At 54.6% G+C, this 203180-nt stretch overlaps 7 protein-coding genes and 1 long non-coding RNA gene across 12 annotated transcripts; 3 read left to right on the top strand and 5 right to left on the bottom strand.

The window, feature by feature from the left end:
- The first annotated feature begins 12063 nt into the window (after window positions 1-12063).
- On the top strand, window positions 12064-25719 carry Tulp1 (TUB like protein 1). The gene is made up of 15 exons (XM_052164040.1): window positions 12064-12110; window positions 12228-12279; window positions 12613-12697; window positions 12796-12948; window positions 13355-13504; window positions 14969-15064; window positions 15142-15261; window positions 15462-15580; window positions 17835-17840; window positions 18641-18811; window positions 19016-19128; window positions 21107-21218; window positions 21313-21411; window positions 23185-23356; window positions 25586-25719. Exons 1-15 carry the CDS (start codon window positions 12064-12066, stop codon window positions 25717-25719), a joined length of 1629 nt encoding a protein of 542 aa, XP_052020000.1.
- An 832-nt stretch (window positions 25720-26551) lies between these two features.
- Window positions 26552-46483, top strand: Tead3 (TEA domain transcription factor 3). The gene is made up of 14 exons (XM_052164433.1): window positions 26552-26611; window positions 26736-26940; window positions 36157-36408; window positions 37507-37571; window positions 41076-41138; window positions 42155-42166; window positions 42653-42790; window positions 42874-42923; window positions 43198-43259; window positions 43722-43864; window positions 43984-44157; window positions 44336-44476; window positions 44576-44728; window positions 44845-46483. The coding sequence occupies exons 1-14, from the start codon at window positions 26552-26554 to the stop codon at window positions 44956-44958; spliced, it is 1632 nt and encodes a 543-aa protein (XP_052020393.1). The 3' UTR covers window positions 44959-46483.
- Window positions 46484-46566: 83 nt separating this feature from the next.
- Window positions 46567-49355, bottom strand: Rpl10a (ribosomal protein L10a). 2 transcript variants are annotated; one of them, XM_052163402.1, is made up of 6 exons: window positions 49254-49355; window positions 48983-49057; window positions 48651-48731; window positions 48157-48305; window positions 46868-47040; window positions 46567-46771 (listed from the first exon to the last, which is right to left on the bottom strand). In XM_052163402.1, exons 1-6 carry the CDS (start codon window positions 49256-49258, stop codon window positions 46601-46603), a joined length of 654 nt encoding a protein of 217 aa, XP_052019362.1. In that variant the 5' UTR covers window positions 49259-49355; the 3' UTR covers window positions 46567-46600. The 2 variants fall into 2 exon arrangements, with proteins under 2 accessions (XP_052019362.1, XP_052019363.1); XM_052163403.1 differs by lacking the exons at window positions 48651-48731; window positions 48983-49057; window positions 49254-49355 and adding an exon at window positions 48404-48618.
- Window positions 49356-51278: 1923 nt separating this feature from the next.
- On the bottom strand, window positions 51279-63239 carry Fance (FA complementation group E; the record flags this gene model as incomplete). Its single annotated transcript, XM_052164432.1, has 10 exons — window positions 51279-51918; window positions 54734-54859; window positions 56545-56611; window positions 58478-58556; window positions 58739-58862; window positions 59136-59279; window positions 59512-59577; window positions 59820-59864; window positions 60493-61087; window positions 62872-63239. Coding segments are annotated over 10 exons (1716 nt in total), but the record flags the coding sequence as incomplete, so codon positions are not given.
- An 11834-nt stretch (window positions 63240-75073) lies between these two features.
- Window positions 75074-140745, bottom strand: Ppard (peroxisome proliferator activated receptor delta). Of its 2 annotated transcripts, XM_052163215.1 has the most exons (8): window positions 140618-140745; window positions 135587-135670; window positions 89339-89545; window positions 81332-81486; window positions 79305-79443; window positions 77803-78005; window positions 77249-77699; window positions 75074-76936 (listed from the first exon to the last, which is right to left on the bottom strand). In XM_052163215.1, exons 3-8 carry the CDS (start codon window positions 89463-89465, stop codon window positions 76689-76691), a joined length of 1323 nt encoding a protein of 440 aa, XP_052019175.1. In that variant the 5' UTR covers window positions 89466-89545; window positions 135587-135670; window positions 140618-140745; the 3' UTR covers window positions 75074-76688. The 2 variants fall into 2 exon arrangements, with proteins under 2 accessions (XP_052019175.1, XP_052019176.1); XM_052163216.1 differs by lacking the exons at window positions 135587-135670; window positions 140618-140745 and adding an exon at window positions 126831-126936.
- Window positions 140746-148314: 7569 nt separating this feature from the next.
- Def6 (DEF6 guanine nucleotide exchange factor) lies at window positions 148315-169082 on the bottom strand. The gene is made up of 11 exons (XM_052163196.1): window positions 168938-169082; window positions 159418-159558; window positions 158744-158935; window positions 156741-156977; window positions 156493-156639; window positions 153901-154009; window positions 153479-153777; window positions 151585-151751; window positions 151277-151475; window positions 149261-149351; window positions 148315-149092 (listed from the first exon to the last, which is right to left on the bottom strand). The coding sequence occupies exons 1-11, from the start codon at window positions 169031-169033 to the stop codon at window positions 148872-148874; spliced, it is 1899 nt and encodes a 632-aa protein (XP_052019156.1). The 5' UTR covers window positions 169034-169082; the 3' UTR covers window positions 148315-148871.
- Window positions 169083-171181: 2099 nt separating this feature from the next.
- Znf76 (zinc finger protein 76) lies at window positions 171182-200374 on the bottom strand. 3 transcript variants are annotated; one of them, XM_052163415.1, is made up of 15 exons: window positions 200005-200374; window positions 196941-197125; window positions 187838-187993; window positions 181712-181792; window positions 181546-181623; window positions 178840-179039; window positions 176268-176384; window positions 176000-176075; window positions 175441-175566; window positions 175132-175311; window positions 174249-174482; window positions 173961-174124; window positions 173410-173574; window positions 172479-172592; window positions 171182-171909 (listed from the first exon to the last, which is right to left on the bottom strand). In XM_052163415.1, the coding sequence occupies exons 3-15, from the start codon at window positions 187911-187913 to the stop codon at window positions 171811-171813; spliced, it is 1710 nt and encodes a 569-aa protein (XP_052019375.1). In that variant the 5' UTR covers window positions 187914-187993; window positions 196941-197125; window positions 200005-200374; the 3' UTR covers window positions 171182-171810. The 3 variants fall into 3 exon arrangements, with proteins under 3 accessions (XP_052019375.1, XP_052019374.1, XP_052019376.1); XM_052163414.1 differs by lacking the exon at window positions 196941-197125; XM_052163416.1 differs by lacking the exon at window positions 196941-197125 and having other exon boundaries at window positions 200119-200217.
- Window positions 184292-185122, top strand: LOC127669462 (uncharacterized). Its single transcript, XR_007974365.1, has 3 exons — window positions 184292-184377; window positions 184505-184579; window positions 184982-185122. It is a non-coding gene; the product is annotated as an uncharacterized LOC127669462 (long non-coding RNA).
- Window positions 200375-203180: the final 2806 nt, after the last annotated feature.

The raw sequence follows: 203180 nt of genomic DNA, 5'->3' as shown, positions 1-203180 counted from the left end.
TACAGTGAATTCAGATACATGAAATAAATAAAATCTTAAAAAAGAAAAAGAAAAGAATGAAAGAAATCTGACTGACTCGCAAGTGTTCCTCCTCGAAAGGCCAAGAAGTGGGAGGCCTCAGAAGCCACAGGATGATTTCTCAGGCAATTCCAGGAGATTTTCATTTCCTTCCGTTTCCTTCTCATCAGCACACTTGAGGTTTCATGGTGTATTGGTTTTTGGTTTTTTTTTTTTTTTTTTTTTTTTTGGTTTTTTGGATTTGGTTTTTTCGAGACAGGGTTTCTCTGTGTAGCCCTGGCTGTCCTGGAACTCACTCTGTAGACCAGGCTGGCCTCGAACTCAGAAACCCGCCTGCCTCTGCCTCCCAAGTGCTGGGATTACAGGCGTGTGCCCCACCACCCGGCCGATGTATTGTTATTTTAAGGCAGAATAACAGTGCAATCAAATTGACCTAGAACTTGAAATCCTCCTGCCTCGGGTACTGGGATCATAGATGTTGACCATCACACCCGCTATCTTTGTTTCTTAAATATTTTTTTTCTTTCTCTCATGTAGCTGTCCTGGAACTATGTAGACCAGGCTGGCCTGATTTTGAACTCACAGAGATCCACCTGCGTCTTCTCCCAAATGCTGAGATTAAATAAAAGTGTGTGCTGTCACACCGGGCCTTTAATTTGATCATCTGTGTGGATGTTGGTGGGAAAGGTCGTGTTGGAGTTTGTGGGTCTGTAGATGCAGAGCGCAGGGGTCGACGCCAGGTGTCCTCAACTGCTTGCCCCCCAGAGCTAACCCCTTGGGGAGGCTGGCCAGCCCGCATGAGGGAGGATCTGCCTGTCTCTGCCCTCCCTCCTTAATGTTACACAGACCACCAGGCTCAACTTTTACGTGAGTCTCAGAGATGCGAACTCAGGTTCTCCTGCCCGTACAGCAGGTGTTTTACCCGCTGAGCCTCAGCCCAGCCCCCATTGTGGGAAAAGGCTGGGCAGTGGAGGCGGGGCCTATAGCTGGAACAGCAGAAGCAAAACTGGTCAGCTTTCCTGCCCGTGCTCAGGCCCTCTCCAGCCTGTGCCTTCTGAACTTCACTCAACAACCCTCTCCACCTCCCCCCCCCCCTTTTTTTTAAGACAGGGTCTTACTTTTAAGCCTAGGCTAGCCTCAAACTCAAGCTTCAATGAAAAGCCCAGCGAGTGTGCCTTTGTTAACCTATGAGGGTTGGGGAGACTCTCAGCGGGCAGGAGAACAGGGGTTCAGTCCTCAGCACCCTCACCAGGTGGCTCACAGCTGCCTGCAGCTCCAGTTCCAGGGGATCTGACACCCTCTAACCTCTGTGGGCACCTGCACACACAGGGAACACAGAAACTTATGCAGGCACACACATACACAAACCAAGAACAACTAATAAACAACTCTTAAAATTCAAACTAAAAAGCTTACACGGAAGATGGACTGGGGATTTGTCTCGGCTGGTGAGCTCTCTCCCAGCGTTCGTGATCACCCGCACTCCATAAAACTGGACATGGTGCTACACACGTGTAAACTCCAGACTGTGGGCTCAGAGGTCAAGGTCTTCCTTAGATAGAGTCTGACACCAGCCTGAGCTACAGGGGACCCCGTCCCAAACACGGAGAGGAAACAAAGGCTAACACACAACTCCACTAGTCCAGTTATCCAAGACAGACAGTTAGGACCCCGTGTTTGAGGGAGCAGGTGGAGGTGAGGTGGCCGGGTCCCTTTGAAGGGGAGAAGAGAGTCTTGCAATGTGACAAGAGGCTCCTCGGGAGCTGGCTTGATGCCCGTGTGGACTCGTGGTTGGTTTCCCTGTGGCCTTCGCTCAGATGCTCCACTTCACAAGAGTTTAAGAAAAAGTCTCGGGCCAGTGAGAAGGCTCGGGCAGATAAAGGAGCTTGCCGCTAAGCCTGAAGTCCCGAGTTTAAACCCTGAGAACAATGCGTGTGTACACAGTGCACAGACCCTCGAGGGATACACACACAACTGAGTGAGTAAATACAATCGTGATTCCGATAGAGTCCGCCACACCATGCTCAAGTCTGCTCCCGTGACGGAAGGCAGCCGACGCATGAATCTCAAATCCTGATTCTCCTAGCTGAAAAGTCAAGGGTTTTTGTTTGTTTGTTTGTTTTTGTTTTGTTTTTTTAGGAGTAGTTGTGTATTTGTCTATTTTATTATTAAAGATTTATTTATTTTATATATGCGAGTCCACTGTAGCTGTCTTCAGACACCAGAAGAGGGCATCAGATCCCATCACAGATGGTTGTGAGCCACCATGTGGTTGCTGGGAATTGAACTCAGGACTTCTGGAAGAGCAGGCAGTGCTCTTAACTGCTGAACCATCTCTCTAGCCGTATTTGTCTCTTTTTATTGGTATGACAAATTGTCCAAAGCTGGGTAACTTGGTAAAGAAACGGGTTTTCTCTGGCTCAGTTTTATAGGAAGCAGCCTGTCAGTTTAGATTTTGGTGGGGGTGGGGGGGGCTCCTGGTGGATGTCTGTAGTGAGAATTTGGATTTCTTTAAAAACACAGAAATATTAGAAGAACATGTCTTTTAGTCTCAGGTATAGGGGTATTGGGACTGCGTCTGACTGTCCGTCTGACTGTCCGTCTGACTGTCCACAGCAGCAGACTATGATTTGCCTCGTGCCCTACAGCAGGGGCGTGATTCTGCCAGCTGCGGACAGTTCCCGCGAACGTGTAACCTTTGGAATCCTGGGGACTCTTCAGAGGGTAGATAAAAGCCAGGGCCCGAGAATGAGCCGTTGGCTGGTTGCTGTTGGTCAAGGTTTACTAAGTCGTTGTGGGCAAAGAAGAAACAATGAGAAGAAATTAGATATCCTGACAATGAAGATCAAACTTGCCCCAAAGAACTTGGTGTCTCTAATCAGCAGGAAGTGTCTAACAATAATCGATAAAATCACCACCTTTCCCATCATTCTCTTCTCTTATCTAGTGTTAGGGGGCTTAAGGGGTGGAAGAAAGAACAACCCTCAAAGCACCCCGTGCCCAGCTTACAGATGTCATCTGGTGGGAGAAAGAGACGGAGTCGGAGTCGGCAGACTTCCTGCCAGACACGCCGGTTCCCAGGATCCCATCTCCTCAAAATGGTCCCCCCTGAGAACCACCCCTCCAGCCAGTGAGCCATACGCTCCCAGCAGGCCCCAGAGCAGGGGCTATGTCCCCTTCTCCAGAGCCTGGGGAAGGGTCCTCAAGAACTTCCTGCTCTGTCAGAGTCCCTCCTTATCTGACCAAGAACTGAGTCCCAGTGAGTCAACACCTGTGTGTCCTCGTCTGGAGTCAGGTGGAGCTGCTTGGGCAGGAAGCGCCACTGGGCAGGATGTCTGAAGCAGGTCAGAGAGGAGGTGTGGCTGCGGGCTGCGCAAGGTGGCTGGGAAGAGGTGCCACTCAGGAGGATGGAGGGTGGGTGGTGATTTCAGGGGTGGGGTGGTTTCGAGTGGTGACAGGACCAGGGCGCGACTGTGCCATCGGGTGGTGGAGGTGTGAGAGCCACGTGCCAAGACTTCAATCGGAAGCCTGAGGAGGCCGCGCCAACAGCCCGGGCTCCATGGCATCTGACTCAGCGAGCCAATTCAGCAGCCCCCGGCCATTAAAGCCAGTTCAGGGCTTGGGGCTGAGTCACTGGGTAAGAGGGCTTGCTGTTCACGCATGAGGACCTGAGTTCGGATCCTAGCAGCTACCTAGAAGCTGGGCATTGCTGCTTGCTTCTGTAAGCCCAGCAGAGGGAAGCTTAATGTTTTTTTTGTTTGGTTGTTTGTTTGTTTTTGTTTTTTTTTTTCCGAGACAGGGTTTCTCTGTGTAGCCCTGGCTGTCCTGGAACTCACTCTGTAGATCAGACTGGCCTCGAACTCATAAATCTGCCTGCCTCTGCCTCCCAAGTGCTGGGATTAAAGGGATTAAAGGCATGCGCCACTACTGCCTGGTTTAATGTTGGTTTTAATGTCAGGTTAGAATGACCTGGGTAGGGAGCCCCACCTGAGGCGGTGACCAGATTGCCTTGATGGATCTAGACCCACCCTGCCTGTGGGCGGCACCTTCTGGAGCACTGGGGGGGGGGGGGGGCGCGGAGAAGAGGGCCTAGCCCCTGAGCGAGTGGCCTCCGCTTGCCCAGAGCTAATTTGCCTGCGATTGGCACACAGCCAGCCTGCCCCACTTTCGTCATAGCCCAGGGACCAGCAGTTCTCCAAGATCCTCCTGGCATCCTGTGCCAGGCTGAGGCATCGGAGGCTCCACCCAGTGTACCAAGTAACCACCAGGTTCCCAGCTCTCAGGTGTGCTCCTGCCGTTGTTACTGGTTTGAGCTGGCTTTTAAAGTGTGTGTGTGTGTGTGTGTGTGTGTGTGTGCGCGTGCGCGCGCGCGCGCGCACGTACTCTCATACCTACACATAAACACAAGACACACATATACACTTACACTTACAGACATGCACACACTCACCTACACTTATATTCTCACCTACACTTATATTCAGTGCACACACATGCGCACACACACCCTCCGTTGGTTCCTCTAGGAAACCCTGACTAACACAGAGAGGCTGAGATAGGATCCCAAGTTCGTGGGCCAGTCACTAGCCAATCAGTGACCGTGTTCAGAGAGAGAGGGGTGAGAGCAGGAGAGTAGATGAATGCGGATGCGGGCCCTGCACACAGGTGCGCGTGGAGACCCCCTCTCCCTCCCATGCGCACCAGGCTGTATCTATCCCTTCCTCCCGACAGACAAGGACCCCCGACCCCTGACCGTGCATGTGCAGCCGCCTCTCACAACCTCAGGGCTGCCTCTGCCTCAGGACCTTGGGTAGGTCACATTTCTTTTCTGGTTAAAAACAGGGACCCCGGGCTGGGCGGTGGTGGCGCACGCCTGTAATCCCAGCACTCTGGGAGGCAGAGGCAGGTGGATTTCTGAGTTCAAGGCCAGCCTGGTCTACAGAGTAAGTTCCAGGACAGTTAGGGCTACACAGAGAAACCCTGTCTCGAAAAAACAAAAATAAAACAAAACAACAACAAAAACCAGGGACCCCATGATTCAGAGAGATCAAGAACCAGTGACTGACCCAGTTCCAGGAATGTGGATTTTTTTAAAGAACTTGGTGTGCCTTTTCTCACCCAGCGGGTTCAGGGCCATTCTACCCAAAGGCCTCTCAACCCTTTTGTGACCTCAGGGGTTAGGAGTCCCACAAAATGCCAGGGTCACCTCCTTTGACCAGTGACTAACAATGTTTAGGTGTTTTCACTCCCAAAAGATGAATTACAAGAAAGGAAGGATTGAGGGTAGGAGGGGAAGGAGGAGGGAAAAGAAGGGTTCAAGGAGGAAGAGGAGGAGGAGCCGGAAGTCCCTCACCTGCCTCTTGAGCACCCGGTGGGTGGGCTCTTCCGCCACCTGGTGGTGAGGTTGAGTCAGTGCACCCTCATCTGGGCCATCGCTGTCCCTGGTCATGGCGGAAACCAGCTGGTTACCAGTCCCACAAACCTATTAGGTTCAATAGTTCTCAACACCTGCGGTCGCGACCCTTGTGATGGAAGAACTTTTCACGAGGGTCACCTAAAACCATCGGGAAGCACAGATATTTACAATCCACAACAGTAGCAAAATTACGAAAATAATTGTTTTGGGTTTTTGTTGTTGCTTTTTTTTTTAAGATTTGTTTATTATTATATGTGAGTACACTGTAGCTGTCTTCAGACACAAGAAGAGGGCATCAGATCTCATTACAGATGGTTGTGAGCCATCATGTGATTGCTGGGATTTGAACTCAGGACCTTCGAAAGAGCAGTTAGTGCTCTTAACCACTGAGCCATCTCTCCAGCCCCACTTTTTTTTTCTGTTAGGATTGATTCTCCATGGGGATGGGGCTGTCCCAGAGGGCACTGCGCAGGGCAGACACATGATGCCTGCAGGCCCAGTCAGAGTAACATGGCTTCACAGACTATGCACCCTTCACGGTAAGCCGTCAGCTGCCTGTGGAGGGTCTCATTGGGTTCTGTCTCCCACTGGATTAGTCAGGTTCTCTAGAGTCACAGAATGTACGGGCAGTCTCTCTATAGTAAGGGGATTTGTTGGTGACATACAGTCTGTAGTCCAACTCCCAAGGATGGTCACCAGCAGCTGTGGCTGGAAGTCCAAGGATCTAGCAGTTTCTCAGTCTGGAGGCAAGCGGGTGAAGAAGAAAAAAATCTTCCTTCTTCCAGTGTCCTTATGTAGGTCTCCAGCAGAAGGTGTGGCCCAGATTAGAGGTGTGTGCCACCACGCCTGGATCAGGGACTTGCTTTGTCCCAGATGACCTTGAACTCAGAGATCTCCCTCTCTTAATCTAGGATTCATAGCTATTATGCCTCAAGATCTCCATGCTGAGATCCAGGTCAGAAACTTGAATCTCCCAGCCTCCAGATCAGAATCACAGGTGAGCTTTCCAGTTCTGGATTGTAGGTTATTCCGGATATAGTCAAGTTGACAACCAGGAAGAGCCACTACCCCCACCCACCCCCAGGAGAGTCCTCCTGGCCTTCCGCAGACTCTGTGGTCTTCACTCAGGACCTCTGAGGCCCCCAATGGGAACAATATCTCAGGGACAGCTTGGGGAGGAAGACATGGCTCAAGTTGATGGACTCCTCAAGAGAACATCGCACATGATAATGTGACTCTGGTGGTTCTCAGAGGATAGAAACAGGAGACGTGATGACAGACTGGGAGCTAAACAGACTCTCTGGGAGGCAGATGGGGAGAGGCACGGTAGTAGAGGTGGTGAATTTCCAAGATGGCTGGCAGGTATCTTTCTTCCCTTCCTAGCTTGGGCTTTTGTCTCTTAGCAGCAGGCTGCCTGCTGATTGTCTGTCTGACCGATGTTCAAGGCCTGCTTAGGACTTGAAATACAGTGGCTCTAGCCCAGTCAACTATCCTGCTGTGTGTGTGTGTGTGTGTGTGTGTGTGTGTGTGTGTGTGTGTGTGTGTGTGTGTGTGTGTGTGTGTGTGTGTGTGTGTGTGTGTGTGTGTGAGAGAGAGAGAGAGAGAGAGAGAGAGAGAGAGAGTGTTTGAGGCCAGCCTGGTCTACAGGGCTAGTTCCAGTACAGTTAAGGCTACACAGAGAGAGACCCAATCTCAAAATAATCTTTAACTGCTAGAAAAAAGGGAAACCAACCAAGACACCTAAATGATGTCATTTGGGGGCTCGTCTTGGATTTCTTCTGAAGACTGGATCTTTGATAACCCAGCCCAACCTGGTTCACACTTAAAATGACCCAAAGGGATCTTTGGCTAAGATGTTCCATGGTTTTTTTGTTGGGAAGACAGGGGTGGGGGTGGAGGGTTAAAACAGAGTCTCAGTATATAACCTTGGGTGTCCTAGAACTCACTATGTAGACCAGGCTGGCCTCAAACTCAGAGATCTGCCTGCCTCTGCCTCCTGAGTGCTGTGATTAAAGGCTTGCGCCACAGGTTAAAACTCTTTTCAAGTAAAAAGTAAAAACAAAATCTTGTAAATTACTTGGCCTAGTTCAGATCACAGACTCAAGTCCACACTGAACAAAGACAAGGCCTGAGGTCACAGGTCTTGTAGGTGCAGGAGGAGTCCCTGTCTTTGCCTGGCACCATGTGAAGATACAAACTTGGTCTTGAATGATTTTTCAGAGTCAAGGTCCCAGGTAGCCCAGGTTGGTCTCAAACTCTTGTGTAGCCAAGGATCTCCCTAACCCCCACCCCCCAATTCTTCTGCTAAATCCTGGAATTACAGACACACAAACCACTGGCAAGGGAAGCCTTAGACAGCCTATTTTGCCAGAGGCTCACGCTCACTGCCCGGGCCTAACACGGGCACGGGTCCCTCTATCAGAGTTCTTCAGTTTCTCAGTGATCCCTGCAGCTGGCTGGGGCAGCTGTGGGCCGCAGTGGGGCTGGACCTGGCCCCCTCCTGCCTTGTAGGGAAAGATGGGGTGTGATAATGACCTAAGTCCTGTGAGCAGCAGGTCGCCTAGGCAATCCCACAAGCGCTGCAAAGATGCCTCTGTAGGGAGCACTGTCGCAGGTGCTCCAGGCTCTCAGGGTTTGTTGTATTTGTTTGCACCGATTAGTGCAGTGCTCCTCTCCCTGATGCTGCTCCTGGAGGTTTAAAAGCCCACCAGGAGGAAGGAACCCTTCCAGCGAGGGAACGAACTTCATAGATGGAGAAGCTGCAGCAAGGAGGGAGGCAGTTGTCGGTGACCACCAGGCTGGGGTGTGTGTTGTAGGACACACATGCCCTGTGTTCCTGGCTGAAGCTTTTTCCGCGGTCCCTCCCGGATCCCGCGCCTCTTCGCCGCTAGGGGGAGCCAGGGAGCCTGAGGCTAAGTGCAGTTTCCAGGTCGGTCCTCCGTGATGGTCACCCCCACCCCCCACCCCGTTCCCTGATCCGTGACAGAGGAAAAGGGATCTGCCGGACAGAGGGTACCGGGAGCATAGCAGGCAGGCGCTTCACAGAGCATCAGTTGCTAGAATTCTCCCGCGTCAGGTGCAGTTAGCCGCAGAGGGGGAAGGGCACGTGCCGGCTGGTGTTTGAAGCCGGGCACTAAAGTTTAACAAGAAAATACCAGGAGGGAGCTTAGTATGCGTGGAGGTGGCTCTGCAGTTAAGAGCACTCGCTTCCCCTGCAGGAGACTGGGTTCGGTTCCCAGCATCCATTTGGCAGCTCACCACCATCTGTAACTTCTAGTTCCAGGTGGCTGGCAGGACCTCTCCCCAACTCCCCGCCCGGCCCCAGGGTAAAACATCCACGCAGCAAAAACGAATATTGTCTTCTAAAATGATATTGTAAAAATAAATACATACCAGGCCCGTAGTAGGCGTCTTGTCTGGATTCACGCAGAGCGAGCTCCGTAGCTTTAGGCAAGGGACTTAAGAGTCACAGTCACGGCAAGGAACGGGTGCCGAGGGTGGACTTGCGGGACCAGGCAATCTCTGTCTTCTGAAAGCTGATTTTAGAAAGCAGCTAAATGTATGTGGAATTGAGTCTGGTGACTAAGGCCAGGCAGGGATCTGGTTGAGAAATGTCCCCTTGCGTTCAAAACAAGGTGTAATTATAGAGCCCAAGCCTGTCTGTCCTGCAGTCCAGGAGGCCAGCAGATCAAAGCTCCCCGGGCTTATCTCTGTCCCGGACCTGACTCTCATCCTGTCTTGTGCTGGCCACTCAGAATTCTAAGGTCACCTCTGACCCACCGGAGTCCCCTTCCCACACCCCAAGCCATTAACCCTCAGAGGTCTGCTTTTCACAGAGTCCCCTGGGGACGGTCCCTGCCAGAACTGACAGTAGGGAGTTAAAATGTTGTTGTCAAGCAGAGGGAATTCGAATACTCATTCTACTCAATAATCTTTCTACTCAAGATGACTCAAATTATTTTTATTTTTATTTATTAGGTTTTTTTAAAAAAATAATTTATTTATTTGATGTATAGGAGTACACCGTAGCTGTCAGACCCACCAGAAGAGGGCATCAGATCCCATTACAGATGGTTGTGAGCCACCATGCAGTTGCTGGGATTTGAACTCAGGACCATTGGAAGAGCAGTCAGTGCTCTTAACCATTGTGTCATCTCTCCAGCCCCATTTTTATTTTTAAAGTTATGTTTGTTGTGTACGTTCGTGCGTGCATGTGTGTGTGTGTGTGTGTGTGTGTGTGTATTGAGTGCCCTGAGACACACACCCATCGAGGTCAGAGGGCAGCTTGCAGGAGGTGGTCTCGGCTGCCCATTATGTGAGCTCTGGAGAGCTAATATAGGTCTTCAAGCCCAGCTGCTGCTTCTCTTACCTACTGAGCCCTTGGGTTTTGCTTTGTTTTTTAAAATTTATTTTTATTAAGATATTTTTTGAGGGGCTGGAGAGACGGTTCAGCGGTTGCTCTTGCAGAGGTCCTGAGTTCAATTCCCAGCACCCACACGGTGGCTCACAACCATCTGTAATGGGATCTGACGCCCTCTTCTGGTGTGTCTGAGGATAGCGACAGTGTACTATATATATATATGAGTAAATATATCAAGAAATCTAAGAAATCTTTAAAATGTGGCCTGGAGTGATAGCTTAGTGGTTAAGGCAAAAGTTCCTTCCTTAGGGACACAAGCTCTGTTCCCAGCCCCCACACTGGGCAGCTCCCACGCCTCTGCCACTCCAGCTCTAGGATCCACAGCCTTTGGATCCCCGTTCATGTACACACAGCACACAGAGACACACAAACATATTACATAATTCAAAATAGTCTGGCAGGTGCTAGCACACACCTTAAATCCCAGCACTCAGGAGGCAGAGGGAGGTAGATTTCTGTAGGCTCAAGGTCAGCCTGGTCTACACAATGAGCTCCAGGCTAGTCAGTAAGACCAGAGTCTAAATAAATAAGTAAATAAATGCACAATGGCACACACCTGTCATCCCCATACTTGGAAGACAGAAGAAGGAGGATCAGGAGTTCAGTTACATAGTGAAACAGGATAGCCTGTGCTACATGATGTCCTGTCTAAAAAAAGAAACCAAAATAATAATGAAAATAAAAACACAAGAGAAAGGTCAGGATCTGGCTGACACCAAACACAGCAAGTTACTTTGTGTCCTCCTGACTCAGTTTCCCCACCTGTAAAGTGGTGACCGTCTCTGGCCCAGCTGTTCCTTGACTCCTGTGAGCCCCAGGTAAAATAAGAAATGCTCTGTGAAATCAAACCCTGGTCAAGATATGTGTGCAGTGGGGCGGGGCAGGGCGGGGCAGGGGGCCCTGAAGAAGGGCACCCAAGGAGAGAGAGCGTCAGCTGTAGGCACCTCTCCTCCGCCAGGGTACCAACTCCATGTGGTTCTGCAGGTCTTATAGGTGACAGGCTCAGGGCTGCCTTCAGTGACCCACACCTTCCAACACACCAGGCTGGGCTGTGTCTTCCTGACTCCCTTCCTGATCTGCTTTGGAGACCTCTTAACCCAACCACTCATGTTACATCTCTCACACCAATACTTTTTTTAAAAGATTTATTTATTTTGACTGGCGGTGGTGACGCATGCCTTTAATCCCAGCACTTGGGAGGCAGAGGCAGGCAGGTTTCTGAGTTCAAGGCCAGCCTGGTCTACAGAGTGAGTTCTAGGACAGCCAGGGCTACACAGAGAAACCCTGTCTCGGAAAAAAAAAAAAAACACCAAAAAAAAATATTTATTTATATTAATGTGTATGAGTATACTGTTGCTGTGGTCAGACACTCCAGCACTCCAGAAGAGGGAGTCAGATCCTATTACAGATGGTTGTGAGTCACCATGTGGTTGCTGGGAATTGAACTCAGGACCTTCGTAAGAGCAGTCAGTGCTCCTAACCACTGAGCCATCTCTACTGCCCCCCCACCCCACCCCCACACACACCAAGGCTCCAAACCTTTAAAAGTGTGTTTCTCAAGGAAAGCCTGTAATCCTACACTAGGAAGGCAGAGGCAGGCAGATCTCTGGGAATTAATTCAAGGCTAGCCTGGTCTTCTATATAGCAAGTTCTAGGTGGGCCAGGGAAGCTGGGAAAACGGCTCACAAAGGGCATACACTGCCACACACTGGAAGGAGATTTGTCTTCAAGACCTCGTCACACTTGAACCGTGGCATGTCCCACCCACATGCAATAAATAAATGTAAACATTTGAAATGAGCATATCCCAGGCAGAGTACGGTGTGCCATGCTGACAATTCTCGCACTCTCGAGTCCCAGGCTAGCCTACAAAGGAAGGCCCTGTCTGGGGAAAGAGGGAGGGCATGACAGTCTGGAGCCCGTCTGGCCTTTTGCTCTCCAGTGCCGGCACCACTGACATCTCAGGGAAATGCGAGCGAGGTGGAAGTGGTGTCTGGATTGCTGGGCTCCGATCTTCCCTTCAAAGGCTGAGTCCGTGGGGCTGGAACATTGCGTCCTCAGAGGTGCGCCCTGGTGGCCTCTGGGCCCCGGAAGGTGGGGAGAAGCTGAGCGGAGATTAGCTGGGGAGGAAGGGAGGCTGGGAGCTGCGAGTCACCAGAGAGAGAGGGGCGGTAGCCGCGACAGACAGGCACACAGACACAGACGCGCCATGCCACTGCAGGAGGAGACCCTTCGGGAAGTGTGGGCCTCAGACAGGTGGGAGCCTCCACCCCGCGCCCCACCTGAACCCCAAGCCCTAGGTTCTGGGCCGCAGTGGGGAGGGGGAGAGTGAACCGTAAGAGGGGAGACAGCCTGGTTCCTTTGTCCCCTCAGCGGCCCTGAAGAGGAGTGGCTGAGCCCCGAGCCCCCGCTGCGCCCCAAACAGGTGTGTCACCCAGTTTGGGGATTGGAAAGGTGGTGCGAAGATGTTCTGGGGTGCACAGGAAGGTGGTCTGCCCTGGAAGGCGCCAGAACCCTGCACCTCTTAGCTTGAAGAGTTTAGAAGAAGAAAGGGGGCTTAGGATGTGGGGTACGCAGAAGGACTTCGGGGGGCTTTGGGTCTTGGATGTGACCACCATGCACGGATAGGACATCCACCCGGAGCAGGGGCTACAACACCCCTTGGGATAATCCGAGGCTATTTCTGGTGGCTCCGAGAGATTAAAGGGGGATGGGAGCCCTAGAGTCCCCTCCTCTCCCCATGACCCCTATTCCACAGCGACCCGCCCAGGGACAGAAGTTGAGGAAAAAGAAACCCGAGACCCCCGAGTCCCCGGAATCCAAACCTGGCCGCAAAGCTGGGGGTGAGTCTTGGGGGGCGCGCGTGGGAAGGTGCGGGTGCAGGAGGCTGAAGTGGGGACCTCCAGGCCAGGGCCCTACTGAGCCCGAGGTCTGGCCCCAGCTGGGCGCAGGAAGCCTGGGGAGCCGCCCGCAGACCCCGCTGAGCCGCACCCTGCGCAGACAGTCTACGCCAAGTTTCTTCGGGACCCCGAGGCCAAGAAGCGGGACCCCCGAGAAACCTTCCTGGTTGCCCGCGCCCCAGACGCGGGAGGCGGTGAGTGACTGGGAGGAAGGGACGGACAGACGGTGCCAGCTGGACCAGGGAAGCAGGTACCACCCCCCCAGCACCCAGCCCGCGGGGGGGGGGCGGAGGAAACCTGCTTCCCCCGCCCCGCTGCAATATAGGGAAACTGAGGCAGCAGGCGTCCACCCTTGAACAACAGCTAGTAGTCATAAGTACCTCAGATGTGTCAGAAGCCGCACAAGGGCAAGTGGGACCGGTGGGAAGGCAGATTGGGATACACAGGTAGACAGAAGACAGACAGGTCAGGAGGGCAACAGGGAGTCTGAGCAGGGTGCCTCCCGCCACAGCCAGCTGCAGGAAGATGCTGGGAGCCCCGTAGCACCCTGCAGGGCCTAAACCTCTAGAGCCTGTTTTATCGGAGAATTTCTTTCCACAGAGGAGGATTCGGAGGATGATGATGATGACGACGATGATGATGATGATGATGAAGAGGAGAAGAAAGAGGGGAAAAAAGAGAAAAGCTCTCTGCCCCCCAAGAAAGCACCCAAGGAGAGAGAGAAGAAAGCCAAGGCTCTGGGCGCAAGAGGTGAGTGCAGGGAGCACCCAGGAGCCCAGGAGCCATGAACAGGCAGAGAGTGCTCTGGGGGGGGGGGCAAGACCCCATCACCTCCGACTTTGTGAGGAGGCTACACCTCCCCCCTCTCCACACACCGGCGGTCCCTAAGGAGATCAGTTCTCAGGGCTGCTGCAAACCACAGAAGCACCGCGCCACGCAGGAGGACTCTGGATACACACACACACACACACACACACACACACACACACACACACACATATATGTATATGTGTATGTATATGTACTCTGTATGTATGTATGTATATGTACTCTATGTGTATATGTATGTATATGTACTCTGTATGTATGTATGTATGTATATGTACTCTGTATGTATGTATGTATATGTACTCTATGTATATATGTATATGTACTCTGTATGTATATATGTATATGTACTCTGTATGTATATATATGCATGTATATGTACTCTGTATGTATGTATATGTAAAGGCTCGCGCTACCACTTCCTGGCTAGTGTTATTTATTTATTTTAAGATTTATTTATTTATTTATTTTATGTATACGAGTACACTGTAGCTATACAGATGGTTGTGAGCCTTCATGTGTTTGCTGGGAATTGAATTTAGGACTGCTGGTCACTCTGGTGAACCCGCTCTAGCCCAAAGATTTATTTATTATTATATGTAAGTACACTGTAGCTGTTTTCAAACACACCAGAAGAGGGTGTCAGATCTCGTTATGGATGGCTGTGAGCCACCATGTGGTTGCTGGAATTTGAACTCAGGACCTTCGGAAGAGCAGTCAGTGCTCTTAACCACTGAGCCAGCTCTCCAGCCCATAATTTTTATAAAGTAGATAAAAGTAAAAAGAAATCTATGTCTAAAGACTCTGATGGCAGCTGGGCAGTGGTGGTACACGCCTTTAATCCCAGCACTTGGGAAGCAGAGGCAGGTGGATTTCTGAGTTCGAGGCCAGCTTAGTCTACAGAGTGAGTTCCAGGACAGCCAGGGCTACACAGAGAAACCCTGTCTCAGGGGAAAAAAAAGAAAAGAAAGAAAGAAAGAAAGAGAAGAGAAGAAAAGAAAAGAACAAAGAAACTGATGGTGCCAGGCCTGGGCGCCTGCCCAGGAAGGTCGGATTAGAAATGTGTGTGATGCTGGAACCGGGTCTCTGTGGAGGGGCAGAGGCTGGGGGGCTGGGAAGGGTCCCTCAGGAGACCCTGAAGGAGGCTCCAGCAAAGGCCTAGAGTTGTTCCTCCATTCATTCCGTCCCTGTCCCTGCCTCTTAAGCTGGTTCCTATCCAGATCATTTTTCAGACTTAGACAAAAAGTTAACACAAGACCCGCAGACCCTCGTCTGGTTTTTGATGCCCTAGGGACTTGAAGCTGGCTAAGGGGATTAGAAGGGGTGGCCCCAAAAGGTTCCTTCCTTGCCTGACACCCCCCCTCCCCGCAAATCCTCCATTCCTAGGGGACGCAGGAAGCCCTGGTGCCCCTCGGAAACCGCCCGGAACCAAGAAGAAGGAGGCAGGGGAGGGAACCAAGCTGAGAAAGGCAAAGAAAAAAGGTAAAACGGGACACGGGGAGGGGGCGGGAGGGACACTGGGTGTGGCGCAAGGGTGACCCCTCGTCTCCTCTCTGCAGGGTCTGGGGAGACTGACAAGGACCCCGCGGGGAGTCCCGCGGCCGTGAGGAAGAAGATTCCAGCTGCCATGTTCCTGGTTGCGGAAGGCGGAGCAGCTGAGAAGGGCGTGAAGAAGAAAGGTGGGGTGGCTCAAGGGTGCTGGGGCCGCGGACCCTGTGTGTGTGCAGCGCCCCGTGACGGTGTGGGTGAGCTAGACCACACGCGGCAGGCTCCTCGATACCCCTGATCCGCCAGGCTCTGACAAAAGAGGATTATGGGTATTGGAAAAACCTGGCCAGCTGGGGTGAGGGGTCTACAGCCTTTCCCCCTCCATGCTCAGGCCCCCCTAAAGGCTCAGAGGAGGAGAAGAAGGACGAAGAGGAAGAAGAGGAGGAGGAGGATGCACCCGCAATCAAGAACAGCAAGCAGAAGGGCAGAGCGAAGGGGAAAGGCAAACAGGTTGTGACCCGAGGGGCGCGGGGGACGGAGGAGACAGGGAACCCACGGGCGTCGGCTGTCCAGCCTCCTCTCTGCAATACAACCATCTTAGAGCTCCCGCTTAGAGGGCACCTGGACTAGAGAGGCTGAGCAGGCGGCAGCAGGGCGGGGTTTTTTGGAGGGGGGAGGGGCACAGATAAGGCCTTGCAAAGTAGCCCAGGCTACCCCGGAACTCTGATACTAGGATTACAGGTGTGAGTCTTAGGATTCCGGGCTTCCTCGAGGCACACCTTACACACCGCTGGGAACACCCCTTGGAGGGGCTGAAGGGTGGCTAGCTGGACCAGTTTTAAAATGTGCCACTGTGCTAGTCTGAGGTCACCCTCAGGGCCCCGTAGCTGTCGCCTCCCAGTCCTGGTTGGTTCCGTGTGCACACAGACCTAGCCCATGGGATGTGCAGACAGCAGGATCCGGTGTTCAGAGCTAACCACAACTACACCCTGAGGTTGAGGCAAGCCAAGAAGAAAAGGAAGGAGGGGGGAGGGAAGGAGGGAGGGAGGGAGGGAGAGAGAGAGAGAGAGAGAGAGAGAGAGAGAAGGAAGAGCAAACAAGAAAGCCTGGCAGGGCTGGTGTACCCTTTAATCCCAACACTCAAAGGCAGAGCCAGTGAATCTCTGTGAGTGCTAGGCCAGCCTGGTCTACAGAGTGAGTTCTAGGATAGCCATAGCTACACAGAGAAACCCTGTCTCAAAACCAACCAACCAAGCCACATACATGCATACATACATACATACGTACATACATGCATACCCACAGGGCTGGAGATGGCTCAGGGGTTAAAAGCATTGGTTGCACTTACAAAGGAACCAGATTTGATTCCCAGCACCACCCACAGGGCTCTTCACAACCTTGGGAACTCCAGTCCCAGCGGCCCTCATGCCCTCTACTGAAGTAATTCTAAAGGCGCCAGGCACACACGAGCCACACAGCCATGCGCTTGGGCAGGACAGTCACACACAGAGAGATACATCTTTAAATAAAATAGTCACTTAATCTGCAGCTGCTAAAGGCTCCAGAATATTCCCCGGAGTACAGAGTCTATCCCAGTTGGACAGTCTTTCACGGTCCAGACATGGTGCTAAGTGCTTTGAGGGACAACGAAAGTACAGGCGCTTGAGTCCGCAGTTAACCCAGAGGCCTGGCCTGGCCGAGACTGTCGGCCTCTAACCAGAAAGCAACATGCGGGGCAGTGGTGGCACAGGCCTTTAATCTCAGCACTTGGGAGGCAGAGGCAGGCAGATTTCTGAGTTCAAGGCCAGCCTGGTCTACAGAGTGAGTTCCAGGACAGCCAGGGCTACACAGAGAAACCCTGTCTTGGGAAAACAAAACAAAAAAACAAAACAAAACAAAAAACCAAGAAAGCAACTCAGAGCCAGCCCCAGTCCGAGCTTGCCGGGTTCATAGTTTGTGGAACAGAGTCAGGTCTTCAGGGATGGTTTTCCATTACCATACATCCCCGTGGCTGCTGGTCACAGGACTTTACCCCAGGTGGAGGCAGCCCTTGGAGCAGCAGGCTTTTGAAATTCACAGGTGTTAGAAATGTTTGAGTAAGTCTTCCCAGCCCACATTCCACACATAATCTGGTGTTTCCCAAGTTTCTTCTGGAACAGGCTGGAGTCCACTCAAGATGGCCATTTGCCCCTTGGCAATGGGCCCCAGGCTCTGCTCTACCTCACACTCACACCGTGGCCGCCCTCAGCAAAGGGCTGTTATCCTAGATAACTCCCGAAGCCTCGGGTGCCAAAGCCTCAGCCTGATCGGTCCATCAGTCCCCTGAGGGACTTGAGTCCCAGTTCCCCTCCTGTGACAAACAGGGCAGGGGGTGAAAGGGCACCAGGGCTCACCCGGCCTCCTCTGTAACCAGCGGCGTTACTAGGAAATTCTCCAAGAGTAAAGGGAGCGGACAGGTTCATGAATCAGCTACAGCTACATCTTGCCGAGTAACAAACAGCCCCCCACGCTTCAGAGTCCTCGGGGGACGAGCTTTCTCCTGCTTAGTTTCTGAGGATCATAAATCTAGGCACAGTGTCACAGAACTGTGAGGACTCAGGCAAGGAACGGACGGACGGACAGTTTCTACAGTAGTTATGTCATTGATTAGAGACCTCTCTTCTGCTGCATATAGATTGATCCTGTGTGCACGGCACAACCCCAGTTCCTATACAATAGGGACGGCTACCCACCCCACCTCCACCTTGGGTTAAGGGGAATGAAGAAAGTTGTTGTTTAGAGAGCTAGGCATGGTGGTACAAACTTCTACTCCAAGTGCTGGGAAGCTAAGGAGGATTTCAGTGAGGCTAGCCTGGGCTACAGACTTTGAGGCCCTTATAGTGAAACCCTATCTCAAATAAACTAAATAGGGGCTGGAGAGATGGCCCAGTGGTTAGAGTACTGGCTGCTCTGGCAGAGGACCTGGGTTCAGTTCCCGGCACCCAAGTGGTCACTCACAACACATAACTGCAGTTCCAGGGATTCCTGTCCCCTCTTCTGCCTTCCAAGGGCACCAGGCACACATGTGGTGCACAGACAGACATGTGGACAAAACACTCTCATATATTACAAAAACAAAAACAAAAGACAAAAAACCATCCCCAGCACAATGGGGCCGGTCGTGGTAGGCTGTGTTATCCCAGCACTTGGGAGGCAAAGGGAGGAGCATCAAGAGTTTGAGGCTAGCCTGGGCTACATGAGACTCTAAATGAAAATGAAAACAAGAACGTTGTATCCAGCCGACAGACCTTTGGTGGTAGAACCTGGGCTCAACCTGGGACTGTTTGTACTCAAGCTAAACAGTTATAACATAATGCATATTATACATCGCAGAATTCCAGAGCCTTCTATCATGGGGCTGGTCTGCTGGGGCTGTGGCGGAACCAGGCGCCTCAGCTCCCAGGCCTGGTTGCTAGACCTAGTTCTTTTCTTCCTCCAGAAAGTGGTAAGTGGTGGCCTGTCCTGCCTCGGGTGCAAAGACGGGACCTTTGGAGTGGGGTGCCCTGGCTCATGCACCATCTGCCCACGCAGAAGGAGGAGAGAGCCCCATCTCCCCCTGTGGAAGTGGGTGAACCCCGGGAGTTTGTGCTGCAGCCAGCACCCCAGGGCCGGGCAGTCCGCTGCCGGTTGACCCGGGACAAGAAGGGCATGGACCGCGGCATGTACCCATCCTACTTCCTGCACCTGGACTCGGAGAAGAAGGTCCGGAGAAAGGGGGCGGGGCGTGTCTAGGGCTGGGGGCGGTGCCTAGCGCTGAGATGGAATGTCTGTCTAGAGCTGGGGGCAGTGTCTAAGGCTGGGGGTGGTGTCTAGGGTTGGGGGTGTCTAGGGTTTGGGTGTCTATGGCCTCTCAGGTCCCCCAGTTACATCTGCCTCACTGTCACCCCTCTGTCCCCTTCTCTTCAGGTGTTCCTCCTGGCCGGCAGGAAACGCAAGCGGAGTAAGACGGCCAACTATCTCATCTCCAGCGACCCCACCAACCTGTCCAGGGGAGGGGAGAATTTCATCGGGAAGCTGAGGTGCAGGGGCGCTCCTGTCCCTATAGGGCTGGCAGAGTGCCCCCACCACGTGGGGTGCTCTAGAGACATCTCCCAGCCTAGGACGTTTCACACTCTGACATGCATAGATCTCTTGGGAACCTTGTCTAGATGTTGTTTTTTTGAGGGGGGGGTGTTGGTAGCATGCCAACACCTCCCCTAGGGGATAGGGACATGACCAAGGCTCTCATAGAGAAGGACTCTAGCTGCATGCAGGCAAAGCCAGGCCTGTGGTCCTAGTCCCCGAGAGCTAACACCACATAGAATCTTCTCTAGGGAGGTTATACTACAGGGCGTGGCAGTGTGCGCCTACAATCCCAGCTGCTGGGAAGTATCAGGAGTTCAAGGTCATCCTTGGCTGTATAAGGAACTTGAGGTCAGCCTGGGCTACATTAGACCCTGTCAGAGAGGGAGAGGGTGGGGGGAAAGAGAGAGAGATTGGATTGTTTTTTGGAATATTTGCTGAACTGCGTTTAGACCCAGTACCACATAAATCAGGTGTCAAGGAACATGTCTGTAAACCAGCACTTGGGAGGCAGAGACAGGGGGTCCACAGTTCAAGGCCATCCGTGGCTCTACCGTAAACTCAAGCTTATCGGGAACTCCTGAGAGCCTGCCTCACACCCTGAATCCCAGCACTGCAGACAGAGGCAGGCAGAGTGATGAGTTCAAGGTCAGCCTGGTCTATCCAGTAAACAAGCAAAAGCAATACTTAGTGGATGGACAACAAAGGGAGGACTCATGTGTCACCAGGGTGACTTCCCATACGGCCGCCCAGCTACTCTGAGGACTTGCTTCCATATTTAACAAAAGGCATGTAGGGGCCTCCCGGAGCCTCAGACACTTTCTCAACCTCTAAACCCTTTCCAAATAGTAGCCAAATATTGTATGTTCTTACGAACCAAACCAGATGGGGTCTGTTGCTGTTCTGATTTGCAGGTGGGAAACCTGAGGGCCAGCACGATGGCAAAGGGGGTGAGGGGCTTGCCACCAAACCTGATGACAGGACTTCAGTCCCAGGGACCCACATGACAGAGGAAGAGAACTGAGTCCTCAGAGTTGTCCACTGACTTCTGCTGTGTGGATGAACACACACACACATAGACACACACACAGACACACATACAGATATACATACACACACACAGAGACACACATACAGATACAGATATACACACAGACACACACAGACACACACAGACACACGTAGACACACACACAGACACACATACAGATACACACACACACACATACACTCAATAGGTCAACTTAAAGAATAATCAATGCCAAGTAGGACACCTGAGGCTTTCCTGTCTCCTAGGGCCACCCAGATGGAGCTGACATTTGAATGATTTGTTTTATCTTATTAGGCTGGGTGTGGCGTGTGCAGGTGCAGGCATGCTGGGATGTTCCTGCGGAGGCCAGAGGACGACTGTGTGGGGTCAGCTCTCTCCACCTTTGTGTGGATCCCAGGGATTGAACCCGGGTCCTCAGGCTTGTGTTCAACACTACCACCTTGCCAGGCTTACTTTTTTTTTTTTTTTTTTGACAGATCTCATGTAGCCCAGGCTGGTTTGTACCTCACTACACGCTGGGCACTGACCTTGGATTCCTGATCTTCTGCCTCCCTCTGCCAAAGGCAGCTGTTTCTGCCACATCTGGCACCGCTTTTCCTGCTGCTGGGGATTGAATTCAGGGCCTGAGGCAGACAAAGACGCTTAGCTGGGTGCCACTGAGCACCTCAGCCAGCCCCTCAAAACAACAGTGATAAATAATAATCACCATCTTAAAAGCCCTCCTTCCCTTTAGGGGAAGCCTGGATCAGGGCACGTGACTCCCTCACTTGACACACCCTCTCTCTTGCTCTTGAACTGGAAGGCTGTGGGGTGGGGGTGGGGGTGGGGGGTGGGGGGTGGGAGGTACCCCCCTCGCCTTAGCCCACTTCTTTTTCCATCCTCAGGTCTAACCTCCTGGGGAACCGCTTCACGGTCTTTGACAGCGGGCAGAACCCACAGCGAGGGGGAGGTGGTGACGTGGGAAGCCTGCGCCAGGAGCTGGCAGCTGTGGTCTACGTGAGAAGCCACTGCCCCCCCACAGCCCCCCACCCCCGCCATGCCAGGCCTTCCTCAGGTGGGATGCGGCCTGATCTCCCTCTCTTTGTTTCAGGAAACCAATGTTTTGGGCTTCCGAGGACCCCGCCGTATGACTGTCATCATCCCCGGAATGAACTCGGACAACGAAAGAGTCCCTATCCGGCCCCGAAATGTGAGCCTTTACCATTACACACACACACACACACACACACAGACGCATACACGCATACACGCACACGCATATACACATGCACACATGCACACACATGCATGCTCGCACACACACACATGCACATGCACTCGCGCGCACGCGCGCGCACACACACACACACACACACACGCGTGCGCACACACACACACACACACACACACACACACACACGCACACACGCACACATGCGCGCGCGCGGGCGCGCCCCCCCCCCCCACGCACAACTGTTCACCCACTCAAAGTCAGGGCCAGGGATCCGGCTTGGCCAAGGGCTCTCCTGGGGACACTTGTCACAGATTCCTCTGGCCACTTGTGGAATGAGTTCAGGTTCTCTGTGCTTGAGTTCATGCCGGGCCTGGTGGCACACTCGCAGAGCTTGGAAGGTGGAGACAGGAGGATCGGTAATCAAGGGCCATCTGTAGCTATATAATGAGAGAGTTTTAGGCCAGCCTGAGCTAACACTGCCTCAATGAAATAGAGCCGAAAGGTGGCTCCGCAGTTAAGCTCTTTCCCAGGGCTTGAGGTTTCTTTCCCCTGGGGGCCTCAGGACTGAGCCTCACTATGTAGACCAGGCTAGCCTTGGGCTCACAGAGCTCTGCCTGCCTCTGCCTCCAGCACACTGGGTGCACCGCCATGAAGCCATACGATCCCTCTGGAAACTGGAGTACCAATAGAGGGGTGTAGACTGGGGACAGCGCTCGTGACAAATGAGGAGATATTAAATATTAGGGAAGGGAGGGGGAGAGGAGGAGGGCTGAGGGACATGGCCGCCATCATGCGGATTTCCGTCTCAGGCCTCATCAGTGTCTGGGATCAAGGTTTAGGGAAATGGCGGTCCTAGTGGAGAGCCTGTGCAAGGAGCCTGAGGCAGAGGTACCGTGGGTTGAGGGCTCAGTAGGGTGACCATCCTTGGTGGCTAAAGGTCACAAGGGCTGAGGTGATTCCTAGGGGTGGAAGGTGCCCCGTTAACTGGCCTTTGCTCCGAGAGAAATGAGAAGTCACAGCGGGGTTTGGATCCACGGAATGACACTCAGGGATTTCGGAGACCGATGACTGGCTTGTCCCATGCCACTAGGTGACTGGTGTCCCTTGACTCCTTTCTGGTGAAAAGTAATAGCTCTGTCTGCTTCTAAGCACCCTCCCTGCTGGAGGCTGTCCTGGGTGGACAGGCCGCCCCGGGAGGCCAAGCTGGCCAGGAAGCTGGGCCCTACAGGTTCCCTGGGCTCAAGCTCAGTCAGTGAGAGCCGACACCTAATGGTGCCGCGGTGGTGGGTTAGAGCAACGGGCTGGGCTCACCCGCTTCCCCGGCAGGCAGGAGGAGACAGGTGCTGTTCTGTTCCAGTACCACAAACCCCAGGCTTCGTGGTTCAAGCCTGTGACGCCAGCACTCAGGAGGAAGAGGCAGGAAGATCAGAAGTTTAAGGTTATCCCTCAGCTGGGGCTGGAGAGGTGGCTCAGCGGTTAAGAGCGCTGCTGACTGCCCTTCCTAAGCTCCTGAGTTCAAATCCCAGCCACCACGTGGTGGCTCACAACCATCTGTGATGGGATCTGACGCCCTCTTCTGGTGTCTGAAGACAGTGATGTACTCACATATAACCAAAAAAAAGTTAGCCTCAGCTACACAGGGAGTTTAGGGAAAGCCTGGGCTACATAGGACCCTGACACACACACACACACACACACCCCGGCCCTTCTAACCACCCTTTCTTTGTTACCTCTCCTGGGGTGCCCCAGTCCAACGACGGGCTGCTAGTGCGCTGGCAGAACAAGACGCTGGAGAGCCTCATTGAACTCCACAACAAACCGCCCATCTGGAACGAAGACAGCGGCTCCTACACCCTCAACTTCCAGGGCCGGGTCACCCAGGCCTCCGTCAAGAACTTCCAGATTGTGCACGCTGACGACCGTGAGTGTCTGAGCGACACCAGATCTTTCCCCACTCCTCACCCTCCCCTTCTCTCCCTCCATCCCTCCCAGGACCCTTGGGACATTCCCAATGGCATCTTGATGAAGGGGGGCGGGTAAGTCACTAGAATCTGGAAGCCACCCTGAGTTCAACCCCTCTGATGGAGTAGGTGGAGGGGCCCAAGGCCACACTGAGGAAAAGAGAGAGTCAGAACTTATCAAGATAATTGTCTTGATATTGACTTGGCTGTTCTGAAACTCTATGAGGACCAAGCTGGCCTGGAACTCACAGAGATCTCCTTCCCTCTGTTTGTCTTCTGCTTGTCCAGAGCAGGGAGTCAAGCCATGACCATTATGCTAAACTAGAAGATCCTCTTTTTTTAAAAAAAGATGTATTTATTTATTATTATATGTGAGTACACTGTAGCTGTCTTCAGACACACCAGAAGAGGGCATCAGATCTCATTATAGATGGTTGTGAGCCACCATGTGGTTGCTGGGATTTGAACTCAGGACCTCTGGAAGAGCAGTCAGTGCTCTTAACCACTGAGCCATCTCTCCAGCTCCCTCTTTTTTGTTTGTTTTGTCTTTTTGTTTTTGTTTGTTTTTTTCTCCGGACAGGGTTTCCCTGTATAGTTGTCCTGGAACTCACTCTATAGACCAGGCTGGCCTTGAACTCAGAAATCTGCCTACTTCTTCCTCCCAAGTGCTGGGATTACAGGCACATACCACTACTGCCCGGCCTCTTTTTTTTAAACATGTATTTATTTTTATGCATGCGAGTACACTGTAGCTGTCTTCAGACACACCAGAAGAGGGCATCAGATCCCATTACAGATGGTTGTAAGCACACCATGTGGTTGTGCTGGGAATTGAACTCAGTACCTCTGGAGGAGCAGTCAGTGCTCCTAACCACTGAGCCTGTTGGTTTGGGAGGAAGCACATGCCCCCTTGCATGTCTGTGTGTGTGTGTGGTGTGGGTCACGGACAACCCGCAGGAGTTAGCTTGCTCTTTCCCTCTGAGCTCTGAAAACCACACATTCAGACCACATTCAGACCACTGGGCTTGGCGACAAGCACCAAGAGACCAGAGTGTGGACCTCGCATTTCTAAATGTCTAGTATGGTTTTTTTTAAGGATTTATTATTTGTGTGTGTGTGTGTGTGTGCGTGCGTGCGCGTGCACGCGTGCGCACCTGCATAAGTTACATACACTTTGTGTGGCCCAATGTCCACAGAGGTGTCAGATCCCCTGGAACTGGAGTTGCTGGCAGTTGCATGGGTGCTGGGAACCAAACCTGAGTCCCCCAAAAGAGCAGTCAGTGCTCCTAACCGCTGAGCCTTCTCTCCAGCCCTCTGCCTCTTCTCACAGACTGCCTGTGAAGATAGAAGTGTTCCTCTCAGAAGCTTGGGCGAGAGGTCTCACCAGGGGTACCACACAAAGGGTTCTGGGTTAGAGGGCTTAGCCAGTACCTCCTGTCTCCCTACCTTGGGCCTGATCTCCAGGCCAGTTCCTGTAGGAGCTTTGTCTGCCACCAGACCAGAGCTGGGGTGGAGGGCTTTTTTGTTTGTTTCCGAAACAGGGTTTCTCTGTGTAGCTGTCCTGGAACTCACTCTGATCAGGCTGGCCTCGAACTCAGCCTGCCTCTGCCTCCGAGGTGCTAGGATTAAAGGCGGGCACCACTACTGCCCGGCATGCTGAGGGTTTTTTAGCAAAAGGATTAGGAGTTCAAGGCTAGCCTTGGCTACAAGAAGAGACAGAGAAGGGGGGGGGGTGACTGCAACTGATAACCCTGATCAGAACAGGAGAGGCCAGAGTCCAGCGCAACTGGCTAAGAGAGGAACACCTGGGGTTAGAGAGGGTCTGAACTAGGGTCAAAGGTTAGGCTTGCAGACTCCCAGGGCAGGCCAGAGGAAGGAGGGCAAAAGACAACTGAAAGGTCGTGAGGGAAGGGAAGGGTTCTGGTTTGGGCAAGTTTGACAGGGTCCCTCCCCTACTGCTAGATTATAGGTTTACTGTAGCCCCGGGCAGCTGATAAGGTAGGGCCCCTGCCCTGCGGTCTTGGTGTGACAGACCCTGTACAGGCAGGGCTGACTGGATGACACAACCTAGGAGGTGGCCGGAGGCGGCATGGGGGCTATGACTCCACATCAAGGAACTAGATGTCGCTTTGTTGAGGGGTTGCCTGCTGAGCTGGGGTTCAAGGTCACCCCACGGTCTGTGTTCATAGCCGACTACATAGTGCTGCAGTTCGGCCGCGTGGCTGAGGACGCCTTCACCCTGGACTACCGGTACCCGCTGTGCGCCCTGCAGGCCTTCGCCATCGCCCTCTCCAGCTTTGACGGGAAGCTGGCCTGCGAGTGACCCCACAGCCCCTCAGTGCTGGGAAAGCATTCGGTTGGGGGTGGCAGGGTCCCTCCCCCACAGATCCCATGGAAGGGCTCGCCCCTCTCGGGGATCTCCGTGCACCCCCCCAGCCTGGCACGGGCCGAGGAGGAGGGGATGGAGATGAACATCTGGTCGCCCAAAAATACTTGCCTCTCCCCCTCCTCCCCAGTCACTTCCTGTCCATGAGCCCACGAGTCAGATGTTCGAGGCCTCTCCAGGCCCGCGCTGCGGGGGAGGGGACGACCGTGAAGCGGAGTCAGGGACCTACATCCCCAATAAAGTCACGTCTGGGTAAACGCATCGGTCATTCCTGGATTTGTGTGTGTAGATTCAGGTGTCTGCGTGTGTACGCGCCCCGGGTCCGGGTCCCCTTCTTCTGTCCTATGGAACCTCGGCGAGAGCGCAGGGTCCGGGCCCCCGACTCTCCGGCAGCAGGGAGGAGAGGGAGGGCCCCAGAGGTAGAGGAAGAGGGAGAAAGGGAGAAATTCGAGAAACAAGCCGCTCGGGGAGAACCAGACAAACCGGGTCCGGGCAGGGCGGAGCCGGGTCTGGGGCCCGGAGTTGGGGGCGGGCTCTCAGCGGGAGGGGAGCTGCAGAGACCTCGGCTGCCTCCGACCCAAGTAGAAGGGTGGGGAGCCCGAGACCCCATGCGCGCTCGGGTGTCACTTGGATGCGCGGGACCCGGCTCCCCAGGACCCCAAACACCTCCGGGAGTCCAACCCAGGGGGCAGAGCTCCATTCTTGGCTCCGCCCCAGGCCTGATCCTCAAGATTCACCCACAAGTGGGTTTTGGGGGGGGGACTCTGAGATGACGAGCGAGAAGTGGGGTGCGCGGGAGTGTGACTCCACAGCGATGGGCGTTCTTGGGGTTGGGTGGGTAGAGAGACAGCAGGCCTGGGCCCGCCTTAGACCACTCCCCCAAATAACACCGCCCACCCGTGGGCCCGCCCGCCAATGGCTCCGCCCACTGATCCCGCTCCTCCCGTCCGCAGCCCCCACCCCCCGCCCGGCTCCCTCAACACAAACTTTCCGTCCCGCTCGCTCCCTCCTCCGCGTCCAGCACCTCCCGCTCCGGCCCGGCTCATTCCGTGCATTCCGGCCATCCCCCTGCCCACGACCCCCCTTCCCGGCCCCCCTCACTACTCCCTCGGGCCCGGCGGAGCGGCCCGGCGGAGCGCCCCCCGGAGCTCGGAGCAGGTAAGCCCGGGGAATGCAACTGGGAGGCCTTGCGCGCAGAGGTGCCTGCTCGGGTGGCTTCTGGATGGCGGGGACCCGGGACACTCTGGGGGCTCTGAGCTATTGTCCAGCCCGCGCCCGAGCCCAGGTCCTGGGTGCCGGGAACTTTGGAGGGAAGGGGGGAGACGCTCTCCGGGAAGCCCCGCCCCTCCCACCCCCCCACCCCCCCCCACCCCCCCCACCCCTCCGCGACCCGGAGGCTGGGAAGCCCGGAGTGTCCCGGGTGCCCGGGCCTGGCCCCGCCGTGTGCCGGGGTGTGCGCCCGGAGCCGCGGGCTTGGAGGGCCTGCCGCCGCGACTCGTATCCGGGGCGCCCTTTGGACTCCGAGAGCCCGCGGGCCCCGGGCTCCACGCAGGCCTTGGCCAGGGCGAGCCGGTGTGCGCGCTGCTCGCGGCTGCGCTGGGACCCGGCCCCGGGTGTCGGGAAGCCACAGTGTGAGCCCGGAGCGTGTGCGCACCCAAGGGCGGGGAGTGGGGGAAGACGCCTGTCCCCTCCAGTTCTGCCGCCCGCCTCCGGGCTAGTCCCAGCTCCTTGCTCCAGGAGCCTAGCTCGGGACGCGGCTGGATTTGGGGCCTTCCCCGCACTTCTCCGGAGAGAAGTTAAGGCAATTGTGGGCAGCTGGGCTTCCCTTCCCACTCGGGTCCTCTCCATTGTCTGTCACGTCTTTATTCCTGCCTGCGAAGGGAGGCTGGAGCGCTGGTGTGGGTCTGCTTTCTAGCCCCAGCAGGCCCTCGGGCAGTGTCACTGAAGCCCCTGCTCTACCCGCTCCCCCAACAGGGGCCCTGATAGAGGGCTTATTTTCTTAAAGAGCAAGAGAAAACGAACGAAGCCTAGAGCCGGGCTTCTCAGGGCCTGTGTCCCTCTGTATCCCGAGCTCTCCAGGTAGGGGCAGAACCAAGTCAGGCCTGGACTTGTAGCCCAGCCCGGAGGATGGCGGTAGGGGCTGGACACAGCTTTGAGGGGCTGGTGTCCTTGGTGGCTCCGTGTATTCAAACTCTCGAATAGAGGGCCTGGATCTGTACACACAAGGTTCCGCCTCAGTACTGGGGTCTGGGACACCCCAACACACACAACCAACTACGGGATGCTGCCGGCCTGAGGTCAGGGGAAAGCAGACAGACGTTGAAGGCTGCGTTGAAGGCTGCGTAAGGAGACTATGCCTCTGCCTTTCCTAGTCCGCGACCTCCTTCTCCACACCTGACATTGTTAATGCGACTGAGGGCATCCGGCTTTTCCTTCCCACTTCGGTCTTCCCGTTGTCTGACGTGCTTTTTAGTCCTTGGTGTGAAGAAAGGGTGAGGGTCTGTCTACTCATCCCTCAGGCAAAGAGTGGACACGAGACTGAATTACCCCCTCCTCAGGGAGGGGCTGGAAGCCAGGCCTTCCCAACCTCCTGGGAGGGAGCTGTAATTAATGCTAATTAGCACTTTGGGGAACAGAATGGTCAGTGGTTGGCTGGAAATCTTTTGAGTGTGTGCACACACACGCAGGTGTGTGTCTACCCAGAGTCTTTCATCCACCATCACTGAATCTTTTTACACCCTAACTCGCTCTGCTGTTGGGAGAAAGAAATACACATAAAAAGAGAGCTCATCTGAGGCAGGAGACAGGCTTGCCAGGTGTATTGATGGCTGGCTCCTCAGGTGCCTGGTCCCTCCTTTCCTTAGAGGCTTATCCTTCTGTCTGCCTTTGGTCTCTGCCTATCATGGAAGCTGCACCTAGAGGGCTCTGGAGAGGTGGGTGGGTCGCCCCAGGTAGCACAAGGAAGGGGGAGCGGAGGCTGGGGAAAGGCATACAGTTAGAGCATGGTAGCCTGAGATAGATCTGAAGCGACCGGGGAGGCTGTGTGGAGTTGGAGATGCTTGCCCTTGTAAATGAGGTTCAGAGGTCACTGGATGCTTACCTCAGCCCAGAGCCTTTCCGGGCCCCCTAGGGTTCTATGTAGGCGCTTGTGCTGAGACAGAAGCCACCAGTCCTGTTCTGGGTGGGATACAGAGGATCTGAGGGTTAGAGGGGGCTCCTGCTTGTGTGGTAGAAGGGGGGCCTGACTGTCACAGTGTCCTGGGGTTCCCAGGAGGTCCCAGCCTATCCCCACAGGATATCACAGGAGCTGTGGCAGCCCCAGGACCCCAGCCTGAGCCTGTGAGCTTAGATCTGGGCACCAGCAGTCCCTGCTGTCCTGTGCGCGCTGTGGCTAGGAGCAGGCACCGCTTGCTGCAGACCCTCTGGAGGCCAAGGCGGGAGACTCCAGACCCAGGTCCCCAGAGCCTCAGCCCTTGGGGTTTCCTAGAGTGCTGGATTGTTTCCTGGACTCCTTGCCAAGCTCGAAAAGACAGGAAGTGATCGACGGAAATGGGAAGACAGCTGCGTGTGACTGGATTTGAGAATAGTTGAGGACCGTGAGGGGTCATTTGCGTGGGCCACATTGTGCAGTGGGCGTGTGTGGGAAAGGACCCAGGTATAGCCTCTGTGACCACATGTGGGAAAAGCCGGCTCGTACACAGCCCTCATCACTGTGGTCATGAGAGAAACAGAGACCTTGGGCTGTCGGACAGACTGCTCTGGGGCAAAATTGCTTATAGGCAAGCCAGGAGAGGGATGTCCAGGCCCCACATGGTGGAAAGAGTGTCTGTGAGAGTCTGGGGTGTAAGCTGGGTGGGGTGCAGATGCCTACATGTGTGAATGGGAGAAGCCGCTGGGATGATATTCTGGTGTTGGGTACCACACAAGGTAGTTGTGGAGAAAATTTGTGTGTCTGTGGGTACACCAGCTATGTGAGGAACCATGGTGCTAAGATTCTACCTGAAGGGCATTCCATGTGACCTGTCATGCCCTGGTGTGGGCACTTCTGTTGTCAGTTGTGAAATGACGCGTGAGGTGGTTTTGGGTTTGTCTGTGTGACTGTTCATGACACTACACATGAGTACAATGACAGGATCCGCATACGGATGAGGGCGGGCCGCAGTGAGGAGCTGGATACAATGTACACAACCTGTATCCTATGAGGCAACCTGTATCCTGTGAGACAGCCTGGAAGAGCCAGGCAGTGTGTGGCTCCACGTGTGAGAAACTGGGGTGTGACTGAGGCCAACTCCGTAGGTGGTCAGCGCCTCAGCTTGTGTGGGCTCTGCCACCCGGGGTGTGGGGGCCTGTGGCCCCAGTGCATGTGCCATCTACCTGGGAGACCTTGGAAAAGATCCTGCCAAGCAGGGTGTGGTGTGTGTGCCTTTGGAAGCAGAGGCAGGGGGATCTCTGTGCATTCAAGAGGCCAGCCTGGACTATAGAGCAAGTTCCAGGACAGCCGGGGCTACACAGAGAGACTCTGTCCCAAAAAATGTAATAATAAAAAAAAGATGCTGTGGAAGAAAAGAAGGAGGAGGAGGAGGAGGAGGAGGAGAGGGAGAGGGAGAGACTAACATGGTAGATGCTATGATATGTATGAATTTTTGTTTTTGCCACAATATGATTTTTTCCCTCACATTTGCAATTCCCAACACATGAGAGTTTGGGGTGTGTGGATGGTGAGTTCAAGCTGGCGAGAGCTACAGAGTGAGACCTTATACCAAAACCAGTAAGAAGAGAGGGCAGTCAAAGCGTCCAGTGTATGTTATAGGACACAGAACCCTGATTTGCGTTTTCCCTCACAGTTGTGGACACCAACACTTGGGTGTATCTTGAGTTCCAGGGTCGCCTGGGTTATGGGAGTGAAAACCCTCTTTCAAAAAAGGGTGGCGGGGGGTCAGCGAGATGGCTCAGCGGGACAGGGTGCTTGTTGCCAGGACTAACAAACTGAGTTTGATCTCCAGGACCCAGGTGGTGGGAGGAGAGGACTTCCGCCAGGTGACCTCTGACCTCCACACGTGCACAGTGGCCTGTCTGTGCTCATACATACATGGATAAATGAATAATAATTAGCTATGAATGCATGTGGACATTAATATATACACACACACATATATACACATATCCACACATATATCCATATATACTATCTACATACATACATATCTGTACATATATGTACACACATATACATATATACACATACACATATATACACATATATACATATATGTATATGCATGTGTGTATGCATATATATACATATACACCTTACCATGACTGCCTCCTGAGAGAGGAAGGGAAGCCTGTGTGCTTATAAAGGACCCTGATTTCAGGTGGCATCTTGTGCTGCTGGCAGCCCAGTGGATGAACTGGGGTAGGTAGACATGTTAACTGAGCTTTGTGAGAGCCCCCAGTTCCCCAGGTCGTCCCTCAGCCTGTCCCTGCTGGAGGAGTCCTGTTCTGGGACCCGGTCAGCTCTCCCTGTAGGAGGCCTGGGGGCTCTGAGGAGGGGGCTGTCCCTGGCTGGGACTCCTAGAAGTGAGGGAGAGGGATGGGACCGGTGGCTCTCAAAATTGGAAGCACATTAGTAAGCTGGTCCGGGAGGCCCCGCCTTCTCCAGTGGGTCTGGCAAGTACTCCCTCCTGCGGAGAGAGGGTCCTCCGTCCCAGCACGGCAGGGAGTGGCTACTTGGCAGGTCCCCCCCCCCTCCCTTAGACTTGAGGTGGAGGAGGCAGAGAGCGTCCCTAACCCCTCCCAGCCTAGCCCATGCTGGTCCCAACCAGAGCTTGGCCACTTGTAGGGTGGGAGCGTCTGGCAGCTGGAGAACAGCTGGCTGCCGTGGGGGTGGGGTGGAGGGAAGAACGGCTAGGAGGTAGGGAGGCCCCGCGCCCTTCCCCGCCGCGGAGCGCCTCGGGACCCACTGATGTGCCCACGTTGGGTTATGGCTCCAGTACGCGGAGCATTTGGGGACCGACCGGGGTCTCTGGAGGGCAGAGCTGGCTGCTGGCTGCAGGGCCCAGCTCAGCCTCTGTACCCCTGGGAAACAGCGAAGTGCCACCTGACAGCGTGCCTCTGCTGTGTCCCCACCAGGACACCAGCTCTCGGGGAGCCTTCGCCTAAGTTTGGCTTTCCCCCTTCGGAGGAGCCAGCGGACTGGTGGTCTGGAGGAGCGGGGCGTGACAGCCGCCCGACTCCGGCCTCACTCAGAGCTGTCTGGCCAGTTCTGCCCGCAGATCTGGCCCCGGGGCTGGGAGTGGGCCGGGGGGGGGGGGGCCCTTATCTCCATTGGGCCTCCTGGCCCCCTTCCTCCTCAGACCCCCAGGCTGAGGGTCTGGGACAGGGGAGGAGGCAGGTGTGACTGCTCTGCAGGCTAAGGGTGAGAGAAAGGCTGAAGCCATGCAGAAAACTCCAGCGTGGGGGGATGGGGGTGGGGGGAGAGGGTCTGTGGGAGGGGAGGAGCCGAGCCAGGCCCCACCCACACCTCCCGCCTTTCGGGTCAGTCCTCGTCCTGAGCTACCTTCCATACCCCGACTTCCTCCTGCGTTGTCCCTACGGGTCCCACCTCCTTGTCTCTTCACCTGGGTGCCAGTGGGCCCATCCCTGGGTCTTTGCTGGGTGTGGACGGGTTCCTCTTCTCCCTCCTCCCACCCCAGAAGGGAGTCCCTCAGTCTGCCTGCCTGGATGGATGGAGAGCGGGCTGTCTGGCACTTTCTGGTTTCCGTCTGTGCGCTCGCTCTCTCTCTCTCTCTCTCTCTCTCTCTCTCTCTCTCTCTCTCTGCACAGTTCACTCTTCTTAGATGACACTTCTGGGACCTTCCACACTCCCTTCCACCTACCGGGGCCCATCTCCCCCTCCATTTCCTCTGTTCCTCTCAGAGCACAGCCTCCAGGCAGAGGTCGTCTCTGGGGACTGGGCTGCCCAAGTAAGTTAGCCCCTTGAGACCCAGCCTGCTGTCTCCCATGTGGTCCCAGGGTTTGGGGGTGAGCACCCACACTGTTCAGGGATGGCAGCTGTGACCACCCCGGTAGTCTCCCCCGCCCCGCCCCCCCCCCATCCTGAAGGGAGTCTGCTTGGAATGATGTCGGCAGAGGAGACCCCTGACCAACAGCGTTTGCTGGGCAGCCAAGGGCCTAGCAGGCTTGTGCCGCTGTGTGAAGCTGTTTTGGAGGGGGTACCATTTAGGTCCTCAGTGTGGACTCTGCCCTCCAGAGATGTGTCCCTCGAGTATGTCAGGCCTGTCCTGCAGGTGCCCAGGAGCCTTGTAGGGTGTGTATATTAGGGTCTGTACTCCTTGATACCTCCTACCCCCCATGCCTTCTTCCCCTCCCCAGTTATCTATCTAAGATCCCAGCCAGGGGCTGCCCCATCCCCCAGTCTGCCCCATCCCCCAGTCTGCCCCATCCCCCAGTCTGTCCCAGCTCCCAGGCTGCTCTGTTCGCCATATTTGGCCACATGCTCCCTCGGGGGCGGGGCGGGACTGACATCACCCAGGAGGGGGGCATGGCCTGGATGAGGGGAAGCAGCCAGAGACTTGGGGGAGGCCAGTTTCTTCAGAACTCAGGCTACGGGCCCCCCTGTCACTGAGTCTGGCTGTTGCATTAGAGTCTGAAGGGCCAGGCTGAAGGTTCCTATCCCTGGGTGGGTCCTCTGACCCCTCCGTGGTCTGAACATCATTAGCATCAGGCTGATATCCCAGGAGACTTAAGATCTTCAACTGCTCCTCCAATGTCCCTCTCCCCCAGCTAGCATAGCATCTTGTCCCCTTTCTTCTGTAATCAGAGGAGAGGGGTTACCCACCTAGACAGGTCCCTCTCTAGAAGGACAGGCTCCGGGGAGGGACAGCTGACCCTTGCTGCCCACTGGCCACTGAGAGACACTGGGTGTCTTGGAAGCCACTGGAAAGGCTGGTCTTGTGCAGTGGTGTAGGGCCTTCGAAGCTGTTACAGTCACTTGAGCTGAGGGGGCTTCGAGGCCTGGGTCTCCTTTCCCTATTCAGCTGGTGGGTTTCGGTGCCTTTTTTCTTGTCTACAGGGTCAGGGAGTGAGCAGCAAGGGCCTCTCTTCTCCCTGTGAACCCTGGCGCCATCTCTGCCAGTAGCCAGTAACTCCATTTAAAACCTAGCTGAATCATTACATGGTGTATCCTTGGGTAAATTGTTTAACTTCTCTGTTCTCTGGTTTTTCTCATGTACAAAGTAGCATTAATAATATGTAGCACTTATGAGTCGCTGTATAAAATCCCCCCACCCATGCCTGGCATATGGAGATGCCTCTGTTAGAAATATTAAGTCTAAACCTGATGTCTAGCGCTAGGTGCGTGCAATTTGCATACATGTGAACTGATGTCTTACCAGCTGGGAGCACAAGGCAGAGGGAGGGCAAGCCTGGGCTACCCAGTGAGGCCGTCTCTAACATAGATATGGATGGATGGCTGTCCTGGAACTCGCTCTGTAGACCAGGCCGGCCTCAGATTCAGAGATCCGCCTGCCTCTGCCTGCCTCTGCCTCTGCCTCCCGAGTGCTGGATTTAGAGGTGTGAGCCACTGCATCTGGCTTCCCCAGAGCAGAGCTGGTTAAGTGCGGAGGCCTCCAGAACTCTGATTTTAGGTTCCTGTGTTCTGGGGTTGCTGGGGGTTCAAGGTCATGCTCTTGGGGGCTAGAAAGGGTGCCCACCCCCATTCCCAGAGCCTTGACCCATCTGCCATGTAGGCCAGGACAGAGCTGTGTGTGGGTGGCTTATGGGCTGGTGTGGGGCTGAGGAGGCGTGGGAACAGGAAGTGGGTGGAGGTCGGGCATGCGGGGCCAGGTTGCCGGCCTCACCTCCGAGCTGTCCTGTGCAGTCTGTGTCCTGGCCACTCCCAGGGCATCGCCTGGTCCATGCTACGGCCCTCTGTGGGGTAGGTGAGAACAGTCTCATCTCAGAGCAGGACTGCTCGAAAGCTGGTCCTCGCTCCCCTGCCCCCGGGGGCTACAGACAGACGAGTCTTTGTCTGACCCTCCTCTTCAGAGACTGCTTGGGAACCTCAACTTTCTTGTTGCTATGAATAAGCATTTTCTATGTCTGCCTGTGTAGAGGCTGACCACATATGCGGGTGCTATGTGTGTGTGTGGTGACTCTCACATAGCCCAGGTTGGACCCTCACATAGCCTAGGCTAGACGCAGCTGAGAGTAACCTTGAACTCCTGCCATAGCCTCCCAAGTGCTGAAGTTACGTGTTTCTGCCACCCTGCCCAGTGTTTCAAAAGGTTTTTTAATTTGTAGTTTGAGTCAGGGTCTCCCTGTGCAGTCCATTGAATTTTGAACTTTGCAGTCAGTCAGCCAAAGCTGGGTTATAGGCAAACACCATGCCTGGTTCAAAACTAGCAATCCTCCTGCCTCAGGCTCCCAATTGTGCAGAACCTGTGGATCTGCACTGATGTGGTTGGTGATCAAGAGGATCTTTTCCCCTTTCCCCCTTTTTAATTTATTTTTATGTCATGAGAATGGGTGTTTTGCCTGTGTGTGTATATGTGTGTGTGTGTGTGTGTGTGTGTGTGTGTGTGTGTCTGTGAGAGGGTGTCAGATGCCCTGGAACTGGTGTTAAAGTTGTGAGCGGCCATGTGGATGCTGGGAATTAAACCTGGGTCCTCTGGAAGAACTGGCACCAATCCTAACCACGGAGCCATCTCCCTAGCCCTTTACCGTTTCATTACAATTATTTATTCCTGTGTGCTGTCTGTGCCTGCGTACAGAGCTCAGAGGACAGCTTCCGAGAGTTGTTCTCATCTGCCACGGTGTGGGAGAGGGACAAAAAGGGACAGGTATCATGCAGCCCAGGTTGGCCCCAGATGGGCTGTGTGGTGGAGGAGGAGGCTGGACTCCTGATCCTCCTGCCTCAGCCTTCCAAATGCTGGGATTACAGGAGCGTACTACCACACCTAGCTCATATTACTGTTTCAGTGTTTCCGGCCTTTTAACCCTCAACTCGAGGAGACCCTTCTTGGTTTTAAACTAGATTTGTGTTTTTAATGTTGTGTACTTGTGGCATGTGGGGCCAGAGGTGTCAGGCTCCCCTGGGACTGGAGGGACAGACAAGCGTTAGCTGGACATGGGTGCTGGGACCTGGAACGGGGCTGAGATCCTCCACCCTTAACCATCTCTCCAGCCCTCCCTTTGTGACTTTTTATAGGAGCTATGGTCAGAGATGTAAATTAACTCCTGCAAGGCAACACAGCTCTGAAGAAGATTCAGCCTCCAACATGGAGCACCTACCCGTGCTGTGGGGAGCACTGCATGTGGCCTCTGGGGTGGGTGGGAAAAACCTGCCCTAACCCTTGACATCTGCTTGTCTAGGCTCAGGCCATCCACGGGGCTCAGGCCCAGAGCCCAGAGCAACCAGCACAATAGCGTCCAACAGCTGGACCGCCAACAGCAGCCCCGGGGAGGCCCGGGAAGATGGGTCCGAAGGCCTGGACAAGGGGCTGGACAACGATGCCGAGGGAGTGTGGAGCCCGGACATCGAGCAGAGCTTTCAGGAGGCCCTGGCCATTTACCCGCCTTGCGGCCGGCGCAAGATCATCCTGTCCGATGAGGGCAAGATGTACGGTAAGTGCGGCCGGCCCAGGTGGGCGTGGCTCCGCCCGCTGGCCCCGCCCCCTGCTCTCTGTCCCTTGCCAGACCGGTTGGTTGGGGGAGCCCTGGCGGCTTGCCCGACGGGCGAGTCCGGGCTGGCAGGCTTGGGCTGCGTGTGTCTGGGGCCTCCTCCAACTGCACCTCGCAAACAGGCCTGCCCCAGCCCACACGCGCCCTGCCTCTCCCTAGCCCTGCCGGCTGGAGGTTTCGGGGTGACTCAGGGGGCCAGGAAAACTGGGTCAGTCCAGTGAGCCTCTGTCAGGAGCCTGTGACCTAGTGAGACAGCCCCAGACTCCATCTCCCAACACCCAGGACTGAGGGGATACCGTAGGGAGATTGGGGGCCCACTGTCTGGACAGGCCCTTCCTTGATGCTTGAAAACTCCACTCTTGGGGACAGGAGGATGTTCTGGGGTGCTCCACCGGGTGGGGCCGCCTGCCCACACTGCACCCTCACCCGGGGCAGGGCAGCCCCACGGGGTATTTTTAGACAAGGGGTTGGCGGGCAGGGAGGCGCGGTGGGGCCTGTTCTGTCATCGCAGAGGAATTTGGGGAATCTGGCAGTTCTGGGGAGGCCAAGAGGTTGGGGGGCTGAGCGCACACCCTGGATGCTGACATACACCCTGTGGTATGTCTAGGCAGCCCCCACATTTTGTAGCTTACTCCCCAAGATGGTCTCTGGTGTTGTGCAGAGTCCCTGCCCCCAGACTCCTAGACGACTTGCTGATGCAGTATGGGTCACTGACACAAGGACCCAGTGATATATACTCCTTGACCCAAGCTGTCAGTATAAGAGACATCACCAGAGAAGGGACAGGGCTTATTCCGTGGCCCCCCATGACCAGGATGAAACCAGACAGAACAGCTTACAGATAGGGGATGGGGCTGAGACCTATCCAAACCCTCGGCCTCTGAGCCAGGCTGCGAGTGAGGCCTTGCTGCCCAGAAGCCTTGTCAACGCTTTTTCTGTAGGTCATGCCCTCAACGCAGTGTGCGGGGAGTCCGGAGCAGGCATGCCCAGCCGGGGTTCTCCCCTCGCCTCAGTCCTCACCATCTCTGTCTCCCTTACTAGGTCGAAACGAGCTGATTGCCCGCTACATCAAGCTGAGGACTGGAAAAACCAGGACGAGAAAACAGGTAGAGAGATGGCCCTGGTCCCTGTCACACCACCAATGGACACCTTGGCTGTAGGAAGCACGGTTTAGCCCACAGGGCCTGCTTATCAGTCAGAAAGATGGGTATTTGCCTAGCTGTGTGGAATAGTAAAACAGCTAGGGTCCCGCTGGGGGTTGGCCTGGAGGAAGGAGGCCAGAACCTCCTTCAGAAGGTGTGGAGTTAACGAGGGCGGGGCCATGCCAAGTAGGGGTTCAGTAGATCAGGCAGGGTAGCAACCCCCCCAGTACCCCACTTGCGTCAGCACACAACAGAAAACTGCCACACGGGGTTCACACCCTTCAGCCTGCCTCTGACCAAAGACCGCTCTTTATTTTTTAAAAAGATTTATTTATTTATTATACGTAAGTACACTGTATACTTCAGATACCCCCGAAGAGGGCGTCAGATCCCATTACAGATGGTTGTGAGCCACTATGTGGTTGCTGAGAATTGAACTCAGGACCTTTGGAAGAACAGTCAGTGCTCTTAACTGTTGAGCCATCTCCCCAGCCTCCTACTGCCTTTTTTGTTTGTTTTTGTTTTGTTTTTCGAGACAGGGTTTCTCTGTGTAGCCCTGGCTGTCCTGCAACTCACTGTGTAGACCAGGCTGGCCTCTTACTCAGAAGTCTGCCTGCCTCTGCCTCCCAAGTGCTGGGATTAAAGGCGTGTGCCACCACCGCCTGGCTTCCTGCTGCCTTTTTACAGCACCCCAGACTCTCCCAGGGACAGCACTGTCCAGAGGGGGCTGAGCTCTCTCCCTCACCAGTCAAGGAAAGGCACCACAGCTTGGTCCAGGTCAGACTTGGGAGGGCATTCTCTCCAGCCAGGTTCCTTCCCAATGACTCTACCTTGTGTCAAGTTGACACAGAACTAAGAAACTGAGAAAAGGGAGTTTAGTGACCCCCATATTGTGTCACTGTGCAGGGCAGGGGTGGAGTCAAGATTGGCCCCTACACTTAACAGAATGAGCCAGGAGAAAGGGAGGGAGCCTGGGGTGGGGGAGGGTCAAGGAGTGGAGGCAGTTTTGGGGATGGAGCCCTCAGCTGTCAGGGCAGTGAATCTGGAAGGCCAGGCAGGAGGCAGAGGCAGAATCTACCTTCACAGCGGTGGAACAGGGCAGCAAACACAACAGCCTCACTCCTGGGAAGGCCGGCAGCTGTGGGTGACCAGGCAGAGGGGGCTGGTTGGATGGACTAGATCTGGGGTACCTAGGAGAGATGTCAACTCAACCCCTAGCCCTTTGAGGGGTTGGAACTCAAACTCCACACCCCCTTCCCCTGGAGTGCTGGCTGTACATAGACAAGCCCCACCTGTCCCTAACCGCAGTCCTTAAAGGGGCTCCAGGTTCCCTGCCTAGCGTGGGCCCCCGAATGAATTCCTATGGCAAACTCAGAGATACTCCTTGGGGATTCAGGGCAGCAGGGGCACTCGGGCTCCTGTCGCCAAGCCCAGGCCTTCTGCACACAGTATGGAGTGACACATGCCTGGAATCCCAACACTTGAGGCTGAAATAGAAACGTTCCATGAGTTTGAGGCTGCAGAGTAAGGCTCCTCCTTCTCAGTCCCACCACCCCTGGGACAACACAGCCTCTGAGGTTCTGATAGTCGATGCTACCTGGGGCTGTCTGCTTCCTAGCCTTGGCTCCTTGCAGCTGAGAATTAAGAGCTACATAGACACCTAAAGCTACAGTGAGTGTATCTATCTGTTAAGGCCACACCCATATTCTTGGGAACCCTGTCAGCCCTGGGATGCACTGTCCGGCTGTAAGTTCAGACTCTGAATCAAACCAAGCTGGCCAAAGGTTGGGCATATGCCCTGCCTCTTTCTGACACTGCTTGCACCCACCCCTGGCCACACAGGGCAAGCCAGCCATCTGGGGACTGGTGGCCAGATCCCCTTCCACCTGAAGCAGTGGAACTCCCTCTGATTGAACCATGTAGCCCAGGCTGGGGTCAAAGGTGTAGGCTACCATGCCTGGCACAATTACTTCTTATTAACCAGCTGGGATGGTTAACAACCTCCGGATATTAGAGCTGGCCCTCAGGAGTTGGCGCCAAGTGCTAAGGGTCTGAGGGAATCCTGAGGGGATAGCTGACTGATGGAGCCAATGGTCCCCAGGGTCCCATGGCCTGGGTTTGAGGGCTGGCTCTGCCCCTGACTGTGTGACCCTGGATACATAGCCGAGAGCCTCTCTGGGCTTTGATTAGGTCATCTGTGAGTTAGAGGGTTGCTGCAAGGATCAAATGAGTTGGGCGGATGAGACTTGGGGAACGCCCGCACCTCTGTTTGGTGGCCATCAGTATGGCCCGGGCAGGGGTGAGCACCAGCTGGGACTCCAAGGACCTACAAGAGATGGCTCAGCGGTTAAGAGCACTGACTGCTGTTCCCAGCAACTGTCCATAGTGAGATCTGATGCCCTCTTCTGGTGCAGCAGAGGACAGCTATAGGGTTCTCACATACATAAACAAACTTTTGAAGAAAGCCCACAGCAGCTGCTGCTACTGACCCCAGAGCAGCCTTGAGGGCTTGTGACCTGTTCCTGTCATATTGTCTGGGTACTGTTGGCCCTTGATTAGCTCAACTTTAGTCTTTGGGGCTTTCAATGGGCATGTTGCTAGGAAAGAGAGCCTTCAAATCAAAGCACCTACTGTGTGCATATAACTCTGTTTCTGGAAAGGCACGATGGCCCGGGACAGAAGAAGCTGAAAGAGAAATCGGGGCAGATACACAGGACAGTGAAAAGATCTTTGATAGAAGCTGTGGCAAGCCTTTAATCCCAGCTCTGGGGAGTCGGAGGCAGGAGGACCTCTGTGAGTTATTCTAGGACAGCCAGAGCTACATAGAGAAACCCTGTCTTAGATTTTTTCTTTTTTTAATTTGGTTTTTTTGAGACAGGGTTTCTCTGTGTAGCCCTGGCTGTCCTGGAACTCACTCTGTAGACCAGGCTGGTCTCGAACTCAGAAATCCACCTGCCTCTGCCTCCCAAGTGCTGGGATTACAGGCGTGCGCCACCACCGCCCGGCTCCTGTCTCAGACTTTTAAAAACAAAAAAGGAAGCGGCTGTGGCTTCAGCAAACCTGTAATGCTAGGAAGAGCCACGGAGCCCTGTCTGTCTTGTGTGGTGTCTGCAGAGGGGAGGATTCCATGAGGGGAAGACCCACTTCCTTTGGGTCAGGTCCAACTCCCGCCTGAGCGGAGAGAGTGACCAGCAGATCGTGGGCTGGGGCTCTGTTCCGTGAACCACCTACACAGTGATGCGGTGCGTGGTGGCCCTTGAGACCACTGTGGGTTAACTTAAGACCCAGAACAAATAGAACTGACAATACCAAGTACCAAGAGGCATGTGCCCACCGAGATGCCGAGTTCTCCATCAGACCCTGGTCCGCCAGAGGGGAGGGCTGGGTGCTCCTGTGCCCTGGCCATCCTGGCGGTGCCCCCTCACCCTCTCTGTTTTCCTTTGCGGCGGGGCGTGGGGCACGTCCTAGGTGTCCAGCCACATACAGGTTCTAGCTCGGAAGAAGGTTCGGGAATACCAGGTTGGCATTAAGGTACGTTGGGTGCCTAGCAGGGCCTCGGGCCCCTTCCTGGACCGTGTCCGCCTGTTCTGCGCACTGCAGGCCTCTGCCTCGGGTGGCTCTCCAGCCTGCCACACCTCTCTCCGGCCTGGGCTCTGTCCTCTCTCCTGTCCTCTGCTCCTTCTCTCTTTCCCTACAGGTATGTAGTCACTTGCAGGTTCTAGCCAGGAGGAATCTCGGGAGATTCAGTCCAAGCTGAAGGTATGGGCCTGGCTCTGGGCCTAGCCTGCCCAGCATCCTTCTGGGTCCAGACCAGGGCTGAGGAACTGAGAGGGTCTGAGACACACAAGTGACAGCAGTAAGTTCCAAAGCTCCCAGGGGCGCGGCGCGGCGGCGCCTTAACCCTAGCACTCAGGCAGAAGCAGGCAGATCTGAGTTCCAGGACAGCCAGGGCTACACAGTGAGACTCTTGTCTCAAAAAAAAGCAAGCAAACAAACCTGTCAGTAGGGTGTTAAGCTTCGCAGGCTGTAGCTTCCGGGGACTGGACAAGCTGGTGGCCAGCGTCTGAGGACTCCTCAAGCCTGCCTCTCTCCTGCGTTCCCCCTTGTTCTTTTCTCCTGACTGTTGCTTGCTAATGGCCTTGGGGACCTGAGGGGGGCATGAAGAGTGCTGGCTTGCAGCTCCGTGGGGGCAGAGGGGGGTGACATTTAGCAGGCTGAGAACTTCAGTCTGGGGTTTCCGGTCTGCACCCCATGTTTTCCCAGCGTCTGAGTCTCCCAACCCTACCGGGCTCACTTCTAGGATGGACACACAGACCCATGGTCCCTTTTCTTCTTCATCTTGCCAGAGCACCCCCTGGCTAGCAGGCACTCCCTCTCTGGGTGGGTGGGGAGAGCCCCCCAGCACCCCCCAGCCTCTTGGCTTCCTTAGGAACTGACAGCCAGAGCACAGGGTGGGGGTGGGTTGCCAAACAGCATGTCCTCCCCCACCCCCACCCCCAGAGCCCTCAGGTGTATCTTCTAATGCCCTGTCCCTTTCTCCTTCACAGGCTATGAACCTGGTAAGTGACCCAGCACCCCTGGGGAGGGGCTTGAGATTACTGAGTGATGGGCCAGGCGTGTGGGGTGGCACAGGGGTGGCGCGCTCCCCAGACCTGCTTGTCGCCCTCAGTACAGTGCTGCCCAGCATAGCAACCAAGCCAAAGCCCCTAAACTGTGAAGTAAGAGTCTGGTTTCATAGAAAAAGTCACAGGTAATTGTGAGTGTCCGGGAGGAGCACGCAGTGACCATTGGGAATCCTCTGCTGTTGTATGCCAAGAACTCATGCACCCAGCCTTTCTGTATATGAGGGGGATCCCAGAGCCAGTTTGCAAGGGACCACCGTGTTGGGGCATAAAACAAAACTGTAAAATGATGGTCCATACTGTGGTCTCTGCATGGAAAGGAGACAGACTCCAGGAGGCTGAGACCCAGAGAGAGTAGAAACAAAAAAACTAGAATCCCTACCTGAAGGGCCTGGCCGAGGCCTGACCTGACCACTGTCCCAGGACCAGGTCTCCAAGGACAAAGCCCTCCAGAGCATGGCGTCCATGTCATCTGCCCAAATCGTCTCTGCCAGTGTCCTACAGAACAAGTTCAGCCCACCCTCACCCCTCCCTCAGGCTGTCTTCTCCACGTCCTCAAGGGTATGCCTGGGCTGGGCTGGGCTGGGCTAGCCTGGGGTATGGGCTAGCGTTTCAGGGTACTGAGACCCCAGCTTTATCCACAGTTCTGGAGCAGCCCCCCTCTGCTAGGACAACAGCCTGGACCTTCTCAGGAGTAAGTATTGCCTACCCGAGGAACTGCAGTTAATCTCTGGTCACTCGGGTTCTCAGCTCTGAGACTGCTGACTGCCACACAGTGAAGAGCTTTTGGGGGGTGGGAGGGGCGTGTAGCCACAGGCTGTGGGATGCAGCTGGGTACCCTCAGAGTTAAAACACAAAGGTGGCTGGCTAGCTTCTGAGCATGCGATATCAACTCAGGGGAGGCAGGGGTGGGGGCAGGTGAAAGGTCTTGAGGACTGATAGATACCCCGCTCTGCCCCCGCCCGCAGCATCAAGCCCTTTGCCCAGCCCTCCTACCCCAGCCAGCCTCCCCTGCCGCCGACGCTCAACAGTAAGTGTCCACCATGCCAACACCTCTGGTGTCTGCCCTTCTGTTTGGGACCTGTGTATTTGTACTGGGGAGGGTAGCATCTATAGGGGTTTGAGAGGGTTCTATTCCGTGTAGAAAAAGAAAAGGAATCCCAAATTTTGCCAGGATTCCATTCTAGGGGATAGTAGTTTGTTTTTTGTGTAAACACACATTAATGGAAGCACACAGAAAAATAGCCCCAGAGTACTACCAAGATTACCTCCTTGGTAGCCTTGACACCCACAAGGATGCAAGAAGACATTTTTCACACACACGTCAGCCTGGTGTCCCTGGGTGTACTCATCCAGCTATGGGTTTCAGGCAGAGACCCCGGTTACCTCCTTGCCCCGCCAGCACACACGCTCCCGACACTGTTCTGGGCTTTACAAACCGACCGTGCGGTCCACCCCATGTGGGCAGATGAGTTAGACTTTACCCTTTTAGGTTATGAGTCCCTGGCCCCGCTGCCCCCAGCCGCTGCCTCTGCCGCCTCTGCGCCTGCGTGGCAGGACCGCACCATCGCCTCCTCCCGGCTCCGCCTCCTGGAGTATTCTGCCTTCATGGAGGTGCAACGCGACCCTGACACGGTACTGTGGGATGGTGGGGAGGGAGGCTGGCATCCGTGATCCAGCATCCAGCTCGGGGTCCTCGGGCCTGCAGGCTGACCGACCCCTGCAGGCTGACCCCGGTTCGGCCCTCCCCACAGTACAGCAAACACCTGTTTGTACACATCGGCCAGACAAACCCTGCCTTCTCAGACCCACCCCTGGAGGCGGTGGATGTGCGCCAGATCTACGACAAGTTCCCCGAGAAGAAGGGAGGGCTGAAGGAACTCTACGAGAAAGGGCCCCCGAACGCCTTCTTCCTTGTCAAGTTCTGGGTGAGGCCTCTTCTAACCCAAGATGAGCAGTTTGCCCATCTCCCTGCCAGTTCTTCCCCACTCGTGGGCCCCGCAGGCCTCTGGGGAGGTGGGATGGGGCATGGCGAGGAGGAGGGTGGGGAGGTGGGAAGCAGGTGGTCGCCAGGCCTCTGCAACAGTCGGCACCCCCCTCCCCCAGGCTGACCTCAACAGCACGATCCAGGAAGGCCCCGGGGCCTTCTACGGGGTCAGCTCGCAGTACAGCTCCGCCGACAGCATGACCATCAGCGTCTCCACCAAGGTGTGCTCCTTCGGCAAGCAGGTGGTGGAGAAAGTGGAGGTGAGTGGAGGCCTGGGGGCGGGGCGGGGCGGGGCGAGCGCCAGGCAGGGCGGGGACACGCGCTCACGCCACGCCCCTTCCTGCCCCACGCTGCTGCAGACCGAGTATGCGCGCCTGGAGAACGGGCGTTTCGTGTACCGCATCCATCGCTCCCCCATGTGCGAGTACATGATCAACTTCATCCACAAGCTGAAGCACCTGCCTGAGAAGTACATGATGAACAGCGTGCTGGAGAACTTCACCATCCTGCAGGTGCGAGGCTGTCGGGGCGGGGCTCCGTGGAGGCCCGGCTAGCCCGCCCAGCCGTCCCACTGGCCCGTCCTCCCGCCCTTACCGAGTCCTGTTCCCTTCCCCCCCTTCCCCCCCAGGTGGTCACGAGTCGGGACTCGCAGGAGACCTTGCTGGTCATTGCTTTTGTCTTTGAAGTCTCCACCAGCGAGCATGGGGCCCAGCACCACGTCTACAAGCTTGTCAAAGACTAGCATGCCCTGGACCTCCACAGGATGCCGATGGACATCCTCCACACACCTGCCTGCCTGGTCTCCCCGGGTGTGGGTTGGGGGACTTACCCACCCGTGGGTTTCAGGCTGGGACCCAGGCTGCCTCCCTGGCCCCAGCACACACGCTCCCTGCCACTGTCCTGCGCTTTACCAGAGAGAAGAGGGCTCCATGGTGGGGTGGCTTGCCTGGGTACCGAGCCAGAGATGACCAGGCTCCACCTGGCCACAAGGGACATCATCGTACTGTGGAGGACACCTTGGGGCATAGTGTATGGTCGCTGGTCCCTAGGGGAGTGTGGTGGGCAGGTGAGGGTGGCATAAGACTGGGGAGAGGCAGCCGACACGGAGGCCCTGGTACAAGGCGTCATGTTGGGGTATAGGTTGAGAAGGACAGACTTCTTCATACCTTCTGGGTACCTGTTTACAGGCCCCTTACACAGGTCTTCTATACCAGACAAAGTGCCAAGATGGAGGCCCACAGAAGCAGACCCTAGGGTCGGCTAATTCCCTAGCAGAGCTGGGTACAGAGGCCGGGTAGGGGCTGTGCTGTTGAATGGTCCCGCTGGGCTGCAGACAGGGCTCTACTTCCTGCTCTTTGTAGCACAGCAGCCACTAGGCATCCTTTCTGTATCCTGAAGACAGGTGGCTGCCTGCCCTCTCCACATCCAGGTCCTAAGGTCACCTGGGTATTTATGAGTTTCAAATGAAGTACTGTGCCTTTCCTCACCCAGCCCGAGCTTCCTGAAGGTCACCATTGCTTACTGCTCCGGCCACCTCCAGCCCCACCTAGGTTTTATAACAATGTATTATATATATATTTTTGTGTATTTTTAAAATCCAGCTGTGATGGGCTATATAATAAATGGCTCAAGGCAGGGGCCGCTCAAGGCCCGGCTCCTGCCTTTGAATAAAATTACAAAGCTGTTTCTGGGTCAAGACAGTTGTGCCATATGCAACATTGTACCCTGCCTAGATATGATGCAGGGATGCTAGGAAGGGCCACCGTCACTGACAGCTACTGTGGCCTGCTGAACTGGCAAACCCGGGGGTTTGCTGCTGCCAAGTGTACAGATGATGCTGGGCCACCTACAGGCCTTTAGATAACCGACCCCTGCCACCCACAAAGGCTGGGATGACTCTGGAGTACTCTCAAGGCACCTGTCCTCAGGGACACCTGCATTCACTGGCCTGCTACTAAGCTCACAGGTTTGTGCCTCCCCTTCAGCCCTCAAGTCCCTCTGGCTTTGAGGGGCTGCCCAAGAAAGGTGCTACGTGGATGCGGCAGTAGGCAGGAACTCATATCCATGGCAGAAATGGCCAATTGCTTGAAGCCCTTACTGAGGTATTCCTGCCTGTCACTGCCAGAGAGTTCCCCTAACATCAATGGCCAAAGCCACAACAACCCACAGTGAAATTAGCTTGGGAACTTCACTTTCTACCCGTGAGGGTGAGTATAGGATGAGGTGCAGTGTGAATTTGAGACACCAAAATATGGAGGAAAAAAAAAGCTACTTCTCCAGCCACCTGAGGAACAGACGCCGCCACATGCAGCCACCAGCACCCCCCTGACTAATCACAGGCAGACAAGGGTGGGGCAGCTGAGCTTTATTGGCGCCCGCCCGTCCTAGTACAGGCGCTGGGGTTTGCCCATGGTGCTCTTGATGTACAGCGCCCGGACGTTCTGCCAGTTCTTCTTGAGCAAGGACACCAAGAAGTTGACGGCCAGGTGGATGTTGTAGACCAGCTCGTCGTCCGTCATCTTCACGTGACCGACAGCAACGGCCAGACACAGCACCTGCATGAATGGAGAGTCAGGTGGATGGAGCCCAGACTGGCACGGCCCCCTCTGGTTCCCCACTATGGACAGACACACCCAGACCAACCCACAGACCTTCTTCATCTGGAACTTGATTGTAGATTTCACCTCATCCACTTTGGCCACCATGTTTTCATTGTGTGTCAGCAGGGAGGGGAACTTGCCAGCCTTGTTCAGGCCTGGGCCCAGGATACGCGGGATCTGCTTGATCAGAGACTCGGAGGCCAGAAAGGCGTCGTACTTCTTGGCTACAAGTAGTCAGGGAACACTCAGGACCAAGCCAAAAAAGCATTTTAAGCAAACAACTCTTTCAAATGTTGCCTCCTCAGACCAAAGACTTCAAGTCCTCACCTAGGTCCCGGGCCAGGAAGACCCACAATCCCTGGTGGACTGCATAGAATTAGGGGCTGGGATGGCCCCACCCTGGAGTCCCAGCACTTGTAAAAGCGTGTACTCAAAGGGTCTCTAATACAGACTGGAGTTATAAGGAGAACATGGCTCTAAAATGTCTTGAGCTCAATTCCCAGCACCCACAGGTGGCCCACAACTATCTGTAACTGGACCTGACGCCCTCTTGTGGTGTGTGTCAGTGACAGCCTGCTCATATAAGAAAAATCAATCTGTCAAAGATGACCCGAGGTCTGCCATGAGAGGTTCCTACCACTGCCCAGAGCCTGGGAACTTGGCACCTCAGAAGACAGCTCGGTAGCACAGCACAGTCTTAGGCACTACAAGAGAGTGTGGAGCTAGACGGATGGCTCAGCGGTTAAGAGCACTGACTGCCCTTCAAAAGGTCCTGAGTTCAAATCCCAGCAACCACACAGTGGCTTACAACCATCTGTAATGGGACCTTAACGCCCCCTTCTGGTGCGCCTGAAACACACCTAAAATAAATTTTAAAAAATTAAAATAAGAGTGACGTTCGACCCCTGGCAAGAGACTCAGCATTACTTCAAGTTTTAAAGAAACTGATGGAGATGTTTCCTATCTACAAAAGCAGGCATGACTACTGCCTAGCAATCGGGTAATGGGTAAAAGGAGCCTGCGGGCGACGGGCCACTACATACCCAACCTGTAATGAGGCAGCCTGAGGGATACAGGGGCTGCCGTGGAGGCTAGCACACCCTACACTCCTGACCCCGCCATTGGTTATTAACTGAAAGCCAACAGCTGCCTGCGGGTCTGCACACACCCTGGTGACTGGGGGGCAGCCTTCTGGGTTGCCGACCTGTGTGGGGCCGGCCGTGTGGTGCTGCTCCCGGGCAGGTCGGCGGTCATGGGTTGTGCAAGGCAGCCGTGAGCAGTGAGTCTGTCAACCTAGCCCCACGCCTCTCGCCTCTCCAACGCCGGCCGGCCGCACCTACCCAGTTTCTTGACCAACTTCTTGTTCTTGTTGAGCTTCTTCAGTGCCTCGATGTCCATGTGGGGGATGTCCACGGCCTTGGCTTCATCGCAGTGCTGCTGGTCCCCCAGGACGCACACCGAGAACTTGGGGCGCGGGGTGGACTTGAGCCTGCGTTTGGGGAGGAAGGGGGACGAAACAGGTCATGCGGACGCTGGAGGTGGCGCTGGGTCTGAAGCGTCGGGGTGGCAGCGAGCCCCGAGTCTTACCCGGAGGTCTGTGCGACACTAGCCTGGCTTCTCAGGCTAGCCGGCGGGCTCGGCCGAGGCCTCCCCACGCCTCCCCTCTTGTTTTAAGACCCAGGGTGGGGGTCCGTCCAGGCAGCCTGCCCCGCGGCAGGACTCCTGAACTACCCTGGCAGTCAGTGGCCCCGTGCCCGCCTCGGGCTCGGCCAGAACGGCACGGGAAGGCCACACGGGGACACTGAGGGCTGGGTGGGGTCAGAGCGGTGCCAACCTGACGGTGCCCGAGAAACGTTTGTCCTTCTGGGGGTCGTAGTTCTTCAGGCTGATCTGCAGCTCCACCGTCTCCAGAAACCTGAGCGAGAGGGGCGCTGTGAGCCCGGGGTCGCCGTGCACCGGGGAATGATGCTCGCCCTGCCTGGGATCTGCTCGCCCAGCCCGGGTTCTGCTCGCCCTGCCCGGGATCTGCTCGCCCAGCCCGGGTTCTGCTCACCCAGCCCGGGATCTGCTCGCCCAGCCCGGGTTCTGCTCGCTCGCCCAGCCCGGGATCTGCTCGCTCGCCCAGCCCGGGATCTGCTCGCCCAACCCGGGGTCGCTCGCGCTTACTTGCGGCGCTTACGCTGGTTCCCGTGCAGGACTTCCCGCACCGCCTCGTACAGGGTGTCGCGTGAGACTTTGCTGCTGTTGGGGAGAAGAAGCGAGGACGCTCAGGGCAGGCCATGCTGGACCCCGGTCCGGATGACAGGCCCACAGCATGCCGGGAAAAGGCTCGCGACACGGGGCGGCTGCCGGAAGAGCCTCCGAAGCGGGCCGCGGGGCGTCCGCGGGACAGCTGGGTGCACGGATGGCGGCGGATAGCGCGCCGATAACCACCTACCTCATGGCTGCGGCCGCGGAGGAAACCGGAAAAGAAGGCAGAGCGCTTTGCCCATGCGCTCAAATAGAGCGCGTGTTCTCGCGAGAATCGCTGGTTCCGCCGCGCGTTCGGCGCTCAGCCGAGCCGGAGAGGCGCTGTCGTCTGCGGCCGCTAGGGGTCGCCACCACGCGGCCGCACCGTGAGAACCGCTTTAGGAGCATCTGGCGGTCCAGCCTTGGGACAGGGACCGAAGCAGGGCACTGGGATCGGATTTCTCCCCGCTCTCTATCTTCCGCCTGCCCCCCGTCTTCCGCAGTCACGGGCAGAGCCGTTCTCCTTCATCGCCTAATTTGGCGATGAGCCCGGAGGGCCACCGGGCAGCCGCCCCCGCTAGCCCGCGCCTTGTGCACCAGGGCCGCCAGCGCGCGTGGGCAGAGGCAGGAATAGCTCGGGGACATGATCCTTGCCGAGAGCAGAACTGGAAAGCGGCTGGTGACCGGATTAGGATCAGATGTGCCTCCGTGAAGCGCGAGCCGCCACCGGCTGCCCTGGCCATCTGTATATAAGCCGCCCCTGCTTCGGCCTCCGGGCAAGGTGGATTTGGACAAATGCCCCCGCCATGGCTCAATTCGCTGGCATCTCACACACAGTCGTTCTTGTGGCCTGACCCCTGTCTTTGCGGTTATTAGAGAGGCGCGGGGTCAAGGGTCGTCGCAGGGAGCCTCCAAATCTGGACCGACTCATTCTTCTCTGGGGCCGGGCCGTAGGTGGGGCCAGCGCCCACCATTTCCAGGGAGCAGACCTAAGAATGGGTCTTCTCCCCAGGCACACGCAGCACACATCAGGCAGGGTAGCAGGGTCAGGGTGGAGCTGAGTGGCAGGCAGGTGGGAGCTTCAAGGGCCACCCACTGTAAAGGCGTCACGTGGGGAGATTCTGACATCTGTCTCCTAGACATTGTTCCCCTTGCTTTTGTACCCCCATCAGCTTGCTCTCAAAAACCGGGCTTTCTTACTGGACTCACCTCCCTCCAGCCTCACCTACGGGGCCTCAGGACTTCAGAGGAAGCTGTGGTCTGAGAAGCCCCTAGAAATCTCTGTTCCCCACCCACCGCAGGGCTAAGGTAGGAGCTTGCTGTCCTGAGCTTTCTTGGGCTAACTCGGTCACATCAGCGTGGTGAATTTTTGTTTCTTTGCATAGCCCTGACTCTCTTGAAATTCGTTCTGTAAACCAGGCTGGCCTTGAAATTAGAGATCCGCCTGCCTCTATCTCCCGAGTTCTAGGACTAAAGACAAGACGTGTGCCACCTCATCCAGCTGTGTGCTAAATATTTTTTGAGTGAGGTGCTGTGGAAATGGAGGCCTGCGGCAGGCACCCTGTCTTTTCAGCCCATGGTAGGCTAGACATCCTGGCTCACCGCTCAAACGTTAGCTGCGGCTGAAGACAGAGCATTAGCCTAGCAGGCTTTAGACTTTGCTTCCCAGACCCTGCACTACAACAGAAGCTACGGGTGGGCCCCAAGCCGCCCTCAGTGTGAAGTCTTTGATGCTGACAGGCTGCTGTGCCGGGAGGGGTGGGGTAGGTGAGGGAGTGAAGCAGGTTAAGAGAAGGGCTTTCCCACAGGTGCTCGGTTTGAAGTTCTTTGTATCTGACACACATGTATTAGTACACATTTGCACTGTGCACGCGTGGGCACTGTGCAAACACGCCACCACACACAAGTGGAGGCTGGAGGACAACCTCAGGCGCCAGCCCTGGCCTGCCATTTTGTCTCAGGCTAAGCTGGCCCTGCAGCTTTGGGGGACTCTTCTGCCCCCTACCCCTCCCCACCCCCTACCCCCCCACCCCCGACCTCCAGCCAAATCTCAGCCACACCCACAAGTCTCTCTCAGGTAGCTCAGGCTGGCCTTAAACTCTGTGCAGTTGAAGATGACCATGAACTCCTGATTCCTCCGCTTCTACATGAGGGCTGGGATGACAGGGGTGAGCTACCAGGCTTGGATGAACTTTCTTTTTTTTATTAAGAACTGTTACAAACCAGGCATGGATGAACTTTCTTCTTTTTATTAAGAACTGTTACAAAATTACTCCATTCAGAAACAAACAAAACGGAGGGGGTCACAACATATCCCTGAGCATAGAAGTTTCACAAGGCACAGGGCAGTGGTGGCGCACACCTTTAATCCCAGCACTTGGGAGGCAGAGGCAGGCGGATTTCTGAGTTGGAGGCCTGCCTGGTCTACAGAGTGAGTTCAAGGACAGCCAGGGCTACACAGAGAAACCCTGTCTCTAAAAAACAAAAAAACAAAAAACAAAAAAAAAAGGTTGACACAGAAAGCCTGGTTTCCCCCGTGTTCCACCCACCTCCCGCTCCTCCTCCACCGCCCCTGTAGTCTCATGTTGTCAGAAGTGGCAGCCAGGGCCTCCTCCCTGCTCTTTGTGGAGTCAAGATGGCCCCCACACAGCCTGGAGTGTTTGTTGGGTGAGAGGCAGCTGACTGCTGAGACGGCTCTGCTTAGGCTGTGTTCTGAGGTGAGGTGTTCTGAGGTGAGGTGAGCGGTCAGGGCAGCGAGGCCTTGCGGGTGGTCAGCGGGCCAGATGTCTCAGCGCTGCCTGCAGGGACTTCTTCAGGAAGGTGGTGTTGGGCTCTAGGGCCACAGCCAGGTCCAGGCTCTGCTGCTCTGTGATCTGGAGAGAAGGAATCAGGTCAGGACTGCAGCGGCCCGCCTCGCCATCCCACCACTGTCCGGGCCCTGTTAGGGGAGAGGGCGGAAGCGGGACAGGCTCCTGAGCTCCTGAGCCTTTCTGCCCCTTGAGGTGAAGCAAAGCAGCAGGAAGGCCTGGAGTTCTCAGCTGTGGAGCTCAGAGCCGGCAGCTGCTGCGCTGCTGGACCTGGGACTCAGGGCCCTCCCAGGCCACAGATGAGGAGAGACATTTCCAGACACTCCTCAGACCTCCCTCCCTCTCCCTCCCTCCCTTCCTTCCCTCTCTCTCCCTCCCCCCCTCTCCCTCCCCTCTCTCTCTCTCTCTCTCTCTCTCTCTCTCTCTCTCTCTCTCTCTCTCTCTCGTTGCACATCTCCATTCTCCAACCCTGACTCTTCAAAGAAGACGGGTCAAAGTCCTTCCACTCTGAAGGTCCTGATGCCTCTGGAGGACGGCCCTTCTTCCGGGATCTAGAGAGGTCTGTGGAGGACCCAGGGGCCCCGGAACTACACAGCACATGAAAATACGGATTCTACTTCCTGGGATCATGGAGTCAACAAATTTTCTGCATGATGGCCAACCTTGCTTGTCAGCCTGACACAGCTGGGTGAAGACGGAGCCTCCGCTCAGGAACTGCATCCATCACCCCGTGGCCTGTGGGGCATTTTTGTGTTGCTATGCAACATATGAGGGCTCAGCCTACTGTGGGCAGTGCCACCTCCGACCAGGGGGTCCTGGATTGTATAAGAAAGCCGAGCCCAACGTTGTGGCCCAACCTTCAATCCCACCACTCAGGAGGCAAAGGCAGGAGTTTGGCCTCTGAGTTTGAGGACAACTAGGTCAACAGAGAATTCAGGCCAGCCTGGTCTACATAGAGATCAGGCTAACAAAAGATACAGAGCCCAGCAAGCAGGAAGCCCTGGGTTCCATCCCCAGCACTGCATAAACCCATCATCCTAGCACTCAGAAGCTGGAGACAGGAGGACCAGACGTTCGAGGTCACTTGGGCTGCATAGCAAATCCAAGGCCATACTGAGCTACCTGAGATCCTGTCTATTTTATGTTCATAGTACTTGTCCGCATGTCTGTCTGGGTGCAGGTGTCAAAAGCCCTGGAACCGGAGTTATAGACATTTGTGAGCCGCCATGTGGCCGCTGGGATTTGAACTCAGGTCCTCTGGAAGAGCAGTCAGTGTGCCTAACCGCTGAGCCATCTCTCCAGCCTGAGATCTTGTCTAAATGAAGAGCCACACAGGGCCTTCTAGGACAGGCTGCCAGGCCTGGGCCGGGGGCCAGGGGCGGGGGTGGGGGGTGGCTCATAGGGCGAAGGCGCTTGCTGCCAAGCTTGGCTAGCTGGGTTTGATCCCACGGAGCCACGGAGTAGAAGGAGAACTCAAGCTTCTGGAAGCTGTCTTCTGGCCCCTTCATGCGCACACACAAAATACATGAATTAAAATGCAATTTTAAAAACTAGCATCAGGTGTTGGAGAGATGGCTTAGCAGTTAAGAGCACCGACTGCTCTTCCAGAGGTCCTGAGTTCAAATCCCAGCACCCACATGGTGGCTCACAACCATCTATAGAGATCTGATGCAGCCTTCTGGGGTGTCTGAAAACAGCTACAGTGTACTTACATAAAATAAATAAATCTTAAAAAACAAAACAAAATGAAACTAAGTCTGGGCGTGTCGGTCTGACTTGCATCCCCAGTGTTGGGGGTTGGAGACCCGAGGCCCACTGCTCAGTCAGCCATGCCCGGCAGAGCTCCAGCCTGGTGGCAAACCATGACTGTACAGTGGAGCTGCTACACAGACGCTGTGGCCGAGACAACAGCCCCAGCAGAACGGGAGGCCGAGGCGGCAGGAGCTACCGGTGTCAGAGGGCTGTGCGCAGGAGCCTCAGAGGGCTTGGCACAGTGCCCAGCGGCTGCCGGCTCTCGCACTGTCAGCTCCTGGCTACAGGAGCGCCCTGCAGATCCCCAGGGTCAGTCCTGGCTCACGCTGCAGCCCTTGCCCGGGGTGGCTTTCCGCCGGCCTGTGGCCATCATGCTTTTTCAGTGTTTTGGGATGGAGAGAACCTCTCATACGGAATGGCCTGGCCTTGAATTCGCTGTCTGGCTTTGAACAAATCTTTTTTTAAAAAAGAGAAAAGAGAGTCATGTATCCAAGGCTGGCCTTGACCTTCGGATCTTCTGGTCCCAACCTCCTCAGAGCTGGGATTTTATGTGCCCCTCCCCCATCCAATTTACAAAGTATTAGAAATTAAGCCCAGGGTTTTGCGTAAGATAGACAAGTACCCTGCTAACGGAGCTAGCCCTAGCCCTCCCCACTTTTTATTATTATTGCCACTATTTTTTTTGGGGGGGGGGGGAGGATGCCAGGATCTCAATACAGTCCTGGCCCTCCTGGAGCGATGTAAACTAGGCCCGCCTCAAACTCAAGAGACCCATCCCCTCTTCTGCCTCCTGAGTGCTTAGACCAGAGGTGTTCGCCACCATGTCTAGCTTTATTTCTTTACTTTTGTGTTTTGTATTTGCCTCACCGTGTACCCGAGACTGACCTTGAACTAAGAGCCATCCCCCTGCCTCAGCCTGCTCCATACATTCACCACCCCTAGTCACAATCCCCAATAAGGCTTAGCTGCCCTCCTCCTTTGTCACCAAATGGCTGTGCAAGGTTCCTCCCAGGCAAGGCAGCTAGAGACAGAGTCAGCCCAAGGGGAAGATCAGCACACTGTCTCGGAACTCCCCAATGCCCCGCGGACTACTGCCGGAGGTCGTGGCTGGTGAGTCCCGGACACTCACGCTGGTCGGGTACTTGGTCATCACTGTCAGCATCAGCTTGGCATAGGCCATGGAGGTGGTGGCTGCCGGCCCCTCTTTGCAGAGTCTTTGCACCAAGACACCGAATACCTCAGGGGTCATCTCCACCTGCATGCATTGGGACATGGGACAGTGTCACAGGACAGCGTCGACCCTAAGCTATCCACCTCCTAGCAGGTAGCTCTAGAATGTTCCTCCACAAACCCAACCCTTGAAGTCTTGGTCCCAGGGCAAGGTGCTGGGAGGTGGGGTTTGTCTAGAGGGGACGGTGGTGGCCTGGCCCCTGTTCTCTCTCTGCGTCTCAGCTGCCATTACCAGAGCAGCCTACTGGTCAGACTGTGAAGAGAATGAGCTGGCAGGTAACGGGTCTCACAGAACAGCACCTGCCCTTGCAAAGGCTCAACCAGGGCCACGGGAGCCAGCAGCTCTAGTCTGCCTTAGCAGTTAAGCATGACTGAAGCCAGGCCGGGGTGAGGGTCTGACGGGCACTGCCAGGGGCTGATGCTAATGAAGGACCAACAGCACCAGGAGGCAGGCAGCACGTCCAGAGCCATCCTGCTCGCCACACCGTGGTCTCCACTCTCAGGGAAGGAGACCTGGGCATGAACAGGCTCGGTCAACACTGTGATGCTCCTTCGCCTGCCAACTCCACGGACTTGGAATCACCACAGAAATGCATCTCTGGGTGTGTCTATGAGGGCGTCCCCAGGGGTTCCACTGAAGGAAGGTCCTCCCTGAATACAGGAGCCACCATCTCACGGGCTGAGGACACTAGCGGAATGAGCCCAGGGGTCATCCCTTTCCTTTCTGAACATGGACACAATGTAACCAACAACTCAGCCTCCGCCCCAGGCCCCTCCCCACACAACAAAACCAAGCCTGCCTTCTTCAGGTTGATTTTTGTGGGGTATTTTATCACAGCAAGAAGAGTAATTAAACATTTACCTATGATGCAAACATGAGAGAAGCCAGGAATGGTGGTGTCCACTAGTAATCTGAGGACTCGGGGCAGGAGCCCAAGGTCAGCTTTCTATATAGTGAGTTCAAGGGCAGCCTGGACTATGAGAACTTGTCTTAAATAATGGTAGTAATAATGACGATAATATAATGATGGAGAATTTTAGGTGGTGATAGAGAAAACTGCTATGTGAGCCTGGGGTGTGGCTCCGTCGACGGAGCCCATGACCGGCACGCATGGAGCCCTGGGCTCAGTATCTAGTATCACATGAAATATGGCGTGGTGACGCACAGCACGTACGGAGTCCTCAGCTCACATGCCAGGTGGACAGACAGAGAGCAGGCCCCGGGGGCCCAGGGCTGGGGAGTTTCGGCCCCCCTGAGAAGCGGGGAAGGCCGGTTTAAGGGGCGCTGCCCTAGATTGGTACTGTTTCTCTGAGCCGGTGAGATCTAAGTGCCGGCCGGGGAGTCAGACGCCTGGGACAGAGTCAGGGGAACATTTGCTTTGCTCCTGTTGTTAAAGTTGTGACTCTAACCTCGTGTGCTGTGGCACGCCTGTAGTCCCAGCATGAGGAAGAGTAGCCAAGAACTGAAGGTCACCCCCACCACACAGGGGGTTCTAGGCTAGCCTGGGCCACGTGAGAGAGAAGTGGAGACACCAGTCCCAAGGCAGGTGCTACTAAAAGACAGGACTAGGTGGCCAGGGGTCAGCTGTCCGTCCCTGGCTGTACCTGGAGGGCCTTCTGCCACTGTCAGTGATACAGGTATGAGGCGTGGCCTGCTTGCCTGACCCTGAAGCCCTCAGCCCACAGAGCCTCTCGGGGGAGCACACTCACCTGACGCTCCAGGAGCGCCTGCAACACCAGGAACGTCTCTTCCTGCCAGGCCAGCTCCAGGACCTGCCTGCACAGAAGACACCAGGTAAGGCCTGTCCCCACAGCCACTCGGGGTCCACAGCAGAACAGCACCAGCCTTATCCCAGCAGCTGTGGACCCCAGAACCATGCCGGGCTTGGTCTCAGGCTTTATCACAGACCGTCTGTGTAGGTTTTCTGTGCTGAGGGTGGAATCGCACAGGCTCTGAGGCTAAGTGGTCAGCAAGCGGTGGCTGGCGCTATCTGAGGCTAATGCCCCTACCCCGCTATGGGTTTTTCTGTCTAATTTATTTCTGTGAGTACACTGTAGCTGTCTTCAGACACACCAGAATAGGACATCCCTTTATAGATGGTTGTGAGCCACCATGTGGTTTCTGGGATTCGAACTCAGGACCTCTGGAAGAACAGTCAGTGCTCTTAATCACTGAAACACCCCCATTTTGTTTTGTTTGTTTGTTTTTCCCCTTTGAAAGACTCACAACTATGTGTTCTAACACTCAGAAAGCAGAGGCAGATGGATCTCTGAGTTCGAGGCCAGTCTGGTCTACAGAATGAGTTCCAGGACAGCCAAGGCTACACAGAGAAACCCTGTCTTGGAAAACCAAAAAGCACCTACTTTGTAGCCCAGGCTGGCCTGGAACTCAAAGCAATCCTCCTGCCTCACTTTCTCCTGAGTGCCGAAATCTGACACACGAGCCATCACATCTGGCTCCTTTCTATTTTACATCTGGCTGTGGAATCTGTTTTACTATTTCTTTCCGCTGCACTCATCGGGGTCCGCCATATGGGTTCTAAGAGTCAGACCCGTGGGGCCAGACATGGTGGCAACCAAGCACCGTTACCCAGCAAGTCATCCCTCCAGCCCGACTGTGAGTTTTGCTTGTTTTTAAGACTTTTATTCTTTGTAATCGCATGGTTGTGTGTGTGTCACCTCGGCTCAGGTAACGGAAGCCAGCTAGCATCCTAGGCCCTGGGCTGCAGCCACAGGCAGCTGCGAGCTACCTGCTGTGGGAGCAGAAGCCATCTTAGCTCTTCTGCAAGAGCAGCATACTCTGACCTGCTGACTGTCTCCCTAGCCCCGCTATCTGCATTTAAGAAACAATGTACCCCAGGCTGGCCCCAAACTTGCCACTCAGTCAAGGCTAGTCTTAAACTCTTGACCCTCCTGCCTCTACTTCTCAAGGGCGAGATTTCAGGCTTACACCACTTACCCAGCCATTCTTTGATTTACTGCCTACATTTAATCCCGATTTTAAGCACTTCCATACTAGCAACATCACATGTATTTCGGTGCTGAGACTCCTATGGGGCAAACTCGCAGTCTCCACTGAGCAACACCGAGCACCTGGACGTCACATTTTCTGTGACCCCACGGTACCTATTACCACACAGACTACCTGGGAAAACCCACAGAGGGACGGCCAGGCTCAGAGACAGGAGTGAGGAGTTCAGGCCCATGTGCCTTGTCATCCCAGCACTCGAGAGGTAGATGGTGGGAGTTCAAGGCTAGCCTCAGCTATGAAGTTATGCTCAAGGCCAGCCTGGGCTACATGAAACTGCTTCGGAAATAAATACACATAAATAAACAAAGGAGCTTGAGCTTGAGTTAATAAACAAGGTCAACATTGAACTCATGTTTTAACCACTGCAGCATATCCTGGCTAGCCTGAGCTACTTCTTAGAGGGAGCACACCCAGAAAAACCGGTGACGGTGCCCGGCATACCACCTAACATGGGCCCAGAGGAAAGGGCACCAGGCAGGTTTGAATCCCAGTGCCGCGATGGGCATGCGTACGTGTGTGCATGCATGGTGCCCGGGGTGAAACCGTGGCCTCATGCCCGCTTGCCCTGGGGAGAAAGCGGAGGGAGGTTAGCATCCAAGCCTGCACACTCACCCCAGAATCTGGACCTGCATGTCTGGCTCCAGAGACTCGTCCTTTATAAGGGAACACAGTAACTCGGTCTGCGCAGGACCTGGCCAGAGACAGGAGAGGAGAGAGGGCTGGGGGGGCAGGGGAAGGCTGCAAGGGTGAGGGTGCGAGGGTGAGGGCGCCCGCTGCCGGGAAGGAACTGGTTACTCACTGGACCAACTCCCAGCAGGCCCTGGGGTGAAGTGCCCTGGACTGACTCAGACCATGGGCTGGTTCTGCACGCACCTACACGTGGGTCCTGGAGCAAGGGACAGAGGACAGCCCTGCAGACGGCGTAGGTGTGCTTTACACAGAAGGAGAAAAGGGCCACTCTGAGAAGTCTGGAGGCCGAGGATGGCAGGGAGCGGATCTAGTCACAGGGGAGAGGGCAGGGTCACGGCTTCCCTTCAGGACTGGTTATCTCACGCACGTTTCAGAGGGCAATCCATGTTTTGGGTCTGTATTTAAGATCACACTGGCTCCCAAACCTGACAGCCCATCTGGGGCCCAGGCGGTGAGAAATTACATGTATAACAACGTACAGCCAGGAGCCCGCCCCTCTGCCCCTCTCCCAAGCCCCTTCCGGAGGACTCAATGGATTTTCATTGTCCCTGGCCTTCCGGTGCCCCCTGTGCCCACCCACCCGGTCAAGAAAGAGGCTCCTGGCCAGCACAGAGGCGTTGCTGAGACTGAGGGCTGGTGTGAGAGCCAGCAGGCGGCTGCAGAGCTGCAGGAGGCCTCCGTCGGGGAGCTGGGGGAGCTGTAGCTCGCTGCATAGCAACTCCATCTGGGTGGGGGACACCGAAGACACTCAGCTGCCTCTGCCAGGCTACAAGCCCAGTAGGCAACCCAAAGGACAGGCAAGGAAGGAGGCAGCGGGAACGCCGCACCTAGCAGGGAGAGGCGCTACAGTGGGAGGAGCCTGGGAAGGCAGAGAGTGCAAGCCCCTCCCCTGAGCTCCAAGGGAGGCAGGGAAAGAGGCAGGTGCAGGGGTGACCTCAGGGACGGGCCTGCCTCACCTCGTTGGGACTACATTCATGAAGAAACTGCAGGTCCACTAGGGGCTCCTCCAGCCCCTCCAGTCCCTGAGGAGGCAAATCCGATGTAAGGGCCAGCAGAGTCCTTGTGACAGGTCACAGGGGCTACTCTAGGAAGGCACGCCCAGAGGAGGACTTCCTGGGGGATGTCCACACTTGACCCTGTAGTGTCTGTCAGATCTCCCTCCTACCCAGCCCCATGCCAGGCTCCACCATCTGGGGCTTCCCTGGGCACAGCTACAGTACACAGAGAAGCCGGAAGGGCGGTGGTGGACGGGAGAGCCGGTCACCTCCTGGAAAGCCTTCAGCAGCCGCTGCAGCCTGGGCACCTGGTCCTGCGGAGGAGAGCGCAGTCATGGACGATCTGTGGCCCTCTCAGCTCCCTCTGCCGACACCCCCAACCACCGCCCCCCCCAAGAGCTGGGGAACCGGGTCCAGCTCCCAGCACCCACACCGGGCTGCTCACAATCTCCAGGCCCCTGTAACTCTAGCTCTGGGAGAGCTGACACCCTCTTCTGGCCTCCATGGGTACCACACGTGTGTGGACACACAAGGACAAGCAGGCACACACATAAGATAAATAAAACCTCTAAGGGGACGTGGGGGCAGCCCAGTGGGAGCTGACGAGCAAAGGCAATCAGAAGCAACAGGCATGGGCCGCCTCCATCTTGCCTCCATCTTACAAGATGCCTGGGGCAGGCCTGTGTGAAGCCCAGCCGGTCGCTTCTTCTCCACACCCAGCCTCAGTGGGGTAGGTAGACCTCGTATGGGCGGAGCATCAGGGCAGGTGCTTCCTGACCCCAGTAACCCCCTCCCCACCCCACCAGTCTGGAGAGGGGAAGCCTCACTCCTTCTACCCCCCACAACCCACCCCTCATCCCTGGTCCATGGACATGAGAGGTCCCTGCTGGAAAACGTGTCTTTCGCCATCACCCTGAAGGGCCAGCTTCCCGGCCACAATACCTGGACAGCTTTGGGCAACGCCACCCTGTCAGCGGGACCCTCAGCCTCCTCCACGCCCGGGCTAGTCTCCCGAGCCCCGGCTTCAGTATCGGGCTGTGCACCTCCTGCATCTGCTGTGGATTCCGATGACTCTAGCTTGGCTCTCTCTTCCCGTTCCTTTCCGTCCACCACCTCCTCCCAGCCCCGGAACCTTTTAGGGGATCTCTCTGCCTGGGGGCCAGCAGCCTCTTCCGGCTCCTTCCTCCGTTTCCCACAACGCGGCGGCGATAGTCTGTCTTCTTGTTTAGGATCTGGAGCCAGGGCCAATTTCAGCCCCCTCCCGCCTTGGCCCAGCCGCCCACACAGGTCCCGGAGCTGTGACTGACAGCTTCCGGTCAGTAGCGAGGATCCCTCCACAGCGACTCCGTCCTCCACAGCCCTTCGTAGCAGCTCCCTGAGGGCGTGCAGCCAGGCATCAGGAGTGGACGCTTTGTCCTGCTGGTCAAGCTGAAGAATGGAACGGAGACCACTTTCAGGTAAGGAGGGTCGAAGGGCCAGCAGCAGGGACATCAGGTTCTTCCGGCACATCCCAGGCAGCCGGAGCAACAGTGGAAGTCTAGAAACAAAGGATGTTTGTGTTTTTGGTTTTTCGAGACAGGGTTTCTCTGTGTATCCCTGGCTGTCCTGGAACTCACTCTGTAGACCAGGCTGGCCTCGAACTCAGAAATCCGCCTGCCTCTGCCTCCCAGAGTGCTGGGATTACAGAGGTGCGCCACCACCGCCCGGCATTTTTTGTTTTCTGAGTTGGGGGGTTCTCACTATGTAATCCAGGCTGGTCTTGACCCCTCAATCCTCCAGCCTTACTTCGCACCCTCAGTGCTGATTACAGGCATGTACCATACTGGTTGGGGCAGACTGGCTAGGGAGTCAAACACTGTGGCGGGGAACCGCCAGGGACCGGAGAGTGGTACCTTCAAGAGTTGCTGAGGCTAGGTGGCCAGGTCTGGTGACACCTACCTTTAAACCCTGCTCTTGCAAAGCTAAGGCAGTCAGATCTCTATGGGTTTGAGGCCAGCCAGAGCTAAACAGTGAGGCCCTGTCTCCAAAAATAACAACCCAGGGTTGCTGAGGATGGAGGGGTCTGTAGTCAGGGACGCTTGACAGGCACTGGGCCCTGTTCTTAGACCTCAGACCAGAAAGGGCTTCACAGAGCAAGTGGGACAGGAAGCAGGGACTCCGTAACAACCCCTCACCCCACCCTTTTCCGCTCCTAAGGGCCAGCTGCTGCAAATAACCGGCATTCTCTTTCAAGCCTGGCCTCCAGGGCTTCCCCGGGGTCCCACGCATTTAGCGCTCTAGGATTCTACTGAGGTAAGCAGTCCAAAGCCAGTGTGTCACAAGCAAGTGACCCTGTCTTCGAGCCTCCCTGTGTCAGAGCTATTATCACACAGAGGTGCCTGGCATGTGAGGATAATAGAGACTACATATATATATATATATATATATATATATATAGAGAGAGAGAGAGAGAGAGAGAGAGAGAGAGAGAGCACTTTTTTCTTTTTTGTGACAGGGTTTCTAGGACAGTAGTCCTAGCTGTCCTGGAACTAGCTCTGTAGGCCAGGTTGGCCTCAAACTCACAAGAGATCTGTCAGCCTCTAGTTTTGCTGGCTTGTGCAGCCCAGTCTTCCAAGTTGAAGCAATCCTCCTGCCTCAGCTTCCCGATTGCTGAAATTAGACACTACACTGTATGGCCCATAGTTTTAACACCGGTGTCCACTTGCCATCTGTACTGAAGATGCTTTATTTTTATTATTTCTACTGTTGTTTTGACAGGGTCTTTCCATGTCGTCCTGGCTGGTCTTGAACTTGAAGAGAGTAGTGCCATGACCAGCGTGCACCTCTACAACCCGCCTTTATTCTTTTTACTAGACAGTCTCACTCTGTTGCCCTGGAACTCAAGAGATGCGCTCGCCGCTGCCTCCTGAATGCTGGAGTTAAAGCCATGTACCACCAGCTCAGCAACTGCAGATGAAGCAAGCAACAAGATCAGTCTGCTCTTAGAACTCTGCCTGAAGCCGGGCGGTGGTGGTGCACGCCTGTGATCCCAGCGCTCTGGGAGGCAGAGGCAGGCGGATTTCTGAGTTCAAGGCCAGCATGGTCTACAGAGTGAGTTCCAGGACAGCCAGGGCTACACAGAGAAACCCTGTCTCGAAAAAAACAAAAATCAAAAAAGACAAAATGCGTGTCTCAGCCCATGTAATCCTCGCGCACACTTGTAATCCTATCACTGAGGAAATAGCTGCAGGAGTTCGAGGCTAACCTGGGCTAGACCGAACCCTGATTCAACTACCCAAATCAGCAGGGGGGAGGCGGCGGGGGCCGCGGGCGGGGACTCACAGCTCCAGGCGGCCGTCGGGGCCCCGCACCTCGGGTTCTACGTGGCCCAGCGCCTCCAGGAAGCCATCCCAGGGGAAGTGCCCCGCGCGGCGGCCGAGGGCGCGCAGAACCCCTAGCCCGCGCCGCGCGCCCTCAGGCCCCGACTGTAGCGCCTGAAGCAGGAGGCGGGCGGGGGCCTCCAGGGTCGCCCAGGGCGCCGTCCCGGCCGAAGCCACGGTGTCCAACACCGACTTCGCCAGCGCAGAGCCGACGCGGGGACACACGGGACAGAGACTCTGCTCAGCCCGCGCATAGATTCTCAGAGCCAGAGAAACCAGGAGCAATAAAGTCGAAGGGGTGTGGCCTGGCGACGGGCGGGACCGGAAGGGGCGTGATTATCGGGAAGGGGCGGAACCAGCTACTAACCAGACCCGTAAGAGAGCGTTCAGGAAAGGGGCGGGGTGGGGGCGGGGCGAGTGCATCAGGAAGCAGTTTAACCCCCTGCATAATAAGAGAAGCCCGCGAAGGGGCGGAGCCAGTTCCAGCGACTGGAGCCAATCAGGTCCGCGCTTGATGGACTGGCTGTACTACGCTGCTGCCTAATCTTAACCGTTCTCCACGTCTTTTTGAAATGTTTCTTTTAAAAAATTATTTCATGTGTACGGGTCAGTTGCTTGCTTGTATGTAAACGCACCATGTCTGGTTCCCACGGAGGCCAGAGGAGGGCATCGGATGTCCTGGGACTGGAGTTAGAGATGGCTGTAAATTTACACGTGGGGTCTTCTGCAAGAGCAGCTAATACTCTTAACCGCTGAGCCATCCCTCCAGCTCCGTTTACACTTTTATTTTTCCTGTTAATGTGTGTGCCTGTGTATATGTATGTGGGCCACATGTGTGCAGGAGCCCTGGAAGGTTAGAAGAGAAAAATCAAATCCTTTGAAACTTGAGACTGCACACTGACACTGAGAACCCCAGTCTTTGAGTACAGTTAGCACTCTTAACCACTAAGTCACCTCTCCAATTCCTATCCCTTTACATTTTTATTTTTAATCACGAGTATTGGGCGTACGTGGATGTGTTGCTGGAGGATATTTGTATGTATATATGGTGTGTATGTGTTCTGAACCCTAGTCCTCTATGAGATGGCAATATGGCCTCTTAACTGATGAGACACCTCCCCAGCCACAAATTATCAAATATTTTGACTATGACAGTTACTTTCAGGAAGATTAAAAAAGGGAGATAAATTGAGATACCTTAAAATAGGATGGCCAGGCAAGATGAACCAGTGAAGTCCCGGTCAGCAAGCCTGAAGGGAGGTGGGGACAGGAAGACAAGGAACAGGGCAATGGCCCTGGGGCTGCGGGGTGGCTGGAGAGGGGATCAGAGAGGTCACCAGGCTTGAGGTCACACAGAGGGTATTGGCTTTCTGCTCTGAATATCTTGGGAAGCCAGGGCAGTAATTTTGAACTTATTTTGATCTGAGCCAAACTATTTATTTATTTCAAAGGAATGAGCTGAAACAGATAAGGTCTTTACTGATTCACAAAGGGGAGAAAAGGAAAGAAAGGAACAGAGCCTTCTTGTAGTAAAACCTTCTTTCTCCAGTAAGCAGACTGCAGCAGATTCCTGGGGTTCCACAGAGGAGCTGGGGGGACCCCAAGAAGTACAGCTGGGACCTCCCCCAAGCCTCAGCCAGGACCTCACTCCCTGAGGCTTGGCATTTGAGTCATCTGGGTAGAAGTGGGGCAGAGTTCTAAACGTGGTTTAGATTTCCAGGTTCAGAGCAGTCCAGGACGGAATCCCCACCCTCTGAGGTGAATGTCCAGCTCAGTCTCTCAGAGGCCAAGGAAAGCAGATGGCCCTGGGGACAGCATGTGTCAGCTCAGTTATATCTTATCGTTTTTCTTCTAAAATCCTTCTACAAAACAGTAAATTTAAAAAAAAAAATCAAAAACTTGTAAAGCAGGTAAGAACCTTTCTTCACCTTGGGCTTCTCCCCATTGCAACGCCCATGCCTCCCCCCACCCCAGACTGGGAAACTTCAGTTCACAGGGGTGGAGGGGGGGGGGTTGCAGAGAAGCTCCAGCAATTACCACGAAGATTCCTGCCCAGCAGGTCCCTGCCCTCCCCTGATCTTTCTTTTCTTTTCTTTTCTTTCTTTCTTTCTTTCTTTCTTTCTTTCTTTCTTTCTTTCTTTCTTTCTTTCTTTCTTTCTTTCTTCTTTCTTTCTTTCTTTCTTTCTTTCTTTCTTTCTTTCTTTCTTTCTTTCTTTCTTTCAGAGGGCACCAGACCCCATTACAGATGATTGTGAGCCCCCATGTGGTTGTGGTTGCTGGGAATTGAACTCAGGACCTCTGGAACAGCCGTTGGTGCTCTCTCTCTCTCTCTCTCTTTCTTTAAGTTTTTATTTAATGTATGAGCGCTCTGCTGCATATACACCCGCAGGCCAGAAGAGGGCGTCAGGTCTCCTTTTAGATGTTTGTGAGCCACCAAGTGGTTGCTGAGAACTGAACTCAGGATCTCTGGAAGAAGGGTTAGTGCTTGGAACCGCTGGGCAGTCTCTCCAGCTCGCAGTCAGTACTATTAGATGCCGAGCCGTCTCTCCAGTCCCCTCCCTATTCTTCCAGCAGCTCCTGGCAGCTGAGAGCCAAGGTAAGAGCATGTGTCCTGCCCTTCTTGCCCCCCCCACCCCCCCCCACACACACTGCCAAGCACAGGACCAAGGCCAGGGTACAATCTGGGAAGAGCACGTCTGTCTCTAGCTTGCTGGTCTCTAGGAATGATGTTGTCCCCAACCCCATAAAGTAGAGAGAAAAACCCAGAAGCCTTTGCTTTAGCTATAGCTATAGAGCTTCCCAGGTGAAGTTAGGCAGGCACAATATTGTCACATGCGTTACCATTTAGGGTGGATAGTTTAAAAATACTGGTCCTCACATCATCTAGGCTGCCTGCCAACTTGATGTGTCACTGAGGATGACCAGGGACTTCTGAGCCTCCTGCCTCCACCTCCCACGTACTGGGATGACGGGTGTGTGCCCGTATTCCCAGCAAGGAGCAAACTGAGGGTGTGTTCCTGCTAAGCAATCATATTGACCGAGCCCCAGCCCCAGCCCCAGTGGACATTGTATTACTTTTCTGTTGCTGTGATAAAACACCATGACTAGGGGCTAGAGAGATGGCTCAGCGTTTATGAGCACTGACTGCTCTTCCAGAGGACCAGAGTTCAATTCCCAGCACCCTCATGACAGGCAGCTCACGACTGTCTGTGACTCCAGTTCCAGAGGATCTGGCAGCCTCTCAGAGACAGGCAGGCAGAACGCCAATGCACGTAAAAATAAATAAATCTTTAATCAACACCAAGACCAGGACCAAGACAACTCATATAAGAAAGAGTTTATTTTATTCGGGCCTATGGTTCCGGAGGGTTAGCAGCCCATGATGGCAGAGTAGATTAGGCTTCAGAGCAGGAGCAGGAACCGCTGAGCTTAAACTGCAAACGCAAGTGGATAGCAAACTGGGAACCGCACTTGGCTTCGAACCCTCAAAGCTGGTCCCTGGGGACATACTTCCTCCAGTGGAAACCAGATCTGGTTGAAAGGTCATCAAATAAGAGATGAACAATCCGCTTCAAGCCATGTTCTTCCAGGAGAAAAGGGCTCTCAAGTCTGGCGGGCGATGTTCTCCAGGGCAGGCACAGAACCGCGAGGACCCCACTGCTGCCTTGTAGCGTTGACGTTCACACCACCGTCTTCCAGCAGGTGGCAGTGGAGCGCCTCAAAGGAGACCCTTCTAACCGCGAACCGTTTATCCACTTCTTTCCAACTTATTTTTACTAGTTACGTACAAGGACGGGACCCTCAGCTGTGCCTCTGTAGCCAAGTTAGAACAGTGTATTGGCTGGGCGGTGGTGACACACGCCCTTAATCCCAGCACTTGGGAGGCAGAGGCAGGCAGATTTCTGAGTTCGAGGCCAACCTGGTCTACAGAGCGAGTTCCAGGACAGCCAGGGCTACACAGAGAAACCCTGTCTCGAAAAAAAAAAATCCCCCAAAACAGTTATATTGGGCTACCGGGGTGGCCTTGGCTGGTGCAGCTGGGGGCTGTGGACACGAGGTCAGCCTCAGGGAGGCCAGCCAGGGTCGTGAGTACACAGAGAAGGAGTTTGTCCCTAAAGCCTTCTTAAATCGATGACCATCTGGGCCCCTCTCACTCCCCACAGACACGGGGCCCTCGGAGCACCCAGGCGGCGGCCGCAATTCCTCAAAACAACTGTGCTTTTTTTTTCTCTTTCAACAACTACCGCCAGGATGGCTCCACGCGGGGCCCCATGGGAACCCCCGGGCTTCCCTTTCCTGGCCCCTACGTGACACCAGCCATGTCAACACCTGTGCTGGACGCTGCTTTGAGTGGCTTCTGTTTTTGTTTTGTTTTGAGACAGGCTGTCATTATGTAGCTCTGGCTGGAGCTAGCTGTGTAGGTCAGACTGGCCCCAAGCTCTGCCTGCGACTGGCTCTGCCCCCCAAGAGCTGGGATTAAAGGTCTCCCCACCCACAGATCCCTCCCTCCCTCCCTCCCTCTCTCTCTCTTGCTCACTCACTCTGTTTTTTGTTTTGTTTTGTTTTTTGGAGACAGGGTTTCTCTGGCAGTCCTGGAACTCACTCTGCAGCCCAGGCTGGCCTTGAACTCACAGAGATCTGCTTGCCAGCACTGCCAGGCTTTAGCCACATAGGTCTGTAAGTGTCCCTCCGCCTCAGCCGCTGTGGTGGTCTTCCAGGTCTCCCCTCCCTTCTGAGTTCCTCTGTCCCTCCTGGTGCCAGCTTGGACCCGAACATTGGGGTTCACGGCTTACTTGCCTCCTCAAGCTACATAGACCGTGCCTCCGTTGCTTCTTCCACAGTGTGAAGAGACTAAGGCTCCTCACCTCACACAGTGACGGCAGGTGACCCCCACCCCCACCGTCACCCCACCCCACCACACAGATGCTACAGGCTCTCATTCCAGTCCTCAGGACGCTGGGCTCCACAGACCTACCAAAGCCTTCCAACTGGGAAACAAGTGACCAGTGACACCCATTTTAACCTCCATCTGCCTGAGGCACCCTTATTTTCTCCTCTCGAAGGCCCTGCTCTCCCTCCGTCGTTCCCCGGGGAGTTGCTTTTTCTCAGTAGCTGACCAGGTGCCATTGTGGTGCATAGGCAAGTCGTACAGATGAGGCTGATAGAGCCCTGGGGACGGGCAGGGGCCAGGAGGCCATTCCTCCATTCCTCTCCCCTCCCCTTGCAGCCCCTCCCCCTCCTAGCTGTCCCACACTGGCTTGAGGACATCCAGGGAGGAATGCTGTTCTTCTGTCCAGTGCACAGGTACCTCAGGCGGTGGGTGTGGCAGGGCAAGATGCAAAGGCCCACATTTTATCCACACGGACACCAAATCCTGACTGTCCTCCTTCCAGGGGCTATGGCTCCTGTCAGAAGTTTTCTGCTCACTCAAGTGGCATCTACAGAGAGCCAACTGCACGCAGGGCTTTGTAGGAAGCTCAGCTCTAGCCCAGGCCATGCCCCAGGAAGTCTCAGGCATCTCTCACGTACCCACTGTGCGCCCTCCAGTGCGGTACCCGTGACCTACAAGCACCTGTCATGGTCCAAAGTCCTAAGTGTTCAGAGCCTAAAATACATTTAGCAAAAAGGAAGACTAAAACACTTTATGTTGATTGAATTAGTTGATAATATTGCACATATAACTTTGGTCCATTAGACTATATAAAATGCTTTTGTGTGTGGTCTTGTATAGCTCAGGCTGGCCCAAACTCAAAGCAACCTTCCTATCTCAGCCCTCTCGAGTCCTGAGATTACAGGTGTGAGCCACCATGCTCAACTACATGGAAATTATTCTTTAACCATTAAAAAGGTACCAATGGGGCTGGAGAGATGGCTCAGCAGTTAAGAGCACTGATTGCTCTTCCAGAGGTCCTGAGTTCAATTCCCAGCAACCACATGGTGGCTCACAACCATCTGTAATGGGATCTGACGCCCTCTTCTGGTGTGTTTGAAGACAGCAACAGTATAAAAAAGTCTCAAGTGTGCTGGGCTCTGGTGGCATACGCCTTTAATCCCAGCCCTTGGTAGGCAGAGGCAGGAGGATCTCTGAGTTCAAGGCTAGCCTGGTCTACAGAATGAGTTCCAGGATGGCCAGGGCTACACAGAGAAAGCCTGTCTCGGAAAGACAAACAAAAAAAGGTACCACATGGGACTGGAGGGATGGCTCAGTGGTCAGGAGCACTTCCTGCTTCCCAGAGGACCTAGATTCAGTCCCAGCACCCAGGTTTGAGGCCAGCTTGGGCTACAATATCAAGGACCAGGCTAGCCCATGTCTCAAAAATCCACAACAAGGGCTAGAACACTGGCTGTGCTTGCAGAGGACTTGGGGGTGGGCCCCAGCAGCCACACGGTGGCTCACACTAGCTGTGACTGCAGTTCCAAAGGGCCCAACAACCACTTCTTTTGTCTTTCAAAGGCACCAAGCATACAAACAGTGCACAGGCATGCGTGTGGGCCTGCACCAGCAAGCACACGCGCACACGCACGCACACACACACACACACACACACAAACAAACAAGTGATGGTTTCCCTGAGTATGGCCCCCATATATGTTGGTGTGCTTGATCACTAGGTGTGAGCTTTGAAGTTTCAAAAGTCCACACCACTCCCAGTTAGCTTGCTCTCTGCCTCCTGCCAGTGGCTCCAGCGCCATGCCTGCCTGCCTGCCTGCCCGCCTGCCCACCTGCCCGCCTGCCTGCCCGCTTGCTGGCTATGCTCCTGCTGTGATTGTCAGGGACTCTAACACTCTGGAATTGTAATCCCCCAACAAACTCTTTCTTTGTTAAGTTAGTCGTGGTGCTTTGACCGACACACACAAATCAACACTCTCCAAAACAAAATGACCCTGAGATCCTGAGCAGAGCTGGCACTGTACCCTAAGTGACTATGGTCAGCTCCCTAGTTCTCTTATTGGTCAGAGTGGCTGGTAGAGCTTGGGGCATGGGATGCAGCTGAGAATATTTTTAAGTTAATGTCTGTCTGTCTGTCTGTCAATCCATCCCATCTCTTGTCCCCCATCCTGTGCCCCTCCCAGCCCCCAGCTGGACACCAAACACAGGACCTCCCTCTTATGTGATCACTACTAATTCTAAACCACAAATTCTAAAGCTAGAGGTGGAGGCCGAGTCGTCAGAGGTCATCGGTGACCTGGCCTGGGGAGGCAAGCAGCGAGGGAAGCAGAGAGGCTGGAACCGAGTCAGGAAGTCATCAGGACTGGGTGTGCCAACCATTGGGAGGGCACCAAGATATGGTTGGGGAGACGAGGACCAGAGAGAGAGTAGCAGCCCAGCCCCTGCTTACAATCACAAGCCCCAACTTGGTCTGGACTGCCGCTCTCCTGACCTTCCCCAACCCTGTGCAGGAAGGGAGCCCCGGGATCTCTCGTAGTAAACATCCTTTTGAGGTTTTTGGCCTTTTACCCAGTCTGTCTTTCTTCCAGATTAGAAAACCTGCAAGTCTCAGTCTGTACACTTCTTCTGCCCAATCCCTTCTTCTGCCCAAACCTCAGCTCTCCAGGAGAATGGCTGGCCTCCGGGTATTGGCAAATGAGTTTGTGCTAAAGTGTGAACGTCTGATAGAAAGCCCTGTCAGGCAAACAGAACCCGGACACAAATCAGGAGAGAAAGAAGGCAAGCGGGGCAGAACTGAGCTAGCCCCAGACTGGCTGGGTAACTGTGGCGTGTTCCTTCCCACTCTAGGCTCTTTCTCCTCTGGGGCAAGGAAGTCCTTCTTCCCAGATGTACCCAAAAATCTTAAGGGACTCACTCAGCTTGCAAAAGCCAGATTGGTAAATGAAGAATATATCTAAAAAAAAAAAAGTAAAAAGTAAAAAAAAAAAAATAGCCAGATTGAACCCCAAGTAATTTTACTCCATTGCTTCCCTGAGACCCAGACCCATCCTGTACCTCTATGGTTGCTGGGGACAGGGGTCACTGTCCCTGATATAGCTGTTGTCCCCAGACTATAGTGTCCATCCCAGTTGCGGCCGTGGTGGGACGCCGGCAGGAATGTTCAGGTGGACCCTTCATCCCACAAACTCTGAGGAGGGAAGGAGCCTCAGACAGCTGCCGCCCCCATCTCAGGCCCGAGGGAAGGGTGTGGGACTCCAGGGATGTGGGCAGGGTACGAGGCATTTGGTGTCTTTAGGTAAATATTGAAAGACGCCAAGGATTTTGGAAAGTGGGGTGACCTCTGGCTTGGGACCCAGAACTGAGGGCATGCATGAGTGAAGCGCCTGCTGGGAACCTCTGCTGTGTGAGGTGTGGCGAGTCAGTAGATCTAAGAATAGCGTTCATGCTGGGCCGCTCCAGGAAGCCCTGGGGACCTGGCTCCTCATCCTGGTGACTGGCCAGGTGTCTTCTTATCAATGCAGAGTTTGCTATGCGGGTCACAAATAATTAGACTCTTACCAGTGCCCCAGGCGCCGTTCAATCTGAACACTCTAAGTGGATAGCCAGTTAGTCTCTCTGGAGTGAATCACAGCAAGACTTTGGTCAGGGGTTTAACCAGGACTGACCCTGAGAATGTGTTGGTTCCCCCATCGAGAAACACCTACAGCATGGGAGTCAGTGGGAGCCACTGTCTCTGTGACCCTTGAGAGGGACCTCAGGTAGATGAGGTCCCTTGAGCCCCATCAAGAAATTAACAGGAAAGGACAAAGAAGAGGGTGACCCTCCCTCACCAGAATTCCCTGTCTTGATGAGTCCCTCCTCATGACAGATTCTGAGGATAACAGTGCCCAGGGTGGGGTGCCACCCGGTGGCACACTGGTCCTACGGTGCCCACTCCTTCCCTGGGGGAGATGCCAAGCAGCCCTGCTGGGAGCAGAGACACTGGTGTCCGACGGGTTTCCTCCATGGGGGACCGGGGCTTCCTGGAGATTCTGGGAGATTGTACTGGCTAGTTTCATGTGTCAACTTGACACAGGCTGGAGTTATCACAGAGAAAGGAGCTTCAGTTGGGGAAATGCCTCCATGAGATCCAGCTGTGGGGCATTTTCTCAATTAGTGATCAAGTCGGGAGGGCCCCTTGTGGGTAGTGCCATCCCTGGGCTGGTAGTCTTGGGTTCTATAAGAGAGCAGGCTGAGCAAGCCAGGGGAAGCAAGCCAGTAATAAACATCCCTCCATGGCCTCTGCATCAGCTCCTGCTTCCTGACCTGCTTGAGTTCCAGTCCTGACTTCCTTTTGTGATGAACAGCAATGCAAAAGTGTAAGCTGAATAAACCCTTTCCTCCCCAACTTGTTTCTTGGTCCTGATGTTTGTGCAGGAATAGAAACCCTAAGACAAATTGGTACCAGCGTGGTGGGGTATTCCTGTGACAACCTGACCATGTTTTGGGGAGGACTGTGGAAGGACTTTGGAACTTTGAGCTAGAAAAGCCATTAGAATATTAAGAGCTTGGTGGAAAGTTCTGTAGGAGCTTGGAAGACAATGTTAAGAACAGTGCAAAAGATGGAGGCCTGGCTTGTGAAATTTCAGAGGGAAGATTAAAGACTCTTACAGTGGCCATGTTTTGATTGTGAAGATTCTGTGGTTTTGGTTAGCTGGGGCTGAAGAATCAGCTGTGAGTAACAAGATACCAGAACCACTAAAGCAAACCTTTGTGTTACTGGGACTATTAATGCTGGTTACCTGGAGCTAAGAATTAGCGGTGATTAAGAAGAGACCAGCATCACTGAGATGAAATCTTCTTGGAAGTGTTTTCTGAGAGCACAGAGAGTGTGTTCCAGAGATAGCCACAGTTGTGTTTTGTGCTGTGGCTGGACTTGGTACTGTGTAAGAGTCAGCCAGCTGGTACTGGTTTTGAAGGCTTGAAGGGGTCATGAAGAGCAGCTGAGGCTCTTGGCACAGTGAGAGGCCATGGAAGGCCATTGGTGAAGGTGCAGCCTCAGTTGCAATTGATGGCCCAGGACTTGAAGGTGTCATGCATAGGAGCAGAGGCTTGTCACCATGAAGAGAGCCTATGAGAGGCTATTGGTGAAGCCTAATTACAGTGGAAGATAGCAGTGTTTTGGAGATGCCAGTACCATGTGATGACCACCAAGAACAGCAGCAGCAGTGGAGTACAGGCAGCTGGAGCCTAGAAGACAAGCTGTGTGCTACAAAGGGCAGAGCTGGAGAACTGACCCAAACCCTTGGAGGGGCCCAGAAGATTGTGAGTTGGATCCCAGACATTGAACCATTGGAGTTTGAGTTTTACTTTTGGTTGTGACTGTTTGTTTCCCTGATATGTTTCCCTCTTGAAGGAAGAAAGTATTTTCGTGGAGCCCACAGTTGAGAGGCTTTGGATTTTAAAGATATTGGGCATTTTAAGGTGAGTGAACTTTTAATATGTAAAGACTGTGGGACTTTTAAAGTAATTTAGATCTTGGGGATGAATAAGAAAGTAAGGGTTGAGGCTTAATAGTGATGTGTTTGTGTGTCAAGTTGACAAGGGGTCAATTGTACTGGCTAGTTTCATGTGTCAACTTGACACAGGCTGGAGTTATCACAGAGAAAGGAGCTTCAGTTGGGGAAGTGCCTCCATGAGATCCAGTTGTGGGGCATTTTCTCAATTAGTGATCAAGGGGGGAGGACCTCTTGTGGGTGGTGCCATCGCTGGGCTGGTATTCTTGGGTTCTATAAGAGAACAGGCTGAGCAAGCCAGGGGAATCAAGCCAGTAAGAAACATCCCTCCATGGCCTCTGCATCAGCTCCTGCTTCCTGACCTGCTTGAGTTCCAGTTCTGACTTCCTTTAGTGATGAACTGCAACATGAAAGGTAAGCTCAATAAACCCTTTCCTCCCCAACTTGCTTCTTGTTCCTGATGTTTGTGCAGGAATAGAAACCCTGACTAAGACAGAGGTGGTCAGGGATTTTCCTCCTTGAGGTAAACAGTCTGCTGTGTGCATTCTCCTGGGAACCTGTGCTCCACTGGGGTGGTGGAGAGGACGCAGTGAGGCCATGGCTGAAAGAAGCTGGGCACTCAAGGGGGAAGGCGAGAGGGGGGCTCCCAGCAGGGGTAGAAGCAAGGCGGGGCAGGAGGTCTGATGTGAGCTGGGCCAAGGGGCCTCTGGGTCCTTGGTCCCGCGTCTCTGCACTATGTGCCTGGATGGATGCTGAAGGGAAGGACCACGACCTCTAAGCTGACCTCTAAGATCTGACTCCCACTGGGCTCCTGTAAGCCAGCAACGATGGACGGACAGACAGACGGGTCTGGACAGAGCTGGACCACTCTGCTCAGTGTGGGAGACAGGCAAAAGCCAGCAGATCCAATGAGAATTCAGGTAAAAATGCACGTTTTAGAAATGATTAAGACTGGAACAAGATCTCACTATACAGCCCTGGTTGGCCTTCATGTCACAGAGATCTAACCTGCTTTTGCCTTCTGAGTCCTGGGATTAAAGGCCTAGGTCACTGCACCCAGTTCTGGCTGCTCTTGGAGAGGTCTCAGGCTCCAACTGTTTGTAACTCCAGGTCCAGGGGATCTGACGCCCCCTTCTGGCCTCCGAGGACACCAGAGATACAAATGGTGAGCAGGACATGCAGACAAAACACCCACATGGTAAAGATTAAAACTAAATACTTCCAGGGGGCTGCAGAGATGGCTCACTGACTGATCTTCCAGAGGTCCCGAGTTCAATTCCCAGCAATCACAAGGATCCGATGCCCTCTTCTGATGTTTCTGAAGAGTGTGACTGTGCACTCACATACAAAAAATAAATCTTAAAAACAAAAAAAAAACCTCCAAAAAACTATTTCTAAAAATGGGCCAGCAAGATGGCTCTGTGGGTGACGGCATTCGCCGCTGAGCCTGGTAACTTTAGCTCAGTCCCTAGGACACACATGGCAGGAGGTGAGGACAGAACTCCAGCGAGTGGCCCTGTGAACACACGCCCTGGCCAGACCTCAGACTGCGGAACTCCTCCTCCTTGTTCCAGGAAATGAAGGAGAGGGAAGCTGGGTCTTTTGGAACATGGCCAACTGATTTAAATGCCACAGACCGCTCAGGGCCTCTAAGGGTCCTTCCTCCCCGAGGGGCCTTGAGAACAGACCCAGGCCAGCACCAGGAGCCCTGACTACAGAAGAGGTGTCCCCTTCGGCCTTAGACTGGCACAAGAACTCAGGTAGCTTCAAGTCAACTCTTAAATACTTAATTCCCATTTATTTAAAGTTCTGTCAGTCTGTATACACTATTTATATTAAAAACACAGGAAGCTGGGGCTCCTAGCAAAAATATACATTTCAGTTTTGGAGACTTCAGACCCTGAGAGGAGCTGCATCCTCAGCACCAGAACTGGGGGCGGGGCAGGGCGAGGGGCAGGGCACGGGCGAGGGGCGGGGCAGGGTATGCAGCTCCATTCACAGCCTGGGCCCCACAGGGAACACCCCAAGACCTGATCAGTAGAGGTGGACGACAGGGAGTGTGCTAGCAGGGAATAATCTGGCAGCAGCCCACTGCACTGCAGGAACCGACACTGGGCTGGTCACCTCTCCAAGCCACAAAGGCCCAGACAGGGACCTTGAAGGTCAGGCGTCCAATGCTTTTCTCAGAGAGGCTGGCTGGTGGCTCCCTGTGGGCCTAGCCAGGATCTGCTGGGCTGGGCTCCGCCCTTGGTCTTAGGAGAGCCTGGAGGGGGCTGGGCAGAGTATGGGAGCACGCACAAGACACTTGAATCAGCAGCTGGGAGCTGGTGACCAGCCAGGCATAAAAAGAGAGAAGGCGGCAGAGCTGCAGGAGAGGGGACAGGGTCTGAGGAGCCCGGGCAGCTCTGCACGTGAGCTGGCGGGGTGACCTGGCAGGATACCCCTGCCTGCTCACAGATCACCAATCCTAGGGCCACAGCTGTACCCTAGTGGCCTTGGGGAGGGCATGGTAGGGGCTCTGTGGCGGCTGAGAGGCGAGCCAGGGTCATGGCTTCACCGAGGCAGCTGCAGGGGCAGGTGTGCCAGCATCTCCCAGGAGAATTAGGAACAGCTATGGTCCAATTTCTGGTACTGGGTTCTGTCAGTCTGGATGCCACTACAGGCAGAGGAGGGGTGCTGATGGAGGGCCTCCCCACTCGCTGTCGAGTTTCTAACCCTGGGACCTAAGTGTGCTGCTGCTTCTGGCCAGCCTCTACCCCCTCCTTACAGTGGAGCTGTTGGACCTCATCTGGAGAGGACATCTCCAAGGCGGCACAAGGGCCGTCAGTGACAGCGGTCTGGAGCACTGGCAGGAGGAGAGGAGGGGGTCAGAGTGAGAGCAGAGTGCCTGGCGTTGAGACAGCCCCGGAACATGGCTCCAGGCCTGCTCACTGCAGGAGGCAGGAAGAGCCTGTGATGGTGACCACAGGCTGGGACAGCGGTCAGGCCAGGCCAGGCTTCTTGGAAAGCTGGGCCCCGAGAGAGTGTAGTGTTTCTTTGGATGGCTCGTGTCTTTGAAGAGGAGACAGGAGAGGCAGGGCTGGGCCAGTGTCCACCCCACTGCTTCTGGGCTGCAACAGGCTCTCTGATCTGACAGGAATCGGACTGATGTGGGGACAGAGGGAGGAGGGGGATTCTAGGGAAGGCGAGGCGGGGGAGCACGGGTGCTGGGGAGACAGCAAGACAAGACAGGAAGTGCTGGGGAGAAACGGGCCGGGGGCAGAGAGGAGTCTGGGCCACACGTCTGGAGTGTTGTGAGCAGGCTCGAGCTGCTTGGGCCTGTGGGCTGGTCCTCTGTCTGCACAGTCCGTGGCTGGGCCCAGCGGAGCCCGTGGGGAGGCCTGGGCTGCGGCCTTAGTACATGTCCTTGTAGATTTCCTGGAGCAGGGGGTGCAGCAAGGTCTCACTCTCCGTCTTCTTCAGCCACTGCATCATCTGGGCATGCTCAGTGACCAGCTGCCGCAGGTCGGCCATCTTCTGCAGCAGCTTGGGGAAGAGGTACTGGCTGTCGGGGTGGTTGACCTGCAGATGGAATTCGAGCGCCCGCAGGATGGTGTCCTGGATGGCTTCTACCTGGGGCACGTTCATGAGGCCTGGCCGGTCTGTGGGGACACGGGGTATGAGTAGCACCTCAGGGCAGGGACCGCCTTGCCTTGCTCTGTGGCTAGCCCCACCCCTGGGCACTCTATCCATCCTCAGGCCTGAGGTGAGTGCCACGTCCCGTGGGGGAGCTGGCTTACTTGTGTATTATACTGGACTAGAAAAATGTGAAATACCGAAATTTCTCCACCACCCACAAATAACATAATGGTGCATTTCTCCCCCCTGCCCCCTCTCCCCCGAAGGTTCTACACACGCTCTGTGCTCTGCTGAGGTCAGATTTGGTCCCTGGCAGCGAGGCCCCGCCCCCTCACCTCCGCACAGAATGATGGCCGCGATGAAAAGCGCCAGGTCACTGTCATCCAGCTCCAGCGCATTGAACTTGACCGCAAACTCGAACTTGGGCTCAATGATGTCACTGAAAGGCTTGCGGAGACTGCGCAGGAACTCGTGGGTGACGAAGCCACTGCCATTGGCCACCAACAGCCCGTCTTTGTTGACGATGGAGGCCAGCATGGCGAAGATGGCCTCGTGCACGCCGTACTTGAGGAGGGTCACCTGGTCGTTGAGGAAGAGGCTGCTGAAGCTGGGGATGTTCTTGGCGAACTCGGTGAGCTCGCGGACCGTCTCCACCGTGGTGGACTGGCAGCGGTAGAACACGTGCACGCTGATCTCGTTGTAGGGCGGCAGCCCGTTCACCAGCTGCTTCCACACCAGGCCCTTCTCCGCCTGCCACAGTGTCTCGATGTCGTGGATGACAAAGGGCTGAAAACCAGGCCCGTCAGAGGCCAGGCCCGGGAAGGACAGGGACCCCGCCCTCGTGTCCCCTGAACCCCACCTCACGGCTGGGCTGGCCAGTGGCACTCACTGCGTTGTGGCTGGACTTGCCGGTGAGGATGCTCCGGGCCTTCTTTTTGGTCATGTTGAAGTTTTTCAGGTAGGCGTTGTAGATGTGCTTGGAGAAGGCCTTCAGGTCGGCCAGCTGCGGGTTCTGCTGACACCCCTCGCTGGCCGTCAGCCCCGCCACCAGCTTCCTCTTCTCGGCCTCGGGCATCCGCCCAAAGCGGATAGCTGCATAGGGGGTGAGGGCGAGTCATGGGGAGCCGGCCAGGGCCAGCCCCTCTCCTTCCCCGGCTCCTCTCAGGTGTGGAGGTGAAGGGGACCATCCCGAGCAGCCAGGGCCCCCACAGGCCCCATATCAGTGAGGGAGTAATGTGAGGTCGCCCAGCGCCCAGCTCCCGGAGAGCCTTTGCTCACGTGGCTGGGGGCTGGCCCGGCATGGCAGCCAGAAAGAGCCTACGGTGAGGTGACCAGGGCCCCCAGGGTCCCTCACCCTTCTATTACAGGGTCAGGGAGAACCGAGACCCGATTTTTGGTTTTTCCCGAGACAGGGTTTCTCTGTGTAGCCCTGGCTGTCCTGGAACTCACTCTGTAGACCAGGCTGGCCTTGAACTCAGAAATCCTCCTGCCTCTGCCTCCTGGGTGCTGGGATTACAGGCGTGAATCACCACCACACGGCTGAGAATGGAGATCCTTAACACTTACTACAACAATGAGGGGCATTCGCTATAAGCAGGCAGAAGCCAGAGGCATGGACTGCAGAACCTGAGGCCGCGGAACTCAAGTGAGACAGTTGGGGGTGAGGAACAAACAGAGGAGAATCCCAACACGCACACGCGTGTGCACACACACACACACACACACACACACTACAGTCTAAGTAGCGAAGCAGGCCCTGCCTTCTGTCTGAGAAAGCATGAAGAAGGTTGTTTGCCTCGAGGCTTCCTAGGGCCCCTGTGACCCAGCGATGGTGCAGTACCAGCCCCAGCCGATACAGAGGAGCGGCCTCGTCGGAACCCACCCTTAGGAGGGGCCGGAGGTGCCCTGCGGCCAGCCACCCTGGGGTAAGCAGGAGGCTCCCTGTTCTCTGGAAGCCTGAGGCAAGGATGGCCCCTGGGAGCCTCTGACCACGGAGAAATTCCTGACTGGGTCCTGGCTCCTGCCCACCCTCAGCAAGTCAGGACTGGGGAAAGCCCTGGCCTGGGCTTTGCCTGATCCGTCAGGCTCAAGTGTGGGCGCGGGGTTGGCAATGCCATCCCTGCTGGGTTTGTCACTCGAAGCTGAACGGGGTGAGCCACAGGCATAGAGCGCTAGCTGGTGCTGGCCCAGGCCTGTGACCTGGCGTCCGTATTAGCTATCCACAGCAAGTGAACACTCATCCGTGCCAGGCGCAGGTGCTGGGTGCCCTCTGCCAGCATGGGGCCCTGAGTTAGCGGTGCTGCGCATGCGCCCTCTGGGGCACCGAGTTAGCCATGCTGCGCATGCGCTCTCTGGGACCCTGAGTCAGCCACGCCGCGCAGGCGCCCTCACCGTTGTGTGACATGCCGAGCGCCAGGCACTTCTGGAAGCGGCAGTACTGACACTTGTTGCGGTTCTTCTTCTGGATCTTGCAGATCCGATCGCACTTCTCATACTCGAGCTTCATGCGGATGGTGCGGCGGAAGAAGCCCTGCGGGACCAAGGGCGTTAGGAACCTGAGCTGCCCCGGGGCCCAGTGGCACGCAAGGATGCAAAAAGGCTGAATGAAACTGGGCGTGATGAGGACATCATTGATGCTGTGCATTTATGTTTGTGTGAGGGGTATCAGAAGCCCTGAAATGGGGTAACAGATGATTTGGAGCAGCCGTGTAGGTACTGGGAATTGAACCTGGGTCCTCTGGAAGCCTTCAGACACACCAGAAAAGGGCATCAGATCATGGTACATATGGTGTGAGCCACCATGTGGTTGCTGGGATTTGAACTCAGGACCTTTGGAAGAGCAGTCAGTGCTCTTAACCACTGAGCCATCTCTCCAGCACACCCCCAAAATTTAAGGGCTGGGTATACTGGTACAGCTCATGGGAGACAGGATTTTTGTGAGTTTGAGGCTATCTGGTTTACATAGTGAGTCCCAGGATGGCCAGGGCTAACCAGTAAAACCCTGTCTCAGCAAAACAAACAAAACTAGTAATCATTTAAAATTATAACCCTTTTTTAACAAGAGTTTGGGTTTTTTTAAATAGTTGATTACTTACTTACGTTTGGTGTGTGTGGGGTGTGCATGTGAAGGTCAGCAGACAAGAAGGGAAGCCTCTGCTCCCCCTTTCCCTGTCGGTTCTTGGAAACGGAACTCAGGTATCAGGCTCGGCAGCATGTCTACATTGAGTCATCTTTCCAACCTAACTTTGGGCGGGTCTTTACTCCAACCTCCCAATCACTAGGACTATGGTGCTCAGCACCATACTCAGTTCTGTGGTGATGTGCCTCAAATCAAGGGCTTCACAGGCAGGCAAGCACATGCCTTACCCACATGGTGATCTGAAGATAAACTTACTGTATGTGCCTGTATGTGGGTGCATGTGCGACAGTATGTGGGTGCACGTGTGCCTGTATGTGGGTGCATGTGCAACAGTATGTGGGTGCACGTGTGCCTGTATATGGGTGCACGTGTGCCTGTATGTGGGCGCACGTGTGACAGTATGTGGGCGCACGTGAGCCTGTATGTGGGCGCACGTGAGCCTGTATGTGGGCGCACGTGAGCCTGTATGTGGGCGCACGTGTGCCTGTATGTGGGCGCACGTGTGCCTGTATGTGGGTGCACGTGTGCCTGTATGTGGGTGCATGTGCAACAGTATGTGGGCGCACGTGTGCCTGTATGTGGGTGCATGTGCAACAGTATGTGGGCGCACATGTGCCTGTATGTGGGCGCACGTGTGCCTGTATGTGGGCGCACGTGTGCCTGTATGTGGGCACACGTGTGCCTGTATGTGGGCACACGTGTGCCTGTATGTGGGCGCACGTGAGCCTGTATGTGGGGGCACGTGAGCCTGTATGTGGGGGCACGTGAGCCTGTATGTGGGGGCATGCATGCTGAGTGTAGGTAACTGCAGGCCAGAAGAGGACTGGAACTGGGGTCACAGGAGATTGTGAACCCAGCACACATCAAACTCGGATCGTCTGGAAGAGCAACAAGAGCTCTTAAGCACTGAGCCGCCGCTGTCCGCCCCTTCAGATGACACTTGTATAAAATAATTTGTGAAATTCTGATGGTGTGCCATCAGAACATTCTAGAAACATCACTCTCTCGTCAAAGATCCTCTGAAGACCCAAGGCCCTGGAAACTGACTCAATAGACACTCGGCCCACGGTTCACTCTTTCCTGTCTGCCTGCTGGAGCCCCTCCCCCTGAGCCGGCCGTCCACAGCGTGGACGCTGAGTGGATAGCTAGCTCAGCAGGCAGATGTCCATTTGGACGCCTGCTTTATCTTCTCTCGGATGACCCAGAGCTCAGGTCTCTAAGGAAGCAGGGCTTTGCTGGGGGTATTTTCAGGCAGACCCCTGTGCCCCTCAGTCCGTACCTTGCACCCCTCGCACGCATGGACCCCGTAGTGGAAGCCCGAGGCCTTGTCCCCGCACACCCGGCACTCCATGTTGAGGCTGCCACCCGAGGCCCCGTCACAGCCCATCTGCAGCTGGTCCAGCAGGGAGGATGGAGAGGGATTCTGGGAGAGGTCTGTGGACACAGGACAGGGCAGTTAGACAATCAGCTACCAGGTCTGCCTACGAGCCAGGTGTAAGGAAGAGCTGCAGCCCAGAGCTCAGCCAGCCATGAGCTGTGTGACTGGGGAAACACTTCAGGGCCCGGGAGAGGAGCCCGGAGCACGGGTCGAGGGCGGCCCTGTGAGGAAGATGGAACCTGATTGCCAGCAAGTGTGACCTAGGCAGGCAGCTGCTGCTTACGGCCTCCCTGACTGGGAGAGGAGGGGCCGGGTGGGCTTTGGGTAAACAGCATCTTCAGTGGGTCCTGGACGGTGGCGGGGTGGAGTGTGTCTGTTGGGAGCTGTGGGGGTGTGGAGCTCTGCCCAGCTGGCCCCGTCCCAGGGGTCCTGCTGAGGGGAGCATGGCTGTAGCACCAGCTTGCCCTGTTCTATTGCGCGCACCGAGGCTTGGGCTGAGGTTTCAATGCTGGCGAGGACAGTGGGAGCCTGTGGCTGCACTGTCACAGGGATGGACCTGCTGTCATACAACTGTCAAGATGCCAGAGCCTCTTCTGAGTCTACTTTGAGATTTAGGGAGGAGACAAGGGATGAGACTGCCTTGGGCCTCAGTCACCTAGCTCCTCGGTACTGCCCATCCATCTGTTTGCTGGCCTTCCTTAGAGTCTGGGCTCGCTCCTGGGACTCACTCACTTCCTCAGAGATGGGCACTCAGTCTAGGGACAGGCAGTCAAGCAGGAGAAAGGCCCCAGCCGTGTGACCTCAGGATGCAGGAGACCATAGGATGTAGCCATCCCGGATGCTAAAGTTTGGGTGTGTTACATAAGGCTGCAAGTGGCCTACTACGCTAGTTCACAACGACTGTTATTCTAGAGGTATAAATCCCCCCTCCCCTCCCTCCCCCCAGTGAGGAGAGCTGATCCCCTCATCTCCTCTGGCAGGCTGTCCTGGAAGGTAAGCAGCTTTGGACTTCTTGGCAGTCTCACCCTCTGACGTGGGTGGGGTCTGTGTGTGCACAGGCTGAGAAGGTGTGGGTGCCGAGCTCACAGAAGCACACAGTTCCCAGGGGGTCTGCATTCTCCACAGCGAGCTCTTTTTTTCTGTATGTAGGGCCAGGAACTCCACACAGCCTCCCCTCTCCCCACATCCATGGCTGTCCTGGTGTGCGCTCTGGCTTAGAGGTAGGGTGGGGGTGTCTCTAGACCTCCAGAACCCTGTAATTAACCAAGATAACCAGATCCTGACAGTGTCATGTGAGTCTGTGTACTGAGCGGACAGAAATGGTGTCTGGGTGGCTTCTTCCTGGCTGACCACGTGGCTTGAGGATTTGTCCTCATACCATGACGTCACACCCACGAGAAGGGCCCGGCAGGCACAGGTCCTGGAGGTGAAGGTCCTGCGCCTCCCTTACATCCTGATCAGGGTGTGGCCGATCGGTGATGGATCCAGTGGGTGTTGAGATTCTATGAGACCGTTCTTCACACAGAACACTGCCTGAGCTCCTCAGGCCGAGGGTGCGAGAGGCTGGGCTTGCTGTGTGGACACTGCCTGCCTGTGTGGACACTGTCTGCCTGTGTGGACATTGCCTCCTCTTTTCTCTATTTTTCCTTCCTGATTTTTCTCTTTACTTTTTTTTTGAGACAAGAGCTCCGGTGACCCAGGCTAGTTTTGAACTCACTATGTGGGTGAGGACAGCCTTGAACATGTGTATGCGTGTGCGTGTGTCTGTGTAACACCTCACCTGGCTTTCACTGGGTTTTTTGAGCCGTGGTTTACCACCAGACTGGAGGCCTGCCTGGCCTGGCCGACTGAGCAGTGGGCCTAGAGAGCCTCCTGTCTCCAAACCCAGCACTGGGGATGCAAGTCAGACTGACACGCCCAGACTTAGTTTCGATTCCAAAGTATTTACTTTCTTTTTTCTTTAGATCTATGTGCATGTGTGCTCTGTGCACCTCATGCATGCAGTGCCTGAGGAAACCAGAAGAGGACAGCGGATTACCTGAACTGGAGTCACAGATAGTTGTGAGCCACCATGTGGGTGCTGGCACCAAATCTAGTTCCTCTAGAGGAGCAGCAGGTGATGCTAACTGTGGGACCGTCTCTCTAGCCCCCGGTTTTAGTTTTTAAAATTGCGTTTTAATTCATGTATTTTGTGTGTGCACATGTAGGGGCCAGAGGACAGCTTCCAGAAGATTGTTCTCTCCTTCTGCTCCGTGGGTCCCAGGGATCGAACCCAGCTAGCCAAGCTTGGCAGCAAGCGCCTTCGCCCTATGAGCCACCCCCCACCCCCGCCCCCATCCCGCGGCCCAGCCTGGCTCTTCTGTGCCTGCCAAGCATCTGAGCGCAGCTGCTGGGGACATATGCAGTCATTCCCACCCATGGCCTGGAAGCTATGTCTGCCTCCTTAGCCTCCCAAGAGCTGCGACCACACCCAAGGCCTACAGCATGGGAGGGGAACATGCTACGTCGGAGCCCCATCCTCAGCCTCTTTCCATTCCTTGACTCATGGCCTTAATACTGTAGCCCAGGCTGGCCTGTAACTCAGCCTCCTGAGAGGCAATAAAGGCATATTGTCCCAGGCCTGGCTATAGCATAGATTCTGAATGTTCCACAAAGGCCCTGATGTTAAAAGCTTGTGGTGTTGATGGGAGTTGGGACCTAGTGCGTCCGTCACTGGAGGAGAGCCTTTGAGAGGCGTGTCGGACCCCGTCTCATTTTTATAGTGTATGACTCACAACAGGTCCCAAAGCAGTGGGGTTGGCTGGCTGGGCTGGAACCTCCAACACTGTCATCCTAAATAAAGCCTCTCTGTTTAAAGCTGTCTGTATGGCGTATCTGACTCAGCGATGGTGGACTATCCACTCAGTTCCCTTTCGCTGCTCTCAGGAGGTGCCTATGTTCACCCAATACACCTGCAGCTGGTCCCAGAATCCCAGCCAGGTGCCCAAGACAACTCCCAAGGGTCTACGCCTCCCAGGAGGGACAGGAGAAGAGGGGGCACTTGCCAGGCCCCACCTTCTAGCCAAGGGTCTTTGTATTGTTTGTGTCTGAGCTGGGTCTAATTAGATGGCCCAGACTAGTCACGGTGCTGCTGCACGTGCCTCAGCTCCCAATGCCACCGTGCCTGGCTCCTTCCACTCTGCAAGCTCACCTGCTGGCTGTGCTTAGGACTGGGACCTGCGGCAGGGAGTGCATGCTGGCACACCTGCGCTCCAGAACTCTACTGGGAAGTGCACATCCCTTCCTTCAGATAAAGCCTCGAGATAACCCTCCAAGGGGCGCTGTGCCCCTGCCTAACAGGCAGGAAGACTGAGGTTGCTGCAGTTAAGATAGCGTGAATGGCTTTCCTGGTCTGGCTGAGCTGTGATAGCCAGGCTATCTGCCTGGGCACAGGCAAGTCTGCATTAATTTAATCCCAGGATTTAGAAGGCAGGTGGATCTCTGAGTTTGAGGCCAGCCTGGTCTACAGAGTGAGTTCCAGGACAGCCGGGCCTATACAGAGAGAAAAAAGGAAAACGATAAAAAAAAAGGAGAGAACGATAAATCGTGACTATCATCTAACTCGGGAGACAGCAGAGCGCTAGCACTTGAGAACGCTTGTGTCTCTCCTCTGCCTATGGGCGAAAGCTTTGAGAGAATGGCTGGGTCCTCCTTCATCCTAGAAGAGGGATCCCACCTCCAGTGCAGCCCCCCTCCCAACACACAGCTCTGTCACAACTTTAACAACAGGAGCAAAGCAAATGTCCCCTGACTCTGTCCCAGGCGTCTGACTCCCCGGCCGGCGCTTAGATCTCACCGGCTCAGAGACACAGCACCAATCTAAGGCAGCGCCCACACTGGCCTCTTAGACAGCTCTGTTCATTGGTTCTGTCTGTCTAGGAGCCCCTGACTAAGGGGGTGGCAATGCATACTCTCCCGCAGCCCACAGGCTCCCTCTTCCTGTCAGCAGAAAGGGCTCAGGACTGACGGTCAAGGTCGGGCCTGAGGCACCTGAACTCTGTGTAACCCTGGCCCTGGCACCCCACTCGAGTATCTGTCTTGCCATCGGGGTACAAGCTCTCCAAACACACACTAGTGACTTATCCCCACATTCCCACACGTGGCGGAAGGCTCTCCTGAATATCTTGCCCTGGGGTCCGGAAGCCTGCTGTCGTCACAGCCAATAGGTGCACACTGGCCAACCCTGTTGTCGCCGTGCTGCCGGAGTCTTAGTTCTCACTACAGGATAAACTCTAAGAGCACCCGAGGCCAGGGGAATGGCTTCTCCTCTTTGTTCTGATTTTTGAGACAGGGTTTCCCTGTGTAGCCCTGGAACTTGCTCTGTAGACCAGGCTGGCCTCCAACTCAGGGGCGTCTGCCTGTTTCTTGTGGGATTAAAGGGTGTGCTACCACACCCAGCTAACTGGGTGGTTCCTTGATTGTTGTCCCATTTTGCCTGGACTTTGAGCTCTGCTGGACTGGTGTCCAGCCCTGTCCACCGCTGCCTGGCCCACTCTGGCCTGGCGCCACCTCACTCTGGCACGGTGTCCAGCCCTGGACTGTCACCAAGTGCTGCTGCGGAAGGAGGCGCATGTGCAGAGTAGAGCCGCTTAGCTACCTGGCTCCCGCGTGCGCGTGTGGGCTGCCACGAAGCGGGAATGAGCGGGATGGAGCTGGGGTTGGGCTTCCTTGTGGCTGTGTGCTAGCGTGAAGCCTGCACTGTCCCCTCTTGGGGACAGACGGTGGCAGGTGTGGACTGGGAGCAGGGAGTTTGGCGTGCGGGGGTTGGAACCGTGCAGCCTGCCTACCAGTTCAGGGTTCCTTCAGGATCCCCACAGGGACTCTGGGGCAAAAGCCCAGACTCATGGCCCAGGGCAGGGGACTAACAGGTGGGCTCACGTGAGGAGGCTGGGAGGAGGGCCACAGCCTGCAGGGGCCACCTGGGCTCCCTGTTTTGCTGTGGGTGGTCTCTGTGTCCTGACTCTATGTCCAGCCTCACTGTGTAGAGCAGGCTGGCCTTGAGCTCAGAGGGCTCTGTCTGCTTCTGCCTCCCAGGGCCTGGGATTCGAGGGGCGCTCCATCATGCCTGGCCACTTTATCTGTTTCAGTTTCGGGACAAAACAGAACAAGAGTTTTAAGTTATGAACGTCACACGTGGTTGCTGAGAGACACACGGGGCAGGCTGTGTCTTACAACCCCGTTCACGCCTCACCCCCTCATGACCCTAAACCAGCGCCTGCCGTCCCCTGGCTTGCACTGTCTAGCATCTATTAGACATCGGGGTTTTGGGCTTTTTGCTCAGATAGGCTGTCCTGGAACCTGTCATTCTCCTGCTTCAGCTCCCAAGTGCTTGGCTGACAGACGTGAGCCGCCATGCTTGGTTCTGTCTTATTCTTAAAAAAATCAAACCAAACAAAAACAAAAAAACCCTTTCAGTGTGGCGGCACATATCTTTAATCCCAGTACTCCAGAGGCAGAGGCAGGTGGATCTCTGTGAGTTTGAGACCAGCCTGGTCTACACAGTGGGTTTCAGGTCAGCCAGGAAGAGGCCTGATCTTAAAAAACAAACAAACAAACAACCCCAAACAAAAATTCTTTATTATTTATTACTAATGTATGTGATGTGTGACAGGAGTTTGTGACATAGTACATATATGTGATTTGTGGTAGGGGACATGTGACATGGCACATGTATGTGATCTGTGTGATGGGGACACTGTGACATGTGGGGGCTGAGGGACAGCTCCAGGGACCACACTCAGGTCGCCAGGCTTGTGCAGCAAGAGTCCACCCACTGAGCCATCTCGCCTTATCCTTTAAAAAATTGGGGGCAAGCACGTCTATCACTGAACCCCTCCACTGGCTCCTATGTCGCCTTTTTAAATGACTAGAGTGTCCCTGAGGCCCTGGCAGGGCTTACCCAAGGGACTTCCCACAGAGGGTGACACCCCTTTCTGTTCCTAGCTGTGGTAAATAGATCACCCCTGCGCTCACTGACCCAACAGGCACAGGGGACATGACCCCAGAGCAGACTGCAGGGCGAAAGGTATTCAAACCTGCGCCATCCTGCCACCATTGCCACCTAGAGGCTCCACATCAGACCAGCAGTCTCCCACCGAGCTGGCGACTGACATCTTGAGAACCCTCTGCTCACTGCGCACACCGCACACCCGCACACCGGGAGCACTGTTCTCTGGCTGTTCCCGGTTTCCCCTCGCTTGATCTAACTTCCCTGCGAGGGCCGGTCTCCTAGACCAGCGGTTTGGACAGCTGTTACCAGTCCAGCCAAGCCACCTCTAATGTATCCATTTATCAAAAACGCAGGACCAGACCTGTGCCCTGGGAGTCCCACAGTCACACTGGTCCAGATGTTCCCACCACACCTTTCTATCCTCAACTGACCCTGCCCCAGCCACTGTACTTTGGCTGGCACGTGAACATTACAACCTCAGGAATGGCCTGCCGTGGGAAATCACTTGTGTGAGGTGTGTGCGAAACCCCAGCCTGAGATGCTCCCTGGCCAGACCAGATACGGGGACAAGGTTGTCAGGGCAGGCGGCCAGGCCAGACCTCCTCCCTGTTCAAAGATGCTTGTTCTTAGCATCTTCACGACACCTGGCACACTGCCAGGTGTGCTCCCCTCCCTCCCTTCTCTCTCCTGTCAGCAAGGTCTCCCTATACAGACCAGGCTGGCCTTGAACTCTCTCAGGGATCACCCTGCCTCTGCCTCCTGAGTACTACTGGGACACTATTAACAGCACACCCCAGCATGCCTCTGGTCCTTTGTTGCCTAAAAGCAGCTTGTGACAGCGCGAGGGCATTCTGTTCCCGGAAGCCACCCTCTCTACTGAGAACGCTTGGGTCTGCAGGACCACCACAGCCAGCACCTCTAACACACAAAACTATGGGCGGACTCCTCTGGACTGTCACGTCACCCTGCAGCCCCCGGAGTCACTCTGAGGATGTGGGTGGATCCGGGGATTGGCCTTCGTCCTTCCACCCCGCCCTCTAAGTGCTGAAGAGGAAAGGGCTGGCTTTGGAGGTTTCAGGTGGCATGGTTCAAGGATCTGGTCCCTTCTTGACTGCGAGTCCAGACAAAGGCTAGTTCTACCCCTCAGCCCCACTGCCTCGGGCACCCCTGGAGTGGCCTACCCAGCAGAACCTAGTGGCAAGCCACGCCCATCCTTTCTGACTTTGAGGCTTCAAGGGCGGGCAGATCCAGGATCATCAGGGCACACTGGACTAAAACACCGGGGAGGAGAGGCTGGGGAGGGAGAGTGAGGGACCTGAGGGCCCTGTGTGCGGGCTGGGCATGGTGTCATGAGGATGAGATGACAGGACCGTGCTGGCTGGTCACCAAAGAAGATGGTCACCATTGCCACCAACAGAGGGTCACTCCGTTGCCCAGCAAGCAGAAAGCCGCTGGACCCTGACGCTCCAAAGCCGCCCACGGCACAGGCACTCAGTCAAACCACCTGGCACTGCTGCTCAATCATGGCGGAGCGCAGGGCCAGCCCCAGGTGTCCCGCGTCCAGTGGTTCATGACAGTGCAGCACGCCCACAGCTCCTGGTGCAGCCAGGACTTGGGTGCGTCCCACGGGTGGTGCCTAGATACCTGAGGCTAGCATGCACGGGCTCTGGGTCCACGTCCCAGCACCAAAGCCCATTACCAAATGCTGCCTGGGAGGTGACATGGGGGTCAGAGACCTCTGATGGGAGGGGTAGGTAGGGACACCCCACCCCACCTCCCAGAAAAGCCACAAACAGCCCACCTACCCACCATCTTGCGAGTGATTTCCCAGACCCCTCGGCTCACCGCTGGTCACTCTACTTCTTGGTACCTACCCACCCACCCGGCTCCGCCCTCCGCCCCATGCCTCCTCGTAGTACCTGCGCAGCTGTGGGAAGGAAGTGAGTGCTCTGGTCCCCCACTGAGCTCTGGGGCGCCGTCAGCTGTGGCCACTTCCTCTTTCTCCTCTTCCCGGGCCTCAGGGGTCTCCTCCTGTGGCTGTTCCATGACTGACCCCCAGCTGGCGTGGCGCCTGCAGGCCTGGTCATAGCTCTGCCACCATCTGGGTCTGAGCACAGATGGACCACCTGGGCAGGGACAGACAGAGATGGTCAGGGAAGGGTGGAGGGCACGGGCGTGCCGCAGAGCCACGGTCACATAGCAACGCTGCTCTGGTGCCCTCCTCAGTCCCTGCAGAGCTTTCTGGTTTCTTGAGACAGGGCTCTATAAAGCCCAGGATGGATTGAATTGGCTGCCCCTCCGTTCTCAGTGCTGGGACACTGGTGTGAGCAGTCATCCAGAGGCCCTGGTACCCCTGGCAGCCCATCCCCCAGCCAGCACCACGGCTGTCCAGACGCAGTGTCCTGTCTGAGGTAGGAAGGTAGGGAACAGCTCTGTGCACCCACTGCGCTGTCTGTCACAGACTGTAGAGCCAGCCTGTTCTCCTGGGCTTGTCCCAGGAGGAGCTGTGCGCTGCCTGGTTTTATGTCAACTTGACACAGGCAGGAGTCTGAAAGGAGGGCACCTCAATTGAGAAAATGCCTGGATAAAGATACAGCTGTGGGGCATTTTCTTAATTAATGGTTGCTGGGGGAGGGGAAGGAAGGGGAGGGGAGGGGAGGGGAGGCCCCGCCCACTGCGGGTGGTCCTGGGTTCTATAAGAAAGCAGCCTGAGGAAGCCTGAGGAGCAGGCCAGTGAGCAGCGCCCTCCATGGGCTCCGCTCAGCTCCTGCCTGCAGGTTCCTGCCCTGACTTCCTTTGATGAACCGGATATGGAAATGTTAGCTGAATAAACCCTTTCTTCCCCAGGTTGCTTTCGGTCACTGTGTTTCATCTCTGCAATAGTTAACCTGATGGTACTCCAATGTTCATCGAATGAAAAACTGCCCATAAGTCTTGCTCTCAGAGGTGACATTGGTGAGGGCTGTGGAGAGAGTTCACCCAGCAGGGAGCAGCAAGGGTGCCACTTCAGCTCAACACTCAGAGGAAGCCCTGCTCAGAGCCTGAGCTGCTGCGGGGGTGGGGGGGGTAGGGGTGAGGGGCGGGGCGGGGGTGGGGGGACGGGGCACACCCTCCTATGCAGGTCCCACAGGTGGCTCAAATGCATCCCATGTAAACAGAAACACCCTTTCCCAGGAAGCCCAGCTTTACGCAGGGTCACCAAGGCCCTGTGGGATCTGGCTCCCCTCGGTGGATAGGGTTGGAGAGCAGCTTGGACGTGTGTGTGCGTGTGTGCATGCTTGCACGCACATGTGAGTGTGTAAGATTTATTATTTTGTTTGTTTTGTGAAATAAGATCTCTCTATGTAGCCCAAGCTGTCCTGATATTCCCCATGTAAACCAGGCTGGCCTAGACCTTAAAAAGATCCACCTGCCTCTGTCCACTAAACACGGGATTAAAGGTGTGCACCCCTGAGGGGTGTATTCCTAATCCCCTGTAGCTGTGAAGTACAACCATGCTTAACGGCTAGTGCTGCACAGCCAGGCCCCTCTGTGTTCTTCCTCCTCACACCGAGCTCCGCCCCGCCATCCTGCGGCCTGGGCTCTGAGTGGCTCTAAGAGGCTGTGCTCTGGGCAGCCGGACATGCAGCCCTGAGGCCTACGTGGAGGAGAGCCAGATGCTGGGCATGTGTGGCTCTGAAGATTCCGGTTAAGTGACCGTCACAGGAAGGGTGTGAGCAGCTCATCACAAGATATACATGCAGACACACACACAGATGGACACACCCTGCCTTAAATCAAGAGAGAAGATGACGTCTGGGGGCGGCTATGAGAGAACAGCTGAGAAAGTGCCAACATGGCTGCACATTGACACCACGGCAGAGCGCAAAGGCAGCAGACCCGTGACCAGGGTTAGCTCAGTGGGGAGTGTAGCTCTGTGGGGAGCATGCCGGCCGCTGTGGTTTGATCTTCAGCACCCGCTAGCCAGGGGTGGTGGTGCACATCTGGAATCCCAGCACTCAGGAGGCAGAGGCAGGGGTAAGAAGTTCAGGGTTATCCCCAGCTACACAGAAACTTTGAGGCCAACCTGGGCCATAGGAAACCCTATCAATACAACAAAAACTCTCATAAAGTACAAAGAACCACGTGTTAACATAAAACTCATCTTACGTGAGTAAGAAGTAGGCCTGGCAATAAACTCATCAAAGCTTTATGGGCATCGAGATTACAGGTGAAAGATTAACAGATTTAATTATATAAAAGTTCTACACAGTTAAATGGAATGTAAGAAAAAGCAACTTACACAAACCTGGGCTTTGTTCGCAGCCCTCTAGCCAGAGGATGTTTCTCAGGCCTTCGGGGAGCCCCGGCCTGCTCCCGGGCACTGCACACAACAGGGATGGCAGCCCAGCTTGTGGTCTGGACAGAGGACCAGTTCCAAGGCTAGCCTAACTATATACCAAGTTTGAGGCCAGCCTAGGCAACTTGAGACACTGTCTTAAAAACCCAACCCAATCAAATCAATTAGATAACAAGCAGAGAATACTTCCGACTTGTATCCAAGTGCTAAGTTCCCTATAACAGCTCATAAATTCCTTAGTAAAGGCTAACAATGCAGGCTGGACATGGTGACCTTGCCTGTGATGGATCACAACACGGGAGGCTAGCCTCGGCTACACAGAGTTCTATGGCAACCAGGGCTACATAATTATTATTATTATTATTATTTTTTTTTTTTGGTTTTTTTGGATTTGGTTTTTCCTGAGACAGGGTTTCTCTGTGTATCCCTGGCTGTCCTGGCACTCACTCTGTAGCCCAGGCTGACCTCGAACTCAGAAATCCGCCTGCCTCTGCCTCCCAAGTGCTGGGATTACAGGTGTGCACCACCACGGCCCGGCTAAGGACTACATAGTCAAAGCTGTGCACCAGCACGCCTGTCCCCTGCGAGGGGATACGATCCACTGGAGAGGCCGACAAGCACGTGTGGATGCTGGGTTTATCCTGGGCTCGGAGCAGCAACAGCCACAATCCCCCAAAGGCGGCCAACCGACCCCACCAAGTGACAGGAAGACCTGCCACGATGTCTGAGCCAGATCTGAGGCGAGCTTCACTGAGCACTGGCCCGGTCTGCACCCGGTTTGGCCGTCACACTGAGGAGGAGCGCACCCCGCTTGTAGGCAGTGTCTACGGCAGTGCTTCTCTCTAAGCGGAATATGAGATGCTAACACAAGGCTCTCCTTCTATGATCTGACTGGCTGGGGCAGCTCAGCAGGGCTCCGACAGCACCGAGAATGGCCGCGGGCTGACACACAGGAGCACCACAGGCAAGAACCAACCCAGGGACAAATGGATGAGCCCGGTGCAGGGAGAGAGCCGGCCCACTCCGCCCCACCAGGATGTGAACTGTGCCTCCCGCCATGAAGGAACGAACCCTTTGAAACTGAAGCAGCTTAAGTAATTCCTCCCTTTAACGTGTTCTCAGCAATACAGGCAGGAAACTGATGAACACGGCTGTCTTTTCCCCAAATAGAATTAGGATGAAATAAAACCACTAAAATAACAGTGGTGTGCAGGGGGACCTGAGCCTTCAACTCTCAGGTCTCAGTTTCCCAGAAGCCAGCTGGAGATGTCGGTTATAACATTCAGATGAGTCCTGGGATACTGCCAACAGAACGGGGACACTCGTGACACCCTGGTGCGGGGCTGGGGTGGGAGCACCGGCTGCCGAGCCTGAAGACCCAGCTGGATCCCTGGGGGCCCACGTGGTGTAAGGAGAGAAACACACTCACTCATGGGCACACACGTGCACACACAGGCACACACACACACATACACACACACACACTCTCATGGACACAGGCACATACATAAACAGGTGCTCTCTAATTGGGCCACTGGTGCCCCAGCTCATCTCTACGGCCCCACTGTCCCGTCCCTGGAACCCAATTCACTTATCCTGCTCTGTTTGGCATAAACAGCACAGAGAAACCCTGTCTCAAAAACCAAAAAAAAAAAAAAAAAAAAAAAAAAAAGACTGGGAAAAGAGACCTGTCTTGGGCTCCTGAGCTCCTGTAACTTGGATGTGGTGATGGTGAGTAGGGGAGCGGGGGTGGGGGTGGGGGGAGCAGGGGGACTCAGGGGTCCCCTTGGCCTAGGTAACAAGAGCAGATACTGCAGTACCATCTTTTTTGGGGGGGGGGTGGTGAGACAGGGTTTCTCTGTGTAGCCCTGGCTGTCCTGGAACTCACTTTGTAGACTAGGCTGGCCTCGAACTCAGAAATCCGCCTGCCTCTGCCTCCCAAGTGCTGGGATTAAAGGTGTGTGCCACCACCGCCCTGCCTGCAGTACCGTATTGTTCACAGGCTTGACACAGCATTTCTTTGTAGGTCCCCTCCTGCCTTTTGCTCCTGGGGACCCGAGGACAGGCTCCTACTCATGACTGCATCCTGAGGGCCTTTCTGGGTTCAGGAACAGCGAGGGGTGACACAGATTATTACCCAGTCCCCATGAGCCAGGCAGTGACCCCCAGGCCTCCCCTGGACAGCAGAAGAGACAAGGTGGAAGGCAACAGAGCTTTAGAGATGAGGAGGCCAGTGCTGGCCAGGCCTCGGACAGCCCCGCGCACGGCACGCACTGGCCAGGCCCCGGACAGCCCCGCGCACGGCACGCACTGGCCAGGCCCCGGACAGCCCTGCACACGGCCGGCCGTATCCCTACTCGGCCCTAAGCCCCGGCTAGCCCTGTATCAGGCTGCTAGGACAATTCCCTCCTAACAACCAGGAGAGCTGCTCTGTTTCTGGGGTGCACATGGCTGCCTCTTCAGACTTGGGGTCAGGTCAGAAATGTCAGCCATGACCATGGCTCTTTCTGGCTTGATACTGGCTGAGGTGGCGGGCCACTGCCCGGTTGTTCTGAGGCTACATGCATCCCTTGGGATGCTGCTTCACACGCAGCTCTAACGATCAGGCTGCAGTCCACCCCTGCATTCTGCCGGAGCCATTCTCAGACAACCCTGCCTGCTCCATCTGCAGCCGGGCTCAGCCAGCCACACTGCCAGTGCCACCCTGTCCCTGCTGGGTCCTGCACTCAGGGGCCACCTTCACCTGGCCTTTCCCAGGTTCTTGCCAACTGGCCTGCCAGGATCGGGCTCTTCTCTTCCCCTTTCAGTCCCGCCCTGACTGACTGCTCCCTGTGGCAGACTCCCTCTGCTACCAGCACTGCATTAGGGTCACAAAACCCTTGATCAGCTGCAACTCTGGGCCTTACCTGCAGCCACAAGGACAGGAGGGAAGAGGGGTGGGTCTAGCACAGTGGTTTTCTGAAAAACAATCCCTGAACGGCTCTGATTCTGGGGTGTGCACACATTCACATGCATGTGCATGCACACACACACACACACACACACACACAGGCTGGGGGGGAGGAGGAGGAAGGGAAGGGTAGATGTGGGAGTGGCAAGCTCCACCCACATCTCACTGGCGGGGTGGGGGTGGGGAATTGTGCAGGCAGGGGCAGACACAGGAGTTGAACCCATTGACCCACACCTCTCGAGAGGATCTGCACACAGCGGAGGGAGGCTGCAGGCTCTGAGAGGAGCAGGGAGGGGCTTCCTTCCAGACCCCCCCTGCCCTGGGGAGCAGCTAAGGAACCACAGGTGCCCTTCCTGCTGGCTCAGCCCCCATGATGGCCAAGCAGACTGTGTGCTTGGTGAGAGGCGGCCTGCCCTGCCCGGCCTGGGCTGGAGCTGGCGGAGTCAGCCCCGTCTGAGCAGAGCCTCCGTGCTGTTCTTTATCACCCTGGCTTACTAACTCTGTGGGCACTGACCCTTCTTATAGATACCCCAAGAACGGGGTGCTACTGTCCCCATTTAACAGATGAGGAATTAATTGGTAGCTCAAGGTCAAGTCTTAGTCATGGCACCGTGTGGCCTTCTATGTACTGCTGGGTCAAGAATGCACGAGAAGGGCAGGATCTGAGTGCTGACCCAGGAGCCCTCACGCCCCCTGACTCGTGTGTAAGCCCTTAGCTCAATCTGTCACAAAAGTCTGCCACAGCCCCCTGTCACAGAGCCTCTGCCACAGCCCCCTACCACAGAGCCTCTGCCACAGCCCCCTACCACAGAGCCTCTGCCACAGCCCCCTGTCACAGCCCCCCACCCCCCGCCTGCTCCTGGCACAAAACCACCATGTCATAGCTGAAGGTGGTCTTCCCCTAGCCTTCCTTCCTGCTCTGTCCTGTCCCCTCATTCCACCATCAGCTAGGGCCACAGAGGCTCCGCCTGGGGCTGGGGTGCTGCTGGCTCCCTGTGGGCTCTCACTGCGCTCCTTCCTAGAAGCCGTCCTGGGCAAGCACCACTCCACCCTGCTTACCTCAGTCCTGACTCCAGACCTGCAAGGTCTGCTGGCTGCCCTGGCCTTGGCACCGCCGTCCCCCAGGACTGTCCTCTGCTCTGCCCTGCTCGGCTGGCACAGTGCCTGTTAGTGAGTGTTCAACAGGCACTTGGTGAATGGATAAGCACGCGGGCAGCCGTGGCCTGCAGCCCTCACCGAGGGATGCATTTCCTTATGTCCCTGTCACTCACATCTAGCGCCCTTTAGAAGCTACCTCTGCCACCTTCTGGGTCAGGCTTCGGTCGGTCGGACCCCGGCTCGCCACCCCTCCCCCAATCTGGGGGTGACACTCTGTGCCCAAAGTTCTCAGGTCTTAAAGTCAGTAAGGTCCAAGAAGCATGGAGAAACTGAGGCAGGTGTGCAGGGCAGGGCCGCCTCTGGGGACTGTGACTGCCGTTGGTCTTGGGGAGACTCAGCTGAGCAAGGCCACTGATTTTAAAGTGTGCAAGCACAGCGATCCCTGGACCGCCACAGTTCTTACTCTCTACCCGCTTCCACCACAGGAGACCTGCAGGGCGCTCCCTGCCCTGTCCCTGAATACTCTCAAGAGGCACAAAGTCAAACAGGAGACTGTCCTGGAGAAGAGAAGGGCACGCTGCGGAGGTGGGGTGAGGGTTAGGAGTGTTTCTGAGGCAGAGGTAGTCCCGAGGGACCCTAAGAGAAAGTCCCTGGATGATGGTCCCAAGCTGCCCTGTCAAACAGTAATCTGTGTGCTGACCCAGTGACCCGAATTTCTGGGCCAGCAACTCAGCAGTACTCGCTGCTTCCCATTTGCCGATTCAGGTCACCCCACATCCTCAGGATACCCAAGGCCAGGGTAGATTCACCCTAGTGGGTACCTGAGGTCAATCTCCAAAAACCAGAAAGAGCAGGAACCAAACAGGACAACAGGCAGAAATGGCCCTTGTATTGCCAGGTCTCTGAGCGCCCAGAAGCAGCCAGCACTAAATGAAAATAAAAGCTCTGGCTCCAGAGAATGTTCTGGAAGGGAGCACAGGGAGGGAGCTCTGCCTGAGCTGGGAAACAGGAAGTCAGGTGGGCTGCGATGCCTGCGGCAGGGAGGGGCGGGCCCTGGCTCTCTGCAGCCCTTGACTCTGGGAAGGGAGGGTGCGGCTGCTATTCCAGCTGAGGCCGAGGCAGGAGACTGCTGCAAGTTCAAGGCCAGCCTGGACATCATAGTGAGACCCTGTCTCCCCAAGCGGGGCATGCAGTTAGATGGCTCGGTGTATAAAGGTGCTTTAGCACCGAGCCTGATGAACTGAATTCAACTCCTGGGACTTACACAGTAGGAGGAATTGATTTCCACATGAACCAGAAGTAATGACATGTAATGCATGTGAACACACACACACACACACACCACACACACACACACCACATACACACACACCACACACACACACACACACACCACACACACACACACACCACACACACACACATACACACACCACACACACACACACACACACACACACACACACACGCACGCGCCAGAAAGATAGCTTTAAAAGTGCTTGCTATAAAGTCACAGAGATCTGACTTCAACTCCCAGAAGCCGTGTGGAGAGCCAGGAGCAGCGGCCCACACTTGTAGTGAGAGGTGACAGCCAAGGACGACCTGTGGCCTCCACATCCAAGTGAGCTTGTGTGTATGTGTGTCTGTGCATGCACATAGAACTAGAAACAACCCGCCACAGAGCTAAAGAGTGTGTTTGTTTTATCTCGTGATACAGTTAGCCCTGGCTGGGCTGGAACCCGCTCTGTAGACTAGGCCGGCTTTGAACTCACAGAGATCCACCTCCTGCCTGTCCTAAGTGTTAGGGCTAAAGGTGTGTGCCACTGTGGTTGGCTTGTTTTCTTAATTACATTTTTATGTTTTAAGTACTCTGCCTGGCTCTGGAAAGACTCCTTCAAAGGGACTGCTGTGCTAAACGGGAAGCCCGCCCGCCCGCCTCGGTTCTGGAAAGACCTGGGATCCTCCTAACAGCGGTGGTCGGGGCCTTCTGAGCACGAGGCCCTGCTGCCATGCCGGACGCCTCCCCAGAGCCCTCCCGCGGCCTTGGAGCTGGGTCTGCCAATGTCCTCGCTCTCGGGCGTCCCTCAGTTCCTGCTAGCGGCTGCCATGTGCTGGCATTTACTCAGTCAACAAACATTTGCTAAGTACATTGGTCAACAAGCGGGCACAAATACTGAACTGTGACTGATGGCCCTGCCTCTCTGAGGAACCAATGCCCGGCCCCGCGGGGCATGCTTGGCGCACACTGGTTTCAATCAGGCCTGGGAGGATACAGGACACCCAGGACTCCAGATGCACAGAGAAGGGTCATGTGACTGCAGCTGGGATGGCTCCCAGTGCGCAAAGGTGAAAGGTGGGAGGGGCATCAACCTGGGAAAAGCAGGGGGCTCAGGAGGGCTCTGAAGGGGCTGAAGACAACCCCCTTCCAGGGCATTAGACAGGGAGGCCAGGAGAACCCAGGAGGGAGAGGAAGGAGGAAGCGCCAGCAGGGCCTGGCCTGCTCTTTGAGGCAGTTGCCCGCCTGTTCCTGGAAAGCTCCTGGCTGAGCTGCGGGGCATGGCTGTCGTCGGAGGCCTGCGCTTCCAACGCCTGCTCTGAGACCCCGGAGCCAAGTGGCCATTCAGGAACCTCCAGCACCCCCTGCCCACGCGCCGACGTGCTCTGGTGAGCAGGCCCTGCACACGTAAGTCCAGCTGAAGGAAGAGCCACATGTCTGGGTCTCCCAGTTCCACGTGAGGTGTCCAAGGGACCCCAGAGCTAAGAACTGACCAGCGGGACAGCCTTTGGGTCAGCGGTCCTGCGGTGGGGCTGCCTGGTCAGCAGGTACCGTCTAGAGACATCACTTTAAAACACAAAGACCAGGGAAGCCTTCAAGGCTGTCGGCCGTGCCCTCACCTAACCAGTCCGTTGAGCCGGGCGGGAAGGCAGGACTGAATGCTGAGCGCTGACAACTGGGATTTCACTTTATCCCCGTGACGTGACCTCTGTCTGTGCAGAAGAGACGCCAGCCAGGGGGAGGGCATGAAAATGGCCCGAGGAGACAGGGCTGGCGATGGCCAGTGAGGAGGCAGGGCGGCCGGGCAGGGCTGAGTGGCTCCTGGCCGCCTCTGGGGAGAGAAGAGTCACAGGAACTGCACAGCTGGGATGTGGCCGGCCCTGTCTGTCCCGGGGAATATGGGAAGGTTTGAGTTCTACCTGGAAATTTTAGCCCGTGATGGGCACTTTAATTCCCCGGGGAAGGAAAGTACACAGGTGCCGGCTCCACATTTGCAATGCCGGTAGAGAAATGGTCAGATAAACAGAGCACACGCAGAAACACGGAGTGCCATCCAGCCACGAGACACATCTTCTCAGCATACCCAAATGCAGACACTCACCAGACTACAAAGGGCAGCAAGCACTGGCTGCCGGCTGCCCAGAAAAATGGCTACAGGATGAAGGGGTTGTGGGCCCCCGTGGGCGGGGCTAGGTGGTTCTTTTCTGCCACTGCACCTTTTAGCTTGCTGTAAGGAGCACAGTGCTGTCCCAGGTGTTACCGTGCAGATGTGACACAGGGCTTCACTCAGCCCCACAGTCACCCCGCTTCCGCACATCCACCACCTCTTTGCTGCTCTAGCTGGTCCTGCCAGGGCCTTGTCTCCTGTCTCACCTCCTCCTGGCCTTCTCTCAGAGGTCACCGATTCAGTGAGCCGCCCTCAAGGACTGCCATTCTTTCCTGCTTCAGCCTTAGCCAGAGTTCCTCAGCCTTCTGGGGTCTGCTCACAGTGACCCACGGGTCCAGTCAGCCTTGCCTCTGCCCTACAGAGCCTGAGTCCTGGGGCTGGAGAGACAGATGGCTTGGCGGCTAAGAGCGTTGGCTGCTCTTGCGGAGGACCTGGGTTCAGATCCCAGCGCCCACATGACTGCTCACAGCTGTGACCCCAGCTGCAGGGGATCTGATGCTCTCTTCCGACTTCTGCGGCCACCCCATACATTCTGCCAGACACACACACACAGGCAAGTCACCCCCTTGCAGGATGAGACTTAACCAGCAGCCAGTAACAAAACCTAGGGAGCACGGCAGAGTGCTCCAGGCCATCAGGAAGAGCACGTCAGGCCCTGAGAGCCGGCCCAGTGGTCAGCTTAGTTCCAGCGCCTAGGCTGGTGACTCACAGCCTCCTCGAGCTTCAGCTCCATTGATCTAAGCTCTTTCCTGGCCTCTGAGGATTTCTGCACGCACACACGCGTGCACGCACACACACTCACGCATGTGCGCAATTTCAAAATAAGAAAGAAAAGAAAGGTTCTCTGCCCAGGCTGAAGCATTGCGGCACCCGTCTCTCCCTGGGCCTCTGCTTCCAGCCCACCTGACTCTGCTTTCTCTCTAGAGCAGTGGTTCTCAACCTTCCTAACGCTGTGACCCTTGAACACAGTTCCTTATGTTGTGCGGACCCCTAACCATAAGACTATCTTTGTTGCTACTTCATAACTGTAATTTTGCTACTGTTAGGAGTCATAATGCAAACATCTAACATGCTGGATATCTGATACCTGACCTCCACAGGGATGGAGACCCACAGGGTAAGAACCGCTGACCTAGACTATTCTAGATCCCGTGGACTCATGATTACCAGGATAACAAGACACTGGTGCTGATTCCATGTGGGGAGACACGGGGCAGAAGCTGAGGACCCTGGCGCTACTGCCGCTTTGGCTCTAAATGTTTGGGCTGAGCAGAATTTCAAGTGTCACTCCACAGGCGCGGGACATCAGGGCCAAGGAGGGGAGGTGGTGGCAAACCCTCAGGTGCCTTGAAGCTTTGGGTTCCCAGGGTGGAAGAGAAAGCCAACACCTGCTGCACAGGGTGAGGCGGGAGGGCGGGGCAGGTGCTGGGTTCTGCCTGAGACCTCAGAGAAGGTTCAAGGTGACTAAACAGAGTTGGGCCATCTGGGGTAATCCTAAGAATAAGACGTCCTCATGATAGAAAAGAGGTAAGTTCAGAGACGAAAAAAGCCACGAACGAACACATGGTTTTTCATAAAGACCAACAGGAGGTGGCCGAGGTACACAGGATTCCGCCTCAGAAGAGGAAGGTAGAGGGAAGAATCCAGAGACCAGGGGGCAGGGATAGAGAGGGCCGCGGGCAGGCCACAGGCAAATGCGCAGGGCTAACTTTCTACAAGTCTTCCTACAGAGCCCACATACTTTCTGCCTCAGACAATCAGCCACAAAAGATCGGCGCCAACAATCACAGGAAGCAGCTGCTTTGGACTAGGCTCTCCCACCCAGCTCCAACAAATCAGACTAAACAACAACAAAATGGAGTCACTTATGACTCCATAGCAACTCCTTTGCTACCCCAAGCTGCTATGCGGCCTTTCAAGGAACCAGGAATAAGTTAGTTGTCCAGTTTCCCAAACAGGTCAGTCTTCATTGTCTTCGTAAGACGGTTCTGGTTTTGTTTGTTTGATTATTGTTATCTGTATTACTGTAATTTGGACCCAGGGTCTTGTACATGCTAGGTGAACGCTCTACCAATGAACATCTACTCCCTCTTTGCTTTACTCTTTACAAAAAATGACCTGAAGCAAACCACTGTTGTTGTTGTTGTTGTTGTTTTGAGATAGGTCCATATGAAGCTAAGCATGACCCTAACCTCCTGGTCCCCATCTCACCCTGCAGATGCTAAAGTTGCTGGTGTGAGCCATGTCCACTTTGATGCAGAGCCGCACATGGACGTGGGAAGCTTTTTCCACTCTCCAGGCCTGTAACCGGCTGAGCCTCATCTCCAGCCACAACCGCTGCAATGTTTTCCTATTGTTTCATCTCTCTGTCTTCTGAGAAAATAACTTAGGTTTGGTTTTTGGTCTTATTGAGACAAGGTCTGTCTGGCTCTAAAGTCTCTCTGTAGACCAGGCTGGCCTCAAACACAGACAGATGCCCCTGAGTGTTGGCATTACCAGCACCGGCCACGGCCACGCTGCCCAGCTGAGCAAAGGAGCTGTGACGTGAGTGCCAGGCTTCGGGAGCCTTTGTCTAGGAAAGGGCTGCCTTCTGCACAGCCGGGTGAGCACTCTTATCCCAACAGCTAAGAGTGTCCCAGATTCCAGACCCAGGAAGCCAAAGAAGATCTCTAAGCGGTGACAAGAGCTTGCCACTCCCAGAGAACACCGGAGCCCTAGAGAGACCATGGGTCCAGCAGCCGTGAAGAATCCATCTGTCGTGGAGGCAGAAGGCAGCCACACCACAACTGCTTCTCAGTCCTACTCCTCCACACTAAGACTGTAAAATCCTTCTGTATCCTGACTGAACTCTCCGTCGTGCTTGGCCCATGCTGCTTGTCGTCTGGATTTTATTCAGCCATTAAGAATGGAACTAGAGCCGGGCGGTGGTGGCGCACGCCTTTAATCCCAGCACTTGGGAGGCAGAGGCAGGTGGGTTTCTGAGTTCGAGGACAGTCTGGTCTACAGAGTGAATTCCAGGACAGCCAGGGCTATACAGAGAAAAAACAAAACAAAACAAAAAAAATGGAACTAGAAAATATTACACGAGGTAACCCAGGCTTGGACAGACAAACACGGTCTCTGTTCTCTCGAGGCAGGATCCGACTTCTGGTTTTTACGTTGTGCACTTAAGTGACGTCACTGTAAGTGAGTCCAGGGCACCAGGAAGGGGAGCCCAGAAAGGCCTGTGTACTGGCTGGTTTTGTGTGTCAACTTGACACAGGCTGGAGTTATTACAGAGAAAGGAGCTTCAGTTGGGGAAATGCCTCCATGAGATCCAGCTGTGGGGCATTTTCTCAATTAGTGATCAAGGGGGGAGGGCCCCTTGTGGGTGGTTCCACCTTTGGGCTGGTGTTCTTGGGTTCAATAAGAGAGCATGCTGAGCAAGCCAGGGGAAGCAAGCCAGTAAGAACCATCCCTCCATGGCCTCTGCATCAGCTCCTGCTTCCTGACCTGCTTGAGTTCCAGTCCTGACTTCCTTTAGTGAGGAACTGCAACGTGGAAATGTAAGCTCAGTAAACCCTTTCCTCCCCAACTTGCTTCTTGGTCATGGTGTTTGCGCAGGAATAGAAACCCTGACTTAGATAGGCCAGGTGGGGAAGGAAACAATGATGAGATATGAGCGTGGGTCAGGAGGACTGTGGGGAAGAGGAGGGAAGGGGGGGCAAGGTGATGAGGGAGAGGTCCTCCTGTCAGTGGGGAGGACCATACAAAGCTACGTGTGCTTGAATGTGTACAAAGAAACCTATTAGTTTGTGTGCTGATTAAAATATTAAAGGCAAATACATTTTTAAAAAATGTGATCTAAAAAGGGATTAAGAAAACGTGGTTATCTGAAAGCTCCTGGTAGGAGATGGAAACGGGTTGGTGCGCTTGCTGCATTTCCAGAGGCCTGAGCTGGGCTCCGCACCCGCTCAGGTTGTTCACAACCGCCCGTGACTCCAGGCCAAGGCCATCTGAGGCCCTCTCTGGCCTCCAAGGACCCTGCACACATTCACAAACACACACCAAGTTCCCAATCGGGGAGACAAAGCCCTTTATGAGGAAGCATGTTCCAGGAGGCCAGGGGGACTCGGTAGACGGCCATCACGGCCCAGGCCTCGGCCTGCAGGCAGAGCCCCCGAGGGGCACTTTGGGCTCTGTGCCCTCAGCCTGCTGTGTGCCAAGCCTGGGCCCAGGCCTCATGGCCCTCCTGTAGGTTATCTGAGCCTGTGCTCCTCACAAGCTGCCCCTTCCTCCCTCCTTCCCTCCCTCCCCGCTCTGCAAGTCCGAGTACATAACTTCCAAGTCCAGGACATACTGCGAGAGTTCTGTCACCGTGACATCATGCAGCCTCCCCTGGGGAGAGTGTCCCGGTGCAGGCTGGCTGAGTGAGGCTAGCCAGCGGCCTGGCCTTCGGACTGCTTGGCTGCAAAGAATAGAAGGGAGTCCCCGCCCAGTGTGGGCAGCACCATTCCCTCGCAGGGTCTAGAACTGAACAAGCACTAGGCAAGCTTGCATTCATTCTCTGTTCCTGACTGTAGGCCACGGGTTTCATGTTTCTGCCTTGATTTCCCTAAAATGATGGGCTATATTTTGGAACTGTGAGCTACAATAAGCCCTTTCCTCCCACAAGGTGCATTTCGTCGGGGTATTTCATCACAGCTGCGGGAAGGAACGAGGGCTGGGGGTTTGCCTTCGTGCTGCTTGCTAACCTGAGCTCAGGCTGTTCAACAACTTCACCTCCCACGCCCCCTTGCCAGAGAGGCGGGAAGCCAGCAGGACAGAGGACGCTCTGGTGCCAGGCTCTGTAAAAGGCTCACCCCAGCTCTGCCTTACCAAGCTGGGAACTCCCGTGCCACTGTCTGGCCTGTCTGTAGCTCAAGCGGTCCATCTGAAGGCCAAGACTAATATCCACTAGCTCGGAATACGTATTAGATGTGAAAGACATCTGACAATTTTAAAGAGTATTTTTGTTGCTTTTGATTATGTGTGTGCCAAAAGAAGGCATCAGACTCCCAGGAGCTAGAGCAGCGGGAAGTTGTAAGCTGTCTGATGTGGGGTGATGGGAATCGAACTTGGGTCCTCTGGAGGAGTAACAAGTGACCTCAACCTCTGAGCCATCTCATCATTCTTATTTAACTTTGATTTCTTGAAAGTCTCATGTTGGATAGGCATAGTGGTGTACAACTGTAATCCTAGCACTGGGGAGGCTCTGGCAGGTGGATCTCTGTGAATTCAGGGCTAGCCTGGTCTACATAGAGAGCTCCAGGCCAGACTGAGTTACATGGTGAGAGCCAGTCTCAGGAGAGAGGAAGTGGGGTGGGCCTTATTCACAGTCTCAGGCAGTTCAGTCCAGCTTTGAATTCACCAAGGATAACAGTGATCCTCCCATGTCTAACTCCCAAGCTCTGGCATTATGGTTCTGCTGACAGCACACGGGCCTGCTGACACTGGGTCAAGAAGTGAGGCTTGAAGCTCTGCCTACGAAGTGGCTCAGTGGGTAAGGGCACAGCCCTTCCCTCCAAGCCTGGGGCCCTGAAGTGGATCCACATGGTAGGTAGGAGAGAACAGACACTTTCCAACAAGCTGTGCTCTGTCAGGCCTGGCACAGGCACACCCAGAGGCAACAAACAAACAAACAAACAAATGTAAGAACCTTAAAGACAGCGGCTAGGCTCTCGGGAGGCGGCGTGGAGGACTCTGAAGCCTCAGCACAGTCTATTTGCTTCCCAGCACAACCTCGGGGGCTTTCTAGTTCCAGATAAGGGCGGCTCACTCACTCAGCTCGGGAAAGCAGGAAGTCCCCAAGGACTTCCTGGTCCCAGAGGAAAGGGACGAAGCATTGAAAGAAGAGGCAGCAGGGCAGAAGGGCTCGCCCTGCCCCAGAGCACCCTAGAGAGGGGAGCCCAGCCATGGCCTCCACAGACCGACCAGCTAGGAGCCCCAGATCCCCTTGGCAGCCCTGAGACAGAGAAAACCAGAACTCCACTCTCACTCGGGAGGAGGGGTCCGAGGATGTGACAGAGATAACGCCAGATGCAGGCTACAGGGTGACACCCACACAGCACATAGACAGGGCAGCATGCCTCACACGCTCAGGTCACACCAGGCTCCGTCTCCACCCACAGCAAGGATCCAGCTCTCCACGCAATGCCACAGAAGCATGCCTCTGTACGCCAGACATTAGACACTGGTGACAGGGACTGGTTCACTCGGGCGTGCTAAATTGTAGGCTCTGAGGCGGCCGAGAGCCAGGGAAAGACATCCCAGCACTTTCCCCAGCCTGCACAGAGCACCTTGTCCCTCACCACGACTCTCCGGCCTTGACCTCCAACTCAGGAGCTTCCCAGGAGGCCGACAAGGGTGGACAGCCCGGGACAGGCTCTTGGAGCACCTGGAGAGCTGACTGACTGGCTGCTGTGGCGATAGGCACAGGACAAGGTGGCCCAGACAGGAAAGACCACATCCCGATTCAGCCCTAGTCACTGTCTCCTCAACAATAAATGCTCTGGAGGACATCCAGGAGTACTAGGGACAGGGGCGGCTACTCACCCAGGGCTCAGGAGCAGGTTCTGTGAAGATGCTGCAAACTGGGAAGACAGTGGTCTGTGGGCTGCTTGGGGGCCGCCACAGCAGAGGCCAGGAGGCTGGGTCCCGGGCCACTCCGTACTCAGCTGTCCCAGCCCTCTTTTCTGGAGGCCTCCACTGCAATCTCCACCCAAATCCTGAGGCTATAGCAGGTGGTACTTCCCCACCCACCACAACCTGCTTGGCAAGGCCTTACGCACCTTTCCCCACAGAAGCTTCCTGCTTCTCCCTTCCCAGGAGTCCAGATAGAGGCAGGGCCTTCCTTATCTACCTGGGATTCACAGGCCAGCCTGGGAACCCTAGGCCCTGACCTTACCATGGCTCACAGTCCGGCCCTCGCGGCATGCACGTCCCTGCGGGAGTAGGTGGGGGTTGGAGGGGGCCTGCAGGACACCTGGGACACAGCCTTCCTTCTAAAGATGGCTGGGAGCAGGCGGAGGGCCTGCAGCTGGCCCAGAGGAGGGCCTGTTTCCTCCCTGAGCCTGCCAGGTGCACAGGGCTCTGGGAAGCACACTCTTCTCCCTTACAGGGTGTGGTGTTCTGTGAGCCCTGTGCTGGAGTGACCTCAGTGCTGACCATCCTCCTCAGAGATAGGACTGGCACAGGGACAGGGCAGGACTGTCCCCAAACACAAGTATGCTTGGCTTATGAGCAGAGCGGCCCTGACTGGGGAGATGTATGTCCCGCAGGCTCAGGTCCAGAAGTACTGTTATAGTCACTCAAAGAGGCAGTGGGTTGCGTGGTCCCAAACCTGGGGACCCACCCGACTACACGGAACGCTTCCAAACTGCCATTACTCATGACATGGGAGGGATGGTCGCTTCCCAAAGGGCTGCCGGTGGCTCCCACACGCGCATGCGCGAGGGAGGGGTCCTTCCAGGCCTCTGCTGGGACTACAGCTACCATACCTGCCCCTGGTTGGTTTGGCTTTGGGATTCTCAGTCTATCCTGCTGGCTGGCTGGAAACCCACGGTCTTCTTTTCTAAGCCCCCAGGTAGCAGGCCTCCTAGGCCTCACAGGCTCGGAGGCTGGGGAGTAGGCCGGGCCGGCCTGTGAGCCCCAGAGACCCACCTCTCCCCGCCTTCCGGTGCTGCGCTTGCAGGTACGCGACCAAGACTTTTAGTGCAGGCTCTGGAAACGGAATTTAGGACTTCACACTTCATATCAGAAAATTAAATTAAGATGGGCAAGTGGCCCCGTGCCTGGGACGCCATTATCAGCACTGAGACAAGGGAAGGCGCGGAGCCTGAGACCCTCCCTGTCTGAAGCATCAAAAAATGAAGGAACAGGAAAAGTCAGGTGTTTTGTTTTGTTTTGTTTGCTTTTGTTTTTGTTTTGTTTTTGGATTTGTTTTTTTCGAGACAGGGTCTCTCTGTATAGCCCTGGCTGTCCTGGAACTCACTCAGTAGACCAGGCTGACCTCGAACACAGAAATCCGCCTACCTCTGCCTCCCAAGTGCTGGGATTAAAGGCATGCACCACCACCACCTGGCTAAGTCAGGTTTTTTCTTTTAAAATTCATAAAGTGTTGTGAGAGACACAGAATAATTTCTGAATTGGGGGATTTCTGGGAATTTCTGTTCCTTGTTCCCCAATCCTGAAGGCCAGGCCAGCGACTGCGGGACCCTGGAGTCTCGGCATCAGGCCGTTTTCTATGTGGCCCATCTGAACGCCGTGCTCCAGGGGCAGGCTCCCACTCGGAGTCCTCCTCCTCAGGTAGAGTCACTTCCTGGACCAGCATGGGTACAGAGCATGTGTAATACACTGACCCAGGCACAAACAGCTGTGTGAGGAGACCACACAGGCAGCAGAACCTGCAGAACACTTGCAAGGTGGGAAAGGCCCTGGTTCGGCCAGTAGGCAGGCAGGCAGGCAGGCAGGCAGGCAGGGCCAGTGAGCGCGGGGAATGGGGAGCCACACCTCGCTGAGGCATCCAGTTCTCAGATAAGGCTCAGGACATGGCCTTGGACCCCAGTTATAACAAGTGACCCTAATTCTGAGGTCCGACTGGGGAGGGGAGACCACAGACGCCTCCGTGGTTAAGGGCACGGACTTTAACTACAGTTCCAAGGGGATCTGACGCCCCCTTCTGGCCTCCATGCAGTACTGCATACATATGATGCTGATACATAAGCAGGCAAAACTGAGATAAGACAAATCTTACTGTAAAGAGACAGAAGACAGAGGCAGAGCCCACCAGAGGTCTGCAAGGTCAGTGGAGAAGCTGAGGGCCTGACACCTTACCTCTCCGTAGACTCTCCCTTCCCTGAGGCATCAACAGAGGCGGCTCTCTGAGCCCCTGGTACTCTGACTACTCTGACGGATGCCTCCTCATCCTTCAGACACTGGCTTAGCCATCACTTCCTTAGATAAGCCTCCCTCCCGCTTCCCTCCACAGCTCTTCCCATGCCTGCTTGCTAATGCAGCTGAAGGGCATCTGGCTGCCTGGGGTGTGACCACAGGCACACCTGCATCTGTTACCAAGATGGCGACCCCTTCCAGAACCCTGGAGAGGTCCTGAGTGTCCAGTCCCCAGCCCTGCCTGAGCAATCCCAGTCCCCCAGGGAGAGGTGACAGCACCCCTGACCTGTCACCATCGGCGAGCTTTGCCCGATGCTGTACGTGCGAGGCCCCTGGAGGACAAGTGCTAGGTACCCGTGGTTCCCACCAGGCCGTCAAGTGCCAGGCACAGAGCATGCGCTGACCAGACAGCAGTTCACAGCGGCGCAGAGGGGACTGGGAGTCGAAGCATGGACGCCCGGCCAGTGTGGCCTTCCTGCCCTTTCTTACGTGGCTCACTTGAAACACTGAGCTAGCTCAGGTGTGTGTGTGTGTGTGTGTGTGTGTGTGTGTGTGTGTGTGGGGTGGGGGAGGGGACAGACGGCCCGAGTGGTGAGTCACTTGTTGCATAATCACGGAGACCTGAGTTCAATGCCCAGAGCCCGCGGGAAGAGCTGCGTGTGGCGGCTACTCCTGTAAGGCCGGCCCCGGGGAGGGGGAGGCAGGCGGGTCCCTGGAGCTTGGCCCACTCTGCGAGCTCCAGTCCCACTGAGAGTTTGCCCCCAACACAGGGCTACAGCTCCTGAGGAACGGCTCCTCTGACCAACACCCCCACACACACACAAGAGAAGCTGGCTCATGTCACGTCCATAGGGAAGCGTTCATCGCTGTGGAACCCTGGGGTACCTGATGCTCGCCCTGGGAGCACTGCGTGTTCTGAGTGAGTGTGTGTGTGTGTGTGTGTGTGTGTGTGTGATGCCACACAGGCCAGATGAGGGGCTGAGGTTACGGGGAGCCATCTCTCCAGCGCCGAGTTTAAGACACAAAAGTGTCCAGTGGCATAAATGTTTGCTTGAGGATCTTTGGTTAAACTACACACACACACACACACACACACACACACACACTCACACGCACACGCACACGCACACATGCGCGCGCGCACACACACACACACGCACACACACACGTGCACACCCACACACACGTGTACATGCACACATATACACACACATACACACACACATGCGCGCACACATATCACATGGACATCAAATGGTTTCAAAGAGAATGCAGCAGCTGACACGGAGAAGAGTCCAACCGCAGACTCCAGTGAGAAAGGCTACATGTGAGATCAACTTAAGCTCCTCAGCTTGGGGTGTGGAGCAGGAAGAGAGCAACTGTGAGCGTGTGTGGGTGAGTGTGCGTGGGGAGGAGACAGGCACACACCCGCTTAGTTCTGGGGGTGGGGCTGGAAGCCCAGAGAAGTCTCTTCTGGCCATACGTTCAGATCTGTGTACCTGCTATCTCGGAATCAGTAAACATGTTAACTTTTAGACAAGCAAACAGGCTGAACCGGGACCATGAAGAGTCCTTCCCACCTGCCCTGAGGTCACCTGAGGACACACTGAGGGGCACGGAAACCTAGGCTCAGGCCCCAGACACCAGAAGATTCTGCCACAGGCCTGGAGGCAAGCACCTGGCTCTGATCAGGCTGCGGAGACAGCCAGGGCATGTGCATGGGCACGGGCAAGCTTGTGACCTCAGCGCTTGGCAGTGGGGAGACAGTGAGTTCAAATTCAACCTTGCCACGGGGAAGCAGAAAGAGAGAGCATGGGACTGGACTAGCAAATGCATTTATTTTTTAAATTTTACTTATTTATTTGCTTTTTTGAGACAGGGTCTCTCTCTCTCTCTCTCTCTCTCTCTCTCTCTCTCTCTCTCTCTCTTACCTTGAGTGGTTATCCTGAAACTCCCCCTGTAGACCAGGCAATCCTCAAACTCACAGAATCCACCTGCCTCAGCGTCCTGAGTACTGGGATTAAATATGTGTGCCACCACTGCCTGGCTCAATATTATTTTCAAGACAGGGTTTCTCGGTGTACTTCTGATTGTCCTGGAACTTGCTCTGAGGACCAAGCTATCCTCAAACTCACAGATCCTCTGCCTCTGTCTCCCAAGTGCTGGGCATGGGCTACCATGTCTGGCTTAATTTTCAACGGATCCATCCCATCCTCCGTCCCACAGCCAAACCCTGGGTGCTCAGAGCAGTGAGCCTCCGAGAGCCCGGTCAGTGCTCGCTTCGCTGCGGGTCAGCGCCGCCTACGCTCCCGCCCTTCTCCAAGGCCAAGGCCGCAGTGGTGCACAGGGCAGCCTGCTCTGGAGCCCCAGCCCACGGCAGTCAGTCGGTAGCAGGAGTGTTCATGCTGCCTCCCAGGCTTGTGCCTGCACCCACTCGGCTCCATCTTGCCCCTGCCCTCCAGAGCAGCTTCCTCCTCCACGACACCTTCACTGATCCAAATCACCCCAGGACCAAGAGGACCAAGCGCTGAGTCCTGAGTCTTCTTCTGCCTGAGCCCAGCCCCCGCCCCTAAGGCCCTAAGGCTTCAGAAGCCACCACCTATGCAATCACAGACCATGGCGACAATATGCCGTCTCCTTGTCTGCAAGTAGGTCCCCAGCCTGCTGACCCTCTTCTCCTCTGCCAAGATGGGGACCCTCCTTGCTCCTGTTACCCTCCTGTGCCTGGCCACCTTCCTACTCTGGATAAAATTATTGTCCACTCTGGTCTAGAATTCGTCTCCTGATGACTGTTTAGATCCCACACAGAGGCCTATCAGAGCTCTGAGCATCCGAAGCAGTTACCTCACGCCACACAGGTGGCCCTGGTGCCAGCCAGCACAGTGCCTGGCACGCCTCCTCTCCCATCTCTCTCTACTCCACCCTGGGAGCTCTGGCAGTCAGGGGACACTAGCCCACACACACAGGCTGGGCAGTGTCCTCAGTCTATCTCCCTGTCCTACCTCAAGTCCTGTGTGTCCGTCTTTCACCTGGAGCTGCCTCTAGACATTCCTCCGACTGGTCCAGCCACCCCACATATCTACCATGCCCTGCCCACAAGATCTCATTTCTCATCATGGTATCCCACACAGGCCTCTGCATGTGGGATGCACTTACCCATGTTAGCGACACGCTTCCCAAATCCCTGAAATAGCCCTGCAAGGGAGGACGGGCAGGATCAAAGCCCAGCAGGGGCGGATGCTGAGGACAACGCCCAGTCACTGACCAGCTTCCGAGTGACACCACCACAGTGTTCCAAATCCCACAGCAAGTGAGGCCAGGAACTGAAGTCTTTATATAACTAAAGAAAAAAGGAGCTGGCAAGATGGCTCAGCAGTCAAGAGCACTGACTGCTCTTCCAGAGGACCTGAGTTCAAATCCCAGTAACCCATGGCGGCTCACCACTGTCTGTACCCCAGTGCTCACACTAGTTAACAGACTGGAAAAGGATCTCATGGTTCTGAGGATTCACGTCCCCTTCCTGACACGGCCCCACCTCCTAGAGGTGGTCCAGTGTCCCCAAGAATAAGGCGATTCCCAGCCGTTGGTGTGTGCACGGCTAGGGCTGGAGCAGTTCTTCAGGGCTCACTCCCAGAGGCTTCCACTAAGCCAGCTGCCGCCTCCAGGTCCCAGGTGGTGGCGCTGACGTCAGAACTGGAGAGAGAAAAGCCACCCAACTACAAGGACAAGGACGCTGGTGAGGCTGCTCTGGGGTCCCCTGGCTCCCGTCTCCTCTGTGCCTGCCTCCTGGCTTGTCCCTGCCTGGCCTCTAGAATGAGGGCGGCTCCTAGCAGGCAGAGGCACTGAATTAATGAATGCTGCACGAATGACTGCATGAACTGTCTATGCTTAGCCAGTACAATATCCTCTCTCTTCTGCACGCCCAGGGACAGGTCGCCGGTTCTATTCCAGGAAGCGCATGCACCAGTGAGTACTTCCCATCATGCCCTGCAACTAACAACAGCCAACATGGGACAGGATGCTAAAGCTACCAGGAGGGACATGCTGGAAAGCTTTGTGTGTGTGTGTGTGTGTGTGTGTGTGTGTGGTTGCCTTTGTATATTTCCTCCTGTCTCCTCCTGCCTTGGTGTTGGATCACAAAGCAGTGAGCCCAGACCTAAACCATCCACCAGATTTTTTTTAACGCATAATGTACACCCACCGCCATTTCTGGTCAAGTTACTGACTCCCACTTGATTTACAAGTCAGTTGCGCCTGGAGTGGTGGCGTACACCTTACGGAGGTAGAGGCAAGTGTAGTAGTCTGTATATTAGGGGCTAGCCTGGTCTATCTATATAGTAGGTGCCAGGGTAGCCAGGACTACATAAAGAAACCCTGTCTCAAAAAATCCCCAACAAAGCCCAAATTAGCTGAATCCAGTTTTCTCAAGCCCTCACTGATGTGCAGGTTGAGAGGCCATGCTGTACATGCCTGTGTGTGCACGTGCGTGTGTGTGTGTGTGTGTGTGTGTGTGTGTGACAGTTTCAAGTTTCCTTAGGAGTGAGACACCATTCCTCCCCTCCCCCTTCTGCGAGTGTCTCAGGTGTAACACTGGAACCACGGTAACCATTCTGGACCTTGAGAGACACCATACGGTAAGACACCGAGGACCCACCTAGACCTGCCACAGATGCGGGCTCACTTCTCTCTCACCCGCCCCGCGGCCCTGACGCAGCCGTGGCTGTGAGCTGCTCTCCTACCAAGAGGGAAATCTGAGGGGCTGGGAAGGCTGAAGGGCCAACGGTGACATCCAGTTCTCTCCTTGGAGCCAGCTCTGCTCAGGGAGGAGGACTGTGTCATGAGCACTTCCGTGTCTGAAGCAATGGTACCTAGCACTGCACACGCGGGTGCTTACATCAAGACTGCAAGTTGTTGGGGAGAAGTAATGGGTCCGCTCGGGGTAAGGCATCCATCTACCCATGTTGCCTTGGTGTTCCGGCCCGGGAGACGGAACCCACCTTCGCAGACAACACGCCCTCTGCGGTCCTCCAATGAAAGAATGACTCCTTTCTCTGCTGACAGCACCCCAGGGGCTTCAGGTGCCGCTGAGGAGGAAGGGTGTGGGTGGGCTCGGTCAGCTGACACGCCCTTGGCACTTGTTTGTCTTACAAAGACAGAATCTGGAACTGGATGTAACGGAGGAAAGGCACTTGTTCGGTTCTGCGTGCCGAACAAGAACCAGAGAGGAGAGCGCCACATCAAAGCACGCGCGCGCGATTCTAGCCGCGAGCCCACGTGCGCGTGCAGGTAGTTCAGTCTGCCGAAGTGTGAGCTAAGAGCTAAGTTTGCCAGGCAGAGTGAACAGGCTGGCGCACCAGGGCTTCGAGTCCCACACCAAGGGTGTGGCCTCTACCAGGAGTGACTGGAGCTGGCCTCTGAGGGCCCAGGCTCTGCACCACGGCCGGCCGGAAGCCTACGTGTGGCTCAAGTGCAGGAAGACAGGAGCCTAAGGGCGCCTAGCACAGGAGAGTGGCCGCTCGGCTGTGCCGGGATGCACAGGGTGTGGAGACACACACCTTCTTATCCGAGCACAGAGGATTTCCATGAGTTTGAGGCAAGCCTGGTCTGCGTAGTAAGTTTAAGGGCAGCCAGAGATAGAGACCCTGTCTCAAAACAAACAAACAAGAACTACATAAAAACTTATAACTTATGTGTGTGAGCGCGTGTCCCTCTGGCAGCCAGCAGAGGGCGTCATGCCAGGCCTTTCGAGCTGGACTTCCAGGTGGTGTGCGCTGCCTGCTGTGGGTGCTGGGAACTGCGCTGGGTCTGTGCAGGAGCAGCGACTGTCCTGCCTGCTGAGAATGGCCTCTCTGTCACGTGTCCTCAGACAGTGCTGCCTCATCCGTGGCCCAAAGCAGCAGACCAGACTGACCATGGTTCCTCTTACATTGATTACCTTGGGCATTTGGTCACAGTGACAGGAAGAGTACTAACACAACCCCACCAGAAGCAGGTGACTGCTCTCGACGGACACTTTCCCAAGCCAGCTCCCAAGACTCCTCCTCGAAGATGAGCTCAGAAGCCAGGAGCAAACCAGTAATGTGCCAGCAAGCCGTGTGCACGCAGCAGTTTCACAGACCGACACTGGAAACCCAAGGCACTGACTGGAGGAGGAACTTCAGATGACTCTAAGAGCTGACACAGCTCAGACAGAAGACACGGGGACACGGGACCTGGGACACGGCCAAGGCCAGGGCCAATAATCAATGGGCGGGGCTGTAGTTCAGCACGCCAAGGCCTGGGGTCTACTCCCACCACAAAGAAGACAAATCGAAGTGGCACACTAAACCCCACGCACACCACTGGGAAACACAGGGACCGTCTTGTGCGTGGTTACTAGCCAGTGTCTACGCCACAGGCGAGCGTCCTGCGTGAAGGGGCTGCTGGTCTCTGAACCATTTTCATTCTCTCTAATCTCTTTCTTTCCTTTTTGACACAAGGTCTCACGTGGTAGCCCAGGCTGCCCTCAAGCCTACTACACCACGAGGATAACACTGGACTGAGTCTCCTTCCACCTCCCAAGCGCTCTGACAGACCAGCAGTGTCTGGTCAGCTTTAACTGTCAACCTGACACAGCCTACAGTTATCTGAGAGGAAAACCGTGACTGAGGAGTTGCCTTGATTAAATGGGCCCAGGAAGCATAGCTGTGTGAGAAAGCCTGTCTTGGTTGATGTGTGAGGACCCCAGGCCACTGTGGGCAGCACCTTCCCTCGGAACGTACTGCGCTGAGGACCAGCCACAGAGCAGCAGGCCGCGGCCCTCTTGGGTTCCTGCCTTCCATTCCTGCCCTGAATCCCTGCCCCGGAAAAACCACACAGGCCTTTCCCGCCTAAGTTGCTTTGGATGTGGCAACAGAAGATAACTAGGACACCACAACCAGCTTGGTGGTTTTCAAAGTAAAAAGATCAAAGTAGAGAGGAGAATCCATATAATTTATTTAAAAAAATAAAAATCTAAAATGGAAGCATACCCCAAAATCTAGCCCTAGGACTAGCCAGGATCATAGCATGCAGTCGTAGTTCATACCCCCCCTTTCCCGAGCTCTTTCCCCCTGCCAGGGGGCAGTGATGGCGGCATGAGGGTGAGCGGGTTCTGGGCGGAGCAGCAGCAGTAGCAGAAGCAGCAGCAGCAGTAGCAGAAGCAGCAGCAGCAGCAGCAGCAGCAGCAGCAGCAGCAGCAGCGGCCTTTGGACCTGTGAGGCGCAGGCATCAGATGTGGCTGGCACTTCTGCTGGCAGGGCCAGGCTCCAGTGTACACCACCAGTCACCTGGACCTCAGCGCAGCAGCATGTCGGTGACGGTGACGGTGATGGTGACAGGAGGGCTTGCTGAGGGCTACAGAGTCTAAAGGACAGAGAGGCCGGGTGGGCTCTGGGGGAGGGTCCTGGTGTAAAGGAACAGGGAACAGGAAGGAGATGTACCTCCCCCGGACGTCATTCCTGGGCGCCATGCGTGCTGCCCTGCGGCTGTGTGCCCAGTGCCCGGGGAGGGGAGGAGCTGATGTTCTTAAGGCTCACGTGTGGCTCTTCACAGGCCGGGGTCGGGGAAGGCCCTGTGGCTTTCATTTTGTTCTCCAACCAACGGTCCTAGAAGCTCCTGCCAGGCTTGAGCGACGTGAGCCTGAAGGTCACACTGAAACGCAGTCACCAAGGCAAGGCTATCAGGAATTATGGTCTCTTGGAGGTGACCATGTCAGGACACCTTCCGAATGGGCTGGTGCTCTTCCAAAAGTGCTCAACGGGCCAGACCCGGCAGCACATCCTAGAACTGAGAGCTGAGGCAGGAGGATCCTAAGTGACAGACCAGCCTAGGCAACACAGTGAGAATCAAAAAACAGGGCTGGGCATGGTGGAGGTTCTCTGTGAGTTTGAGGCTAGCCTGGACTACATAGCAAATCCCAGGCCAATGCATGCGACACGGTGAGACCCCATCTTTTTTTTTAAAAACGGGGGGGGGGGGGAATGAAAAAAGGGTTAAAAAAAAGAAAGATGGAACAGAGCCTATAGACGGATCAAGATCGCCTGTGATCCTAGAAAAGGGAGCGGGGAACACGTGCAGCCCCGCAGGCTGAGCATGGGCAGGAGGGTGAGAAGTCTGGGGGGGCAGAGGGCAGCCATGGGGAGCGCTGGTGACAGAGAGATCTAAGAGCAGCAGCGAGACAAAGGGAAGGACAGTCACAGTCAGGAGCAGGAAAAGGGGGACCAGGCACAGCAGCAGGAAGGGAAACTGAGGCCCAGAACAGCAGAGCCGACCCCCCAGGAGGCGGTGTACAGTCACAGGGGCCAGGGGTTAGGCAGCTGCTGAAATAATAGTAAAAGCATCTAGGGCCCTTTGGGGGATATCAAACACCTGCAGCGGGGACTCTGCGATGCCAAGACAAGCTAGGGTGGCCGGAGTTACACTCAAAGGAGGCAGAGGCAAGGATCTCCATGAGTTCAAGGCCAGTCTGGTCTAAATGGTGAGTTGCAAGACAGCCAGCGCTACACAAGAAACCCTGTCTCCAAACAACAACAACCAAAGGAAGGATGGAAGGATGGAAGGACGGAAGGATGGAAGGAAGGAAGGACAGAAGGAAGGAAGGACAGATGGAAGGAAGGATGAAAGGAAGGAAGGACGGACAGATGGAAGGATGGATGGAAGGAAGGAAGGACGGACAGAAGGAAGGACAGACGGAAGGAAGGATGGACGGAAGGAAGGAGGGAAGGAAGGAAGGACAGACGGAAGGAAGGATGGAAGGAAGGATGGAAGGAAGGAAGGAGGGAGGGAGGGAAGGAAGGAGGGAAGGACGGACGGAAGGAAGGACTGAAGGAAGGAAGGACAGAAGGAAGGAAGGAGGGAAGGAAGGACTGAAGGAAGGAAGGAGGGAAGGAAGGACTGAAGGAAGGACGGAAGGAAGGACAGAAGGAAGGAAGGAGGGAAGGAAGAGCCAGGGCATCCCTGATACAGGGGCTGGGCTGGGCGGGGGAGCAGCATTCTCAGAGGGCTGGGCCTGGTCAGTACAGAGGCTTAAGCGAAGCACACAGGACTGAGGCAGAAAACAGGGAGGCAAATGAAGGTGACAAGACCACCAGATGCCACCCGGGAAGAAGGCGGTGGGCTCTAGGACTCAGCAGAGCCTCCAAGGGCAGGTCCCAAGAAAAGCACCGCCCTAGACTCCTTGGGCCCCCCCCCCGCTCCCCCCCTGTGTACACCCCACACATACTTGAAAGACCCCCATGTTGTGAGCATGTTGGAGAGGCTGTTGAGATCTGAGCTCTCTGGAACTCTTGCTAGTTACCCAGAAGGCTTTCCCAGACAGGAAGTGTGTGGGGAGCAGGGCTCCCTGCTGGGGTGACTCAGGCATCGTGCAGACTGCATCAGACTTCCTGGAAGCGCTCCTCACTGAGTCTCTGATGGCACACAACTTTGGAGTGCGCCTCTCCTAATGACTTCAGGAGGCTCCGATGGCCACATCCGGAGCCCACACCTCTCACACGCACGTTACCCACCCGACGACGCCACTCCCTCACCAGTGCGTGCCACTGCGAGTGGAGAGAGGGCTTCCCAAAGGCAACAGGAAGTGATGTAATCCCAGGAGACCTGCCAGGCCTTTCGTGGTCCACGGGGGAAACACAAGCATTTCTAAATGAACCTGTCATTATGGAAGGCCGGAAGGATCACAGACCTCTGTGTGAACGTGTTCACACTCAGAGGGCTGGCAGGCTAGACGCTCCAATACTGCAGAGAGAAAACTTAGTGTGACACGACAGAATTTGGTAAACATTACGGAAGTCGGGGCTAGCCAGATGGTTCCTCAGGTAAAGAGGATTGATGCGAAGCTAATAAACCTGAGTTTGGTCCGCGAGACCCATATGGTGGAAGGAGGGACTAACTGCTGTAAGCTGCCCTCTGACCTCCACACCGGTGCTCAGGTGTGCATGTGTGAGCACACACACACACACACACACACACACACACTAAATAAAACAATAATAAAAAAACCCATGCCAATGTCAGTCAGGCATGGTGGCACGCAGCTTTCACGTCAGCTCTCAGTGGGCACAGGCAGGTGGACCCCTGTGAGTTCAGGGCGCGATTGGTCTACATAATGCGTTTCAGGACAGCCAGGACTACACAGTGAGGCTATCTCAAAACCAAACCAAACCATATTAATACCAAAACCCATCGATCAATCTCTGTCCCTGTCTGTGTCTCTGTCTCTGTCTCTCCCCTCCCCTCCCCCTTTCTCCTCCTCCCCCACAGAATTGCAGATCTATCCTGGTGTGCTAACACACACCTGTCATCCCAATACCAGGAGGTAGAGGCACAAATATCAGAAGTCACCCTCAGCCACACAGCTAGTTTGAGGCTAGTTAAGACACTTAAGAACCTCCCCCCCCCACCACCACCACCACGCACACAAAATAAAAATCTTAAGCACACACTGGCCAAAAGCAGGCTGGGAAGGGGTCTGATGGTTAGGAGCTGGGCCAGTGGAGGGGGAGAGCGGGTGGTGGAGGGGCGGGTGGGGAGGGTGTGGGGAGGGTAGAGATGGTTAGGAGCTGAGCCAGGAAGAGGAGTGGATGAGATGGAGGAGCTAGGCCAGGAAGGGGGTGGGAATGATGCCACTCTATTTTTCCAGGACTTCTGAGCAGGACCCTGGGACCCACAGCAGCCCCTCACCCATAGATGGCCTGCGGTGCCCGGGCAGTACAGCCCAGCCTTGCTCTCAGCTATGTGGGAACAAGGGGCAGCCTCTGTTGCTGCTTCAGCTCAAGTATGCACCCAGGACGGTTATGTGAAAGACACACGTGAGCATGCTGGGGGGGGGGGGGCTGCTGCGACCCCAGAGGCTTGTCCCACACCCCCATCGAGCTCTTGATGGCTTCCAGTGAGCCTGTGGCAGGACTTCCCAGATAGGAAGTGTAGAAACGCCCCTCCCCCACACATAAAACCCACAGTGCAGGTTACTTTGAGTCAGGCTCAGAGAGCCCCCTTGGGCTGCAGACACTGGGGTCTGGACGGTACGAAGGAGTGTAGCTCTCACACAGAACAGCCATACTTGGGACACACCGCAGGTTCCCATGGATCTCAAGGAAACCGGTGAGATAGCGACATTTGCAGACGAATGGATAAAACTGGGAACCGTCATGTTAAGTTAAATAAACCAGACAGAGGTGGGCAGGGAAGGGGCGGGGTGAGGGGAGTGGGAGGGTCGGGACTTCAACCTCTCCTCTGCTACATGGAGCCTGTGGGAGACTGCCTCAGAAACACAAAAGTAAGTAAATAAAAAGACAAAAAAAAATGCTAGTTTTCTTCTGTGCAGAGTCTAGATTTCAGTGCGTGCATGTGTGTGTGTGTGTGTGTGTGTGTGTGTGTGTGTGTCCCTAACTGTCTGTCTGCCCATCCGTCTGTCTGCAATGAAAGTATAAACAAGGTTGTGATCAGGAAGAAAGTGATCTGGGGGAGGGGGACAGACAGGAGGACCATGGGGAGGAGGACCATGGGGAGGAGGACCATGGTGAAGAGAACCATGGGGAGGAGGAGGAGCATGGGTAGGAAGAGGAGCATGGGGAGGAGGAGAACCATAGGGAGGAGGAGGAGGACCATGGGGAGGAGGAGGAGGACCATGGGGAGGAGGAGGACCATGGGGAGGAGGAGGACCAGCCACAAGGAGGGGGAAGGAGGTGGGAAGGAGATAAGAACAAATTAGATTGTCCTGAACTTATAAAGCCATCATGATTAAACCCGTTATTTTCTCTGTTTGCTTCAACAATACATCAGGCACACAGAATGATTAACAATGGTAATTAATGTTGGCGTGGAATAGTTAGCCCAGGGATGCCATAAAATACGGTGATGCCTGGGACATTCCATTCGGTTCTCTCGAAGCATGTAGCCGGATAATGAAACCTAGACGAGGGACCCTGTACAAGCGTGTACGAGCAGGACCTGGCAGGGAAGACCGCATCCCCCACACCGCTCTGCTGTTAAACGCCCTGTCCAGCCAAGGTTGACACGAGGGCTTGTGCCTGGTCTTCTTGTAAGCGTGTCTGTTTGCTACCCAGGAGGACTTCTCTTCTCTAGTGGGAAAAGGAGGGAGTGGGAGGGCGGGGGAGGAGGGAGGGAGGGGCAACCGTGGAATGTAATAACATGTGAGGGGGAATAAAAACAATCCTAGGAAAAAGCTCGTGGGACTGCTGAGCTGCCTTCCAGAGGACACATGTTCAGTTCCCAGCACCCACGGCAGGCAGCTCTGACCCCGAGACACAGCCCCGGGCGACCCGGAGCCAGGTACCTGCACACACATCACACACACTGACACACGCATTTTAACAACTCTCTTTGTTCCTGTTTTGAGGAGGGGGGTGTCGTGTGCACGCCAGGCTGACCTTGAACTCATGGCTCTCCAGTCCCCCTCCTTTGCCAGGATTATAGACATCACCCCTGCATCCAGCATATTAAACCCAGCATATTTTAATCCAGTGTATTAAAAAGAAAAATGAAAAGAAACAGAAAGCCTACACTATTCTTGGGCTAGAGAGCTGGCTCGGTGGTGAGCGCTTGTGCTGCTCTTACAGAGGTCCCAGGGGTGGTCTCAGTGCCCACGTGCAGGGCGAGATCATCTAGACATAGCTCCAGCTCCGGCAGATGCAGTGCCCTCTCCTGGCTTCTATGGGCGCTGCACTCACACACCACATACTAACTAACTAACTAACTAACTAACTAACTAACTAACAAACAAACACAAACGCCTTTAACAACTACACCCACATTGCTGGTAATTTAACCGTTTTCATGCCACTTATGTCCAGAGAAAGAAGCCATGGCTTTTACAAACGGTCATGACCACGTAGCAGCAGTTCCGTTTACAGGAGATGTCCCAGGGGTGCAGAAGCAGCTTGGCGGCTGCCGGGGGCTGGGCTGGGCAAGCCCCAGGGGAGTGGGGACATGGACTTGTGTTTGGAGCAAGGACAGCGTTCTCAAAGTAGGTGGCCAGCTGGGTAAACACAGAGCCATTAAACCACACCAGAGCAGGGTGCGGTCAAACACACCTCAACTCTTAACACAGCGGAACCTGGGCAGCAGGGTCTCAGGTTCAAGGCCACACAGCAAGACTGCCAATATTAAATAAAAGATAAAAATGTATAGGTGTGCTCGTATGGGGGGGGGGCAGAGAGAGACAGAGAGAGAGAGAGAGAGAGAGAGAGGGAAGATATCAGTGAGACATCCCAAAGAATATTCACTGAAATATTAAACCGTGGTGACTTTTGAGCAGGTTCTCGGTAATTTAATTTTTTTTCCTTTACATTTCTTAGTGTTTCCCACCGAGGAAGTCAGGACTCTTTCTGAGATGCCTGGAGCTGTGGAAGGAGTTGAGAACTGCTAGCCAGTCTACACACTAATTAGCAAGGGGGCTTCCAGTTCTGTGGGCCAAGGAAAGGCTCAGGGACCCATCTCCCCAAACTCCCTGGAAAGTACAGCTGCCCTGCCGGGGGTGGGAAGCCCCTGTCCAGGCCCCACCTGGGGCTGAAAGGCAGGTCCACCCGCAACGCAAGGCCGCGGAGAGGCTCCCGCCTGCCAGCACTGTGGAAGGGGAACTCCACAGGGAAACTCCTCGGCGCCTGAGGCCTGGGGGCAGTGAGCAGATCCCGGGGGCACAACCTATTTTGGAAGGATCTTGGCTGCTAACTTTGGAGTGGGAATGGGCACAATTCCCACTTTAGAGGGTGAGAGGGAGACTGGCACACGGCAGGCAGGGGTCAGAAAGGGACTTGACTTGGTAACAAGTGTGGTGGCCGTCATTAGGCTCTGGGCCCAAATCCCAGCTCTCCATGGCAGGTGCATGGGGACAGAAGACGGCCACATACCCTAGGCCACTCCTCAGGGAGAGCTAGAGCCTGCTCCTAGATGGTTGACCCGCAGAAGGTTGCTAAGGTAAAGGCTCTCAGGCTGAGCCTCAGACTCGCGCATGATGCCCAGCTGTCCCAGTGGCCATCTGAAGGAGCAGAAGCCATGCAGACACACCCCAGCTGGGCAAGTTCAGGGGGCAGAGCCAGCAGCCAGGCCCGGGCACGCCTCAGTCGGGAGACAGGATCATGGCAGCAGGCAGCGGTCAGCCAGAATCACCTGAGGTAGCAGAGGCCAGCTTCCCCTTGACAAGTCAGTCTTGGCTTCCTCGTCCCTACGCAGGGACGGCAACTCTGACAGGCATCTGAGACTCAACAGGCTGCTCTGGGCTGTGGAAGCCTCATCTATCCGAAGCACAAGAGCCAGTTAGTTACACTACCTGCAGCAGGGAGGGACCTACGAACAAACAGGAACAGGGACTCGCCCTGCTGGACGGACACACCACGTCCCGACAGCCTCGTCCCTGCTAATGCCATCTTTGTTGGAGGGACCTTTAAAAGTCAGCCTCCCCCACTCCCTCCGGCATCCAGAGAAGGACCAGGACCTTGTCACCCACAATGTCCCCATTTTTTCCATGGCGCTTGCCAACAAAAGACATGGCCTTCAAAGCCAGGCAGACGCCAGCACCGTCAGCAACCTAACAGTTGTGTGAGCACAAGCAGGTGTCCCAGTGTCTCTGAAGCCGTTTCCTGGGCTGAAGCGTATCGGCCAGTAATGCCTTCTTGTGGTTGCTTCAATGGGAGAAAGGAGAGCTAATGTCAGCAGCAGAGGGGAGGCATCAGTCACCCAGGTTACTGGAAACTTGGGTACCCAGCAAGGCCAGCAATTTCTAGTCTTGGGTGACATACATGACATTAGTTTCCAACAATGGTTCCGCCCTGCAGCTCAGAGCAGCTCTGACCCATGCCGTCCACACTAAAACCTGGTCATAATGTCAATCTTCAAAAATGGCAGGTGGGGGCTGGAGATGGCTCAGCGGCTCAGAGCTCTGGCTGAGAGGGCTGGCGGTCAGGCTGGGATGCGGCTCAGTGAGAACTGCCCCTGCCCGGGAGCGTACGAGGCCCGGGACTGGATGCTAGCACTTCGTGGTGGTGCCGGCCTGTTCTCGGACAGCAGAGGCAGGAAACGAGGGGTTTATTGCCACCCTCAGCTACGTACTGAGTTTGGGGCCAGCCTGGAATACATGAGACCTCGTCTCAAAAATAAAGGGGAAGGGAGCAGGCTCGAGATGGCTCAATGGGTAAAGATGCCTGTGACAAGTGTGACAAACTGGACGTGAATTCCATCCCTGGGACCACCCACATGGAAGGAGAGAACTGACTCCCACAAGCTGTCCTTTGGCCGCCACATACAGTGCCGTGGAATGTTTGTGGGTGTGCACAAACACATACAAATAAATAAATACAATGCAAAATTCTAAGGAGCAGACATCAGGGCTAGAGCGATGGCTCCGTGGTGAAGGCCCTGAGCTGCTCTTTGGACGACCTGGGATTGGCTCCCAGCACGCACCTGGTGGTTCACACCTGTCTGTAACTCCAGTTTCAGGGACCCACCTGCTTACACCCTCCATGGGTACCAGGCATGCGTGAGCTGCACAGACACATATACAGGAAAAACACTCATGCACATAAAACAATTCTCTTTTACGTAGAGATCCCCTCACATTCACAGACAAAGCAGGGACAGAGTGCCCACAGAGGATGAGGTCACTGTGGAAAAGGAATGAAGAGATGCTGTCCGACCAGCAAGAACGGCTGAGACGTTCTATGTGAAACACAGGAGGGCCAGAGGGCACAGCCGCAGCAGCCAGGGCAGGGAGCACAGCAGCCGCCGGGGCAGGGAGCACAGCAGCCGCCAGGGCAGGGAGCACAGCAGCAGCCGGGGCAGGGAGCACGGCAGCAGCAGCCAGGGCAGGGAGCACAGCAGCCGCCAGGGCAGGGAGCACAGCAGCCAGGGCAGGGAGCACAGCAGCAGCCAGGGCAGGGAGCACAGCAGCATCCAGGGCAGGGAGCACAGCAGCAGCCGGGGCAGGGAGCACAGCAGCAGCCACCAGGACAGGGAACACAGAAGCAGTCAGCCACCCTAAAAGCACTAATGTCAGAATAGGGTGACGTGGGGCACACAATTTAACCCAGCACTAGGGATGCAGAGGCAGGGGTCGCTATGAATCTGAGGCCAGCCTGGTCTACATAGTAAGCTCTGATCAGGGACGGCTACATAGCGAGGCCTTGTCCCCAATATGAATATATAAGAAAAGTTTTTTAAGAGAAATGCGGGCTGGAGAGATACTTAGCAGCTAAGCGCTTGCTGCTCTTGCAGAGGACCCAGGCTCAGTTTCCAGCATCAACACGGCGCCTCCCAGCCATGACTCCAGTTCCAAGGTCCAGTACATTCCTCCAGCATCCACGGGCACCAGGAATACACGTGGTGCACATGCATACATGTAGGCAAAGCAGTCACATACCTAGAACAGACACACATGCCACACACCGCCCAGACGAGCCCTGGAGGTGTGTGCTACGCTTGGAAGAGCTGTGTGGATGTGAGCCTCGCCTGAGGTCTCAGTGCCAGGGGGCGGGGCAGGCGTGTGAGTGCTCAAGGCCAACCTGGATCCACACTGAGACCCTGTTTCAAAAGCGTGGGGTGAAGAAGAAGGAGCTGGGGCAAGGATCTGCAGTTAAGAGCAAGTGCTGCTCTTCCAGAGACCCGAGTTCAATTCCCAGGACCCACACCACAGAGCTCAGGACCTCCCGGGCGTCGGAGTCCTCTGGCCTCTTGGGCACTGCACTCATGTCCACATAACTACACAGAGAGTCACACACATACACACAGATTTACACATTACAGGTAATGAGATCACAAAGCAGGTGAGAAGGAAGAGGGAGGGGGAGGGAGTATGTCCTGACTCCTGTCAGCAGTGGGCGTGAGCTCGAGGCGCACGGCAGAATGATGGGCTCTGGAGCAGACGGGGCTGGAGGGGCAAAGGGGAACTGACGTAACGTGGAGGGTTTCACTTCGGGAGTTATGAGAGAGTTCCGGAGAAGGAAGGCAGATGATGGCAGAAACTACGGATATAGACAAAGCTACGTAAAAACGATTAAGACAATAAACTGTGGTGCACAGATCCATGCAAAAGCCTCCACATGGGTGCTCACCACAGAGGAGGAAGGAAATGAACAAGATAGAGAATTTAGTGAGTGAGAACTCAGGATTATGGGCGGGAGGTGGATTGACTACATGGAGGTTGGACAGTGGCCCAGCTACTGTGCTGATTTAGTTATGTTAAAATGTAAAGGCTGTGTGTGTCTTTCATTCAGCAGCACACTGAGGCGGGTGGCGAACCCACCACCACCGAGATATATGAACAATTCAATACCTAATAACAGGCTGGCATGTGGCTGTTAGCAGAGCGCTCGCCCAGCACGCACACACGCAGCCCTGGGTTTCACCCCCAGTGCCACATAAACCCAGTGTACTGGGGAGGTACTACAGGACCCCAGTTCTGTTCTCAGAACCAAGAGGGAGTGGGGCACCAGCACAGAGGAGGATCGAGTGAGCAAACTGTGACCAGGATGCTGGGAGATGGCCATAGGTGAGGCAGCCCTAGGCTGATGGCCTGAGCTCCCTCCCTGGAACATGGGGTACATGTGCAATCCCAGAACCCCAGGGAGACAGGAGGCAAAGATGGGAGGATGGTCTGGAAGCTGGGCTAGCCTGGAGCACACAGCGTGTCAGAAACAAAGAGAACCTGCCTCAAACACGACGGAACGGCAGAGTCGAGTCCTGCGAGGCTGACCTCCGACCCGCGCATGCGTGTGCCCACATCACATGCGAGGTAGATTTTCAGAAGAAGCAAGGTAAGTGGTCACATGGTTCTCACGTGAACATACAGAATAGAGACCTATGAGGGAAAGAGAGACCAGTGCTGCGGGGTGGACGAGGGGTTGGAGCTTACCTCTCAGAGGTAGGGGTCTGTTATGGGGGTAAGGCAGATACTGTGCAATTACATGGCAGAGCTGGTCACGTGACTATACTAAACATCACCTTAAACTGCATGTTACATCAGGCATTACCTCAGTCCTAACATGCTAAAACATATTAACAGACTGGACTGGGTGTGGCTCCCCTGGGGAGACAGTGGGCAGAATCGGGAACTCAAGGCCATCCTCGGTCACACATCCAACTGCGGGCCAGCTCTGGCTACCTGGGACGTGGTATAGAAAGCTATAAAACCACTCACAGAGTGCCCTGCAGAGGGGTGCCCAGAACGTGCTCCTGTGTGCACCCCCTGCAAGCGTGCCTGTCACCCCCGTCCGTGCCCCCTGGCCTTCCTAGCTGTCCACCCAGCCCTTCCTTCTTCCCTCTGGCACAGGCCTGGGCAAAGCCAGAGCCACCTTTTCCTGGCAGAACACCACCTACGTAGACCATCGGGGAGCCAAGATGCCGGCCCCCGAAGTCACCCCAGACGAGCTGCCCAATGGCCAGGGCTGCGGTTACAACCATGTGTCAGCTGAGGGCTGCGGTTTCACATGGGAACTTAATTATAGCTCTGGAGGGAGGGAGGGAGGGAGGAAAGGAGGGAGGTGGGGCGGGCTGTGAGGGGACGGACAGGAAGCCATTGCCCTGGGCCTGGGGCATGCACGCAGGCTCACAGGAACACACCGCTTATGCCAAGTGGAACCCTGGCCCAAAGTACACACAGACCACCATGGCACACAGAACCCTGGCAGAGTTTCACTTACTGTCCTGCTGGCCGGAGACCTCAGCCTTCTGGTAGGCTCCCTGGAGACATCACTCCCAGGTCTCTCCATGGCTTGGAGCTGGGCCATGGATCTAAGGACCTGGCCGGTTCCCCACTGAGCATTACTCCCCAGGAGGGTGCCAAGGAGGAGCAGCAGCTGCTGTCCTGGACCTGGTCACACCGCAGGCCTGGGTATTGCCAGGCGGAGAGAATAAATGTGAAGAAATAGAACCCCGTGGGGGACCAACGGCAGGGTGAGGCCCATGGCGGAACAGCTCCGTTCCTGGGCTCCTTGCTCCCCGGGTCTCTTCCTGCTCAGCAACAGCTTCCTGCAACCCCACTCCCTCAACAGCTGCCCAGGAGGGAGCAGGGGACCAGGCCTTGTCCTGTCAGTCCCAGGGACCAACCTTCCACCTCATGTTCCCCTCTTCTGAGCCCCAGAGATTGTTCCCTCAGAGCTGAGAGAAACCCTCCACACCGGGGGTGGGGGTTGGGGTGGTGAGCTCTTCTAGATTGGTATGGGAAGACATGCAAGTAGGCGGGGTCCGGCTCAGAAAGGTCACCAAGAGGGGGCATCGAGGACAGCTGATGGAAGTGGGTCTGCTCCAGTTCACACAGTGTGTGAAGACCCACGCAAAAGGCATCACTGCGTGTGATTATCATATGCTAGGAAACACAAACGGAAACTGGCCAGCCTTGCACAATCTGCCAGACCACAGCCACGAATGAGGAATGTCAGCAGCGACCAACCGCCCCCCACCGAACTGTCGCTGATGGGAGGGAACTGCTCTGCTCCCCAGGGCCCTCTGCTCTCGCTCTCTCTCTCTCTCTCTCTCTCTCTCTCTCTCTCTCTCTCTCTCTCTCTCTCTGTGTGTGTGTGTGTGTGTCTCTGTCTCTCTCTATGTGTGTGTGTTTTGTTGTTGTTATTGTTGTTTGTTTTGAGGCAAGGTTTCTCTGTATAGCCCTGGCTGTCCTGGAACCCAATATGTAGACCAGGCCGGCCTTGAACCTAGAGATCTGAATGCCTCTGTGTCCTAAGCGCTGGGATCAAAGATGTTCTAGACACACCAGGCCTAGTTCAGTCTTGTCTTTTCTTTTCTTAATTAGTTTCATAAATTTCATTTATTAACAAGCATGTTGTGAAAACAAATCTCCATGTGCCTTAGATTTCATGTTTCCAGAGCTTTCGCCACGGCTCGCCCCTCACGGCTGCCTCCCGTTTATGACGAGCGAGGAAAGAGTCCGGCTCACGCACTTGACTTACAGAGTCCCCTGGGGTGACTGAGTAAATCAGTAGGCGCCCTAGAGTGAACCGAGAGATGGAGAGTGGAATCTGACCCTTAACAATGTCGTTATTTAAGTTGAAGTGTTTATTAGCACACCGAAATGTAACATACTGTTAAAGGAAACCGGCTTCTGACACATGGACATCTGTACATACCCTGAAAGCAGTCCGTAACGGAAGTCAGACAAACTAGGCACAGACTGTGTGCAGCCCAGGAGCTGCTTGTGAGGAGCTGGCGAGGCGGGTCACACAATCCCCGTCTAACCCTGGTATGTGGCCATTTCACATTTTGCCTACAGATTGACAGTAAAATAGGCTACTCTTTAAATGGCAGCACCCGCTTTTATAGCTGCTAGTTTAAGAAAGAAAGCTGGCCGATTCCATGTAAATGTTGATTAAGGATGTAAGAGTTTTCCCGTGGCTCCCAACCTCCCATGGAGCTCTTGATTAGTTCAGTCTTTTCTAACCAACTATTAGTGAGAATAATGTATATGATTAAAATGTTTTTAAAATCATAATTTAAAGACCCACAGAAATGTATGTCTGCATCTCAGCCTCAAACCCTAAAAAAGACAGTCTCCCAACTCCCTACCGAGCGGCACACGACTCCCCTAACGTCTAACCCTCCAGATGCAGTTTTCAGGCCTCCTTCTTCCCTGTCACTAGCTGAACAGCTTACCTGCTGCAAGTCCCTCTTCCATAACCTTGTACCCAACTCCCAAAGGCGCTGGCACCCACAGAACACCTGCCCGTTTGCTCCAGACATCATCACAGGTGGCCAGAGCCTCAGGGAGATACGAGGGCAAAGCCAGAGGTGGAAGCTTATCCTCAGGCTACAGGATTTCCTTGTAGCAAGTCCCTGCTTCCCTTGGGAAGAGTCCGTGGGGTCCCAGGCCATTCCCAGCCTCAGGGTAGTCGCACAGGCTGCTGCTCGCTGCAGAGATGCCGTGCTAACAGTGTGTTCAGCTCACCCGAGGCTGCACGGTCACCCGGATGGCAGGCCAACAAGGGGATAGCCAGGGTATGGGACGGACAAGAGGACAGACACAGTATAGGACAGCTAGCCAGGGTATAGGACAGACAGGAGGACAGACAGGGTACAGGACTGACAGAAGGACAGACAGAGTATAGGACAGCCAGCCAGGGTATAGGACAGACAGGAGGACAGACAGGGTATAGGACGGACAGGAGGACAGACAGGGTACAGGACAGACAGCCAGGGTATAGGACAGACAGGACAGACAGGAGGACAAATGGTACAGGACAGACAGGAGGACAGCCAGGGTACAGGCCAGCCAGCCAGGGTATACAGGGTACACAGCCTGCGGTCCCTAGGGTCTCTAGTTGACAGGCTGGTAAGCACGGCTCTAAGAGACGAGCCAGAGCCCCTGCCATTCCTGAATCCCACTCTGGACCAGAGCATGAAAACAGGAACGGAGAAGAGTGTTTCAAATAAGCCTGGTGGGGGCTGGAGGGATGGCTCAGCGGGTCAAGGCCTGCCTGCCGCCAAGCCTGCCACCCTTACTTAGCATAACCAACCCCAGGACACATTGGAATTGGAGTAGGAGCGCATCAACTCCTGGGAGCTGTCCTCCGACCTCCGCACAAGTGCTGTAAACGAATACGCCAGGGCGGGCCCGAGGGGGCGAGAGAGAAGGAGCCATGAGTGAGGAACCTGGTGTGAGGAGTCGGGCGGGCGCTACCCTAGGGAGTCCTGGTTGAGGGGACACCGTCAGGACAGGCAGTCACTGAACTAAGAACAGAGACTGGAAAGCCTCAACGTGCCCTCAGACTGCCGCTGCTCTGCTCTCACAGGCTGGCAAGTGGCATGGAGCATGGAGGGGGCAGGGGTGGTGGAGCAGGCAGGTAGGGTGCTGCCAGGCTCAAGGGGGAATCTGAGGAAGGCAATGCCCCCTCTCTCCCAGACGAAGACATCTTAGCCATCTTCGCTTTCCCCTGGAGGGGCCTGAGCCCTGCCCCCTCCCCCACAAGGCTGGCCCACAGTGACTTGTGCTCCTCTGGGAGCTGGAGCGGGTCCAGGCAGCCATGGACCCCTGGGCCCCCTCTGCCTACTGACTGGAACGAGAACCTGGCGGGGGGTGGGGGGTGCCTGCCGGAAGGCTGCTGCTGCTCAGTCACCAACAAGGGACCAACTGTTCTCTGAAACCAAGGCCAGGCCAGGGACTCAGACAGGTGACTTCCAACTAGGCCAATCAGATTCTGCTGTCCATCCCTCCTAAGAAACATTCATCAGCTGGGTTCAAATTCCAGCTGTGCCATCAGCGCTCTCTCTCTCTCTCTCTCTCTCTCTCTCTCTCTCTCTCTCTCTCTCTCTCTCTCTCTCTCTCCCCCCCCCCCAGTCAGAGTGTAAACACCACGCTGAGGGGTGAGTGGGCACTGAGTGGGCACTGGGCACTCAGTCCCACATGGACGGGGACCCTCCACCGGCCCCAGCAGCCACCGACAGCTCTGGGAACTCCAAACAACAGCCCGGCTCCTGAAGTCACCATCTGAGAATCAAGTCCTCCCTGAGACAGCCTGGGGCAGGGTGGGGGGGCAGCCAGAGAGGTCACAGGCCAAAGCCAATCTCACAGGGAAAGGCACAGTGATGTCCTCCTCTGTGCGAGCGCTCCTGCAGACAGGGCCGCCCGCCCTGTGGAGGCGGCCACACTGGGTGACGCTTCACCATCTTCTACCTGCCTGGGGCTTGCGACAGCTCGGTGGGGAGCGGCCCTGATCGGGACCATGCACCCCCTCCTGGGCTGGGAGCTGGCTGCTCTGCAGATCTGACTCCTGACACCTCAGGAGGACAGACTGATGGTCTCAGGACGAGGTGGGCGGAGAAGGTAGGAAAGAGAACAAGTGGAAACTACCAAACCAGGGAAGGTGCTCGGGAAGGCACGGCTGTTCACGCACTATGAACACCACAAGAGTGAGCAATGCAAAGGTGGCTGGGCTGACAGGATGGCGCAGTGGGCAGTGCACCTGCCGCCGCTAACCTTGACAGCCTGCGTCTGAACCCCCCAGTCTCTACGGTGGAAGGAAAGAACCAACTCCCATGAGATGTCCTCTGATCGATACACACATGCTATGCCATGTGTACTTGTGTATGGGTACACTATCAATCGATCAATCAATAACCAATTTTCTCGACTGAAGAAAATAAAGAAACAGGTGGCCCTCACAGTGGTGGGGTCAGGGTGGCAATCCCACTGCACACTTATAGGGCCCAGGCCAGCCCTGTTTGCACACACAGACACCAGTGGGGTCAGGCTGTTAAGCAGACAACAGAGGAAACTGCCTACAGCTGGGCACAGCACTGGGCTGGGACAAATTATACTCCGTGCTACGAATACGCTCGGCATAAATGCCACCTGCGCCACCTCACGAACTTACTCGCTAAACACTGTTGTTACCCAGTGGATTATCAGGGGTTTCCCTCACAAGCCCTGCCCGTCCCTCCTTCCTGTGCTCTGGCTGGGGGAGACTAACCCAGGCCCTGCCACTGAGCTGTGCTGCCGAAGGGTCCCATTTTCTGTTAAGAATCAGCCTGGGGTCATTTTGTGATACTATGAAATCAGGGACACCCACAGGAGGATTTAATACGCATAGACAGTTTGTACTCTGGCCCCAGGCGACAATGGAGGCTACCATGGGCTGGCGGCACCAGCATTTTAGAAAGGGGCCAGGGAAGCGGGGGTGGCCGTGTTCACATCCAGGGGAGGGTGGCTTTTCAGCTTGGGCATCTCTGACCTGTGGGGCCCGAGTCTAAGATGCCTGAGGACCAGCAGTGGTGCCACTGACCCCTACCCGGGAAGGTAGGGAACCGGGAAAAAAGGCTGGCATGGACGTGGGGCCGCAGCTGAGGGGTGAGTGCACACTGGTCCACAGCGGTCCAGGGGCAGCCACACACACAACTGTAAACCTGGTGATATCCTGGGCACGAGGCAGCAAGTATTCTAGAGAGCAGAGGAGGAGGAGGAGCAGGGGAGCGGCCGCTCAGCTCTGGAGGTCAGGAGGCCCGCACTGGTCCCTGGAGCACAACAGCAGCTTGCAGAGCGGCCTCCCCAGGCCTGGAGAGCCCTTCACAGTCCTCGCATTGCCTGGCCTCATCTTCTGTCTTCAAAACCACAAGTGTAGCATCTTACACGGAGGTCGCACGCCTGTCCTGGGCCAACTCCCTCTGCTGCCCACAAACAGGGACGCCTCTGGTGACGTGAAGAACCCATCTGGCAATCCGGAATAATTCCCCAGCTCAAGAGCCCCAACTTCGTCACATCTGAGAGACCCGCCTGGTGGTCAGATGGCAGCTACGGGCCTTCAGGGACATTACTCATCTCGCAGTGGCAGAGGCAACCCAAGGACACTCAGGAATACAGGTGTGGTCCTTCCACACGGGGGTCTGGAGCCTCCCAGGGCTGCCTCCTCCTCTGGGGTCACACGCTTACTATTTAGATGGGCGGAGGGAGAGGGGTCCGTGTCTGCGGAAACTGCAGGCTTCAGGACTTCTGTGGAAGGGAAGGATTTTCTCCCACCCCCCCACCCCCCACCCGAGGGCTCCTCGGGACAGCACTACAGGGCCTGCACTGGCATCCAGAGAACAGGGGGACTATTGGTGCTGACATCAAGGGCTCCCCCACTGTCCTCGGGGCTCTTATCTCATGACGAGCTGTCAGAGCGTTCTGGGCCAGGCAAACCGGCTATGAATCAGGATGACAGGGACATCTGCCTAGGGCAGGGGGTGCTTAGAGGGTGAGCAGCTGTGGTCAGAGTGCCCTGATCCTCTACCAGGAAGAGAGAGATTGGTGTGTGGCACTGTGCACAGCAAATGTCACCAAGAGTCCGGGAGTGTGGCTTCTGCAGACACCAGACTGGAGAAGCACACAGCTGGCCACGAGTGCCCTGGGAGATGGCTCTGTGTCATCACTGGGACACGCTGCTCTTTGTAAACCAGTCTCAGTGTCCCAAAGGCCCCAGAACCTGGTGAGGTGACAGTAGGAGTCAACGTCCCACACTTTCCTGTTATCCTTACCCCATGTGCCCAGCTGGCCAGGGAGACTCAGGGAGATGGCCGAGAGGTGGTCCTCAGCTGACTGTGGCCCAAGGGTACACTTGGTGATGTCTAGACATCTTCTGGATGTCCACTGGCCTCTAGTGGACAGAAGCCAGGCACTGCCAGCTTTACCTTCCCCCACCCCACTGGCTCCCCCAGTACCCAGGAGGCTGAGGAACTAGCCTGTACTCAGACTGTTAAAGCAGGGTGGTGTGGGAGGGTTTCCCCAGTGACAAGCCCAGAAATGCTTTAGGCATTAGAGAAACTGAGTAAACCTCCACTGCTTGGAAATGGAGACGGGAGGAGCTTCGGATTCAAAAAAACTCCAGCACAGTGTGCTTTCGAGAGGTCTAGACTTCTGTGCTGCTGGCTGGAAGATGAGCTGGCCTGTGAGGCTGTAGGGAGGAGGCCAAGTTCTCTGAGCTTCAAAGGTCATGACCCCTGGACACAGAAAGTGCCCAGGCTGTGCCATAGATCCTACAGGACAGAGGCGTGAGCTCAGGGCCAGGCCACCCCCCCCCACCCCTGGACATCTGTGAGCTGCTCCCTGAGGGGCCTCCAAGGACAGCAGGTCTCAAAGCTGCACCCAGATGAGACCCCTCCCACTCCACCTCACACTTGGGTGCCATCTTCCCTCTGACATGAACTGGTCCTTTGACCAAAAAAACAGAGGAGATGACACTGTGATTTCAGAGATCGGGTGAGAGAGCAGGCCGTCTCCTCGGCGCATTCATTCTGGGAGGTTTGTGTTCAGAGCCAAGCTACCTGTGCTACGAGCAGTTGTTGTCCACATACACATCATGGTGCACACATGTGCACATGCACACAGACACACACAGACAGACAGACAGACATGCAAACAGACAGACACATGGACAGACAAGTAAATAAATACAACTAAAAAAATTATAAAGGGAGCTAGATTATGTGGTTCATGCCTTTAATCCCAGCGCTCTGGAGGCAGGTGGGCAGATCTCTGAGTTTGAGGCCACCCTGGCCTACAAGTAAGTTCCAGGGCAGGGCTACATACGGTGACAGGTTTGAAAACTACTATTCTGCATGGTGACTCCAGAGCCCAGCACCCTTGCTTCTCCTGCCCTTGAGAGCGATGCTCACTGAAGATAAACCGCCGTAACACCCCGAGCCCCGGAGGCTCGCTGATATCTGAACTGTCTTACGCAGGTCTCCTCTCCGCAGCCAGGCCCCTCACCCCGGAAGAGGAACATCAATCAAGAACTAAGTCTGCCTAGGGCAGCAACGGCCCAAATCCCTGACACTCGAGCAGAAGCGCGAGATGAAGGCCCTCAAGTAAACCGTAGCCACTGGGGATGATGGAGATCAGCGCCCCTCCGCAGCGCCCCAAGCCTGGAAGACTTCCTCCTCATCCCGTTAGGACTCCAGAAGCCTCTGCCCACGCCTTCCTCCCTCGCGCTCCCTTCAGATGAAAGGGGCCAGATGCAGGTCTGAGGACAGCAGGGGCTCTTGACCCAGACCTTCTGGAAGAATCCAAAAACAACCTGACCCTTGTGACAGGCAGCCAGACCCAGGCTGGTCACCCTGTTTGGCAACAGGAAAATCTGCAGGCTGTGAAACTCGGAGTAAGGGAAGTAGATCTCACAAACAGCTCCTGGACCCCTGAACATCAGAGATTAAAACAGGGCCAGGTTTCCCCTGCCCCCAGCAGGGACCCACCATAACCCTGCCTGCCAAGCCATCAAGACAATGACCATCAAACTCCCTGGTGTGCCCCTTCTGAGAGTTTCTAGAACCTGCCAGGCACCCTGAGAACAGGGAAACAGTGTGGGAAGCCCAAGGCATTGTTAGATTTTGCTGAGGACTGGACACCCAGCAGAGAAGGAAGAGCCCTGTTACTGCCCCACAGACCCTGGGGCGGGGATTAAATGTCTCTATCATGTCCCCAAGGCCTGGCGTATGTTTCCCTGAGCACACGCCTGGCACACGCCCCCCCAATTCCAGCACTTGGGAAGGAGAAGGAGGGTGAGCTGGAGTTCTAGACCAGCCTGGCTACATCTTCAGAAACCAAAGGGCAACTCGTCTATGAGGTAAATGGAAGAAGGTGATGAACAGCACCCTGGTGGCCCAGGATCCTCTACATCCACACGAGCGTAAGTAAAGGAGCCTTCATTTAGTGACTCAACAAACACTGGCTACCCCTGTAGCAGGCAGCCCCTCAGACACAAGAGAAAGTCGGTGTCCTTGTGGGTATAGAGGTGAGACTCTCCACACTCCTACGCGATCTACCTGAGACACACAGAGGATGAACAGCCACCACGGTAAGTGACAGGTGTAGAAGGCTGCACTGGTGATCAGGGACTCAGCCTGGTGACGCCCGCAAGGTCAGGACCCTGTGGCACCTGTAGCAGTCATCCCGACATGCGAGTCAGTGAGGCGGGCTTACCTTTACCGTGGGTTTGTCTTCATCTGTCAGTGAGCAGGAGCCTCTGGGTGAGTCCCATGCGCATGCCCACGCCGCTGCACAGCACTGTGAGGCAGAAAGGAGCCGGTGTCAGTAACTGAGAGGTGCCAGGGTCCAAAAGAAAGAGCTCGGGGAGTTCTAACCCAACACTGGGACTCAAGAACCTGTGGTCCCATACGACCTTACACACACACACACACACACACACACACACACACACACACGCCCTGGGAGACTGTCGATCTCAGACTGAGTCAGCAAATATTTCCCAATCCTGGAAGGAGTCTACACTGCCAAGCAAGCAGACACTGGCTCTCCAGATCTTACCTGGGTGGGGCGGAAGGAGCTGGCAAGGTAAGAAAGAAGTGGTGCCTAGCACCCCACTAGCTCATAGAAGGAGGGGCCCTGAGTCACACCCCAGTCACCAGCCCCAATTTAGTAGGCCGCGGGAGAAGACCCGCATGCCTGAAACCCGACGCCCAGGGCCCACAGGCCCACCAGGCTCCAGCCAGTACCCAGCTCTCCTCTGACACCCTGGAATCCAGCTGCCAGGGTGAGCCACTCCTGCCCTAGCCTTGATGGCACACAAACATGCTCAGCGACATCAAACCATCTCCAAGAAACAGCCACAGGGCAATCTGGGACGACATGGCACAGACAAGGGCACTGGGCACAAGGTTGCAGACATAACTCAAGTCAGAGCTTGGCAGGACAAACAAGCTTGTGTGATTGCTGGCAAGGAGGAATGTTCCCAATGCAGATGGAGCCACGAGGCTGGCCCTGGCATTCCCAGGCCCGCCAGAGCCACCAGAGGGGACGCTAGAGTGCACCGGCTCCACCAGCCCCCAACATGCAGAGGGGAGCAGCCTGGGTAGGTGGGCCTCAGAACGGGACTCAGTCAGGGGTCCAACACACCTCCTGAAGGGACAAGACTCACTGTACCAGGACATGCCAGACTCAAACCCTGGGGACAGCTTACACAATAGCTGGGCAGCTGTGTCCTGTCCCAAATAGAGGCCTACCACCTTCCTGGACACGTCTGCACACTGACGATCCTACCAGGCCTTTAGGAATGGGAGAGTCAGGGAACACAGGCGGGGCTGGGAGGACGGCTGACAACTGCTTTTCCCGGATGGCTTGAAGCACAAAGCATAGAAAAGTTCCCCAGGGCTGGAGAGGTGGCTCAGTGGTTAAGAGCACTGACCGCTCTTCCAGAGGACCTGAGTTCAAATCCCAGCAACCACATGGTGGCTCACAACCATCTGTAATGGGATCTGATGCCCTCTTCTGGCTTGTCTGAAAACAAAGACAATGTACTCATATACATGAAATAAATAAATAAGTATATACAAAAAAAGATTTACTAAAAAACTTTTTTTAAATAATTAAAAAAAAAATAATAGAAAGAAAGAAAAGTTCGCAAAGAGAGCCGGGGTCAATCGGTGAACTATGGAGGTAACAGGTGAGCCACTGCCTGTCTGCTCCCAGCGTGAAAACAGACATCGAGCCACAGTCTGCAAAGAGCACCAAATGGAATGCTGTCCCCTAGGGGCTGCAGAGTGGACGATCCCTAGGAGGTTATCAAGCCAGAGTCGCTAGGACTTACAAGGTTCTACCAGGTCCTGCCCTATGCAGTACTGGAGGCTCCTCAGCACCAACTCGGCACAGAGCCCTGTGATTGGTTAGGAAAGACAGAACACTAATAGACTCGTAAGGGGCTGAAGAGAAGGCTCACGGTCAGGAGTGCTCGCTACTCTTTCAGAGGACCTGGGTTTGACTCCCAGCACCCACACAGTGGTTACCAGCTGGAACTCTAGTTCCTGGAGATCCAGCACCTTCTTCTGACCTCTGAGAGGGCACCAAGTACACAGGAAATGCCACACAGACATATATGCATGTAAAACACACACACATAAAATAAAATGAATAGCTAGGCGGTGGTGGCGCACACCTTTAATCCCAGCACTTGGGAGGCAGAGGCAGGCAGATTTCTGAGTTCGAGGCCAGCCTGGTCTACAGAGTGAGTTCCAGGACAGCCAGGGCTACACAGAGAAACCCTGTTTCAAAAAAACCAAAAAATAAAAAAGTTAAAATTAAAAAATTAAAAATAAAATGAATAATGAATAAATCTAGTTAAAAAAAAAAAAAAGAATGTCAGGCAGGCAGAGTCTCTGGAAAGCCAGAAACTGGACTAATCTTTACTGAGCACTGGACTGTACCCCTCAAAAATGGGTGGGGTGGTATATCCCAGCAACCCCAGCACTCAGAAGACAGAGCAGGAAGACTCTCGTTAGCAAGGAGGTTAACACGTGCCCTCAAGAGCAGCCTGGGTTACATAGAGACACTGTCTGTCTAATATTTAAAAGGGGAGGGTAGAGATGGCTGAGGGGGTAAAGTCACCAGCCAACCAGCCTGATGACCTAAATTCAATCCCAGGGACCCATAGACCAAAGGAGAAAACCGACTTCCAAACCTTGCTCTACACACTCACACAAATAATAAATGTAAAAGATATTTAAAGGGGCTGGAGAGATGGCTCAGCAGTTAAGAGCACTGACTGCTCTTCCAGAGGTCCTGAGTTCAAATCCCAGCAGCCACAAGGTGCCTCACAATCATCTGTAAAAAGAGATTTGACACCTTCTGGGGTGTCTGAAGACAGCTACAGTGTACTTACATATAATAAATAAATAAATCTTTAAAAAAGTGACTTGGTCCTTTTCCCTTAAAAAATAATAAATAAATCTTTTTTTAAAAAAAAAGATATGTAAAAAAAAAAAAAAAACCTTGAGGGACATTTCTCATAGGAAGAAAAGATTCCGTCTATCTCCTCTCCACTCTACTGTCATACCCCCCTCAGTGCTGTATAGAGGTCACCCCTAGGCCCAGTGCTGTATAAAGGTCACCCCTAGGCCCAGTGCTGTATAGAGGCCACCCCTAGGCCCAGTGCTGTATACTCTATGGGCTTCAGGGATGAGATGAGAGGAAAACTCGCTCAACCCCAGGCCAGCCACAGTCCTACTGCTTTCATGGAAAAGGGTCAGTGCACACGAGGATTACAAAACTGTATGGTCTGGTCAGGCTGGTTCAGTTGGCTCCCTGCTCTGGATCCAGAAGGTAGCCTGTTCTATGGCCAATTCTGGCTCAAAGACAGAAAGTCTGATCCTCAAAAGAGGAGACCTAGAAACCTGGTGGCAACAGAACCATGGGCTCCTGCTTCTGAAGTGAGAAATGAGAGTGGGTCAGACTTCCAGAATCTTCAAAGATCAGGTGGGGTAAAGAGGGGGTCTATGTTCTCTCCTGAGGATGTCTCTGGGGGTCCAAGGCCAAATAAAGAGACTCAACCCTGGATGCAGCTGAGCTGTTGATCATGAGCCTGGAAGAGGCAGCCCAAGTTCCTCTGCAAGGCCTCACTGGTGCAATCCCTTAGCCTGCCCAGGCAGATACCAAGGCAATAATACCCCAGACCACACCTGGGCAAAGGGAAAAACGTCAGCTGCCTCTCCCAGCCTTGGTAAATACAGCTGCCCAGGCAAGGGAAGGGAAAAGGCACCAAGGAACCAAGCCCAGTGACCAACATGAGAGGCACATTCCGTCAGTGGAAGACAGGAGATGAACTCAGTCGCTGGCCCAAGACATACAAGATCAAGGGAACAGATGCCCAACAGCCCCAGGGCTAGCAGGCCCACAATCCATCCAAAAACTCAAACGGGAACATACCCTGGGGCTGGTGAAGTGGCTCAGCAGGTAAGGGCGCTTGTCATCAAACCTTAATGACCCCAGTCTATTTCCAGGGCCCACAAAATTGAATAAGAGAGCCACCTCCCAACTCCAGTAAGTTGTCCTCTGACCTACCTACACACATCTGCACCCCACCCCACATCCACACCCCACAGAAATAAATAAATGTAACTTTTAAACAAACAAAAAAGCATTCTAGAGCCAGTCCAGGGAGGAAAAACCAAGTTTAAAACCACGGTCATCCCTGGGCATAACTTCTGGAGACTCCTCTTAGCTCAATGGGATAGAGCAGTGTGTGGAAGGGAGGAAACTGAGCACAGACGGCTTTAAGTATCATGGTTTAAATACATTCCATAATATCCCAAATGAGTCCTGTTTCCTGGAAGGGGAAAAGAGTTATATGAAGCCTCCGGCTACCACTGGCACGCACCCAACTCGAAGCCATCTCTCCCCAAGGGTTCCTGGAAGTCAACAGACTCATAAAGGGGAAGTATTGTAAAGCTGAGATTACAAGGGCCTACCAACTGGACATCCCTCCCAACACAACACCCAGTAAACCCTGTGACCCGAACAAATCTGGTCAAGCTAGCACTCGCCACCCCACTCTACCGCCCTCCCGGCTCAACTGAAGGTGAAACCTCTGGGTTCTCCCCAAGCAGAGGCAAAAAACAAAAACAAAAACAAAAACAAACAAACAAACAAACAAAAACCTAGAAACGAGGCGGTCGGGTGACAAGAGGAGAAAAGGACAGGAGATCGGAGCGGAGCAAAAGCGGGGCCTCTGCCGGTAGCCAGGAGAGAAGCGGCTCTGAGAAACCAGACTGGCTCTCAACATCCTAGGGCCGATGGGGAGGAGGGATCGAGCAACCGGAGAAACAGGGGTCAGAGATGAGAACAGAGCACTGACCGACAGGGCGAGGATGGAAGGCTGGCGAGGGAGGCAGGAAGGCTCTCCAAGGAGGGCCTGGGTAGCAGGACAGCAGACAGGCGCTCGGGAAGGGGGTCAGAAGGGAGGGGCATGGGGTTCTCGTGGAATTGGGAGGCGAAGAAGCCACGGGGCTTCAGAGGGGTCAGGGTGGGTGGGAAGAGAGAGGGAGGAAGGCCGGCTCCGCGCAACCACTGGGGTCCCCGCGCTGGAGACCCACGGCGGTGACTCCCGAGCGCGCAGGCCGAGCGCGGACGAGCCGCAGCCGCGCGGAACGCGGCTCTCGGAGCCCCTGACCCCACGGCCCACCTCGGCCCAGGCCGCGCTGGCCTCTCCCGACCCGCACGGACCTGTCCCCGCCGCCTCTCGCGCAGCCGCCGCCACTGTCCCGCAGGCTCCGCAGAATCCCCCAGCTCCTGCCAAAACTTTTCCCATTAATCCCCAGCTCCGCCGCGGCCTGCAGCGTCACACGCTCCCAGCCCCGGCCCCGCCCCATCTCCGTGAAGTCACCGCGCTGCTCCCTCCCTCCTTCCCTCCCCCCTCAACCAAGCACTGGTCCGGCCCCCTTCCGCCAGGGAACAGCCAATCGCCGCGCCGCCTGGGGCCACGCCCTTGATTGCCATCGTTCCGCCCACCACACTGCTGTCCCCTGGCGCGTCTGCAGCGCCCTCTGCAGTCAGCTGTGGGAGCTGCGGCTGAGGAAGGCGCTGGGGAGAAGTTAGGGTTGTCAAAGGAGTCCGAGCAAACAAGGGGGAGTCATCTAATACAACCTCCTCACTCTTCCTGAGAAGAAACTAGGCACAGACTTGTGTGGCTTGAAGCAAGAAGCAAAGCTAAGGGCGGCGGAAGAAGGAATAGAGGAAAACTGTAATTTTCAAAGGAGTTTGGGAGAGGCATGGTGGGAGACTTGGGAATGAATATACGTTTTGCAAAATATCTATTTTTGTATGTCAGAGTGTTTTGTCTGCATGTCTGTCTCTGCACCACGTGCGTTCAGTGACTGCAGAGGCTGGAAGAAGGCATTGGATCCCCTGGAAGTGGACTTACAGACAGTGGAGAACTTCCATGTGGATGCTGGGAAGAGTATCAAGTGTCAGGCTGGAGAGATGGCTCAGCCGTTAAGAGTACCACCGATTGCTCTTCCGAAGGTCGTGAGTTCAAATCCCAGCAACCACATGGTGGCTCACAACCATCTCATAATGAGATCTGACTCCCTGGTGTGTCTGAGGACAGCTAAAATTACTACAATAAATAAAATAAATCTTAACAAAAAGAGAAAAGAGTAGCAAATGCGATCTCCACCACTGAGGCATCTCTGTAGCGGAAGAACTGCCTTCTGAAGGTTAGGGTCTACACACCGCGTGTGCACCTTCATGTTTACCCACACAAGAAAAAAGAGAGATCCAGGAGGCATGGTGGCACTGTAACTCCAGCACTCAGGAGGTAGAGGAAAGTTCGAGGTCGTCTTTAGCTATGGAAAAAGTTCTAGGCCAGCCTGTGCTGAGACCGAACAGGAAAACAGATTTTAAAAGGACTTTTCTCCCACTTGAGATTTCTGTCACTGGATGTCGTGGACCTACCTGTAACCTTTGTCTACCTAAGTCTGGGGTGGCCTTCCCTGGGTTTACCTGGAGGAGGAGCCTGTCACCCTAACTTGCCCCCATCATAGTCTACAGAGGGTATGTAGCCAGAAGGCAGTCTGGCAGGAGCTGGTCCCATCATCCTAGAACGAACAAAACTTGACTGGCAGGAAAGTCAGCAGGCACCTCCCTACTCCACACCACCATTAAAGGTCACCTCTGCCGCGTCTGGCACTCCTTACAGCTCGCTGGGTTTGAGATCCCCACACCACTTTGTTCTGCATTGTTTGTTTGTGTGTGTGTGTCCGCTTCTTTTTTTCTTTTTCTTTTTCTTTTCTTTTTTTTCTTTTCCGAGACAGGCTTTCTCTGTGTAGCCCTGGCTGTCCTGGAACTTGCTCTGTAGACCAGGCTGGCCTCGAACTCAGAAATCCACCTGCCTCTGCCTCCCAAGTGCTGGGATTATAGGTGTGCGCCACCACTGCCCTGCTCTCTTCTAGATTATTTACTGTTAGTCCTGAGAATCTCAGACTTGCCTGTTATGTATTTTGATGATATTAATGCTCACTCTGTCCCCTAACTCTTCCCAGGTCCGAACCCACGCCCACCACCCACTCATCTGATTCTGGTTATTATTACATTGTGTTTTTTAATTTGTTTATTTTATGTATATGAGCACACTGTAGCTGTCTTCAGACACCCCAGAAGAGGGCCTAAGATCTCATGACGGATGGTCATGAGCCACCATGTGATTGCTGGGATTTGAACTCAGGACCTCTGGAAGAACAGTCAGTGCTCTTAACCTCTGAGCCCTCTCACCAGCCCCCACCCCCACTTTTGGTTTTTAACCATCTCACCTGGCCTCTTTTGGGTCCTTAAGAACTCTGTTTATGGGCTGGTAAGATTGCTTAATTGGTAAAGGTGACTGTCACCGAGCCCAACGACCTGCTCACTCCTCAGGACCCACATGGTGGAGGTAAAGAACTGATTCCCACAGTTTGTCCTCTGACCTCCCCGTGTGTACTGTGGTGAATTGGTTCACGTCCATAAATACTTAAATAAATAATTCAATTAGGCTGTTTCTGATACTTGGATCACAACCCTGACTGAAACAGCATCCCCACATCCCCATCGGCTAGATTTGCCCTTTGGGACAACTGGTTGGTAACAAAACAAAACAGGATGCTGCCAAGTTTTGACAGCCCTAAAAACCAGCGGGAGATCTCAACTACCTGGGAAAAGATACCCAATGGCAGCATAACTGGTTAGCGCATCCTGCTCACTGCTGTGCCACCTCTGGCCTGCAGGTGGCGACAGGTTGCTCTCCCAGATCACCCCTCTTCTCCACAATAGGGTCAAAGGTAAAGATCCCAAACAGCCACTTTCCAGGTCTGGGTGACCCCTGACAACTGTGTCTAACACACCTGTGGCACTGCAGCCTGGTGTCCCCACCCATCCTTACACTTGGGGCCACAATGGCTGTGACATCTGAAACAGGACACTCTCCTTGAAGATAATGGGCAAAATAAGAGTTATTTTCTAACTTTGGGACTAAAAAACTGGGAAATACCTCTGCCCTCCAAAATGTCCCTCGAGATGACATTTTCCGTGATACTCAAAATTAGATCACATTCTGACATCATGTGATCATCTTTCCCTTGCGACATCCTACCTCAACCATCAGTGTGCCCCTATGCATCCACACAGAACACTGAAGAGCCCAGAGGAAACTCCACTTACCACTGAGGAAACAGAGGCACGGTATAGATGGTGATCTGGAGTCTAAATTCTTTGCAGGGCTGGGGATGTAGGAAGGCCCCAAGTTTGATTACAGCAAGGCAAGAATACAAACTTGCCTTAGCCACATACGAGAGTGCACACCCACAACCCAGCATGTGGGAGGCAGGGCCAGCCTCAGCTACACAGTGAGTTCCAGGTCATTCAGGGCTATATGAGACCCTGGCTCAGTGAACAAACTCCAAACTGTTGTGGTTGTTTGTTTGTTTGTTTAAACACAAAGAAAACCCTAATCGCTCAATTTTTCCAGTGACAACTCACGAGCTAGATGCTGGGGTGAAAACCTGGCTTGGAGAGATTGAGAAACACCCAGCTGACCGTCCAATTCCACCAGTGCCCCAGAGGAAAAGCTCCCTCCCCTTCACGCTGTCTTAAATTCCCTTCAACTCAAAGACCATCCTTTCTCTTTCCTGGGTCTTCTTATGTTCATCCCTGTCAGCTGGTTGCTTGTTCCGACTCTTGACCCATTGTTGACTTTGTTTAGTTTTTGTTTACAGAAAGCTCTTGGGTTAAAGGTGTGTGCTAGGGCTGAGCCACACCACAACAAGAAACAGGTTTTTCCTATTTGCAATCTATGGGTTCACAATGTGATCAAATATCCTGCAATACCAAATAACAAACTTTATCTTACATAAGGTTGACAGTTTAGCCAATCGAGGTAGCACATGCCTTTAATCCCAGCTCTGGGAAGGCTGAGGGGATCTTGAAATTTCAAGTTCCTAACCAGTCTAGGCTATAGAGTAGGAACTTGTCTCAAAATAAAAAGGAATAACAAAGATTTAGAAATCAACTCATCAACTCATCTTACCTAGGGTTTCTATTGTGCTGAAACACTGTGACAGAAAAGCAAGTTAGCAAGGAAAGGATTTATTCAATTTATTCAGTTTACACTTCCACATCCCTGTTCATCATCGAAGGAATTCAAGACAGGAACTCAGGCATGGCAGGATGCTGGAGGCAGGAGCTGATGCAGAGGCCATGGGAAGGCTGCTTACTGACTTGCTTCCCACAGCTTGCTCAGCCGACTTTCTTATAAAACTCAGGCCCACCAGCCCAGGGGATGGCACCACCCACAATGGGCGGGGCCCTCCCCCACGGATCACTAATTGAGAAAATGCCAACAGCTGATTTTCATGGAGGCATTTCCTCAACTGAGGCTCCTTCTCTAATGACTCTAGCTTGCACAATGACATAAAACTAGTACATCAACTTGTCACCTCTGTGTAGTTTTCAAGAATCTTTGCGATCAGGTCTTCCTTTCCCTCTTTTCTCCTCTTCCTCCTCTCTTTGGTTTGTCTTAGAGTATGTGTGGATGGGTAGGTGGGCCTCACTGTGTTCTTGGCTGTCCCGGAAGTCAGTGGTCCACCAGGCTGCCCTTGAACTCAGATTTTTATGATTTTTACCATAATCATTTCCCCCTCCCTTTTCTGTTTTTGCTTTATTGTTGTGTTATCGTTTTGAGACAGTGTATCACATATTCCTGCATAGCCTCAAACCTCCTCTGTAGCCAAGGATGACCTTGAATTTCCAATCCTCCTGCCTCACCAGTTTACTTATCTCTTATTGTGTGTACGCGCGTGTATGTGTGAGTGTGTATGTTTGTGCATGTGAGTGTGTACGTGCAGGAGAGTGCATCTGTCCCGAAGAGCAGGAGGTCAGAGGACAGCAAGGGCTTCCAGGAACTTTGAACTCCTGACTCTTGGGGATAGTTTACTCTTGAAAGAGGGTGATTGGGTAAAGAAATGGCCAGACTTCCCTTTGAAAGCAGCGAAGGCTGAACTGAAAAACAGGAAGTGAGTTTCAGTAGACAATTCTTGGGAACTGACAAATTGATCCAAATCTTTACACTGGACAGATTCCCTTCTCCAATGAGAATGTTAATCCATCAACCCTACCCCCTCCAAAAGCCAAATCCCTGGTGTGTGTGTGTTTGTGTATGTGCATGTGTGTGTGTGAGTGTGTGTGTGGTGTGTGTGTGTGAGTGTGTGTGTGGTGTGTGTGTGTATGTGTGAGTGTGTATGTGTGTGGTGTGTATGTGTGTGTGAGTGTGTGTGTTTGTATATGTGTGTGGTGTGTGTGTGTGAGTGAATGTGTGTGTTTGTGTATGTGTGTGTGTATGTGTGGTGTGTGTGTGTGTGTGTGTATGTGTGTGGTGTGTGTGTGTAGTTTGTACACTGAGACAAAGACTCAATAAGATCAGATTGGCTTAAACTTTTCCCTTTATCTGTGTAGTCTCTCCTCCCACTTTAAAAAAACGACTTTATTTTACATATGTGAGTACACTGTTGCTGTCTTCAGACACACCAGATAAGAGCACCAGATTTCATTCAGATGGTCATGAGCCATTGTGTGGTGGCTGGGAACTGAACTCTGGACCTCTGGAAGAACAGTCAGTGCTCTTAACCGCTGAGCCATCTCTCCAGCCTTCCTTCCATTTTTTTTTTCCAAGACAGAGTTTCTCTGTGTAGCCCTGGATATCCTGGAGCTCACTCTGTAGACCCTGCTGGCCTCGTTTTTGAAACTTTTGATCCTTGTGTCTCCATGCCTCCTCCTGCCCCCCCCCCCCCAGTACTGGTATCACAGCCCCATATGGGGCTTAGCATCTACATTTCTTGTTCCCTAAGTATGAGGTGCTTCTCTAGCACTTAGTAGGTCTTCTAGGCCTACTTGTTCCATGTTACCATGGTCCCCTTTGTATTTGCAGGACACTGGGGGCTTTGCCACACCTGAAATTTTAGAATCTGGAAGACTGTCAGGAAGATGGTGGGTGCCAGACCAACATGGGCGAGGGTGAGTCCTAGGGCAGCCTGGAGCGTGAAGACGTATTTTTAAAAAACAAACAACATTCACAAAGCCCTGGCTGCCATCTTCAGCACTGCAAGAAAACAGAGCAGACCAGGCCAGCCCGGGCCAGCCTCCACTCCTAGCCTGGGGCCACTTCCCTCTGCTCGAGTTCAGTTATTCCCACAGCACATGGAGTTTGGACTTCACCTCCCATCCCTCTGTTGGTTCTGCGCCCTTTCACGCTAGCAGCTGTTTCGTGACACTTTAAATGTCACCAACTTCCTTGAAAGAGCATCAGGTGCACTGGTGGGAACTGCGACCTTTGCGATCAGGTAGCAAGCACGCTCCAGGAGGGTAGGAACCCTCCCCTGAGGGAGGCTAACAGCTCACGCCAAGCGGAACCCCTGGCCTGTGGTGAGAGGGAGAGAGACAGAGAACATAGAGAATACAGAGGGGAACATAGAGCACATAATTGACTCTTGGCTGTAGCTAAGCATGGCTGTGCCTGCCTGTAACCCCAGCACGTGAAAGCCTCAGGTGGCGGCTCGCTGGGTCGAGCCATCCTGGGCTATAGAGAGGGAGAGCCTGTCTTCATCCAAACTAAGCAAGGGGCTGGAAGGGAGGAAGAGCCGGAAAGGAGAACACCTCTGCTGTTTGGAAACCTCAGCAGGAACAGAATTGGAAGGGAATCAGGGTTTTTTTTTTTTTTTTTTTTTTTTGGTTTTTTTTTTTTTTCTTTCTGAGACAGGGTTTCTCTGTGTAGCCCTGGCTGTCCTGGAACTCATCTGTAGACCAGGCTGGCCTCGAACTCAGAAATCCTCCTGCCTCTGCCTCCCAAGTGCTGGGATCAAAGGTGTGCGCCACCACCGCCCGGCTGGAAACTATTATTTAATTAGGAGCTGACCGAGACTAGTATAAGGCAGTGGCCACTGCTCATAGCACCACAGGGGTCATGATTTATTAAACGTGCGGCCGACAGAGGAATCAGTGGTTCACACTCTGCAGCTCTGGGGATGGGAAAGGAGATTGTATTAGTCACGTCTGTGTCACTGTGACAGTGTCTGACACACACACACACACAAACCGAAGAGAGGAAAGCTTTTTTCTTTTAGCTAAGGTTTCAGAGGGCTCACTCTGTCACGATGGGGTCGGCACGGTGAAATAGCTCCGTCGGAGGCCGTTTACACCCAGGAAGAAACTCAGAGACTGTTTACATCTGGGAAAGGCAGCAAGCATAGCGTTACCCACTTCCCAGGAAGTTCCCACTTCCCAGGAAGTTCTCACCGCCGGAGGATCAAGAGTCTCTGAGAGTTAGTGCCCCAGCTGGGAGCCAGCATCCGAAACACTCCCAAGGGGACAATCCAGCCATAAAGGTACATTCTAGAGAGAGGTACAAGGGTATAAAGGACAGCAATCCCAGTGGCGCCCCAGGCTTGGGATAGGGGTATAGAAATGGAAGCTAACTTTGTGGGATCTAGAATCTCAGATGTCTTGTCTGGGAGAACAAGGACCACAAGTCAGAGACAGGGGGATGAAGGGCAGGTTTGGAAGGCTTTGGGCAAGTGGCCCGATCTGCCCGGACCTCTATTATTGTAACAACAGTGATCCAGCACTTAGGGTTTCTGGGTGGCCTCCAGGTAGACAGTAGATGCTCAATAAACACTTCAGATACTAGTAGTGACAAGGCTTGCTACCGTGCCGAGCCCACGCTCCGCTCAGACCTGCTACATCAGGGACTATGATCCTCTCTGTAGACCAATGTCAGGGTGAAGTTCACCAGTGAGAAAATGGCAGAGCAGAGTTCAGCCCACAGTCCATGTTCCTAACCACCTCACCACACCTGCTGACCCTGGGACCTAGAACTTGAACAAGAGGGAGGGAGGGAGGGAGGGGCACGAGGAGTGGGGAGGTGTGAGCAGTTTCATTTGAAAATATGTCTCCATGACTTGGCTGGAGGGAGGGGCATGTGATCTTTGTCTTGGTCGTTTCTTTCCTTTTTTTTTTTTTTTTTAAAAGATTTATTTATTTTATTTATATGAGTACCCTGTAGCTGTCTTCAGACACACCAGAAGAGGGCATTGGATCCCATTACAGATGGTTGTGAGCCACCATGTGGTTGCTGGGAATTGAACTCAGGACCTCCAGAAGAGCAGTCAGTGCTCTTAACCGCTGAGCCATCTCTCCATCCCCAGTCGTTCCTTTTCTTTCCTAGCTCTGGTCCAGGGTCCTTGAGGCTGAAGCACAGAGCCATATTCTCAAGTATTAATATCCCAGACAGCCTCCATGGTCTCGGCCTGCTGAGAATAGTAACCAAATTCGATCCTGGACCGGCTCTCGGTCCGCAGACGGTAGCACCAGGACCTTACCAGAGGCGGGAACCACCCGCAGGCCCGCCGTGCCCAGGTCCGTGGACACAGCATCGGAAGAACGAGGGGGTCGTAGGAGGCTAATTTTCTGGTGCTGGATCCAGTTTCTCTTCCTGAGAGGCCACAGCCAGGACAGGAGTCTCATCTCCACCGTTGAGGGACTTCTGTTCGCTGCTGTTGGCTGAGAGGGCTCTGTTGCCTTGGGAACCCCAGCGGGTCAGGCGCTTTAGGGAGGAGTCCCTGCGGGCAAGCGGAGGGGGCTGGAAGCCTGTGAAGGAGCTGCTGGTGGTGGGGCGCTTATCTGACAGGGTGAAGAGAGGGAGAACAGAACGTGAGTCTGAGTGGGATGAGAGAAGCGCGGGTCGGGCCTCCGCTCTGGGAGAGGGAGACCTTTGACCTTCAGGTCCACCTCCGTGACCCAGGGGAATGGCAGCCTCCCTTTCTCCCTCCCAAGCCGGGGAGGGCTCACCTCCTGGCTCGATCGGATGCATAAGCCTGTTCATCTGAACGTTCCAGTGTTTCACGTTGGTGCTAGCCTGGCGCAACTTCCTCTGGGCAGCCTGTGGGGCGGGGTGGGAGGGGAGTGGGTCAGAACTGCCGTCCATGGTCCATGGTGGTGCAGGCTGCTGGCCTCGGCAAGGGCAGAGGCCCTGAAAATCTGATCTGAACCTGATCACAGCTACCCATCTCCTCCCTAGGAAGTCCTGTAAGGCTGGGCATGGCGGTGGGTGCGTGCCTGTAACGCTAGCACTTGGGATGTAGAGACAGAGGCAGGGCAAGGCCCGGGCTACATAATGAGTTAGAGGCCAGCGTGGGCTACAGGAGATCCTGCCTCTAAAAGGGTGGATGCTGGGAATTGAACTCCAGTCCTCGGGAAGAGCAGCATGTATTCTTAACCACTGAGCTATCACTTCAGCCCCAGTTTTAATTTTTTTTTTTTAAGATAGGGTGTGTAGCTGTCTGGCCTGAGCTCATTCTGCAGACCAGGCTAGCCCAGAACTCAACCAATGTACCCTTGCCTCTGACTCTTGTGTGCTGGGATTATAGGCCTGGGCCACCACATGCAGCAAAGGCTTTTTAAAACTGTATTTATGGACTGGAGAGATGGCTCAGTGGTTAAGACTGCTCTTCTGGAGGGCCTGAGTTCAAATCCCAGCAACTACATGGTGGCTCGCAACCATCTGTAATGAGATCTGATGCCCTCTTCTGGTGTGTCTGAAGACTGCAACAGTGTACTCACATATAATAAATAAATATTTAAAAAAATAAATAAAATCTCCTTTTATGAGACAAGGTCTCATGTATTCAGACTCACTGGCCTTGAACTCACGATGTAGCTAATGACAGCCTTGGGCTTCCGATCCTTCCCAGTCCTACTCTTGAGCACTGAGCTTACAGCCCCAGTGCCTGACACAAAGAGCTCTGGGGAGTGAATCCCAGGCTCTGTGTATGTTGGGCAAGCACTCTACCAACAGAGCAACAGTCCCGGCTCCTAAAAGCATAATGGCATCATTGCAGGGCTGGAGAGATGGCTCAGCGGTTAAGAGCACTGTCGGCTCTTCCAGAGGTCATGAGTTCAATTCCCAGCAACCATATTGGATCACAACCATCTGTAATGGGATCTGTCGCCCTCTTCTGGCCTGCAGGTGTAATATTCTGGTAGATATTCATATATAAAATAAATAAAAATTTAAAATGACTTGAAAAAAATCATTTGGGCTGGAGAGATGGCTCAGCAGTAAAAAGCACTGGCTGCTTTTAGAGGACTAGGGTGGGGCTCTCAGTGTCCACAGGATGGCTTACAACTGTTACTCCAGACCCAGGGGACCCAACAACTAACACCTCCTGGCCTCCGTGCACACTGTTCCCACATGGTACAGAGACATTCAATGCAGACAAAGCACACATATACATAAATTTTAAAAAGTTTTAAAAGAGATAAACAAATCCAGCCGGGCAGTGGTGGCGCAAGCCTTTAAACCCAGCACTTGGGAGGCAGAGGCAGGTGGGTTTCTGAGTTCGAGGCCAGCCTGGTCTACAGAGTGAGTTCCAGGACAGCCAGGGCTACACAGAGAAACCCTGTCTTGAAAAACAAAACAAAACAAAACAAACAAAGCAAAACCAAAACAAATCCAAATCCAAAACCAAAACAACATCAAAACCAACCTAGAATCTTTCCTACAGGGATCTAAGCTCCAGGAGTGTATTTAGGACCTGAGGGGCGAGGGGAGAGCCGGGCAGGGGCGGATTCTACCCAGGTTAATAATACTATTGTCAAATACAGGCACAGGTGCTCAGCGTTTACATACTAAATACCACACAGAAGCTTGTTCCGTTGTGGTAATGAGTTGCTTTCTCTCCCAGAAGAGAGAGTTCAGAGAGGTTAGGCAATTTGTAGGCGATAGCACAGCCAGCTGAAGACAGGAGGCTTGGCGCAGTGACCCACTGGCTCCCCCAGCTCCTACGGCTCCCTGCGGGGTCTCACCTCCACATCCTCGTCCGCCCTCTGCCGGTTCTGCCGCACTTCCTCCAGCTGCTGCTGGGCTTGCTGCAGGGAACGGCTCTGCAGCGCCATCTCCTGCTGCAGCTCCTGCTTCTCCTGCTGCGCTCGCTCGATGTAGCGCTCTTGCTCCTCCTTCAGACGCATCAACTGCTTCAGCTGCTCCTCCTCCTCCTCCAGCAGCCTGCGGGGTGCACAGGGACGTCTCAGAGCCGGGGGAGTGGGGGTGGGGGTGGGGGTGTGGGGGTCCGCGCGGGCGCTGGCGGGAGCGGTCCCCTGGCCACCGCGCCTACCTGGTCTGGGCGAGGCGCACGGCCTCCTCATCCCGCCTAGCCTTCACCTCCAGCTGCAGCGCTTCCTGCAGCCGTTCCTGCATCTCCTCCAGCTCCGCGATGCGCTGCCGTTGCCGGGCCGCCTCTTCCTTCTTCAGCTCCATCTCAGCCTGCATGGAGGCCCGGGCCTGTGGGGAACCCAGAGCCGGTCAGTGGGACACCGGAGGAACCCTGGCTCTGCCTGGCTGTGTGTATGGAGGGTCTTTAGTTGGGGTTTCCTGATTTGACCTGTTCAAGACCCTGAATCCTCACTGGCCTTCGAATCAGACGCTTGCCGGGGCTGTAGCTCGGCAGCCTGGCCTTGTATGCCCCCGGCCCTGTGCCTGCTATCCAGCCTCACACAAAATGCCAGTTATAATTACATGTAATTAAACATCATAATATGTTATATTACAATAAACCAACATATTAAACGAGCGTAATCCCTTCCTAGCTCCTACCCTAACAATTACAATATCATTATGGCGGGTGCCAGGAACTGCAATTATTACAATAACCAAAGTTTTTGAACTCTTTTTTTTTTTTTTTCTGAGATCTAGTAGCTCTGAGGCTGCCCTCGACCTCACAAAGATTCTCCTGCCTCTTCCTCCCACGTGCTGGGAATAAAAGCATGTGCCACCACCGCCCAGGTTATTGTTATTGTTGTTATTATTATTATTATTGTTATTATCGACGTTTTTATTAGTTCATGTGCATGGCTGTGCTGGCTGCACATGAGAACATATCTGCTGGCTGGCTAAGAGCTCCCGTGTGGGTGTCCGAGCTCACTGGGTCCTCCGAAAAAGCAGTCAGTGATCTGAACTGAGAGGCTATCATTCTAGACCTACTTTGTTCCTAGAGACCGGATCTCAGGTAGTCCAGGCTGGCCTCAGAGTCACTGTGTAGCAAGGATGACCTTGAACTCTTGCCTTTCCTGCCTCCACACCTGCCTAGCTTTAGCCTTACATCTGTTCTTTCACAGAATCCTCATCCTATTTCCATGTACAGAGTTCTAGTTACTGATACGGAGAGACTTAGTGCGTGTCTGAGCTCATACAGTTCCTAAGGCGGAGGTGTCATGGGCACACATGCCACAGCATGCCTGTGGCGGGCAGAGGGCAACGTTGTGGAACCGGTTCCGGTTCCCTCTGCCCATCTTCCCCAGGGTTCCAGGAATGGAATTCAGGACGCTCGGTATGTGTGGCACGCACCTTTACCCTCTGAGCCAGCTCTAGAATTGAGTTTTCTCAATTTAAAGTCAATCGTTCCTGCACGTCTTCTCTGTCCTTCACACGCGTCCCATCTTGGTTTTTGTTTTTTTTTGTTTTTTGTTTTGTTTGTTTTTTGATTTTTTGGTTTTTCTCGAGACAGGGTTTCTCTGTATAGCCCTGGCTGTCTTGGAACTCACTCTGTAATACGCATCCCATCTTATAGTCCCCAAACTGGTTTTGTTAAAATTTAGTTCAAGTCTAGATTGATTTCGTTCCAAATTATTTGCAATCACGAGGTCTTAATCAGCTTTTTCGGCCCAAGTCCTCTCCCCAGAAAAGAATTCTAAACCAGATTACAGTCCTACCAGGGGTTTTCCCTAATCTCTACCCCCCTGATCCGGCCCCACCCTACCACCAATCCATTCCCCTAAGGACCCCTCAGGCCCCGCCTACAGCATCTTTCAGCGGTCTACCTTGGGTCCATCCTTCAGCCAATGAGCTCCACCCTATCTAGGCCCCTCCCATAGCATCCTCCAGATCATAGACTAGGCCCAGCACCTAGGTCCAGCCCTGCTCCTCTTCCTGCCACGCCCCTGCCATGACCACGCCCCAACATTCCTAGGCCCCGCCCTCCTCATAAACCCCGCCCTCTGGACCAGCCTCACCTGCTCCGCCTCTCGCAGCTGGCCCTCCAGAGCCTGCTGCAGCTCCCGGTGCTGGCTACGGCGGCGCTCCTCCTCCTCCTGCAGCAGCCGCTCGGCCTGCCGCTGAGCTTCCTGCAGCAGCTCCAGCTCCTGCAGCTTCCTCTCCTTCTCCTCCTGCAGCTGCTGCAGGCGCAGCAGCTCCTCCTCCTTGGCTGCCCGGCGCCGCTCGCGCTGCTCGCGCTGCTCCCGCCGCTTCTGCTTCAGGTCCTTGTGCAGCGATGTCTTCCCCTCCGCCTGCAGCCGGATCGCAGTCTGGATGGCTACGGACAGAGCCGGACAGAGCCGGACGGAGTCAACCCTGGCCTAGGCACCACCACAAAGGGACTCCAAGGGTCACTCCGGTGAAACGACCTAGACCCAGCTGGACCCAGGCTGGCACTCACCGGCCGTCCACTCCTGGCGCTGGCGCGTGTCTGAGGCGCTCATCTCATACGTGCGGCTGGCAGTCTTCACACAAAACATGCACCGTTTTCCTTCGCGGTCCGGAAGCACCTAGGAAATTGCCCAGGCTAGGTGACTTCGCTGAGATAGGAGCCACATCTGCCCCAGCATTTCCCCGGCTCCAGCCTCCCCCTCTTCCCCCGGCTGATCATCTTCTCTGCGACCTTTTCCACCCTGACAGAAGTATGCATGGTCTGCGGTGGATGGTTAGTTACGGGGTGCGTGCGAGCGAGCCATTTTCTTCACGGTATCTCTCCACAAGGTTTCGTACATGTGCCTGCGGCCTCAGCACTTACAACTGCTGATTCCCACCTGGAAATCTCTTAAATGTCACTCGTTCTTCAAGGGTTTGGGGATACTGATAATGCAGGGGTGTGTCTGACATCCTTGCTCTCACCAGCTGTCTGCACTAGTGCTTCCTGTCTCTCTCTCTCTCTTTTCTTTTTCTCTGAGACATGGTTTCTTTGTGTAGCCCTAGCTGTCCTGGACTAGCTCTGTAGACTAGGCTGGCATCAAACTCACAGAGATCCCTCTGCATCTGCCTCATGAGTGCTGGGATTAAAGGCATGGGCCACCACCACCCAGCTGTTTTTGTTTGTTTGGTTTTTGGGTTTTGTTGTGGTTGTTTGTTTGTTTGTTTTTTGAGACTATGGAGTCTTGGCTGTCCAGTGACTCACGTTGTAGAGCAGCCTGGCCTTGAATCCACATAGTTCCTCCTCTTCCTAAGTGCTGGAATTAAAGGTGTGTACCACAAGGCACCCAGCTCTGCACTAGTCTTTTCCATACATTTATATACGGTCATGTATTCCTGTCAGGCCTTACTTCATAAGGAAAGAAATTGCCTCGGAGATATCTGGAGGCTTACCCAACACCTGTTTCCTTATATAAGGGATAATGTCTTGGGTAACCGACTATTTTCTCTTGAGATAAGATTCTGCTGTGTCCGCCAGGCGGTGGTGGCGCACACCTGCAATTCCAGCACTCTGGGAGGCAGAGGCAGGCGAATTTCTGAGTTCGGGGCCAGCCTGGTCTACAGAGTGAGCTCCAGGACAGCCAGGGCTATACAGAGAAACCCTGTCTTGAAAAAAACCAAAACAAAAACCAAAACAAACAAACAAACAACAAAAAAGATATTACTGTGTAGCCCGGGTTTGCCTCCTACCTCAAAAAATCCTCTCTGCCTCAGTCTCTGGAATGCTAGGAGTCCTTAATAAATTTTAATGTAAAAAGTAACAAGAAAAGATATAGAAAAACTGTAATACTTAGATCCCACTGGTGAGACACACTATTAGGTGATGTAACTGTTGAAAATTTGGCATCTCCTCAAAAGCTAGAATTATATGGCCCAGCAATGCTACTCCTATGTAAGTATGTACCAAAGAGAAATTAAATATATCCATTAGAACTATATCCAGTGGGGAGGCGGGAGTGGGTGGGTGGATGAAGGAACACCCTCAGAGAAGCGGGGGTGCGGGTGGGAGGGGGAAACCAAATAAGACGATAACACTTGAAATGTAAATAAATTACACACGCACTCGCTTGTATGGCAACATCTGCACCAGTGAGAAGCAGAGGCAGGTGGATTTCTGAGTTCGAGGCCAGCCTGGTCTACAGAGTGAGTTCCAGGACAGCCAGGGCTACACAGAGAAACCCTGTCTCAAAAAAAAAAAAAAAAAAAAAAAAAAGGGAAATGGCTCCTGAAGGAATTACATCAGAGGATGGCTTCTGGACTCCATATACACATGTGCATGAACACAAACACCCTCACACACACACACACAAAGAGAAAAGGGAACAAACTGAAGTATGTATCTCTTGAGGAATGACAGACACCCTAGTTTAAACTTTGTTTTCCATATAGAAGGACACACACACACACACACACACACACACACACGATGCCAGCATTTAAGAGGTAGAGGCGGGGGCTGGAGAGATGGCTCAGCGGTTAGGAGCACTGACTGCTCTTCTGAAGGTCCTGAGTTCAAATCCCAGCAACCACATGGTGGCTAACAACCATCTGTAATGAGATCTGACGCCCTCTTCTAGGGTGTTTGAAAACAGTGACAGTGTACTTAGATATAATAATTAATAAATCTTAAAAAAAAAAAAAGAGGTAGAGGCAAAAGCATTGGGAATGGGAGGTCACCGTTGACTATATAAGTTCAACACCATAGCAGACTACAAGAAACCCTGTGCCAAAGGGAAAGGAAAGGGGACTGGAAAGATTTGCCGGGAGGTGGTAGGTCTGAGTCAGGCCCTCTGAAATCTCTACTGATGTCTAAAAACCCACCCGTGGCTTCTGCATCTGGTTGGTGGTTTTAGTCTTTTTTACGTGCTGGCACTGGGCTGGTATGGTGGAACACCTGTCTTGTCATGCAGGAGGCTCTGTGTTTGACTAGGAAAAATAAAAGTGCCCACCGTCCAGAAAGCCAGGACGGTTTGAGATGACTAACGTGCTCTAAGTGGAACCGTCATGGCGTATTCCCCTTTGCTCCGGTCTTGTCCCCCCTGTCCCCACTCTGTACCCTCACCTCCACACAGCAGTGAGCGTCCAGGGGGATGGTGCCTCGTTTCTCCTTGCATTCCTCACTCCCAAAGTAGCAGAGGCAGCTGGGTTGTAGCTGGAACCAGCGCTCGGCCCAGTTCCGCCTCAGGTGCCCTCGCTTCCACAGATAGCCCTGCGGCCAGAGGCGGGTCAGCGAGAGGCCTCCCAGGTCTCCATCACCCCCCCCCCCAGCCGCTCCCAAGGGTCCCCTCCAGGGCTCCTGGCTTGGCTGACCTGTTTCAGGACGTCTTGGATGAGCTCCTGATAGACTTCTTGGATGGCCATGCTGAGGGAGTCCCGCCCCACACCCCGCAGGCAGCGGCCTGAGTTGAAGAGTTCCAGAAACTGCCAGACGCTGAGCCCACCGGAGGTCTGGGCTGACTGGGCGTCCTGGGCCAGCAGTTCCTCCAGCTCGCCCAAACTCATCTCCAAACTCATGCTGCCGAGAAGCTTCTTCAGCAGATACTCAACCTGGATGAAAGAGGGAGGCCAGGTGACCCCAGCAGTGACTCCGGGGCAAGGGACAAGGACGGGGGAGGCCACGCACAGGTGGAAACCAGGAGAGAGGTTTGTTGAGGGGTCCCACAACCCAGACATCCTCCGTCTTCCCTGTCCTAAGACCACCCCCTTTCTGCTATAAAATAAAAGTAAGGTCATGGTGGGCTCGGTGGCACACACCTTTAATCCCTGCACTTGCTTGGGTTACAGAGGCAGGCAGAGCTCTGTGAGGGTTTTTTGGGTTTTTTTTGTTTGTTTGTTTTTTTGTTTTTTGTTTTTTGTTTTTTTTTTTGGTGGCGTTTTCTTTTGGGGTTTCAAGATAGGGTTTCTCTGCATAGCTCTGGCTGTCCTGAAACTCACTCTGTAGACCAGGCTGCCCTCCATCTCAGAGATCCACCTGCCTCTGCCTCCCAAGTGCTGGGATAAGAGGTATGTCCCTTCATGACCCAGTCTTGACCTCTGTAAGTTTGAGGCAAGCCTGTTCTATATAGTATGACCAGGTATTAATTAATTAATTAATTAAAAAAGTATTGGGTCAGATGGGACTTAAGAGGCCAGGCAGAGTGGCAAGTCACAGCATCAGAAATGGTATAAGAACCCTCCTACCTGGCCAGGGTGGTGGTGGCAGTGGTGGCACACACCTTTAATCCCAGCACTCTGGGAGGCAGAGGCAGGCAGATTTCTGAGTTCCAGGTCAGCCTGCTCTACAGAGTGAGTTCCAGGACAGCCAGGGCTACACAGAGAAACTCCGTTTTGAAAGACCAGAAAGAAAGCACCCTCCTACAGGACACCCTCAACTTTGCATATGACAAAAACCAAGGCCCAGCGCGAGAAGCGACTGCCTTCAAGCCACAGAGCACGAGGAAGGCAGCCAGGACTCCATTTGGATTTCTGATTCCAAAGCCGATCCCCAGCCTTTGAGATCCTTCCCTTGTGGGAGATCAACAGGGCTAGGGTTGAGAGTAAGCGGGGCAGGCACAGGAAACCCATGGCAGAGGAACAGGAAGTGGTGGTTGGGGTACATCCTGCTTCAGTCTGTTCTGGGCGGTATGGGCCTTCCTGCTCGCTGAGGGACCGCTCTGTCCCAGCTGGCAAGAGCCTCTTGAGAGTGCCCACACTCGCCCCAGCAGGCTTGGGAAACTCTCTTTACGGATGACACCCAGGGGACTACTGGGTCTCCACTGGGGGTTTAGTTGAAGGCATTAGTTCAGATCTGAGTTCCCCCAGACTAAGAAGGCAGGGCCCAGGCTTCTGGCCTTTCCTCCTGCACGCCCTGTATCTTAGGAGTTTGTTTGGCTCTCAGGTTAAAAAAAAAAAAAAAAAAAAAAAAAAAGGAAAGAAACTCTCTGGGGCAAAGGCCAGACTCGATTGCCCACCTTGTGTAACTAAGGAGTTACTTCCCTTAGTAATCTGCATACCGATTGCTTCCCTTTCCCTGAACAAAAGCCTTTCCTAGAGTCCCGTTGCGCCTAAGGCTGCTGCCCCTTCGAATCCCGCTGCAGGATCTAAATAGTCTTTAAAAGCTCAGCAGTGTGCTAGGCGTTTACACTGCCACGGAATATAACGGTCTGTGGCTCATTTTCTTCCTTTAAGAGTTTGCAGAGTCCTCTGATGGAAATGAGGTGCCAGTGAAGCTAGGGGATCTGGGAACCCCCAGTGATACCCTGTCTTCCTTCGCGGCTTTGCCAGGGGCTCCCGCCCTCAGTGACTCCACCCTCTGGCTCTGACGTCACCCTTACCTCATCGGGAACCATGATGAGCGGGTACTTGTCCTCAGACAGGAAGTTGAAGAGGCACCAGAGCCGGAAGGCGTCCTGATTGGAGAGCGGGCTGTGTCCCTTGCCGTCACCATCAGCTCGGTAGTTCTTCTTGGCCGTCAGCGTCCAGCACAGCTCGTCGAAGTGCTCCTTAATGAAAGCCCCCTCCTCCACCTGCGGGCCCGCCAGCCGCTTCAGCCTCCTCCGCTCTCGGGTGAAGCTCCAGCCTGGCGTCCTGGGTTCATCTACAGAGCCCACTTCCCCGTCCTGCCAAGCCCTAGACTGAACTCGAGATGGTCCAGGCACTCCAGTGTTACTCTCACACCCTCATTTCCACGGCAAGGATGAGACTAGTTTCTCAGCCCAAGGGGAGAAAGGAAGGGAAGCCCAGGGATCGGGATAGCCAGGGGCAAGCCATGAAGACGCGACAGCTGAGACGAGTAGGGTGGAAATTAGTGCGGGCTTCTGCAGGGAGGCGTGGGAGCTAAGGGAGAGGACAGACAATAGGGGACAGGTGGTTGGAGGGGCGATTGCAGATTGAGGAACAGGGACAGACAGCATGGACAGAAATGGTGGTTTTCTTGGGGGCTGGCGTGTTTGGGCAGAAGGCTAGGTATTAGGGGGCTGGGGAAGGGGCGCTCCCACAAGCTCCTCACCTTGTCTAGGATGTACTTGTTGAGGTAGGGCATGTAGCCTTGACTGGACACGGGGCCGTCGTCGTCATCCCGGAAGTGCTCCTCCAGGGCCACGGGGTCGTGGGGGATGTGCAGGACCGTGTACAGGTTGTGGGACAGCACCTTGGACAGAGCGACAGGTTGCTTTTCTGCATCCCGATCAGACCTTAGCCAAAAGACTTGAGTCCACCTTGTCTGCCCTGCCCTGCCCTGCCTTGGCTGCGTTCTCTGTGGGCGCCGTCCTATTCAGCACACAAGAGCAGACTCTTGTGTCCCTGGTTCATATCACCACTGCCTCAGGTGACAGGAGAAACCTTGAGGGCCACTCAGCTGGGATTCAGACCGCAGAGCACTCGTCCCTGTTATTTTGTTGCTATTTTTGTTACACTTTGGGAGCCTGGGAGCTGGGATTCAGTCCCAGGAGAACTCTTCCTGGTTATTTTGTTACAAGTCAGGAGCCCGGAAGTGGTAAGTGCCTTTCAGAGCCCAAGTGCTGCCTACGAGGGCTAGGCTATCTGTAGGGTGGCAGTGGCCATTCCGGGGCACGGCCCTTGACTTCAGCACTTTAACCAAAGACTCGATATTCAGGCTGCCATGTGCACCCAGCCAGGCTAGTGTGATGTGAGGAGGGACGAGAGCTAGGGAAGGGTCAGAGAATGGCCCATGAAATAGGACAGATGGTAACGGTGTGGCTGTGATGGCATGTGTGGGGGTGGGGTGGGCATTGGCTAAGGAGCTCTGTGACACTAAGGGCTTGAACCAGAAGATTAGGTAAAAGGGGGGAGGGGCTTTGGGGAAATTCTGTTACAATGCTTAATCAACAACACTGTGGTTAAAATAATGTTAAGAAATAGTAGCTGGGCAGTGGAGGCACATGCCTTTAATCCCAGCACTCTGGGAGGCAGAGGCAGGAGGATTTCTGAGTTCGAGGCCAACCTGGTCTACAGAGTGAGTTCCAGGACAGCCAGGGCTACACAGAAAACCCCTGTCTCAAAAGCAAAAAAAAAAAAAAAACAAAAACAAAAAAAAAAAAAAAACAAAAAACAAACAAACAAACAAAAACCTCTGCAAGCCTTAATCACTGTACTTAGGAGGCAGAGGCAGGAGGGTGTCTGTGAGTTCCAGGTCATCCTGGTCTACATAGAGAGTTCCAGACTAGCCAGGGATATACAGTGAGACCCTGTCTCAAAGAAAAAGTGTTGGGCTGGAGAGATGGCTCAGCAGTTATGAGCACTGACTACTCTTCCAGAGGTCCTGAGTTCAATCCCCAGCAACCACATGGTGCCTCACAACCATCTGTAATGAGGTCTGGTGCCCTCTTCTGGCCTGTGGCATACAAGCAGACAGAACACTGTAAACAATAAATAAATAAATAAATAAATAAATTGATCTTAAAAATAAAAAAGGTTGTACCCCCATTGCTTCCCATGTACCAGCCACTGTGTAAAGCGTTTTAAAATTTCTTATCACACTTATTCATTATGTTTAAACCACGCTGTAGATGTAGAGGTCAGAGGTCAACTTTAAGGACCCAGGTTTTTCCCTTCTACCACGTGGGGGAGGGGACTCTGAGGCTGCCACGCTTGTCAGTCAACACCTTTACACACTGGGTCATCTTCCGGTTTGCTGTTTTAATGAAATGAGTGTGGTGAGCAGACATGGGAATGTGGTGTGTGTGTGTGTGTAAGTATGTGTACCTGTGTGTATGTGTACATGAGTATATATGTGAATGTGGTGTGTGTGTGTGTGTGTGTGTAAGTATGTGTGTGTGACTATGCCAGGGATGAGCCCAGGACCTTGTGAATTCTAGGTAAGTGTTCTACCACTAAGCTGTTCTCTCAGGCCCGTTCCTGGAATTCTAGCTGAAAGCTAGTAAATACCCTTTCCCTTAACCCATCTGAGTTTTCCCTTGTCACTTAGATCCAGGAAAGTTCTAGCTAATGGACCTGTGGTCCATCTGAGGGGTGCCATTAAGTCAAGGTCCAGCATTTTAAAAGTCCAGTGACACCGGGCAGTGGTGGCACACACCTTGAATCCCAGCACTCAGGAGGCAGAGGCAGGTAGATTTCTGAGTTCGAGGCCAGCCTGGTCCACAGAGTGAGTTCCAGGATAGCCAGGGCTACACCGAGAAACCCTGTCTCAAAAAAAACAAAAAAATTAAAAAGAGTCCAGTGACTGCCTCAAGAAATTGGTGCAGGACACCCTGCACCAATCCTTTTTATTTATTTATTTATTTATTTATTTATTTATGTATTGTTTTTTTCGAGACAGGGTTTCTCTGTGTAGCCCTGGCTGTCCTGGAACTCACTCTGTAGACCAGGCTGGCCTCGAACTCAGAAATCCGCCTGCCTCTGCCTCCCAGAATGCTGGGATTAAAGGTGTGTACCACCACAGCCTGGCCCTTTTTATTTTTATGATTATTAATTTTTGTTTTGTTTTTGTTTCTGACACAGGGTTTCTCTGTGTAGTCTTGGCTGTCCTGGAACTCTGTAGACCAAGCTGGCCTCAAACTCACAAAGATCCATCTGCCTCTGCCTCCAGAGTACTGGGATCAAAGGGCACCACCGCTCTTTGGCCCACAGACTATTTAAAACGACAGTGTTCACCTGTGAGTCTTACCTATTCCCATCTGCTGTGTCTCTTCTCAAAGTGCCTACTTGAGGATGCTTTCTGCAAAGCCCCAGCCAAATGGCTACCCTCCAGTGAGGACAGGGAGCACGGGAAGGCGTGCCTTCACGCTCTGAGCCTTGGTTTTGTTTGCAATAAAATGAGCTACAGCTGCTGAGGACGGCAGGGCAGGAGGTGACAAAGCTGCAGGGCCAGGCTGTACACACGAGTGTGAGTCCCTGTCCAGTGTGGAAAGTGCTCTGTTGGTCTGTCTGTTTGTTTTTAATCTATTTGTCAAAGATACAAAAGACAGTAACGTTAAATACTGAGGGAATGGGAGCTATAGTAACCTACTGCCAGGGTGTGAGTTGGTTTTATATAGAACTGTATATCTAACTCTAAAGCTGTCTGACTAGATAACTATATAACTTGTACATGTACAAGGCTTGCCTCAAACTCACAATTAACCAAATATAACCTTGAAGTCAAGCTCCTCCTGTCTCCACATCCCAGTGCTGAGAATTCAGGTGTGCCGCCATCGCCGGCTAAATTAGACACCTTCATGGTGTTTAGGAGCCCTCTCAATTTAAGACTGGGCGTGGGCGGCAGAGATGGCCCAGTGGTTAAGGGCCCTGGCTGCTCTTCCACAGAACCTAAGCTCAGCTCCCGGCATCTGTGTCAGGCAGCTCATAACTGCCTGTACTCAGGACATCCGGATCCTCTTCTGGTCTCTGAAGGTACACACACACACACACACACACAACCACAAATAATCTTTTCAATTGGATGTGACCTTTGACCCAGAATCTTTGATCCAGAATTTTTTCTCTTTAATTTTTTTCATTTTATGAAGATTTATTTGACTTTTAATTCTGGTGTGTGTGTGTGTGTGTGTGTGTGTGACTCTGTGTGGCTATGTGCAGATAACTGTGGGTTCCCCTCAGAGGCCAGAGAAAGACATCAGATTCCCTGGAGCTGGAGTTATATATGCTGTGAGCCATATAATAAACCCCTTCACACTTCTATCTGATGTGGGTGCTAGAAGCCAGCCTCGGTTGGGTCTTCAAGAGAATATGAGCTTTTCTTTTCTTTTTATTTTTTATATTATTATTTTTTTGTTTTGTTTTGTTTTGTTTTGAGACAGGGTTTCTCTGTGTAGCCCTGGCTGTCCTGGAACTCACTCTGTAGACCAGGCTGGCCTAGAACTCAGAAATCCACCTGCCTCTGCCTCCCAAGTGCTGGGATTAAAGGCGTGCGCCACCACTACCCGTCGAGCTTTTCTTTTAAAAGATTTATTTATTTATTTATTTATTTTAATTGTTTTATTTATTTTCATTTTGTATGTGTGAATGCACATCTGGTGCCTGCAGAGACTGTCAGATTCCCGTGGATTGGAGTTACAGACAGCTGTGAGCCTTCCTGTGGGTGCTGGGAATTGAACTTGGGTCCTCTGCAAGGGCAGCCAGTTCTCTCAACCCTTGAGCCATCTCTCCAGCCCCTATTTATTTATTTTATGTGAGTACATCGCTATCTTCAGACACACCAGAAGAGGGCATCAGATCCTATCACAGATGGTTGTGAGCCACCATATGGTTGCTGGGAACTGAACTCAGGATCTCTGAAAGAGCAGTCAGTGCTCTTACGCGCTGAGCTGTCTCTCCAGCCTGAGAATATGAGCTCTCAACTATTTAGTCATTCCTAGGTCTTAAATACCTCTTTAAATAAAAATAATCTTTTTTTTTTTGGATTTGGTTTTTTCGAGACAGGGTTTCTCTGTATAGCCCTGGCTGTCCTGGAACTCACTGGGTAGACCAGGCTGGCCTCAAACTCAAAATCTGCCTGCCTCTGCCTCCCAGAGTGCTGGGATTACAGGCGTGCGCCACCACCACCCAGCAAAAACAATCTTTTAAAAATGGTTAAAATTTTATTTTAAGTGTACGGGTATTTTTGCCTGCATATGTGTGTGTACATCATGTGCATGCAGTGCCTGCATGGGCCAGAAGAGGGCGTCATATTTCCTGGAACTGCAGTTACAGGCAGTTGTGAGCCCAACCTGGGTCCTCTGGGAGAGCAGTTAGTGCTTCCAGAATCATCCCTAAAGTGTTTGTTTTAACATTTATTTATTTCCAGGGGTTGGGGTGATAAACACCTCACAGCTCTTAGAAGTCGGCACAGATCCAGTTAGGATATCCACTGAGCTCTGAGGAAAGGGTTTGGCTTACAGGTTCTGAATGGGCGACATCCAGAAATTCACAATCGGGGCAGCACGAGATCATCTCACAGCACAACTTAATAACCAGGCAGAGTAATAACAGCTGTTAAGGGTGAACTTTGGTTTTTTTTTTTTTTTTTTTGGATTTGCTTTTTTCAAGACAGGGTTTCCCTGTGTAGTCCTGGCTGTCCTGGAACTCACTCTGTAGACCAGGCTGACCTTGAACTCAGAAATCCGCATGCCTCTGCCTCCCAGAGTGCTGGGATTACAGGTGTGTGCCACCACCACCGGGCTAAGGGTGCACTTTGTTTTCTAAATCTACTATTTTAACAGCTCTTGTGTGGAGCTCAGAGGACAACTTATGGGGAGTCAGTTCTCTTCTTGCAACGGGGGTGGTAGGTGGGATGGGGTATCCAGGATCAGTCTCAGGACGTGAGGCTTGGCAGCAGGTGCATTAACCTGCAGAGTTCCTGCCAGCCCAGCTGTTGTTTGTATCTGGAATAGGCATTGCCTTTATGACAGAAAAAACTGAGGAGAGGCATTTGAGACAGGGTGACACTCTGTAGCCTAAGCTGGCCTCCCAGTCTTTCTACCTCAGTGTTCTGGTGCCAGGGTTAAAGGTTGCTATCATCTTACTTGTTTATAGAACTGGAGTTAGGAGGAAGTGGTTCGTCACCACATGGGTCCTCTGTTCTTAACCACTGAGCCATCTCTCCAGCCCATTCCTGTTTGGTTTCCTGAGACAGGCTCTCAGCTGGTCTGGGCTGGCCTCAGACTCCTGCATGGCCTCTTGCCTCTCCCATCAAAGTGTGTTCTCTACCATGCTCAGTTTAGGAAGTGCTGGACTAACCCAACCCCGGGCCCCATGCAGACTTAGGCAAGGCCTCTGTCAACTAAGCTGCGTCTGTCTCCAGGCCTGTTCCCTTCCTTGGACGTTCCCTGCATCCACCTACACATCACAGTGTCCTCGTCTGTGTCTCTTGACTGCAGAGCCCAGGACCAGTGTTGTCAGCTGTCTGGATGAGGTGGGACTTGAGGCTCTAGACACTCAGGGGCCCTCTGCACAAAGGCTGATCTCAAACTGCTAGACTTTCCTACGCCTGAGGTGGGGTGAGGGGTGGGACCGGGCAGGAAAGGAACCGGCAGGGGTGGGGCATGGGTGGGGCAGCGTTGGGCAGGAGCTCGCTGCAAGATCTCAATCAACCCTGGGCCAGGAGGTAGGGACTCATTATCTGAGCTTCACTGGTGAGGAAATGGAGGTTTGGGAGGAAGTGACATGCCCAGGGTCTAGCTCTGAGGCCCCCTCTGGGTCTCTACTGGAGCAGGTGAAACTGAAAGGCCTGCCCCTCCCTGACTCTCAGTTTCCGGGGGTGGGGTCTAGGTATCTGTATTTTTTCATACGCTGTCATCTGGAGTCCCCTGATCCCTGACCTCAGAGTGGGCAGCCTGGGCATAGAAGGCTGTGTGTATTTGCTCTTCCCTCTGTAGGTATGGGATGGAGATCTTCTCCCTGGGGCGGGCAGGCGGGGGCAGAGGGGGGAGTGGACCCTGGAGAAATGAGCTGTCATGTCTACACTGACCGCAAGAATGGAAAGGTGGCCAGCCCTCAGATCCTGGGCCCCTGTCTAACAGGGGGGAACCTCATAAAGCAGTGACCTCGCAAAGCGTGAATAATCTCTCTCCTAAACAGACTATTCTTCCTTTTCCTTATTTGTTTGGTTTGCTCTTTTTTTGAGATAGGGTCTTACACTGTAGCCCAGGCTGGCCTCAACTTCTCAGCAATCCTCCTGACTCAGCTCTCCCCCTCCTTCTGTCCTGCCTCCCCCCCCAAGTGCTGGGATCATAGGTGTGACCTCTGAGTAGGTTCAAGTCATTCTCTTAAAAGATGCAGCCAGGTATGGTGGCATAGGCCATTGGTCCTGGCACTTGGAAGAGGCAGAGCATAGTTTAAGGCTAGCCTGGGCTACAGAGTGCTGGGATTAACTGTGGGAAGACCTCCCAGTCTGAGTCTGCCTCACTGGACCATTTTCATCGTTCATCGCAAACTAGACAAACGTCGAACTTTCTGAAGCAATGCAGTAGACCTAGAGGACCTAGGTTCAGCAGGGGAGGGTGCCTGTTCCGGCCCAGCAACTCCCGCTCAGTGTCTGGGACCCACCTGGTGGCAGGAGAGAACTGGTTCCCTGAGCTGTCCTCTGACCTTCACCCGTACATTGTGGTCCTCACAGACACACACACACATAGACTGGCAAATACACACACTCGTGTGTGCATGCACACACAAGCAAATTCAACAACATGTAAATAAATAAATAGCCTTTAATCCCAGCACTTGGGAGGCAGAGGCAGGTGGATCTCCTTGAGTTCAAGGTCAGCCTGGTCTACAGAGTGAGTTCCAGAACAGCCAGGGCTACACAGAGAAACCCTGTCTCAAACAACAACAACAACCAAAACCAAATTCAACAACAACAACAAATCAGAACAAAACAAACAAAACGGAAAAGGCAAATAAGGGACACATCGTAGAAGGAATCCTGTTCCCCCGCCCCCACCCCCACTCCAAAACCAAACCGCTCTCTGACTCTCTGCCCTTTGGGTTTGTTTGCGGCTTGATTTTTCTTTCTGAGACAACCCCTGGAGTGTCCCGCTTCAAGCTCGAGTGCTGGGATCACAGGCACCACGGCGAGCAGCCCCTTGGCCTTGTCTCAAACCTTTCCCCTCTTCCTCTGGCCTCAGCAGGATGCACCAGGCTAGCCAAGGCCTGACTCCATGACTCAGACACTGCGTGATCTGGGGTTGGGGGCTTCTACAGTTTCCTGCCTGTCCCCAACAGAGGGCACCAAGGTTAGGAATCCTAAGACCAGCTAAGCCGGGGCCTCAGCCCTACATCTCCGGGAGACCCTGCTGGTGTATCTCTGTCCCCTTGCTTCTTCCTCCGCCCTCTGACCACTTCTCCATTACTCCTCTCTGCCTCTCCCCACCTCCAGCAGCGGTAGAACTTCCTTCCCAGCCCAGCATCCCCCACGGTGGGCGGGAGGGGGGGAGTGGGGGGGAATCCCTTCCCTCACATGCAAGGGCCCTGACATTTCTCCCTCCCCTCCACATGGTCCCAAGACTCTCAGTGTTAGTTTGCAAGCAGACAAGTTTCCTGTCAGGCAGGTGTGACATTTACAGTTTATGGCCAGACATGTCACTGCGAGAGGCTCGGTTGGAGCTGGGAGGTGGACAGTTTAGTGTTCGTGCTCAGAGATTCTTCCCCAGAAATTCTCAACCTGTGGGTGTCGGGGAGTGGGGGTGGGGTGGGAAGGGGGTCCGTCAGAAGCTAACCCAGAAGCAGGGGCTCTAACTGGGAGGCCTTCCTGACTGATAACACCAAGAAATGAGAACTGCTTGAGGACTGCACCCTCTGCACAGGGAGAGCCTGGAGAGGGGTCAGAAGTCACCGATGTGGAGCAGAGCATCTTGGGAGCAAGAAGTCAGTGGTGGGAACCAGAGAGGCGAGGGTTGGGGGGAAGGCGGGGTGGGGCACGATTTCTACAGGACTGATGGCCCAATGACTTAAGTTTTCTTTCTTGGACAGAACTCAAGTGTGCGGCATAAGCTGGCTTACATGGGAAGGGATGACCTGCCTCTCTAGGGAACCAGAGGTGGTATTGGACTCTCCTTCCTGGGGAAGTAGAACATTAGTCATCAGATGCTCATGAATGCAGTTAATCGGGGTAGCCAGGCACACAGCTGGCTGGAGCACTTAAGTCCCTAGGACCCAACCTCAGCAGGGTCGGTGGGGGCTGGGACAGAGGCGGGCAGCGCCTGCTCTGCCCCATTTGCTCCCCAGGTTCCTTCCTGTCTTGGTTGTGAACCGTGGAAGCTGTAAATACCCACCTCCTGAGGGACAGTCCCAGCAGGGTCAGAGGGCTGAGGCTGCTCGGACATTTGGCCCAGCGCTCCCTGGCTCCAGCAGCCTAGACCTCTGCTGCCTGCTACATTCTCCCCTAGGAGAAGCCGCCTACCCAGGAAGGAGAAAGAGCTCCTTCCTCTCCTGTCCAGGCCGAGTGGTTTTAAGATGATGGGGGTGGGTGCAGTGTTCGTGGGGGTGGTCCCTGAAGGGGTTTGCTCAGACCCAGCTTCTCCCGACACTCTCAGCCTGAAGTCTCAAGGCATAAGATAAATCTCCCAGCCTATTCCGTTCCTGCGCTGATAGGTGGCCCACGCGTTACAGCTTGCTTCAGTCGCCAGCTTGCTTTGCAAATGGAGGAGGCTCTCAGAGCCAAGGGAGTTAACTGGCAAGCACTACCTAACTGTCTTTCTTCAAAGCCACGAGGAAGGCACCGGGAGGAGTAGGGTACATGCCCAAGCATGCGTTGGGCAGCCCACAAGGAGCCCGGGAAGGGGCCTGGCTACTGAACCTCCGAACCTCGTGATGCCACCTCTACTGTCCATCCGGTCAGGGTACTGGGTTCTGGACAGTGGCTTCTGGTGACACAAGCCTGTGGCCTCTGGGGAGCATCCACCGAGCTATGCGCTGCCTTTGGCGTTCCGTGTCAGCCAGCGCTCCGCGCCACCCAGGGCCGGGCTGCTGGGTGGCAAGGTGTCAGCCAGTCTCAAGGGCTTCCGTGGCTGACTCTCAGGGGCGGGAGCTGTGTGGTGAGTCAGCCTGCCCCGAGCCCCAGCGATGCCCCTCACCTTGAGTTGGGACTTGGAGACCTTGCCGCTCTTCTCCACGTCCAGTGCGGTGAAGGCGTACCAGATAGACTTGAGCAGCTCCTTGCGCAGGGCCATGGCTGAGGCGCCCGCCCCGGCTAAGGGGCGGCTCTGACACCAAGATCCGGTTTCAGGAAATGCAAACGGCTGCAGACCGCAGAGGCCCTGGTGCTGCGCGGAGCGGAGCGCGAGCTCCACCTGCCTCCCGCTCTGGCTCGCAGTGCCTGGCCCGCCGCTCCTGCTGGGCTCTGCTTCCCACTCGGAAAGGCCAGGGCCGAGCCTCTCAGAGCCCTCCTTTGGCTGGGCCTGGCCCCCTCAGCACAGGCAGTCACTTTAGAAGCCTGCTTGCCCCAGGACCCTCCCAGGCTCCCAGTGGTAGCTCTAGAAGATAGAAAGCAGGCCCTTCCAGCCTTGGAGGGACACGGGATCAGGAGTCAGGCTTACCAAATGAAGTCCTTGGATGAGTTAGCCCTGAGTGTCTATTCTTAGGACGGCCCTACCTCACAGAGCTGTGTGGGTGCCTGAGACTGGACAGAAAGAAAACTGCAGGCCTGGGGCAGGACATTTCTTTAGAGCCACCTAGCAGGATCTCAGTGTTGAGCTCTACCCAAGCAAAAGCAACTCGACCTGAGGAAGGATGGACCAGGCGCTTCTCCAGGACCGGGCGCCTTGGCAGTTTGGCTTGCTATTTTCCCCGTGCTGGGCCTTGGCTCTCACAGGAACTTAGAATACTGCCCACTTTGTACCTGGCGGCCTTGAAGACACCAGAGCCTGTATGTAGGCCTTGACAGCGGGGCTCACCTCAGAGGCCCTGGCAGCAGCAGGCAGGCCTGGGACAGGGCCCTCTTCAGCAGCCTCTGCTTCAGATGCGGTGCCTACACAGGCCATGGCGGCCATTAAAGTTCAATGAAGCCTTGTGGAGGCTAACTCTGAATTCTGAAGCACACCCCCTACATACACACAGATACACACACACACACACACATACGTTCTCACAGGGGAGCATGCCCAGCCCCTCCACTTACACAGGGCTGATGTCCAGAGTAAACAGGAAACAGGATACAGAGACAGACACTATAGCTCCTCACATGGAGTTCTGGAACTGAGGGGTAAGTTTGAGAGCACCTAGGCTGCAGAGAACAATTCTGTCTCAGAAATACACTAAAAAACGAACAAAGCCAGGCAGTGGTGGTGGACAACCTTAGCCCCAGCACTTGGGAGGCAGAGGCAGGCAGATTTCTGAGTTCGAGGCCAGCCTGGTCTACAGAGTGAGTTCCAGGACAGCCAGGGCTACACAGAGAAACCCTGTCTCCAAAAACAAAAACCGAGGCCAGCCTGGTCTACAGAGTGAGTTCCAGGACAGCCAGGGCTACACAGAGAAACCCTGTCTCCAAAAACAAAAACAAAACAAACAAACAAACAAAAACAAAAAAAAGAAGAGGGGAAAAAAAAGAAACCAAAAAAAAAAAAAAAAAACCGAAAAACTAAAACTATATCCCAGATAAGCAACAGCAAATGTCAGTTTCTAGGTACTCCAAGAGAGGATGCACTTAAGTGCTTGGTCCCTGACTTCCTAGCTCTGTCCTTGGGTGGCAGGGAGAGTCTGGGGATCATTAGAGCATGATACAGAGTGAGGACCAGGAGGGAAGAAGAGGCGCCCCCCCTTCCCCCGGTTCCTACGGTGTTCCAGGCAGCCGCGGCTGGCATAGCGCTGCTCTTCATGAGGTACCTGTCACCAGTACCTGTCCTGCTGTATCTGCTCTGGCCTCTTTTTCTTTAATGGGGTCCCCCATGTCTTTGGAGTCTCACGGCATGGACCCCGATGCCCTGCCCCCTAAATGGGTGTCAGTACTGGTGAGAAGGCACTGGAGCCTTGGTGAGGTTGTGGGGTGCAGGTGGCTGGGAAGGAAGGGCCCAGCTCCACTCAGCAAAGGCAAGGCGGAAGACCCAGAATTCTCCCAGCCCAGGCATCACCCCGCACTCAGCCACAGCTCGGGAAGCAGCACAGCTGCCCGGGTCCTGTTTGGGGCAGGCGTGGGCAGAAGCCCACCAGCCAGCGGCTCTCAGAGTTCACCTCTCCTAGGGCCTCCTCCTGCCTGGACACATGGAGAGCCGCCTGCCGGCTGGGTGGGCGCTGAGGCCACACAGGGATGTGCTAAGGAGCAGGCTGGAGCTTGGCCAGCCCTGCCACCAGGACCCAGCACTGAGATGACGGAGGAGCCCAGGTGGAAACTTGCAACTTTTATTAAATACTCATTCACCCATTTGCTGCCACCACCCAGAGCAGGGAAAAAAATAATTATCAAAATAGGATTAAAAAACCAAACCACAAAACAAATGAAACCCAGTCCCCAGCAGTCCAGATGCAGGTCACTCACTTGTCTCTCTGCCCCAGACGAGTGAAGAGGCACCTTTCCTCCAGCCACAGGCCCCTGAGGAATTAATTCTGACTGTGGCGGTGGGAAGTCCCTGGTGGCCACCTCACCCCCAGGAGATGTTATTGCTGGGAGGCGCTGGGCTGAAAGCTGTCGCCCTGTCCCTGGTGGTACTACCAGCCAGGGTGGAGGCCAGGCCTCGTCCACCTCATCACCCCCTCCCTGAGAAAGGGAGTGGACAGAAGCAGGAAGAATATTCTCCTTGGGAGGGCAGCAGGCGTGTGGGCAGCCTGCTCTCTGGCCCTCCTCTTGAGGATCCCACAGCCCTCTCCACTAGAGGCCATCTTCCTGCTGCCTCTTCGCCCCTGAAGCCTATGCGGCCATCTTCCTGGGGTCAGCCACGGCCAGGGCCCGGAAGGCAGGGCTGCCTGTGAGCATGGCGCCGTCTCCAGTGTGGTGTGGGAGCTGGTCCTCTCGGGCTCAGCAGCCGCTCTCTGTGGTGTCCAGGGTCACCGCCCCTTGCTGCATGGCAGCAGTGGCTACGCTTATGGCCTCCTCCAGGGTCTGCTGGTCCTCCAGCTGTGGAGAGGTGCGGCAGGGGGAGCGGGTGAGGGCCTCCCTTCCAGACCCCACTGGCCTGCATGCCACCTGCTCTCTTGGTTGGTTTGGTTTTTCGAGACTGGGTTTCTCTGTGTAGCCCTAGCTGTCCTGGAACTCACTCTGTAGACCAGGCTGGCCTCGAACTCAGAAATCCGCCTGCCTCTGCCTCCCACGTGCTGGGATCACAGGCCTGCGCCACCGCCACTCTTTCTTATCCGGGCTCTAGCAGAGGCACACTCCCTGGTGGAGAGTCCTATTAGGCACTCCTGGGCCCAGCAAGGCTGCTCTGTGTCAGACACCAGCTGGCTCAGGAGAGTAACTGGCTAGAGGGCTTAGAGAGCATTTGCCCAGCCTCTCTCTCAGGTGAAGAGAAAGAAAGACTGAGAGTGTGACCACAGGCTCTGCCTCAGCCACCCCCAAGGGGAGGACTCCCCAGTCTCCCTGTATAGGCAGAGGGGGTCTGAGCTCTCCCTCTCCGTTCCCTCCCCTCACTGCATCCCCAACCCCCCACCCAGTCAGGATCCCTCTCCCTCCGTTCTTCTGCCCACCTGCACTGCGATGTGTGTTCCGTTGGCCGTGGCCAGCAGCGCCACCTGTTGGTGATGGAGAGATGCCACGCTTGAATCCTCAGTCACCAAGGCCCCAGAGGTAATGATTGTGACCTGGAAACACACAAACAGAAGACCTTGCACCTGCTGCATGTCCGAGACAGCACAGACGGAAGGAGAAAGCCACCGTGGTCACTCCTAACGCCCGCGGGTTGGAAATGATTGTGGTTGCATTTTTCTCTTCAGTTTGCAGGATTTTCTTGGAGGCTGTCAGGGCAGTAGTGACAGCACTGGGCACTGAACTTAGGGACTTGGTGTACATGAGTGACACCCAGTCCTTCTCATGTCTTTGTATTTTTGAGGCAGGGTCTTAGTAAGCTGTCCAGGCTGGCCCTGAGCTGTCTTAGCTCCAAGTCTCTGGGATTACAGCTGTGGACCACTGCACCTCACCTGTCCTGCACACTGTCTGGAGAGTCTGTCAGGCTTTTAAAGATGAAGGTTGCTGAGGGAACTGATTTTGTTTGTTTGTTTATGGCCCTAGAAATTGTTATAATATAGATCAGGCTGACCTCGAACTCCCAGACCCCCTCCTGCCTTTGTCTCCTGAGTGCTGGGATTACAGGTGTGCACCACTACACCTGGCCTTTGAGGGGAGACTTTAAAATTTGGGTGGTTGAGTCTTGGGAATTGAACCTAGGACTTCACATATGCCAGATGGCAGCTCTATTACTGAGCTGTACCCCACACCCTGCTTGGCCAGACTGACCTTAAAGTTGTCCTGCCTTAGCTACAACTACAGCCCACACCACAAGGGAGACTTTATGGTGTCTCTGCCTCATACGAAGTCTCGGTTGGCTTGGCCTGCCTGTGTGATGCCCTCTGACCCCCACGACAAGGCTCTACAGGGAACAAGGGAACTGCCTGATCATACGGGCTGCGTCTGCGTGCCGTCGGCGCTGACCATGGTGACCGTGTGTGTGCCAGATGTGGCCAGTTCTTCGTGATGACCGGGGATAGTGAGGGTGGTGCTGCCGTGCTGTGTCACCACACTGATGGCACTCCCCAGGGCCTGCAGGTCTTCTGGGGACAGGCTGACCTGCAGACAGGAGGGAGGGAGCTGGAGACAGGGGTGGGGTGCTGGGCAGGTCAGGGCCTCCACCTAATGCCTTCCCCCTCACCCTAGCAGGAAGAGGCACACTAGGCAGTGAGGTATGGCCAAGGGGCAAGGTACTGTGCGGCCAGCTACACTGGCAGACAGGCTTCTGGCTTCAAGACCCTAGAGACCTGACATGACCCGCTTAAGCGGCACGTGCCTGCGATTCAGATGAGGACACTGGGAGGAGCAGGGCTGGGTGACACACTGGTCCCCTGAGATGCACCTCTCTAAAGTCCACAAAGGCAAAACAGGGGCCTGGGTGGAGGTGAGGCTGAGGACCTCAGGGGCCACTGTGAGACTGTTCCACCGATCCCCAGGCCTCCTACCTGCTGGGTACCATCCTGAGTGATCAGAGCCACCTGGGGGGGGCCATCCTCCTCCGTCACCATGGCTACTTGAGTTGGGATGTCACTGCTCTCTTCCTTCACTTCCGAAAGGTAAGCAATGTGGGTCGGCTTGGGTGGGGGGCTTTCCTCAGCGGCGGAGGCGGCTAGGAGAGGAGAGCCTGGGCTGTCTCCTCCGCTGGGCGGTGGGAGGGCCCTGTGGCCCCGCCCCTTGCTTCCTGGCCCCGCCTCCCACTCCCTGCCCCCGCCTCCCGCTCCCTGCCCCCTCACCCTCCAGCTGCTGCTGCTCATACAGGGCCTGCTCGCTCTCCTCCGTGGCCTCCAGCTCCCCGTGGGCGCTGCGCTTGTGCATGGCCAGGGTGGAGGTCTGCCGGTAGGTCTTGCCGCAGCTGCTGCACGTGTAGGGCTTGCAGTGCGTGTGCACCACGTGGTGTTTGTACAGGCTCGAGTACTCCGTGAAGCGCTTCCCGCAGCCTGGCACCGTGCAAACGTATGGCTTCTCCCCTGGGGACACTGGGCTGTGAGGGGGGTGGGAACTGGGGCTGGCAAGGGGGAAGCTAAGGGGATAGAGTTGGGGGACAGGGCTGGTGACAGGAAAGCCAGGAGAAAGGACAGGGGCTGAGAACTGAGACTCGGGGCAGGAGTTGGGGAAGATGGCCTGTGGAAGACAGGAGGGCACGAGAGTGGGACCGCTGCACCCAGAGACAAGGTGGAGAGAGTGGGGACGCTGAGAGGGGAGTGACACCGCAATTCGGGGTGGGGGGAAGGACTGAGAGTTGTGGGCAGAAGAGGAGAGATAGCGGGCAAAGAATGCAGTGTCAGGATGGGAGAGACAGTTGAGACGGTGGGAAGTGGGACAGGGGGCGTGGCGCCAGAGGCTGCACACCAGAGTCTCGTGCAGGTGCAGGAGGATGCTTGGAGGAGGCCGAGGTGACATTTCCATAGAAGTGTGGCTAGGAGGCAGGGACCAGATCCAGCCACCAGTGGGGGCAACTCACTGCTCACGGTAAGTGAGACAGCCATCTGGGGTCCCAAGCCCAGCCCAGCCCAGCCTGCATTGGCTGGCAAAGAGAGGCTGGAGCTGAGGTGCCCGGATCAGAAGCTACAGAAGGGGAGGCCTGGGGAGGGGCTCCTCACATGCCAGCTGGCCCACCTGTATGGATGCGCACGTGGTTCTTGTAGTTGGTGGCGCTGGTGAAGCCACGGCCACAGTGGGGCTCGGGGCAGGTGTAGGGCCGCTCGCCCGTGTGGGTGCGCACGTGTACCTTGCGGATATTTGATGTGGTGAAGGAGCGGCCACAGCCCTCAAAAGGGCACTGGAACGGGCGTTCACCTGTGCAGACAGGGATTGGAGGGACGGCTCAGGAGGACCAGAGCAAGAAAGGACAGCTCCAGGCTCAGCCTGGATCTGAAGAGCAGAGTGAGGCCCTGGCCCTGGGGTGGGGGGCAGGGTCCAGCCTACCTGTGTGGGTCCGGACGTGTTTCTGCAGGTCCCCTGAGGTCTTGAAGGCCTTGCTGCACAGCTCCTCCGGGCACTTGTAAGGTTTCTCACCCGTGTGAGTACGAACATGACTTTTGAGCCCATAGCCTGTCCATGTGTGGCGGGGTGTAAGATGAGTGGTCAGCGGAACCTCGTCCCTTACTTAGAGGCCCTCTCTCCCTAAGTGACGTTCCAGGAGGCTCCACAGGCCCAGGACAGTCCAGGAAAAGCCCATAGTGCCCTGGGGCACAGAAAGGCCAGCTGGAGATATTCTAGAACAGGAATCTCAGAGGGAGCCCAGAGAAGCGCAGCCTGAGGGCCCTTGTTACACAGAGCAAACAAGGCCAGAGAGGCCACAGGCCTCAGGAGCTGATACAAGAGGCAGGCCTCCCTCCTGGGCCCCAGCCTCTCCTGCAGACACACCTCAGCGGTCTCTGGGACAGCAGTCTGTCCTTGGCCTCCTTTGCAGAGGTCCCCAAGTGGATCTAGAATCCTTGGCTGCCAACTAGAAGCAGACCTTGTGTTCATCTAGGCGTGTTACCTGTCGCAAAGGCCTTTCCACAGCTGGGGAAGTCACACCTGTATGGACGGTCACCCGTATGAGCTCGCTCGTGGACCTGTGAGGAAGCAGACGTGTGGCTAGATCCTCTGATTCTCTCCCCCACACTGTGCCCCAGATTCTATGTGGGCACCTCTGAGCACATGAATCATCCCTCCAGCAGGTGACACACACGGGGCAGGGGCCGGGGCAGTGCCAGAGCAGCCTTACAGAGAAGACGGCAGGGCTCACAGCCGCCTGCCAGCCTTACCTTCAGGTGATGGGCAGTGGTGTAGAGCCGACCGCAGCCCTTGTAGCCACAGCGGAAAGCTCGGTCTCCAACCTGCTGCCCTTTGCCGTTATGGGAAGCCGGGCTATCGTGCAGAACCTGAGGGAAAGAAACCTTGGTGTCCCTGTAGGCATCCTGAGGGGGTGAGGAGGGAGACCAGACCCAGCCGAGAGCAAGCCTAAGACCCAAAGAACAGAATTCATGCCGCACGGACAGGATCAGGAAAGCAGAGAGCTCGGTTTTCCAACACAAGCACAAAACGCAGGGATGAATGGAAGTGGTGTGGGGCTTTATATCTCAAGTCCACATCCAGTGGCACACCTCCAGCTGCCCCTTCTAAATGTCCCTAGACATTGTCACCAACTGGGAGCCAAGGATTCAAACACTCTCATTCAAACCCCACAGCATGTCATAGCTCCTTGTGGCCAAAGGCCAGACTCGGGTGGTTCTGGATGGGAGGGGACAGAACTGGAACTCCTTTTTTTTTCTTTTTTCTTTTTTCTTTTGGTTTTTCTCTGTGTAGCCCTGTCCTGGAACTCACTCTGTAGACCAGGCTGGCCTCGCACTCAGAAATCGCCTGCCTCTGCCTCCCAAGCTGGGATTAAAGGCGTACGCCACCACCTCCTGGCTGGATCTACTTTTTATAAATTTATTTTTTATTAGTGTGTGTGTGTACACACATATGTATATACATATATGATGTGTGTGAAAGCGTGCATCTGAGGCAGAATAGCACATCCAGACAGCCAGGGACAGCTAACAGGTGCAGGCCTGGTGGGAAAGGGAGGCTGGGTGTTATGGGCATCTAGCAGAATCCCCTGGGTATCAGGGTTGCCCTGAGCGAGGCTGAGTTAGAGCCCCTGCTGACCACACAGCTAGGCGGCTGGGGCTGACCAGCATGTCGTCTTCTCCCAGTAGAAGCCCTTCCTGAGGAGCAGGTACCACGACCAAGGGCTGCAAGCGGCTTCTGACACCCCAGTTCCACTCAGCTCACTCGCTAGCTTGAACCTGGGAAGCCTCACCCACGGCTGGAGAGGGCTGTGGCAGGGCCAGCCCTGACCTTGAGGCTCTTTTGATAAAACCGAGTTCTCCTTCCCTCTCACATCTGGCCTTTAACTCACTCTATGGCCCAGGGGCTGCAAAGAGGTGTATCCCAAGTGGCCTGTAGTAAAGTTTGTGCTTCCTTTTGAAGAGTTATGAAATTGTCCTCTTTTCTCCTACAGCTTAGAAAACTAAGCCCTCCCGGCCTGCAGGCTAACCAGTGTTTGGGAAGCTCTGCCCTGCCCATCCAAGGCTCTGTGGTCTGGCCCGGGCCAGAGCATGCCCTCGGCTCACAGGTCTCTGTCCTCAGCAGTGACAACCAGGGTTCATCTCATTGGGCCTCACTTTCCAAGAATCCCAGCCGCTCTGGTGCACAGGCCTGCTCACTGCCTCCTGGGTTTATTTCCCTGGTGTCTAAGTAAGTCTCAGAGAAGCAATAAATAGAGTGGCATCTTGCTTCACTGAATGGGAAATCTAATAAAAAGGCACAGGCAGAGATTCCCCAGAGAGCAGACAATTATCACAGCAGCCTGAGGAGGCTGAGGTCACTCCTGCTACTCAGAAGGCACTGTCCCGACAGCAGCCTTCCCTTCTCAGATGGCACAACAAGGGTCAGTCAGTGCACAGCTGTCTGTCTGTCATGGCCCCAGTGGGGCGAAAAGAAAGAAAAGCAGTGAGAGGAGCTGGGGCAGATGGGCTGGGAGGAGCTGGGGCAGATGGGCTGGGAGGAGCTGGGGCAGATGGGCTGGGGAGGAGCTGGGGAGGAGCTGGGGCGGAGCTGGGGCAGATGGGCTGGGGCGGAGCTGGGATAGATGGGCTGGGAGGAGCTGGGGCAGATGGGCTGGGAGGAGCTGGGACAGATGGGCTGGGAGGAGCTGGGGCAGATGGGCTGGGAGGAGCTGGGGCAGATGGGCTGGGGAGGAGCTGGGGTAGATGGGCTGGGGAGGAGCTGGGGCGGAGCTGGGGAGGAGCTGGGGTAGATGGGCTGGGGAGGAGCTGGGGAGGAGCTGGGGCAGATGGGCTGGGGAGGAGCTGGGGCGGAGCTGGGGCAGATGGGCTGGGGAGGAGCTGGGGAGGAGCTGGGGCAGATGGGCTGGGAGGAGCTGGGGTAGATGGGCTGGGAGGAGCTGGGGCAGATGGGCTGGGAGGAGCTGGGGTAGATGGGCTGGGAGGAGCTGGGGCAGATGGGCTGGGAGGAGCTGGGGTAGATGGGCTGGGAGGAGCTGGGGCAGATGGGCTGGGAGGAGCTGGGGCAGATGGGCGGGGAGGAGCTGGGGTAGATGGGCTGGGGTCAGGACGGCCCAGCGTGAGCCCAAGCACAGGCCTGCCACTGTTCTCTAGAGGGGTGAAATTGTTTAGGATCTCGTGTGGTCCAGGATGGCTGTAAGCTCTTGTCTCCAGATGCCAAGGGCTGGGAGTCTAGCAGGACCACACTTGGCCTGAGAGGCCAAGGGGTGGCGGACAGGTGGTGGAGCCCGCGCTCACCTTGCTCTCCGCAGAGAGCTCTGCTCACCTTGCTGGCGTACTGCTCCAGGGCCACCACCGTGTCTGCGCTGAAGCCTTCCTCCTCCTCTGCCGCCAGGTCCTCCAGGCCCACCTCTGTCTGCACAGCCAGGATGGTGCTGTCCGACGGCACAGACACAGGGTGATGAATGTAGGCAGTGGAGCCGTCTTCCAGCTGCACAGCTTCCAGGGCGCTGGGGTCATAGCCCTCTACAGGGCACACGAGGTTAGGCCTGATGCCACACAGGGCACCCAGCCGCGACCCTGGCTTTAGATACACCGGAGGGGATCAGTGTGGAGTCTCTTCAGGGGCCTCATTGTGGTGACTTTCTCTCATTGGTCCAACTGGGGCTGCCTCTCTGAAGGACAAGGCGTCCCGGGGAGCACGGACTGAGCCCCTCGAGAGCCCGGTCCATTCTCATCTTGAGCCAGATTCTCCCAAGGGCTTCCTGCCCAGGGGTGGCCAGTCCCCACCGCACTTCATTTGGTCTTAAGATGAAAACCCAAATCTCTATCCTGATGGGCCGGACTCACCCTGGCCCTGGCTCTCATCTTTAATCTGTTCCCTGGACCTCTTGCTCCAGGAAAGGTCACCTCTCGCACCGCACCCACTTCTGCACTGGATGGTCCTGTCTGGAGTGCTGCCACTCCTTTTCCCTAAGCTCCCAGATGCTTGGCCAGTGGACGGTGACGCCATGTGGCTCTATCCAATGGAATGTTGGAGCTGTGAAAAGCCAGGCAGCCCTGAGCCTCTGAATGGGCATCAGCTTAAAACTGGTGCAAAACAGAGCATGCAGTGAACCTGGGGCGTGTCTGAGGGGCGGCTAGTGTGGTGCCACATGACCTCCCGCAGCCTCAGTTCTGAACACACCACACACACTTTGCATTCTGCGTGCTATGAAGCCACGCAATACAAACCAACCCCCGCCAAGCCACCTCAGATCTGATTCTGTGTTATCATTTGCACACAGTTTCCTACTCTTACAGAATCATCTTATTGTTTAGTGGAAAATAACAATATAGTGTTTTTCTATGACCACTGTTCAACAAGTATGAAATCTGTCTACATTTGGATTATATTGCGTTATAGGTTTGATTTTTAGAAAATGCCGTTTGGCTTGCTGGTTTGAATTTCATAAACACTGCTGGGTGAATTCTGGCCTGGGATAGGACAGGCTTTCCGACCACCTTTGAGATGGCTCTGAACGTGCTGCTGCCGTGTGGCTCTGTGCAATGTGATGGGCACCAAGCTTCAGTGAGCTCTGCACTGCTGAAGACGCCCCACAGCCTGCAGCTATCGCCATCCTGGGTCCAAACATGCAGCCCAGACCCAGCATGCAAATCTGTATTTGCCTTCAATACAGCGAGGTCGGAACTGTCGAAGAACTGGGCTTTTTAAATTTACAAACGTATGTGTGTGTGTAAGAGTGCCCGTGTGAGCGTTTGCGCGTCACTTGTGCACAGGAGCCTGAGAGCACTGGGTCCTGTGAGACTGGAGCTGCAGGCCGTGTATGCCGCCTGCTTGTGGGCGCTGGGAACCAAGCCTGTGTCCTCTGTAAGAGCAGTGCGTGCTCCTAACTGCTGCGTCACCTCTCCAGCCCAACGGTTGTACATTTCTGTATGATTCATTATCAGTTTTTGTTTAGCAGTTTCACCGATCTATGGCTGTGTAAAATTTCTTGGGCAAAAAGGCGTGGTCAGAAGGGGAACCAGCTCACACAGCCTGGCCCCTGGTGAGTATCTGTCTCGCTCAGAGGCGTTCTCCCTGGGTCTGCTCAGTGTACCATTAACCCATGACAGCTGAGCTGCAGTGGGGAGGGGCTGACTGACAGTTCTGCTGTGTGTGCTCTCACACTGACAACGCCTACAGCCTACTTGCCATGAGACTGCGGCCAGACGACGATCATTCCCCTTCCTTCCCTCCTTCCTTCCTTCCTTCCTTCCCTCTTTCCTTCCTTCCCTCCTTTCTTCCTTCCTTCCCTCCTTCCTTCCTTCCTTCCCTCCCTCCTTTCTTCCTTCCCTCCCTCCTTCCTTTCTTCCCTCCTTTCTTCCTTCCCTCCCTCCTTCCTTCCTTCCCTCCTTTCTTCCTTCCTTCCCTCCTTTCTTCCTTCCTTCCCTCCTTTCTTCCTTCCTTCCTTCCCTCCTTCCTTCCTTCCCTCCCTCCCTCCTTTCTTTCTTCCCTCCCTCCTTTCTTCCTTCCCTCCCTCTTTTCTTCTTTCCCTCCCTCCTTTCTTCCTTCCCTCCCTCCTTTCTTCCTTCCCTCCATGGTATTGTTGTGTTTGTTTGTTTTTTATTTGATTTGGTTCATTGGTTTTTGCTTTTTCCAGACAGGGTTTCTCTGTGTAACAGAGCCTTGGCTGTCCTGGACTCGCTTATATAGACCAGGCTGGCCTGGCACTCACATTGATCCTCCTGCCTCTGCCTCCTGAGCACAGGATTAAAGGCGTGTGTGCCACCGCACCCAGCCTAAATGATTCCTCTTTCTAGAGACAGCCTCATTCCAGCCTCCATACCTACTGAGGAGCTGCTTTCTCTGGTAAGGATGAGGGAGTTCCTTCCCCTGGTTTGTGATGACACACCAGGGCCTAAGCTCATGTTCGAGACTCCCTGCTCCCCTTGTGGTCTGCCCAGGGAAGCCATGCAAGGCAGTTCTCCAGGTTAGCAGGGTCACCCCCAGCCCCTTCCGTCCCAGCAGCCATGATGCCCACGGGCCTACCTTTGGGTGTGTGGTGTATGTAGGCCATGCTGCCGTCCTCCAGCTGCACGGGCTGACCATCTTCGAAGGAGAACGACTCTGCAAGGAGAGCAACACCAGTCCTCTGGAGCTTATGGCCACGGGGGCACTTGGGGCTGCCTCCACCGGGAGGGTCGGGGCGCCTCACCTTTCTGGATCGTCACCTGGTGAATGTACGCAGTGGTCCCGTCCTCCAGCTGGATCACCTGCCCTTCAAGCAGCTTCTCCCCTGGGGACATGGAGGCAGAGAAGTGGACCGGGCTGGCGAGGGCCTAGCGCATGCTTGCCCGCTGGTGAGGGGCTGGCGAGGACCAACGCGTGCTTGCCTGCTGGCGAGGGGCTGGCGAGGGCCTAGCGCATGCTTGCCCGCTGGTGAGGGGCTGGCGAGGACCAACGCGTGCTTGCCTGCTGGCGAGGGGCTGGCGAGGGCCTAGCGCGTGCTTGCCCGCTGGCAAGGGGCTGGCGAGGACCAACGCGTGCTTGCCTGCTGGCGAGGGGCTGGCGAGGACCTAGCGCATGCTTGCCCGCTGGTGAGGGGCTGGCGAGGACCAACGCGTGCTTGCCCGCTGGCGAGGGGCTGGCGAGGGCCTAGCGCATGCTTGCCCGCTGGCGAGGGGCTGGCGAGGACCAACGCGTGCTTGCCTGCTGGCAAGGGGCTGGCGAGGGCCTAGCACGTGCTTGCCTGCTGGCGAGGGGCTGGCGCCTGCTTGCCCGCTTTGGCAGATGCCCATTGGAGTCTCTGCATCCCTGCCTACGTCTGGTGGGAACATCTGCCACGTTCCCACCTCTTGAGCCTTAGTCTGGAGGCCCCGAGGAAAACCGTCCTGCTATGAAGTGACTGTGTGTGACACTCAGCAGGAGCAGTTTCCTCTCTTACTCTACCCATGCCTATAAAGTCGGGAACTTCCAATCTAACGGTGAGCTGCCGAGACTGAGCTCAATGGACAACAAAGAATATCCCGAGACCAGAGGGGTCCCAAATACCACAACACTCAGATACAGAGCCAACTAAGAGTTAAAACATTTCCCCATTTCCCCTGTAACAGTGTGCCAAAATCCGGGGCCTCCACCGTGACATGCTTTGGTATGGTTGGTAGCCATGTGCTCTGGAGCAGGACCGACCTCCCTTGTGTGGCACCCAGGCACTTCCTGTGTGAGCCTGACCCTTAGCTTGTGTCTCAGCTGCCTGTCCCTGTGAACAACTCTCTTCTGAATGCAGTGGCTGTGTGGACTGAGTAAGCTCATGGAGAGCAGGCCAGGAGTAGGCTCAGCCCTCCACAGGTTTCAGCATTCTCTGGTGAGCCCAGCAGACACTGTGAATGAAATGGGAGCCGGATTCGTGGTGTTCACCTACAATGCCAGCACTGGGAAGTGGTGGAGGAGGCCCAGGAGGTCAAGGCCAGCCTCTGCTATAGTTTGAACTTGAAGCCAGCCTGGGCTACAAGAGACCCTTCTTGAAAAACAACAACAACAAAAAGAAAGAAACGTAAGTGAAGGGGATAGAGAGGTGTGGGTGCTTGTGCCTGCATGTGCACATGTGGGGGTACATGTGTGTGCGTGTGAGCGTAGGCCAGGGTCGACCTTGAGTGATGTTCCTTAACAAGCCTTCTCCTTGCCTCTGAGACAGCATCTCTCATTGGCTGGCCAGGAGCTCCCAGGCTCACACAGGCTGGGGGGGCGGGGCAGAGTCTGCAGGGATCCCCCTGCCTCTACCTCTTGCTGGGGACTATAAGCATGTGCCACTGACCCAGCTTTTGATGTGTGTGCTGACGGTTGAATCTGCTCACTCTTACATGCTACATGAGCGAGTTGTCTGAATAGCCTGGGTATTGAGGGGTCTGCGACTTACCTCACTGTCACATGAGCATGTTTCCTTACTTGATCTACTCAACCTCAAGCGTGGATCAACCCCACCCGGCCCACCAAAGCTTTCCTTAAGGCAGGATCTTGCTCTGTAGCCCATGCTGGCCTGGAATTTGCTAACCAGACAAATGAAGGCCTGGAAGTCACCGTAAGCCTCCTGTCTCCGCCTTCTAGATGCTGAGGTTACAGGTGTGTCCCTCCTATCTCCGCCTTCTAGATGCTGAGGTTACAGGTGTGTCCCTCCTGTCTCCGCCTTCTAGATGCTGAGGTGACAGGTGTGTCCCTCCTGTCTCCGCCTTCTAGATGCTGAGGTGACAGGTGTGTCCCTCCTGTCTCCGCCTTCTAGATGCTGAGGTGACAGGTGTGTCCCTCCTATCTCCGCCTTCTAGATGCTGAGGTGACAGGTGTGTCCCTCCTGTCTCGCCTTCTAGATGCTGAGGTGACAGGTGTGTCCCTCCTGTCTCTGCCTTCTAGATGCTGAGGTGACAGGTGTGTCCCTCCTGTCTCCGCCTTCTAGATGCTGAGGTTACAGGTGTGTCCCTCCTGTCTCTGCCTTCTAGATGCTGAGGTTACAGGTGTGTCCCTCCTGTCTCTGCCTTCTAGATGCTGAGGTGACAGGTGTGTCCCTCCTGTAGATGCTGAGGTTACAGATGTGTCCCTCCTGTCTCCCCCTTCTAGATGCTGAGGTTACAGGTGTGTCCCTCCTGTCTCCACCTTCTAGATGCTGAGGTGACAGGTGTGTCCCTCCTGTCTCTGCCTTCTAGATGCTGAGGTGACAGGTGTGTCCCTCCTGTCTCTGCCTTCTAGATGCTGAGGTTACAGGTGTGTCCCTCCTGTCTCCGCCTTCTAGATGCTGAGGTGACAGGTGTGTCCCTCCTGTCTCTGCCTTCTAGATGCTGAGGTGACAGGTGTGTCCCTCCTGTCTCCGCCTTCTAGATGCTGAGGTTACAGGTATGTCCCTCCTGCCAGGCTTTTTCTTCTCCAGGGCTGGGACTGAACCTTTAGCTTTTGCATGTCAGGTGAGGGCTCAGCCAGGAGCTTACAGCCCTAAACCTTGATTTTTTTTTTTTTAATGCAGGGTCTTGATATGTAGCCCAGGCTGTCCTCCAATTGGCAATCTCTTGCCTACATCTCATGTTTTGGGGGACCACAGGTATGGGCCACTGTGTCCTGGACTCTTTTCTCTTCTCTTAGATGGGGTCTCAAGTTGCCCAGGTTGGCCTTAGACTCATTATAGAGCTGAGGATAGCCCTGGATCCCTCCTGTACGCCTGTCTTCACACCTAAGTGTACATGAGCCACCACATCTGGTGGGCTCTCGGGATCAGACTCAAGTGCTCCCTGCTCAGGCTGTCCTTTTGGAGAGAATGGGAGTGAGGACAGAAAGAAAGACAGGGAGAATGACAAGGCCACGCAGGAGATGTGTTTGCCCTTTCTTTAGACATTCCCAGCCCAGGAACCGAGCCCTGCAATAAGGAGAAGCACCAGCTGGCTTCTTCTGACTCAACCATGTGCTGACCTTTTTCCATTGGGGGAATCCCCAACTCACCCTACAGGGAGTCTCCTTGGGTCCTGTCACTCACAGCACAGTTGTGACTCATCAGTTATGTAGTTATGCACAACTTCGAATGGCAAATGCCTCCTGTTTTAGAAAGTTCTGGAAACTACAGGAGGTAGGCCTAGCTGGAAGAAGTCAATCCCTGGGGGTCATACGTGTGTGTGTGTGTGTGTGTGTGTGTTTCCCCTTGGCCTGTTTCCACCTCATTTCCTCCTTCCTGTCAGTCGTGAGGGGAACAGCTCTCTCCCCCCACCCACAGGCTCCTGTCTGCCATGATGTTCCACTCAAGCACCTGGGGCCACATGACTATAGACTGAACACCTTGAAACTGTGAGCCAAAATAAACCTTCTCTCTCACGTCGCTATGTCAGGTATTTATTTCACTACAGCAAGGCAAAAAAGGAACTCACACAGCGATCTGGTACCAGAGAAGAGGGACAGATGCTGGCTGCGCTGACAGCCTGGCCCTTAATTCTTGGGAACTTTCTGGAGAAGGACTTTGGGAAAGTATGGAGAGACAAGCCAGGAAAGGCTCAGGCTGCTGTAAGCAGAACTTAATGAGCAGTTCTGCATGAGTTCAAGACCAGCACACCAAGAGGAAGTAGGCAGTTGAGTCTAGGCTCCCGCGCTTTCAGAGGGACTGTGGGAAATGGACCAGAGTGTGCCATGTGGGTATGTTCTGCCAAAGAATCCTGTACATGTCCTGATTCTGAGTAAGGCTGAATTTAAAAGTAAAAGTAATTATTTGGATAGAGGATTTTAAAAAAAGCACTTAAAGCTACATTTATTTGAGTGTGATTAAGTCACACACGTGCACACACGTGTAGACCCACACTGCAACCCAGTGGGGAGGCAGGAAACAGACCTGAGAAGGAGGATGGGAGAAAGGTATAAACAAGGGGGCTGCAGAGATGGCTCAGCGGTTAAGAGCACTGACTGCTCTTCCAGAGGTCCTGAGTTCAAATCCCAGCAACCACATGGTGGCTCACAACCATCTGTAATGGGATCTGACACCCTCTTCTGGGGTGTCTGAAGACAGCTACAGTGCACTCATAAAAATAAAACATAAATATCACAAAGAGAAACAGAGAGGTGGAGGAGGCAGAGACTTAACCTAGAAGAGGAGATTCAAGAAGCGCAGTCAGCTCAGACAGCTCACATTGCTGCTCTTCTGTTCTTTTGAGTCAGGGCTGCCTCAGTCTCCCAAAGGCAGAGACGACAGGCGCGGGCCGGCTGCCCACCGCGCTAATTCATTAAGTAGTAATCATTTGTGGAAATCTGAAGCAAGGGAAGTGACAGGGTCCAGGGAGCGAGCACAGCCCCACCTAGAACCCTGCATTCTCCTCTCCCAGACTGCACCAGAGGAACAGGACAGCAATGCAGGGACAGAGCTCCGCGCCAGGAGCGTCCTAGAAGAAGCACTCTCAGAGAGTAATCCTAGACAGATTGTGACAGGCTCCCGAGACCACCCCAGGAGCTGGCCGGCTACACCGAGGGCTATCTCACTTCATTCTCAGCCAGGCATGGAACCCCAGCGTTCCGGAGGGAGGCAGAGATGGGCGGATCTCTGAATTTGAGGCCAGCCTGGGCTATATGGAGAAATGGTGTCTCAAAAAAACAAAGAAAAGAAAGAAGGCAAAGCCCATCCAATCTTAGCTGACAAAGCACTAAACAAGGCGTCTGTAAAGCCAGGCCTGGACATTTTCTCAGGCGTGTACTGAACTGAAGGAGGGCAGCAACGTGGTTATGAGGACAGAGCTTCTCACAGGATCTGGAGAAGGTGGGAGGAGGCAGCATTTCTGTCCACAGAAGCCAAGACAGCATGGGGCATGTCTGAAAATGGTGGGAAGGAGGGAGGAGCATCCTGCCCAACAGCACTGAGGGCTCTCTGCTCTCCAGGCCTTGATCTGAACTTCCTCAACAATGGAGGAGAGATGCCAGATGGAGCGCGGGGCCATTAAGTCTGTATTTCACACCAACGACAAACTCTCCATATGAGCATCCCTCATCTGAACATCTAAGTCTGCAGTGCTTGAAACCCCAGTGGCTTTAGGGTGGGGAAGTGCAGACTCAAGTCTATGCAGCATTCCAAACCCCAGGTCTCTAAACCCGACACGTCTACTCCGAAGTACCTGCACAGGGGAGGCCTCGTCTGTTCTTAAAAAGCTGTTTAAAATTACTTTTACTTTTATTTAGGTCTATACATGCATGGTGTGTGTGTGTGTGTGTGTGTGTGTGTGTGTGTGTGTGTGTGTGTCCAACAGAAGGTGTTGGATTCGCTGGAGCAGCCATCATAGGCGCTGAGAGCCCAGCTCGGGCCCTGGAAGAGCACTGCATCTTTCCCACAGAGCCTCCATGCCCCAACCTGTTCTTACGGACTCTGGAAACTTGTTTCAGTCTTTACTGCTATGGTTATCAACGCATGCCCCGTGGAGGTCTGAGGATGCGCTTACACTCCTGAAGAACCGTCACCTCTCTGTGACTCACATCTCTCCGTGAACCTGGTGTGTTATTAGGCACCCGCTGTGTCAGACACAGAGGCAGACACTGCACGCCTAGGCTATCTTGTACAAGGTGTGCTCAGATCAGCAGCCCAGCACTCACATCCGCTTCAGTCAAGATGGTGGACTGCCTCCACCCAGCAAGCGCCCTGAGCTGGAACAGGGGTATCTGAAAGCAGGAGGCCTGGGCTAGCACGTGCTAATCCCACACACAGATGTTAGAGTGCCCTTTTCATCAGGTCAGGTACACAGGGAGGATCCCTCACACGCGCAGGAAGCTGTACCAGGTGGAGGCCAGCAGGCACGGGAGCAGGGCGGTGGGGACAGAATTCTGAGGCCCCCAGATCACTCACCACCTTTGACAGCCTGCTGGACGTAGGCTGTTGTCCCGTCACTCAGCGTCACCGTTTGCAGGCCCAAGCTCTCCATGACAAACTGCCACTTGTGCCTTCAGACATGAAGTTGGCTTCTGGTCACTGAGGTCACAGATTTCTTTCTGGGTCACCAATCTGAGAAAATGGACAATGTCACATCAAAAAAAAAACCCAACAACAACAACAACAAACAAAGTAAGCCTCACAGCTTCCCCCTGCTGCCAGGAGCACACGGATGCCGTGTCAGAGAACTGAGTTGGTTCTTATGAAAAGTGTGTGACACACACACACACACAGTTCAAAATGGTGGGCACAGAAGCTTGGCGGTCAAGATGTCTAAACGGACTGAACGGTTTGGAGCTCGCTTCCCATTAGCAGCTGGGGCCGGCAGGCAGCCTCCCTGCCTGGTTGGCCGTCTGTGCTTACTCGGCATCTATCCTGTGCCCAGACCCATCCACTGGCACTGCTGAGCAGCCTCAGGAACAGCAGGTTCATAGCAGGATTCACATCATTCCCACCTCGGGGAGGACGCCTCCATCCGCCCAGCCACGGGTCATCATGCGTCCTCTGCTCCTAAAAGGCAGGCTACTTCTCACTCAGAGCCTCCTAACCGTGTCCTCAAAGTCTTGCCTGTTTCTGATTTATTTTCTAGCAGGCTGTGAGGCGGCACAGCTATGCAGCGGCCCCCAGAAGTGTCCCTTCCTCTCCCTGGCGCTCTCAGCCCTGGGCTCACCACCTCCACCATTTTATCAGAGTGACCTGGGTTCTACCTAGGCTTCTTCCAGCTCAGGGCGGCTGCTCCGGCGTGACTTGCTATGTCCCACAGCACGGAGCATGGTCCACTGTAGACGCTCATATGTGACCTGTCAGGGGCCCTCCGCCCTCGCTTTTGGTCTCGTTAAGATTCTCTAAAGAGGCTGGGCAGTGGTGGCGCACGCCTTTAATCCCAGCCCCTGGGAGGCAGAGGCAGGCAGATCTCTGAGTTCGAGGCCAGCCTGGTCTACAGAGTGAGTTCCAGGACAGCCAGGGCTACACAGAGAAACCCTGTCTAAAACAAAACAAAACAACAACAAAAAAAAAACCCCACAAAAATAAAAACAAAATTCTCTAAAGAGGCATTCTCCTTTCTTAACCTTACTGACAGCTTGCAGGGATTGGTTCCCGCCTTCCACCATGTGATCCCCTATATCAGACGCAGGTCGTCCGTCAGTCTTGGTTGTGAGTGTCTTTACCCACACAGCTATCCTGATCACCCTAAGACTCTCCTGGACTGCCTACTTTAACCTCACAACCCCATGACGCTCTGTCTTCACACTGATGCACCTGGAGGATGTTTCTATGTCACCAGGCGTATGTGGCTTGAGGCCAGAAGTGACGAGCTGGCTGGTTGGCTTTGTGCCTTGGGGTGGAGCATATCAGCACCTCGGTGTTACACTCCATCCCAAGCTTGGCATCCGCAACGCGCACCCCTGGGAGCCAACAGGACTGCGGGGTGCCAATGTGCTCACATCTCTACGCTCTGGCACCGTCATGTTCTCCGACTTAAAAGCATTTTCTCTGTGTGGCGGGAGTGGGGGTGGAGGTGGTTCAGAGCACAACTTGCGGCAGCCGGTCCTGGGGAGCTCAGGTTGTTGGGGTCGGTGGCAAATGTCTTCATCTGTGGTACCGCCTTGCCGGTGCTATTGTTTCTATTTCATAGTTTAGTCCTAAGACATCAACTAACTTTCTCAAGGTTGCAGAGCTACTAAGTGTGAGGGGAGGATTTGAACCCACAGCATCTTATCCAGAATGAGCACTCTAGTGCAGAGGGTCTCCTGGGGGGGTTGAAAACCCTGAGGCCACTAAAAAATACTCTTGTGAGACGCGGCCTAAGGTTATCGCAGAGGCATAGAGAGATCAAAGGTGAACAGCTTCCGGGAGCTGACACGGGAACTGTCTAGTCTAGGAGTGACCCACCTCGGATCTCTGGTCCCGACTGGTCCTGGGCTGCTCTACAAACACCCCCCCCCCCACTCCCATCTCCCATTCTTTTAATCAGGGAGAGAGTTGGGTTTTTTGTTTTGTTTTGGTAACCCATTTTACTCTAACCACAAGACGTGAAAAATAAGGACACATATAAGACTTGGCCTAAATACAAAACAGACCCCAGGCTGAAGAGATGGACCGGCCTCCAGCTTCCATGGCTGGACCTGTGGCTCCCACCGTGACAAGTGGTTTAATTTAGAGTGTCTGCTCTCCACAGGGCTCTGCAGTCGGATGGCAGATGAACGGCCTTTCCGAGCCTCAGATGCTGGCGCTGAGACAGCAGAGACGCTGCTTCCTAGGCTGTTCTAAGGGCTGAGGTCATACACGCTGATACTCAGGACAGGGCAGGCACATGGAAACTACTCCAGAACAGAGGCTCTGAAAGGGGAGGATGGCACATCTTCATGTCCTCGTGAAGGGACTGGTTTCTGCCTCCCTCCCTGCTTCCTTACCTGCTGGCCCTGATGGCCTTGCGGTCCTTCCTACTGCTCTGGCTAACGCGGTAATGACAGACACATCCTTAATAGTGCTGATCTTTTATGAGGAGGCACACACAACTCCTTGCAAGTGAGGCTACTGAAGCTAGGTGGGAAATCATTGACCCAAGGTCCCGAAGCGGCCAGCTACTGCTAAAGCGGGCTGGCTGGCCTAGGCGTGGACCTCCACACTTCCTACTAGTAATATATAGGGCGCTGTCAGCACTCGAAGCTCTGTAACCTCACCCCAGCCTTTTAGGTCCACCATGGCAGGGGACAAGGGGGAGGAGAAAAAGCTGAGAGCCACAGTTCCCAAAATGTCTCTTCTTAGACCCAAAGAAAACCAAACCTATCTTCCTGTTCTTCCTCCCTCTCCTCCCCTCCCCCACCCCGTGGCACATGATCAGCAAGTGTTCTACCACTAGTTGCCTAGCCCAACAAAGCACATCTTCACTCCTCTGCCTGGTCTCAAATCCAGGCTGCAGCATCCAGCTCAGGTCCCTTTCCTCTGGCACACACCCTGGAAGCAGCGGCTGTCCTTCACTTCCCCAGCCTCTGAGGGCCTTCCTTCCTAACGCATGTGACTTCGGGCCTGCCAGGCATAAGCCGTGGTCCTCCTTCTCCCTCCCTCCTTCCCCCTTCCTTTCACTTGAGCTATGGTCTAACCATGTTGCCCAGGATGGTCTTGAACTTGTGATCCTTCTGAAGCTGAGATAACAGGTCTGTGTGCTGAGTCTTGGTGCACAAAATCCAAGGGGTGAGAGCCTTGACTGGCAGCCATCTGCCTTTAGTCTATGAGCTCCGGCCTCCCTTTCCCTTCTGTAAATGATGGCTTACTCTGAATCCTCTTATGCTAGCACTAAACTCACGAGCGATGGGCAGACCTCAGAGGAGGTCTGGGTAGTTCCTGCCTGCACTGGCCATTTCAGATTCAAGATGGACAGAGGAGGTAGGCAGGTTACTGGCTCAGCAATGATCTGGGTACAGTGAGAGACAGCTGAGGAGGGGAGGGGAGGGGAGGGGAGGGGAGGGGAGGGGAGGGGAGGGAAGGGGAGAAGAGTGCTGATGACAGCCAGACCTAAGGCAAGCACTCCTGACTTCCTCAGAGCAGCCCTGGCCCCACTCGCTCGTCCGTTCGCTCCACTTTTTAAAACCAACTCAATCTGTTGGCTGAATGCAGAAAATCCCCTTGTCAGGGTGTGCTGATGCATTTCCTATTGCCAAGGCACCAGGGGAGGCAAGCTTCTGAAAGGCTTTGCAGATGAGTGGGTAGGTTGTCGCTAAGTCCCTCCACAAAGCCTGTTCTATGTAAACTGTCTGAAAAAGGCAGGAGACCGAAGAGGGCATGCACACTTGTGTTCTGCACTTTGCAAAGGTTCAGATCTGGTCTGGTCCACATCCAAACTTCTAATGGATAGCAAACACTAGTCTGGGAGGGACAAAGGCTGATGGGGACAAGGGGCAAACAAATCAGAAACAGATTTGGGAGAGCTGTGGTAACAAACTGATTCTGTATCTGCTGTTACCGAAAAGGACTTCAGTGCACATCAAGACCCAAGCCTAGTTCTGTGGCTTTCTAAACCATGAAGAGAAAACATGAAATTAGTAACACAGAATTGAGCTGCCCGGGGCACCAAACACACATCCCCGCCAAAGGCATGCTGGCTTTAAAAGCCCAGCTCACGCATGGTTATGTGGCTGTCTTTAAAAGCCCAGCTCATGCTTGCATGGTTATATATTGCTGCGACTGTAACGATGAGAGCTAGTCCCAGCAAAGTGAATCACTTTGAGTTCCAAAGAGCAGGGGATGCAAGCCCGTCATTACAGAATAGAAACCATTTAAACCAAAATGGGATCTTGGGTACACAATTGGATTTAACACCTCGACTTGTGAACATCCAGGCCGGTGGTCACTAGCGGATCTCACTCTTACTTTCAGTTCAGGAGTGTCCAGAATCAAGGAATGTTGGGAGGTTATACTAACTTGAGTGGAAAGTTTGGAAATAGGCAAATTAGCAGAGTACATCTTTATTTTCATTTAATTTTTCCCCACTGAACATAGAGAAATTGCCCAAGTGGCATAGTTTTATGGGCGTAACCACCCTCTGAGCGCCACCTTTAATCCTAGGATTCAGAGGGCAGATGCAGGTGTATCTGTGAGTGCAAGCCACCCTAGACTACACAGCAAATGCCAGGCCAGCAGAGATACACAGCAAACCAAAACCAAACACAAAGGAAAAAGAGAGTAAGAAAGAAAGAAAATATTAGCAATGATAAAGGTATCCAGCTGTGGTTACCACCAGCCTGACAAGTACCATTTTTGGTGAAAAATGACACGTCCCATCAGCAAGGGTGGGACACCCCATTAACACCATTTAGTTAAGACATCAAAGTGGAACAATATGCAAATTTTTTGTTTGTTTTCTTTTTGTTTTTCAAGACAGGGTTTCTCTGTGTAGCCCTGGCTGTCCTGGAACTCACTCTGTAGACCAGCCTGGCCTCGAACTCAGAAATCCGCCTGCCTCTGCCTCCTGAGTGCTGGGATTAAAGGCGTGCAAGACCACTGCCCAGCATGCAAAATTTTAATAAGGAAGAGAAAGTAGTTTTGGCTTTCAGAAGAAAAAAAAGCCAATGGATAAAAAAGCTTGTTAGGAAAATCAATAGATGGGAAATTTTTTTAAAAACGTACAATATTAAAAACACAGACACAAACTGTGTAGGAGCTCACACTATAAACCCACAGGGCAGACAGATACAGGAGGCTCCACAGGACATCAAGGCCAGCCTAGTTACACATAAGCCAAGGCTACAAAGTGAGACCTATCTCAGTAAGAAAATAAGGAAGACAAAGGTTTAAAAGGACACCGTGACAGAGGAGAGATAACGGGGGACCTGCTAGCCCTGAAGACAGGTATAAGAAAGGTGAACACCCAAACACCGGCAGCGTCCTATGCAGCCAAGGATGTGGACTAACATGAAGTCTCATCTCCTGCGGTCACTGTGGGAAGCAGCTTGGGAGCCACTTACACTGGTGCTGGCACAACCTTCCCATGGGGTCCAGGGATCGCGCCTTTCACCCTGAACTGGGAACACATCCATAGATGTGTTCATTCAGAGCCCAAACACATGGAGACCAAGATGTCCTCAACAGGCAAACTGTGGCACATCCCTTTGATGGAATAGTTTAAGTTACTATAGGATTTTACTATATGTTTACTATAATTTTTCTGTTATATTATTATAGTTACATAACATAGAATGTATATTTGTGCGAGTGTGTATGTTTGTGTGCATAAGTGTATATGTGTGAGGAATGTGTGTGTATTCAGTGTATGTCTGTGAGTGTATAAGTGTATGTTTGTGCAAGCGTGTGTGGGGTGTGTGTGTGTGTGTGTGTGTGTGCACACGATTTTGCACATGTGTCTGAGTTACCAGGCCTCACAGATTGGTATATCGAGCTGCTTATTAACAGTTCTATTTTGCTGTCCAAAAGGGTCACACAAGTGACAAGGGTCACACAAGTGACAAGGGTCACACAAGACAGGGACAGAGAATCCCTGACTCTGGAAAAAAAGCCCCAAACCCAAACTAAACCAAATATAAAACAAAACAAAACAGTGAACTCCAGTATTGAAAGAAAATAAGTAAGTTCTGGGGCTGGGGACATGGGCTCAGTAGCGCATGTCTGCATCCTGTCCCTCAGCAGGTGAGATGATAGAGCATCAAAAGCTCAGGTCATCCTCTGCTACACAGTAAGTGAGCCCAGCCTGGGCTACATGAGACTCTATCTCAGATGGGGGCTAGGGGTGGGGTGAATTCCTGACCTCCCCTTCTCATAGACTTCCCAAACTCCCTCCCTCAGGAAATGGGAATCGGGACCTGTCCTCAGTGTCTTTACCTGACACTGTCAACCCATCCACCTGTAGGTTCCTCTTTCAAAGTGAGGCTGCAATCCAACAGGTCCTCCCTCACTCCTCCACTGGGGATCCAAGCCATCAGCTTTCCTTTCCTTTTCTGGGCCACCCCAGGAGCACCCCAACAGTTCCCACCGCAGGAGCACCCCAACGGTTCCCACCCCAGGAGCACCCCAACAGTTCCCACCGCAGGAGCACCCCAACGGTTCCCACCCCGGGAGCACCCCAACAGTTCCCACTGCAGGAGTACCCCAATGGTTCCCACCAGAGGAGCACCCCAACGGTTCCCACCACAGGAGCACCCCCCAACAGTTCCCACCACAGGAGCACCCCCCAATAGTTCCACAGGAGCACCCCAAAAGTTCCCACCGCAGGAGCACCCCCCAACAGTTCCACAGGAGCACCCCAACAGTTCCCACCGCAGGAGCACCCCCCAACAGTTCCACAGGAGCACCCCAACAGTTCCCACCGCAGGAGCACCCCCCAACAGTTCCACAGGAGCACCCCAACAGTTCCCACCGCAGGAGCACCCCCCAACAGTTCCACAGGAGCACCCCAACAGTTCCCACCACAGGAGCACCCCCCAACAGTTCCACAGGAGCACCCCAACAGTTCCCACTGCAGGAGCACCCCAACGGCTCCCACCGGAGGAGCACCCAACGGTTCCCACTGGAGGAGCACCCCAACAGTTCCCACCGCAGAAGCACCCCCCCCCAACAGTTCCGCAGGAGCACTCCAACAGTTTCCCACTGCAGGAGCACTCCAACAGTTCCCACTGCAGGAGCACCCCCATCAGTTTCCACTGCAGGAGCACCCCAACAGTTCCCACTGCAGGAGCACCCCCATCAGTTTCCACTCTTCCCCAACACAGCTGAGTCACAACACAGCAGCCAGAATGACTTTAGAGCGACAGTCAGTTCATGCCACATACCTGTCTTTACTCCTCTAGCGGCTGGTGAGACCCAAGACCCTCCCAATCCACTCCCACCTCAACCTCAACGGCTCCTGCTCTTTTCCTTGTCAGACTGCCAGCCATGTGGGCACCACAGCGCTACTGGCTGGTCCTCTGCTGTTGCTTATTTCTCCAGCAGGGCCTTTGAGCTTGCTTGTCTACTGTCACAGATGCGTACACCAGGCGCAGCCCTGACGTCTTTGCTCAAATGTCACCTTTTCAGCAACAAGGAACTCTGACGAAAACAAGAGTCCTGGCCCTCTCTTCTCTACTTGACAGTTTCAATTGTCTTTTTTTTTTTTTTTTTGGACAGTCCTCTATCCCCAGAACCTAAAAGAGTGCTTTGCACACAGCAGACACTGACCAAGACCAAGGACTTATAGAATGGAGGGATGGAAGGATGGATGGATGGATGGATGGATGGACACCCATGCCTTCAGAATCTCCCAGTAGGTTGGGAGGAGAGAGTCCTTGCTGAGCCTGGCCTCTCTAACCTGGGGACCCTCCCACGGCCTCACCTTTGTCTGGATCCAGTCAGCTATTTCCCACAAGAAACCATCCCCGAGCTGGGGAGCAGGGAGGCACCAGGGCAACAGGCTCTAGTTGCTAGGATAGTGCAAGTCCCAGACGGTCGGCACAGACTTCTGCAGAGTGCGGATTTTTAAATTTAGCCTTCTGATGTCTCACAAACAGAAGAGGTCAGATATCATTTAGGGGGCCAAAGAGTCTCCTTAGCCTAGGTAAGTCCCAATTCAGTAAAAGAAGCTCATCTGACTGGAGGTACTTTCTGAGGAACGGGGCTAAACTTCATGTAATCATCTATCGAGTCCCCAAAGCCCCAAGCCCTGATGCAGATGTCCGATACGTGGAAAAGCCAACACAGTAGTATTAAGACTTCCGCAGGCCCAACAGCTTCCAGCAGCCAGCTAGCAACTGGCCTTGCCTAGGCAGGTCACATAGCCATTTTCTTCAGAACACGTCTACAGAAACAGACCCTGGCTGTTCCCACTGGGTCCTAACACCCTCTTAAAACTGATTCTCTGTATGCGCACTTGCACCCACAAACACACCATGGCATCACAAGGCCATCAGAGGCCGCCTTGGAGTCAGTTCTCTCCAACCACAAGGGTCCCAGGGATCAAGCTTGGGTTATCCCGCTCGTTACCAGCTGAGCCGTCTTGCCTGGAGTCTAAGATCTCCTCAGCTAACTTACCCCAAAGTGAACAACCCCAAAAGCCCAGCATTACCACCCACTGCCTCACCAGAACGATGACTACACAGGCAGCTAAGTTCCTCGATATCTGACCTGTTAGCTTAGAGGGCTCTGTGCGAGGAGGAAGCAGCCACAGATGTGTTCTAATGCTTGTGGGTGACACAGAGTTTCAGAGTTCCCTCAGGGCAGGAAGCAGTGACTGAATGAATGACTACCATCTAAAGATGGGGGGATTCGGGGTCCACTCAGTGCAGTCAGCAATGGCTGACTACTGTCCAGAGATGAGGGGGAGAATTAAGATATCAGAAGATAAAAGGATTCAGCCTCTGCTCTCCAGGAAGTCGCAGGGAGGAGGTAACTAAGGCAGAGTAAGTCCTGAGAAGGACAGAAGCCTTCTGAGATCCACCCGCAGGATCCCGCCATTTCACCTTCCACCCACTACAGTCAACACTGGGGTTTGGGTGACCTACAGAACAGACTGGGGCACACTTCTGCTACTCACATTCCGGTGGGAGGGAGCCAAGGGCTTAGAAAACAATAGGGCTAATTCAGTGCCAGAGGAGGGTGGCAGCACACTCTATCCTCAGAGGATCTGCAGCGCTTCAGAAAGAGACTGGGAACAAGAGTGTGTTGGGGAGACACAGCCAAATCAGTCCTGAAGTCTTCCAAGGGCCCTCTTCTTGCTACCTAAAGACAGAGAGATTCTTGGGTCTCAAAGCATCTGAATCCACCAGAGGTTCCCGGAGCGAGGTTCTCAGGACAAACCAGAGGTTTGGGGCGCCTCTCCTATGGGAGTCTCAGAATCCAAAAGCCACAGCCATTGCAAGAGCAGAGCTGGGGAGAAGCAGAGGCACAACATAGTTTGTCAAGATGCACGGTGAGGTGAGGACGTTTACTGACAGGAACAAGGAAGGCAGAAGCAGGGGCGCTGTGAGAAAGAGGGGGAACTAAGGAATGAACAGCAATTTCTCTTTGGAACCGAATGCTTGATGAAAAGGAAGCGTCCCGGGATAGTGGTGGGGTGAGAACAGAGGGTGGGCACAGAGGTGGGATCCCAGAATGGGCCAGGGCACAGGTGTACGAAGAGTGGGACCGTGCTGGGGCGGAAGCCACTCATTTCTCAGAAGCTAGGCAAACGACAAGGTCACTAGGAGTGCTAATTAGAGGTTTCAAAGAACAGGATGTGGCTGGGGACAGCAAAAGATAGGGGAGGAGCTAGACTGCAGGCCGAACACAGGTTTCCTACAGCACAGGGACACGAGGATTCTTCAGGCATTCGCACCACCAGGAAAGGATGGATGGAGGGTGATATCAGGGACACCACGGAGCTCACTCACTTGCAGTGGCTCCAAGGGCCAAGCAGAGACACAGGGGCCGGGAGTCCAACTCAGTGGTGCCATTTTGGCTCAGCAGGACAGCTTGTTAGGGTTAATTGGGTTCAAGAACGCTACCCCAAAACATGGCAATCTGAGGGCGTGAGAACCAAGGTGTCTCTTATCTTCTCTGAAGTAGGTCATGAGACCCTCATGTGCCCTCCCGTGTCCAGTGGGGGGGAAAAGCATCCTTATTTTAAGAACGTAGGTCACAGGTAAGAACCTGAATATTTGGGGCTTGTTGTTACCCCGCCCCCATTTACTGGATTTTCTTGGCCTTATATTTTCCATTTTCACCAAGCCTAGAATAAAAATGTATGGGTTTAATCTCTAGGTCCTAAACTGAAAGCTTCTATCGAGTAAGTTACACTAAATAAACTCGGGTGCTTTTCTCCTGTTAATTTGTCTTTTGTTACAGGAATCTCAGACATTTTATAAAAAGGGTATTGTATGTCCTTTCCACACAAGGTCCAAGGAGTCTTGGGGGTAAGAGGTCAAGGGTCACAAATAGGATGAGAAAAGTCGATTAGTCATGGGACAAAGGGGAGAAGAAGCCCTTGAGGGTGATTAAATGAGCGAATGTTGAATTTAAGAATTCCTGGAGAGCAAGCAGCAAAGGCCTGAGGAGAATTTGGAAAACCAGAAGTCAGGTTATGAGAGACGATGGAGTGGGTGGGTTTTCTGGCATGGCTGTTTCAAATGTATGAATTCCAGATTCATTTATTTAAAGCAACTCTCAGGAAAAGGCAGGGAAGGAGTGGTGCCAGAAAGAACTAACACCTCGGGCCTTCGAGAGGTCAAGTTAATTTATATAAATGCAGCTTGGCCTACAGTAGTTTCTGGGGCAGGGGGATCATTACTAAGGAGCTATAAAAGGTTCAGTGATTGGGGACAGGCACTCATCAGAGATGGGGACAGGGATTCCAAGATGGCAGCAGCATTGACTGGTTTGGGCCATGTACTTAATGTCTGTGGCGTCCCCAGCACCCAGTAGTTAGACCTTCACTAAAAAAACAACTGGTCTACCATAAAGGTTTCCTGTGGGCCAGCAAGGGTCCTGAATGTTCTGCATGTGTTACCTCGGGCATTTTACCAGGGTCAGAAAGGCTTTAAATGCTAGGCCAAAAGTTCCACAGCTGAAGGCTCCAACATCTCAATGGGAAGCTCTGTGGGGGCTCGGCTTTACAAACTGATAGAGTCCAATCAAGGGGGACAAGTGTAGACAATTAAGTATTATCAGGTAACGGGAATGAAGAAGAGACTGTTCAGTAAAGCCAGTGGACCCCGGGGGTGAGGTTACAAGGACTACATTTCTGAGGCAGCGTACAGAAAAGTTTTGCTATTTTTGTCTTGACTAAGAATTGCAGAACTTTAATAGAAACATTTGGGGAATCACCAAACTCAATCTCATCACAATTTTGATCAGAAACTCACATCCACCGTAAGGAAAAGGACCTCTGCCAAGGTTCCCAAAGACCAACATGATAGAATCTGAACTTGAACCACGCGCTCAATCCAGAATCCTCTGGTGCCTCAACTGATACTTCATTTCCATTTACTCTCGAGCACCACCTCGGTGGCGGTGGGTGGGGCGTAAGTTATGGGTGTGCGGATTGACACTGGAGACCGGGGGAGGTCAAAGAGGGATGTCAGTAGGGTGAAGAGATGATCATGGTGTTACGGGGCGAAAATCACGAGTTATGTAGATGAGTGGGTGGGAAACAGCCCGAAGTCTGGTTTGCAGTAGTCAGGAAAGGACTAAGGGGTGTCCGCAGAGGGTAGTTTAGGGGTCACTAGGGGCTGCGGCGATCTTGGAAGCCGTGTGATGACTGTATCAGAACTGAGATTGGTGGGTCGAGAAGCAGGGCTGGGGGTTAGCACTCGATGAATCGGGGGGTCACCTGGTGAGGTCTGGGGTCAGGGGACAAGGTGTGTGTATGGGGTCAAGGAGGAGGAGGCGGGCGCGGTCGCGGGGTGGGGTTTGGGAGTCCTGGGGGAGGAGTCTCAGGGCGGAATAGAGGGGCAGGGACCCTGGGTGGGGGTGGGGCCGGGCCGCCGTCCAGGGAGGCCCAGCCGCCAGGCCAGGGACCGAGGAGGGTGGGCACGACGGGCTCGGGACCGTCCCGGGGCCCCGCGTCCGCCCGGCCTCCCGCCTCGGGGCACGGTGGACCCACTCTTCCCGCGGCCACCAACCTGACAGCCCCCGAGGGCGACTCCGCCGACAGACCGCCATGCACCGGGCCCTGCCACCAGCGCCGGCCCCGCAACCCGCCTGCGCCATAGCCCGCCCGCCCGCGCGCGGCTTGCCTCGCGCGATATCCAGGTTCCAGGGCGGCCGCACTTCCCTCTCGCTCCCGGCGCGGCCTCCGCCGGGCCCCGGAACCCGGATGGCCAGCGCGGGGCCACGCTCCAGCCCGCCCCCCTCCGCCGCGGCGGCCGGCTCGCTTATCCCGGTTCCCGGGCCCCGGAGCCCAGGCCGCCGAGTCTCCTCAGGCGAGCCTCGGAGCTCCGCCCCCGCTCTGCTCACTGCTGGCCGCCGGGTGACGCGGCCTCGCCAGCCCCGGCGCCCGGGGAGGGCGTGATGACGTCACGGCGCCGGGTGGAAGCCGCGGTCGCCACGGCAACGGGGAAATCGATCCGCCGCGGACTCCTCCGGAAGAAGCCATTGCAGGTAACTCTAAGTGGTGACTGCAGGGGACGGTGACGAGGAGCCTCGAGGGGATGGGGCTCCCCGCGCCCTGTGCATGGCGCCCCAAGGGATGGCGCCCCGACTGTCATCTCCGCTGGATGGTCCAACCACTGGGACGTTACCCTAAGGGACGCTTCTCCTCGCGCTCTGTCATAAGATGAACCGGGGCTTGGCACCCTCAGGGACTGAGGGACAGAGGGACAGTCCTCCCTGTGGAGGTCTCCCTGAGAGACGGTCCTTCTGCAAGAACTGCACCCCGAGGGACAGTCCTCCCTGCACTTTGTGGGAAGATGCGCAAGAGGTGGGGGACAGCATTATGAAGGATGGCGCCCTGACAGTCCTTCCTGTGGGACAATTCTCCCTGCGGGACTGGCCTTGTCACGTGTTTGGGGACACACTGTCCTGGGGAATGTGAGTGTTTATGAGGGATGGTCTGTGCGCCCCTCCTGTCTCCTGAGGAAGGGCCCTGAGGCTTAACCTGCTGAACTCATCTCCCAGAGGGAAGGAGGGATGATCATCTCTGAAGGAAGGTTCCCTGAGTACTGCCTTCCCTGAGAGATGACATTCTGAGGTCTGACCTCTGAGGGACGACGCTCTGACAGTCTTCTCAAGTTCTTAGGCACTCGCTCATTCCTCCATCAGCCCCCCAAACCAACTGCTCCCCTTGATAGGGTAGCAATGTGAAGAACAAAACCCAGTGCCCCCTTTTCTTCTCTGTAGCTCTCTCTCTCTCTCTCTCTCTCTCTCTCTCTCTCTCTCTCTCTCTCTCTCTCTCTCTCTCTCTCTCTGGAGTCAATTATGTATCCCAAGGTAGCCTTGAACTTATGATCCTCTTGCCTCATCTTCACACCTGGTACCCAGCTTTAAAAGTTCTTTTTGTCAATCTCTCTTCCAAGCAGGGAGGAAGTCTGACTTAGGATATTTTCGGAAACTTGAGAGAAGATGAGCTTCCAGCTAAAACTAAGCAGATGAGGCAGAAGGCGCCTTGGCAGGAGCCTGTTGGTCCTGAGGTCTCCGTGTGGTGCTGGAATTTCCACCTGGTGCCCTAGTATATACCCAGCCAGAGCCAGACTACCGCCCTAGCACTACATGCACAGGACCTTTCCAGAGTTTTGTAGCATGGATAATAAATGCAGCAATATAGCATGGTTAGAAATACATCAAGAAAGTCAGATATGGTCTCGAAAAACCAAGAGAAGAAAGGAAGGAAGAAAGGAAGGAAGGAAGGAAGGAAGGAAGGAAGCCAGATATGGTGGTGTATAACTGTAATCCCCTACATTGGGGAGGTGAAACCAGGAGGATCAAGAGTTCACCATCAGGGCTGGCAAGGCTGATAACCCGAGTTCAATCCCTGGAACCCATATGGTGTAAAAAGAGAACCTGGCCCCCAGTTGTCCTCTGAACTCCAAAGACACGGGTAGCATGCTTACACACATACACGCACACAGAGAACTTGCTTATGCATGCATGCGGGCTCACAAATGCACGCACACAAATGCATGAACACACACAATGAAAAAATCCAGGATCACTTTTAGTTTCCCGAGGAGCTTAAAAGACAAGAATTCAGAATGACCCTTTACGTCCGCACAGCTGCGCCGCCCTTTACGACATGGACACGCATCTCTTCTTTGCAGGTGGCACCTGGCTCCACTTCCCCTCCATTACACATTTAACAAAAACCCACAGTTTGTCTGAAGTAAGAGATAAAAGTTGGCATCTCACCAGGTAGCCTCAGCTGGCCTGCATCTTAGTCTAGGTAGATTAGGCTAGCCTCAAACTCACAGATTTTCCTGCCTCCCCCTCCCCAAGTGCTGGGATCAAAGGTGTGTATCATTATACCCAGCCAAAGCAATGGCTCTAAAACATTTCAGGTCTGAAGAATTGGTGAGGAAGCTACTGTGAAGTAGAATTTTGTTCTCTCTCTCTCTCTCTCTCTCTCTCTCTCTCTCTCTCTCTCTCTCTCTCTGTTGTTTTTTGTTTTTGTTTTTGTTTTGAGACAGGGTTTCTCTGTGTAGTCCTGGGCCTCCTGGGACTCACTCTATAGACCAGGCTGGCCTTGAACTCAGAAATCTGCCTGCCTCTGCTTCCCAAGTGCTGGGATCAAAGGCGTGCGCCACCACTGCCTGGCGAATTTTATTCTCTTGATACCAGGACCCAGATTCAAGGCCCCATGCATGCCAGGCAGAGTGCTCTGCCGCTGAGCTTCGAGTGAGTAAAGGTCAGAGAGGACGAAGTCCGGGGGCAGCTCTCGGCTGCGGTGCTGCGGTGACCTTGGCTCTGCTTGTCTTGCAGTTCTAGAAATGTAACTTTTTATCACAGTAAATCCCACTCACAGGAAGTCAGGGTATGTGCAATAGACTGCTAGGGCATCTACACTTCTAGCCCCCGGTGGACTGGATCCTCTCCCTTGTTGAGAAATCTGTTTTGAGTCAGTCAGAACTACAAAGTCACCTGCGTGAACTCCGAGCGTGGCAGCTCTTGTCAAGCAAAGGCTGTGTCGCGCTGCTTGGCACAAAATGGCAGTTCAGTGAGCACGGAGTGGTTCCGCCTAGCTTTGTGACAGAGGTCAAGGAGAAAGCTCAAACTTCTGGTGGGCCAACACAAACAAGTGCTCAGGCCCTTTCCCCCCTCGTTCCTCAGGTCACACTAAAAATGGCCGAGGCTGTTCTGTGTAAAC

Source organism: Apodemus sylvaticus, chromosome 19, assembly GCF_947179515.1.
Source record: "Apodemus sylvaticus chromosome 19, mApoSyl1.1, whole genome shotgun sequence".
Taxonomy (NCBI): domain Eukaryota; kingdom Metazoa; phylum Chordata; class Mammalia; order Rodentia; family Muridae; genus Apodemus; species Apodemus sylvaticus.
The sequence above is the reverse complement of the archived record's forward strand: the minus strand, read 5'-3'. Positions and strand labels throughout refer to the sequence as shown.

Bases quoted from the DNA above. Each gene is read 5' to 3' on its own strand.
- Ppard (XM_052163215.1), bottom strand. From the start codon at position 89,465: ATGGAACAGCCACAGGAGGAGACCCCTGAGGCCCGGGAAGAGGAGAAA. The intron at 81,487-89,338 runs GTACTACGAGGA...CTGTGTCCACAG, and splicing joins TCCTTCCCACAGCTGCGCAG to ACCTCTCCCAGAATCCCTCT. The intron at 79,444-81,331 runs GTACGGACTGAG...TTGGTCCCGCAG, and splicing joins ATGCGTGCGAGGGGTGCAAG to GGCTTCTTCCGCCGCACCAT.
- Rpl10a (XM_052163402.1), bottom strand. The intron at 48,732-48,982 runs GTAAGCGCGAGC...CCTCTCGCTCAG, and splicing joins AACCAGCGTAAGCGCCGCAA to GTTTCTGGAGACGGTGGAGC. The intron at 48,306-48,650 runs GTTGGCACCGCT...CCCCAAACGCAG, and splicing joins CGTTTCTCGGGCACCGTCAG to GCTCAAGTCCACCCCGCGCC.
- Tulp1 (XM_052164040.1), top strand. From the start codon at position 12,064: ATGCCACTGCAGGAGGAGACCCTTCGGGAAGTGTGGGCCTCAGACAG. The intron at 12,280-12,612 runs GTGTGTCACCCA...CCTATTCCACAG, and splicing joins CCCCGCTGCGCCCCAAACAG to CGACCCGCCCAGGGACAGAA. The intron at 21,219-21,312 runs GTGAGAAGCCAC...TCTTTGTTTCAG, and splicing joins AGCTGGCAGCTGTGGTCTAC to GAAACCAATGTTTTGGGCTT.
- Tead3 (XM_052164433.1), top strand. From the start codon at position 26,552: ATGACGAGCGAGAAGTGGGGTGCGCGGGAGTGTGACTCCACAGCGATG. The intron at 44,158-44,335 runs GTGAGGCCTCTT...CCCCTCCCCCAG, and splicing joins TCTTCCTTGTCAAGTTCTGG to GCTGACCTCAACAGCACGAT. The intron at 44,477-44,575 runs GTGAGTGGAGGC...ACGCTGCTGCAG, and splicing joins AGGTGGTGGAGAAAGTGGAG to ACCGAGTATGCGCGCCTGGA.
- Znf76 (XM_052163415.1), bottom strand. From the start codon at position 187,913: ATGGAGAGCTTGGGCCTGCAAACGGTGACGCTGAGTGACGGGACAACA. The intron at 174,483-175,131 runs GTGGGCCAGCTG...CAGTGTCCCCAG, and splicing joins CCACGTGCGCATCCATACAG to GGGAGAAGCCATACGTTTGC. The intron at 172,593-173,409 runs GTATGATCAGGC...GTGTGTTTCCAG, and splicing joins ACGGCACGCAGACGCAGCCC to GTCACAATCATTACCTCTGG.
- Def6 (XM_052163196.1), bottom strand. From the start codon at position 169,033: ATGGCCCTGCGCAAGGAGCTGCTCAAGTCTATCTGGTACGCCTTCACC. The intron at 158,936-159,417 runs GTGAGGAGCTTG...GCGGGCCCGCAG, and splicing joins ACAAGTACATCCTAGACAAG to GTGGAGGAGGGGGCTTTCAT. The intron at 156,640-156,740 runs GTCAGCCAAGCC...CTCTGGCCGCAG, and splicing joins TCCAAGACGTCCTGAAACAG to GGCTATCTGTGGAAGCGAGG.